General features: G+C 37.4%; 1 protein-coding gene across 1 annotated transcript; it reads right to left on the bottom strand.

Moving 5' to 3' along the window:
• Positions 1 to 110,299: 110,299 nt before the first annotated feature.
• On the bottom strand, positions 110,300 to 260,284 carry lrrc4ca (leucine rich repeat containing 4C, genome duplicate a). Its single transcript, XM_049475217.1, has 3 exons — positions 258,023 to 260,284; positions 159,872 to 159,939; positions 110,300 to 112,322 (listed from the first exon to the last, which is right to left on the bottom strand). The coding sequence occupies exon 3, from the start codon at positions 112,267 to 112,269 to the stop codon at positions 110,326 to 110,328; it is 1,944 nt and encodes a 647-aa protein (XP_049331174.1). The 5' UTR covers positions 112,270 to 112,322; positions 159,872 to 159,939; positions 258,023 to 260,284; the 3' UTR covers positions 110,300 to 110,325.
• Positions 260,285 to 288,358: the final 28,074 nt, after the last annotated feature.

Genomic DNA, 288,358 nt, shown 5'->3' with positions numbered 1-288,358 from the left:
GGGTGGCAGCCGTATGTTAGACCAGTAGAGATAGGTGTAAAGAGAATTGTGGCGAAGTCTCTCACATCTGTGCCGGTTCAATTTGGATTCAGAGGCTGTGTGCTGAGGGCGGCCATGAAGGAACTGTCAGAAGTAGCTGAACGATCTAGTCAGTGGTTGCGGATAAAAATGGCTGAGGTTGGGTAGGGCATGGCAGTGTGTGACACAAAGTTCACAAAATTCACACAGATGAATGGTGGCTCTGGTGACCTGCATTCACAATAGCAGGCACTGAGTCATTTCACAGCAGCCAAAGTGTGACTCTTGCTCTTAGTGTCGTGCATGAACAGGTTCAATGAATGCAATGTTTTGTGAATGCTGAACTAACAGACTCATGAAAATGAACATGAATGTGAGCGTTGTTCACTCTTGTGCGACTGAACGCACTGCCAAGCCAGAGTCAGTTTTATGGAGAGCCTACCCACTTCTAGAGCTTCTAGAGATTCTCCGTCCGGACCCGGGTCGAGATTTCCCACTTACCTCGGGCCAGGCTCAAGAAAATAGTCTGTGACGTATGCATTTTTTTTTTCTATATTTATTATATACATATAGTATATGTATATATAGCTGTGGCATGATAATCACAACATAACTAAGTAACAAATCAAATTTTAAATCAAGTTTTAAATTAAAAGTTGCACGAGTTAGAATGTTATAATCAGGCAGCTCTGGGGTGCACATGTGAGCTCCTCCACTTGACTTGTAGCACTGTGTGTAGCTGTTCTTAAAAAGAAAAAAAAAACATTTTTATTTAATAATAGGTCTGTGCTTCTTTAGTGTTGCAATGTTACAGATTTCCATTATTCAAACAGCCTGAAAATGATTTTAAAAACCTCTGTTTTAATGCTCTACTTATTTAAAAAAAATGTCAGGTTTAAATCAGACTCAGATTCAAATGGGGTGGGTCAGGTCAGATTCAGGTTAAGGTCAGGTCAGATTTTTTGGGCCCATTTTAAGATATATCCTATATCCAGTGATGTCAGTAATCTGACGACTCTATGTCAGTAATCTGACGACTCAGATGACTCTAATCTGACCCTTTTTTTCAGTAACGAGTAATCTAACGCGTTACTATTTCCAATCCAGTAATCAGATTAAAGTTACTTATCCAAGTCACTGTGCGTTACTCTCTCTCTCTCTCTCCACCTCACTCTCGCTCACACACACACACAGACACACCGCTCCCTTTCCGGTCACCTTTACAATCCTCCCCTGTCTCTCTCTCGCGCTCGGCGTGTCTTTAATTTCCGCCCGGACCGCAGTCCGCATATATGTGATCCCTGGCCTAGACCATATACACTGTTTTGTTTTATAAAACCACTCTTTGCTGCCCTGCAGAGAACAACAAGTTCAATGTTCAGTTTTACAGTGTTAAATATGTCAGGTCAAGTAAGACTTTCTTTATTTTTCTTTTTTATAAAAACAAGTATTTATGTTAAGTGAAATCAAGAAAGACCATATTTTATTTTTTATAAAAAAAAATAATTTATGTTAAGTTAATTCAAGAGAAATGGTCTTTCATTTTTATTAAAAAATGTATTTTTTCAGGAAATAGTTCAACTTTAAATGCATTTTCCAGTAAAGGGAGTATTGGCAAAACTGGTTATAATGTTTATGTTAAGGCGGCGGGAGGTGGTGTCTGCAGCTGCTGAAAGTAACTAATAAAGTAACTTGTAAAGTAACTTAGTTACTTTTAAAATCAAGTAATCCATAAAGTAACTAAGTTACTTTTTAAAGGAGTAATCAGTAATCGGATTACTTTTTCAAAGTAACTATACCATCACTGCCTATATCCAAAGGGAACCAGCGAGTGAATCCACAATGAATTTGGGTGTATAGAACTAAATGGCTAAAAACTCCAATTAAAAATTATAACTATCAACTTGTCCAGGTTTTAGGCAGTAAAGACTCGAGCATTACTGCTACTACTGTGAGGTGTTTGGTTGGTGAGCTGATGCTGGACTTTATGTAGTTTATAAAGGTTTTTAAAATTGTTTTCTGCAGTGCTAAAACATTCAATATTGTTATTTGTTGAGGAAATTAGTACAAGTTTCAGTATAAAATCAGCTTGGTATATGATTATATATTTATTTTGGTAGTAGCAGTGATTTTGGGCTGGTAATGAATGGGGATAAAGTCAGGGTTCTATTGAAAAACATTAGCAGCCTATTTATAAAGTAAAAAAAAACAAAACTAATTTGAACTTTGAACTAGTTCATTTTAAATGTGAACAGGCACAACACTGGTTCTCATTTGTTTGTGGCAGCTCACATTGTTTAGTTGTGTATTGTCATAGATGGTTAGTATGCAGGCAAATCTGTGTGCAAATATGTTTCATACAGAAAAAAAAATAAATCTGTGTTCTTGAGCTTCTGATCCATGTTTAAAATCACAATGTTCAAAATAGAAACAAAAAAATCACTGACCACTTGTTGCTCTGTTATTCTGTTGCCTGCTAGTCCAGGAAGGTCACTTGGGAGGTCAGTGTTTGACAGGTATGTGCACTACATTATTATTTACTGACAAGCTTCTTAACCTAATGAACTGTGAACAAGTGAGGACTCATTCTTAACCCATATGATTTAATATGATGTTGGCCCACCATTTGCAGCTAATGTCTAAGAGCTCCAACTCTTTTGTAAAGGCTTTTCACAAGGTTTGGGAGTGTGTTAATGTGTGTTAATTTCTGACCATTTTTCCAGACGTGCACTTGTGAAGTCAGACACTGATGATGGATGAGGAGACCTGGCTTACAGTCTCTGCTCTAATTCAACCCAATGGTGTTCTATTGAGTTGAGGTCAGGACTCTGTGCAGGCCAGTCAAGTTCTTCCACATCAAACTTGCTTATTCTCAGTTCCTGAGCGCGATCCATTCTTCCACTAATGTTTGTAGAAGCAGTTCTGAATGTCTAGGTGTTTGGTTTTATACACCTGTGGATGGGAGAGGAATAGAGTGCAGTTGGTTGAATGATAAGTCTGTAAAGTGAGCTAGTTTCTTCATGGTTCTTGGCTTAAATAAATGGTTATTGGAGAAACTTTTAACTTCGGCATAGCATTTTTACATTATGAGGAGTTTCTTGGAACTTTATAAAAGTTTTTCATACCCACATTTATCTCATTTACCCAAATAAACATCTATTGTGTCACTTTGAAAAACCTTTGTGTCACTTTTCTTTTCAGCCCAGCTATTTACTCATTGAGAAGCTTGCAAGTTTATTTATTTCATATCAATATTTAATGTTCACTTTCAGTCCTCATCATTCAAAAACCCACATCAAAAGGAGGCAAATGACAAGCACAGGACATTCACAGTTAAGAAGAATGACTGACTAAAACGTTAATTTCCAAGCTGAAAGCTGAGTTTATCGAGACATGAGTGTGGAACGGAGTACAAATGTGAAAGCAGAATTGAAACGAGGGAACCACAGTCGGAGCTGCTTTGTTGGAGGTGGGAAATGTGTGAATACTAATCACCTTGAAAGCCCCTCAGTGCTAATGGGAGCCATAATTCCAGTTTAGCTGCACATTGGCTCCTTGTGTTAATAGTTAATTATGTTTACCGCATGGTGGTAGCTGTGTTTTTTTAAAGAAGGTCATTAAGGAAAGGAGCGTTTGCCTCGCAGAGTGGTGTATTACCATTTCAGCTAAGAGATATCCAAACAAAGGGGTCTTTCTAATACTGAATAAAGGCTGATTTGATCCATTTTATTTATTATTTAAGTTTCTAATATAAACCATATCACAAAAAATATTGTGGCACCTTATTTGAAAGGTATCAACATACGAGCTTCATAACAAATCTATAAGCATTGAGTAATGAGTTAAAAAAGCAATACTTTAATATTAACATAAAGCTTTAATATTAACATAAAGCTGCTACTCGTAACATGACATAAGACAATGTATAAATATATATTACTGCTGTCAACATTTACACTGTGATTGGTTCCACTTTATAATAAGTGTCTGTAATAGCTGTGTAGTTACACAGTAACAATCAGAACAGTGTAACTACTGGTTAAGTACACATTATTAGAGATGACAGTCGTGCAAGATATGTAATTACACATGTATAAAGGTCAGTTAGACATAGCAGAATATGTTGTCCATTTTCCCATGATAAAATCTGAATAATTGAGCTTGACCCACGTGCAATTACATAAGCTGTACAACTGTAATAAATCTGTACCAATGGGTACTTCAATTGTTTGGATTGTTAATGTGTAACTACACAGTTATTAGAGACACTTATTATAAAGTAGGACTTTACCACTTTTGTCCCCAATGTCCTACTGTATTTTAGTATACACTACTAAATGCATTTAAATGTATTATACATATTGAAATATGTCCAAAACAATATACAGCTCTGAACAAAAAAAAGAGGCCACTTAAAAAATATTGGTTTCTTTGATTTTACTAAATTGAAAACCTCTTGTATATAATCAAGAGGAAGATGGATGATCACAAGCCATCCAATCAAGATAACCATCTTGAATTTTTGCACCAGAAGTGATATAAATTTATCCAAAAGCAGTGTGTAAGACTGGTGGAGGAGAACATGCCAAGATGCATGGAAACTGTGATTAAAAACCAGGATTATTCCACCAAATATTGATTTCTGAACTAAATTTCTGAGCTCTTAAAACTTTATGAATATGAACTTGTTTTCTTTGCATTATTTGAGGGCGGAAAGCTTTGAATCTGTTTTGTAATTTCAGCCATTCCTCATTTTCTTTAAATAAATGCTCTAAATGACAATATTTTTATTTGGAATTTGGGAGGAATGTTATGCGTGGTTTATAGAACAAAACAACAATGTTCATTTTACTCAAACATTTACCTATAAATAGCAAAATCAGAAACTGATTTAGAAACTAAAGTGGTCTCTTAATGTTGAATATGCATTTACTCTTATTGTGTGCATGACATTGCTTGTCTGCTTAGAATGATGTTTTACTCAGTAAAATGATGAACATTTGCTTTATTACTTAACAACAAATCAGTTATTCAACGTTATTTTTATATGATGTAGACACAAATTTATGAATTTGATATACTTTTAGTTATAATAATGAATTTGAATGGATTATATCATTCTTAAATGCTAAACCATTGCTTTACAAATGCTTTATTTAGTGTTTATGAATCTGTTACGAAGCCCTTATGAAGCTATCTTTTGAATAATGTGTTACCAAGCTTTGTAGTACCATTCTAAAAATATCCATCACAATATGTAGACGACAATTGCATCATAAGGCAAATTCTAGCTTGCGAATGTAAGTTTAATTGGCACTAAACCTTACACCATTTTTTTTTTCATTAATAGCTGAAATGTGCTCCTTCAAAGTTGTGAAAAATACCAGACCTGCTTAAAATTTTCATGTACCATCCTAAACTTAAAAAAACAAAAAAAAAAATAATAATTTTATTGCAGCAATGTTCAACTCTGTAATGCCCTCTCAGGTTCAACTGTTATTTAGGTTGAGGATGATGTGTCCATGTGCTTTGATATGCAGATACTCACAATATGCAAATTAATCAACCATCCAACCATCTATGTTTCACCACTATCAGAAGCACACTGCTCAGCCCAATCATCTCTCCTCTCTGCCCCGCCTCTAAACCCATACATCACACAATGCCCCTCCTAAACTACTCCTCCCATTGTTTAGTCAGCAAAAATCAGTGAGTTTAGTTTCCCTTTTAATGCATTAATGAATAAACGTCAGGCATGTGATTTATTTAAGCTGGTCATGATGGGCAGAAGGCCTGGAGTGTAGTCAGAGGGCATATGCACGAGACAGCTTGCTAATAGTTAAAGCTAGAAATCAATCATTGTGGTCTTCACAGAATGTAAGGTGAATAATGTTGTGGTGACTGTGTGCAAGGAAAGACAAACAAATCGGATTGCAATTAAAACACTATTGATCACGCTTCCAGTGTGGTCTGATGGAAAGTCAAACCAATAAAAGCTCCCACTCTTCTTAAAAGAAAAGCAAATCAGAGCTACACCCACTCTTTATACAAATAATTACAGTCTGTGTAGATGTTTCTGTATTAAATCAGTATGTCTCACAATGATACGCAGTAAAAGAATAGTTTGATTAACAGACTATTTAAGTATCTTTCATCATGTTTCTACAAAAAGCGGCGTGACCAGAGATGTAAGTAAATATTGGACATTTTACATGATAGATGGAGACAGCTTAGAGCCCGAAAGAACTACAAAAATGACAAGACTGCTGCTGAACTGGCTTATTTTTCTCCAGAACATGTAATCACTGAGCTTCAGCTAAGGATACCTAGCTAGGTTATTTTTACTCTAGCGTGTGTTTTTGTGTTAATACTCAGCGGTCCACGTGCTACTAGGCTGTCTGTCACGGCAGTGAGTATTTGAGATATTGTAAGGAAAGTGATCCAGATTAGTGTTAGCTAAAGTCATTATCCTGCAACATGATAATGTAAGCTGCTGTCAGTCACAAAACAGCAGGGAAGATGGGCTGCAGCAACCAATTTACAGAAACATACATTAGAAAGAGAAAGTGTGACTCAATATTGACTCAATTTAAGCCACAAATGTAATCATATGCTGCCTTTGCAAACAAAAACCCTTAAACTTGTGATCTTGTACCTGTAATTAGCAAATTTACATCAAGAGATGAGGTGGCTGAGCATATATAGCTCTGGAAAAAAAATAAGAGAGTTTTTGAATCAGTTTCTCTGATTTTGCACATTGTGTGTAGTCAGCGCATGTACACCGCTGCTTGATACACACACACACACACGGCTGCACTGTACCACGCAAACCCGATTTTCACATCAGCAATAAACAGAATAAAGAATTAAATAGCATTTATGTTCCCTTAAATGACCTGCTGGTCAGTGTCCTCTGCTGCGAAGTGATGCACAGTTAAAATAGCAACGCGCCAAAGTCAGAGTGCAGCTGCCTCTTTATCCTTTTAGACCCTGCATCCATTGAAATGGATATCATATGTTTTCTTCATTTTTGTGTATTTTTGCATTTAATGCTCATCACACAATATATTAGCCCTGCCCACTGCACTGTAAAATTTTAAGCTACTGAGGCAAAATAAATATAAAATAAGCCTATCGTGTATTTAGTTTTACTGCATAGGGATGATTTGTGAAATAAAAATGTATCTTTTTTTAAGTATATGTTTGAGTAAAATGAACATTGCTGTTTTATTCTATAAACTGCGGACAACATTTCTCCCAAATTCCAAATAAAACAAATATTGTCACTTAGAGCATTTATTTGCAGAAAATGAGAAATGGTTGAAATAACAAAAAAGATGCAGAGCTTTCAGACCTCAAATAATGCAAAGAAAACGAGTTCATATTCATAAAGTTTTAAGAGTTCAGAAATCAATATTTGGTAGAATAACCCTGGTTTTTAATCACAGTTTTCATGCATCTTGGCATGTTCTCCTCCACCAGTCTTACACACTGCTTTTGGATAACTTTATGCCACTGCTGGTGCAAAAATACATGCATTCTATCTACTGTACATTTTGTCTTGTGAAAGTTACTCAATGTGGGAGAGGCATTTTTAATTGCTGACTGCAGTTTTTTTTTTTTTTTAAATCACTGGTACTAAATCTATTACACAGATGATCTCTCTTAGGGGAGAATTTAAACAATTCATCTGCTCAGAGAAATCATTATTCATAAGATATCACTGCCTAATTAAGTTTTCCCATGCTGTCCATGTCTGTTAATGTTAGGAAATGCATACTGTATACATTTCAGCACTACAGTGAGTCTATTTATACTTTATTATCCTCCACTGAGGGCCCTGTCATACACCCAGCGCAAGGAGCGTCACATTGCTCATTCCTATCTTACCCCCTGTCAACAGTCTATTTTCACGCCTTGCACACACGCTGTTAAGATAGTATAGGACAGTATATAATTACGTGGATGGGCGTAGTGGTCTGGAAGTGAGGTGTGTTCAGGTAAATTTCTGGCGTGTTTCTATCTTGGCAGTGGGAAATACCAGAGCACCACTGACTGATTTAAACCCTGACAACAGTCAACTATTAGCTGCATAATCTTATCTTAGCGCAAGTACACCTTAACAATAATCATTTACATCAACAATAAACAGAACAATGAATAAAATAGCATTTTTGTTCCCTTAAATTACCTGCTGGTCAGTATCCTCTGCTAAGATGCACAAAGCACTGCACAGTTAAAATATCAATTCGCCAAAGTCAGAGTGCAGCTGGCTCTTTACATTGAAATGGACATCACGTTTTTTTTTTTTTTTTTTCATTTTCGTGTATTCTTGCATTCAATGCCAATCAACCAACATATTAGCCCGCCCACTGCACTGGAAAATTTAAAGCTAATGAGGCAACATAAATATGTTTCTCTTGTATTTAGTTTTACTGCATAGGGATGATTTGTGAATTAAAAAAACGTTATATAAAAATTATATAGGATACAAATAACAATGTTAAACAAATTATTTTTTTTAATTAATTAATTTATTCAGTATTTTACTAATTTATTTAATGACTTCTGTTTGTGAGTGCATTACAGACAGAAACAGCATTTTCTTTTATCAATGGAACATAATTCAGTCTGAATGGGTTAAAGGGAATGACAACTGGCACAACAGATTTATACTGGTTAATTTCTCATTACAGACAAAACACACCTATCATTAATTAATGAAATTAGTTCATGCCTTTTGCAAGTTTTGAGCTGTGCAAGGCGTTTTTTTTTGTGCCCTCACGATACCTAAGGCTCACTGACACACCCTAAATCCAGCTGCGTAATGCTCAATTGATCTGTGCACTATAGATTACTAAAATAGGGCTCTAAGTGTAGAAACAAAGAGGCGGTCATACTATTCTGACTACACTTTTTTTTTAGATCAAAATATGTTTAACACAATACAGAAGACTGAAAAACAGCAGTTTTTTTTATATACAATCATATTTCATTATTGATTCCCCAAGCAATCTGAACTGAACCCTACATAATATGAAATATCTAATTTACCATCATTAACACTTTAAGTAAGTAGCACAATATCCACAGGAAATCTTGTAGTCTTGTATCCGATGCTCACTTCTTTACTCCTGCTGTTCACTGCAGACTTATTTTTATTGCTCAAGATGGTTCCGTATTGTTACCAGTTGTGGTTGGGTAATGGAGCGTGATGTTCCCACAAAAGCTAGTAAATATTTGGCTTAGATATAATTATGTGGAAGATTGCACAGGTGTATGTCTTTAACATTGTGAACTATGCTTATTTTATTATGGCCATATTTTCTGCCCATTAACAGTGGGTTTACATTAACATTTTCATTGGGTTTACAGCAGTTGGTTCTGTTTTAACGTTTTGTTTTAATATCTGTAAGCCTTAGGTATCAATTGTAATTACACCACTCACACTCTGTTGCAGGCACCGATACCTTTTGCAATAGCAGACGATAAAACAGAGACACTGCCTCTAGAAGTCACTGGCTGTGATTTTTTTTGGCTGTACTCTAAAACTGTGGCAGAGTTACAGTGTGTATACAGTATCTGTTTCTCACTTGTTGCACACACTGTCATTAAATACATTTGCTCACAATATACAGTACCAGTCAAAAGTTTGGACACACTTCTTCTCAGTTAATGTGTTTTCTTTCTTTTTATGATTTCTTACACTGCAAATTTATTTTATAAACCAAACAAATAATTTTTCAATAGAATATGTTTTATAGATTTTTGTAAGTACCACATTTAGCTTTAAGGACAGATCTGCACACTCTTGGTATTTTAATTTCAGTGGAATAGTTTTATTAACGTATTGAATGAGTTCCTGGAGGCTCCAGCTCTTACCAAATCACCTCAAATCACCATCTCAGTTGGGTTTAGATCAGGGGATTGTGGATGACAAACACATTTTTGTGTACTATGTAATTATATATGTGTTATATATATTGTTTTCATGACTTTAATATTAATCCACAACGTAGAAAATAAAGTATACTGAGAAATAACGAAAGACATTGAAATAAAAGGGGCCCAAACATTTGACTTGTACTATATATATATATATATATATATATATATATATATATATATATATATATATATATATATATATATATATATATATAACTAAAGTATTTATCTAATATTTGATAGTGTGAATATACAACATAGAATATCCAGCTGACAAAAGTTTGAATTACTATTTTTTATATAGTTGATTGAGCAAAGACCATAACAAAAAAAGAGTAACAATAATTTGTTGCATTAGCAAGAAAATATATATTTTTATGGTGTAGAGATAAATATGGTATTAATATATATTTATTAAATGTTTCTTTTTAAAAACAGTCAAATTTATTTAACCAAATTAACAATAAATATCAGTTCATTTAAAATTACTCTAGAATTTCTAAAATGTAAAAACTCTCAAAGTTTCTATACTTGTTACACTGTTGTTACGGTTGACTTTCTATTTTAAGTGAACAAGATGCAGTTTTTAAGTTAAACATGATTGCATTTTGTCCAGTGACAAAATATAATAAATAAAATATAATAAACCAGATTCTCATTATTTCATTATCAACCAGTGAATTCAAAATTTTTATTTTTATAACTAATTTGAGTGCTATACATTCGAATTCAATAGACTGTAAGAATATCAACATGTGCACATATTATAAAGTTTTACATATAAAGTGTTAACAAGTGTTAACAAACACATATTACAAAAGAAAACATATGTACATATATTATTTTTATTTACGCATTTAATTGGTCTGATCTCTGTGGGATCAGAGCAAGGAAGTTAATACAGGAAAAATGTCCTGTTTTTCAGACTAGTGCATAACTGTGTGCAGGTTAACATGAATCAGCAGCAGACATGGCATTTGTCCATAGGTGTAGTATATTATATTATATGTGCAATATTCCAGGGTAACACCAGTCTACTTGAGGATTGAGGGAAGATCACCACAAACAAACCACCGGAGAGTAATTACTGTAATCACACCAGCCCATACAGATTGACTAAGAGCGAAAATTAACTCGACTAAATAGTGTAAATAAGCGAGAAAACACTCTAAAGAACAGTACATTAAAGCAGGGGTTACCAATCTTGTCCACAAAGATCCAGTGTGGCTCCAGGATTTCATTCCAGTAAAGCAAAATCAACTAAATTATTTAAGCCCACAATACTTGACAAAAACCATTGAGCTAATTAAACTATTGTTGCGTGAACAAAACTCAGTTAAGTTGAATAAACTTAAAATGTTATATATTTACAACTTAACTCAGTCAAATCAAAATGATGACTTGACTGATTTTTTTTGTATCTACATTTATATAAAAATTGTTTAGTTTAGTAGTGTTTTTCTGTTGACATGTACAACGAACACTTCTGAGTTTGTTAATCTAACTAAAAATGTTTTAGCAACTAATTTCAACACAATTTTTAGTTCAACTCAGAGACTGTAAAAAAGACGGACGTCGTGTCGCCGTTCCCATCCATTCAATGAAAATGAAGCCAAAATCTTCCGCCATGTTGGCGATCCTGAAACCCGAGTCTGCGCAGTAGAGACCAGAGGAGGGAGAAAGACTGTGGAGAAACAGCCTACTTATTTAAATAACCCCGCCCCTGAAGGCTGCCTCGAGGTCACAGGCTGCAGAGCGGAGCGGGAGCGGAGCTGACGTACTGTTATTGGTCCCGCCCAAAACCAGCCCTTTTACAATAACCACACCTTTTTTGAATAGAGATAAATATCGTTTATAAAAATGAATTCTGTGGGGATATAAAAATAATATAAGAATAACAATATAAGCAGAGGTTACACTAGCTGTTGAATTTAAATATAGGAGGTAGAATTACAGTATATTGGAAAAAAATGTGATTGAGAGTTGTCTGTTTTGCCATTGAAACCTATGGGGATGGGTGGGGTCACACAGCTTTCTGCAACCGAACAGCAGGGGGCGACCGACCTGTGGTGGCTTCACTTTTGAGAGATGATGCTCTGTCCAGCTATACACAGTCTATGGTTCAACTAAATATATTATTTTAATTACCTCGACTAAACAAATTAAGTTCAGCCAACTTAAAATATTAGATAATGATAAATTCTATGTTAAAGTGATTCAGTAGTATAAGTTTAGCTAACATTTTTTTTTTATTAATTATTTTGATTTTCCATGGTGATACATACATCCAGTCTATATAATAAACAATAACCACAATGCCTTTTTTACAATAACACCAGATTGAAAGACAAGTCAAACCAAAACGCCCAAGTTAAAAGGAATAAACTAATAATATAAAATAAAGTAATATAACATCAAATAAAATAAAATAAATTATAGGATTAGTCTAGTGTAAAATGAAGTCCCAGATAGATTATTTTAGCCACAACAAAACAACATTTAGACCATCATAGTGGTTCTAGGCAGAGCACATTTTTTATATAATCCAAAAAAAGGGTGCCAAATTCTATGAAATTTCGTATAATAGCCATTTACAATACCCCAAAGCCTTTCTAATCCTGCAGCACCAAGAACTATATTTTGTAGGGGCAGAAAACAAATGAGCCATAAAGTTGGAAATTAGGAAATTAGTTGCTTAAGGATTTGAAGTTGGAGTGACCAATTTTTTTTTTTTACAGAACGAAGACCTGAAGTCACAATGGCCCACTGTAGATATGATTAGTTACCCCTACCTGACAGTAATGTGACACCTTAACTACCCGCACTTATATAAAGCTAAACCCTGAGAAAATGCACATTACACGTGTCCTGGTTATATACAGGGAGCCCAGGATAACTACAGACACTAAATGTCCTTCAGAATAACAATCAAAACGCACCAGCAAGAAAAGCCTTGCTTCTGGAGTTCAGTGAAAGCTATCATTTTTTATTCATGTGTGATAAGGGTGAAATGCTGTGAAAGTGTGATTCACACCACCCTGGCCATGGAGCCATTCAATCTCTCAACACTAAAGTGTTGACTCGCTGCTGAAAAGGTCACCCCACTGCAGATTTCGGCCCTTGAAAACATCTCTGCTTTTTGCCTTTCACCAAAACTCCAGAGAGGAACAGTTGGATATAGATTACTTTGGATTCTAAAACTGTTTTCTCAATTGTGTTTACAGATTACACTTTTGCTGCCAAATAAGCTCTTTAAATCTCTTTTTATGAAGTTCCCTCCATCAACTCCTGTACCAAAACCCAACAACAGGGATTTTTTATGCCAAATGCTTTGTCTTGCAGTAGGAGCTGACATTTGGTGCAATATTTGATAAAATATCTGATAAAATCTGTAGCGTCTCAAATGTAAACCATAACTGCTTATTAAAGCTTAAGATTCAATAAAGTCTAAATTTTAAAGTGGTAAGCTGGGAAACATACCTGCTAAAAGCATTTTCTGTCAATTTGGTCTGTCTAATGTTTAAATAGAAAAGTACAAAACTGTCCATTTTCAAGTACATTTGCCATACACTATTTTACTAAAAGCATTAATTAAACATTAAATATCTGAATTCAGGTTCAATCTAATAAAGCCCATGGTAACAGGGGCATAACACTAAGTGACTATGCATGCAGGCTGCTTCTACAAACATTAATGAAAAAATGTGTTGCTATCAGAAACTGCAAGTCCAGTCGTGAACATTCCTCGTTACTAAATTCTCCACAGTCAACTGTCAGTGCTATTATAACAAAGTGGAAGAGTCAATTGCTTCAGATCTACAAAGTTTATGTGGCCTTAAATTAAATTGGCTCAAGAACAGTAGAGCATAGAAAGCTTAATGGAATGGGTTTCCATGGCCGAGGAGCTGCATCCAAGCCTTGCATCACCAAGCGCAATTCAAAGCCCTGAATGCAGTGGTGTAACCAGGTTTGTCGCCATTGGATGCCAGGCAAGTAGAAATGTGTTTTCTAAAGTAATGAAACATGCTTATCCGTGCTTATGCTTATGAGTCTGGGTTTGGTGGTTGCCAAGAGAATGCTATTTGACTGCATTGGGCCTCTTAGTTCCAGTGAAAGGAACTCTTAAAGCTTTAGAATATCAAGAGAATTGAAGATGTTATATCTGCAAAAGGTGGACTGACATCATATTAAACCCTTTGGATTAGGAATGGGCTGTTATCTGCCTACTATGGTCACGGCCCTGACCCATTACGAGAGAGTTTTGTTGGTGGTTTTCCTGGCACATACATTTGGAATAGAATTAATGTCAGGACTTTGGGAATGGCATTCCAAAAGCATAATTTAAGATTGTGTGTTTGCGATCAATTCCTTTTTGGCACACTATTGTGTCGATGGTGTAACCACAAGCTGAGGGTTGGAGGGTTTGAAGTTTTGCTGAAGTAGGAAATCTTTCTCTATTACTTTATCCACTTTGTCCAACGTTCCAATATGTTTGTATCAGTTCTACTAACCGCCAGTCAGCCCAGACCATTATGCTACCACCACCATGCTTAAGAGTGTGGTAGTACAGTGTGGCAGTACATGTGGTTGAGTGCTTTTTTTAATGTTGCATTTAAAATAGCTGGCCAAAGAACTCAACAAATCTAATGTCTTAATGTCTAACCTGAACATGAAACCTTCAGAAGGCTTCTTCTTGGCATGTTCATGAGGTCAACTGCAAGCTTTAATCCAACTTGAAGGTGCTGATTCTGGAGCAGTGGCTTTTTCTTAGTCTATAGCAATGTAAAACTCACTTAACAGTGACATTGGTCCAGAATCATCCAGTACATGAAACTAGGTCAGTGCCCTGGTGGTTCTTGGCTTGTTATTGACCATCTGAACTAATTGCGTTTGAGCTAAGGGTATAATCGTAAGACTATTGACCATGAAATTAAAATAGATCTATTGCTGGTCAGGTCACTGGGGGCTTGACCGTGTTTTTGGCACAACGCAAAATGCATATGTGGACCTACGCGTGAAGTTTATTGGGCATGACTGTTGGGTAAACAACGATTTCCATTTCTAATTCAATACGAGATTGTACCTCCTGCAAATATAGTCACTCCTGCTCATGTGATTAGCTTAAGGGCCTTGAATTTCATTAGCACATTCTGTCTGCAATCTCTACAATTTAATTTAATTAGCAGGCTGGTGAATCAAAACCAAATAAAAAGCTCTCAACTCATTAAGAGCAGAGGAGCAATTACCTCGCCGGAGATGTGTTTCTTAAATTTTTCCACTAAAGGCCTTTGTTTTCCTATCTGAAATGGGCATTATGATCCTTAGAGGCTCTCATTAGCCTCGGTGGCTTGTCTGTGTATTCTACAGAGAGGAAATCGGTCTCATTTCTGCACATTAGCATGGAAAGTTTGATGGTTTTACAGCAGATATTGTCAATCGCCTGCTCGTGTGAGCTGATATAATAGAGCATATATGATCTAATCAGTCCCAGTCCCCCAGCTATCCCTATTCGCACTGTTTGTCGTGTGTTTGTGTGTGTGTGTAAATCTCATTTGGCATTTGCTTGGACCAAGTTCCACTCATATTTCCCCGTGCACCCAGTCAGAGCCAGGTTTATTCAGACAAGGCAGAGCTACTCCTCCGGCCTGCGCTGCCCTTGTCTGCGCCGATCACTGCAAGCCACTGGCTACCTGCCCTGTCCCCTGAGCCACTGCTATTTCAGCACAGGTGACAGCAAGGAGCCTGTGCCAGCATTCTCCCCCGAGTAGCTGTTTTATAACACCATCCATACAATGTTGGAATCAGGGTCCATTCAATGTATTAACACACATACACACATGTTTTGGCTTCTAATGAATGAAAAAATGACGTTTTTAATTCATTTCTACCACTATTCATCATATTCATAAGACATGCAGAATACTCAAACTGCCCCGATTATCCCTGCTTCATAAGTTTATATATTTCAGAGTATATTTTCTGTCACTAATGAGTATATGAGGAATATTAAATGCAAATAGTTTGATATGTTTATAAAAATAGCTATATTAATAACTGAAATGTTCAAATTATTTAAAAACAATGGCTTTGAAACCAAGCAAACTAAAGTGAGTATATGTAATTTTACATAGGCTTATTAACCAAATCTGAACATGGCAAAAAATTAAATATAAATAAATGTCAAAATTAAATATTAAAAGTAAATAATAATAAAAAAAAAATAATAATAATAATAAATGAATAAATAAATAAACAAACATTCATACAAAATTATGAAGTAAAACTATACAAAAATTCAGTTATTATTTTTAATTCTTCTTCTTCATTTTCTTTTTCATCTTTACCTTCTGCTTTTTCTCCATCTTCCTCGTCTTCTTTCTGTTCTATATCTTCTACAACTTATTTTTTTTGGTCTCAAGTCATCTTCTTTTTAATCATCTTGTTCTTCCTCTTCCTCTTCTTCTTGTCCTTCATCTTTCCTGCTTTCTTCTTTTTTTTTCTTTTTCTTATCATTATACATCTTCTTCTCCTACATCTTCTTTTCATATTATTTGTATTCTTCTTTTTATTTATCTTCTTCTTCTTCCTCTTTACCTTCTGCTTATTCTTCATCTTCCCTGTCTTCTTCTTCCTGTTCTATATCTTCTACAAATTCTTCTACATTTTGTTCTTCATTATCTTCATACTCTTGTTTTTTCAATGCCTTCATCTTGTACTTTTCTCTTTCTCTTCTTCTTTTCCTTCATCTTCCCTGCTTTTTTCTCCATTTTTTCTTTTCTTATCATTTTCCCTCTACTTTCCTGTTCTCCTCTTCTTCTCCTTCATCCTTTTTTCATATTATTAGTATTCATCTTCTTATTTATCCCCATTCACGTCTTAATAGTTGTAGCTGTTCTTCAACTTATTCTACTTCTTGCCACTATTTCTTCTTTAATGGTTCCTCTATCAGTGGTATTTTTTTATTATTATTTGTAAAATAATTATAATTGTCAAAAAAATGTGATGACCTACAGACTTTGCTTCTGTAAATAGTTTAAAATAGATCTACGCCTCTGCCAGCGTTCACAAACTAGCCATGGATGTGAACAAGAGATAAATAAACAAAACCAGCAGTGCATATGTGAATGCCCTTTAGAGTAGTTAGCAAATAATTAAACAGTTCTGATAAGCACAGGAGGCATAGTTAAGTTAACTGCATAGCTGTGGGCTGCTGATCAGCTGCGTCAATCAGAGACATCTCTGAATCTCACTCAGTCATTATATTAAGCGAAAGATATTAAATCAAACTCCCTTTAATTCACAAAAAAATCACTTTGGAAGATCCTATTATCTACAGTTATGTAATTTTGTTAATGTAGAAGTGGTCATTAATCTTCAAACAGATTTAGCCAGCTCTGTAGGGCTGCACATTTATTAATAAAATGGGGCTATCTATTGCATTTAATAGTCAGAAAGGGCACTTCTAGTGATGAGCAAAAAAAAAAAAAGAAGAAGAGCAATTCACTTTCTGAAACCCATAAAACAATTTGTACATATTTTACTTGACAACCATTTGCCATTTTTAACTCTATATAGAGATTATAACCTTATACCTAAAATAAAGTAGCCAATTATCCAGTGAACCCTGCCGTCCGGTCTAAGACTGGAATTGTGTCAGTCCTCATGTTGTCAGTCTGCCTGCTCTGGACCCAACAAAGACTCCACTTCCTAGCATACACTCTCACCGGGCTTCCCTGACTCCGCTGATCACGTGACGTTATAGTGCTCCCGCTCCCCAGTTTCTGATTGTTTCCACCTGGCCTGTCTAGTATAAATACTCCTCAGTTTGCTGAATCTAGATCTCTAGCTCTTCTTCAACGTGTTTCCTTTGCCTTTTGATATCGACATATTTTTGTTTCTGACTCTCGATTTTTGCTTTGCCCTCTCTATTGTTTATTCTGTTGCTCTCTTTGCTTGATTTACCTTGTATGACCGTATTTTGCCTGACTACATCCAAGTATGTTGTTAATATTTGCTGCCTTACTGTTACTGACCCTGCCTGTCCCTTACTTCTTTTGTAGCTCCTAGGTCCTTTGTTAATAAACTGTGTGTTTGGTATCTGTGAGTGTCTGTTGGTAAGCATTCCTTTTTTTGTGGATGTGGATTGTTTTTGGAGAATTTTTTTAAGGCACCACTAATGCTGTTTAAAAATCTAAAAAGCAGTTAAATAACAACTAAAAATATAACTGCAGTTAGCCACCTAAAGTTTTCCAGTACCAGTGATGCTACTTTATTGTATTTTATGTATTTTACATGTTCACCAAATTTCCACTGTGTTAGCAGCGTACAAAATTATACATGGTTTTACAATTTACAACAAGGCCAGGCAGCAGTGTCTGGGTTAACTGCATGGGGAACACACCCAATATGCAAACAGATTGTGCCAGAAGCCAATAAATAAAGAAGCTGCCAACCAATGGCAACAGACTTCATTCAATTATTTGATAAGTTGATTCAACTCAAAGATCCAATTTGAATGTACAGTACATGTGACGGAAAATGTGCACCTTATTCAACGTAGATGAAAAATGTTTGGAAATATTAAAGTGGTAGTCGGTATTATTTTGTTTTTAAACTAAAAGCAGAAGCATTTCTGATTGGAGAAGAGACAAAATATTGTGTTTAATGATACCAGTGTGCTGAAACAACCATCCTTGCAAAGCCAAATATATTCATTCTTAAAACTGGGGCGTCTTTACATACTTACATCACATGTACAGCCTCTAAAAGAGGATCCGGCTCAGTTTTACTGAACACGAGAAGCTGGTGGAGCAATGGAGACTTCAAAAGAGGAAACTCAGAGCTCAGAAGCTCATTCACCCAGAGTAAAAACAGTAGACAAAAAGTTTCTGACCGAGCGCTCTCTCTCTTTCTCTCTCTGACTGAACATAACCTGGAATCGGATTCATCCGCTCTGAAAGGAGACCGCATCACACCCGCCCAGTTTAAAATGATTCTTCCACATGCTCTGTGCAATTACCCATTCTCACCAGAGAGAGCCCTAAATCCCAAATCATATGTACATCAGCTTTAATTTTTTAGATAAAACAGCCTGAATTTATTTGATTTAAGAAAATGTGGGTTTACAGTAAAACCTATAAGGACAAAAGTATGGGGACACCTGCTGTTTCTTTGGAAATCATAAAGTGTGTTTACAGTACAAACATTTCATAATCTGATTGCTGCAGAACATTAACTGATCACTTTGTTAATGTGATCTAAGATAATCAGATAATAGGGTTTGGATAACTCAGGCAATAATCAAATGCTTGCTATGCAGCCTGCAGAATAAGACATGAGATAAAACTCAAACTTTATCCCGTGGCATTTTTTAACACACTGAGCCAAAATATGAACATTAGCTAGACGTAGCTTATTATTCATCCACCAACATCCGCAAAGACCCCAGTGAACCCTGCCACCCAGTCCAAGCCTAAAACTGCCATATCCTCCAATGACAACGCGCCCGTACACAGGCTATCGCATTACCCTAATTTATCCCAAAGCCAACTTATGTGGGCGAGCTGAGGGGGTGGTATGGAGCAGTGCACTTTGTCTGCGTTCCCCTGGAAACAGTAAGAGAGGGGGTACGCCGGGCCTGCTTAGCATGCGAGGTGCTCGCTCCCTCGCTGAGTATATGCATGAGAAAATGTGAGGCTTCAGAGAAGTCCCACCCTGCTCTTTCCAGGGAAGCGCTCCAAAAAAGCTCCCCTTTCATCTTTCTCTCTTTCGTTCAATGTTATTTTTCATCTCAAGGTGGAGTGCTGTCCTCTCCTTCCCTTCTGCAGTTGTCTTCGCACGCAGGGATACGGAAGGGATGATTCAGAGGCTGTTTCAATGAGAAAGAGCATTGCACATTTTCATTTATTAGGCCTCTGTCATATTTATCACTTATCTAGTCACTGATTTTATAGTCTAACTTACATTTAAGTGTAGAGGAAACAATATAATAAAAATAATGCAGAAATAATTGAAAAACACATGTAAGTTGCAGGAGAAACTACATGTATTTTATTGTTTACATTGTATGAATCTTAAAATGGTCATTTTGTTCCATATATATGAATTCAACTTACTAGCTAATTGCTGCCAGTATGTAGTTGTACATTTCACGGTGTTGTTTTTACAGTGTAGGAGCTTGAGACACACTACCAGTTCAGCCACTAATGCTGTTCAAACATACATAAAGATACAAAGAATAACTTTTTTTTTTCTAGGCCAGGTTGTTTTGGACAGATTTTTTTCACCTAATAATTGAAAAAATATATTTTTATATTAACCCTTGTGTGGTTTTCATTTTTCAATCAAATGATACAAAAAAAATATTTTTTCGAACTCAAACTCATTGGCATTGGCTCATTTTTTTTGTGAAAAACATATATCAAAACACATTTTCGATAAACACACACTGTACACCCCCCCACACACACACATTTATATTACATACAGTATGTATGTAATATAAATTTGAAACTAAACAATTTTTTTTACTCATATCTTGAGTTTAATTCATTTTCTTTTACATTTTATTAAAAAAACTAATAAAAAAAAGAGTAGCACTTTTTAAAAGAAATGTAACATAAAAAAGGTAAAGGGCAAATATTAACCATGTGAGCTGTATATATTGCTTGCAATTTAGGTGAAGCAAGCATGTGTAAAGCATTTTAATGTAAAATTGCTTAATTTTGCTGAATTAAATACAAGTAACAAAGTAAACGAGTAACAAAAATATGAACACCACACAAGGGTTAACTGATGTTATCTTTGTCTGATATTAAAATGTGTTTTGTTAATTTATATATAGTATAGTAAATGATAAAAAAAGCAAAACAAAAAAATAATACATTTTTACAGACCTGTATGTATCTTATAATATCCTATAATATTTGTTTTTACACTTAAAAGTCTGGACAAGGGTCCAAGCCAAGCTCCACGTGTTAGACATTGTAAACATGTCTGAATATTGATTTCACCTGTTACACTCACTATATATACACCCTCACTTCACTTACTCCTTACCAAGTATTGTTGTTTTTTTCCACTCTACAAAGCATTATCCCATTGCCTGTGTTAAATCTCACGTTTACAATCTTGTTTTGTAATTACTGATTAATTAATTTTTTGCCTTTCCTCTGATATCGCCTTGCTGTGTGTGTGCATGATCCGTGGACTGTTTCCCGTGTATGGCACGTTTACTCCCTCTTGCTGCTGTTTACAGGTGTTGACCCTGCTTGTTTTGACTACTCTTTGTACCCCAGCCATGACAGTTCTAGGAGGTGAATGTGCTAACCAATAACAACTGTGCCACCAGATTTCTTCCTGTTATTATCACATGTATTCTGTAACATTTTTTTTTTTAAATAGAACAATCATAATTTACAGCACTTTGACTGAGCATTCATTCAGATGCATAACTTAGTGGACACCTTCTCATCCATTTCATATTAAATAAAGAATATTAATAGAGTTTCTACATTCTCTACAGTATCCATTCATCTGGGAAAGCTTTCCACTAGATAAGTGATGTCAAACTAGGTTCTCTGCATGAATGGATCTAGGCCCAAAGTCCGGCGGCACCAAAACATTGAGGGGAAAAAAAGAAGAAAATAACATGTTTGCCTTGAATTTGGAGGACAGTAGCCTCACTGTGTACAACACAGAGAAAATAAACCATCATTTTAACATCTTCTTCAACGTGTCTTGTCACATTAGTGAGTTTGACAGGTGTCCTGATGCCCTTTTGTCAGCATACTGGGCTGACTTGACAAGGCCATAGCTGAGGAGCTAAGGTTGGTACAGTTTTTGTTATATAAATAAATATATTTAAGATTGTGAGAGGAATAAACAGAGCAATGCCGTTGATAAATGTTGGGTTATTTTCAATGAAAAAGTGGTGTGTGATAAATGGTGGGAGACTGTAATGTTTGCAGAATGTCGTGGAGACAGGGGACCATAACTCAACCCAGGGTCACCAGAGGATCTTAATGTGGCCCTGCTTCTGTACTGTAGCTGTGCAGAGTTCAACGTTCTGCCTCATTAAACACACCTGATCCAACTCATCAGCTAATTTGCAAGGTCTTCCTGAGACGACCTCAGACTGTTACAGCAGGGATACTGTAGTACTCATCTCTGCAGAGCCGTGGCCTGAAAGAAACCTTGTTAGACTTTTTTTTTTTCACTGATGCACCCATGTGAACACTGCTGTAACATATGTGACTCAAGGTTTACCTTAACAAAAAAGGTAACAAAAAAGGTAACAATTTTTTTTTTTTGCCAAATACACATAACACAGCCTACCATGTACTTGAAGAAGAATTGAGAAAACAGCATCACCATCGCAATATATTAATGCAGTTTTTTATGTTAAGGTAAAGTGTATATTAGGTTGTACTGGCTTCTTTGTAAAATTCTCAGTTCAAATGACTTGGTTTCTGCTTTTTTGGGATGCAGCAATCATTTTTGCATGCCTATGAGGATTGAACTTAATTTATAACATACTGTATTCATTCAGAAATGGAAGTATTTTAGGCAATATTTATTCATTAAATGAAAGTAGACATACATGACACAGATGTACTCTGCGTAATGAGCGCAGCTGTCAGCTACTGGAACTCCAATATACTTCTTGTGATGCTCGAGAAGATAAAACCGAAACTTCTTATGAAGCATTGCACTTTAGTGCATGTGCACCAGTTTAAGCATGCAATGCTCAGATGAATGTCAGATATACTGTAGGTCACATTAAAAAGACATTATATGAATAGTTTAAATAACATTGAATTTGGTAAGAAAATTGGATTTAGGCCACTTTTACTACTTTTACTTAGACTTATACTTTTACCTAGCAAAGGTCAGTTCATTTTGAGACAAGCCTGGGTGAGGTCAGTTACTGATAGTGATGGATGATTAGTTTTGGATCAGAAAAAACACTCCAACTCATCCCAAAATCATCCCAAAAAAGTCAAATAAAACATACTTAAAAAAAAAACTTTTACCAGTTATATTCAACTATTCAGACACTAACAATAGTAATCCAATTTTCGCAAAGGTCCAATGCTTTTCTTCCTACAAAAATATATACATATTAAGGATTTAGCATTTGGAGCATGTCAAGACTAGCAAAACAAAATTGCAATGATGCATTTGTGTACATGATCATTTACAATGTCATTTACGTGAAAAAAAAAAAACACAGCACCTTCAAATAGCTGTAAACAAATAACTGTAAACTGTAAAATAGCAACTGTCTAAATGATTGTTCTTAGTCATTATTATTTTATTTATTACATTTAGGACTTTTTCTACATAACAAATGCACCCTGAACACACATTCACACACATATTTATTTTGAAATATTCCAAAATGACCAAGAAATAGAAAACCTATGCTAAGATATGGCAAGCTCAGATTCTTTTTGTGTATTTTAATTTTTTTTTTTCTTGTAGATTTGCACAAGAGTCTGCAAATCCCGGTGCTTAAGGAGGACGTAATCCATGTGATGATCAATGGTTTGGAATGTGGACCATCTGTACTTGTCAGCTCATGATTAAACATATTGTGTGGAGGCTAAATCAGATTAATACGTGAATTCGTCTCTCTGTAGTGTGACCTTGGGGGGAGAATACACTGCCCCCCCTGAGCAGACACGGCATAATCTCTGAAGTATTTGACAAAACACAGCTTTTACTCTAAAAAGCCAGGGGGGAAATGCAACTCTTCTTTTCTTGAAAAGGAAAAAAAGAAACACACATAATACTTTTCCATTTTTATCAGCATAAACATCTTGTACAAGGCATCATGCCACATGTAGTTTTACAATGTAGTGTCTGAGATAAAACAAACAGATTTCTGATTTGTTTCACATTCCTGGCAGGAATAAAGTGGTATAAGGAGACCCTGTGTCTTCTCCTAGCTATTGTGCTCGCAGTGTATTGGCTGCAATTGCATCATGCAGCCTGTGAATTTGAGGCAAATTGCTACCATAACAGTAAAAACTTTTTTTTTTTTTTTTCGGGTGATATGAAAGAGAATATTTAACTTCGCCACATTTCATTCGTGTCATATACCAACAACTTACACTTATTTTCGCAATACAGTAAAACACCTCTGGCATGTAATTCCCAACCTTATATGGCTTCTCTTTACTACATCTGAACAAGCCTTAGAGTGAAGGTTATTGGAACGTCTGATAATTGTGGTGCATAGTGAATATGCCTTTCCCTCAATTTCTGCAGCTTGGAGAAACAGGGCAGATATTATTGACTCAATCTTCCTATATAGTCAGGGGCTGCATGTTTCAAGTACAAGCCAGTCATTTATTTCTAATAAATCAAGCATCCACAAAGAAAACCTCTCTCCATCACGCACGCCATACGCAACCAATGAGCAACTGGCTTTCCTCAATTTCACAGTAAAAAAAAAAGAACACTGAACTGACTGCAGAACTCAATACAGCTAATATTGACCAAATTCTGTGACGTCCAGTGATTCTCTTTTACTTTTTTAAGAATGAAAGTGTGACATAGTGTATAAAAATGTTTAAAAAAACAATCTTACACACATCTTTCAATCCTTAAGCACAAAAAAATATAAACCAAAAATAGCAAGTGGTCACTTTGTGTATGTCACAAAAAAACAATATATTAATATTCACAATATGCTCATAAGCCTATCTATTCTAATAAAATGTTTCAAATCGGACCACAAATTAAGATACCACTTCAGTTTCTGAATTAGTTTCTCTGATTTTGCTATTTACAGGTATATGTTTGAGTAAAATGAACACTGTTGTTTTATTCCACAAACTACAGTCTATAGGAACTATAGTCACTATAGGACGTCCGATACCACTTTAAAATAAGACTACCTTTATAAAGGGTTTATAAATGGTTTACAGTTAGTTTATTAATGATTACTAATTATGTTGTAAATGCCTTAAAAAATTATTACACATACGTAGAAAGCGCAACAATATAGGTGGCTGTGGGTTCACTATTTGACAAACAACAGGTCATTGTTTCCCTTTGTACGTATGTGTTATAACTGATTATTAATGATTTTAAGGCATTTACAACCTAATTAGTAACCATTAATAAAGTAATTGTAAACCATTTATAAACCCTTTATAAAGGTAGTCTTATTTTAAAGTGGTACCGAACTTTCTTTCAACATGAAAGAAAAAAAACAAACAAAAAAAAAACCAATGTGAATGTAAGTAAGAATGATGACAATTGTCCAAGATGTCAGACTATATGGGTTGTTCTTCAATTGCCATTACTACCAGTAGTCTACTGAGGCATAGCTATGATTTCATAGGCACTATTTCACTGAATAACTTTTAACTGCATCTCAAAATCTTTTGTTTTACTTTTGGTCTTCTTTTGTCTTCATTCTTTTTTTTTATTCTTGCTGTCTACTAAAAGTTTCACAAGTGAAAAAAAAAGAAGCAGCACATTGTGTCCTTTACATTAGCCCTTTTTCAGACAAACTTTTTTTTTAAACTTTTAAAGATTTAAGTTTCTGTCCCTTCATGGAAGATACTCTGTGATTTTACTCTATTTTTACTGCATTTCCATCCATCAACCATGTCTGTGTTTTTCTTCAAAATCTCCTTATAAATCTTCAAACTAAACTGCCTTTTGGTTTCACTGAATTATAAGGTCGTCTGTTTGTTTTAGTCCAACCTGGATCCACCTTTCTGTGATTTTACATACAGATTTCTTTACATGGTGAAGTAAAAGGTGTTTTGTTCGTGCTGTGCCCTGCATTAAAACAACAAGCACATTTATTAAAGTTCCTCCAGAAGATATTTCAGATAAACTTCCCAAATCACTATATTAAATCAAATCAAATTTATTTGTATAGCGCTTTTTACAACTGGTGTTGTCACAAAGCAGCTTTACAGAAACATGATCACAGGACAAAGAATCAGGCAAAAACATTAAACATACAAAATACTGAATACAGAACCCCAGTGAGCGCGGAGGCAAAGAAAAACTCCCTCCGAGCTGCAGGAGGAGGAAGAAACCTTGGGAGGACCAAGACTCACATTTAAAGGGGGGACCATCCTACCACTGGTCAAATGGCTTTTTAAAAAGTATTTATACCTCCATATAGGTCTATACAAAGTTGTTGATGGAGTAATCAACAGTTGTTTAACCTGATGATTTTTGTCAGGGCCAGGCAGGGACAAATCTAGCATGGATACAAAAAAGGGCTTTAATACATAAAGGTAATAAAGGTAATCTTAGTAAAAATCAGGCAAGATCAAAACTAGAAACAAGAAAACCACTTTGTATAGACAGAACCAGATCTAATACTCAGCAGGGAGTGAGTGAAGTGCAGGGGTATATATAGTGAGGGAAACAAGTGAAATCAATACTCATTGTGGTGATTGTGGTCTGAAGGTGTCATGTGATCAGTCATGTAAGGGAGTGAATGAGTGATGTCAGTGTGTGGTGCATTCTGGGCAATGGAGTCTGGAGCTGTAAAATCACTTGTAGCATTGGAAAAAATGTAGAGACCACTTTAGTTTCTGAATCAGTTTCTCTCATTTTAGGTATACGTTGTGAGTAACATGAACATTGTTTTTTTTTTGTTTGTTTTCTAAAAACTACGGACAACATTTCTCCCAAATACTAAATACAAATATTGTCATTTAGAGCTTTCAGACCTCATATTCATAAATTTTAAGAGTTCAGAAACCACAGTTTTAACCACAGTTTTCATGCATCTTGGTATGTTCTCCTCCACCAGTCTTACACACTGCTTTTGGATAACACTATGCCACTCCAGGGTTTTTCAGCCTAATAACATGATTTCTGACAAATCACTAATCACCAGTGAGAACCTAAAGAGATGAAGCTGTGCATCAGCTGTGATGGAATAGTTACTTTGAAAAAGTAATCCGATTACTGATTACTGCTTTAAAAAGTAACTTAGTTACTTTATGGATTACTTGATTTTAAAAGTAACTAAGTTACTGTACAAGTTACTTTATTAGTTACTTTCAGCAGCTGCAGACACCACCCCCCGCCGCCTTAACATAAACATTATAACCAGTTTTGCCAATACTCCCTTTATTGGAAAATGCATTTTAACAGAAAAAAATGTATCTCTAGACATTTAAAATTGAACTATTTCCTTATTTTTTTTTATGTGTGTGTGTGTGTGTGTGTGTGTGAGTGTGTGAGGTGGAGAGAGAGAGAGAGAGAGAGAGAGAGAGAGAGAGAGAGAGAGAGAGAGAGAGAGAGAGAGTAAAGCACAGTGACTTGGATAGGTAACTTTAATCTGATTACTGGATTGGAAATAGTAACGCATTAGATTACTCGTTACTGAAAAAAAGGGTCAGATTAGAGTTACTGACATCACTGTGCATCAGAGAGCACAGGTGTTTAGTGGAATGTGATGTAAATAAAGCTACTGTGGGGGTTTCCATCTCACAGACAGTTGGCGTGCACACAGGAATTGCTATTTTCCATAAGCTTGTCAGAGTTGGATCTCTGAGATTAATATATAACTGTACCCTGACAAGTTCCATGACACACACATTTGAGAAACTGCCATTCAAGTGCAGCCTTTACCAGGAACATGTGAAGGTCAAGGCATAAGAGGAACATTTCTCTACTCTGTGCCATTCATTAATCTGGCATGCAACCAGGAACACGAACAGTAGCTACATGATGAATGGCTAAACAGAAGAGAAATTTAATTAGTGGTATATTTCTATAAGGTTTATACAGAATAAGGAAGCAAGACAAAGTCTCACAAGCCAAGACATGTTAGCCTCAAGCTTTCAACGTGTGACATCATATGTAATGGGGTGACCTAGCTATGTACTGTATATATTGGTACATCTATTTTATATGTATGTCTTAATGTTCTGGTCAACTCTGCAAACAGTGATAATATAAAAATATAAAATATTTGACCCACACTCAATGTGGGTAAATGACAGGGAAGCACCTGTCATTTATGTAAAAACATTGAGGATACACTTACAGTTTATTAATCATGGGTCGGCTTTGTTATTGTGATATTGAATAAACCACCTATTACATTTTTAATTAATGATTATAGATTTAGAATAGGTTTAGAAATGCATGCTTCATTGGTTTAAAAATGCTTAACACACTATCTTACACCCTGCGCAAGGTGTGTCACAATGCTCATTGCTATCGTAGACCCCGCGAACAATGTATTATCACACCTTGCCCCCGCATTGTTTAAATAGCAAGGGCACTTGGAAACATAACTTTGCTAATGGGCGTGGTGGTCTGGAAATGAGGTGTGTTCAGATACATTTCTTGTATATTGATATCTTGGCAATGGAAAACACAGGTGTGTCACTGACTGATTAAAGCCCTGACCACAGTCACCCATTAGACATTGATACCTACTTTGGTGTGGCACCTTGCACTCAATGCCCGTACACCTCCGCTTATTACACACACACACACACACACACACACAAACGAAGAAACACAGTTGTGTTAAAATAGCCACCAACCAAAGTCTGAACGCACCTGGCTCTTAAAGGGAATGGCAAGTGACAATCAGATTGGCTTATTCAGCGTTCTGCCCAAAACACACACACATGATTAATTAAGGGAATTAGTACATGCCTTCTGCCTACTTTTCCTGTTGTTATGATAGCAAAGACACTGACATGCTCTAAATTAAACTAAATGGTACACAGTTGACTGCTCACCAAACAGATCACTAAAATAGGGCCCATGAAGTTTGAGTACAAAATATTGAAAACGATGTCATAATAATAATGTCAACTCTGTTTCTGTCAACCCTTTTAATGGTTTAAATTATTTTAACAGTTAAGTCATTTTTTCTCCATTTTCTCCAATTCAATAATGGCTCACATTGACTAGATAGATTATTCCACATATTACATATATAGAGAGAGACCACTTCAGTTTCTTTATCAGTTTCCAAATAAAAATATTGTCATTTAGAGCATTTATTTGCAGAAAATGAGAAATGGCTGAAAAAAAAAAAAAAGATGCAGAGCTTTCAGACCTCAAATAATGCAAAGAAAACAACATATTCATATTCATAAAATTTTAAGAGTTCAAAAATCGATATTTGGTGGAATAACCCTGGTTTTTAATGACAGTTGTCATGCATCTTGGCATGTTCTCCTCCACCAGTCGTACACACTGCTTTTGGATAACTTTATGTCACTCCTGGTTTATTGGTTGTGATCATCCATCTTCATCTTGATTATATTCCAGAGTTTTCCATTTGGAAAAATCAAAGAAACCACCCCCAGACAAGGGAAAATCTATAGAAAAAAAAAAACAAAACATAATACAAGAATTGTGTTTTTTATTTGCATTTACAGGGTGGTTAATATACTAATCTTTTACTTTTACTGTAACATTTTAACTTTATAAAAAAATAGACTCTTCCACACACACGTTTTAATTCACACATTAAAGCTAAATAATTTTGGGTGGCACCAAAACTCCTGATTGGCTGAAACGGTATATGGGACGTGTGGGGCTCGAGTGATGGTTAGTGCTGTTCAGGTAGCAGAGCAGGCAGCTCTGCCTTTGAATTGCTGTGAGAGTCACTGGAAAGATTGTCTGGGGAGTTTCGTTTTTTTCAATAAATGAAATTGTTTACTTGTCGAGTCACACATCACTGCTCGCTCACTGGATGGCCTTGTGGCTCCTGTCTAGATCTCATTCAGAGTGGAAGTGATTTGGAAGTGAGTGGGAGGCAACAAAGCATGCAGTACAAAACAGGATCATCCAAAACAGACTCAACTGTGTGCTGGAGAGAGGACTTCTCTGGTCTTTTGAAAAGCGATAATGAGAAATGTGTCTCAGAATTGGTATTTCAATAAACAAATAAAGAGACCGAGATAGAGAGAGAAGACACCAGTTCTAAGGAAAAATAATATGACAGTTTTTTTTTCTTTCATTTTTTTTCTATCATCTCTTGCATACTCACAAACACTGGCAGTTTTAGAATCCTAATTTTAGATTTTGAGAACCCACAATGCACCATTCTATGCACAATATAAATCTACCCACATTGTGTGCCTGTGTTTTCTCAAACTGCAGTTTAACTCAGCATGACTCTTCTTGGTCAGTAAACATAACACTTGTATTTTCATTCTGGCTTCATCGTGCTTTATCATACAGCCATTCAGTTCACTTAGCATACATTATGTGGTTTAGGCATTAGAGTCGAAGCTGCATACTGTATATAGCATTTCTCTCAGCACACTTCTCACAAAAGCATGATACGAAACCTAATTCACAAACTGTTCTTAAAAACTAAATTAATCTTACACAAGCAAAGATAAGGAAACAAAGCCTTAGTTTAAAATTAGCCATGAATTTAATGTAGACTTTTTGGTAGGACTTTTTTACATTTAAGAAATAAACTAAAATACATTAAAATATTAGTGAATAATGCATATTGATTCCTGGGTGTAACTTACCTATTTTAGTTATGAAAACTTTCAAATATTCAAACCAACTCCTGTCAAATGCAAAATTTGCATTCAAAAAGTTTTATCTACTAAAAACCTAGGGCTTAAGTTTGGAAACATTTTTTTGCTAAAAATAGACATTAATTATGGTCAATTTCTGTTTCTGGATCAAATCTAGGCTGCAGCCTATGCATAGCTACATGTGTTTGTGTCAATTAAGTTATACTTATATTGTGCCAGTTCAGCTTGGTTTGATGGCTTGTGATCGTCCATCTTCCTCTTGATTATATTTCAGAGGTTCTCAATTTGGTAAAATCATGGAAAAACCTTATTATTAAGTGGTCTCTTATTTCTTTCCAGAGCTGTATATGGGATTCCGTTGCCCAAGGTAGGAGTTCAGATGCCCTGAAAAATGGATACGAGAGTTTTGAATAGCTTTCTGCTTTTAGCTATTTAAATTAGACCAGATAATGGAGAATGCGGTTGAAGTAGAAAATATGTAAAAATTGGTTTAAGTGTCCAATTGTTTTGTCGATTTTTCTGCTAACAATATGTTTAACATAAAAGTAACACACCTGTTCCCAGCATATAATATTGTGTGTTTCTGAAGGTAGAGTGTCATGGCTGGGTTCACTGGATGCTCAGCACCCTTAAACCTCCCCCTGCTATGGTGACTGTTTATGAGGCATTTTTATTGTTTTCTTTGTTTGCCCTTGTGGGTTTCCTTCAGGTGAAGGAAAAAAAAAATCTTGTCTTACCTCCAATAAACACACATGCTGGTTTAATCAATAATGCTAAATTATAAGTAATTGTGTGTGTGTGTGTGGAGGGGGGGGGGGGGGGGGGTACCCTGCGATGAACAGGTCACCTCTTCAGAGGGTATTCCAGTCTAGTGCCCAGTGGTTCACCCAATGGAAGCCAATGCCCATTGTGACCCTAAGCTGGAGACTGTGGGTAAGAAGATGGATACTGTTTGTTCTTATCTGTAGACCTTTGGAAAGAATCGTTGTCTGTTTATTAGAATACTGTCAACTTGGGGTGAAACAATTACTTGAGTAATTTGAGTTACTCGGTTTAAAAAAAATGATCGAGTAATTTTCTGTGCCTCGAGTAATCGTTTATTTAATAAAAAAAAAAAAACTCGCAAAAAGCGCGCAGTTATTCATGCTTTTAATGCGCTGAGGAGTTTGTAAACAAATATATGTCATTGTCTTGGTGAGACGAACTGGCAACAGCTCTGCTGTTCAGAAGCTAAGATGCACAACATAATGCAAATGTTTATGCCTCTTTTATTGAATAATTCCTATTTGATACTTACAAGAAATCTTTGAATTATTTTATTATTTATTTATTAAAGTACTAAAACTTTTACTATTATTAAATTATTGTTATTCCTTTATTTATTTCTATTTGTGTTCGCAGTTTTGAAATGTATGTTGTGAATTTAAAAATATAACTTATCTTAAAAAGAAAATCAATTGGTCGCTCGTTATTAAGTGAAATGTCTTGTTTTCTCTTTTGTGTTTGTAATTACTCTTTAAGCAAACAAATATGTGTTATCCAATTACTCGATTAATCGAATCGATTTTTCAGTAGAGTACTCGATTACTAAAATAATCGATATCTGCTGCCCTACTGTCAACCACTTAAGTTTGAGGTTTAAGACAGCCTACTTAGCACACTCTGCTTTCTCTTTTATTGTCTCAATGACATGTTAAAGTTACAGACAACCATAAACTTTTAATTTATTTGTGGAAATGATTTATCATATGCAGAGAAACAAGTGATTGTTTATATGTATTTACACTTGTTTTCAATATTTATAAGTTCTTAATGCTCACCATATGTTCAAGGGTGATAAATAAAAAAAAAAAAAAGAAAATGATGGAAAGGCTGTAATGACCAGACTGTACTTTGTGGTAGCAAAAGTGAGCAGCATATTTATTTGCCAAACAGGATCGAGCTGAGACAAAGCCAGGCAGGCGTAGGTTGATAACAGCAAACAGGATTGTGGGAGCGAAGGCAAAAGCACCGGCAGGCAGATAAGGGTGGTAACTTAAAATCCAATAACATGTAATCATAAGCAGGAGTATAGAGGGCTCAGAGAGCACTGTGGAATAAACAAGGCTTTTCAATGAAAGGGTACAGGCCTACATACAACATCCAAGCATTACATTATGACCATCTCCTTTTTTTTTCCAGCTCAACTGAACAAAGAGGAAAGAGCACTTTGTAGATTTATAATTACAACCAGTAGGCATTTTGTGTGTATACTTATTATGCTCTACTCACCCTGTTCTTCAATGGCCAGTACCATTGGTCAGTATTCTGCTTTGATACTGACATGGTTTGTTAGTATCTGTTGTTGGTTTGATAGAATAGGATACAGCAGTAAGATGTCAGTACAAGCGACCAAAGAAACCCACAAATATAAAAGTATTTTCCTTGTTAAAATTGAGGATTAGCACTATATTACCATAGTTTATATTGTAGTATCAATGCTTTATGTGCAAATTATTCATAACCAGCATAAAAAAATGCTAGTAGTTTGTCTCAGTAGCTCAGCATTTAATGCAGAAAATGAAATAGAAAATGAAATAAAAGCTAATGAAAGCTAATTTCAACTCCTTATCACAGAGTAATTCATGAATGGACAATAATAATTCATTTCTGCTCCTGATGACGTTATCTTAGGGGGAGAATTTCACCCCTTCTCCTTGTAATTCTGTTCTAAGGGGAAGGGTTACACTCAAAAAGATGGGGTAGTGCTAAGTGATAGAGCCAAGGGGTGAAATAGGATTGGGACTAAGAGGACACAGTGTTCAAAACCTCCAGCAGCAATGCTGTGTCTGAGATAATCAGAAAGTTATGCTTGATTTGTCTAAGTTGATGCTTGAATGGGGAACAAATATAATTAAGAGTCAGTGGCAGTGACTCTGAAGATCAGGTAGGGGCTGAGACACCAGGCCTCAGCCCAACAAAGTAAAATCCCACAAGCGCTTACCTTTGTGGTTCATCGAGAGGTCTCCAAAAATAATGTTTTACACCATTATCTGACAGACACCTTTGATCATTTAGCGTTCAGCTAAGAAAGAACAGCTACTGGCCATTGATCTACCCTACCGCAATCAGCACATTGCCAGCATGTTTGACCGGGAAGACATTTCACACAGTAAAGGACTGTACACAAAGGGATTTGGAGAGTGTGACTGAAAGGATTCCTCTCATTCTAGATCTTAGAGGGATTTCCAGGGCACTAAAACTTCCCACAGTCCATTCTCAATATCTAGTGAGCACTATATACAGTAGACTTTACAATACATTAGTTTAATGCACACAGTGAGACACAACTTTGCTATCTCATTAGCTGGTGTCATTGATACTTATACAGGTGTGGAATCACAGGGCATCTTATGATACAATATTATCACAATATTATATATTGCCCATGATAATGAGGATATTAGGATCTGGTTATTATGTGATACGCAATACATCTCAGAACAATTCTCTGCCATACTCCTAAAACTAAGCAGAAAACAGTAATTATTTATTAATTGGTGTCAATTTCAGATGAACATTTTGAAGTCCAGTATAGAGCTCCTTATTTTCTATGACCAAGAGTGTGAACAAGGGGCTCTGAGTGGTCCAGCAGAATAAGGTGCTGCCACTATGATCAGGAGATTGCCAGTTCGAATCCTGTTCATGTAGCTTGCCATCGGCTACCGGAGCCCTGAGGGAGAACAATTGACTTTGCTCTCTCTGCTCTCTCGATTTAGACAACCAATATTCTTTACAGCAGGTTTACCTGATTCATTTAATTAGCCCCACCAGATGGAGTAATTAGGTTTAATCAAAAGTCAAATTGGGGGAGAAAGTCTTAAAAAGTCTAAATTGCCTGTTTCAATAACTATAGCAATAATTCCTGCTAATTGAGGAAAGCACAGCGACTCGGTTCTGATACATCAGCTCACAGATGCCTTGTGCTGAGTGACATCACCCTTTGGAGTGATGAGGGGTGAGAATGCTATCTACCCACCCAGAGAGAGAGCAAGATCAATTGTGCTCTCTCAGGGCTCCGGCAGCTGATGGCAAGCTACATGAACAGGATTCAAACCGGCGATCTCCTGATCATAGTGGCAGTGCCTTAGTCGGCTGGACCACTCAAAGCCCCCTGATCACAGTCTTAGTCATAGAAAATAAGGGTCTGTATGCTGGACTTCAAAATGTCTATCTGAATGACTGACCAAATAAGCAACATCCACAGGAAAACTGACAATATAAATCTGAACTGCATTAGAATTGTAAATTTGATCTAGGTTCTGTTTTCAGCTTCTGAGTTGACTTTTTAAGGGCATACTCTCTGATCTCATGTCAGTGTCAGGCAGCTTCTACCATCAGTTGAACTTGAGAATTCAAATGAAGCTTCTGGACAGCATGAACTTGAGATGCTTTGCCTTGGGGCTGTCTCAGTGATCTCTGGACAAGTCAACTCAAATTATGACATAGCCAGCCATCTCAGTCACTGGGCTACTTGTCTTTTCTTTTTCTTCTGTGACCTTTTCATTATTCTCTCTTATTTTCACAGAGGAATTGTAGCAGATTGAAAAGTCTACTAAATCTGATCAACCAAATTTTATGGAAGCCCTGAACTGTAAGATGAAAAAATAATAATAATGTGCATTCCTGAGTGTAAGTTCCACACAAAACTTCTTCCAGGCACCTAGAAGAAATAATTATGGGAAACGAAATGCCAGTCATAGCTTGCTGTAACAGCGATCACAAAAGGTGGCAGTCCAACTTAACAGTGTAACCTTAGGAGAGCACAACATGACTGAGTAGGTTTAGTTAGTAGTTGACTTTGGAAGGTCTAAACTGGTCCAGCAGATGAAAGCATATCCTGGGCTGGTAAGTTAGCTGGTTATCATAATGTGTGTTGCATTAGATTTAGGTCATGTTTGGCCATTTTGGTTGGGGCTTGGTAAAATGCAAAATCCAGCAATAGCATTGTGTGCCAATTTTGCGAGGTACACAAAATGAAGTCTTACAGCCTCAAAAAGCTGTAAGACTCCTAACCTCAACTCTAGCAAACACACTGCACTGACACTTTAAACAACAATTAAATGTTTAAAACAACACTTTCACTCCTTTGTATTTTTGTGTATTTATCTTGATATCTATATTATTTTATTTTATCTTTATATTGATTTATTTTAGCAATTGCTCTTTGGGTGTAACTGGACCATGGAAGTACAATTTCGCTCCATCTCATGTACCACGGGATGTGAAATGACAATAAAAGTGATTTTATGAGTAAATAAATAAGGAAGACTAATTCATTAGAGTTAGTAAGCTGACCAACACTCACAAACAGAGAGGCAGCAGTACCAATCAGCCCAGTTATAGGGGAGTTTCCCGCCTTCAGGATTGGGACATACCATTTCTAAAGTCCTCAGTGCTCATTCTGCTGGACCTCTCGGCTGCTTTCGACACAGTCAACCATGACTTCCTCCTAACTATACTCTCGAACATGGGGATCTCAGACAATGCGCTGTCATGGTTCAGATCGTACCTCACTGGGCGCTCGTTCAGGGTGTCATGGCAAGGACGGCTGTCCCCAGCCCACTCGTTACCCACTGGGGTTCCCCAGGGTTCGGTACTGGGACCTCTTCTCTTCTCAATATACACCACCTCTCTAGGTCGGGTTATCCGCTCACATGTTTTTCCTACCACTGCTTTGCTGACGACACTCAGCTATACCTGTCGTTCTCACCAGATGATCACTCAATCTCTGCACGAATATCACAGTGTCTCTCAGACATATCCGCATAGATGAAGGAACATCACCTCCAACTAAACCTCTCAAAGACTGAACTTCTGGTCATACCAGCAAAACCTTCTATTCAACACAACTTTGCCATAACCATCGACTCTCTCTCTCTCTCACCGACAAAGGTTGCTAGGAACCTGGGTGTCATGGTTGATGACCAGCTTCTCTTCACGCACCATGTGGCCTCAGTTGCTCAATCCTGCCGCTTTGCGCTTTACAACATCGGAAAAATTCGACCGTTTCTGACGCAACAGGCCACCCAACTCCTGGTACAAGCTGTGGTAATCTCATGCCTCAACTACTGCAATGCCGTACTAATTGGCCTCCCGGCCTGTGTAGTAAAACCACAACAGATGATTCAGAATGCAGCAGCACGTTTGGTCTTCAACCAACCAAAACGGGCACATGTCACTCCGCTGCTCATTGAGCTCCACTGGCTACCGGTTGCTGCTCGCATCAAATTCAAAGCGCTTATAATCGCCTACAAGGTGATGACAGTACATGCTCCTTCCTACCTGCACTCGCTCCTGAAGGCTTACGCTACCTCCCGGCCACTGCGCTCCTCCAATGAACGTCGCCTCGCTTTGCCAAACACTCACACAAAGCAATCCAGACTGTTCTCATACAGAGTTCCCCAATGGTGGAACAAACTACCTTCCACTACCAGATCAGGAGAATCTCTCGCTATCTTTAAGAAACTCCTGAAGACAGAGCTCTTCAAAGAGCACTTACTCTCCTAACACCTCTAACAAACTAACTAATTCTAACCTCATCTCCTTCTTCCTCTTCTCTACTCCTCTATCCCATTATTTCCCTCTGACCTCCTTAAGGCCCTATCTATAGATGCTTTATTTTTAACTTCTATTATTTTTGTACTTAACCTCTTCTATTATTTGCACTTCAATATTGTAAGTCGCTTTGGACAAAAGCGTCTGCCAAATGTAATGTAATGTAATGTAAAGTTGGGGCAGGGGGGTATTATAGTGTAGCTTTATGTTTCTGCCATATGTTTTATAGGAACATTTGTTCGATTTAGCTTGAGTGTTTTTTCCTATGCTTCATTATTTAGACTATTTAGAAGTTTATAGCCTTCAATTAAATGTATATGTTCGATAATTTGATTGATTGAAGATATTTTAATTTGATTGGCCTGCAGGGAGGGGCTAAGGCTTCTTAAAGAGGAGGCACAGAAAGCACAGGGGCTAGAGGATTACTCAGTTACTGGCATTTGTGACTTAATACACCAGTGATGGTGGTCTTCTTCAGGATGTTTCAAATGGTTGTACTGGCTTTTACCAATATTTAACCAATGGCTCTGTGTTACAGTCCAAACCAGAGGAATAGAGAATCCAAGTGCAGGTTTATTGAAAAGCCGCAGGCAAAAATAACAGGCAAACAAGTCAGAAACAGGATAATCCAAAAATCGTATATCAAAAAATCAGGCAAGAGTTCAGTAACCAAATCAGACGGTAAATAAAGAAATAACGCTCGGAAAGTTAGCAACAACAAGACCTCGCATAGATTTAACAGACCAGGTGGTTTAAATACACTAGACAATGAGCAGATCAACAACAGGTGTGCCCCAAAACTGAGGTGAGTGCGACCTCTTAAGACGGGGAGGGGTATTGCTCGGGTCGCTCCTGACATTACTCCCCCCCTGACGGGTGGCCCCAGCCACCCCGTCGATCTCGCGCCGCGGGCGGCCTCTGGGTCTGGGAGCAGGGCGACCAGGGTGGTCACGATGAAAATCGTGAATCAGAGCGGGGTCAAGGATGTCATCTGCCGGCACCCAGGACCGCTCCTCAGGACCATAACCCTCCCAGTCCACCAAATAGGCTGGGGATCCATCCACATCCAAGGGAGGAGGAGGTGCCGGCATAGACCCCTGAGAAGGAGAAGAGACAGGCTTTAGTAAGGACACATGGAAAGTAGGAGAGATGCGGTAATGGGAAGGTAGTTTGAGGGTAAATGACACAGGAGACACTTGCTTTATAATTTCAAATGGACCAATGTATCTAGGACTTAACTTCTTAGACGGTAGTTTCAATTTCAGATCACGAGTAGAGAGCCACACACGTTGACCGGGACGGTAGGTAGGAGCTGGTCTCCTCCTACGGTCGGCTTGGTGCTTCATATGTCCAACAGCCCGTTGAAGGCGCACATGGGCCTCCTCCCATGTCTGCTGACTCTGTTGCATCCAGTGTCCTACAGAGGGGACATCTCCAGGCTCTCCATCCCAAGGGAACAACGGAGGTTGGTAACCTAAAACACACTGAAATGGTGTCATGCCTGTAGCTGAGCTAGTTAGTGAGTTTTGTGCATACTCAGCCCACGGTAAAAAGCTACTCCAATCCTCCTGGTGTCTGGAACAGTAGGAACGTAAGAAACGTCCTATTTCCTGCTTGAGGCGCTCCGTTTGGCCGTTAGATTCAGGATGATAACCTAAAAACAGACTCACATTAATGTGCATGGAATTACAGAAAGCCCTCCAAACTCTAGATGTAAATTGTGTCCCTCTATCTGAGACTATGTCTTCTGGCAGGCCATAGTACCGAAACACATATTCAAACAATGTCTGAGCAGTTTCCCAAGCAGTGGGTAGCTTACGAAGGGGAATGAGTCTACATGCCTTAGAAAACCTATCTATGATTACCAAGACGGTGGCGAATCCCCTAGATGGTGGCAAATCAGTGATGAAATCTACTCCCTAATGAGACCACGGACGTTTCGGGATAGCCAAGGGTTCTAGCAGACCAACAGGTGGGGACCTTGGTGTTTTGCTCTGTGCACATACCTCACAGTCCTTGACAAACTTGGCAGTGTCCATGTATAGGGAGGGCCACCAGTATTTCCGTCTTATAAGGTCGGTGGTGCGCTGAATACCAGGGTGGCCAGAACTGAGGGAAGAATGTACCATATTTAGAATTCTCTGACGAAGGGCTATGGGAATATACACCTTGCCTGTAGGACACCCGGGGGGTGCTGGGTCCTTGGTGAGTTCTAATTGAATTTCACTATCCAGATCCCAACTCACAGGTGCTACGACACAGGCAGGAGGAAGAATGGTCTCCGGTTCTTGGGCTGTGGTACAGGGATATAAGCGAGACAGAGCATCAGCTTTGACATTTTTGGAGCCTGGGCGGTAAGTTATAGTGAACTGGAAGCGAGTAAAGAATATTGACCATCTAGCCTGTCTGGAATTAAGTCTCTTGGCAGTCCTTAGTTACTCCAGGTTACGGTGGTCAGTGAGTACCACAAAAGGATGTCGAGCACCCTCCAGCCAATGTCTCCACTCTTCAAAAGCTGCCTTCATTGCTAAGAGTTCTCGGTTGCCTACATCATAATTGCTTTCAGCACTGGTTAGTTTTCTTGAGAAAAAAGCACAGGGGTGCAACTTAGGGGGAGAACCTGATCTTTGAGATAACACTGCCCCGATACCAGTATCTGAGGCGTCCACCTCAACCACAAAGGGTAGTGTGGGATCCGGGTGGCTGAGGACAGGAGCTGTGGTGAATTTACCTTTGAGTGTGTGAAAGGCAGTATTAGCAGCGGGGTTCCACTTGAGGGTGTTTTTCTTGAGGCCGCAATGGAACTGAATCCACGAATAAACCTACGATAGAAATTAGCAAAACCAATGAATCGTTGTAATTCTTTGATGGTTGTAGGTTGAGGCCAATCAACAACAGCACTGACTTTATCCTGATTCATACTAACTCCTTGTGCATCAATATTGTAACCAAAAAATGAAAGTGCTGTAACATGAAACTCACACTTCTCTGCTTTAACATAGAGTTTGTGATCAAGTAGACGCTTCAACACAGCTCTTACATGTTGTACGTGTTGTTCAAAGGAAGAGGAGTACACCAAAATGTTGTCTATAAAAACAATAACCCAACGGTCAATCATGTCTCTGAGCATGTCATTGACAAATGCTTGGAAGACTGAGGGGGCAACAGCCAAACCATATGGCATAACTAAATACTCGTAGTGCCCTCTAGTTGTCACAAATGCTGTATTCCACTCGTCACCTTCCTTAATGCGGATGAGATTGTACGCACTTCTCAAGTCAAGTTTAGTGAAAAACTTGGCTCCACAGAGTTTTTCAAGGGCAGAAGGCACGAGGGGTAAGGGATAGGGGTACTTTGTGGTGATAGCATTCAAACCCCTATAATCTATACATGGCCGAAGGCCTCCATCTTTTTTTTCTACAAAAAAAAAATCCAGCAGCTGCCTGGAGCTAATATAACCTAGAGCAAGTGCTTCGTCTATGTAACTTTCTAATGCTTGGGTTTCAGGTTCTGAAAGAGGGTAAATACGACTACGGGGAGGCGAGGTGCCTGGGAACAAGTCAATGGCACAGTCCCATGGTCGGTGTGGGGGTAGCTGAGTTGCCCTCTGTTTACTAAACACTTCAGCTAGGTCAGAATACTGTCTAGGAAAAACAGAACTACCCTCCATAAGAGGGCTTTCTACAGAGGTAGCAAGACAAGGGAAATCCATGCAGTGTTGCATACAAAAGGTGCTCCACTGTGTAATGTCATTTTGTTTCCATGAAATGATAGGGTCATGATATTCTATCCATGGGAATCCTAAAATCAGGGGATAGTCTGGCGAGTCAATGAGCAAAAAGGACAGCTTCTCCTCATGAAACAATCCCACCTTCATGCACAGCTCCTCGGTGATCTGGGTAACTGCTCCCTTGCCTAATGGACGACCATCCAATGCCTTCACTTTCAGTGGGTTGAGGCAGGTTCTCAGCGAAAGTCCAAGTTTTTTGGCCAGTCCCAGATCCACGAAGTTGCCCGCAGCTCCTGAATCTACGAGCGCTGAAACACAGACAGACTCTGAACCCCATGCCAATTCAACAGAAACATACAATTGTTTAATACTAGATGAGAAGAGTGCTACACTAACCTCTGACGTCCCAGCTGGGCTGGGACGTGCTGAACAGGACGAGCAGAAATGTCCGGGTTCTCCGCAATATAAACAAAGTCTCTCTCTCCGCCGTCGTTGTTTTTCTTCCTGGGTGAGGCGTGTCCGGCCAAGCTGCATGGGCTCTGATTCGCTGTCTGCAGTGTCAGGGGGCGGAGCTGGGCCGGTGAGCGAGCGTCTCCCCAGTTTTCTCTTCTCACCGAGTAGGTGGTCAAGGGAGATAGCAGTTTGCACAAACTGATCCAGGTTCAGCGTTTCACCACGACAAACCATCTCGGCCTGTAGATCTTCTCTTAAGCCTTTACAGAAGACAGTGAGCAGCGCTGGGTCACTCCACCCGCTGCCAGCCGCCAGCGTGCGGAAGTCCAAGGCATAAGCAGCCGCAGATCGAGTGCCCTGTTTAAGTTCACAGAGTCTCAAACCCACCTCTTTACCAGCTGCAGGGTGCTTGAAGACGGATTTAAACAGTGATAAAAACTGAGCCTCGGAACGCAAAGCTTCACTGTTGGCATTCCACAGCGCAGTAGCCCACTCCTTAGCTCTACAAGTTAAAAGTGAAATAACAAAGTGAATCTTGTCCGTTTCAGAACGGAACTGGTGAGCGTTGTGGTTGATGTACAAAGTACACTGCATTAAAAATCCACTGCAACCATCCGGAGACCCATCATAGCGTTCAGGAACCGCAATAAAAGTAGCAGAAGAGTGCGAAGGATCTGGGAAAGATACCTGTTCAGGTGACACCCCCTCCTGGGCTTCAGATTGTTCAGCATTAGGGGGAACGATGCGCTGCACCAAACCTTGAACAAGTTGTACCAGCTCCTCAATCTTTTGTTCCTGCGTGGCTAGACGCTGTTCTAAACCTGCTGGATCCATAATGGCGAGGTCTTATGTTACTGACCAAACCAGAGGAATAGAGAATCCAAGTGCAGGTTTATTGAAAAGCCGCAGGCAAAAATAACAGGCAAACAAGTCAGAAACAGGATAATCCAAAAATCGTATATCAAAAAATCAGGCAAGAGTTCAGTAACCAAATCAGACGGTAAATAAAGAAATAACGCTCGGAAAGTTAGCAACAACAAGACCTCGCATAGATTTAACAGACCAGGTGGTTTAAATACACTAGACAATGAGCAGATCAACAACAGGTGTGCCTCAAAACTGAGGTGAGTGCGACCTCTTAAGACGGGGAGGGGTATTGCTCGGGTCGCTCCTGACACTCTGATTGATTTATTGATTGATTTTTATCTTATATCAGCTTCACATTTGCCCATAGACAGCTCTCTGGTTTTCATGTTTGTAAGTTCTCTAAGTATAAATGCACAGTTTGCATGGGCTAAAAACAAATCCAGTGCTAGAATAATCTATGCGTCAGAACACACCTGACAGTCACATGCTCAAATATTGTATATTTGCTTACAAGTAAAATGGGTGGGTTCAGGGTATCAAACCTGAATGTAAATACCTGGAAATAAAAGCGGAAATGTTTTTTTTTTATATATATATAATTAGTTTCTCAGGGGAATGTCTGTGAAAATTTTCACACTTCTAAAAATGGGAGGACCAGTGAGATTTTTGGCTTTCTCAGTAACATGACATCGCGTTCAGTAGCTCCTCCATTTCCACTCGCTGTTGTGTTTACTTGGATCTCCATGGAAACGTGTGCCCAAAGTGTAATTACGGTGCGTGGCAGTGGACAAATAGCTATTTTATTAAATGTGAGGTGATGAAACTCATATATGTGTGTCTGGACGGGACTAAAATTACCGGAGGACCATGGAGTTCAGTGAAAAACAGTAGCTAACCTCTTAATACGCCCTGGCCCGCCGGCGGGCCAGAAAAATATGATATTTAATATCTGGCTGTGTTTATGAATAGTTATAGGTTCAATATAGATACCCAATATACCATTTTAAAGCTTAGAATCCTTGCTTTTCAGTTATATAGCCTATTTAGCTGTATCTCCTTTCAGAAAATAAACATTTAGGGCGAAATATGCCTTGGTTATGAAAATATTAAATCATAATTTTCATATTTCCGTTTATCGGAACGTCCATATTTGATCGAATGCGGACATGTTATACACCATTCGAACCGTCTGGCTCTCCGGATTCCGAAACTGTGCTCCGTTTTAGTGTAGGATGTACGGTCCCTGAATTAGAGCTGAAAGAGCGCGTTGCAGCGCGTGTTCAGAGTTGAAAAATGCACAGGTTTGGTCCTGTAGTTACCTAAAGTCACTCCCCCCCCCACCCCCACCAGCGCGTCCCCCACTCTCTTACCTTCAAAAAGAGCCCAGACTCAAGAAAATCCATCGATCCAGTCTCCTATAATCCACAGTTATATCCACCCCGCGCGAGGAATAATGTGAGACGGAATCTTAACTTTAATTACGAATTAAAAGCATTTTATTCGACGCTGCTCCGATTCTGGCCCACAGCCAGACAGGGCGGAGCCTACTGGACATGACGGTATGAGAATGAGGTCTCTCAGCCAATCAGGTGGCGAGCTCGGCCAGCTGAGAGGCTAAGGAAGAGAGATGCTTGGCCATAGAAACTTTCTCTAACAGATTTCCACTCAGCAGAACAACCGCTCTTAAAGAGACGGATTGCGGATTTCTGTTTGTATATGAGTAGACCACACAAAAACCCAGAGGTTACTGCAAAATGAGTTATAAAAGTGGTAGTTTTTATTCTTATAAAGTTTCCAGTCCTTTGGAGAAAGAAAAGACCATTACTGGTTCAAATCACTATAACTTCTAACCAGTAATAGGTAGCAGTTTAAAATTTTATATGATGATTGTAAACACATTATAGTAAAATATAGAGTTGTCAAAACCCTTCATCCATATAAATAGTTCATTTTATGTGTCTGAAAATAAAAAAAAATAATAGAAAATCTGAAAAGCGCCTAAAATTTTTCCTGGTTTTTACCATATATTGGCCATTACATGTTCAATTGAATAATTAAAATGCCTTAAATGAATTGTGTAAAGGCTTCTAAGTAATATTAATTCATAGAATTGACTCTAAATAATTTAATATTGGAGTGATAAGCCTTCAAATGTGAGTATGTAATTTCAGGCGGAAAATGGTAAAAATAGGCTTGGAGCATAAGAGGCTAATTCAGCCTGTAATTTACTTAGCGGATGTCTGAGAAAAATACGAACATGGTCAGTCTGGACGGGAATAAAATCACAGAGGACCCACCATAAAAGAGAAAATTACCCCAGGACCCCCTCAGAAATGAATCCTGTCCAGATAGGGCTTTTGTTTCACATTAATGGTTTGATGCCACAATTTAATGTGTTTAGTCTACAGCGCAAAAAAAAAAAAAAGAATTGGCCTCAATTGTCTAATACTTTTGGAGGGGACTGTACAATAAAGAAAAGAAAAAAACAATAAAGCATGAACTTCTTTGTTCCACTTTAGCTACTTAAGATTTTATTTCTATTGCAGAACTTGTTCCTCTAACATATTAACACATATGACATATTTACAGTATTTCTGATGTATTGTATTACATCAATATGTACTATTTATCTAGTATCATATAGTGAACCATGAATCATGTACTGTACAAATCTACTAAACCGTTTACTAATAGGAATATGGTATTTCTCTATTCCTATGTGTGGATAGACATTTTACCAGAAAGCAATATAATATTTTGTGCTGGAATGTCATCATCAAGAATGTTTCCTTGCGGAATTACTGCTTCTTGTTTCAACTCACCGAGGGGGAGAAGAAAGGTCACCAGGGCTCCAGAGGAGGCCCAGGCACCTGTAGGGTGTTTATATGTTAATTTGTTCTTCACTGTCTGCACTATTTCTCTCCCACTTTCCTTAGGGACATACTCTCACATCTTCTGCAGCTTCAAGCTTGCCTTCAGCACCTTACACGAGCACTGCAGATGTAGTGCACCTCATGTACAACACTTAATACGTATGTTTAAACTGTTTTATAGCTGTTAATATGCATATAAATAGAGGTGTGAGGTCTGATTGGCCATAAACCTGGCCTCACAGTAAGAAAATAGAAACAGCAGTTAGGTGCAGTTAGATCCGGAGATGCTAAAAAGGTGCTCGGAAGACTCAGCGTTATGTGTGCTAACAGGTGCTCCTGTCTCGGAATTTTTTACGCTTGGCAGCATAAGCCAAGATATTAATGTAACTCGTGTCTCTGTGGATCAGTGTCCTCCCACTGCCATCATGTCACTGCCTGTTTGAAGAACATGGTTCCACAACACATCATTTCCATCTGAGCAGCACATGAATTGGTAATGGAATTCAGTGCCGCCAGTGTTTTCTTCTCGCCTCATCTGCCTCCCGTGACCAGGGAGGAAAAAGCGAATCTTCATTATTTTAAAGCCCAAACAAATCCATTTTTCGAGGTTACCTCATGTCAGTTCCTCATTCCATAAACAGGGGGTCATTTAAACTGCGACAGTTACTAATGGCTACGCCGTACGGAAGTGTGTTATGTAATAGAAGGCATTTAGAACTGCCTAAGCTGGGGTTGTATAAAGAGAAGCTATTTAATGTGTCTAAATTGTCTAAATCTTAGTTTCTAAATTCTGCTCTTGGCGTAATTACACGTTGTACCTGATGTACCTTTAGTTTCTTTTAACCTGTTAAATATAGAGCTATATAAAAGAATTTGCCCCCAACAGCTTTCTTCTGTTTTTGCTTATTTACCATATTTACATATTTTCTAATTAATCAAACACACTTCAATATCAGACAAATTTAACCTGAGTAAACATAAAAATCACTTAAATTGTACCTGTCCGACAACATAAAGCAGCTAAAAGATCTCAAAAAGCAACACATTTTCCCCCAATTTGAAGAAATTCAAAAACAGATGAGAAAACATTAGTCCTTGACATATATCAGTCTGAAAAAAAGGTTAGAAAGTTATTTTTAAAGCTTTGGGACTCCAGCATTGGGTTCAAACAATTGTGCAAGGAAAACTAGGCAAAAATTCCTCATCAGTGATGTGAGAACTCATTGATATTTATCGCCAAAGCTTGTCTGCAGTTGTTGCTGCCAAGGTGGCACATCCAAGTTATTAGTTGGTTATACCTATAGGTATAACCAACTAATAACTTGGATGTGCCACCTTGGCAGCAACAACTGCAGACAAGCTTTGGCGATAAATATCAATGAGTTCTCACATCACTGATGAGGAATTTTTGCCTAGTTTTCCTTGCACAATTGTTTGAACCCAATGCTGGAGTCCCAAAGCTTTAAAAATAACTTTCTAACCTTTTTTTCAGACTGATATATGTCAAGGACTAATGTTTTCTAAATATAAAATGTTTTCTAAATATAAAAAGTATATTTAGAATGTTTTCTAAATATAAAAAGTAGTTTTTAAATGATTATTCTGTGAATTCTATGTGAAAGTATAACCCCTATAGGGGTTATACTTTCACATAGAATTCACAGAATAATCATTTAAAAACTACTTTTTATATTTACTCAGTCTATTATTAAAATTGGTTTGTTAATCTAAAAAATATAGGTACAATAAAAAAGCAAAAGCAAAAAAAAAAAACTTTTTACAGCACTGTAACTGTTTATCATATTTATTATTTTTTTATATTCTTCTAGTGCTCTTTTTTTTTCTTTTGATTAAAGAATGACTCCCAATTAGGATTCACAGGTCTTTAAACATGGCAGATTATGTTGCAGGACTCATTTTAGCTTTTTTGTAGTTTTCAAGTTAGTGCTGGGTGATATCAATATTGTGATTAATTGAACATTTTACCTCAATTAAGATTAGTGACATGCTGTTGGACTTGCTCGGTTTGTTCTATGTTGGAGTTCTCAGTATTGATTTTATGTCATTGACTGAATAAGACTGGGTCATGTGACTAAACATGTATATTTGTAAAGAGGATAATAAACATTGAGGAAATGATTAACAGAATAAAGTAGAGTTATACTCTCTGGCCTTCTTTCTGTATCTGCCAACTCCAGGAACTCCACGTCCCATAATGCACCTCCCTTTGTCATGTGCTCCTCTCCAACCACTCAGAGACCTGACTATTGATCATCATGTTCACCTGTGTCTCTGCATTTGTCTTTGAATGTATACCCCTTTGTTTCATTCATTGCAAAGTATTGCCAACAATATTTACTGCTGCGTACCACGGGTTTTTCTGTCTATTTGATATTCTGTGTATATTGTAAAAAATAAAAAGAGATTTAAGTTAGTAAAAAAATAATCATATATAAAATGAACAAGACTGTTTTATACATAAAACCAATTATTGTCCTAAGTGGAGTTCAACAAAGAAAAATAATAAATAATGTTCCAAAATCTGTTGAATATTGGCCCTTTAACATTCATCCATGTTTCCCCCGAGGAGGACCTAAATCCTTTAGACAAGGCGTTCTCTTTAAGCATTTATCTTCAATTATAGCAGCCAAAACTGTTTTGATATGATCTGTAGACGTGGTGTTGTGTTGCATAAGCATGGTTACTCCAGGGAGGAGTCATGCAGCTGCTTGGAGTGCATAATTCTTTGGTGAGGGAAGACAAACATTTGGCCAAACAGATTGCACAGCGCTGGTTGCTGAAGGCAGGGTCTTGTGCCTTTATGGCATTGTCCACAGAAAACTAATTAGCTGATGCATTTAATTCCATCAGGGTCCGGGGAACAATCTATCATGGTTGAGGGGGACAAACAAAATACAATACTCGTATAAATTAAACCCCCAAGTGCCTCTGGCTCCCGATAGATCATTTTTATTCTTGTATTAATTTACGTCTTTACCATGCTTTATCACGGAAATCGCTTTCCCATACTGCTGCCCATTACAAGCTTCAGAGAAGGTGCTGATTCTATGGTTTACAATGAAGAGGAGAACAGACATGTTCTTAAATATCCTCACAAATGTACTTTTATTTCTTTTTTGCAGCGTTATTTTAAGGCTGTTAATATACCGGCCGCTACTCGTAGTCCACACAAGCCCTGGGCATGGGATATGATCACTGTCACAAAAAAAAAAAAAAACTTCTATTTTCAAAGTGGTAACTTTGCATAAGAGAGAAACACCTTTTTAACATCTTAAGTGGAAGTCAAATTCTGTTGAACCATTTTGATTGGTCAAGTCATTAAGAAAGTGTGAACCTGTCTGACAACAATAAGCAGCTAAAAGATCTCAAAAAGCAACACATTATTCCCTGATCTGAAGAAATTCAAACACAGATGAGAAAACAAAGTTATTGACATCTGTAAGTCTAGAAAGGTAACAAAGTAATTTCTAAGGCTTTGGGACTCCGATGTTGGGTTCTGCAGCAGGACAATTTCCTGAAACACACTGACAGGCCAACTGTTCATGCACATAAACCCTCCAATAAGGCTGAATAAAACAGTTGTGCAAAGAAAAGTGGGGCAAAATTCCTTACCAGAGATGTGAGGACTCATTGCCATTTATGTGGTACATCCAAGTTATTTAGTGCTAATTAGGCGCAAATTCCAGACCTTAATAAATTAAATGATAATGTAAAAACTGCTTTTCATATTTACTCAGGTTATCTATCTCGAAATAAAATTTGTTTGTTAATCTAAAAAATATGTTGATACAAGTATGATAAAAAAGAACAGACATGCTCTTCAATTTACAATTTCTTTTTTGCATGCTCTTTAACGTAATTTTATTTCTTTTTTGCAGCGTTGTTTTGAAGCTGTCAATATATTGGCCACTAATTGTGGTCTATGCAAGACCTGGGTTTAACTGGACATATGATATGATAATCACTGTCACGCAAAGAAACTTGTAGTTCTTTTAATGGTAACTTTGCAGGAGTAGGAAAAACACCTTCTTAACTCCAACAACATATTAACTTTAACAAATATAGAGGAATGATTACTTTCAGTATACTTTTTGTAGTACATTTTACAAAGTTTTTTGATGTGGGAGATGGGTCTTTAGTCCTACTCATAGTGCTGCCTGATTAAGTTGAATTATTTACATTTTAAGAGGATAAACAACACAAAGAAAAAAGATAATTGTTTATATAATTTAGCTTTTTTTTTATCACATTTTTTCCGATGTGTCTTTTGAATTCCCTGACCATCCACTAATATGCATTTGACATCAGTCATATGTCAACTTTCACACTAGTTTTTTTTTTTAAGAGACTTATAACAACAATTAGTAATGTTAATTTCACTTGATTTTTATCATAATGTCTCTGAACTCAGCTGGAGTAAAGCTTAAGCTGTTAAATTAAATATTTTTAGAAACTTAAAATGTATCTTTCAAACAGAACAAGGTCGAATTGAAAGATTTTTAATGTTTGCAACTTAAATCATCAAATGCTGCATCTTTTATTGAATTGTCTATTCTGTCACTGACGTGATGCTTAAGTGATTTAGCTGGGAAAATATGGCCTCTGTGAGAAGAAATAGAGGGCCAAAAGCTACAGTATTCTGATAGTGAAGATACTGCAGGTACTGAGTTTTTCTGTCACAACACAGAGACGGACAGCCATTCACAACTAACTCATAACCTCTTTCATGAGGACCTTCAGCTAAATTTTACCAGTACAGAGTTTATCTCAGGTGAATGCCACTCTGTAATGAACAGCACAGGAATCAGAAGATTACACACTCTCCTGTTCGGCTTGTGACGATCTTCAGAATAGCCAAAGCAGGATTTGTCTATTTCACACAGCAGAGGAGTGGAGAACATCTGCACTGAAGGATGTTAAGCTCATTAAATTATGGGCTGTGCATGTTTATGTCTTTATGTATTTTACAAAGGCTGAATCCGAACATCTCACACTGTGCGTGTCTTATCCCTATTCGGATTTGAAAGGGACCATGCAGGAGATGTAGTGTGATTACTGTCTCTGTAAGTCTGACTGCCAAGAGGAGAGCACCTTGATTCTGAGTCCAAATTCCTGTGCTGCAGTTAAATAAGTGCATTAGATACTAAGGGCTCTATCTTACAGCCTGCGGAAGACGCGTTGCGATGCTCGTTGCTATCTCACACCCCAATAACAGTCATTTTTATTGCTTGCGCTTGCACTGTTAACATTGCTGTTCCTTTAAATGAGCTGCTGGCACACCTTCACAGTGTGAACATGCAGGTCAGTATCCTCTGCTGAGATGCAGAAAAGCGCTAAGATGAGCACAGAGCACCCCTGGCTCTTAAAGGGAAAGTCAACTGGCACACTGATTGATTTACTTCACAGTACACCCAAACCAACCCATGACTAATTAATGCCCGGATCAGACTACAAGATTTTAGCCCGATGAGCAGTAATTTGATGGAAGCGACGCCGTCGGAGCGTCGGACGGAAAGACTAGCATGTTAGATTTTTTTTGTATTTTATCGCCTAGTTTGACACGCTGCTCCGCAATGTGCTCCCTGACGCTGACCAATAGGAAGTTCTGTGGCGCACAAATGTAAACACGGGAAAAGAAAGTGGCACAGTGCTCCTGCAGTTCTCTGGACCAACAGAAGAATAATCTAATAATCATCTAATAATCTACTTCATCCATGAAATATTCTGTTTACAGGCACTGAAACCTAAGTAGCTACATCTTTACCATACCTCAAGTTCTCTCTGGAGTACAAAAAAAATGTAATGCCCATTTGGGTCACCCAGGAACCCAGGAGCCCACAGTCGCTTTTCCCTTTTTTTTAATTAGGGCTTCTGTAGCCATAATTGTCAGATTCTATGCTTCTCCCCCGTGATGACCTATGAACTCACACGATGACACGATGGACGATGATTGGTCGGTGACTAACGTGTAGTGATGCCAGTCCCCCGAGAATGACACAAAACGAAGATAACTGCTTAATCTGACATAGTGAACATCGTGAGGGACAAAAATATTGTGTAGTCTGAACTTGGCATAAGGGAATTAGTTCATGCCTTTCGCGTATTTCGAGCTGCACAAGGAAAATTTTTTTTATGCCCTCATGATACCAAAGACACATCGACACACAATGAATCAAGCTGTGTGATGCACAATTTACCAGTGTGCTATAGATTGCTAAAATAAGCCCTAAGATAATAGATAATTTGTTGCTTTGGAATTAACTGAAGGGTTGCACTTAGCAACAAGGCCAAATTGTTCCTCTGCTACATAACTAAACTTCACTAAAGTACCTAAAGTACTGTAAATATGAGGAGATTTTCTTAGGTTATGTTTTACCTGACATGAACCTCAACAACAATTTGCGTATTCCCACTTTGAAAAATAGAGCCGATGCCTAAAATTATATCCATCATCATGCAATTAGGATTAAGATTCAGGGCTGCTAATAACTATTTGATACTATCGCTTTTGAACTTTTAGTTTTCTTTTGAGTTTTGGGAGCTTAAGGCCATTTTAAATTAATAACAGTAAGTGCAGAGGAATTCTCATAGGACTTTATTTTCAACTGTAGGCAGTTTTGACGTATTTCTTTGGCCTGACTTTGATTAATGTAGTTTATTTATGGTTGGAAGTCAGTGCTGCATATACATTTACATGCCAAAGGTCATGGGACCAGGACATAGTGTCCCATAACTTTTGGCATATCCAATCCAAGCATTAGTAAATATGGTGCAGTTGATATGTTTAGATGGTGTCCCCGTCACCCCTCAGTTAGTTTACTGTGATCATACCCAATTTCAGTTTGAATGTTGCTTATGACATCAGATTACAACAATTTTACATTAGGATAACATCTAATACTGTTATGTGCCTGCAGGGATGTGACCATGCAGGGCAATGGCATTGACAAAAGTTTAGGTGAAAGGTTTTAGAACACACTCATTTTTTTTCACTTTATTTTTGCCATTTAAGCTCTTCAAGTACAGTATATAACACGAAATCGATTGAACAAATTTTGCATTAAACTCTCAGGATCTTTAAGGAAAACAAATGAACTAAAACCTGTAAAAAGGTCATTTTAGTATTGTAATTGTTTAAAAAAAAAGAGGGATTTATTGATTAACACCTTCCCAAATAAACTGAGCTCTGGAAATAAATTTTAAAGTCTCTTAGTTTCCAAAGTCTTTGTATTTGTCTTTTCTTCAAAGAAATTATAGATGAAGCTAGAGAGTAGTGAGCACTGTTTCCTACATCTTCAAAAGACTCTTAGAAATTGGATAAAACTGGTACAGGAAGAGGTCTGGCTGACCCACATGGCAATAACGCCTTTAGCTTAGCTTAACATTGGACTATGTCTCAGGTTCAGAAGATAAAAAAGGAAATATATGTCTAACAGGTGACATAAGGAAATAAAGTCATTGCTAAGATGCAAAAAAAAAAAAAAAAAAAAACACTGCTACTGGTCTAGAAAAAATAGGGGTGTTCTAACACATTCAACCGGTACTGTATCTGCATAAAAAAAAAAAAAAAAAAGGTTTTCAACAAAGAACTAAATAATGATATAAATCTACTTTATGTACCACTTTAAAATAAGACTACCTTTATAAAGGGTTTATAAATGGTTTACAATTACTTTATTTATGGTTACTAATTAGGTTGTAAATGCCTTAAAAATCATGAATAATCAGTTATAACACACATACGTAGAAAGGGCATCAATATAGATGGCTGTGGGTTCACTATGTGGCAAACAACAGGTCAATGTTTCCCTTTGTACGTATGTCTTATAACTGATTATTAATGATTTTAAGGCATTTACAACCTAATTAGTAACCATAAATAAACTAATTGTAAACCATTTATAAACCCTTTATAAAGGTAGTCTTATTTTAAAGTGGTACCTCACTCTATATAAACCACACTGAATCACATATAAAGTCACATATAGGAGGACAATCAAGCCTCACACCACAACCAACAAAAATGCCAATTTCAGCTGGAAATGAGACAAAGACAATTTAGAATCTTCTATTTCTAACTAGGATAGAACACAATGTTCTCCAGAAATGTTAGCTAGCACCATAAGAGTGCTGTGTAAATCCTGCAGCATGGAGGGCTAAAACAAACACCCATCGCTGGCTTTGTTAATGGACACATTTATAAGGATATTACTACAATATTATTGATATTATAGCTAAAACAGGGCCTTTGTTTATAACATCTATTAACAACTAATATTGTTACTTGCCTGCAGGGATGTGACCACAAAGGGCAATGGCATTGGCAAAATTGTAATTTATGACAAGCAGGTGGTTAGATTTAGTTAGTTAGTTTTAGAACATGTCCATTTTTTCCCCTTTATTTTTGCCATTTAAGCTCTTCAGATCCAGTCAATATCCGGTAATCCATTGTACAGATTTTGCATTAAACTGTCAGGGTCTTTAAGGAAAACAAATTAACTAAAACCTGAAAAAAGGGTATTTTTAGTATTGTAATTCTTAAAAAAAAGAAATGAAAATAACTAAAATAGGGTCTTTGTTTATAGCGAAGAGGCAATGATGATCAGTGAATCATGGATCTGGTTGTTTTTAACCAGAAACTTCCATTTTAGCCTAAATAAAATGCCCCCATTGACATTGGACTGTGTGTGACATGACCTCAAGGAATGCTACCTGAAATGAGTTGCTTTAATTTTATTTTACGGTGCATCTTTTCACCGGGCAACCGCAACACCCTGCTTAAAAACACAAGGACAGATCTAATAGGCTTATGCAAATTTCATTCATATAAGCACAGGTGCATGCACACACGGCAGAAAGGGGTTGGGCATAGTGAACTGTAAATATAGGGTTGAGATGATTAATTAGGAGCATCTCAGCCAGATCAGATTACTCATCTCATACCTTTTAACAACTGTGCTAAGCTGTGTTGCGCGGTAACTCAGGGGAATCCCATGAGCTTTAATTATGTTGTTGAGTGTAATTTTAAGACAGGCTTTCTGTCATTGTTTCTGATCTTATCAATTTACTGCTGTGCGGTTGATACGCACTCATTATTCCCAATCCTGTATTTTCGCTATACCTGTTGATTGAGTCCCTAAATTTCTAAATGATTGCACTTGGTTTGGATGTGTGGAAACTTGACTGAACTCCCCTGAGACTGTTATTGCAATAATTTTCACTAAGCTCCCATCTCTCCGTCCTGTATTCCCTGATTTCCACAGGTTTCAGTTTTGTTGCAATAACCCACTCCCCGTTGCGCAATGCACGGAAGTGCACGCAAGTGAACGCAAGTGCACTGAATGTTAAAGTCCTCAAAGCTCTGTTCCGTGAGCTCGCCCTGATCTCAGTGTGCAATCCAGTTTAATATTGTGATATTCTGGGATTAAAAATAAATATTTCTTGGGAATGGCCTCAAAGGATATAGGGCACCTTCCACCCCCACCAACTATATGAAAATAAACATATTTTATATCTAACTGATATAAATATAATGCTGTGAATCATTGGTTTAAGTTTTTAGCCTCTTTACTTTCATTAAGAGGAAAATAACTCAAATGCATTAGACCATCACACACACACACACACACACACACACACACACACACATAGCGACTTCAAGATTCTATAATAATGTTTTCATATTTAAAATATTTTACATCTATGGCTGATCTTCAAAACTTATCTAATCAAATGAAGCATAGCCTATTTCCCAGTGCATCTTGTATTTGTAATTTGCCTGCAATAATAAGGTTCCTATTTGCTTCTTAATTCCCAAAGCCCAAAGCAATGCCACATTTGTAAACATCACTTTTTTATCGTTTAGACTGTAAACGAAATCAAATTAGCATTGTGCCACTGGCATGTTCATGGGAACAAATTCCTGAGAATAACTTTTTAAATAATCGTGCTATAACAATACTTGAAAGAAATGGGGCAAATATGGGCGAGTTTTACATATTTATTGCATTCTACACTTCAAAATTGGAATATATGGTTTTATTTGTATTTTATGACAAAAAAGTAGTACATGGCAGTAAATGGCAGTAAACTAGTAAATGGCAGTAATTTGCTTATGAATGGGTTAATATTGATTGATATACTTGAAGCCTTGTTAATGCATAGGATTGTTAATTTATACATACAGTATAACTACAAATAGCTATATTTAATTTTACATTCTGGCTGTTGTTCTTTAACTTGTGCCAGAGTGTCATGACGAATAAACCTACAGAAACTGTTTTAAATTGAGTTAACATATTTCTTTTTTACATTTGCTTCTATTTAATCTTTATAATGTTTCCCTTCCACTGTAAAAATAGTACTTTCTCCAGATTCCTTATTTTTACCTGGTCTAGTAATTGTCCCTTGTCAGCTGTAAACTTCTGCCATGCCCTGATTGTGATTGAGTTCTGTACTTTAATTAGACCAAACTTAAAATAACAACAAAAAACAAAACAATGATTTAATATTTCATGTAATTTCTTCTCTGGATAAAATATAATAAATATATATTTGTCAAAAATGTAGACATGAATGTGAATGTTTTGTCTATTTCAGAATTCCTAACAATTTCATACTAATAAGCAGTATTTTTCATATTTTTTTTTTTTGTGGAAGATATGAAATATTATAAAAGACTCATATTGTGGCTAAAGTGTCTTGATAATAACATTTAATGTGGCCTTTAGCAATTTCCGCCTCTAGTATACCGTAGCCATGATGGAGTCCATTGTCTCATGCATATCTCATGTCATGAATTTGACACATCCAATTAAATCCAATTTAATTACACAAACACGTTTTCAGTGTTGCTTCTGACACATCTAATTAATTAATCATTTCTCTCAGGAGCATGTTATTTACACTGACTCCCCCAGAGATCTAGAGGCAGAGAGGCAAAAGACGTCTTCAACGAGAAGAAAATATCCTAACAAGCAGATAAAGAGGTATTTTTGGAAACGATTTAAGCAGACTAACAGTGGACTCCCAATAAAAGAACACATGAGCAAGCACAAAAATGAACAAGCAAATAAACACACTTAATCTTTCCTTCAATGTCTGTTTCCTTTTAATAAAACTCAAACTCAAATAATTTAAATGGAAGCATCAGCATTTAAAGACACACTATGCAACCCTTGGCTGATTTTCTTACAGGACTCCCCCTACAGGCCAGGAGTTAATGTTCACCATGGGAATAAACAAGCCTGTTTTAAGCACAGTAGACCAGCAAAGTCAACTTATAATAATGTCTACAATAAAATCTGAAAAAAAAAAAAAATCTAAAAATCTAACTATTCTAGAAACATCAGTAAAAGTCTATGCAGACTAGACTAGTTTCATGAGGTCTAAAAAACACAACTAGATTTTTTTCATTGTGTTCTGATTTATGCAGCTTATTATACAACACATTTCAAACCATATTTGTGCCAAATAATAAGCTGTTTAGTAAAATATACACAAGTGTCTGCATTGAACTTTACTTATGAAGCAATTCTGCCAAATAGCAAGCAGTGAAAAGATAGTTATCTAGATATAACTTAAAGAACTATGTTTAGCCAGCACGCTAGCTAGCTAACTAACTATCTAAACAAACAAACATCCCCACTAACCACTAAGCTCTCCATCAGCAGACCACATCCATAAAAAACAGTTGCATAAACACTGTTACAAGCAACAACTACCATAGTGGAAGCTCAAACATACACAGAAAGAGAAAAATTCTCCCAGTGCTTCTTACAAGCACAACAGCAGGAGTGCAAAGTCGCATTCGCCTTGAAGCCTTTGTTTTTCTTTAAGCTTTCGCCATTTGGAGAAAACGTACCCAAGGTTTATCCATCTGAGACTTTCAAGAGGTCTTTTCTACTTCCTTGTTGCTCCAACATGGGCTTTCACTGTTTTCTTGCCAGCTTCATCATGATAAACCTACATTTTAATCTATAAATGATAAATTTACAACTAACACCATCGTGATTTTAGAGCCGCTAGCAACTAGCCTGCCTCTCGCTCTCTGCCGAGGCAAGACTAAATCTCGTGATTCGAAAGACTTGTGAGTCTGTGGGTGCAGGCTGAGGGCACCTAAACTTACAAGGGTGTTATTTCCCCTACAGACCACAAGGGTGGCAGAAAAAAAAAACTTTTTTGGGCTAAACGCATTAATTAACAGAAAAATTTGGCATAGTGTGCCTTTAAATGACTGCTCACTTAAAGATTTACTATTGAGTAATGTTTCCAGGAATAATAAATGAATCAATATTTTACACAGATTTGTGCAGTATTTATTAAGGTACATGCATATTCTGTCAAATGCATTTTGAACATTCTTGCAGGTTTTGTGGTGAGATTTGAATGTTCATACTGCATCAAATAACATCGCACACATTTTCAAACAGGAATAGATCTGGTGATGTGGCTGGCCATGGCAAAGTATCTATGTCTTCAAGGCAAGTTCTAGAGATGATGTAGAATCACAAAACAGTGTTATGTTAATTAGGTCATAACACACGATTCTTTTTATTTTTGTGTCTGCATTTTCAACAGGACAATAGCCCAATAAATGCTGCCCATATCAGTCTAAATATTTTATCATGTATAGTATTGTTCCTGGTAACCTTTATCTCCCTCCTGAATGACACTACAATCCAACATGTAACAGGTCCCAACCATTCCCAGTACTCTGTGCTCTCATGTGCTCTAATGTCCTTCTCTTGCTTCCAGGGTCTTGGCAGCCAGGCGTCTCCAGCCCCCTCCTAAACTGAGATAATAATTTCTGTGTACAAATGTCACAATGTCGATAGATGTAATCCTTTGAAAAGGTGGTCAGGGTTGTTCATGGGTCTTTTGGCCGGTTCCCCTAATCTAATACCAGCGGACGGCTTTTTACCAGCAAGAATGGGAAGAGGAAGAGCAGAGGAGAAAAGTCTGGCCTGTAGATGAGATTGCATGGCTCTAACTAAATGGATGGCCTTGGCCCTGATATCATTCTGAGTAGTGGGAAAGCACTTAATGGGTTCATCTAAAACATGAAAAGCTGTGGTGGTTTACCATGATCTTTATTTTTATAATAAAGTGCAGCCTTTAAAAATATCAAAGAATCACATTCCTATTATGTACAGCAAGTCTGCGCTGACCTTATGTGTTACGTTCTTCAAAGCATTTAAAGGTTAGCTTCCATAATAGTTCTGAAATTTTAAACTAAGTTTTGTCTTAATAAGTCTTTGTTTAACATATCTTTGCATTTGCGCATTTATTTGACAATCATTCCATTCCATCCTATGTGTTACACCCTTTGACTAAAAATACCTTGGTACCACTTTGAAATAAGACTACCTTTATAAAGGGTTTATAAATGGTTTACAATTACTTTATTAATGGTTAATAATTAGGTTGTAAATGCCTTAAAAATCATTAATAATCAGTTATAACATAGATGGCTGTGGGTTCACTATTTGGCAAATATTTGGCCCTTTCTACGTTATAACTGATTATTAATTATTTTTATGGCATTAAGAACCTAATTAGTAACAATTAATATAAAATAACTAATTGTAAACCGTTTATAAACCCTTTATAAAGGTAGTCTTATTTTAAAGTGGTACCATTACCTTAATTGGATTAATTTCCTATAACAGTTTAACAGTAAAGTTTTCCTACTCCTCCATGCAGAATTCTTTCATCTGTGTGATGATTAAGGGGTTCAAATCACCTCAAAACATCTCAATAAGATTAGGATCTAAGGTTTGACTGACATAATCAGAAGTCTGGTTCTTTGTCTAGGTGTTCCCTAGCATGTTTTACAGTGTTCATCTGCATCTACAACTTCCTCGGGGAAGCCTTTGTATCTGGCAATGTTGATCCACTCACTTTAACATTCAAGAGAAAACCAAGCAAATGTTAAAAATATAAATATAAAGGTTTAAATAAGTGAGCCTTCTCCAGTTTCATCCTTTCCATGTTCTAAAAATCTGCATTTAATTCTAATAATGTTAAAAAAGGCAACATTTTGTTTGGGTTGTTCTATTTATTTCTCATGATTGTACATTTAATTTCTCTTTAAACAAAATAATAGTTTTAAATCTCGGTATTACATGTTAACGGGAAGGAAGTTGCTGATTCACAAATCGAAATTAAATCCTATAGGTTTAAAAAAAAGTTCAAGCTTAATATTGCAAGACATTTTGCAGCTATATATCACAGTATGGTCTATCACATTATGCAGCTATTTCACAGTATGGTGTGTTAATGTGCAGAGCTTGCAAAAAATAGGAGGGAAAAAAATCCACCCACCTGACAGAATGCATGCGTAGGAGTGTACTCAGCAACCTTTGCTGCACACTTAATTCCAGATTCCATGATAGCGAGCACTCTGTGGGAAAAATCATCTGGGCTATATAAAACACAGTGTGAGTTGTGAAATGAAAGCTCAGTGATGATTCACAGTAAAACTCTAGTTAAATTAAGTTATATTGTAAGTTGTAAGAAATTAAAGTTGAGTTCATTTATGGTTTGCTCATAGTCCATGAATAGTGTCAGGATTACTCAGCCAAAAAATAAATGAAAAGCTCATATATTATTACCACTTGGCTACATATATTCTAGTAGTGTATAACTAGATTAAAACTAAGATTGTTTCAAAGCAAACAGTGTCATTTTACTGAAACTTACACCACACATCTGAACCCACACCTTGACTTTATAACATAACATAATCCTAAACTTAACATGCTATCCCCCAACCTACACCTCAACCTAATCCTAAATGTAACCTACATTTTAACCTAATCCTAAACGTAATTTATATTTTAACCTGATCCTAAACTTAACCTATGTTTCAACCTAATCCTAGATTTAACATACTATTCATCAACATACACCTCAACTTAATCCTAAACTTAACCTACATTTGAACCTAATTCTAAACTTGACCTACATTTGAACCTAATCCTAAACATAACTTATATTTTAACCTGATCCTAAACTTAACCTACATTTCAACCTAATCCTAGATTTAACATGCTATTCATCAACATATACCTCAGCTTAATCCTAAATTTAACCTACATTTTAACCTAATTCTAAATTGAACATACATTTCAACCTAATCCTAGATTTAACATACTATTCATCAACATATACCTTAAACTTAACCTTCATTTTAACCTAATCCTAAATTTAACCTACATTTTAACCTAATCCTAGATTTAATATATGAGTCATCAACATACACCTCAACTTAATCCGAAACTTAACCTGGATTTTAACATCTAACCTAAATTTGAACCTTATCCTAGACTTAACATACTATTCCTTAACCTACACCTCAACCTAATCCTAAATGTAACCTTCATTTCAACCTAATCCTAGATTTAACCTGAACTTAATCTACACCTCAGTATAAACCTTAAACTAACGTACTACCCGAACCTAAACTTAAATTTAATTTACATTAACTATTACATTAACCTAAACTTAACCTAAACCTAAATTTAACCTAATACACCTCAACCTGAACTTGACCTACACCTCAAACTAAACCTAAACTTGATGTACTACATCTCTACCTAAACATAACCTTATTCAACTTTTCAGCCTAAACCTAAATGTAACCAACATCTCAACCTAGATCTAATTTTAACCTTCTACCCCTCAACATATACCTAAAAGTAGCCTAATACACCTCGACCTGAACTTAACCTACATACACATCAAACTAAACCTAAACTTATCCTACTGCACATCAACCTAAACATACTCATAACCTACACCTCAACCTAGAGCTAAACTTAACCTTCTACCCCTTCATTCTATACCTAAACTTAACCTACCCCTTAACCTAAACCTAAATGTAACCTAATCCTAACTCTGAGCATAACTGTACTAAAATAATTAAAACAATAATATTGCAATTTCTTCACAAGTTTCTGCCCATGTATATTCCCTTTTAGAAGCTTCATAAAATAAAATAAAAGCAGGATGATTTAGTTGTGGCTACGCTGCTTTTTTAGTTGAAGAGTTTGATTCCAAAACGCGATAAACGGCATTTAAAAAAAAAATGAGTTAGAGCCAGAATCAGAATGTTATGTGAACACTCTTGAAAAGCCAATATTCAATTTTCATCAAAACGCACCATGCGCCGTGTAATACTGCCCTGTTTTCTCTCTTTCTTTCCAAAACGCGACAAACGCCAGTCTTGATTTTCCGCAGAACGCCACATATCCACTCATCCAATCGCAGGGCAGCATTCCACGAGCTATAGAATGTAAACACGCGCCTTGTTGAGCCGGCCGGTATTCCGTGTCGCCTACTTTCACTTTCGTTTTTCACTCTCAAAGTCCGTGAAAATGAGCGGTTTTGATTGTATAGAGGAGCCTGTTCGTGAAGCAGTTATTGGAAAAAAGAGAAAGCCATCAAAAAAGTCTCATGTACGTGAAAAGGTAAAGAAAATGAGGCATTCAGGAGGGGGGAAATGCCGGCTGTCATCTGCAGTTCACACACACACACACACACACACACACACAATACACACTATACTACACCACACTACACTACACTACAGCACATTAATGTAACGTGATTTTGGGGATTTTATAGTGTTAATGTCTTGTTCTTTAATTAAATTTTGCACTTTTTCGAAAAGAAATGTTTTGAAATTTGTGTTTTTAGGCCCAATGGTTAAACTATGATTTTCAGATGTACAATTTACTGTTATTTATTATTGTATTTTGCACATAATTAGTAAAAAAAAAATCTATTGATGCCAAAGGATATATAAGACATTTTGAAAAAAAAAAACTTGGCATGGATTTATTGCGTTTTGCGAAAAAAACGAATTATTTTTTAAAATAAATCTTTAAATATTAAAATCTATGGTATTTGATAGTTTGAAACAGAAAACAGTGGTTTTCAGCCTACCACTTTCTCGCTAAAGAAAACCCTTTTTTTACTCAAATTGATAAAAATGGATATATAGCGTTTTGGAAAAGAGCTCTTCAGTTCTTCTTCGAGTACATTGCAGACTGGGATGTGTGTATTTGGCAAAACAGCACCACCAATAATTGATAACTGCTTGTGAATAATATAATATATTCTTTGTACGATATGTAGAAAATATGTTTGTGTACATTTTATTAAGGTGCACTTTATTTATTTTTGTAAACATTGTGTGTTGCTATACGTCTTTTAGAAAATGCATCACTTCTCCAAGAAGTGAGTTACTGTTACTAGTGCTGTAGTATTCCCAAGTTTATTTAGTTTTGCCTTCATTAGAAAAGCACAAAAAAGCAGAATCAAAAAGTTTAATCTAATGTTGTTCCACACAGAACTGCAAAAATGATTTGAATTGATATTGCTAGACATAATTGGATTTTAATCACATGATGCTTCTTTTTGTTTTTGTTTGATGGCAAGTAAGACATTTTGGCAACATATTCAAAAATGAGGTCTTCAAAGAAAAGGACACAACTTGTTTTACTGCTGCTGGAACTCGATGTCTTGACTGTATGTATGGCATTATAAAATCTGAATACTACCGCAGTGGTTGTCTGTATAAGTATCGGGAACTTGGTCTCCATCAAAGGTCACGGGTCTTCTGGCAGGGCCAACAACCAAAGAGTAGCTCAAACAGCATCCTAAAAAAGCTGGAGAGTTCTGAAGTGACCGTTTCCTGAAAGAAGTGCAGGGGTGCCATGACTCTAAATAGCAACATCAACTCCAAAGTTATAACTGTAATAAAATGTAAGCTCTGAGGCAAGAACACACCGTACCCTTACTCCCTCCCAGACTTAGAGTGTCAGCGAAAGAAATGTCACTGACAGTTTAAGCATATTTTAAAGTATATGCTTTAGCAGATTTTATTTTATCTTGCTGGGGTTATTTGATGGATGCTCCATATAGTGCAATAAAACATGCTTTTAATCTTGTGGAAAACTCCTGACCTCTGCAAGTGTTCCAGTGCCCTTCAGTGTATCAAAGTCCTTCCTACCAGACAGGCTCCTCCACTAATCGTGTCTTTTCTCTGAGTGGTTTTACCATTTTTTCCCCTTGTTGCCCTAATCTGTTCTTTTTATACATTGATTTAAAGAAGTGAATGCTTTCCCTCAGTCCCAAACACTTAATGAAATTGAATCAAATTGACTTTGAGGAAATGCAATTTTCTTAACAAAAGAATTTTAGATTGATTGGCAGGACACAGGGAAGATATGGCCAGTATAAGCTAGTGGAATGAAGTGTGTTCTTGGCAAGGACTGCAGCATGAGTAATGAAGGGTCGAATCACTGCGAGTCAACTGTCTGTATTTCTCCACAGTACGCAGTGTTCAGGACCAGAGAACGAACTTCTGAGGAAGACACTACTACTATCTCTACAACTAATACTATTACTATAAACTACAACAATAACACCAACAACAACAAAATATTTAATCAGATTAATTACAACCATATTCTGTGATTAATTGCAATTAATCGCACTTGTTCTTCTTGAGGTGCAAGTTTTTATATTGAATATTGAAATGTAAATAAAATAATTGAGGAAACATTTTTTTTTTGTACTTTATTGTAAACCAGCTTGGTTGCTTACTACTACTGTGACTTCTACTAACTGCTACCAACTTTTTTACTTTTACTTAAAAATGTGTTTCTTCAATGGCAAAAAGCTGGATGATATATTTCATGTAAGCATCACGGTATATCCTAAGCTAAGTTTGATTTAATCCTGGTAGCCAAGCCTAAAGTTTAGGGATTGTTGAACTTTTTTGTTGTTTAGTTTAATATTTTAGGTGGATGTCATCTTACCTTCTTTTCCTCTGATTGGTTGTGAGCAGTTAATATCATGCAGTCTACTTTCTGCTGTGCTTCAGGACGATATAACAAACGTTTCATGATTATGACACTGAATATTGATTTATATATACATTTAAATATTTCTGTTTTATTTTAAGAGGTTGTCGTTTTTCAGCCATTGTGTATACTATTATTAATCTCTGGTAGGAAAATGTAATATTACTGAAGTTTCCTTAGCAAAGGTTTTCTACATTACAGCCAGTTTACCAGTTGGACAGTGTGTCAAAGTGGTGCTGCAGCTGAAATTGAACAAAGTGTGTGGGTTTTATATTTCTGGTGTAACTTTGTTATTGATTGGTTTTATTTAACCATGTCAAGCCAAGTGTGCCATTTATGATTTTTGTTTTAACTTGAAAATTAAGAATAAGCATAACATTTGCAATAAAATAAAATGAAATCCAAGCAGTAACAAGAATATATCAAATTAAATACGTAATAATACATCTAATAAGGTTCAAATTAATTTCAGTATAAAAGAGACATAGAAGGGGTTAAAATAATAGCTTAAAAATATGCATCATCCTGTCCCATTTCTCTTCTGCTATGAGAGCTTAGCCTCTCTTTCTTTTTATCAGCAAAAATCCAATCTAATTTTATCTGCTCCCCAAAGAGCAGTTTGTTTATATAATACGCTGAACTTAATTTAACTTCACTACTGTCGTCTTTCCAGTAACCAGCGCACTCTTTTAAGAAAGTGCTATGTGCTTAATAATATATGAGTTTACATGATTTTCTTTTCTTTTTTTTTTAACAGATATTAAGATACTGTTTTTACTGAACTAAACTAAATTTGTGGATGTCTTTTATACTGAATTATGGTTCATTGCAGTGAAACATCAGTAATTAATTACAGACTGTTTTCATCTATTGCATGCTTTTGGAGACATATCTCCAAAATGTATTTGCGCACATTTTATTCCATATTTTATTTATTTTTTTCTTCTAGTGGGTTTGAAAGAGAGCTGCAGAATCACTGTGCTTTAAAAATTAAAGGGAGAGAAAATCTTCAAGAAATTACAAATAACCCTTTCAGACAAAACTAATTACAAACCATTAAACAAAAGCAAGCTTTAAGTTGATTTTTTTTGTTTTTTTTTTTTAGTTGAAGGGTAAAGGTCACTTGTGAAGCAGATTTTCTGTTGACTGTGGTGTTGCCTGTATAGTTTGCATTTAACAGTAGCAGACTAGATTTATTTTTCTTGCCTGGGTGCAACAGTTTGGGTTTTTTGTGTTTAGAAAGCACACTTAATGTCCACTTTGTCGTTCAAATGATCGGTGTGAACAGGACCAGACACACTTCCTATACTGTAAAATTATATATATATATATATATATATATATATATATATATATATATATATATATATATATATATATATATATGTTTATTTATTTTTTACTTTGGGAAATCAACTGTCTTGCAAAAGTTGTAGGTCATTTTCAAAATATGTTTACTTATTGTCTACTATACACTACTTACTATATACTCACACTGATGGTGAATTAGTGCTGGTGGACACACTCCACTCATTATATGTATAAATGATGCCAGGAACCAATAAGGAAGATGCATGGGTTAATATGGTGCTACATTACGTAACAGGGCACTAAACCCCCTGATTTCTGACTCCACCCTCAGCTCAAGTTTGAGAAAGGCTAAAAATGGTAGGGGTAGTTTGGGAGGGGCGCTGGGTGATGTATGGGTTTAGAGACAGGGCAGGTGGGAGAGCTGATTGGCTAAGCTGCATATTGTGATGTGTCTGTGTTCCAAAGTACACTGAAATATCATCCTAGCATATAGCACAGTTGAACCTGAGAGGAAACTGCAAGATTTAAAGGTTAGGAATTGTTTATAAATTACTTCAAATTAACCCATTTTAGCTATTAATGCTTTAGAGTTTAGTGGCTCTTTAAATAAGAGGATAAAGTGAAGTTTACTCAAGTGCATTTAGTCAAAACTTATTTCATATGCAAGAACTTTACAAAATACAATGAGTTAAATCATTTTGATATTATGTAAGTTATTAAGTAAAGTTCACTAATGTTATTTGAGAAAAAAAAAAGTGATTACTTTTTACAGTGTAAGCGCTACATGTTTAACTGTCCCCAGTAATTAATTAGTTTTTAAATAAACTAAAAATAAATCTTACAGTACCTAATGCACCTCAAATGGTTCATATAGTAACATATTGGTTGTTGACGTCTACAGATACAGGTACATGTACTGTATGTCTCTCCAACAGTATTGGATTTGTGTACTGTTGTCTCTATAAAAAAAAACAATTACACTGCTTCTCCCGCGAGGCTTGCATAAACTGAAGTGTGATTGTGTGTGAAGGAATATTGACAGAATACAGCTGTTGTTTTGTGGCATCTACCAATACCTTTACACATGAAATCACTGCTCCTAACAAGCTAGTTTAATGGGTTTTGGACATAATTGCATTTACCATGAACATGACTTGCTTCTATTGCTTCGTCTTCACCTCAGAAGTCTCAGTACTGCTTTAACACAGCTTAGATTCAGTTTCTGGGGAAAAAAATATTTATTCTTTAAAAAAAAAAAAAAAATGTTTTAACTCGTCTAAAAACTAAAATGAATCAAAGTCAAGCGACCTCAACAACATCTACAATGACAAAACCGAATTTCGGTTGTGATTTTTTTTTTTTTTTTCTGAAGGGTCAAAGGTAATTTCTGAAGCAGATTTTCTATTGTTGACTGTGGTGTTGTCTGTATAATTTGTGTTGTTTTTTTTTTATTTAAAAGCAGGAACAGACTAAAATGTTCTTTGGCTGGGTGCCATGCATGTTGGTTTACCAGTGTAAGCAGGGCCAGATCCAGCTTTACTGAACAACTACAGTCTTTACATTACTTTCAACACTGTAACATTTGACTGATGTTGATTTAATTTGATATAATTTTAAAAAACCTGTTGCCATGAAAAAAGAAAAATAATTGTTCATTTTTTAAAGATAGGTTTACTTGATCTCTACTGCTTAAGTGTACTTAAAACAGTTTCATTTGCTCAATTTAGCATTATAATGTTCATGTTAAAAGTTGATACATCTATTGGTTCCTGACTTTGTTTTGCATAATGGGAGTGCCCCCCCCCCCCCCCCCCCCCACACACACACACCATTAACTCACCATCAGTGTGTAATTTTGCCAGTATGGGCTGACTACCTTCCCTCACCCATGGGAAAAATAAGGATTGCTTGGATTTATATTTTTCAAAGCCCCTAATTACTGCTTATAAAGGGATGCTTACCTTGTTTTTTTTGGTTTACTTAGCACAGATACAACAGCTATGCATCATCTTTGGTAAACTTTCCAGCCATTACATGGGAATTTCAGTCTATCTCACAACGCTGTAGCCTGTCAAGCAAGTATATATTTTTATATATTTTTAGTGCTGGTATACACCCCCGATAATTTTTGCTGACTCCACCCTCAGTTCAAATTTGAGCAGGCTAAAATATGGGAGGGGCGCTGTATGATGTATGGGTTTAGAGGCAGGGGGTTTTCACCTGATGTTAGTCACTCTATTTGCATATTGGGCGTGTCCTCCCACCTCTCACTCACCATCAGTGTGTTGTCATTCTCCCCAGGCTGCTGCCTTCTCTTGAGATTCACATGTGTCTCATACAATAACTGCCTGGTCTCAGTGTTGAAGGCTATAAGAGCAAGTTCCTGTGTTTTGTGTTGCTGAGTGTGTATAGACTATGTGCTGTCTTGGTCATATCTGCATTGCTGCAACACTTATATGACTAACAATAAGACAGATAAGTAAAAGTCATTAACAAAAAATAGTTTGATTTATATAAAACATGTGATTGGCAAATTAATTGTTTTAGTTAATCTTAAAGTATAGTCAGTAGAACTTACAAAACACATTTCATAGAACCTAAATGAAGTTCATACTAGTTTAAAAATGCCTTCTACTATAACTAAAAAACGAATTCACCATACTTAAAATACTTTTTTGGATCAAAGTAATTCTGCAAGAAGTTGACACAACTCAGAAAGTCTACTGCAAACCATTGCATTGATTTTTTTGTTGTTGTTGACATAAGGCTTTATAGTAACACTTTCTATGAATGTCATCCCTATTAGACTCTATAACCACATTCATAACATGTTATAAGGCATTCATAAGGCATTATAAACATGGCTATAAATATTTATAAAAATGCATAACCCATTATACCCATGTATATTAAGCATTATAACTTGTGATCATAATACATTGTAAGCTGTGCTTATAATATATATGTTAAAATAGTATATAGCTATTGTTAATAATCTAGTCCCGCAATAAAAGTCTGGCACTTTACTTAGAGCGCACAAAGACCTGTTATAATACATTATAATTGACAATAACTAATATTATATTCACGACAAGAATGATTAAAAAAGAGTGGTTAAAAATGTATATAGAGTATTATTGAGGGTGTGTTTATAAGTTGGAAGCTTTTTTAGTCATAATACAGTATGTAAGCTGGGACTGAGTTTCTTGGTATTGACGTATAACATGTTATAAACACAGCTATTAATGCATTATAATCACAGTTCATGATGCATAATAAACATGGCTATGATGAATTATACATTTTTATAAATATGTATAGCCATGTTTATAATGCCTTATAAATTCATTATAATGTGTTATGAGTATGTTTATAGAGTCTTATAGAGATGACATTCATAGAAAGTGTTACCGGCTTTATTTTTTAAAGTGTGTAGCACAGTTGAATCTGAGAGGGTGCTTTACATGTGAAATCACTGCTCATAACAAGGGCCACCTTAATGAAATTACAAAAAAAAAAAAAACAGGCAATGCTGAAATACTTCAATATCAATACTTGACTAAGCTACACATTTTGATTCATGTTTCTTGTGCAGTAAAATACAAAAGGTTGTGGCATAGGGTTAGGCCGGTATAGATTTTGGCATGAGTATATTGCAGTTATAGATCAGAGTGCTAAAGGTACTGCAAATGTTTTTTCATATTATTGCATTTATACAGCTTTTCTTATAGTTTACATATTTATTTGATATTCAGAGAATGAAGACAAAAAAAGTGAGTAACAAAAGAGAATAAGAAAAATATACTAGATTAACAAAACTAATGGGGCTTTTGCTTTTATACCCAAGGCTATTAAAATCCCTGTTAAAACCGATGTCCTGCAGCCATCATGGTGTAGATACAGACGTTGTTGTTGTTGGTAATGAGTGTTTGGGTTTGTCATTGCTCCTCGTTTGTGTTGCTTGTTGTTAGGACCAGGTATTACTTCATTATAAGTTCTTTCCTTTCAACAGGCTCACCTGAGGCTATTACTCGTAGACCGTTTAATAGCTTCTGACCGTTGCTAGGCTACAGGTGAGTAAGGAGGACTGGTACTTACAGATGACTTTGAGATGTTTTTTTCAGCATTATTATCCTGAGATACTGGCACATGAAATAGAATGCCTCCCAGCGGATTATACTGCGAGGTTGGAAGTCTTGCTTGTCTTATCATAAATTCTATTTATTGCATCTAAGTCTCTTAATGACTGGAAACCTAATGCACGCCCACAACCTGGTAATTTAGGCACAGTCATATTTACTTCAACATTTAAAGCCAATTATTACTTTCCAGTAACCAGCGCTCAGGTTTAAGAATAAAATATATGTTGATTTATTTAAATGTAAGTCAAGTCAAGTAGTTTTATTGTCAATACTGCGTACAGGACATACAGAGAATTTAAATTACGTTACTCTCCTTCCCAAATTTTACAGCAAGTACAGATAATAGATATAATAAAGGAGAATGGGAGACACTATGTGTACAATACAGCAGGGACACAACAGACATACATGAGACAAAAACAAGGTGCAGTAGTGTGGGGGAGAAATAGATATATAAATATAGTAAAAAAAAAAAAAAAAGAAATAGATATATAATATAAAAGAGTGGGAGACACTATATGTACAATACAACAAGACACAATAAACATACGTAAGACGGAAGACAATAGTGCAATATTGATGGTGATTGAGATGGAATGACAGTATAAATAGCATATAACAGTAGTGCAAATATGGTATATGCAAATATGGTATATTTGGTATATATGGTATATATTGGTATATTTATACAAATGTAAATTTGTATAAATATAGCAATACATTTGAAACAACTGCTGTACTCACTTTGCTTTTGAGTAAATATTCCCTAAATAGACCCACTAAAAGTCTAACTTTTCGTATGTTTAATGTATGTGTCTATATCTTTCCTATTGGCCCCTGACATCCGTTTTTAGTATAATGGGCGTGTCCCCCGCTCTTAACTCACCTTCAGTGTGGACTCTTGCTCTTCTGTAGAATTATTTTTGACAGGTGGCAGCTATTTCATAGGGCACCCCAAGATGCATTATACAGTTTTACAACAGACCATTGTTAAAAGTTATTTACTGTATGATTTTATTGTAAAAAATAATAATAATAAAATACAGATTTTTGTTATAGTGCATCAATGGATCTGCTGGCACACCAACAGTTCTAACATAAGGTGAACCCATGTGTTGTCGAGAAAAATAAGGTGGACAGACCAAGCATCTCATTCTTCTGTATTTTTCCTCGATATGTGTATTATTGTATGTTTAGTTTAGAAGCAATGACATTGCTGCAATATATTTAGCCACATTTTCCCCAGATTATATACTAAATTATATACTAAAGTTTTTTTCACGTCGCCGAGTGGTCCAGTGGTTTAAAGCAATGCCACTATGAGCAGGAGGTCGCGTGTTCGAACCCCCCGCTCATGCAGCTTTGCCATCAATCTGACGGTGCTCAGAGGGAGCAAAATTGGCCCTGCTCCCTCCGGGTGGGTAAATGGTGCTCTCTCCCCACATCACTCCTATGGTGATGTCTGCAGCACAGGGCATCTGTGAGCTGATGTATCAGAACCTCCAAGCGCGCTGTGATGCTGCTCGGCAATGCTGCATCAGCCCGCAGCTCGAAAAGAAGCAGTGGCTGACTTCACATGTATCGGAGGAAGCATGTGCTAGTCTTCACCCTCCTGGTGTGTTGGGGCATTACTAGTGATGGGGGAGTCCTAATGAGTGGGTTGGGTAATTGGCCGTGTAAATTGGGGAGAAAAAAGGAAAAATTAGAATTAAAATTATTTAAAAAAATGTTTTTTTCCACATAAACTAAACTGTGATAACCTTATCTAATTCAAATGTTTAAAACGTAAATAATCCTGCCCGAGTGAATGCTGTGCTAATGCTTATGCTACACACATAATTATACGTTATTATAAAAAGTAATTACTTATTTTCAATCTAACATTTAAATATTATCATAAATAGCTTTGTTACACCTTGGCCTGTGTCTGTCCAGTGTCTTTCCTTTTTTGGTTCCTTCCTGCTCCTGTCCTCTGTTCTCGTGTTTTGTTTACCTGTCATGTTTCCCAGCCATGTGCTACTGTGTTTTGGTCATGTCTCCGCCTTAGCCCCGCCTTGTCATCTGTAACCCCTCCTGTCTCATTTGTAACTCCGCCCCCCTCATTACCTCCACAGGTGTCCCTAGTGTGTGCCTGTGTATAAATACCCCATGTGCTCCGTTGTAGTTTGTCGCATCTTTTGTCTCAACTTGTCATGTTACTCTGTCCAGATTGTGTTCATCTGTTTTGTTTAGCCACAGACCTGCTGTGTTGTTTGTCCTCAGTGTCTCAGGTTTGCTTTATTTAGTTTGTTTCTTTGTTTGCTTAGCTTGCTTGTTTGGTTCAGTATTTTAGTTTATCCTCTGTTTCATAGTGTTTTGTTTTAGTTACCTTTTCTTTTTATACTCCCTAGTGTTCTTTTCTTTGTTAGTTTAAATATGGATAATCAAAAAGACTTGCATTTGCATCCTGCCTCCTCCTCTACGTTACAAGCTTATAATATTGGTTTTCATTATGAGAAGGTAAATCGAGTAACCACTCCCATCTCAGGTCAGTAAATGCTACTGAAAGGTGCAAAAGTGACGCACTGTAAGAAGAAGATTTTAAAGATAAATAATTTTGTTACCACATAAACTAAACCGTGATAACCTTGTGTAATATTTAAATGTTTAAACGTCGTATCCTTGCTCAGCGTTCTTGGACTAAGGATTGATCTCCTCTCAGAGGATGCGCTCTTGCAGGTGTCCTCAGTAAGGCTTGCTGGAGTGTTTTGTGAGGTGCCTGCGGGACAGTGGCTCCACCCTCAGAGTGGCATAAATCTAGCAGCAGGGTCCTGGTGCCCAGCCACAGCTGTCTGCCTGTCTGTGATGACTAAACGCCTCGGTGTTGCTCTCAGCACGGCTCCAGACACCAAGCCTCGCTCCTCGGCGCAAACTCACCGGGGTGAGCTGTCACACAATCACCTTCAGATCAAACCAAGACCAAGGTCAAGGAAAAAAAAAAAACACTCTGTTTAATATGTATAACGTAAGCATTATATAAAACTTTGTCTTTGAGCAGTAGATGTACAGAAGTTCTGCAGCTACTGTTTCCACTGTTCCAAAGTATGGTTGTTGGTGTTGATTATAGTTGTTACCCTGATTATATCAATGTTTAATCGAGAAATCAATATGTTTTTTAAGACCTAACACACTAAGAAAAATAAGTACAGATTTGTACTGAAATCAGTGAAAGTCCTTTTTTGTACCCATGTTTCTTTATACCAGTAAAGTTTATAAAGATTGTAAACATTATCATCTACTGAATATGTGTCAAGAAATTGATCCAAAATTAGTTTTAGTAAAGTTTCTGCAGTACCGAGGCTGGAGCAGCATTAGCATTAGCCGCTAATCATGATAAATGCTAGCTCTTTCACTCTGAGTTACCAGAACACTCAGGGTTTCTCAGAGTAGCACAGTTGGACGGCATTTACTAGCTCTTACCGCGGTCAGCCGCTAATGATAATGCTGCTGCACTCAGCCTTAGTAGAAATCTGGTAAGCGCCAAGTGGTCCAGCGGTCTAAAGCGTTGCCACTATGAGCGGGAGGTCGCAGGTTCGAACCCCCCCTCATGCAGCTTTGTCATCAAGCTGTCGGTGCTCAGAGGGAGCACAGTTGGCTCTGCTTCCTCCGGGTGGGTAGATGGCGCTCTCTCCCCACATCACTCCTAGGGTGATGTCCACAGCACAGGGCGTCTGTGAGCTGATGTGCCGGAACCGAGCCACTGTGCTATCTTCCAAGTACGCTGGCTGCTCGGCAATGCTGCATCAGCAGCAGCTCGAAAAGAAATCAGCCCCAGGTTATATTAATTCAGTGCTAATTCACATGTAAAAAATTTACAGAATTTTGAGGGAAAAACTAGCTTTTCATATGTTTCAGTCAAATTAAGTTATTTTGAAGCATGGCTGATTGTATACACACATTCTCAACAAGTAGTTACTTATTTTCAAACTAAAATGTAATTAATATCATACATAGATTTTAATATTGGCTTTCATTATGTGAAGGTAAATCGAGTAACCACTCCCATCTCAGGTCAGTATCCTCCGCTGAGACGTGCAAAAGCACCGCACTGTAAGATACCAACGCACAAACGTCAGAGCACACCTGGCTCTTAAAGGGAATGGCAGGTGACAGACTGATTGGTATATTTCATGCTATGCCTAAAACACACCCATGATTAATAAAGAGAATTAGTACATGCCTTTTGCATACATGCATTTTGAGCTGCACAAGGCATTTTTTTGTGCTCTCGTGATATTAAAGACACACATACATGAACTGAATCCAGCTGTGCGATCCACAATTGGCCAATGCGCTACAGATCACTAAAATAGGGCCCTAACAGTCCTTCAACAGCAGTATTATTTGTAGAAGCAACACAGTGGTCTATTTGGATGACTCTATTTGGATTTTTTTCATCACACATTTGCACAGTTTATCAGGGTCATAAAGAGGTCACAAAGATTTGAAGACAGCTAATATTTGCTTCATATGCGCCCTGGCTGAAATAACCAACTTGCCCCCAATTTGAGGTCTGTAAGCCACAGTATGTCACATTCTGAAAGAGCGCAGATGGGCACAGATGGTTCCTGCAAGTGCTCTTGCATGCTGAAATGTCTCATGGCTCTGCATGACTCTTTACACTGGGGCATTCAGCGAGATCTTCTCATTAAAACCTCCTGACTTGATTTCTCGGTAATCAATAGTATGTGTATTGACAACATGTCAAAGGATCGCTCTGCATATATTAATGTCTACCAGATTGATACAATGAAGGTCATAAGACAAAGAAAACGACAGCCACAGTGTGTGTGTGTGTGTGTGTGTGTTGGATAGAGATGGAATTTGCCCTACTTCTTTAATCCATCCACGCTGTGAACACACACTATGCACACTAGTAAACATCAGTTCACCAGTATTCTCAGTCCAGTTGTGACAGTGCAGTGTTTAAAAACTCCAGCAGCACTGCTGTGTCTGATCCACTCATACCAGCACAACACAGTGCTGGGAATAATCCATTACCCAAATAATGACCTGACCATTAAACCACGATGCGAAAGACAGAAAAAAATATTTATTAAATAAAGTATTTTAATCTTTATTAAACGCATTTTTAAATATGCTATAACCCAGCTCATGAAGATGAAAAATATCAACTGTGTATGAATTTTCGGTACCACTTTAAAATGAGACTACCTTTATAAAGGATTATTATTGATAAGGTCGTAAACTTAGTCATTTAATTTATGGTAAATAGTTAAACATATTTATAAATACATTAATATGGCAGGTTTAATGCTGATTGATGGAAAATAAAAAGTAAAATCAGTATTTAGAAAGGTCTGAGGTTTGACAGTATAAACAAGTGTGGAATCACTACTTTGCTCATTTTCAGCTCACTGTGACCATTTCTTTTCATGTTATTTATTAACTGCTTATTAATGGGTTTTAAAGTATTTGCAACCTAGTTAATAAATTAATAACCATTAATAAACTCCTTTATAAACCATTCATAACCCCTTTATAAAGGTAGTCCTATTTTAAAGATGTTTCTAGTGGATATATAAGATCAAATCTTAATGTTCAATAAAATATTAGATAAAATGGTAAAACCTTCAGTTAGATAATATGTGTGGAGCTTCAGTCCAGGGTTCACTGGACTGTTCAACTGCTGTGGCCGGCTCACATGGTAACAACCATTGCTGAAACTCCAGTGTGACTTTTTACCTCTCATTATGGGCACACAGTAAGGACTACACTACATCGTAATTGTTGAACTTTCCCCTTTGTTTTTATGAACACTTTAGCCCTGTTTCCAATGCACAGTATACACAAACAAGGCATGACATTATTATCTTAGCTGCTGGATAATCTGATGTGTGTCTGATAGGTCTTTAAGGAGGATTGCCTCATTGGGTGTGAGGTATATTTTACCACCCCTTAGTGAACACAAGGTATTGCACATATGAAAGTCCTTTATTTATTATGTTTTCATATAATAATAGTCCTGTTTATTCTGCTTAATTTATATGCAGTCAGTAGATATGCTAAAAAAGCTGACTTATGTCACTTGCTAATAATAATCTTGTTACAAATCATTTTTATTTATTTTTTTGTTTTACTATTTCGAAACGTGTGCACTCTTCTGTGTATCTACAGTACTAGTCAAAGGTTTGGACAAACTTTCTCATTCAATATTTTTTTGTAGATTTTGAAAATACTTTCATGATGAATGTGATTAAATGTGATTTAGCACTAGTTAAAACATGTAATTTGATATTAGTCTGAGTTTAAAAGTTCACTTAACAGGACTGAAACACTAAATAAAAATATAAAAATAAATATAAATAACATTAAACCACTTTTCAGATAATTAAATGTGTCTCAAGCACACATTACACAGTCAGACATGTTTACATGTTAAACCCAGTATTTCTGACTAAGATACCTCTGTTCGCACTCATATGTTGTTTGTGTATGGGTCCTGGCAGGAATAAAATGAACAAAGAAACCAAATAAACACAAAAGCAGATAAAAAAAAACATACATGAAAAAAAACCCTGACAAAACAAAAAACAAGAGACTAGCAACCTAAACAGAAGTAAAAAAAAAAAAAACGGATGAGAACCGACAAGGAACACTGAAAAAAAAAGGTGCTATAAATACACACGGGAAACAGGAAACACCTGGGGATAGGTAATGAGGGGACGGAGTTACAAAATGAAGTTAAAACACTAAAGACTGAAGTGGAGACATAGGAGGAAAACAGGGCCACGTGTAGAGCCAGAAAAACACAGCAACAGACAAGAGAGCCAGAACCAGAACAGGATAAAAAAAAAAGTTTTTTTTTTTTGGCTCAGTGGACTTAGCTGTGTTTTTAACGACAGTTGCTAAGCAACAGTTGTCATGTCAATCAATAGTTTTGCAAGCATGTCATTTAATATTCAAATTGATTGTTAGATTTGGCTGCCCACTTTCCAAAGAGTGGTAACTGCTGCAGTGTCTCTGCTAATATATTCTACAGTTTTCATAAATCAATACCTGGATCTATATGTTCTCTGGACATGCATGACTGAACAGATCTATGTAAATAAATTCATGTGATAATGTGATGCATAAACATGTTATATAAGCTCGTATAAGCTTATATGACACACATGCCAGTGGTTGCCTCGTATTCCCTGAACAAAGATTATTCTAAATCAACAGCTGTTAAGCCTTGTGACCTGCGTGATTTCTGCAGAGGACATGCTTTGCTTCCTCTCTGCTTGTTTGCCGTGCTCTTAATTAATATGTCTGTCTGTTTTCCAGCCCACGGGCACAGAGATCAGAGAAGCTCCTAACGAGCCTCTCTTTGTGGCCCATTTCAGGCTATGATGATTAAGGATATTTTAAAATCAGCCCAGAGCCGAAAATATAAAAACACAAGCAGCATGCATTTTGCTGCTGCTGCTGTTCCTCTGTCAAGTTTACAGTGACTGTTTACTCTTCAATAAGCTACCAGCTGACTCAGTCTGAGCTGCCACAAGTTCAGCAAAAACTACGTTCACACAGCAAAGAAGAAAAAAGTGCCCAAAATCTGATTTTCTAACCAAATCTGATTTTTTTTTAGGCTGTTCGCACTACAGTCTTAATATGATCCATATCTGACATTTGTTTGAACAATCTGTTTGCTGTATAACTGACAGGCATGTTGCAAAAAAGAGCAGTGCTTCACGTGAAGTTTCAATTTTATCCTAGGCAGAATCACAGGGTTAGTCAAGTTCAGGCTGACAGTTGGCCATATCACTTTGTGACAGTTGCAACAGAAGCCTTCTAATATAATTGGAATAGAGACATCACCACATTTGTTTCTTTCCTTGCATTGGCACTGTCACCATTGGCCCCACTTAGTTCTAAAAAAAAAGACCCTGGGTGTGTTTATTTATAGTTTGGATGTCCTGTGAAAGGTTTTTTTTTTTTTTAAGAATCACTAACTCCACCCTTTAGCTCAAATTTGGAAGGGGCACTGGGTGATGTATGGGTTTAGGGATGTGGCAGGAGGGAGGGCTGATTGGGCTGAGAGGGAGCCGATGTGTGTGGTTAATCAACTCAAAAAACACTGTAAACTTACAGTGCATTAGCATTCTCTAGCATTTCCAGCATTACACACTGGCTTTTAGCACTGCTATTTGAATTCAAACACAAATATATATTTAAATCCGTATGTAAAAAGTCTGTGTTGTACTATACTGTGTGTTTACGGATGTGATCAGGCTGGGTCATATACTACATATTACCAGTGATACATTACCTGTGATCCAGGGTTCCAAAGTACGTGGAACTAGCATCCTCGCCTATAGTACAGTTGAATTTGTGAGGGCACTGCAGAGGCAGAAATGGCCGCAGTTAAAATGTTTTTTAAAAGTTAGCTCTGGTATGTTTTATTACTTCAATGGAGCACATTTCAGCTATTATTGAAAAAAAAAATAGTTAAGCGTTTACTGCCTCTTTAAAAGCACTAATCCTGGTCTGGTCTTCTCACTTCCCTTGTGCATCTCAAAAAAAAAGAACAGTACCGTATATCATTGAAAATTTAATTTATTCTTTATTTCAGTAGTTCAAAATGTAAAGCTCATATATTATATAGATATATAACACACAGAGCGATCTATTTTAAGTGTTTATTTATTTTGTTTTTGATTATTATTTTTGTGATTTTCCAGGAAAACACTGCACTGACTTTAGACTTGATAAAACACACACAGTGGATCAACACCAGCAGATGACATGTCTCTTCAAACCATCATTGATTGTGAAAAACTTCACACTAGACCTCAAGCAGCTTGGACTATGTGTCTCTCCACTCTTCCTCCAGACTCTGGGCCCTTGATTTCCAAAAAAATGCAAAATTTACTTATGGTCAATGATGGATTGTCCAAAGTAAGAGCAGTGTTTTCCTGGAAAATCTTACAGCACTTCATGCTTCCCTCTGTTGACAACTTTTATGGAGATGTGGATTTCATTTTCCAGCAGGAATTGACACACTATGCACACAGCCAAAAGTACTAATTGGTCTTATATAATATTCTAATTCTAGATACTAATTTTTATTGGTAATGATAATCATCAACAACTAAATAAATAAACGCGTAAAATAAATAACACATCTGTATAATATATGTTTCCTATTTTGAACTTAGTTACTTTTCAATGATATTCTATTTTTATACACTAATTGCACTAGTACACAGCAAAACACAACACAACACTCCCCGCCTGGGGTACATATGATACCCCACATTATTCTTACTAAACAAATGAGTCCTTAGGAGACAGCAGGAGAACTACTTCTGTCACAGGTCTGGAGTAGACCTTTGGTTTGCCGTCCTTAATCACTTTCAAACTCACTTTTCTGACTAACCCATCTTTGCTAGGAAGGGTCTCTGTGATGACGGCCATAGACCACTCATTCCTCTTGGCTTGAGCATATTTCATTAGGACTACATCCCCTTGCTTGAGAGTAGGCCTCTTGTCCATCCATTTTTGTCTGCTCTGCAAAGTGCTTAGGTACTCTCGACGCCATCTACTCCAAAAGGTGTCTGCCAAGCTTTGGACTCGCTTCCATTCTGCCCTAAGAAGCTCCCCTTGGCCGTAATTAGTAGGCGGAGGTGGAAGACCTTCGGTTTTCTGTGTCAGGAGCATGAGAGGACTGAGGATGGCAGGTGCTTCAGGGTCAGAAGACACAGGAATGAGAGGCCTTGCATTCATAATAGTACTGACTTCAGCCATGAGAGTTGTCAAGACCTCGTGAGTTAGGTGTGACTTGCTTTCAAGAAACATGCAGTCTAGAATGCGGCGGGCAATCCCAATCATTCGCTCCCATACACCACCCATATGAGACGAATGGGGTGGATTAAATACCCAGGTGCACTTCTTCTCTTGCAGGTACTTGTCCACACTCTGAGAATCTGAGTTGGATTCATCCGTGGTCAACTCTCTGCATGCCCCAACAAAGTTCGTGCCACAGTCTGAGCGCAGTTGTTTTACTGGCCCTCTGACAGCAAAAAACCTTCTGAGTGCATTGATGAAGCTGCTGGCACTCAAAGTTTCAATCACTTCAATGTGCATGGCTCGTGTGCACATGCATGAGAATAGCACTGCCCACCTTTTACTGTTGGCATGCCCTCCCCTAGTACGACAGGAGACCACCTCCCAAGGCCCAAAGACATCTACACCCACATATGAAAAAGGTGGTGCTACCTGAAGCCATTCAGCTGGCAGATCTGCCATTTGTTGGTGTTCTGTTCTTCCACAAAGCTTTTTACAAGTGACACATTTGAAAAGCTCGGTACTGATACTTCTTTTAGCTCCAACCAGCCAAATGCCAGATGCTCTGATGGCACCCTCTGTAAAATGTCTTCCTTGGTGTTTTACAGCCTGATGGTGATGGCGCACAATGAGGGATCCCAAGTGATGCCGTCCAGGTACCACAATAGGGTTGGTTTCATCTATGCTCAGTTGAGATTGCGAGATGCGACCCCCAACTCTAAGTAGTCTGTTGCTGTCTATGAAAGGATGCAGCTTTCTCAGACTGCTATGATGAGGAAGGTTGGTTGATGTTTCAATGCACTTTAACTCCTCTTCGTAGCATTCATGTTGCACACGTCTAATGACCAGTTGTTTAGCTCTTTCCAAATCTTCTTTTGCCAACCTTTTGCGACAAATATGCCAACCAAAGCAGTCTCCTTCTCTGGACTGAGAGAAGGAACGGGCAATGTGGATTAAGTGTGCTAGTGCTTTGATTAGTCTCTGCAAGCTAGAGAATCGATCAAATCGTGAAGTGCCTAAAATGCCTTTGGAGACGTAGGTAGTGCTAATCGTCACTAATGGCCGTATCTCTGAATCTGAGGTGGGGTCAATAAGATCATACCTCTCCTGAAGTTCTGATGAAAGACCTGCTGGCTTCTGAAGAAAGGCTGGACCTGTAAGCCATGTTGTGTGACTCAAAAGGGACGCTGGAACTGATCTAGACCCGTGGTCTGCTGGGTTCAGACTAGTGGAAACATACTTCCACTGCTCAGGTGCTGAAGACTGACGAATTCGCTGTACTCGTTTGCTTACATAGACATAGAACTTCCGAGTTTGATTATGGATTTAGCCAAGGACCACCTTGCTGTCTGTATAGTATTTGATACTATCAAACTTCAGATCCATCTCCTCCATTATCATATCAGCCATCTCGACTGCAAGCACTGCAGCACACAGCTCCAACCGAGGGATAGAGAGAGCTGACTGAGGTGCCAACTTAGCCTTACCAAAAAGAAAGCCAACTTCTATGTGACCTGTCTTGTGAGTTGCTCTCAGATATGCTACACTTGCAATTGCCTTTACTGATGCATCTGCAAAAACACAGAGTTCCCTATGCTGAGCATTAGTGGTTGAGAAAGATGTATATGTTCTGGGAATTCTGAGGTCTTGGAGGTCTTGAAGTGAGTCTCTCCATCTGCACCACTCCACTTCCATGTCTTTGGGAAGAGGTGAATCCCAATCTTCAGCTTGCGTGGATAGTTGTCTTAGCAGAAACCTTCCCTGTATTATGACTGGAGTAAGAAAGCCGAGAGGGTCATAAACGCTATTCACTGTGGACAGAACTCCCCGTCTGGTGAAGGGTTTCTCATCAGCAGCAACTTGAAAGACGAATACATCAGCTTCTATGTTCCAAGATACACCCAGACTTCGTTGCAAGGGCAGATCATCTGTGAAGAGGTCACGATCTTGGATGTCTTTTGCCCAGTCTTCTGGACTGAAGGCATCTATGACAGCTTGTCTATTAGAGGCTACTTTATGTAACCTAAGGTTGGAGACAGCAAGCATTTCTTGAGCCCGTTTGATGACACTGATAGCCTCTTCTTCACTTGGAAACAATTTCAACGCATTATCAACGTAGAAATCCCGTTCTATGAACGCTCGCACATCACTTCCAAAGTCTTCTTCCTCTTCCTTGGCTGCTCTCCTCAGACCATAGATGGCAACAGCTGGAGAAGGCTTATTCCCAAACACGTGGACACACATCCTGTACTCCACAATGTCACTGTCGATGTTATTGTCACGATACCACAGGAAACGAAGAAAATCCCTGTGGTCTTCTTTCACAAGAAAGCAGTGAAACATATGCTGTATATCAGCAGTGATAGCCACAGGATCCTTTCTGAACCTGATGAGCACCCCTATGAGGTTGTTGTTCAAGTCAGGTCCTCTGAGCAACACATCATTGAGAGAGACTCTCTTATATTCTGCGCTGGAGTCGAAAACAACGTGGATTTGCTCAGGTTTTTTCGGATGGTATACTCCAAAGAGTGGGAGATACCAAACCTCTTGACCCTCCTGTAATACAGGAGCTACCTCTGCATGTTTGTGCTTGAACATCTTCTCCATGAATTCCAGGAAGTGTGTCTTCATCTGGGGAAACTTCTCTAGGGTTCGTCGGAGAGAGACAAGACGACTGAAAGCATAGCTCCTGTTGTTGGGTAGTCTTTGCCTGGGTGTCTTAAAAGGCAAAGGTGCAACCCAGCTGTTACAATGGTCCTGATGGACTTCATTGTCCAAAATGTGGAGGAACCTCACATCATCCAATGAGGGAGCAAGTTTGTGGTCATCTGAAGTGCATTTAAAAACATATTGACCCAGGTTCTCTTCAACTGGCATGGCTAGTGGATCATTCACTGGAGCAGTTTGGTACCTGAGAACATGACTAAAGCTTTCTTTGACATGGACTTGGTTGCTACAGGGATGAAAGTAGCTTGGGCGACCATTTTCTAGGATGGTGGTTTTTAGAGTACTCACTTCTAAAGGCCTGTGAGCCCCCCTGAGACAGACCTCTCCAACAATGACCCATCCAAGATCCAATTTTTGTGCAAATGGGGCATTGTACGGCCCGTTTATTTGTTTCCTGACTTTATGCACTCTCAAGATGTCTCTACTTAACAAAAGGAGTATGTTTGCTTGCTGATCTAGAGGTGGTATCTCGTTCGTAATCTTCCTTAAGTGGCCATGGTGCTGAGCTGCATCAGGAGTTGGGATCTCCGAACGATTGTTAGGGATCTGGTTACATTCAAGAAGTGTCGGTAAAGGAAGACTGATCTTCTGGTCGATAGACTCTATGATGTAACCACATGCTTTCCACCCTGCTGTCTCTTTTAATCCTGCACAAGTCCTCAGCATGTATGGAAATTCCTCACCTTGAATGTTGAAGATGCTGAAGAACTCTGATCTCACCAGAGATCGATTGCTCTGCTCATCAAGTATAGCATAGACTCTTCTAGATTTGTCACAGTGACCTTCCGGGTATAAATTGACGAGACATATCTTTGAGCATGTTCTTGCACTGATTCCCTCTCCACATACCTCAGTACATTTAGTGGTAACATCCTTATGCATTGCTTCGTCATCCTCCCCGCCATAGTCTGAAGCAGGAGGGGAAGACTTGGATCGCCACGGTGCAGGGCCTGGATGGAGAGCTGATAGGTGATTGTGACTTTGACATTCTTTGCAATGGACTTCAACTTTGCAGTCTTTTGCGAAATGGTCAGTAGAAGAGCAGCATCTAAAACATAGGGAGTGATCTTTCAGGAATTGCTTACGTTCATCCAAGTTCTTTTCCCTAAATCCTCTACAATGCCTCAGTGGATGAGGTTTCTCATGGATAGGACAGAGCTTGCTGGCCCCCACTAATTTCTTGTTACTCCCAGATTTACTAGATGAAGACACTGATGTTTTATGGACAGAAATAGATGGCTTGTGGAATCTTTCTGGCCTTTCTCTTCTGTCTGAAAGTGCTTGACAGACATGGAAGATGAAGCTGGGATCGGTGCGTGCCTTAGCTTCAGTACGCACAAACTCAACAAACACAGAGAATGGAGGGAAGTTAACTTTGTGTTCGAGCTTGTATCTTGACCCATATGACATCCACTTTTCCTGCAGATTATATGGTAACTTCTCCACAATAGGACAAACCCCCCTGGATGTATCCAAATACGATAGCCCAGGTAAGTAGCCATCCACCTTTGCAGCATCAAACTCCAGTAGTAGATCTCCTAGATCCCTAAGTTTTTGAGGATCTTTGTTGGTCACCTTTGGAAAGTTCTCAAGTTTAGTGAAAAGTGCTCGCTCAATGGCTTCAGGTGCACCATATGTCTCTTCCAGTCTATCCCAAGCCATCACAAGTCCGGCTGCAGGATCTCTGATGTTGGCCGCTTTTATTCGTCTAACTTGCTCTGCAGATTCTCTGCCAAGCCATTTGTTGAGAAGGTTGAGCTGTTCTCCTGCACTAAGGTCTAGTCCGCTGATTGCATGCTCAAAGGATGATCTCCAAGCCCAATAGTTTTCTGGCTTATCATCAAAGATAGTTAGACCTGTTTGCACAAGCTGATTACGAGCCAAACACTTTGCAAGATCTTGAGTGGTAGGCCGATATGGACTCCTGTCATATGCTCCATGCAGATGAGTGGGAGAGTGATGTGGCGTGCAGGGATTTTCTCCTTCCATATCTTCTGCAGCAGGTTGGGCTGTTGGTTGTACACAGGCATGTTCTTTTACATAATGCTCAGTGCGCTGCAAACGTTTTTGAGATAAAAGAGAATGAGAGGATTTGACGAAAGATCCCAATTCAGATTCAATTAAACCGGCTTCCAACATTTCTGCTTCAGCCTTAGCAGCATCTCTTTCTTTTTCTATCTGGAGTGCTTCGAGTGTAGCTTGAAGGCGGGCTTGTTCAACCTTTAGCTCTATCTCCCGCTGAGCGTAGGCTGCTCTGGTTTGTGCTGCTTCAGCCTTAGCCCGTGCTTTAGCGATAACCATGCTAACTCTAGACTTGGCCGATGACCTACTTGACTGGGTATGCAGAGACTGAAGGTCCTCCTTTTCTTCCTCACTCTTGACACTCTTGGCATTGCTCTTACTCTCCATCATGAAAAGAGACTCAAAGGTAGCTTGAAATGGAGGAAATTCCACAGAAATGTTCCTCTGTCTACAACTTGTTGTATAATTGTCTTTTTACTGTACTGGCCTTGCTAAACGTCCCTGTGCTTAGCTATCCAGTCAGTTCAAACATCTATTCAAATAAGAATGAGGATTCAGATCCTGCGTTTACTCGAATAGTTTACTTGTAAAACTGCAATAAACACAAAATAACACTCATTTTACAACCTTCAGCATTTGACAAATATAACACTAAATGCATGAGAATAGCTAACATAAACATAGATTAGGTCAGCATTGCCAATATTACACTTTTGGGTAGACCAACTCAAACAATATATGCATCTTATCAACAATAGAGTCATAATTAACAAATCTACTTACAGACAACGTGCTTAACAAACCTTGTAACGAAAGATGGAATAAGATTGTGGAGACTTCTCTGCTTGACTGAAGCATGGCCATCAAAATGGCCTCCACCTCCTGCTTTTGACATACACTAGGCAGCCAGAAGGTGGCGCAAACAACCTTGTAAAGTCCATAGGGAACACAACAATACCCAATGGAAGGTAGCCCTGGTGGGCAAGATTTCACACTGATGGTAAGTTAGGATCTGGGGGACACACCCATTATGCAAATAATGTGTTTAACTGGGCGGAGTTTAATTAAATCTCTGGGGAGTTGGCCAGTATCTATTGGGTTTAGTGGGATTAACACTGAAATATTCAACTCTGTCAAATAACTCCAACACTGAACACCATTTAACACTGAAAGAGTTAAAAAAACACTTTGAGAGTGAAAATCACCTCTCAGGTGTTTAGCTCTGAAATTTCAACTCTCCTGTTTTTGCTGTGTATACTGAAGTGTTCAAAATCAGAGTTAAAAATGCCAGACTCAAGTAACTGTGCTACTTATCCTCTGTGTCACACATGATGAAAAATATCAGATTCTGGCAACTTTCACCTGCTGTGTGAACACAGCCCCAGACATCTGGAACAAAATCATCTTTGTCTTCGTCTAGACAAAGTGTGCGGAGTGAAGAGTAGTCTGAGTGACAGCACTTCTGTGCTCTGTAATGCTTGTCTGCTGCTTCTGGCTGATGGATTTAGAGTAATCGTCTGACTCTCTGTAAAGGAGGAGTTTATGGAGTTTGATAGTGATGTGAATCCAGAAGATCCAATCAGTCAGAGGGTCAGTATTCATGAGAACCCTGTAAAACCCGTGAAAAACTTCTCACAGTTCCCCGAGATTGACTGCAGGCTGTTCAGATGCCTCAGGGTTCAGGAGGCCTATATTGCGACTGTCTGAAAACAAGATATTATATAGCAGAAATGGTCATTTTCCACCACAGGAACACATTTCCAGTTTTATGGAAAAGAAATTGAAAATATGAACAAACTCGATTCCCAAAAGACGTGTAAAAGCTGTGTGAAATGTAAAGTACAGAATTTCCACATTTTACTTGCAATGCCTATTTTATATTAATATTGTCCATTGGCTTTGTTTGTTATGCTCAGGGATTTCTCCAGAATGTGTGAATCTTTTTATTATATTATTGACTGTAGATGTGTGATATCCTAACTCTCTGAAACTGCAATATTGAGAAACATTTTCTGAAATTGCTCCACATTTTTGAGATTCAGATTTTTTTGCAGATTGGAGCACCACCCTATAAAATGCTTATTTTATTCTCAGTCATGTGAGCTATTCACAAATTGTTCTTTCAAATCTTTTTTTTTATTACCATTATTTGTACCACTTACTCTTCCATACGTTTGTTGCCTCGTCCCACCATTTTTTAGATGTGTTGCTGCAATCTAGTTCAAAATGAGTTCATGTTTTACAGGAAATAGTAAAATATCTCATCTCCAACATCTATAAATGTGTTCTATGTTCAATTGTGAAGAAAATATTGGTATATGAAAGTTGCAAAATCATTATATTCTGATTTTATTGACATGTATTTACATCTTACACAGCATTCCAATGTTTTTGGAATTGGGGTTTTAGAAAAAAAAAGTGTTTTATATAAAATCAAAGTGTTTGTTGCTACTTTTCTCGATCAGAAGCAGTCCTTCTCTCTTTTTTTTTTCTCTGAGCTACAGAGAATGCTGAAAACACTGCCATTTTCTCATTTGTGCACTAAAATAAGCTTTTTTAATGTTTTTGTTGACACTGGGATGCAACTAAGAGAGACACAGTGATAAATAGACATTTATGGTGATGAGATTTGGAGGCATTTGGAAATATTTCTTAGAATAAAAAGTTAAAAGGCTATAATTAAATTAGCTCAAAGCTTTGGAATATTTTGTGTTGGTCCTTCTGCTTATTGATAATGACGTGGCTCAAACCATTACAAACATACTGGAGAATTCACTTGGAAAATGTGAACAAGCAAAAGTGGATTTTTGTAGTAATGTGCTTCAAACCTCTTTATGTCATAGCTAGAGTTACACAGTCACAACACATTATAATGCATTCATAAGTCATTATATCCATGGCTATGAATATTTATTAGAAGAGAATAACACATATCATAGCTATGTTTATCATACATAATGAACTGTGATCATAATGCATCAAAACATGTGCTAATAATATGGAATATGTCAAAAATAGCTTGCTTAGTTCATTATGACTAATAAAGCTAATGAAGCTCACCATTCATGAATTATACTCATGATTTGAATATTGTAGTAACTTACACTCATTTATTAAGCACTATAATATGTATTTACATGCTACAAGTAAAGTGACAGACTTTATTTACAAATACATAATGTATAATATTTGAACCCATCTGTACATTATGTTGACAATTTGTAATAATTCATAATAAACATAGCTAGTATGTGTTATGCATGTTTATGACTATCTGTAACAATGTTTACAATGCCTTATGAATATGGTAAAAAATACTGGGTGACACTTTCTATGAATGTCATTTGCATTCATAGAGCATTATAAGCATGACTGTAAATATTTGTAAAAAAATGCATAACACATTGTAGCCACATTATTATGCATTATTACTTGTGATTATAATACATTATAAGCTGTGCTTATGAGATGAATGTTAAAATAGTATATATATATATATATATATATATATATATATATATATATATATCATTAATAATCTAGTCCCACGGGAAAACTCTGTCTCTTTACTTGGAGTGCACAAAGACCTGTTATAAGACATCATAAGTGACATTAAATACTATTATATTCAAGACAGGTATAATTCATGAGTGTTTCGAATAATTAGAGTATTATTGAGGGTGTGTTTAAAAGTGTTTTAATCATAAAGCATCATTTGTAAAACATGTTTTAAACTCAGTTAAATATGCATTATGATCACAATTCATGATACATAATACCATGCTTATGATGGGTTATGCGTTTTTATAAATATATATAATCATGTTTACAATGCCTTATGAATGCATTATAATCTTTTATGGGTATGTTTATGGAGTTTTTTAGAGATGACATTCATAGAAAGTGTTACCAAATATTGTATAATAGGGATGTCCCGATCACATCATCTTATGTATCTGCCAATACCAAATTCTGATTCAATACTTTTGCAATGCTTTAAAAAAAGAAAGAACACATCCAAGTTGTCCCTTAAGGTTGAGAAAAAGAGAGAGAGAGAGAGAGAGAGAGAGAGTCTTCAGCACAGTGACACTGTTTCTGCAGTTTGGAGGAAAATGAAAAGTGTTGGAAAGTAGTGGATGGTTTGATAGGTAGCTTGCTGGATTAGCCTCTGTGCTAATCGTCCATAAATCAGGGTTGATAAACAGCATGACAGTGTTAGAGCTTGAGCACGCTCACAAAATGAAGGATTTGTCACTGCCAGTGTGAGTGCAGCATGGACATTCACTATGTGAATGTGCAACAGAGTCTATAGTGAACAATGTATTATTTGTCTTTTACACTGTTTTGATACATCAGTGATCCAGATTTTTCCACCTGATCTCGATCCTTTGAAAATTCTGTGATCGGCCCTAGGACAACCTAATTTTTAATAATATTTAAATAAATAATCACAATACACAACATTTTCCATTATATTTTCTCACAGACAAAATTGATAATACATTAGTAATGGTAAAAATGCTAAAATATTACAGTTATTTAAAGGTAGGATAGAGATTTTGTGCTCGTGGGCTCCCCCTACAGTTGCAGAGTGTAATAAATGTTTCAGGCGGATTCGTTTCTCTTTCTCGTTTTCTGGCTTTCACGGGCATATTCGGTCTCTTTCCAGCTTCTGCCAGAGTGTCTGTATGTTAGTTTGTAATGAATGAACCAGTAGTCCTTGTAGAACTGTTAGAACTAAAGGTCGGAAAGCAGGTCGCAGTTCTCGCGAGCGTTGGTCGGGGCCGCCTCGGAAAACTTAGAGTCTGCTCAGAGCTCAGAGGACCACTATTCCTCCTATTACACCTCAATGCAGCCCTGCAGTGAGTTTCAAGCTGTAATTTTACTTCTTTAAAGAGATGTGCTGCTTTAATATTTAAAAAAATTAATATAAATATAAAAGAAAATCCTACATTTCTTCAAGTTCCATAGTGAAAACTGCAGTCTATAAAATATTCAGAGATGTATATAATTTACCACAATAACACATTTTCATGATACAATTAAATATTGTCAAATTGTTCAGCTCTGTTATGAATGCACTATAACACATTAATAATATGTTCATAGTGTCTAGTAACACATATGATTCATAGAAAGTGTTACTCAAATCTGAACATACTGCAGCACCCAGGCAGATCATCAAAATAAATAATAGCACTACAGTCTGATTTATATCTGCAGAAATGAATGGAAAAGTTAAAATGAGTCACTTCATCAGCGTTTGGTGCCAAGACAGGCTTGTGTCATGCAGCTAACAAATATGCATGCACAGTGACCCACAAATATGAACCCGACTCTGCCAACGGCAGGACATATGTGTAGCTAATCTCGGTGAGTGGTGTATGTGGCGATGGTCTGACTCCAGAATTAAGCGCCTATTTATTCCCATTCATCAAACTGTTTGTCTGCCTCCAAATGTTTGCTGACGGATTGAAGCGATGGATCCTTTCCAGCTCTTTTCCACATGATTAGATGGAACTAATTATTCTCACACTCAGTCTGGAATAAAGTAATTACCTTCCCCCTAATGAAGAGAGAAAAGATTCTTGCTAGCACTCCCACTAGCACCCCTCATTCCTCGCCGGCCCCCCTCAAACATTTAATGAGCATCCACAAAACTGTACGGCCTACAAATAAACAAAATATGCGCGTACTGAGCGGCAGCGGCAACTCGGCGAACAACACATTTGTTTTACCTAAGGGAGAGAGCAGCACATTGTTGTTAATTGTTGGATTGATTAATGAGTGTAATTAAACAAGGAAAGGGATTAATGATTGTGGTAAAACATGTGGGGGAGGAGGGGATCTGGGGTACTGATGTAATTATGATACAAATCACCAGCATAAAAATGAAAACATGATTAGATTGGGTTATTGGTGAAAGGAGGGATGCGGACACGCTCTGCTGCCTCTACTGTCCACCTTTAACATGGGTGTTTGTTGTTGGATGGATGTTCTATAGGGATTCACTGTGAGTGCTATAATGCTGTGGACTTACTGTGGATTTAAAACATATCATGCTGTGTTTAATAATGTGAATGACATTGTTTAACTGTAATTTAATCAGCCTAACACACTATTTTCTGTCAATGGACTTCTATGGAACTATCCACCATCATCCCTTTACAAGTCAGGTCACCATCCATTAACACTGGACTAATGATTGTACTCACAAATGTCACAAATATTTTATGGGACTGATAAAAGTCAATTGCTTAACGTTAACACAGTATAATTGGGTAAGGAACAGGGTAAAATCCACACTGTTACCTTATTTTCAACCTTAAAAAGTTGTCTAAATTGTACTCAATTATAGACTGTAAAGAAAATAACCCATACAATCTATTTAAAACAAATTGAAGCAATAATTTGCACTCACTTTGGGTAGAGTTCATCCCATTTTGAGGAAATAATGCTTACATTGTAAAAGGTTTCAGTGCGTTAACGGATATAGGACAATAAAAGATTATAAATTGTAAATATTTTACTATAAAGATAAAATACAGCTTAACTACAGCATATTACATCTTTTTGGCATAAATAACTACATTATAACACTGTAATTATCCTTTACAACAGCCAGTCTCTTTTCAAGTCTGAAAAATCATAGTAGACTAAATGAAGATGATATGTCTATGTTTTAGATTGTTACCAGATAATGTTGGTCATTAAAACCTCCCCTTTTAATGCTGTACTTAAGCAGAATGGCTTAACTGCTTCTTAATATCTAACTGATAAAATTCATACATATAAGGTGCACTGTTAATTTTTGGGAAAATTATTAAGGATTTTAATTTAATATGCTATTTCATGTATAAAACAATTAGCATCAGGCTACTCTGTAGCTATTATTACACTGTTTTAACCATTTAAACCATTAACAGAGTTTACAGTACATTGTAAAAGGTAACAATGTGAAGTGTGAAGGAACTTAGCTAGATTAATTTTTCATTGTAAAGGAAAAATATTCTGCACTGTAAAAATAGAAAAACTTGAGGAAACTCAAGATTTTACTGCAAATTACAGCACTTTCCGGATTTCCCATTTTTTCAGCTCTGTTTTTGTTGTGTTGAATGTTCTTACAACAATATTTGAGGATCTTTATTTATTGCTTCCATCTATTGAACAATAAGAATTTTTTTTCATTCTGTGGCACCATTAAGACTTTTATTAATCACAAGCTGCTCTTACATTTTATAGAAAATTGTGTGCTAAGAAAGCTTGTCATATACTCTTTGTGCATGCTCAACTCCTTCACTTCCTGCACACAATGTAAGACATACAGTATAGAAAAAAACATCTATGAATAAGAGTCACACTTCAAGGTACTGTAAGGCACCGCTGACGTCCGTACGGAACTTCAAAGGCCTTCAACCGCACCGCTCGTTACTTACAACCGTTTTACTCAGCTTTTCCAACCTGATCCAACCATCCAGACAGATGGTTTCCATGGAGGTGTATCTGGGGATATGTGAGGATGTGAACAATGAGTGAAAAGAGCATTCTGTTGCTCTTTCTTTATTGCCTTTTGTTTTGGCAAACAGCTATGCAGCTCAGAGGATTGTATTCAAAGAGCAGGAGACAAAGGAGAGGACCTGTAAAGAAGCTGCGGTGGTTCATAGACAGGGCAGAAGTTGAGCGGGAGGTGCTTGAGCTCTGGGGAAGTGTTTTGAGCACAGGAACATGCACTGTACGCAACTCTACAAAGGGCACACTCTGAATTTTAATCGAAATGGAGGGAAGACTCTAATTGTTGTGGAATTCGTTGAACAAATCTGTCGGGGTACCTCTGCACACTTTGTCTGTTGCCAGATTGAAACAAAAACCTGTTGTCTGGAGTTAGAAAGCAGAGAAAGTATTCCAAGTTTTTATATTGCTTACAAACAATGTTTTGCCCAGAATTGGCAGGTACAAGTACCATATTTTTTAGACTGTGAGGTACACCAGATTATAAAGTGCACTATCAATGAACGTCTATTTTCTGGTCTATTTTCATACATAAGGTGCACCAGATTGGAAGGAGCACTAAGCAACACTAGTAAGGAGACCTACATCAAAGTGAGCAAGGGTGTTGCCATGTTTTCCTTCTAATGCGTAAGCTCGGAGAAGCACCTCAGTAAACAAAACTGTAATTTAAAAAAAAAAAAAAAAAAAACATTTTCTTTCAAAGTCAAATGAGCACTGGATATTTATCTACACAGATTTCTGTCCTCAAAACCATTTCTTTAGGTGAGTAAAAAAAAAGGGCTTCCGTTTATTCACGGTAAGCTTAGATTTCCAACATTTTGTTTTAAGGGTGAGTTTTTAGTGAAGTTTCTCCAGCACTAAGGTTGGGTGCAGTAGCATTAGCATTAGCCACTAACAGAAGTTGTAGCAGGAATGGCCTTACTGCTCCTTAATACCTGACTGGTAAAATTCATACGTAAGGCACACTGGATTATGCTGTGCACTGTTGATTTTTGGGAAAATTAAAGGGTTTTAATTGGGCCTTATAGTACAAAAAATGTGGTACATTTCAAGTCTAAAAAGATTTGCATCAGTCTACTCTGTAACTTTAATTACAATGTTTTAACCATTTAAACCACTAACAACGTTTACAGTACACTGTAAAAGATAACAATGTGAAGTGTGATTTCATGCAATTTAACCTGCAATAAAGGAACTCTGAGCTGGATTCATTTTTCATTGTAAAGGAAAAATAGTCTGCACTGTAAAAATGGAGGAAGTTGAGGAAACTCAAAATTTCAAGGGAACTTACTGCACTCATTAGCCTGCAATTTTAGGCCAACTCAAACTTTACCAACTAGGAATTGATAGCTAATAAATATCTGCTATATAAGCTTGTGCAAATCTGTCTTAGAAGCAAAACTTAGAAGATACTAAACTATAATTCATAAAGTCATATTCTGGTTTGTTTAAGACTTGTTGTGTTCCTGTATGGCTTTAATGTCTTTAATATTAAATTTAATGTAAACACACTGAATGAAAAGAAGCGTGTCCAATCTTTTGACTAGTACTATCAGTGTATGTGTGTCTGTGTGCACATTTGTTCTTTTCATCATCTTTTTTAATCCCACATCAATAGATAAGGCAAAACCGAATCTTGCTTAAAGCAGCGAAATGTCTACAGTTGGGGCTGCCCAGAAGCGATGTTGCCAAAGCCAGCAGAAAGACGATGCCCTCCAGGCCTCCAAACAGCAGTGTGCTGGCTGGTTGTGGCAGGTTGTTGCAGGTCTTCTGGGAGAGTCCACGGTGCTGTGTTGCCAATTGATGGCCTGATGATGTCCTCGGGGATCCCAGGGAACATACTTGGGGCTCTAAATGGCGTGGGTGAGATATCCAGGTCATGTGGCGGCACTGTTGAAACAATCAACAGCCCAGTGGCAGCCTCCAGGCTGTGGCGTTGAGGCTAGTGTCAAAATGGTGGCACCTTCTAGACAAAGAGCCGGCGTGCACCAGACACTGGAATGAATCTCCAACCCTGGACCATCTATCGCACAAATCAGGGATTGGGAATGAAGAGACTGAAGTGTGGCGGCAGGCAGTTATAAGGGGAAAAAAAACATCTGGGACTTCTCTAGAATGCTCTGTGGAATCATAGGGAGCATCTCGTTTGACCCTAAAACTGTATCCAGCAGTGGCAGATCACACACGGACCCTAGGAGAAAGGATATGAGAAAAGGAATAGAAGGAAAAAGAGAGAGATGGAAGAGAAGCAGCTGTGATCTTCAGAGAATACCAGGCAACACTACTACATTGCTACAAAGTGATGCTCTCCAGAGCACCAGGCATCCTCCTCATCCTCTGAAACCTCTAAGTAGGGCTGTAGTATTGGCTCAGTATACTTGAAGGACTGAAGGAACCGAAGACAAAGGCCAAATGCTTGGAAAAAGTCATGGGAAAGGCTAAGACAGGAAGAGGCTAACATTCTGCTGGACTCGTTTCACCATTGGTGGCAATTGACAAGTGCGCTACGGAAGGATATTCCACTCTGTTGAGGAATCCACACAGGAAATGATGGAAAACACTTCCTCCAAAAGTGGCATCTGGTCCTCTTGAATGTTCTCAGTTGTCAGTCAGATGGTGCTAGTGTGGAGCTCGTGTAAAAGCCTATGATTTACAACTCTAAATCAGAATCGCTTTGACTCAAGACCCAAGATACAGTATTTCATGTTTTGTCTGTCCAACCGAATTTAATTTGTTTATTTGCATTTACTCCTGCATTTCAGTCCTATAAACCATAAAAAAAGTTGGTATGGCAAAGAAATTACCAATTTGTACCATTGCCAACACATTTTGTGTTTGATGCATTATTTTGTCTCATTTTCTTGTACTTGTACCATTGCCTTGTTTTTGTAATGTGTGCTACATAAGGTTTTGCATTTTTTGTTGAATAAAATACAAGTACGGGCAACAAAAGATGCTGAAGTGTTTAATGTTCTTGCTTTAAGGTTCACAGCAGTAAAATTGACCTTTCCCAAAGGCAATGACAAACTTATGCCATGACATACTTTTGGCAGACCATGGTTCCTAATGCATTGCAGTTTGAGGGATCTGAGATTACAATAGAGAAATATTCTTATATTTCTTACAGGTATCATATTTTTCACATTATTTAAGGAACTAGCATTTCGCATTATTTTTCACACTAGTAAGGAACAGGGGTGTTGCCACATTCTGCCTCCTTCTAATTTAGCTAAGCTAAGTAAAATTGATTGTCATTTTTTAAAAAAAAAAACATTTTCTTTTAAAGTTGAGCATTGGATGTTAATCTACACAGATTTCTTTTCCTGAAAACTGTTTATTTAGGTGACTAAAGTGCTTCTGTTTATTTACAGTAAGCTTAGATTTCCCAGAAGTCTGGGTGCCCAACAGCACTACACTAAGGAACCCTGAGTGCTGAGGTAACCCAGGATGCTTGTTTTAACACAGTAAAATGTGCAGACTACAGTCCAATATATATATTAACCTCTGAACGGTGAAAGAGCTAAAACTTAATGTGGTTATTGGGTAATGCTAGTGGTGCTCCAGCAGTGCCAGCCGGGGTTAGCAGCAGGCTACAGGCAAAACTTAGCGCAGTTTACGGCTAATGCTAATACTGCTGGAGAAACTTCACTGAGACTCCTTTATAACACTGTCATTACTGCTCCTTAAAACCTGACTTGTAAAATTCATACATAAGGTGCATTGGATTATAAGGCCCACTGACGATTTTTGGGAAAATTAAAGAATTTTATGTGCGCATTGTTTTAAATCATATTTGTAATTTTTTATGCATTTGTTGACAAGCTGCAGATACTCTGCTCATCATAGACTTATTGTTGTCTTGAACACTGCTTTGTATCATAATTGCAATCACCTGTTAAAATCTTTGAAAACACATCATTATTTAGCTTTTTTACTACATTACTAGTCTTAATTGGCTCCGGTCCTGACTTTTTGTTTTTAAATGTGTTGCAGGCATGAAATGCAGGAATGGACGTACAGCTAAATGTACCAGATAAAATGTTACATATCTTGGATACATACTAAATGCAATAAATAATAAAAAAAAAATCAATCAGAGTAAATGTAAGAAGCACAGTTGTATATGTTTTATACAGTTATATAGAAATGTTTTCAAATTTGGGATTGTAAAAATGGACATTTGGAGACCAAGCGTTTGAGAATTAGGTGGAGTTTTCTTCAGCAATTCTAAGATTGACCTCAGGATGACATGTATATAATCCTGTCCTTTAAAGGTCAAGGTTTGGTTCTAGCACAGTCTGTGTTTTCCAGACATCAAGTCTCTATTTTTGTAATGTCCCCTTAACTGCAAATGACTTTTTGATGAACACAGAGGAGAAGAATAACCAAATTACTATATGTATCATGAGGGAACCTCTGTCCCATGAGCAACCATTATGTACCTAACCTAACAACTTATTGTCTTATTTTTTTATATTTCTTAAAGTCATTGTACACCCTTGTTTGTGACTTAGAACTGAGTAAGTTTCATACTGTACATTTAAACTGAATGTCTATAGTGTATTCTATCTGCAAAAGGAGCAGTATAGTCCCTTCATTAAGAGTACCCTTAAAGTGAATGAAGAATACTAATGGACATGTTGCCATTTTGAGTAGACAGCTGTCAAGCCAGCATTTCACTGCTGACATTCTGAGTTGAGTCTGTAAGTGAAGCCCTCACTGACCTGCTGCAGTCAGTCTTCTGTGCAGGACTAGAAGAATACCAACTCTGTTCAGTCAGTACTTGACCTTCGCAACAAGGGCTAGTGGAGTTAAAGTCCAAAAAGAAGAAACACAACTCAGTTCCTCATGTATCTATGAAACATTCCAACAGTGGCCTATTACATTACCAAACACACAGGATTTGTGGTTTATTAGTCTTTTAACTTGTATGCATATGGATCTCTGGGTGGTCCACCAATCGAAGGGGCTGTCACTATGATCTGAGCATTGTTGGCTCAAACAAAAATACAGGATCATGTTGTTTGCTATCAGCAGCCAGTCTGAGAGAGCACAATTGGCTTTGATGGCATATCCTCCCCAAAATCTTTTAGCACAGACTTCTGTTGGCTACTGTAAGAGAGCTGAGGATGTGGTGCTTTCCTCCAAACCCATTGGCTGCCTAGCAGCAGCTTAAGAAGAGGTGGACATATGGTGTTTTATTCTATAAACTACTGATAACATTTATCCCAAATGCCAAAGAAAAATATTGTTATTTAGAGCAAAAAATGAGAAATGGTTGAAGTAACAAAAAAGATGCAGAGCTTTCGAGCTTTAATAATGCAATTAACAAGTTCATATTAAAAAGTTTTGATGTTTAGTCTGTTGCCATTGATTGTTTCTTTTCTATTGGCTTCCAGAACCATATATTTGCATAGTGGGTGTGTCTCACCTCTCACTATCAGATCTTTGAAATTCATATATTAGGAGTAGCTCAATGTAGTCCTCAATGTTTCAGACTCTATATACTCTATAGCATTACCTTCCTACATTTAAGTTTTTACAAGTATTTAAAACCTATATTTTATGTAAATGTAATCAAAGCTAAGTTTATCTGATTCACACTACTACAAAGTACAGTCTAATACGTTTAAAGTAGGATTCATGAGCATAGTAGTGGATAGAATTAAAAAAATATATTGTCATGATTGACCCAGGCAGGGAGATGTGGAGGCGGACGTAAATGCAGGTAAGGGAAATATTTAATAAATAAATAACAAATAAACGAATAAACCAAAACAAACAGGGTGTAACGATAACATAAAACAAACAGGGAGGCTATACAAGAAAACATACAAGTAACTGAAAATAATGCACACTAAACAGGGCAGGGATATATACAAGGGATAAACTAGGAACTAAATAAACAAAACAGAACTAAACAAGAAATAAACAAGAATATAAATATACACAATTAGAGTGGATGACTAAGGCAAAAACACGAAGGTGAAGGAAACGAAGAAACACTGAGAGAAACTACGAAACAATGAGAGAGACAAAACAAAATGGGAAGGTGCAAAGACCGACAAACACAGACTGGAACACTAGGGCTATATAACACACACGGGAAGTGGAAACACCTGGGGCTAGGGGGCGGAGCTACAAATTGACACAGGTGGAAAACTACTAAGACAGAACACAGGGGCACAGGTGCGTGGGACATACACAGGCACGAGGACAGACAGGAAACAGTGCCAGGACACGATATATATATATATATATATATATATATATATATATATATATATATATATATATATATATATATATATATATATATATATATTGGTTAAATTAACTTGCAAGTTTTAAGGCTAATTAACTCAAATTTTCAGTAAACATTACCTAAAACAAACGAGGCAACAAATGTACCTCAGATTATTGAAGCTTCTCTCATTGCAACATCACAGAGAGCCTCCTGACCTACAGCATGACGTGCTGCATGCAGCAGGTGGTGAAGACTGCCCAGCATATCTACTCCAAGCTGTTTAGAAGGAAAGCCTGGAGCTTCCGGAAGGATCTCTCTCGCTCTTCACATTTCCCGTCTGGATGCTGGATGCTACGAAGCATTCTGGCCAAGTTCTCCAGACTCGTCAACAAGTTCTTCCCTCGGGGAAGTCAGACTGCTGAACTGTTCTACCAGATGGTCCTCAGTTACATTCAGACTTATCCGTCTCATCCCTGTGTTTTTATTTTATTTTATTTTATTTTTTTAAGTTGTGTTTGACTTTGATATTTATTTTGGTGGTCTCAAACTAGCAATGATACCAAAGTGTATAAATAAAAAAAAAACCTGTTATAACTGTTGTGCCTGGAATTATCATATTATGTGTCAGAAACACTACTTCCATACCACTTTGATGTCAATGGCATAGTTTTCCCAAAAAATCAGTACTCTTTAAAATAATGCTATAGAAGAACCCCTTAAAGTTCCCTTTAAGTAACATTTTTAATGGATAGTTCTATTATCACAGACTGGTGTTCGGCAGTATGATCAAAAATGCACATATTTTGCAAGATTCTGATGGTTTCACAGTTTATCATAGCATTTTTTATTATTATTATTATTTGTTCATATTTGTTTGCATGTCTGTGCTGAAATATAGGTTTGTGACTTACTCTACCCTTAAAACTACATATAATATCAAACACTAAGGCTTTAAATAAAGGCTTTGATCACTATCGGATTTACTTTGTCCTACCAATTTAATATATGAAAAAATCAGACTTTATTAGCAGAAAGAAAGAGATATTTCTCAAATGTTCTATTGCATAAGTTTAATATCAATTTACAATATATCATTATTGAAGCCATTCGAAGCATTAAAGTATTTAAGTAGCTGTTTATCATTTTATCACAGTTTCCTTGGTTCTCCAGTCAAAAATTCGTTAAATTCAGTGTGCATTAATGATATCCTTCAAGTTACAGTATTAATATATTTAAAAGGGCTATAGTTACTCATATTGCAAGGAACAGCAGCAGAAGCTCTAGAAGTTCTGTTCTCGTGTTTCTTCATGTTACTACAGTGTTAGCTTTTTATGCTAACTGGCTAGTTTTAGCTAGCAAGCTCTGCTACTATGACTCTTTGGCGGTGCTAGCTAGCCATCACTCCTTTCACCTTGTTGTTATTCAGTGGTCAGGACCCCACAGGAGAGACCACTACAGAGTAGGTATTTTTTGGGTGGTGAATCATTATTAGTACTGCAGTGACTGTTGTGGTAGTACACTGTAAGCTTTCAGAAGTTGAATTTATTTAAATTATTTGAGGAAAAAAACGGTTGCCTTAACACTTTTAACCCTTGTGTGGTGTTCATATTTTTGTTACTCGTTTACTTTGTTACTTGTATTTAATTCAGCAAAATTAAGCAATTTTACATTAAAATGCTTTACACATGCTTGCTTCACCTAAACTACAAGCAATATAAACAGCTTACATGGTTAATATTTGCCCTTTACCTTTCTTATGTTACATTTCTTTTAAAAAGTGCTACTCTTTTTTGTTAGTTTTTTTTATCAGTGTGTGTCTATCAAAATTGTGTTTTGATATATGTTTTTTTTTTTTTAAATGAGCCAATGCCAATGAGTTTGATGAAAGATGAAAACGGGTCCCACAGACCCGAACACCACACAAGGGTTAAGTAATGTTTACTGAAAACTTTAGTTAATTAGACTAAAAAGGTTTAGTTATTATGCTTAAATTCTAAGTACATTTAATTGTTTTTTTTGTTTTTTTTTGTCATTTCAACTGCTTTGCATAATAATTCACATTTAATAAGTTATGGTCAGGCAAATAAAATTGTAATAAATTGTAATAAATTGTAATAAAATTTGTATTTATTATTCTCTTTGGTTTAGACGAATTAGATGAAAAAAGAAAATGCACTAAAGAGAACAATATAACATACAGCTAACACTGATGTGGCACCTCAGAAAATTATGTTTGCTCTTAGAGCCTACAACATTGAGGCTAGGCAGTTAATCACATTATATGATCTACAAGTTTACATTAGGTAGCCCGGGGGGATGACTACACACTGGTGGTGAGTGTCAGTAACTGGGGGACACACCCAGTATGCAAATAGATGCTCAAAGATGTATATGTGGCCACAAATGTTCACTTAATTTAAAATAGTTGAGTAAAGTTTGAAAATATTCAATTTTACATAAAACAGACTTAAGCCCTATACAGACGGGATCCTGGTGTAATTTTGTCTTTTATGGGGGGGGGGGTCCTCTGTGACTCCTTTGTCCTCTTTTATTCTCATCCGTGATTTCCTTGGAGGTCATCTGAGAAAATTACAGACTAAATTACATAATGTTTTTCGCTGTACACACACACTGTAATTACACTTTGGGCGCTCGTTTCCACACAGATCCACGTAAACACAACAGCGAATAGAAATAAAGGAGCTACCGACCATGTCATGTGACCGAAAAACTGAAAAAAGCTAAAAAAAACTCACTGGTCCTCCTGTTTTTTCAATGGCAGTCCGGATGCAAGAGTTTTACCACTGAGTAGAAGAGTGGAATATTTTTTCACAGACGTCCCCCTGAGAAATTAATCCTCTCTGTATAGGTCTTTAATTTGTTTGAGTTCAAACTGATTGTGGGTTTAGATCAGTAGATCAGACTGTATCCACTCTATTAGACACTCCTACCTACAGTAGCTGTTTCACCTTGTAGATGTAAAGTCAAAGACAGAAGCTCTGAATCAGTTGCTGCACAGTTTGTGTTGGTCATCCTCTAGTTCTTCATCAGTGCTCATAGTATGCTACCCACATGATACTGTATCCATAGCTGGATATTTCTGGTTGATGGACTATTCTCAGTCCAGCAGAGAAACTGAGGTGTTTAAAAACTCCAGCAGCACTGCTGCATCAGATCCACACATACCACACATACCACAAATTTCACAAACTCATTTTATATTGAAAACTCTTTCTGTTCCAGGCACAGAAGATTGGTTTCCCCTACTCTTATCAACAATTGATTAAACTACATGCACAGTAACAGGGAAAGCTGGATTTTCACAGATCCTCTCTGAACAGCAGCCTGGTGAGCTGGGCTCATTCTCTCTCGCTCACAGGTGTTCTCAGCTGATGCACTGTAAGACGTGCTGTGCTCAATGATTTATGCAATGTGCCTGAACACAGGAAGGGAATGAAACTCATTCATGCTGCAGGAGGAACAACAGCCACCTGCCTCGGTTAAGCCAGAAAATTACTATGTATAAGTATTTCCCCCACTCTGCTCTCCCCCTAGCTGTGAATTTAAAATGTCAGGGTGAATTACTATGCAAACATTGGACGTTGTTTTCCCGCAATTTATTAACTTATACTAAATATATGAAACATGCAACATGCTCTGGAAAAAAAATCAAAGACCACTTCAGTTTCTGAATCAGTTTCTCTGATTTCACTATTTGTAGGTATATGTTTGAGTAAAATGAACATTGTTGTTTTATTCTATAAACTACGGACAACATTTCTCCCAAATTCCAAATATAAATATTGTCATTTAGAGCATTTATTTGCAGAAAATGAAAAATGGCTAAAATAACAAAAAGGATGCAAAGCATTTAGACCTCAAATAATGCAAAGAAAACAAGTTCATATTCATAAAGTTTTAAAAGTTCAGAAATCAATATTTGGTGGAATAATCCTGTATTTTCCTCCACCAGTCTCACACACTGCTTTTGGATAACTTTATGCCACTCCTGGTGCAAAAATAAATTCAAGCAGTTCCGCTTGGTTTGGTGGCTTGTGATCATCCATCTTCCTCTTGATTATTTTCCAGAGGTTTTCAATTTGGTAAAAAAAAAAAATCAAAGAAGCTCATTTTTAAGTGGTCTATTATTTTTTTTAAAGCTGTATATTGACAATTAAGCTCTAGAAAAAAATTAGAGACATATATGCAATGTGTGAAGTATATATATATATACTAGGGTTACAAAATACTTCTGTATTAGCTGAAGTATCAACATAAGCTTTTTTACTCAAGTAAAAGTAATGTGAGGGGAAAAACATTCAATAAGTACAAAAGCTTAGGTCACACCACAGGGGCCAATAGTGCAGTATCCTCCCTCCCACCCTCAAAAAAGCCATATTCATATTGTATTGTATTTGACAGATTTATTTATAGGTCTCTGACAGAAGCAAATGTCTATCTACTGGCCTTCCCTCTGGCAGCTTTTATATGTAAAGATGTACAATCTTCATTATTGTCACGTCTTGGCCTCGTCTTGTGTCTCTGTGTGTCTTCCCCACATTACCTGTGCTCCCCTGTGTCTCCCGTCTCAGTACTTTTCCACCACGTGTCTCATTTGTAGCTCCGCCCCTTCCCCAGGTGTTTCCACTTCTAGTGTGTTTCCTGTTTGTTTAAATAGCCCTCCTCTGCCACTTGTCCCTCGTCGGTCTTTGCACTAACCCCTGTTGTTTGTCTCTCCGTGTCTCTTTGTTATTACAGCCTTAGCCCTAGCTCCTTGTTTATTTCTTCTTGTTTATTTCTAGTTCCCTGTTATTTTCCTTTGTTTTCTCCTTGCCCTGTTTAATTTATTCATTCTTGTCTAGTTTAGTTATTCCCTGTCTAGTTTAGATTCTTGTTGGTTTCCTTGTATATATATATATATATATATCCCTGCCCAGTTTAGTTTTGTATTTATTCAGTCCCTCGTTTGTTCTTTGTTTATTTACTCCCCGTTTGTTTATGTCATTAGTACTTCTTGTTTGTTTAGTTTATGTTCTCTAGTTTCACTGGTTTGTTTTGGTTTTTGGTTATTTGTTTATCTAGTTTCATTTATTTGGTTCACTCCCTTGTTCCTTGTATATATCTCCCTGTTTATGTTTACGTGTTTACTTGTTCCTTGTTTACTTGATATTTATTTATTAAATTATTATTATTTATTTCACCCTACCTGCACTTGCGTCCGTCTCCTCGTCTCCCTGCCTGGGTCAATCCTGACAATTATCCCAGCTTGAAAATCGCATTAAAACAGTAATTCAGTTGATCAAATTAATTTGATTAACCTCCAAGACCTAGTTATATTAAAACATTAATGTTGAAAAATAGGGGGATGCACTAGGCTCTCTGTTTCAGCTGCATATATGCCCATTGAAAATGAATGCATTTTAGTACAATGCAGATATATTAAAGGAGTTTAGTTAAGACATTTCTCTTGAGTCTCTTGAGCCACGGATCATCTTCATACTAGGCTACATACGTCTGCTGTGTTCTCGCTGGAGTGTTTGCGTGACGTGTGCAGGTGTGATGGATCGTGTATAATAGGGTGTCAAAATGGTATATGTTTATATTTCTCTACATCTAACCACAATCAAATTCTCTCTATCTGGATGTAGAGATTTATCTGGATAGAAGTTTCTTAGACAATGAAAAGCTGGAATGAAAACAAGCTGAAATGAAATAGGAGTATTGAGACTATTTTTAAAATATAAGGAGTAGAAAGTACAGATAATTGTGCGAAAATATAAGTATAGATAACCAACATTTCTATTTAAATAAGATAACCAGGTATTTGTTTTAGACACCTCTGTATGTATGCTACGTTTACACTGGAGGTTAAAGTGGACCAAAACCCAACTTTCTTACAGAATTTGATGATGAAAAATAGTGCTTCACTTTAAAGTTTCAGCCCGTACGTTTTTGGTGTGATTGTGTATTCGCACAGGGCAATGCTAAAAAGTACTTTTAATACATACATTGTGGTGTGGTCTCTTTTTAGAGTAAATGAATCTGGTGATTTTAGTGAGGACTCTGTGCTTCTCTCTTTTATCCTTTCAGCTCTATTCTGTGTTTCTTTGGTTAAATGATGCATGAATAAGCATATGAAGAATAAGATTGCCTTTCTGATATCCTATGTTCGCAGTAGTTCTGGTATCAGAACTATTAGCAGCACCAGGTAACAAAATCAGCAAAATCAGGTCCTTAGACCTGCCAGACCCCCTTTTTTTAGAATGACTATACAATATGTGGCTTTGCAGGAATAGTAGCTTAAGCACACTGATGCCATGTATTATAATATGTTATACATTATATTTTATAATGTAATGTAAATTTAAATTTAAAAGAAAATTGAATGATGATGCTTTACGTTCCATCATCCTGATCTTCTCAGAAATGACAGGAGCTATCAAAGAGTTCCAGCGGCTGAAATATGCATTAATCACTGAAAAAAACAATCAAGCTCTCTGTAATACGGAAAAGTTATTTGTCCATGTTCACTCCTTTGGTTTACCTTTTGTTTTCTTTAAACTTCATTTTTAAGCGTTTTTTTTTTTTCTTTTAACACTGTAGCAACATCCTCTGGTGACCAAGTTGTTCCTTCCTGCCACTGAAACCTTCACTCACTAATGTTGTACATTTACTCTTTCTCCTCATGCCTTTTTTATTCCGCCTTTTAGTAAACGTAGCATTTGTGGTACATACAGTACACTCTGTAGTCCAGCTCACCCCAAACCATCTGGATTGGGTTCAGGTCCGGTGACTGTGGAGGCCAGCTCATTTTGTGTTAAGTACATAAAACTCCACATGTGTTCATTCATAGTTTTGATGCCTTCAGTGAGAATCTACAATATAAATAAAATGAAAAAAAAAAAAAAAGCATTGAATGAGAAGGTGTGTCCAAACTTTTGGCCTGTACTGTATGTCAAAGAATATTTTAACTAGTGTGTAAATGTAGCCATAATGTTGAACTTATAGCCTTAATAGCCTCTCCACAAGTTTTATCCCCAACTTCTTGGGGATCTACTGATGATAGGCCCATCACTTAGACAATAACAGCACCCTGGACTCCCTACTAATAAAAGAATATATCATTTTTTATTTTTATGATGCTTTTACACCAACCTTTTTTGGTCGAGACCTACTGATTTGTCAGTGTGATCCAAAATAGCTGGTGTGAAAAGTGTTGTGAACCACAGTCAAGACCAGAGGATTAAAATGTGTATTTCAATGAAAAGAGATGATCTCATATTGGATCAGATAAACCATGGCCTGGTATGTTTGCAGTGTGAAAACACTTTTTAAAGGGTTCGGACTTTTGGACCAGTAAAGCTGAGGCAAGTTATCATCAACCATAAACGAATAGAAAAAGAGTTGTGCCAAAATCTGTCTCCTATTGAAGTGCACATGCATCATTCAGCAGTATAGACATGACTTTATGACTCCTGTATCTACTGTAACTGTAGATTTACCCTTATTTATAAACAGAAATAATAGGAATCTGAGAGTAATCTTATTTGTTCTTATTCTGCTATGTGATGCATGTACACTTAAAGGAAGTCAAATGGTAGTGGGGGCAAAATTTGGCACAGCATTCTACAAACCAAACAGTGTCTCTTATAAAGACATAGGCAAAGACCATAAGATGTAGAAAGGTTTTTCAGTCCATTCACTAAACTGCAGTGTGAAAGCAAAATGAACTGAAGCTAATGAGTCAGTTTCCTGGATAGGGATTAAGCCTAATCATTTATATTAATCATATTAATCATATATTAATCATCAATTATATTTGTTGCCTTTCAAAAGGAAGTCTCCATTCAAAAAGCTATGCATTCCAAGAATAGGTTTAATCTCTATCCAGAAAACTGCCCCCTTACGTACACAGTGCAACACATGGACCTTGGTTCCAGGTGTAAAAACACCTTTAGACTTTGAACCGTTAATCTGAATGAACTTGAAATTAATGTATCATTCATCATTATAAATAGTAACACAGAACAGGCAGAAAAGGTAGACGAAGCATGAAAAAAAAAACTTTCTGACAACTCTGGCATTTTGTTCTCGCTACTGTAATAAAAAGCAGACAGTACAGAAAAAAACAACAATAGTTTATTTGTAACCTTATTTTGTGTATGAACTACAAACTCTGGTTTCTATAACCGATCTTCATCTTTTTTTTTAAAGGTCATGAAAGTATGCTTACATGAAAATCAATTCTGTAGGCTTTTACCACATGTTTCTCTTTTTCATCTTTTAGAACAGGTTGGCACATGTAAAATTAAAATCCATTTTTTTTGCGCTTTATTTTTCAAAATGTCTTTTTTTTATATAAATCTACCACTAGAACAGCATTCCTTCTCAGAGAAGAAGAAAAGAATTGTGTGGAACAGAGAGAAAATATCTTGCTCCTTCTTCAACCCAAAGCAAAGAGATGCTTACATAATGAGACATAAGAAATAAAATAAAATAAAAAAAGCCATCACACGAGAATTCACCATAGAGCTCTTTAGAAAGAACTGAAAATAAAAAAGGAATCAAAGCACAATAGTGGGACAAAGGGACAAAGACTGTTCCAATGAATGGCATTCTAAGACAATGATCTAAGTCTCCCAGTCCACAAACAAAACCAAAGTCGATGAAAAAACACACAACAATGACGTGGTTTACCACTGTGCCAGAACTCAATGCACTCAATCAGGATCTTGCTATATCATAATTGGTGTTCGCTGGGTTGGAATTATTAGATATGAGGGGGGAAAAAAAGATTTAGAACAGCCTTTCTAGCTTCTTTCTACTATTCCTTTAAAAAGAAAAAAAAGAAAAAAAAATACATGTCCTGGCTTTAATAATGGCTATGCGGGCAGTAAAGCAGAACTGTGACATTATCTGGGATTATTTATATTGACTTGACACACTAAAGCCTGTGAGCAGAGGCATACATTTCTAGTAGATTCTCTCTCTCTCTCTGTATGTGTGTGTGTGTGTCAGTAGAAATGTGTGTTACTAACACTTGTCTTTCTCTGAGGACTGATCAAAGCCATGATCAAAGCTGGAAGATCTTTGCTGTGAAATATAATTTGGAGCCAAGATGTCCAGCTGGGGGTTTGAATGTAATGCAGTGTAATTTCAGAAGTATTTCAGAAATAATCATTAATATTCCAATCCCAAAAAAACATCAGACAACTGTATTAGGTCTCTACTATGAGTATGCTGCAAATAAATCATATATTTATTATATAATATTGATTTTGAATGGTATATGGCTTTCAGAATGGCCCCATGGACTTGAGTGAACTTCAAATAAGTCTTAATTTGGCAAGAATTTAGGACCTCTTGATTGAAGGTATGGTGATATATGGCGACATTTTATTCAATTTTTATTCAATTTAATCAAATTTCTTGTGGGATCGAAAATATAGTTCTTTTTAGGCATATTGTGGACATCATTAGTGCTTAAAAGGACACTAACCCAGTGTACTAACTGTACATTTCATTACAAATAATGTAATTAGCTTTAATTAATTGAATGATGTACTGCAAAAACTGAATAAGGATCACTGTGTTATGCATGTTTTAACAAATCCACCACTGTTGATGCATTTCGTCTGCAATCAAAGTCAAAATATTGCGTTAAATATTGTGATACAATAGTTTTATCATATTTTCCAGCTCTTTTGTTGGTGCTGTTCAATTCTGAATACATTTAAAGTCTCAGGCTAGTGGATACTCGTGAATATTATGTCATGTTATACTGCTATTGCTATACCTTCTCCATCAAGGTCATTGGTTACGATGGTGACTGTGTTAGTCTATTTAATTCTATTGGATTCCATTCATTACTATCATTCCTATATCACGCCTTCCTTATTAATGATTATCAACAGTTTACTGATTTCAATCTGTGTGTATAACCATCATTAGTACATCTTTTCCAATCATTTAACACATATTTTCCATGTTTGATTGTATTATGAACGCTTATTTGATCTAAACATAGTTTTAATAACAATGGCCCCACCTGCTAAGGTTCCTGACACAAGTTAAAGAGGAAATTGCAGAAGTAAAAAAAAAAAAAAAAGAAAACCTGGAAAAAAAGAAGCAGTTCCCATAATCTATAAAGAGACACCTGGGGCATCTTTGGAAGCCTTGGATCTGAAGGGCACTAGCATTGCCCTCATATTTACGGCTTCTTTTTTCATGTCGCAGGCTTTGAAGGGCTCCCAGGATGGAGCTGTGTGAAGCTGCATCCACGGTGAACCCCATGACACATTGATTAAAATGGAAATGGTGCCATAGATGGGACACAGGTGCAACCCCAACATCTGCTCGAGGCTGCTGCCACATAGCTTCCCCCACCCCCTCACCACCCCCACCTTCCACTCTCTCACAAGACCCAGGCCGGTTTCCTCCTCCGGGCCGAGCCTACAACCGGCGTACTATGGGCTAAATACGGTAAATGCAGGGCCGACAGACCACACACTGCTGTGGAATTTGTTAAAGTGGGAAGGGGTGTGTGACAGACAGGGGCCTGGCATGGGTCTAGAAGTGGTTTGAGAATGTGTGTGGAAACCAATTTGGAAAATTGTGGCAGGAAAGTGTTTGATGCAGTTGGCATCTTTGGAACCGTGAGAGCAGGAAATGTACGCAGAATATGACTTTTTTTTGGAATGAAGAATCCCATTAGCTATAGCATTTAGTCCACAGCTGGGCTTAATTTGACTTTAAAACAAATAGTCAGTAAAATACTATTAATTACACTCATTGTCAAAAATGTAAACAGTTGCATCCAGAAGCAATCAAACAACAGAAATGCTGAGACAGGAAACATGAAGACTTTCATAGAGCTTTTTTCTTGGTGAAGACTACCAAATAATCTGTACAACTCCAAATCACCTTTTGCCTTCATTACAGGCACTTTAATAACATACAGCCCTGGAAAAAAAATAAGAAACCACTTAAAAATGATGAGTTTCTTTGATTATATCAAATTAAAAAACTCTGGAATATAATCAAGAAGAAGATGGATGATCACAAGCCATCAAACCAAGCTGAACTGCTTGACTTTTTGCACCAGGAGCGGCATAAAATTATCCAAAAGCAGTGTGTAAGACTGGTGGAGGAGAACATGACAATATGCATGAAAAAACAGAGTTATTTCACCAAATATTGATTTCTGAACTCTTAAAACGTTATGAATATGAACTTGTTTCTTTGCATTATTTGAGATCTGAACGCTCTGCATCTTTTTTGTTATTGAATTTGAGAAAAGGTTTGTCTGTAGTTTATAGAACATAACAAAAATGTTCATTTTACTCAAACATACACCTATAAATAGCAAAATCAGAGAAACAGATTCAGAAACTGAAGTGGTCTCTTAATCTTTTTTCCAGAGCTGTAAATAATGTCCTGTAACTAGTGACCCCCACTTTCTCTAAACACATACTCTGTCTAATGCGCTGTTTCAACAGGACAATGTTTATACACATACTACTCTCCATCTCCAGTGCTTACCTTGAACATAGGTTTAGGAACCATTACATTCCTTCTAAAAAAAGATATTTCCTTCTATTTTTGCAACCATTTCTTTTGACAATGAGTGTTTATTAGCATCAAGTTAGACTGTTTTATGCACAGGGAGCTTTTAATGTTAGCATATCCATGAATTTGTGCCTTTTCATCTAAACTATGTAAAAATGTACCCACAGGCCTCCAGTTCTTGACATTTTGCCTGTTTTTAAATGAGGACACGGCACGCTATGCACCAAATCCAAAGAGGACGGTGTCAATTGCCCATCTGCGTCTAATGCATTTGAATGGCAGACTTAATGAGGTATCATGTTATTATCAGTTCTCATTAATCACAGACCAAAGGGTTCAGGCCTCCAAATCACCAGCTCTAAAGATACATTAAATCCATTATGATTAACTGCTGCCCACGAAATATATGAAGTGTTTGGGCACAGCTTTAAGAATACTGCTTGGGTGGTGACTGTTTGACTGTAGAAAATTGTGAACCCATTAGATTAAAAACACGAGCTTAAGTGCTAATGGCTGATTGCTGGATCATTGGACGGGATCATCATATATGGAATATGGAACGAATGAAAGATTGAACGATACTGAGTCTGACTTACATAGAGTTTCAAAGCATATTAGCAAACCAACCAGCCTTACCAACCTTTATATATATATATATATATATATATATATATATATATATATATATATATATATATATATACTGGATATGAACAAACCATGGAGAAGAAATAATTGCTGAAAAAAATAATTGCAGAATACATTTTTTTTCTTGTATTAACCACAATAGAGTTTTTTTTCTTAAATAAATAACTTCTGTTAGGTAAAGACACTTTGAAACCATTATAACATACCCTAGATCCCAATGTCACTTAGCCTTCATCATTCGCTTATTTGTTGCACATGGGTCTGCCATGTTTCCAGTTCTTTGAGCCATCTCCTTTAGATTAAAATGTCATATAGTGTTCCTTAAGAGTTTGTTTTAAAGTTTTGTTTTGTTTGTTTGTTTGTTTGTTTTTTGTAATTTTTCCCTCTTAATTCCCATTATGAAAAAAAAAAAAACAAAGTGGTCAGATTTGGGTCTCTTGTACATTGTCTTTTGAGCTGGCCCGAATAAGCAAAGGTTCATGTGCAGAGCTGTGTATGGAGTTGATGGTGGAGGCGTGATTGTATGCTGTCTTGTAGGTGTTGTAGTGGTTAAGATGCTCATGCTCGAGGGGTGGCAGGGTCAGGTGACCCTCCATGGTTGGCCCGCCGGTGACGCAGTCTTCGTCCACGTTGATGATCTCGATGGTGCGCGTGGGCGCGTGGTGGTTCTGCTGGTGATGCTGTTTGCGCATTTTGTAGAAGATGATCAGCATGACTGCGGCCATCAGTGTGATGGCCACAAAGCAGCCGATGATGATCTTGGTGGTCTTCATTACTTCATCCAGAGTGTTGAGGGAGCCGTCGCCCAGCGTTGTGACGGGGATGGTGTAGGATTTGTCGGTGGTCTTGGTGGACATAGGCGTCCGGGCCGTTGTGGTTGTGGTGGATGAAGGAGTAGAAGGCGTCTCCCACACGCCAGAGGAAGGAGTAGGACCCACCTTCTGCTGCACCGTGGTGTGCCCTTCGTCGTGCGCTGGCTCTATCGTCTCCACCGTCACCGTGGTGAAGTAGCTGAAGCTGCTGTTCTCTGTTGAGGACACGTTTAGCGTAGCAGAGGCTGTGGTGTTCCCTGCTGAGTTGCTAACCATACACGTGTACGTCCCTGTGTCCTGCATTGTGACATTTGTAAAGTTCAATGTCCCGTCATTGAGCACTGAAATGCGCACCTTGTACGCTCCGTGAGTCATGATTGACCCATTGGGTGTAATCCAACTGACCGAGGTCAGTGAGCTCGCCCGGCATTTCAGTTCTGCTGCCATGCCTTCTGTCACATTCAGATCAGCAGGAGGCTCCACAATAACAGGCGCGTAACAGTGGAAATAGTTTTGATCCAGCTCGCCAATGTAGCGCCCCTTGTGGCTGGTAGGAGTACTGCAGCGAGCACAGCAGCTGGTGTTGGCCGGTACCATTTCTTTCAGCCACCAACTGAGCCACAGGATGTCACAGTTGCAATTCCATGGGTTGTGGTGCAAGTGCACCCTCTCCAAGTGGTGGAGTGGTGTGAAGAGGTCGTGAGGGAGCAGGGTAAGGTTATTGTGAGCCAAATTCAACTCCACCAGCGACTGAAGATCGTCAAAGGCGTTCCTTTCAATGGTCTGGATCTGAGCGTGCATCATCCACAGTTTCTGCAAGTGGACAAGCCCTTTGAAAGACCCCGGCCGGATAACCGAGAGCTGATTCCCCGACATCTCCAGTTCATCCAGTCGTACCAGTGGAATTAGGTTAGGGATCTCTTTCAGGTTGCACATACCGAGGTTCAGGTAACGCAGGTTGCTCAGTCCTTCGAAAGCACCTTCCGAAATATACGAGAGCCTTTTCAGTTCACCCAAGTCCAGCCTTCGTAGCGAGGGCACTCGGTTGAAGGCATAGGACGGTATGCTCTCAATGGGATTGTTCCTTAGCCATAGTTCCTTCAACTTCGACAGATACTCAAATGCTCCATTTGGGATAGTGGTTAACCTGTTATCGAATAGTTCCAGCGTGTTTAGACTGGCCAGCCCGTTAAAGGCTCCAATCTCGATGCTACGGATATGGTTCTTGCTGAGCTGCAGGATCTCCAGGTGCCGTAAGTGCTTGAAGCTGTCCACCTTGATCACCTGGATTAGGTTTTCCTGCAGGTTCAGGTACCGGGTGTTGGTGGAGATGCCGTCTGGCACATCTCGCAGGCCGCGACGCGTGCAGATGACCTTGCTGAACTGGTTACTGCACGAGCAGACGGACGGGCAGGTCTGAGCTCTCACCAAGCCAGCAACCACCAGAAGCTGCAAGGCCAGCAACAGCACGAACAACGGGTCAGACAAGGCCCGGTTCCACCTAGGACCTCTCATCGTCTGCTGCTGCTGGGAGAAGGTCATCTTGTTCAACATTCATAATTCGTAGGCTTGCTGTCCACTCTTTGGGGTGCGTTGTGTTGAGCAAGCTGGAAAAAGAAAACAAGAAGAAACATTCTGTTAGTTTGAGTTCACAACTATTTTAATCTCAATCTTGACTAGGTATGTCTGATTGTGCAAAATATATTATATCCATATATTAGTATGCAATACAATGTAGATATTCAGTTATAAATAAGTCTCACATAAAAATGAATAAATAAATATTTGAGATTCTGCACATTGTTGACAGTGTGAACAAGTTAACATCTCATTAATTACAGTATGTTTGTTTATTTCTTGAGAAAGACGTTTTTAGCCATAGATGAATACACTGACAAGTCACCAAAAGTCAAGGGATAGCAGTATGTACAGTGCCGTGAAAAATATTTTTTTTTTGCTTTACAGATTTCTTTTGGTTGACTCCAAAAGGGCATGAACAACTCATCCAGGAGGTCACAGAAGAGCCCAGAACAACGTGTAAGTAACTAATGTGTAACGTTTTGGAGTAGCCTACAATGTGGCTAAAATTAAAACCACTCTGCATAAAAGAGTCGGCCACAGATATGTGAAAGACTCATTGACAGTTTTCATTTCACAAACACTTAATTACAGTTGTTGTTGCCAAGGGTGGCACAATCATGTCATTAAACTTAGGGGGCAAGTCATTTTTCACACATGACCAGGTTTGGATAGATTTTTTTCCCTATTAGATTAAATTATAAGTAAAAAAATATATTTTATAATTGTTCAGGTTATCTTTGTCTGATATGAAATGTATTTATTAATCTGAAAAAAAAAGAAAATAAGATAAAAAAGCAAATCTGTCGAGAACAGTACTTTTTTTTACTGCGCTGTAAATTGGTCATGAAATGTTCTCTCAGGGGATGGCATGCCCACACCTCTATAAGTTGTGAGGTGTTATCTTGTGAGTGAGGTCGAACACTGGTCATTGAGTAAATTATTGGACTGGATAGTGCAGTGGGTGGTATTGTGTAAAATTGTCCATATGAACAGACAAGCAAATCTGGCAGATTCAATCCATCCACATTTAATCTATATCCTGTATGTCTTTTCATAAATGCATGATCAATTCATTCTGCCTATCAGACGTTAGCTTCAAGTATCATTAGCACACATTAAAAAAACACATAAAGCAGACAAGTAAACACAATGAGACAATAGGCTGTATTGAGGCCTGCAAAATTATTGATGTCATATGTGTGTACAGACATTTTAATACAAAAACAAATCCATGTTTTTGTTCATATTGTACATGATTCACTTGTACACACATCTACTTAAGAGGTTTCACTGCTATACACTTTAGCATACCCTAGCAACATGACTCCAACGGAGCTCCAAACGAAAGCACAACATTCCTAATGGAAGTGCATTGTGGGTGACCTCAGTAATGCCATTTATATCTAGCGCCATTTGGTGTGCGCTTAGTGTTTTCCCACAACACTCTCCATCTCATCCACATAAAGCAGAAGCTCCACAGTGGGCTCGGCTCTCCTGTTTTTCCCCTGTCCCCCTGGCAGGCAGATACAGGCAAGCTTGTCAGCCGGTGGCGCTTGATTTATTTTTGCAGACTGGGGGGTCATAAATAACTGTGGGCTTGCCACCTAGCAGTCCTTCAATCAAGCCAACATGTCTGGAGAGTTCTGATTACAACTCTGAGAGACGCTCAGAGGCACGGATGTGACCGGACTGGGAATAGAGCGCGGCAGTGTTTGGTCGAGCCAGGTGATGTTTGGAATCCTGCTGCTATGTGTTTCGCTAACTCCCCTGGATGTGTGTGTGTGTGTGTTTGTATGTGTGTGAGACAGACAGAATTCAATTGAGAATCCACATTGCATTTACTACACTATTGATTGCACTGTAAGGTCAGGATCATTATCAAAATACTGTAACTTTTGGCCCTAAAGAAATTGACTTTAGATTTGTTTGAATTATTTTGACTAACCATAATATTTATCTGACTACATATTTAAAAAAAAATCACAGCTTAAATGATGTTATGTAATAACAAAAGTTTGGGAGAAGGACCACGCCCGAACGTTCTAACTCCACCCCGTATCAATCAACCGTCCTATAAATACCTCCCCTAACTAACTATATCTCGTGACGAAAGTTCGCAACCCACCTCCTCCCCAACAACCCCCTTTTTTCTACTCTTCCACTTCTTATTAAATAAAAAGGGGGGGGGATATAACTGCACGCTTCCTCAAGCACGCAGTTCAGAACTCCAGCCCAGTTCCCTCCCCTTTTTTTTCCTTCTTTCTCTACTTCTTTAGGCATGGTCCGCACTTAGCAAATTACATTTTTATCCCTTTTAATTTTATTTTTAATATATTTTAATTATGATTTAATTTATAATATTGAATATATTGAATATATTGATTTTTTAAATGAAACAATATTATTTTTTAAATCTTGTTATTAATCATGTTATTTCTGTATGGCACTGTTATTTGACATCCATTAAAAAAAATAATAATAATAAGTAAAAAAAAAAAAAAAACACAAATTACGCTTAAAAAAACGATAACAATGAGGAAAAGTATGACACTTTGTCAATGAAAAGAAATGAAATGATGATTAAAATGTGAATGACTGACAAACTGAGAAATCATTGTTGGTCTTGTGACAAACACATTTTCAAAATTTCAAGCAGGCCATTCCTTTTTATGACTAAATGTTTTTTTTTGTTTCTCTTCCTCCTGCTCTTTAGTAACATCCTTAAATGCATTTTCTGTGGTGTAACAGAAGACAAACTAAAGTTACATTTTGTGTTTTTTGAGTTCCTGATCTTTCCATTTGATAAAAATAGTCAGAATTGCTGCATTAAAATGTCACTAAAACTAATATACATTTCATATTAATATACATTATAAGTCAAAAAAGTAAGACTAAAACAAAATCAGCTGTTAACATTAACACTGCTGGAGATTAGGGAGGTTAGGGACTGTATGTAAAAAATATAAAACATTCAGAGAGAGATAAAGAGCATGTTATTATTTGTTATATAGCAGGGGTGTCCAAACTGCGGCCCGTTTCCTTTTTTGGAGCGGCCCGCGAGGTATTTCAGAAATAGAATGAAAGTTGGCCCGCTGTTAAGCAGGTTTATATAATGTGAGATTCAAAGTTTGAACGCTAGGTGTCAGAAACGGGCCAAAGAGTCTAAAAGCGGAGAGGGTGCGCATTTCTAGCACAGAAAAACGGGGCAAAAGAGTCTAAAAGCAGAGAGAGTGTGCATATATAGCTCAGAAAAACTGGCCAAAGAGTCTAAAAGCGGAGAGGGTGCGCATTTCTAGCGCAGAAAAACGTGCCAAAGAGTCTAAAAGCAGAGAGGGTACACATTTCTAGCAAAGAAAAACGGGCCAAAGAGTCTAAAAGCAGAGAGGGTGCGCATTTCTAGCGCAGGAAAATGGGCCAAAGAGTCTAAAAGCAGAGAGCGTGCACATTTCTAGCGCAGAAAAACTGGCCAAAGAGTCTAAAAGCAGAGAGGGTGCGCATTTCTAGTGCAGAAAAACGGGCCAAAGAGTCTAAAAGCAGAGAGGGTGCGCATTTCTAGTGCAGAAAAACGGGCCAAAGAGTCTAAAAGCAGAGAGGGTGCGCATTTATAGCGCAGAAAAACGGGCCAAAGAGTCTAAAAGTTGCCGTAATCAAGGAGTTTAATATTCAATCAGGAAAAAAGTATTATTTAAAGTGGTATATTTTATTATTTGTTTTATTATAGAGTCTGTGGCCCGTGACTTCAAATATATTTCTCCTTCTGGCCCCCAACAAAAAAAGTTTGGACACCCCTGTTATATAGGCTTGAAACCTGGGAGCTTTGAAATACAAACATGCACTGAATATCCACTAGTGGTATTATAAAAAATGCATGAGTTAAAATGAACAGTGCTGTCTGGAGGTTTGTGTGTATAGGCAAACTGCTGTAAAATAAGAAACAATATCAGTCCATATCCTCTGTTCCCTGTGTGTACAGACCCTTGGCTATATATCAAGTGTGTGTGTGTGTGTGTAGTCATTTTGTGTATCCAAAAGTACAAATAACTTGTATTACATCCTCTGGCGGATTATGTGTAGGTTTGTGTTGCACCGTGTTGCACTCTTCATCCAGGGCCTCTGGTGAGGAAGCTCAGTTAAATAGAAATACACTGGTTCTCTGGTTCTCCAGAGTCGGCATTAGGAACAGCTCACACGTTTAGCCAGAGGAGGACCACTCTGTTAATGTAACCACAGAGTAATTGCATGATTACTGTGACTATTAATTCTGTAATTGCAAAATGGGTTCCCCTTAAAATCTAGGAGAGCCTGAGGGTTAGAAGATGTGTGCAAGAGACAGTGGCGTGGCTGACAGAGATCACACACACCAGAGATCACACACACACACACACACACACACACACACACACACACACACACACACACACACACACACACACACACACACATGAGAAAATCACATTATGCTGCATTGTTGATAATTATTTCAAATGAGGCCTTGTAGAAAACATAATTAGACATAATTGAGTTTTAGACTGTGCAGCTAAATCTGATACACTAGATGTAATAGATATGCCAATGATTAACATAACTGCTTCTACTGTTACTACTTCCACTTCTCCTACTATCTCTACTACTCCTAGTACTACTAATGCTACAACTACTGCTACTAAAGCTACTACATCTACTCCTACTACTACTGTTACTGATGTTACTGTTATTACTACTACTACTATTACTACTCCTACTCCTCCTACTGCTGCTGCTGCTACTTCATCCCACTACTCTTACTTACACCATTTCTACTACCCCTACTACTCTTACTACTACTACTACTACTACTGCTGCTGCTACTACTACTACTACTACTACTCTTAAAACTCCTAGTACTACTATAACTACTCCTACTACTGCTGCTTCTTCTGCTACTACAAACACTAATACTACTATTCCTACTTTTCTGCTGCAGTAGCTGCTAATAGTAGTACTACTACTGCTACTACTGCTACTACTCCTACATCTACTACTGCTGCTGCTGCTACTACTACTTTTACTCCTACTACTCATTCTATTACTGTTTCTACAACTACCGCTGCTTTACTACTACTACAACTACTACTCTTACTACTACTACTACTACTACTACTACTGCTGCTACTACTACTACTACTACTACTACTTCTACTACTCTTAAAACTCCTAGTACTACTATAACTACTCCTACTACTGCTGCTTCTTCTGCTACTACAAATACTAATACTACTATTCCTACTTTTCTGCTGCAGTAGCTGCTAATACTACTACTACTACTGCTACTACTCCTACATCTACTACTACTACTGCTACTACTCCTACTACTCTTTCTAACAGTTACTACAACTACCGCTGCTTCTACTACTACTACAACTACTACTCTTACTACTACTACTCTTACTAATAGAACCACCCAGGCTGCTGCTTCTATTACTCCTACTATTGCTGCTGCTAGTACTTTTACTCCTACTACTCTTTCTATTACTGTTACTACAACTACCGCTGCTTTACTACTACTACAACTACTACTCTTACTACTACTCCTACTACTGCTGCTACTACTACTAATCCTACTACTCTTAAAACTCCTAGTACTACTATAACTACTCCTACTACTGCTGCTTCTTCTGCTACTACAACTACTAATACTACTATTCCTACTTTTCTGCTGCAGTAGCTGCTAATACTACTACTACTACTGCTACTACTCCTACATCTACTACTGCTGCTGCTGCTACTACTACTTTTACTCCTACTACTCTTCTATTACTGTTACTACAACTACCGCTGCTTCTACTACTACTACAACTACTACTCTTACTACTACTACTCTTACTAATAGTACCACCCAGGCTGCTGCTTCTATTACTTCTACTATTGCTGCTGCTAATACTTTTACTCCTACTACTCTTTCTATTACTGTTACTACAACTACCGCTGCTTTACTACTACTACAACTACTACTCTTACTACTACTACTACTACTACTGCTGCTACTACTACTACTAATCCTACTACTCTTAAAACTCCTAGTACTACTATAACTACTCCTACTACTGCTGCTTCTTCTGCTACTACAACTACTAATACTACTATTCCTACTTTTCTGCTGCAGTAGCTGCTAATACTAGTACTACTACTGCTATTACTGCTACTACTCCTACTACTCTTTCTATTACTGTTACTACAACTACCGCTGCTTCTACTACTACTACAACTACTACTCTTACTACTACTGCTGCTACTACTACTACTAATCCTACTACTCTTAAAACTCATAGTACTACTATAACTACTCCTACTACTGCTGCTTCTTCTGCTACTACAACTACTAATACTACTATTCCTACTTTTCTGCTGCAGTAGCTGCTAATACTAGTACTACTACTGCTATTACTGCTACTACTCCTACTACTCTTTCTATTACTGTTACTACAACTACCGCTGCTTCTGCTACTACTACAACTACTACTACAACTACTCTTACTAATAGTACTACTACAGCTGCTGCTTCTACTACTCCTACTTCTACTACTGCTGCTGCTACTACTTTTACTCCTACTACTCCTTTTCTTACTGTTACTACAACTACCGCTGCTTCTACTACTACTACAATTACTACTCTTACTACTACTACTACTCTTACTAATAGTACTACCACGGCTGCTGCTTCTACTACTCCTACTTCTACTACTGCTGCTGCTACTACTTTTACTCCTACTACTCCTTTTCTTACTGTTACTACAACTACCGCTGCTTCTACTACTACTACAATTACTACTCTTACTACTACTCTTACTAATAGTACCACCCAGGCTGCTGCTTCTACTACTCCTACTTCTACTACTGCTGCTGCTACTACTTTTACTCCTACTACTCTTTCTCTTACTGTTACTACAACTACTGCTACTTCTACCACTACTACCACTGCTGCTACTATTACTCTTACTCTGTCTGTTACTTATTCATCTTCTTATACTACAACTCCAACTACTACTAATACTACAAACACTCCACCTGCTTATTTTAATACTGCTATTATTAATACTCCACCTGCTAATTTTACTATTACTACTTCAGATGCAGCTACTACTGCTATTACTGCTACTATTACTTTAATTATTGTACAGTATAATGCAGGGTTGAATAGTCAAAAGATCCCTCTACACTATTATATTGTCAAATACAAAAGTTAATATGATACTTTAACACAAGATGCAAAATATGCAATAGCTGGATACACTCACTATATCTGTCTAAATTTCAAAGAAAACAAGGTAAGAACATAAAGTACCAATGGTGTATCTTCATTCGCTTTAATTTTACACGTAAAAAAACAAACCATGTTCTCCAAATGTGCAATCAAATCCAACAGAAGCAAATAAATATTGTCTTTCTGAAGAAATCCCTCTGCTCCTCAAACAATGAGTCTGGCAAAATTGGATGTAGTAGAGGAGAGGGAATTAGATGAAAAAAAAAAGATAAATAAATAAAAAAAACACAAACAAAAAAAATGTGATTATGACATGAATAAATTTCAAACTTTTATCCGCATAAAAGATGGTGTGCTGGCAGAGGCTTGTTTGGCTGAGGGAAAAAAGAAAGCAATGAAGCCTCTAAAGAATCAAAGCATCATGGCATGCTTGCCAACAGGGTAAATAATGCAAAGGTGGATCCTATTGTGGCTGACAGCGATGCAGGCACATGTGGGCCTTCTTGCATGTTAGCTCACAGCAGGTCTGAGCAATAAACAAAGACAATAATGCTGCACGCCTACATCAAGAGATGCATTATGCACAGTTTAAAGAAGTTTTTCTTTTTTATTCCAGCAAGCCAAAACAGCACACATCATGGACGCCCTCCAAACCTGTTCTGTGGTAAGCTGAATTTAAATAGAAATAGACAGGAGCGTACAGAAGAAAAAAAAAATCAATTAGCACTTCATTTTCCTTTTTTGGTATCTACCTTTTTAATGTTTCTTATAAGCAGAGACTTTTCTAGGATTGTAAAATTGTACAAATTTTTCATAAAAAAAAATTCAAAGTTCAAACTTTTTGAATGTTTCACTACTTTATTACTTTTGAAAGACCAACATATAAAACACAATATTTTTATAGAACATTAAAACATGATATTGCAATGTTGTTTTAGTTTTAGTTTTTGCAGCAGTGGCGGATGCTGGTCTTTCAAGGAGGGGAAGCTCAATTTCGGCCTACATCTTAACATATGTAGTTTTATTTATACGTAAATTCTACTCTCCCTGAGATGTTTTTTTTTTTTTGTAAACAAAAGGCATTCTTTTCAAGTTTTCACTACACAACAAAAAGGTACCCATTCTTTACATTGAACAATTACTTAAAAATACGCTATGACATGAATAAACATAAAATGATCATAAAAAAAAAACATTTCGCAAAATCTTTAAAGTTGGTAAAGGAAAAAATGCATGTAAATGTATTTCCTTTTTGAACAGTTTTAATTTCCTTGAATAATCCCTTTAATATTTTAAATTATTTTTAATGATAACACAATACTTACTACTGGCCCCTGTTCATTTATGTCCTGAGATAGTTTCATCAAGAGGAATGGCCATCAGTACATTATTATTAGTTACAGCACTTCCAGTCAGCCAGCTCACTTTATCATACCAGAACAGCTGAAAATACCTGTTACTTTCCCCACCTTTTACACCAAATTAATCTGCCCTGCTGTTTAACTCTTAAGTTTTTCTTTGTAAGAAAGACTATCAAATGGCTTCTCCAAAATCCGTCCACAACATTACAACTGTCTGACATTATGTGCAGCTTGCACTGGCGCGAGGCTAGTGTGAAGTGTGCACGTCTGTGAGTGCTTTGTGACGGTGGAGGGGCTCAGCAGCACCCGCTGGACAGAAACTGCGAAAGAAAAGTGTGATAGTCAAAAAGTCAAAAAGAGTGATAGAAGTTTTTAATAAAGAAAATGCCGCTATAAGGATTAGGAAAGTCTCCGGTTCAACTCAGAATAGAATGAAAATACTCCCAGCGCGCATGTTTACACCCAAAGATCGCTGATTCGCTCATTTCGCTGTCAATCAAAAAGGGACTCCGCCTCAGACAGATCATCCAATCATCATGCAGAAGCTGAGCGTCGAGGAAAGGCCAGCCCACTGCTCCATAGACCCCCAGAGACGCTGAGCGTCCAATGGGCGGGACAAAGCCCAGCATTTATCCAATGACTCGTCTCGTCGCGCTTTGCTCCGCTATTGCAGTCTGTGCACTGTTTAAAGCAGCGCTGTGAAGCTGCGTGAATGAGTGAGAGGAAAGCCGCGGCGTTACCAGTGATAAGAAGCTGACTCTGAACTAAGTTCAGCGCGTTGTAGCGCATATTTAATCAGTGACATGTACACACAACAGTATATATTTAATCACTTATTTTTTTACATTTTAGGGGAAGCTGAGCTTCCCTTGCAGTCTTAGAGCAATCGCCACTGTTTTGCAGGGGGGGGTTAAAATATGAAACTAACCATTTTCATATTATATGTTGATTACAGTAATTAGGCCAAGCAGAAGAAGTTTCAGAACGGGAGCAGCGTGATCTTTGTATGAGATCAGCTTGATCAATTGATTCACTCAATGATCAGGCGCTTCATCAAACCCATTAACAGTTTAAAACATCTACTGCTCTGGCTTTAGTGATAATGTGGGTTTGGAATGATTCCTAACATTTTTTATAATTGTAATGAGTAACAATGCAGCACATAAAAAAATATACTGAAGTAAAAGTATTAAACTCATGTAAAATATGCAGTGAAGTAAAAGTGGAAGAAGGAGACAAAATAATACTTACTACAGAACTGTAGTAGCTAATTACAGTAGTGAAGTAATTCTACTTTGTTACTATATCTGTTTATAACATATGTAAAGGCTACAGACTATGCAACAGAATGAGTTGCATAAAGCTACCGAACGCATTTGATCTCCAAGGATTCATTTAGCTCATGTATATAGTCAGTACAAATAACAGATATGGCACATAATCAAAGAGTAACTCTGGTGATAATCATACTACCCCACCTGCACATGTACAACTATTTGTACCCAAAAAGGTCCTATGACACAGATAGACAAGTAACTAAAAATGATTTAATGAAGAGCAAAAATAGCATGTTTATACCATTTCTGAATATACAGTGCCCTCCATAATTATTGGCACCCCTGGTTAAGATGTGTTCTTTAGCTTCTCATAAATTGAGTTTTGTTCAAAATAATATAGGACCACGATGGAAAAAAAGAGTAAAATACAACCTTTAACTCAAGTGAATTTATTCAGTAGGAAAAAAATCCCACATTAAGAAATAATTATTTAACATCAAATCATGTGTGCCACAATTATTAGCACCCCTGATGTTAATACTTTGTACAACCCCCTTTTGCCAACAAAACAGCACCTAATCTTCTCCTGTAATGTTTCACAAGATGGGAGAATACAGAAAGAGGGATCTTTGACCATTCCTCTTTGCACATTCTCTCTAAATCATCCAACGACCTGGGTCCTCTCCTCTGCCCTCTCCTCTTCAGCTCACCCCACAGGTTTTCAATGGGGTTGAGGTCTGGGGACTGAGATGGCCATGGGAGGAGCTTGATTCTGTGTGCGGTGAACCATTTCTGTGTAGATTTGGCAACATGTTTAGGGTCATTATCTTGCTGAAAGACCCAGTGACGACCCATCTTCAGCTTTCGGGCAGAAGCCACCAGATTTTGTTTTAAAATGTCCTGGTATTTTAGAGCACTCATGATGCCATGCACCCTAACAAGGTTCCCAGGGCCTTTAGAAGAGAAACAGGCCCACAGCATCACTGATCCCCCCCCATATTTCACAGTGGGCATGAGGTGCTTTTCTGCATACTCAGCTCTTGTGTTACGCCAGACCCACTTAGAGCATTTGTTGCCAAAAAGCTCTATCTTTGTTTCATCTGACCAAAGCACACGGTCCCAGTTGAAGTCCCAGTACCGATTAGCAAACTCCAAACGTTTGCGTTTATGATTGTGAGTGAGAAATGGTTTCTTCCGTGCATGCCTCCCAAACAGCTTGTTGGCATGTAGATAGCGCCTGATGGTTGTTTTGGAGACTTTGTGACCCCAAGAAGCTACCATTTGTTGCAATTCTGTAACAGTGAGCTTTGGAGAACTTTTTATTTCTCTTATCATCCTCCTCACTGTGCGTGGTGGCAAAATAAACTTGCGTCCTCGTCCAGGCTTGTTCCAGTTGTTTTAAACTTCTTAATAATTCCTCTGACAGTAGATATGGACAGGTGTAGGCGAGTAGCGATTTTCTTGTAGCCATTGCCTGACTTGTGAAGGTCAACACACATCTGCCTCACTTGAATGGTATGTTCCTTTGTCTTTCCCATGTTGAAGATAAATGGCCTCTGTGTCACATCATATTTATACCCCAGGGAAACAGGAAGTTGTGAATTACTAATTAAATGTTCCTACATACTCTGATCAACTTCGTAAACTACTGTAGAAGTGACAGAAATACTTTTATTAAATTTATTTCCTAAGAATTGTTAGGGGTGCCAATAATTGTGGAACAGGTGATTTTATGAAGAATAATTATTTCTTAGTCAGGGATTTTATTTCCCCCTTAAAATTTACTTGAGTTCAAGGTTGGACTTTACTTTTTTTCCCATCGTGGTCCTATAATATTTTGAACAAAACTCAATTTATGAGAAGCTAAAGAACACATCTTAACCAGGGGTGCCAATAATTATGGAGGGCACTGTATTTTGGAAGCATCGCATTCTGACAAATGGTGGAGGACTTGTTTAGAAAGCTGGAATTCTCTGTAATGGATTCTGTCGAATTTGGCCTTATTTTGACAGCATACAAATGCAAGCGTTTGGTTGCAGAGTAGAACCCAGAGGCGTGTATACTGATTATGGCTATTTATAGTCTGGGAAGCGGGGCTGCGTTCACGTTGCCTCATTTTAAACATTTTGACATGAACTACTTGATGCTTGTCGTTCTGAAAATAGATAAAGCACTCTTTGTCATTAAGGTGGAGAGCTCTCTTCTGCTGGATATTTCTTTATCTCTGAGGACAGACAGCTTATCAGGTTTATACGGCAGGCTTTTTCTCAAGTGATCAAAATGATACACTGCAAAATACACAACACTATTTTTCCCATGACCATGAAATGCCCTTGCTATTGTTACGTGCTCTACTTACAGAATAAATGCCCTGTTGCACTGTAAAAGGGTCACGTGTTGTTTGTACTGTAAGTACATACAGTAAACTGACTGCCTTCAAATTGTTTAGTTAATGGTTCTCAAACTGTGATACAGATACATGATGGATCCCAAAAACAATACACTGCATGCACAAAAAATATTAAGATTAAAATCAATATAAAGCATTCGTCTGTAATCATCATAACTTAAGATTTCTTTAACACAGTTTCCCACAGAGGAATTAAGCCTAGTCATAGATTTTATTTGGTATAACTTTATTTGGATGATTCATTATAGATGACTCATAGATATCCAACTAACAGTCCACTAACACTTAACTGCATGTCTAACTCGAATTTAACATTTTAAAGGTAGATTTAATGTTCGATTTAGGTTAAGGTTAAGGTTAGGGCTTGGTTTTAGGGTTGATTCATGTTTGATTTTAGGCTTAGGGTTAGGTTAAAGTGTATGGTTAGTTTCTGTACATTCAAATAAGAGTTAAGTTGCATTTAATAGACATACTTAATGGGTTTCCCCTTTATTAGGAGTTTTTCCTGGCTGTGTCCCAATTCACTAGCCGGGGCAGCGGTAGTGTATTAGACATTGATGAACCCTGATGACACGGGTTTGATCCTGCATGAGAAGCGGTGTGTTTATTTATTTATTTTTTCATTTCTTCTTGGGTTTACCTGCTTTGAGATCAGCTGTTCTGCAATTGAGTTCAACAACCCTCTGGGCTGGAGAGCTACTAGTCTGTAGCCCTTCATCCCATTACACTTCATTGTTCACAACAGATTTTTTTTTTTTTTTGTGGCCGCCACATAACAGCCTGGAAAATATCTGGCCTGCGGCAGACCTTAATTGCAGACCCCTGCTCTATATTTTCCTTTCGACATAAAAACTTGATTCAAATTCTATGTACTTCAAGACTAGGCCTAATCCCTTTCTGGGAAATTGCCTCTCTGTTTTTAATATTTAACCCATTTAGAACCTATGATTAAGGCCTTTCTTCAGTTCTCCACTTTCATAACCATAATAATAATTAATAAATCATAATCAGTTCTAATGGACCTACAATAGAACCCTGTAGAACACAACTCACCAAAGTTGTTGCATTAATATTATAAGGTGGTCCTTGTTTGACTATGTTTGTAGTTTAACATTTTGCATCACACTCCTGATATTTTCTTCTATTTAACATACTGCATTAATCAAAAACAATAGACAGTAATATGCAGATTGCAAAAGCCAGCAAGACCCACATAGTTTCTTTAGTGGGTGGTACTTGAATGCTTGGATGCTTTAGTTAGATTATGAAGGTAATTGATCTACAAAGTTTGAGATCCACAGGTTCAGTTTAACTAAAACACATTCCGATAACATTAGATAATATTAGTTGAAGTTTAAATATTGAGTCTTTTTTTTTACAATACAATTTAAATACATTCCGACTGGAAATGAACTTCTGCATATTGAAGATTACTTCAGCACATTATTTCAGCCTATAGGTGAATTCTTTCTTCTGTAACTTGTCAAACAGTGACATTAACAAGATAAGAAATGAAACGATTATTATTATTCCCTCCCAAAAGAAGCGAATGACAAAACCTCAGACGATTCATATTCTGTAGGGACACGAAGGCTACGCAGTGCTTTAAATGAAATGTAAGTCAAAGACATCTGTGATGTAAATGTCAATTGTGTGTAAAGGAATGACAAAGAGGAAAAAAAAAAAGAAATCCAGTCAATCCAATCCAGCCGCATGCTGCTGTCCTGATGTATCCAGTGAGAGTTAAAGGGTGTAGAGACAGTGATTTGACAGCGCACGGGCAGATGTCAGCGGGGCCACAGATGCCAATTACCTTGATGATCCAGAAAAAAATGGCAGCGATGGCAAGCCCCAGCTGGGCGAAATGGCTGTTGGTGCAGTCAGCCCTCATTGCAGGGTATGATGTTCAGTTCCCAAAGCCAGTGTGAAACTCCTGCCTCCCGCGATGGGGAAACAGGGGTTGCAGGCCTTTTAGCTGACCCAGAGAACAAGGCCCTGGGTTAGGCTTTGCCCTTCAGACTTCAGCTCCAGCTTGCACCATGGGCTACTAGTGCAAAATTCATGAGTTTACTGGACAGCCTTTGTAAAGTATAACTGCCTAGCCCTTGGCTTCATGGATTGGGAATAGCTTGGTCCACATAAAAGCTGGAGCACTGGCAGAAATATGGAGGCTCTTAGAGCAGAATAAACAGGAGAGAGAGAGAGAGAGAGAGAGAGAGAGAGTAAAAAAAGTAAAAAGGTCCTCCAGGAAAGTACAAACAGCTGAAACAGGAAGGCTCTTTGCAGCAGGGGAAATAATTGCACTCAGGGCACAAGCTTTTGATCTATTTTTAGATTAAGCAAGGGAGCTGATATCAAGCTAGTCATGCAATTTAATTTGTGCGACTTAATTCAAAAACGTATCATAAAAAATAATATTGTCTCCTAACGGGCCTGTACACTTACTACTGTAGCAGGTTTGCACACATACAGTGCAGTCTCTTAAAAGGCAAAAAGACATGTTTTATTTTAAAATAAATATATATTCATTATCTCAGGGATTTATTTTAGTCTTTATCAGTTAGTTTATTTACAGTTTAAGTGCAGATAAAGTGCAGACAAGCTCTGTGCAAAGGTCAGATTCTACCTCTTCCCCAATTTATTAAAGTTCCACATATAACTACGGGTTTAGAACAAACGCGGACAATACATATGACAAACAAATAAGAGCTTTTAATAACTAAATGCATCGATCAGTCATAACTATCTTCTTTTTTTACCTGTCCATTTATGTTATTATCATAGTGGTTGGTGTGTTACAGTGGATAACACCACCGCCTGCCAGTGAGCTTTCATGTGGGAGACTGAGGTTCAATTCCAGGCCTGGGTGAGTATGCTGCGCTACACCTTGGGCAAGACTCCTAACACTACATTGGTCCACCTCTGTAATAGGAACAACCTTAAAATTCCCTCTGTATAAAAATGTCAGCTAAATTCTGTAAATTCCATATATGAGCAGTTTTGTAGTTCTATTATTACAGCCTGTAGTCCTGTATCTGTTTCCGTTTCTCTGCATTCTTTACTATCCTCCTTTTACCCTGTTCTTCAATGGTTAGGACCCTACAAGAGAGACCACCACAGAGCAGCAGAGCACTGATGAAGGACTAGAAGATGACCAACAGAAACCGTGAAGCAACAGATCACAGTGCTCCTGTCTCTGACTTGACATCTATAGGTAGAAGTGTCTGTAGCCACAGTGTTTAAAAACTCCAGCAGCACAGCTGTGTCTGATCCACTCATACCAGCACAACACACACTAACTAACACACCAGCACCCACATATTAGCTGTTTTTTTTTTTAATCTCCGAGGCCTTGCTTGGAGTGCACGTTTCTCTTTGTTGAACTTGTTGGCCTTGTGCTTAAATTACTTTATTCATATTACTTTCAGACTAAAAATAAAATAAACGAACAAACACACTGTATTAAATATCTGAAGCCTTAATGCTAAATGTTTTGTGTGCATGCATCGTGGGCATTGCAGTTATTTTACTGGTGTTGTCTTGGCAACTGCGGTCGCCGCTGCAAGGCAAAATACTCTTTTTTTTCACTGGCTCAATATTTAGTTATTTATTTATTTCATAATGTTTTTGCTTTCTTTTAAAAGTGAGAATCTGCAATAAATGTCAAGTAGTTCATTGAAAGGAAAAAAAAAGGAACAGTGCCAGAAATACGGACAGTAACAGTACCAATGGACAGCAAACAGCAGTTTTTAAATCGCTGTTATTTCACCACAGCTCACAGTAGTGTCTGATGTGGGTTTGATGTAAGTTTGATTCTTTTTAATATTAAGGCTACCATTAAAGAAAAATCATCAGATTGAAAGATTGAACAATGCTACATGCAGTTATCACATTTTCCTTATACTAAAATAGCAAAACAACTTGTCTCTCATGTAGTTTGACGAACAAGTATTCTAGCTAATGCTAGAATGCTTTTGTACAATGCATTTCATACATATAAAATACCATATAAAAACAAATACACACACCAGTTTTGAGTTTGCTGTTCTTAAGAAGCTTTGCTTGATGTGTGTGATTCATTCCTCGCATAAAAGTGCTCTCAGAAGACCTACGTTCAACAACTGTTGACTTGCATAAGGCTGGAAAGGGTTACACAAGTATCTCTAAAAGTCTTGATGTTCATGTGTCCACGGTAAGACAGATGCTCTGCAAATGAAGGAAGTTTAGCACTGTTGCTACTCTCCCTAGGCATGGTGGTCCTGTAAAGGTGACTGCAAGAGCACAGCGCAAAATGATCAATGAGGTGAGGAAGAATCCTAGAGTGTCAGCTAAAGACTTACAGAAATCTCTGAAATTGAGATGTTTTACTGAAGATTGTTTAGTATCAGTTTTGGATTCCCAGCACCAACCTACGTAAAGCTGAAAATTGAGGCAAATTGGTTGACAGCCGTGCAAGTTTGGGTTAATATTTGTTAAGATTTTTGTCTTTTCATAAAATGGGATTGTAAATTTGAGCACAACCTGTGTAGCCCTACCTTACCACTATACCAGTACCAGAATAATTTCATTGAATGATGATGTAATTCTCCAGCTAATCAATGAAAACACCTCCATATGATCTAGTCCTTGTCCAAAATACTGTATATTCTTAATATATTCCAGCAAGCACATTCTCACAAGGTCTTCCACCAATGAAGTCAAGATGTTTTTCATCTTTTCCTTCCCTGAAGCTATACCCTCCATGCTCAGCACAGGAGAGGTCAGAGAGAGGGTCTCAATCAAAAGAAAGGTGAAAGTAATGCATGAGTCATGCTATATCTGTACAGGCGGTAGCTTCTGTAGGAGTAGAACAGCACTGAAAACTACAAAAAAAAAAAAAAATCTTCACTCCGCACTCATATTTGGACACGGTATGGAACAAAATGAAGATCCTGTCAGCCAGATCCACCTAGAGGTTACAGTGAGGTAATGGATTTTGACAAGCATAGAAACAAAACACAGCTATCTTTTAGGAGCATGCAGGCCAATCTCCCTGCGGTGGTGACAGGTGGAGGACCCCAACAGGGTGAGGACAAAAGCCACTCCCACTGATAGAGATCAGGAGAACGCTGTCAGAAATCCAGCACGATGGATCTGCCTCTGTCTAACCTCTCGCCAACCCCACAAAGGAAGAAAAAGCCCTGCCTGTTTCTGCTCTGAGTGAATAGGGGCATGCAGAGGCTTTCTTCTATTCCTCTGACCCACAAATGTTTCATCCTTTCCAAACCCTTCAGAGAGCGGGAGAGAGGGACAGAGGGAGAGTTTGTCAGTAAAAGAAGAAATGAAGATGTTCTACCTGTCAGTCTGCAGCATAATCCACCAACACACCTGAACAAAACATTATCAAAAGGTCACAATGTTTCTGTGTACTTCCATTATCTAGTAAAAAGATCTATCTATCTATCTATCTATCTATCTATCTATCTATCTATCTATCTATCTATCTATCTATCTATCTATCTATCTATCTATCTATCTATCTATTTATTAAGGGTGTATGATATAGAAAAAATGCTGATATTGATGTGAAACACACTAAATATAGAAGTAGTTTGGTGTAAGCAATCATTGTAGACCTCTACCTTATAGAAACTCTACCTCACTCTGCTTCGTTCTACCTCGCTCTACCTCCAGTCTTGTTATGTCATGTGATTACAGTCTGCAGTGTGAAGAGCTCCCTCTGTTGCTGCACACGGGTAGTACAGTTTGATCTATCTATCTATCTATCTGTCTGTCTGTCTGTCTGTCTGTCTGTCTGTCTGTCTGTCTGTCTGTCTGTCTATCTATCTATCTATCTATCTATCTATCTATCTATCTATCTATCTATCTATCATTCAAAATCTATATGCATTAATGTGTAATTCACCCCCTCATTGCAGCTATAGCAGCTTTCACTCTTCTGGGAATGATTTATATAAGATTTTGGAGTGAATCTATTGGACGTTTTGCCAATTATTTCATCCAGAAGAGCATTTTTGAGATCAGTCACTGATATATGATGAGTGTGCCAGCCTTATAATCTGTTTAGTCATTTTAGTTTTATCCAAAAGGGGTTGGATTGGGTCTACTATTTCAAAATATTTTGTCTATTACTTCCTCAGTGGACCCTACTTTATGCTCTGGGACAGAGTCATGCTGCAGCAGAGAAGGGCTTCCTTCAAACGACTGTTATTGTTTTAAAAAAATGTGGAAAGCAAACAAAATGTCCAAAATGTCTTGATTCTCTGATGCATTAAAAATTTCCATTCAATGAAACTAAGGGGTCCAGGCCCTAAAAAAAAATACCCTATAGCATTATCCCTCCTCCACCAAATGTTCCAGTTGGCACAATTGGACAGACAGGCAGGTAATGTTCTCCTGACATACTGTACACCAAACCCAGACTTTCCCATCATCTTAGAGCTAGAGAAGTGTAATACATCACTACACAGAAAATCCATTGCTTGAAATTTGTCTTAGCACTTAACTCTGTAACTGTACGTAGTGTTTAAGCTTGTGGCTGAGATCCTGTGGTTCTTAATGTTTCCACTCTTTAATAAAACTACTTATGGAATTTCATTTAATATCTAGAAGGGGTGAAAATTCAACAAATGACTTGTTGCAATGCTGGCATTCCACTACACTGCAGTGTTACTGAGTTCTTTAGAGCTGCGCATTTTTTCACTAATGTTTTAAAGGTCTGTAATACAAATAAACGCACATCTAAATTCAGTGATGAAGCAACATGTCCAAGTACTTTGTCCATATAGGGTGAATTAAGGGTGGTTGGGATAATTTATGGGCCATCATTTTATTAATGGAGTAAAATAGCCAAACAACTGATCAATTTCTGTAATGCAGCTAGCTTTTCAAGCTTTTGTGCAAAATAATAAACCTTTTTAACTAAACTCTAACATTTGATTTTGTGGCTTAATCATCCCTAATTCAATCTAATGCAATTTCACTTCGGCAGCAGTTCTTTAAATTCCATCTAAGCAAAAGTGGACTAATATGCTTTCACAACTTTCACAACAAGTTGTGTAAAGGTTCTCTTTTGGAAATGGTTTTCACAAAGATTTTTGCTGTTCTCATGAAAAAAAAAGAACATTGTGTTTTACTATCATTTCTGTGTAATAAACCATAACCTGAATTGCAGAGTTCTGGAATGGAGTCTGTAAAGCTTATCAGAGTTCTGTCTCAGTTTGTGATTTTATCAGCAGTTCATCTTTCTTCTCTGCAGGATCTTTTGAACAGAACAACAGAAGACATTTCGGGCAAACTCAGACAGAACCAAAGAAAAAGAAAGAGAGAGAGAGAGAAAGAGAGAGACTCGCAGATCTGACCCTTTACAGCTCTATGAGAGGTTTGTGAAGAAACTGTGTAATGAGATGCAAAAGAGAATCAGGTCAGCTGCTGGCAAAGGATGGCTTTTTACAGCGCTAAAATTAAGGGGAGAACAGGGTGAAATAAAACGGTGGAGATGCCATTAAGGAAGGCTTTACCATGTGTGCAGCTTTATCTGCCTACAGGCACTGCTTCTCTCTCTCTTTCTCTCTCTCTCTCTCTCTCTCTCTCTCTCTCTCTTTCTCTGTCTCTGAAACAGTTGTTAGCTAGAAAGTGCAAACTGAAACTGAATGGATTACAAGAGATCTTATCAGATTATGTTTTGTTCTTTAGCTAAATGGTACAGGTAGGCAAATCTTAGACTGCACAGTTAGTCATTTTAAAACTCCAGTAATGAACACAGATTTCTTTTTTGTCATACTTTTTAATGGTTATTATTTATGTTTATTATTATTATTATTATTATTTTATTTTTTTTTGCTTTAATATTAATATTATCAGTCACTGGTAAAAAGGTTGTGGGTTCAATTTCTGTCCTCAGCAAGCTGCCGCTCTTGGGCTCTTGAGAATAGCCCTTAACCCACACTGCACGTCATGAATGAATTTAAAGAAGAAACTAAATTATCACTATGGTCACTATGCTGTTTAGTATGGAAGCCCATTCCCGCCACCTAAAAAAAATAAATAATCCAGCAAAATGTTTTTTTATTATTATTAAGTAAACTGCTATCTCAATATTTTGAGATACTAAGTCAATATTTTGAGATACTAAGTCAATATTTTGAGATACTATCTCAATATTTTGAGATACTATCTCAATATTTTGAGATACTATCTCAATATTTTGAGATACTATCTCAATATTTTGAGATACTAAGTCAATATTTTGAGATACTATCTCAATATTTTGAGATACTAGTAGGCTGTACAGAGACAGAAGCAGGTGAGACAAAGATGCAAAATGGATACCATCATTGAGGACTACTTCAGACGTGGATTCACAAATCATGAAATATTGGAACTTTTAGAGGAATCACACAATATCAAAATAAGCCTCCGGATCTTGGACGAGGCTGAAGTTAGCTTCTTATTCGCCAGTGTCTTATTCAGATTTCCGTTCCACCTTAAATGCTGGCTGAACATTCATGCGGCCGCCTGTAGATGTCGCATTTTAACAGTAAAAAACAGCATGTAAGCAAAGTGCTGTGAAAACGCTCTGAATAAAGGGGAGAACACAATGCGAGGGACAGAGTTTAACTCTGAGTGAAATATAATGTAAATAAAATTAAATATGAATTAAAACGTTATTGCTCTCACTTTTGGCCTAATTCCCAGGTCATTATCTACAGGTGGCCGCATGTATATTCAGCCAGCATTTAAGGTATCTCAAAATATTGACTTAGTATCTCAAAATATTGACTTAGTATCTCAAAATATTGAGATAGTATCTCAAAATATTGACTTAGTATCTCAAAATATTGACTTAGTATCTCAAAATATTGAGATAGTATCTCAAAATATTGACTTAGTATCTCAAAATATTGACTTAGTATCTCAAAATATTGAGATAGTATCTCAAAATATTGACTTAGTATCTCAAAATATTGAGATAGCAATTTACTTAATAATAATAAAAAAAAAATTGCTGGAGTATTTTTATTTTTTAGGTGGCGGGAATGGGCTTCCATAGTTTAGAATCTTGTTTCATTTTTTGATGACAGCTGAAATTAAATATCCAATAGCAGGTTAGCCCATTTACATTTTTGTTGTTACATTATAGTAACCATATGTCTACTTTATTTCCTGAAAAGTCCTACTTTTGTTTTTTTGAAAATGCAGTGAGCTGTTTTTTTCCAAATGACAGTATGTCAAGTGTCCAGTACTTTGCTTTAATTTCACAACAGCATTTTCACAGCTTTAAACTCGTCTCCTCACAGGAGGTTGGCATGGCGACTAAGGACAGGAATATAAAGTTCTCTTGCCTCTTAAATCCATTTATTCCTGACATAGCCAATTAGCCACTGCCAAAAATGCCTAAAAAATTATATTTAAAAAGAAAAAAAAAATTGGTGTTGTTTAAATGAAAAAAAAGTTTTGGTAATACATTTTTTTGTATGAACATAAAGCATTATAAACCTGGTTATACATATTTATAAAACATGTGTAACACATTATAAGCATGCTTTTTAATGCTTATTATGAATTGTGTTTATAATGCATCATAAGCTGTGCTTGCAATGTATTTTTACACATCTAGATTAACATATCTTGTTCATTAGTGGTTATAAGTAATTATAGAATGCCTTATTAAGACCCTTGGTACTGAAATGTAACAACTTTTAAACGCAGCTGAGGATTAATTATGATCACAACACATAATGAATAATAAACGTAGATATAATGTCTTAAACATTTTTATCAATAAATATAGCCATGTTATAATGCTTTGTAGACATTATAGTATAGTATAAGTATGTTTATAATGTCTGATAGATGTGACATTCATAGAAAGCATTACTGAAGCTTCTTCACAATGATAACTTCACTGTGTCTTGGCTTCTTTTGAAGACTCCTTGTGCTACAAAATATTTTAACTTACACATTGGAGGTGAAAAGCGACACTTCCTGAACTGACCTGCAGTAGACATTTTCCAAACTGGTTGTATTATAGCTTATATTGACAGTTATTAGTGTGATGTACACTATATTGCTGAATATAAGTATCCGCTCAACCATCCAAATCTTTGAATTTAGGTTCCAATCTCTTTTATGGTTGAAAATCAAGCATCTAGGCATGTAGACTGCTTCTACAAACATTCGTGAAAGAATGGGAAAGAATCACTATCAGGAGCTTAGTGAGAGCTTAGTGAAAGGATGTCAACTGTCCAACCAGGCCAATCGTGAAATTGCCTCACTACTAAATATTCCCCAGCCAACTGTCAGTGAAACAATAACCACTGGAAAGAAACTAGGAACTGTAAACAGTGTCAAATAACAAAGCCTGTTGATGTTGAGGCTCATAGTGTGCTGAGAACACCAACTTTCTGAAGTCAATCATTACAGACCTCCAAACCTTCATGTGGCCTTTAGATATTAGCTCAAAAACAGTAGAGCATAGAGAGCTTCATGAAATGGGTTTCCATGGCCGAGCAACTCCATCCAAGCCTTATACTGTTTCACCAAACGCAATGCAGGCGAGCGGATACTTTTGAAAATGTAGTTTATCAAGTATTTTTAGAGAGTTTCACATGAATTTGAAATCAAATGGTGCTTTTGATACCATAGCATTAAAAAAAAAAAAAACGTCTGAAACATTTTTTTTTTACATTGGCTACTTCTCGGCTATTTATTGGCTGACTTAAATGCTTTCGCTATCTGGAGCGTTTTATACCTAGAATCTAACTGTTTTACCAAAAAAAAACAAAAATTGACAATCTGCAGCAGAAGGCCATTACTCCTTCAGTAAGTGTCCATCTGGTGACTCCACACATTACAATTAGACTAGTTTATAGTTTAAATAACTACACACTTCAAAATATTAAATACCTAACCTACACAGTATTAAGTTAAACCCGTCCCTCTACAGGTCAGCTCTCTCCATCCTCTCCTCAGCTCAGGACCGCACAAAGTTTCTGCTCTGTGTCTCCTTGACAACCACTCGTCAGCTGGCATTGCTTTACTTCCTGTCCTTAGTCGCCATGCCAACCTCCTGTGAGGAGACATCAGCGCGAGGCTCGCATGATTGAGATAAATTGCAGTAAAATGGTCTCGACTGTCTCCACACCCCCACCGGCTTCTCCTCAGACTTCATCTGTTCCTCATATAAAACTTTAAAAAGCCAGTTACTCGCAGGAAAACCATGGACAAAAACGCAACAAAAATAAAAGAAACAAAAGCAAACTAAAAAAAAAACATAAATGGACAAGGTTTATATTTTATTGCGTCGTAACAAAGTAATAATATTTTTGTCTCTGTGCAAAACCTCAATTATTATTTTTTATTAAAGTGGCATATTTTGTTTCTGAACTGAAAGCAGAAGCGTTTCTGATTGGAAAAGAGATACAATATTGTGTTTAATGCTACCAGTGTGCAGCATCTTAAATATTTACATAATCTCAAGGATTTATTTTGTAAACAGAACAGGTCTCACTGTCTCGACACATGGATGGCATGTAATACATTATTTTTAGTTTACTACATATATACATGCCATCCATGTGTTGAGACAATGTAATATTAAATTTCAGAAATTATAATATATTATGTATCATGAACTTTTTGAGTAATATTGTATAAATTAAGTAATTGTAATGATGTAATATTGTATAGAGAAAGGAAGTATACTAAAAGAATTAGTTGTTACTTACATTTACATGAAATTAAATTAACTTAACCTCTTACCACCGACGGGGCAGAAAAATATGTTATTTAATATCTGGCTGTGTTTATGAATAATTATAGGATCAATATAGACACCCACTATGCCATTGTAAAGCTTAGAATCTCTGCTTTTCAGTTATCTAGCCTATTTAGCTGTATCTCCTTTCAGAACATTTAGGGTGAAATATGTCTAGCTGTGTTAAAGAGACTTTTGTTAAAGAGATTTCTGTTTGTATATGAGTAGATCATCCAAAAAAACACAGTCTTTACTGCAAAATGAGTTATTAAAGTGGTATTTTTTATTCTTATAAAGTTTCCAGTCCTTTGGAGAAAGAAAAGACCATTACTGGTTCAGATCACAATAACTTCTAACCAGTGAAAGGGAGCAGTTTATAATTTTATATGATGATTGTAAACACTTTATAGCAAAATGTGAGGCTGCCAAAACACTTCATCCATATAAATATTGTATTTTATATGTCTGAAAATAAAAGAATAAAATAGAAAATCTGAAAAGCACCTAAAAATGTCTTGGTTTTTAACATTCTGGCCATTACATGTTCAATTGAATAATTAAAGTGTCTTAAATGAATTGTGTAAAGGCTTCTAAGTAATATTAATTCATAGAATTTGTTTAATATTAGAGTGATAAGCCTTCAAATTTGAGTATGTAGTTTCAGGCGGAAATTGGTAAAAATAGGCTTGGAGCTTAAGAGGTAAAAAAAAAAAAAAGCAGATGCAGAAAGTTGCAAAAGTTTTTTTAAAGTAAATTTTACTCATCATTTTTTCCAGTGTACTTCAGATTAGGTGTTTCTGAGTTTGCTAGCACATTCATTATTTTAAGAGTGTACCAAATTGTTGATTTAGCCATCTGGCCAATTGTTCACAAATTAATAGTGAAACTGTCCATGAGTGGCCATGAAATAGCTCATCAGTCAATTGTCCAATTACTTCTGCCTGTGCCATTAAAGAGCTCCTCACCACAGCTGACCAGAAGCCCCCCCGCGTGCCTTCTGCAATAGATATGCTCCAATTTAGCTGTGTGGCCATAAAGTTTTGACCCTTTCACCCTTTTGACCCTGACTGTTTCTTATACAACCAACACATGTTGACAGCTAGACGGAGTTACAGCTGGTGAAGGACTAGTTAGAGATATGTCTCAGACCTTGAAATGCATCATTCTTACATGAAGATCAATATCGTTCACTATTTATTTGATTTGTGAGTGGTTATAATGTTTTCAACTTTATGTAAAACATTAAATTATAACAATTCGATTCACTCAGTGTTGGACTGCTGTATCAGTTATCACACAAGATAACACAAGATTAAGTTATCATGTTGTCTTTATTAAAGGCTCTAGTCATTTATGCATATAGTAGTTTATATTATGTTTATATTTTGACTATATTTATATTATATTTTGACTATATTTATATTTATATTAGTTTATATTATGACAATCCAACACCTTCATGTTAGCCTGCTGTCACAGTCATTTTACAATTTCATCTTAATTCCTAATCAGATATTAGAATTACAGTCGTTCATACATTTAGTAATTTGTAGAGTAGTTTGCAAATTTAGTATATTTTCATTAAGAGAATAATTTTGACTTGATATTTGTCTCATTCATTTTGCAAGTTCATATTCATAGCGTTTTATCAATATTTGGTGGAATAACACAGATTTTTAATCACAGTTTCCATGCATCTTGGCACGTTCTCCTCCACCAGTCTTACACACTGCTGTTGGATAACTTTATGGCACTCCTGGTGCAAAAATTCAAGCAGTTCAGTTTGGTTTGATGGCATGTGATCCTACATCTTCCTCTTGATTATATTCCAGAGGTTTCTTTTAAAATCAAAGAAATATTTTTTAAGTGCTCTCGTTTTTTTTTTTTTTTTTTTTTTTTTTTTTTTTTCCCAGGGCTGTATTTCATCTTAATTCCTAATAATATATTAGAATTACAGTATTTTATACATTTAGTATTTTAGGGGTGTACACATTTATTTGTTCAGTAGTTTTTACATTTAATAGTACACACCTTTAGTAATTTACAGAGTTGTTTGCACTTTTAGTATAATTTCATTAAGAGAATCATTATCTCTTGCTATTGGTCACATTTATTTTGTTAATGACCTTATCATGCCTTAAAAATTAATGTTAGACTGCTGCCTCAGTCTTTTCACAATATATTTCATCTTAATTCATAATCAGATATTGGAAATACAGTAGTTTATATATATATATATATATATATATATATATATATATATATATATATATATATATATATATATATATATATATATTATCATGTTATCACTTAATGTTCATGGTAGACTGCTGTCTCAGTCATTTTACTGTATATTTAATCTTATTTCCTAATCAGATATGAGGATTACGGTAGTTTATACATTTACTATCATATTTTGACTTAAATATTCATGTTAGACTGCTGTCTCAGTCATTTCACAATATATTTTATCTTAATTCATAATCAGATATAAAAATACACATTTATTTGTTCAGACGTTTTTACATTTAATAGTATGGACATTTAGTAGTTTATAGAGTAGTTTCCAAATTTAGTATAATTTCATTAAGAGAATCATTATCTCTTGATATTTGTCTTAGTCATTTTGTTCATGACCTTATCATGACTTAAATAATCATGTTAGGCTGCTGTCTCATTGCTTTCACAATATATTTCATTTTTATCATATCATGACTTAAATATTCATGTTTGACTGCTGTCTTAGTCATTTCACTGTATTTTATCCTAATTCCTAATCAGATATCAGACTTACAGTAGTTTATACATTTATTATAATATTATTACTTAAATTTTCATGGTAGACTGCTGTCTCAGTCATTTAACATTATATTTGATCTTAATTCCTAACCAGATATTAGAAATACAGTAGTTTATACATTTATTATAATATTATGACTTGAATATTTATGTTAGACTGCTGTCTCAGTCATTTCACTATATATTTCATTTAAATTCATAATCAGATGTTGGAATTACAGAAGTTAATACATTTCTCTGTATCCAAATGGAGTTTTTATTGCACACATAGATTTCCGACTGTGCAATTCTCTATGGCATTTCTAAACTTTGCAGCTGTGCAGCGGAAAACATAAAACATTGTTTGATAAATAAAAGAAGGCAGAAGGATCTTTCAGAAAGGAATTGCGTGGCATAAAATAAACATGAGGGTTCAAAACAGTTTTCATGACAAAGACATCAGGAGAATGCAATATTGAAATGGCCTGAGGATGTTTTTAGAGAATAGATGGCGTGAGAGAGAGAGAGAGAGAGAGAGAGAGAGAGAGAGAGAAAAGGGAGAGAGAGAAAGCGAAAGAGAGAGAAAAGCGAGAGACGATAGACACAAGAGACGCAAAAGACACGAGTTATTCTGGCCATGCAGAAGTTTAGCGATTAGCAACAATTAAAAGCCCACTGGGGGATTTTGCTCAGTGTGAGTCTGGTTGTGCTATACACTAATACTGTAATACTGCTCTGCTCCTGCTGCACATGAATGAGCAATATGAGCATCCTCATGGCAAGAGGGAAAACAAGAGCAAAAAAACAAAATGAGGAAGGCATGCAGAAATATCTGGCAATGTCCACATGCTGCTAAAGAGGAAGATACCAAGGGGGATTCACTGGGAACAGTAAATACTGTAATACTATCTTGTCACTGTCATGCAGAAACATTGTCTCTTTTTTTTTTTTTTTTTTTTTTTACAAATTTTCAACGCGTTGTTCTGTACACATGCTGATTTATGATGATAAAAATGCTGCAAAATGACTATAAAATGACTAAAAAATGACTATAAAATGAATATAAAATGAATATCATTTTTACATTTCTTTTTATTGAAGGAAAGAAATTTGAATTTGAAAGGTACATTTGTAATGTAAATGATGTGAGGTTTCTACATGACAACAATGACATGGGTTGACCTTAATGAAACTAAGCTATTCTACACTGTTAAAAATGAATATAAAAAAGGCAGGCACACCATTTCATTTTGTTATGTGATGTCTGGATGTGGAATGTACTATATATTGCTATTTATGAAAAAAATATTTATATTTGTAACATTCCAGGGTGCAAAAAAGAACACAATAAGGAACTGGTCTTTAGTTATTAGTCTTATTAGAAATCGTATGTAATGTATTTTTTTTTATTGTTGTAATCACCTTCTTACTCCCAGCATAAATAAAAAGTCATTATCAGAAAACAAGCAGGCAAACCAGAAAAAAATAATTGCATATTTTCTTGCAGTTAACTGTATTGTTACAAAGATATTTTCGCGATAAAATCAGTAATATTCTGTAAAATAACAGAGAATACTGCTCTTTTTTATTGTATTGTTAGTTCTGTTACAATTACCAAGTAAAAAGTAGATAATTCATGTGTTTAACCCTGTTAGACCTGAATTATGTTTCAGTGAAAAAAAATAAAAATAAGAATGCTGTTTTCTGTCTGCAATGCGCAGATTTTTTATTTTTTTATTTTACAAATCATTCATAAACAGTAATGTTAACATAATAAAAGCATTCTAAATCACAAAATTAGTTCATTGGCTCTAGTGTTGCTATAATGTCTGAATTGCTTTATTTATTTATTTATTTTTTTCGAATGCAGTGGGTGGAGCTAAGCTACTTTAAATGTTTCATTGACTAGTTAATGTTCTATTCTTTTGGACAATGAGCTTTAATTAGCGTTGTGTGCAACAAAACATAACAAAAAGAAAGCACATGCTGTCCATTGTAATTCATACATATTTTTTTTTTTACATATAATGATATTACACATTTCAACAAACAGCCTATACTAGTCATTTTGAGGTACAGAGAAAATACTGTAATTTATAGCAGAAAAAGTCCTGTTTAAATAACTAATAAGACTGGAGGTGGGAGGTCAGTGTATACAATCAGGAAAAGACAGTCAGAAACAGAGAAAAAGAGAGAGAAAGAGAGAGAATTGCAGCATGGCGGGTGTATTTAATTTTTAAAAGTCTCATCAATATTAGTCTGAATCCTCGGTTCAGCCATGTGGATCATACCTCTTCTTATGAGTCACGTGCTGCAGCACATAATACTCCATTCAAGCAGGAAAATGAATGATTTTGGGGGGAATTATAGTAAAACTACAGTGAGCAGATAGAAGGAGAGGCAATTTTCTCCAGTTTCTTTAATCTCTAAGACTTGCAGCGATTCCGTTTGTAGCACCAGCTAAACCGCCAGGGCGAAAACATTAGCGGCTAATTATTTTGTGACTGCTGGTCACGTTTAATCTGCTCAAAAGGAGCTGCAATGCAGCGTTGTCTTGTTTGATATTTGTACAGTACAGAAGAAAAAAGGCCAGATATTATAATCCATTAAAGGATTACTGCGGAAGATGTCTACAAAAATCCACACGGGCCTGAACTAGTGCAGAATATAAACTCCAGTCAGGTACAGAGAGATCTCTGTGTGCACTCCTGAATACTTAAGAGTGCAATGATGTCACGTTTCCTGTTGTTTATTGACTGGATATAAAAAAAAAGATCTGGTAGAATCCCCAGCTTTGTGTGGTCATGGCTTATGCAGCTGAATTACCATTTTTTGCACTGTAGGCTTTGTCTTTTAGTGTTTGTTACTCCCATCAGGCAGCAGACAGACAGTATATTTGATGCCAGAAATGCTGGACTATAACATCACACAAAGGCTAAACACAATGGAAATGGAAATCATGTTGACATCAAAGCCAAACATTGTACAGCTGTCGAATTTTATCTGAGAATGGAAACTGGTTGTTGTTAGAAGCTACTGTTAGACAGACGCTAAAATCTGGCTGGAAATCAAAGTCACATATTTATCTAAAAACTAAAACATTGACATTGAACTCCAGCATTATTGTACAGACATTTAACTTTGGCTGGAAATAATGAGAAAACAATACTAGGTTGACAAAAAGCACCAGAATTAAATAGACAATGAATTTTGGTCTTAAAATAACTTAAATCCTACATAGCATACATGTTTAACAACGATACACTTTCATGTTGTGTGGACATTAACAATAAAACGTTTAGCAGATGTCGTGTTTTGGTCAACAGACCTTAGTTTTGGTGTTTCATGCCATGTGGTATTTTGAAAGACATTGGACTTTCATTACTTAACATCTTAACAACTTAAAACCAACAGAATATCAATATCAGTTGTCGTAACCATTAGGCAAATTGAAGGCAAATTGATTTTTGCATTAGATGATAGCCTACAGTTTTTTTTTTCATTGGAAATCAAAGTCTACTCACATTGTTGGCTCAGTCTTTAGGGAGAGTGTTTGTTAGGGGCAAAAGAATATTTTGATACAGGCTTTGAGTGGTGCTGCCACTATGATCAGTAGATTGAATCCTGATTCGAATCCTGTTCATGTAGCTTGCCATCGGCTACCGGAGCCCTGAGAGAACACAATTGGGTAGATGGTACTCTTTCCCCACATCACTTCTCTGCAATGCTGCATCGTCAGCAGTTCAAAAAAAGAAGCGGTGGCTGACTTCACATGTATCAGAGGAGGAATGTGCTAGTCTTCACCCTCCTGGTGTGTTGGGACATCACTCGTGATAGGGGGAGTGGAAAATATTGTTGGAAAATATTGCAATACAGCTCTGGATAAAAAATAAGAGACCACTTAAAAATGATGAGTTTCTTTGATTTTACCAAATTGAAAACCTCTGGAATATAATCAAGAGGAAGATGGATGATCGCAAGACATCAAACCAAGCAGAACTGCTTGAATTTTTGCACCAGGAGTGTAAAGCATAAAGTTATCCAAAAGCAGTGTGTAAGACTGGTCGAGGAGAACATGTCAAGATGCATGAAAACTGTGATTAAAAACCAGGGTTATTCCACCAAATATTGATTTCTGAACTCTTAAAGTTTTATGAATATGAACTTGTTTTCTTTGCATTATTTGAGGTCTGAAAGCTATGCAACTTTTTTTTCAGCCATTTTTTATTTTCTGCAAACAAATGCTCTGAATGATGAAAAATGTCTGTAGTTTATAGAATAAAATAACAATGTTCATTTTACTCAAACATATAGCAAAATATAGCCAAATCAGAGAAACTGATTTAAAAACTGAAGTGGTCTCTTATTTTTTCCAGAGCTGTATATTGCCTTACCAACAGAACTGTAATATATCACAATATTTGAAACCCTCGTATCACTATGCCATTATCTTCTCAGCAGGTTCTTCTTCTCCCAAAACACAGCCCCAGTGTTTGGAAGGGTTTAGTGTTTTTGTTGTGATTTCAGCCAAGGCAGGGTGAGCCCAGTGCAGTAATTGTAGGACTAACATGGCAAAACGTGAGAGGAGCTGGCCAGCGTTTGTCTGCAGGGCATTGCATCCACTAACAGTATCAGCTCAGATCAGTTCCATGAGCAATTTAGTAAAAGAAAATATACGAAATAGAAAAAAGAGGGAGAATGACTGAGAGAACCTGAAAAAAGAGAGTAAGAGAGAGAGAGACAGAGAGAGAGAGAGACAGAGAGAGGGAGAGAGAGAGAAAGAGAGAGACAGAGAGAGAGAGAGCGGTCAGCAGTCTGCCTGGAGGCTACACATTCTCCAGATAAATGAGGCATACTAATTCCGATTGGCCTCTTCAGACTCAGCCGTCTCATCTACAGCTCATTTTGGACTACTGGCCCTGAAGACTGTATAAACACACACACACACACACACACACACACGCACACGCACAAACTCACACATACACACAAACTCACACACAAATACACACACTCCAGCTCAATAACCATGTGAACTCACACCGATTTAGTCACCACACAGTAATATCTCACACTCCGGCTGGCCTTCTTCCTCTCCTGTGCTTTCCTTCTTTAACCCTTTCAGGCACGCACAGAGCATTTCTTCCAAAATGTCAGATTTACTAATACAAACAAATTAGGTTCAGGGTTAAAGGCTATTTATGAAGTTGTTGCTTCTCCATAGCCAGTTCATGGAGAGCCTACCAGCATTTTTTATTTCTTCTATGTACAGTAGGTACCCTTCAAATAAAGGGTAACACTTCATTTGAAGGCTAGCTACAAATAGGCTTAGTAACACATACATAAGCTTTGAATAGTATATTTGTAATGCAATGCTTTAACATGTATTAATAGCTTATGACACCACAACATACAAAATAACAGGTATCGGTATAGGTATTGGTATGAAAAGTGGTATCTGTGCATCTCTAGTAATACCCTTTGTGACCAACGAGGCCAGGCCAAAACACACAGGCCACTGCTGATACCATCACAATGGACCACTCTCCATAGTGTTTGAAGCTCAATCAGCACCACTCCATGGACAGCTCCCAAAACCAAGTGCAGCTTGGTTACATTCACAGTACAGAGCTGGGCTGTTTTGGTTTAAGCTGTGAGAGACATTAAGGAACTCCTTTGGGGAAGATTCTGTTCTGCAGTTGTTGTCAGTGTCTGGTGATTTATAACACTATTATGAAGCATCATATCAACAGGATGTAGAGATTTTAAGACAGATGCCAATTGAACTGAACAGTGTATCAGTTCTATGAATGATTTTGAAGCCCTCAAACCTAGACTGCTAGCACACTTTCACTTTCATAGATGTTATGTTTAGAAAGGCTCTATCGTGCCTTATACCACCGTTAGATCCGACCCTGCAATGTGATTGGCTGAGTGTCGTTGTATGAATTCCATTATCAGCAGGTAATGCAGTGTAACCGAAGCTCTTCATGTATTACTCCGCTGCATTCAAGTAATCTAGCAACGATGCAGCGCTTACAAGCCAAACAGCGCAGCTACAAACGGAGCAGGAATGGAACTATTTTAACTTGAGGAGTTTTTATAACCAAACAGATTGTATTTTTCTCATCGTCGTTAACTTAACTCAAAATCATTCAGTAAACAGCAATAATTGAACTGTGGTATAATCAGCATGTGCAAGCAGTGCCAATATTACAAGTTATTACATACATGTCATTTTTTTTTCCTTTAAAGCCTATTATATTATATTTAAAATGTAGGTACTACCATATACATAGTTTGCATGATTTCAAAAGCTTTTAAGTACTAATATCAACATACTTAAAATATAGAGTTATAGAGTACAAGTATGTCTGGCTTCATTAAGACAGGATACAAAATACAATAATCAATCAATCAATATCATGTTCAATGTTCTTTTAAATATATATATTTGTACTTTACAATATACCTAAAGACATATGTCATGTATGCAAGCTTATGACAGTGATCACAAGGTATTATGTATGCTGTATAATGCATTATGAATAGAGGATATATAGGAACAGGACGTTACCTTATGTCATGTTGCTGATACTAGTAAAAAAAAAAAAAAAAAATATTGGTAACAACAGAATGTCATCTCTATAAGACTCTATAAACATATTTATAACACATGATAATGCATTCATAAGGCATTATAAACATGGCTATACATATTTATAAAATGCTACAATTCATCGTAGCCATGTTTATTATGCATCATGAACTGTGATTATAATGCATTAATAGCTGTGTTTATAACATGTTATATGTCAATACCAAAAAACTCAGTCCCAGATTGCAGACTGTATCATGACTAAAACAGCTTCCAACTTGTAAACACACCCTAAATAATCCTATAAATATATTTTTAACCACTCATGAATTATTCTTGTCTTGAATATAATATTAGTTATAGTCAATTATAATGTATTATAACAGGTCTTTGTGTGCTCTGAGTAAAGTGACAGACTTTCATTGTGGGACTAGATTTTTAATGATAGATATATAGTATTTTACCATGTATATCATAAGCATAGCTTATAATGTATTATGATCACAAGTCATAATGCTTAATAAACATGGCTATAGTGGGTTATGCATTTTTATAAATATTTATAGCCATGTTTATAATGCCTTATGAATGCATTATAATATTTTATGAATGTAGTTATAGAGTTTAATAAAGATGACATTCATAGAAAGTGTTTCCAGAATATTTATAAATATTTAAATAGCGCTCTATAAATATGTTATTTATTGTTTATTAATGTGTTATAAAGCCTGTATGCAGATATGTAGCCTTTAAATAAACCAAGTTACAGAGTTTACTTGCAGTAACCTTTGTGCATCAAGGGGATAGTAATCACAAACACACACACACATACACAGTCACACACAGGTGCAGCGACTGCACGTGTGCAGTATTGTGGGAGAAGGGGGATGGCGTCGCCGCTACCTGCTTTGATTTATTTGTGTAATTAAGCAGGAGCATGTCCGACACACAGACAGGTTATCGATCAGACCTGCCTGGAGAGGGGATAAGTGGGTGTGAGGGCATTGCTGAGGAGATGGCTATCGCTCTAGATCAATCTCCTTACACATTTACTTTTACGATCAATGTTCCAAGAGCTCTATCATACACTGCTTGGTGCGTGCTTGTGCGTAAACTTATTGTGTCTGTACACAAATCAGCGAGGGGTGGGGTGTTTATTGTTTGTGTTTGCATTAGCGGCAGTGTGTGTGTGTATCACTCGGCGCATTTTAAACGGGTGCAGGAGGTGTGGATAATCCCGTCACGGGCGCACCTCATCGAGATTGGGTGTCTGTTCCCTGAAGAACTGAAGAAGTGCCTGGAGGGCTGGAGGGAGGGTGGGGCGTATCGACAGATTGACACATCGCCCTCCTTAGATTCTCAAGTGGGTGTAGGAAGCTAGCTCACACTCGAGGATCGAGGAAGCGGAGCTGTATTGAGCATCTAGTGATGCACTGATCTGATAACCCATACTAAATCAGTACACACACACCAATACTGACCTTATTAAATGTATAGGATATCGCTCAGCCTGACTACATTCGATTATGGTTCTCGGTCGTGGGCGGTTTATTTTAAGCTGAATGATACTTCTTTTTTAGCTGTGATATATTCCATAATTACTGTTGACACTATATCAATGCCTACAAGAGGCCCAAGATATCAAAATGTGTTTATCTGGGCATAGTTGAATAATAATTAATGAGTTATACGTACATACTGACAAAAAAAATGTAGTTATGTCTCAGGAATATACTCTATATTAAAGGTTGCAGATGTTGTCTGATTAGACCCTTGGTCTTGACACTAAAAATGTGAAGTAAAAAACTTCTTACCCCTCTACCCTATATTAAGGGCCCTATTTTAGCAATCTATAATGCACCAGTCAATTGTGCATCATGCAGCTTGATTTACGGAATGTCGGTGCATCTTTGGTATTATGAGTGCACAAAAAATATGCCTTGCTCGGCTCTTATAGTGCAAAAAGCCATGAACTAATTCTCTTAATTAATTATAGGTATGTTTTGGGCGTAACGTGAAATAAACCAGTGTGTCAGTTGTCATTCCCTTTAAGAGCCAGGGGTGCTTTGACTTTGGCCCGTTGATATCTTAACAGCGCAGAGCTTTTGTGCGTCTCAGCAGTAGAAAACTGATCTAATGTGCGCCAGCAGGCATCACGACTCGCCTTGATCAGGGTGTACGATAGGGCCCCAACACTCTTTTAGAGGCTAATTTTGGCTAGTGCACCTTTTTTTATGTGAGATCATTGACTACTAGACATGCTAGACACACCTCTATGATGGGCTTAAGTCTGTCAACTGGGCAAAGAGGAGGCAGGATGGTCACTTGGCCGTCCGTCATTTAGCAAATGTCCTTTTCGTTCACAGTAGTCTTATGAACAAGGTACCTGAAGAGATTTAAGTATGGAGGCCTCATAGGGAATGCTTCAATCTGGCCCTTGCTGGTGTGATGATCTGGAGACCCACTATATATATAATAGTCAGTCACCCCAAGTAGTGATTTGAGGAGCAGTAACTAACAGAACATTCTGTGGCCACATATGTTGCCTCTCATGAAAGGGCTTCCAACTTCCAGTGTTTTCAGCAGGATACTGTTCACCTAGACTCAACATTCCTGGGGTTGCCCAGGAATGCCTTGGCCATTTGTGGGACCACCTTGGAGGTTAGCATCAGGAACCAACAAGTATGAAGGACCTATGGGCCCAAATGTGCTAGAGGATGCCATACAAAATCTGTATAGCCCTCCATTTCTGAGTGTATCACATTGTCTATCCAGACAAGAGATGCCAAACTTTGGGGGAAAACAGCCTAATTTCAGCTGTAAAGCTGCCAAGACACATGAAAAAGAACCCAAGTGACGTATTTAAGCCAAAAACTCTTTCCAGTGCAACTAAAACACCTGTAATTTAACTGCTGCATGATGACAGACTTCATTTGCATATTCTATCCCTTACAAAAATCAGATTTCAGTCTTTGTAACTGGAGGAAGAAGTGTAAATGCATGTAGCTTAAAGCTTATCGGGACACAATCCTAGACATATGAAGTGACCAGTTGTAATCGAGGTCAAAGTGTTCTCTTTAATCTTGTCCAACAGTAGCAGTGAATGCTTGTCCAGCTTGTGGCTAGATAATGAACTGGTCAACTAGAACTCTGTAAATTAATTTAGCCTCCATTAATTCCCTTCTTTTTGTCCAGACTGGCCTGACCTAGGACACCCAATATGGCCTAATGCAAACCCTCCATAAAAACAGGGTGCGCAGTCATCACATTCTTCCAGGCAGTGGGGGTGGGCTGCAGACTCTGCAGCTGAGTTCTTCACCCTTACCGCACACACACACACACACACACACACACTGAAACACAAAGCAGGGAACAGCTGTGCTATAAGGGCACAGTGGGTCGCTAACATTAAATACAATAGAAGTGATTTGTGAAGCGTAGAGAATGGTAGTAACTGACTCTCTGCTGTAATATCCTCTAAACGACTTTGATAACTCTACTGATAAAAGTACTGGAGACTGGAGAACATTGACAGATTATATTTAAAAAAAAAAAATAAAAAATAAAAAAAAAATATATATATATATATATATATATATATATATATATATATATATATATATATATATATATATATATATATATATATATAAGAAACCACTTAAAAATGATGAGTTTCTTTGATTTTACAAATTTGAAAACCTCTGGAATATAATCAAGAGGAAGATGGATGATCACAAGCCATCAAACCAAACTGAACTGCCTGAATTTTTGCACCAGGAGTGTAAAGCATAAAATTATACAAAAGCAGTGTGTAAGACTGGTGGAGGAGAACATGCCAAGATGCATGAAAACTGTGATTAAAAACCAGGGTTATTCCACCAAATATTGAAAAATTAAACTCTTAAAACTTTTTGAATATGAACTTGTTTTCTTTGCATTATTTGAGGTCTAAAAGCTCTGCATCTTTTTTTTTGTTATTTCAGCCATTTCTCATTTTCTGCAAATAAATGCTCTAAATGACAATATTTTACTTGGAATTTGGGAGAAGTTTTTTTCCGTTTTTTAAAGTATAAAACAACAATGTTCATTTTATTCAAACATATACCTATAAATAGCATAATCAGAGAAACTGATTCAGAAACTGAAGTGCTCTTTTATTTGTTTCAAGAGTTTTACACTAACAATAGGTTCCTAAACTAGAGGAATAAAACACAAAGGAAGTAGTTTTCTCTGTGGGTGGCAGAGATGAGTCCTTCACCCGCTACACTGCGTTTGTTGAATTAATAACAGATCATTTATCTGCAGGTGCAATCACACTCTGCTGCTTACTCGCTACGGCTAGCAGGGAGGTGTCAGTGCTTTCTGGCAGGTTCGTATTTCTCAAATGCCCATTTAATGCTGCTGGTGGCGGCGGTGGCAGAAGGTGCCCTTTCATGCTTTCATGATCTGAAATCAGTCTTTCAATTTACGTCGTAATGGTCGAAGGCAGGAGAAAGATGTTTTGGAAATCAATTATTTTCGGGGGCGGTGGGTGGGGTGGGGTTGTCTGTTCTCAGGTTTCTTCCGGTGAGGTGACTGCTAAATCAGCGCCATCTTTGACTTGTTCATTTTCAACATATTTCAGTACAGTGAAAGGTGCTATAAAATATGTCCTGAAAACTACCAGCAAGGCTACAGTCGCATTGCTTTATAGCAGTAAAATGCCTGGTTTCTTACTGTATATTAACCCTTAAAACCTTAGAAACATAGACGCAAATTGTGTCAAAAATTGCGCATCATTTATACAGCTCAATTACTCAGGAATGCATCAACGCACCAACATGATTCATACATTGTGACAAACAGGGAACCCTACTGTTTCTAAAAATAGCCCTGACCTCACGCTGAACTGGAGTGTTTTTGAGAATTCAAAATACACCTAAAGAATAGGTTTATCTTCACATTTCCAAGCTTTATTATTTCATTATAAGCAGCTGATGGTCAATATCCAGTGTACTAAATCACTTTTATTAGGTATAAATATTGTCCATATTGGCCCACATTACTCAAACTCTTTTTAATCTGCATCCTAGAGGTGGCAATATTAAGAAAAATAAATCTGTCACAGTAATAAGCCATGTAATGGACTGTCATCAAAGCCCTTATACGTTCAACTAATATACATTCTAATCTAACTATTACTGAAAAGAAAACTCTTGTGTAAATTGATTTGAAGTCTATAAATTCAAAAATATGTAAAAAAAAACAACAACGAAAAAAAGGTGCTGGGTAAAATTTTCAAAACATAATCAATTCCATGAGAATTTACAAATTCTGGAAGCATTTACATCTCAAAAGATGACATTTTAAACAGCTCAATGTCTTCTGGTACATATATAAAAAAATAGCAGCTGTAAAAGTGTCTGTCTCCTAAAAGAACTGTGTTATTACAAATGAAAGGGGAACTGACAAACACTGAGAAAAAACACATCAAAATAGGGTTAATGCAGGATTACATATGCAAGATATCATCGTATCCTTATATCTATATATTTTTTGCCATTTTTGACTTTTTGACATATTTTAAATCTGGCTATAGATCTTCAAATTGTGTCAAAAACTCATGATGGAGTAAATAAACCAATTGAAATGTGCCAAAATTGCATGGAATCAAATCTTTTTACACTGGCTTCCATTGAAAGTTTAGACATTTTTTATTCCCTTTGTAATGTTGCCATTTTTTTAAATAAATCACATTATCAGACACTCTGTACATACATACATACATACATAAATTCACACACATATGCTACATAATATGCATAATAATGCCTAATAAGCATACCTATTCGTCCTGTATTGTACAGTATAGATAAGTTATCCAATCTACTGTACAATACAGTACACAGACATAGCAAAAATCATAGTAAATCACTCATGAAGTGTAACCTGTGGAGTCACTTGGGAACACCCACCCTTTAATAAGTACAAGTTGCGAGGTGTTATCTTGTAAGTGATGGTAAACATTGGCCAGTGTGCTCATGGCAAGGCAACATATATTGTTAAAACGAGTTCATGTGAGGCCTGATAGTGGGTGCTAGATTGATAGAACATTCTATTTCTGAAGTTATTTAGACATTTAACATTACTCTATCCACACATCATGTCAGAAAATATTACAAGGAATTACCACTGACAGTGGACAGAGCAGTGGGTCATCAGTGAATAATTGTGACTGGCAGTGTCTGGCTGGAATTGTCCATACGAACGGACAAGCTACAAGCCTCACAAACAGCATGTTTTAGCTTGTGTGGCCCATGGCATAAGTCTCAGGACAAAGGATTCATTCTAGTTTGATGACATTTGGCTTGTCAGTGCATGGTGGTGGGCCGTAGAGGTTCATGTGAGGTAAAATGTGAGTGGAATTGTCCATTCTCAACACATCCCAGTACAGTGAAAGGTCGTGTACTGTTCCGAGCTCTACCAGCTAAGCGACAGTCACATTGGCTTACACCAATAGGGCCAAAGTCACATTTGGATGTTAACATGACTAAAAAGAACTGACAGCTATTAGCCTCCAATTAGCTCCAGACAAATGAGATTCTATTAACTGGGCACTACTGGGTATCATTGCTTAATAGCCATTTAAAAAAAAAAAATGATCTAATCGTTCCTTTAAAAGCAAGCGGCTGAAAATTACAACAGACAATGTGCACAAGGGGTGCCGTTTCATTGCATCCGTGAAGCCATTACACCACAGGCAGTGTGTCCACTAGACCACCTTAAAATGACAAACAGGGTCCGCGAGCTGGGAAATTGGCAAATATAAATGGGCAGTGGACTTACAGTGTGTTCTATGTCTAGGGCGAAATGACCTCGAATCAATATCATGATTAATTGAACATTTTATCTTATCTTTGATTATGACACACTGTGTAAGTTGTGAGTTATCTAGTGAGTGAGGTTGAACACTGGCCAGAGTGCGAGTGCGAGTTTGAGTGAGATGTAATAGTAGGATGATAGACAGATGGGACATTACATTTTAAAACGTTGTGAGGGTATTTAAGTGGTATTTAAGTATGGCTAAAACATCACCCACAATCGTGTGAGGAAGGTTTTAACACAATCGCCATTCTTCTGACTGGCCTTGATGACAGTGGATTCAAATGGAAAGAAACATTTTCAGAAGTGTGCCATCTCCACAAAATCAGATTTCACTGAATGCATGAACCTTCTTATTACGTTTAGATTTACTAACATCTTTTATGCATTGTTTAATACAATTTTAATCTCCTGAAAATGAGTATTCAATAATTAAAACTGTTACTCATGTTTGTCACTTGCTATATTTGAAAAAAATAGCCCAGTTAGAATGTTAGAACGCTCTAACTGACATCACATAATTCACATCACCTTGCCATGAGCACAATGGCACAATGCTCAAACTCACTCATAAGTTTGCTATAATGAACCCCGCCTACACAATGTGGGGAGGGGAACTGTGATGATGTTACTTGGGGTACAGTTCAGAACAGTTTCAGACAGTTCTGCATCTTTTTTGTTATTTCAGCCATTTCTCATTTTCTGCAAATAAATGCCGTAAATGACAATCTTTTTATTTATCTACTTATTTTTTTTCCAGAGCTGTATATATACTACATATACACACATACACACACACACTAAAATAACATTCTAAAAGACCACTTGTGTTCTTCTCCTATGGAATTTAGCCTAAAAGACCTTTCTGCCTTTCGTATTGGATACGACTGCATATGAAGAATGAGAACATCTGAGCGTGCAATTACAATATTGATCCACCTCCTGCTTGTCCACAAGATATCACACGGCACATTTGCTCAGAATAAAAAAATGCCAAAGCAGATACACTGCAGAGAGTTTTACTCAGAAACACGCAGTCCAGCCTTAACCGTCGCCTCACAGTGGGCCTTCTTTTTCCCATTCGCACTCATTCACACTCCAGAGACACCTTCATTCATATTAATCATCAAAGTACCCCAAGGTTTCTTTGAAAATAAAAAAAGGAATAAACCCTGAGAGTGATTCGGTTAATTCCGTTTTTGTTGATTAAATGTCAATATGCATGACATGTGAGCGCTCTTCTGTGGAAACAGATTACTGCTGGATGCATCTAATATCCATCGTACTGCTCCAATCAACCAGGGAGTTAAAGAAAAAAAACACACTTAGATGGGGGAGTAGTTGCCTCCAGTGTCACCATCTGTTATTTATACAATTGTTGCCTCCTGGGGAATGCTGAAAAAAGCTACATATTGCAAGAGAAAAAAATATATAGAACATTGAAAAAAGACGTATTATCTTTTTTAATCTTTTCAATTAGTTGACCTTGATTTCCCATTGGTGAGAATGTTACAGTGTTACAGGGGAAAGGTTAAACATGCTATTTCTGAACAAATATATAATAAAGAAAGCATTCCAAAAATGTGGGAATGATTTAAATGTGGGGTTGGGTCAGCTAAAGCTGTATTCAGATGGGAATAGTTTTTAATGGTGAGGGGGTGGGTAATGTACAGATGTTTACTACAGGACATCAGGAAAATACATGACTGATTCATACAGAATAAGAAATCTCAGCATAAATGACTGGGAGATGGGAGTGGCTACTCGATTTACACACTGCTGTTACCTACAAAAACTCCTGACTTAATCAATATTAAGCATAGTCTTCTGAATATAGTGTTTGCTACATATACTTTAATGCCATCCTAAACGTAACTAAATGTGTCCTCAACCGACTCTGCACTTCAGAAAAACTGTGACAGTATATGTTTTTTTAACAGTATTTGAAGTAACATTTACCCTCATTACAGTTTACACTGGGTTATTTTTACAGCTTGTTTTACAGAAGGATAAATGATACAGCATATTCGAATCTCACTAGTAATAATGGCAGTTTTACACTCAGCTTCCCAGGAAAAACTAATCCTAAAACTAATCCTTTTCAAAAAGAGCTTAAAGCTATTTTTTTTACACACAATTAAAATAATTAAATCTTTTTAGACCGTATTTCTCAGACCTCTCAGGCTTATTTAATCGAAACAAACCACAAAACTAACGTGAAAATGAGTGGAAGTCTTTAGGTGCTTGGTCCCCTACATCAGATCCCACACATAATATGGTAGTTGCTACACAAAATATTTTAGAGTATCTTTTAGAAAAAAAATGGGGATACAAAATCCCAAAAAAACATAAAAAACTATTAAACAGTAGTAGGGGAGGCTGATCTGTTATTATTTTATTTTTTTACTTTACCTGACAGTTGTTTGTTAGATAGATACATTATGTCAAAAAGGAATGACGGACCATTAAATAAATTAATAATAATGGGCCAATAGAAATGAAGCAGTATTTACAAAACAAAAACAGATACAGTTATGTTTAAAGAATAGCACTTCAATCACTTCATATGCTTCAGTAAGAGTTGGAATAAAATACATATTCTAGGCAAATGCAGCATATGTATTGTACAGTATAGACAACCTAATATATATATATATATATATATATATATATATATAAGTACAGTGAGTTTCAGCATTACAGTGAAGTGCAGAGTGGTGAGAGAGGTGGTTTGGGGTGAAAGTCCATGAGCTGTTGGTGTGATATTGAGGACAGGACACGTTACCAATATCCTATGTCTAGCGGCTGTACAGCAGGCTGTTGGTCTGGGAAAAGAAGCTAAGATCTTCCTGCACGTGCAACACAGGAAAATAAATCATCCAACTAGTACATGTCACGGCTGCTTAGAATTTCTGTGATGAATAGCACTCATTAGTTTATGGCTCCCATTCCTGCGCTGCCCATTATTTCCCCCCCAAAAAAAGGGTTATTAACAAAAGTATGTAAAAATTTAATTTGTCACAAGTCATTAAAGAGGTTTATTTGAGGTAAACAAACAAACAAAACCTAGTCTTTGCAACAAACAACAACATCTAAACAGCCTAATCATCACAACGCTAAGGAGAAATGTAACGTGATGGTCATTAATGTCAAGCTGCATGGAATGTATGATTACAGTACGATAACAGCATCATAAATCATGTGAATATACAATATGTTATCTCTGTCACTGGGGTGGTATCACTCTCATCACCAGGGTGGTACCTTTAAAGGAAGGGTTTCTGCACCATAATACATTTATGTTTTTTTTTTGTTTGTTTTCCTTTACTTTTAATGCAAACTATTTGACCTTATAGACCAAGTTACATCTTTTGTGGTACATGTCTGTAAAATGCTCCTGAGCATAAAATAACCATTTTTTTATCTATTTATTAAATTGTTTATACATGCACTAATAATGCACTACACAACAACATGCATGCACTAATGCGGGCAATAATGCACTGAAACTAAAGGATGCACAGCATGAAGGAACTTGCCTGAAGGAAAACTCTAATAAATTCACAAAACTAATACTCCACTGTATGGCTCCTATACTATATATGTACTTCTATATAAACTGTCACATATATTAAACAGATTTCTGTCAAATAAGGGAATTATAGAAGCTTCACACAATTAAGGTATATACTACTGGTGTTCCAACCCAGTACTCAGTATTTGTATTGGTCCTATAGTGGGCAAATTTAAATCAAATCAATTTTATTAGACTTAGACAAAACATGAAATATACAACTCAGAACCCCCAATAAACAACGAGGCAAGAAAAAACTCCCTCAGATCTGGAGGAGGAAGCAACCTTGGGAGGAACCAAGACTCAATTGTACCATGGACTATCAAGGTTAATACATAAAGGAGGACCCACCCTCCTTTAGTCAGGCAAGTAATAAATTAATTTTAAAAATATTAATACATTTTGGTGAATCACTGGATCGAATATCCAGATGTAAAAGAACAACAAGAAATAATGCATTGTTCTAACTACTCATTAGAAACCAGGTCTATATGTGTTTAATCCTAAACTTCAGTATTCATAACTTGCAGACATAACAGACAAGATATACTTCTTAGGACTTTTCATATCTACCCTTATCTAGCTACAGTAGTGTTGTGGACCTGTCATCAAGTATCAGTAAGTAATGTAGGTATTTGTTCTTTTAGGGAAGAAGAATAGTTGTGTCACAGCTTGGGCATGGTGTTATTTAGATGACTATTCAGATATCTGTAGTAATAGTTTAATTAATAGTGGTAAAAATATGGTATTGGTTTGGTATCGACAGGTATTACTATATAATTACTATACCATTAAATGTATGCATAGTATTTGTCAAAAATTCTTACTCAGTGGTCCTCACTGAAAGTTTGGAGAACTGCAATATATAACAGTCTAATTTCTGCCATTCTCTAAATGTTTGCTTTCTTTGAATAAATAACTTTAAGTCTTCCTTTTGATTAAAAATGCAACTGCAGCAGCCCAATTTCCTTTTCAATATACAGTCAATTGTTGCTCATTATTTGTGATTCTTATATGAAAGGTGTGTGCTAAAAGGGAATAGTATATTTTAGTATTAGTCTTTTAACTTTTTTTCGTCAATATTTCTAAAACGAATAGAGCTAAAATATATTCCCAGTTCCACTTAGCATATGGGACACTTTGTACTTTTGTAGAATTACAGACTGTAGTCCTGTATCTGTTTCTCTGCATACTTTATTATCACCCTTTGAGCCACTTGTTCCTAATGGTCAGGACCCCCCTACTAGAACACCAGAGAGCACGTATTTTTGGGGTGGTGGAGGCGTTTAAAACCTCCAGCAGCACTGCTGTGTCTGATCCACTCATACATATGCTCAGTGGAGATAAACAAAATAGATAACTGGTGCAGAAACAAGGAGGGGGTTCATAATGTTTTTGCATATATTTCATCCTAATTATTATTGTAAATGTAAAAATCTGTCTCTAACAGCATTCAAAACTGTCTGTTTTACACTTTTCAAAGCCATCTAACTTTTGCTATGCGTCGCTGATATACAGCTCTGGGACAATATATTCTTGGCTAATTATTATTGTTGTAATGGCCTTTGGAATTTATCACAGAAGGCTGCAATATGCAAATAAGTCACTTTTATTGTGCGCCGTGAATGCTCCGACCAGCTACAGATGGTCCAAATGAGCTCCTCTGTGTGTTTTGTGTATCAAGGGACAGATGTTCCAACAAATTTAAATAATTTTGGCCCGGATAATGCAGGCCAGTCTTTAATCATGGCATATAAAGGGTTCATCTCTTCACTTTAAAGGACCCACATCATGAAAAACCGAACCATATCAAAACATGACATTCAGTCCCCAGTCCGTGTATGCAAATGGAGCAGCGAAATGCAGTTTTTGAATTAATTGAAAAGAGCGATTTACATACAGTACAAGCCTTGATATTGTGCTGAAGCCTGGAACAGACGTTTTACACTCGTACTACAGTCTAATGAAAGGTAGGAATATATTAATTAATGTAGAGATACATTTCAATCATGTCTGTTCTATTACACCCACATCACACATTACAAGTAAACATAAAAGTACACTACCATGTAAACAAACCATGCCTTTTTGCCATGTCCCATAGAAGCTAAAGAGCGCAGCATTATCTTTTTTAATATGCTTATGTGCTGTCCTGCACTGATTATGAATTATGATTTCTGACACTTGTTTCTTTTCTGTTCATATTGACAATTCATAGGGCCAGCAAAAGACACTTGGGTGCCCTAAGCATAAACGCTTTCTGGTGTATATTTGTTGATTAGACCTTGTTATATTGTTTTTTAAATGTTTATTGAGCTATAAAAATATTTCCGTTCCATTTTCCATTTTCTCTGCCTAAGAAGCATGAGCAGCTTCTCCCCCAGCCCCGCTGTGCAACCAGCTACCGTAAAACACAGCTTAGACGTGCACTCCCACAGATTTCGCACAGATTCATATTTCTCTCAAATAAAGATGTTTATTTTGTATTGCTTATATAAATTAACATGCTTTATATCAGGGATCGGCAATTAAGTTTGGCTGCGGGCAAAATATTTTCCAAGCCATAAAAAAAAAAAAAAGAAATCTGTAAATAGGATGGAGTGCTAGAGACCAGTAGCTCTCCAGCCCAGAGGGTTGTTAAACCCAATTGCAGATCAGTTGAATTCAAAGCAGGTGAACACGCTCCTCACGTGGATCAAATTCGTGTCGTCAGAGTCACGGTCTAATACACTACCACTGCCCCAGCTAGCTGAATTGGGACACACAGCTGGGGAAAAAGCTAAAAAAGTCATGCCAAGCGTGGCAAAGAATCAGGGGAGAAATGTAAACAAAACTCGACAGAGAAGCAGGCAAATCCTGTCTTTCTTTAGAGACCTCTAATTCAGTGATCTAAAGCAAGGCTAAATAGAAACACCTGAGCTCACATGGCATTCATTAATACTAAAGACCACAACTCGACATTTTAAAATAAATTTAAAAACGATGGAATGAGAGCTTTAAGGAAAACAAAAATGGAAAAAAGTTGTATTGTATAGAAAGATTTATCTTTATATTATAGTGTACTGCACAAGCATATTGTAAAAAAAAAAAATCCCATCGCTTCTCCTCAGCGTTTCTTTTGTTTTTGATACTTTTTTTCTGACCCTTTTTGTATTATTAACCACTCTTTTTGCCTAGACCTGTATTGTTGTTTTGTTAGCCTTCTAGTTGTTGACCTGTTTTGTTATTTTGACAACCCTTTATTGCTTAAAAAAGCAAGTTCATTTACAACCATACATTGCTTAAAAAAAAAAAAAAAAAAAGATTTTTCATTTTTTTGGAAACAATTAACAGTTTACAGATGGTACGTTGCAATGGAAAAAAACTGAGCTTTAGAAATAGATAAAAAAAAAAAAAACTTATTATTAGTTGTGCTTTACTTTTCCTGAAATTACAGATGATACCAGAGAGCAGTAAGTACCCATTCTAAAGACTTTAGAGAAACTAAAGAAAACTGGTACAGGAAGAGGTCTAGTTGACCCACATGGCAAGATAAAAAAAAAATGCAGCTAGTGATGTTCTAAAAAAAATAACCAGTTCTGTTACTGTATAATATATTAAAAAGTGCAAAAGCTCAGTATACAAAAAAATAATGTTCACCTAAAATTCACCCAACCGTTATAATCTTTATGTATAATAGGTGATCCTCACCATACCTCCTAATCTCACTCACCTGCCAAATCATCCACAGTGCCAGCAGTTTCTGGACATCTTCACACTTAGTTTCACTCAGTGACTCTCCTACAGAAAGAGAAGACAGAACAAAAGAAAGAGAGATATGCATTAGGCAAACTATATAACAATTTCATCCTCGTCTACAGTTACTGTATGAGGCAATAAGAACATATGCATTGCTAAGCCTCTATATTTAATGATGCTGAGCCAGATATAGTTCTCCAACCCTAAGGAGCATTCTTATAAAGTTGTCAAAAACAACTGCTGAGTGGTGATTCATCAGCAAATGCTCAGGACATGCATGCTCCGGTACATACTGCATGCAGAATCCATACAATTCAGCTGCTTGAGATAGAGATAGCATCCTAAAGTGACTGACTAAGTGACTGACTAGCAGAGGGTGTAGAATTATACAAACAGCTTCCTTGCCACAGGAGATGAGTCAGACATCAGTTCTGCAAAACAAGCACAAGCTTCAGCATGAGCCTCAAATTTCATGTGCCTAAGTGCTTTGGCGAACACAAATTGTGTGTTTTCCTGAAGCGAGGGGAAGAGTAAGTGTAGAAATGCAGAGAGCAGGAGAATGAAACACAATATTTACCCCCTGCCTCAATGCAAAATAGACATTTTTGTGTCTATTTCGTGTCTTGTGTTCCTGTTTTTTGTTATTTTCTTGATTAGGTTGACAATGCACACTCTTTTTATATGTACTTTGAGCTACAATAAAGGTAAAGGCTTGGATTTAGTTGAAAATAATGGAATAACTGAATTTCAGGAGCAGGAACATCTTCATTGTCCTATAAATGCCATCTCTACCTTGTTCATATGTTCATCACATGGTATTTCACAAGCCACATAACCTCAATATATAACCTTAATTTAAACCAGGCATCTGATTTGGAGTTCCTTTAGTCCTTGATTCCAGTACTAGCTTACGTTCCATTTATCAGAAATGGAAATGGGTTTGACCTTCTATGACATGGTCCAAGTGTTCCTTATCTCTTCCAGTCTCCTAGAAGTTTCATTATGTTTCATTTAAAAAAAGCATTAAGGGCATTTTTTCATGTCCCATTCAACCATCCTATACATACATCCAATCTCTACATTGTTCACATGTTCACAACAACTTTCCATAATCCACAACTCATTTTCTCTGATTTTGCTATTTATAGGTATATGTTTGAGTAAAATGAACATTGTTGTTTTATTCTATAAACTACTGACAACATTTCTCCTAAATTCCTAATTAAAATATTGTTATTTAGAGCATTTATTTGCAGAAAATGAGAAATGGCTGAAATAACAAAAAAAAATGCAGAGCTTTCAGACCTCAAATAATGCAAAGAAAACAAGTTCATATTCATAAAGTTTTAAAGAGTTCAGAAATCAATATTTGGTGGAATAACCCTGTTTTTTTCATGCATCTTGGCATGGTCTCCTCCACCAGTCTTACACACTGCTTTTAGATAACTTTATGCTTTACACTCCTGGTGCAAAAATTCAGGCAGTTCAGTTTGGGTTGATGGATTGTGATCATCCATCTTCCTCTTGATTATATTGCAGAGGTTTTCAATTTGGTAAAATCAAAGAAACTCATCATGCAATATAACTGGACTGAACCTCTCCTGTCTCCTCCCTTTAAACCAGCCATATTTTTCAGTTCTAGCTTTACTTATCAGAGAATGGTCTGGCCCTCTACCACAATGCAGAAAACCACTAAATTGCAGCCGAGATGTCATCAGGTTCTACTCATCTCTTAGGCCAATTTCACACCTGCTCTTTTTAGTCCAGTTAAATCAGACTCTAATTCGTTTTCACCCTTAATGCTATTCGTTTGGGCAGGTGTGAATGCAGTAATCACACTTGCATATTGACCAAAATAACTGCTTCTTTGACAACAGCAGGTCTCAGTCTGGTCCCAACTGAAATTATTTATCTGTGGTTAGAATGTATCCATGTAACCATGATCAATGTTTTGTTTATTTCTTAATTGTATTTATACATATTTCTACATTATATATTAATATAAAATACATAAGAAACAATTAGAGAACACATATTGGATTACATAGTAAACAGTAAAAAAGTGTTTGTCCTCCACAATCCCCTAACCTAAACCTGATGAACTGAGATGATGATTTGAAGTGATTTGGAATGAGCTGGAGTTTCACAGCATGAAGGAAAAGCAGCAACTATTGTTCAGCACCTCCAGAAACTCATTCAAGATGCTGAGAAAACTCTACCTCACCTACCAGGTGACTCTCCTTCATGAAGACACTGAGATTAAAATACCAAGAGTGTGCAGATCTGTCCTCAAAGCTACTGTAAATGTGGATACTTAAAAGAATCTAAAAATATTCTGGTTTGTTTGACACTTTCTGTTCAAATAACAATTCCGAATGTGTTCCAGTAAAACTTTTAGTATGTAAAAAAAATAATAAAAAGGAATAAAACACATTTTTTTCAGTTTTGCCAAATCACCAATTTAAAAATACATGTGTTATTATTGGACAGTTAAAAAATATATCACTGTAGATTTGAAAACGGTCTGCTCCCACACTGTTACTATACAGCTTTGGAAAGAAATAAAGAGACCACTTCAGTTTCTGAATCAGTTTCTCTGATTTTGCTATTTATAAGTATATGATTGAGTAAAATGAACATTGTTGTTTTATTCTATAAACTATGGACAACATTTCTTCAAATTTGCAAAAAAAAAAAAAAAATCATTTAGCGCATTTAGTTGCAGAAAATGAGAAATGGCTGAAATGACGAAAAATAATGCAAAGAAAACAAGTTCATATTAATAAAGTTTTAATAGTTCAGAAATCAATATTTGGTGGAATTAACCTGGTTTTTAATCACAGTTTTCATGCATCTTGGCATGTTCTCTTCCACCAGTCTTACAGACTGCTTTTGGATAACTGCTTTTGCCACTCCTGGTACAAAAATTTAAGCAGTTCAGTTTGGTTTGATGGCTTGTAATCATCCATCTTCCTCTTGATTATATTCCAGAGGTTTTCAATATGGTAAGATCAAAGAAACGCATCATGCAATATAATTGGACTGAACTCTGAACAAAACAAACTTCTGATAAGGTAACTGATCCATTCTAAGTAAGAAGGGTATGGGTTCACCATCGACTGTGGTCACCATACTGATCAACACAAGGTACAGGCTTAGTTTTTACTCACTAAATTACAGCAAATTTCCAACACAACCTCCATACTTATCAGTGCTTACATCTCTACCAGCAGATGCCCTTTCTGTTTTTCTGATTTTGAAGAAAGCAGAACTTTTCTCAAGAACACGAAGCAGACAAAGGGACGTAGGGAGAAACTGGGGTGAGAGAGAGACAGCGAAAGAAAGAGAGAGAGAGAGAGAGAGAGAGACAGTCAAAGAAAGAATGACCTAAAGCCGGCCTGCACACTCCATTCCCTCGATAGGGGGATGACTGTTCTTCTACTCGTTCCCTGGAGACACAGAGTCACTAGCAGACAGAGGGAGAGGAACAGAAGCACGCTCACGTTAAATAAATCATAAGAGCATCTATTAATATCAAGGTGTAAATAACAGCGTTTTGTCCCACTGTTTGAGAAACTGCTGGAGCCTCCAGTCTCCCAGTCAGTGTTTTAAAGCGAGTCGATAAAAAGAGGGTCAAACACAGATAACTCCTCCACAGCTCCAGCTCTGCAGCATTACTGTTGCATTATCTCAAAATGTGTGCACTAGTTAATAACAGCAAGACACTGTGTAAACATGGCCCCCGGGCAGTGGTTCGGATCTGGGTGTTTGCAATGTGTGTGTGTATGTGTGTGTGTGTGCATGTTTGCATACCCTTCAAGCATAACATTATGACCACCTCCTTGTTCCTTGTTCCCATTGCTGTAGGAACTGGGGGTGTGAATATCAACACCACAGTCTGTATTTACGCAGTTACTGTTTGGGTGGTGGCATGAGTGGATCAGACACAGACAGCAGTGCTGCTGGAGTTTTTAAACACCTCAGAGTCACTACTGGACTAAAAATAGACAGCCAGACGGAAATATCCGAAAATACAGTACCAATAGCATCCTGTAGGCAATATCCTGTGCCCACTGATGAAGGACTAGAGGATGGCCAACACAAACTGTACAGCAACTGTGAAGCTTTTGTCTCTGACTGTACATCTAGAAGGTTGAGCACTTAAGTACGAGTAGGAGTATCAAACAGAGTGGCTAGATACAGTGAGTGAACACATTGTTTAAAAACTCCAGCAGCACTGCCGCTGCATCTGATCCACTCATACCAACACAACACACACTAATATCTCATACGCCACCATTTGTGGGTCTTGTGGGGTCCAGACCATTGAAGAACAACAAGAGGAAAGGAATAAAATGCAGAGATAAAGTATGTATAGTATGTAGAGTAGCAGATACAAGACTATGCTCATCAGAGCTTAATAAATGGATAATGGTGTAGAAACAAGCAGGGTCATTTCTGGGCATTTTAAGGGACCCAAGCCAAATTAATCAAATTCAAAGTTAGAAGAAGAATGTTGAAAAGAAGGCTATTGCAATGTCATGTCATTAAATATGATTGACAGTGAATCTGGAACAGATCTGCATTTTCCGTTCCTGTTAATATAAAAGGATATTACAGTTTGTAGTCATATTATTAGCTCATTTAATAACTATTGTAGTTTGTTACTAGAAGTAACTTTGACTGCCAGGTTTGGTAACTAACAAACATTACTCATAGGTTGTGATGCTAAAATGTACCATTTGTACAAGACCTGTAGGCTTTAATTTTTCCTAAATAAATTATAACTTTCCCCATCTTTTTTTTTTTTTTTCATTTCTGGCTTCCTGATAGCTCTGCTTCATGATTGTTAAAGTTTCATATTTTGCTGGCTGCAGGAATCACTAACCTGGCTGGCTGGCTACTGTAAGCAGCTGATAGGAGGGGTCCCTTTTAGGGGGATTCCAATAACAGTGTTGTTGGACTTTCCTGCATTGTCATAGAATTTAAAGGTGTTTTCACAGAGTTCGTCAAAGTTCGTTGCATTTAATTCATAAACAGTTGTTGTCTGGGGGCCCCAGACCAACTCAGGTATTTAAGTATTTGGTTTGCTTGCCTTGTTGCAACGGCCTTGTAAATATGGTGATGGGGATGGTTTTAATGTTCTGCTTGTTTGTTGTTTGTATCTGCAGGGATAAAAAAAAAGAAAAAAAAAAAAAGTTATGACCGCACTTTACAATTTTCCCTAGTTTCCATTTGCAAAGCTGGCACACCCTTGACTGGCAGCCACTAATGCTAAAACAGCAATCACGTTAATCATGTTCGGTCTAATTTTCATCATCATCTTCATCATCGTCCCCTCCATCACACAATCACCATAACAATATCCCTCTCATACCTCCTACTGACAAAACTCCGTATCATCATTTTCCGCCGGCACAACGCGGCACCTACATATCTCTCAGGCTGAGGAAATATGCCAGCTATAATTAGTACTGAGAGACATACATATTCAAGCGCGCATACATTAGCTCAGGGTGAACAGAGGCAGGCTGCCTGGGTTAAGGAGACCTGTTCAAGCCACACGACGCGGCAAACGGCGCGGTAACGTATGACCCAATCTGGGGAATAACCCACGCTAGCAATAACTGATTTCATTTAAGCCCCCAGACCACCTGATGGATACTGACTGCTGGAGCTGTTAATCATGTGGCAGACATTCGTGCTGACTGGCTTCACACTCTGATTCATTGTGAACTTTCTGGCTGCGTTACTAGCAGGGTGCCGAACCAAAAACATCTATTTATTCATTTTTATATCCACTTCATCTTTGGCAGAGTCATGGAGGTGTGCGGCTAAACTGAATTCACTGAGGACGAGGTTGGCGCATCCTTTATTTTAACTATTCTATTAAAGTAAATTACTGATGTAATTATGGATTTCTTAAGCCTACTGTGCAGAACTAAATATTTTTTAGTCCTGACACTGTCAGACTGCACATTTAGGACAATTGTACTGCTAAAGACTCCATTTCCCAGGATTCTCAGTCCATAGACTACAATGACTCGGCTGAACATGTGAGACTGCAGCGTTCAGCCTCGCCCACATTCTGATTGTTCATTTCCCACACCTGTGTTCACCTGTATATATAGCTCTTTGTTCCCTTTGCTTTTGGTTCTCTGCTGAGTATTATCTAGTTCACTAGCTCTGTTACAAAGCGTTTTTTTTTTTTTTGCTTTCTTGTCTTTTTCATTCTTTGTTTACTCTCTTGTCTAGCCCTATAGTTCTGCTGTTGATCTTTAGTTATCAACCTTGCTTTCCTCTCTGACTTCTCTCTTGCCTTATTCCTATACTCTCGTTTAACCGTGTACCGACCCTGCTTCTGGCTCACTATGTTCTGATGTGTTGCTATTTATTGCTGTCCTGTTAATCACCAGTTGTACTGTGTACACCAATCCCTTTGGGATCAGGTTTATCAATAAATCTGTGTTTTACTCACTTCGCCCTGGCCCTGGTGACAATATTGTCATTATCATTATCATAGAGGGAAATGTGACCCAACTCGGTGTACTACACTGGCTATCAAAAATATAGATAGATAGATAGATAGATAGATAGATAGATAGATAGATAGATAGATAGATAGATAGATAGATAGATAGATAGAAGTACATTTGGGCACTGCCTACACTTTAAAATAAGAGTGACCAAATGCTGGCACAGAGAGTGCTACAGTTATACAACATGTGCTGTTGTTTGAGTGTTGGTTATTTTTAATCTCGTGTGGAGGGACTACTTTTGTCAGGGGATGCTACTGGCCTGTTGCCTATCTTTATTAATAAAGCTTGGAACTAATTCTGTCAGGGTTGTGCTTTATGTTTGAGGTATTTTACTTTACTAAATCCTAACTTTGTTATACAACAAGTTTACTTCTTGTGTAAACAAGAGTGTGTCTCTGTAACTTACAGGAGTGTCCTTATGTATGGACAGGGTTCGTAGTGTCATGAAAAACCTGGAAAAATCCTGGAATTTGAAAATATCAATTTCCAAGCCTGGATAAGTTTTGGAAAAATAAAAATACCCAGAAGGTTTTGGAAAAGTGGATGTTTGGTCTACAAATCTTTGTGTTTCAGTTTATCGATGGAGAAAATCTATTTTAAGCAAACAAATGCATCAGCTCAGAGTTAATTCAGTAATTTAGCCCGACACAATGGAGCTCTCAGGATCTGACACACATTTTATTATTAAAAATTGTGTGTCACATTCATTTTAGGCCAACTATAATCAATTTTAATAATAGTTTTTTGTTGATTTTTGGTTTTATTGTGCATGTCTGCACTATGGTCATGAAAAAAAATCCTTGAAGTCATGGAAATGTCATGAAATAAATCATGGAAATTTATTGGTTAAAAAGTGTATGAACCCTGTTTGGGTTCATACCTGTTTGGGTTTAATACAGTCAAAAGACACACCTTAAATTCAGTGGGGATTTTTGTAATTTTAATAAATGAATGAATCATTAGTTGTATTTTTTCTGCATTGCAGATTAATACTAAAGAAGAAAAAAAACATGGAATAATTCACCAAACAAAAAAAAAGTGTTTTTTTTTTTTTTTTTTGATTCTTCAAAGAAGGCACTACTTAGATGACGCTTAGATGACAGCTTTGCACATCCTGGCATTTTCTCAGTCAGTCAGTTTTAGTTTTAGACTTTCAGTTACAGCTGTGCCAGTCACAAAGACCATCAAACGTATGATGAAACTGGCTCTCATCAGCCCTTCCCCCACCAAAAATAAAAAAGAGCAAGAGTTACCAGCCTCAGAAACCACAAGTTAACAACACCCTAGATAAAAGCCAATCTAAATGCTTTACAGAGTATTTTGGTTTGTTGAACACTTTTCAGTTACTACATGATTCCTTTTGTGTTTCTTCATAGTCTGGATGGCTTCAGTATTAATTTACATCATAGGGAAAAAAAAAAAAATTGTGCCCCATGGGTAAGAGAGGTGCACCTATACTCTATACTACATGCTATTTAGGCCTCTGCTCTGATAAACTATCTCTGATAAAGGATGGGCACCACGCTAGTGAGAGAAGTTGAGAGTGGTTAACTTTTTTATAGTAAAAAAAAAATCAACTTTCCTTTTTTCTTGGTTTGTTTGGTTCTTTTCTGTGGTTGTATCCACAGTAGTCCTGGCTAATCCAGCAGCCTTATTGTATGTTTGTGCTGGCTTAACAAAAGCTCCTGTTGGCAGATGCTCTCAATTCACTCCTTTCTGTTTCTTTTTTGGACCAAACAAATACCAAATGTTTGATCCCACTGTTCCACAGACCAGTTGTTCCAACTTTGGTCCTGAAGAGGACCTACTGCACATTTGTATGGCCTCTGAACACACCTGATCTACACAAAAATTTGCAGGGTAGGGGGTCCTTAAGGGTCAGTGTTGGGAAAGACTAAACTAAAGTAAGTTATTCTCAAATATGATCCTGGAGGCACCATGCCCTGCACATTTTTAGCTTTCCCTTCTTTTAAAGCAGCACTAGGTAGGATTTTCTTGATTTTTGATCTTTTTAAAGAAGTAAAATTATAGCTTGAAACTCACTGCAGCGCTGCATTGAAGTGTAATAGGAGGAATAGCGGTGCTCTCGTGTCTGTCTCTGGCTCCTTTGAGCTCAAACCAGACCAACGCTCGCGAGAACGGCGACCTGCTTTCCGACCTTTAGTTCTAACAGATCTACAAGGACTACTGGTTCATTCATTACAAACTAACATACAGACACTCTGGCAGAAGCTGGAAAGAGACCGAATATGTCTGTGAAAGCCAGAAAACGAGAAAGAGAAACTAATCCGCCTGAAAGATTTATTACACTCTGCAACTGTAGGGGGAGCCCACGAGCACAAAATCTCAATCCTACCTAGTGGAGCTTAAGAACACCTGATTGATCAAATCAGCTCATTAACGGTGAGTTTTTTAGAGTAACAATCGTTGGGTTAAAGCAGGGAAACCACTAAAATGTGCACAGAATGTGAACGTCTCCAGGACAAGGCTTGAGAAACACTGTTCTAGACCAAAAAGTGGGAGTATACTGCAGACCTCCAACCCTGTAAAAACAACATTTTATTTCAGGGAGGTAGCTCAGAATTCAGAGGACTCACAGCAAATTCTGTTTTTTTGGAATAAACTCGCTGAGAGTTAATATCAACTCATTTTAAGTGTAAATGCATGACCATCAAATACACTCTATGACAGAGTTAAACTTACTCTTTTCTGAGAGGTGGCCTTTTAACTCTGTTCAGGAGTTAAATCTGAACTGTTGTGGGAGTTAAAATACTAAACTCCCATCTAGATTAAAATACAGCTCTCAGCTGGAGTTCATTTTTACATAAACTCTTTCACAGTGTTAACATATAATGCAAAAATCAGTGTTAATAAATGAATATTATTAAAAACATTGAAAATTTTTAAAACCCTGGAACATTTAGGAGTTAAAATGACAACATAAAGCATCATTACTGATTACAGTAACAATTTCATACTCAACATGAGTATGTCAGTGTGTATTTTTACACTGCATGGCAACTTTAATCCTGCACCTGCAGTTCTCAGTGCATTGCCAGCACTTTGCCACACTTAACAGTGCAGAATATCATAACTTGCAACAACATGTCAGCTAGGCAAACAACCATTTTATAAAATATCATGAAATACTCCATCACACTGATGGTAAGCCGGGATTGGGGGACACGTCCATTAGAGAGTTCAGTCACAATCCTCAACACCTTGGAATAAACTCTGAAATAAACTGTACACCACCAAAGAATTTTCCTCAACTCAACTTGTAGTCTTAATTGGAGAACAAACTCACACAGCTTAACACTTTTACACATTTTTTTTTCCTTAACTCCAGGTTTTCCAACTCCAGAAATTTGCTGTGCTGGTACTGCCAATGTCCTCAAAAGTTCTCAGTGATTTTCACACCCAGTATCTGTGATTGTGTTGTGATTGAGTGGCATATAATATTAGAAAAAAACCTGATTAGGGATGGAATAGTAGCATTTGAATGCAGAAAAAGAGTCCCTTTATTTTCTTAATGTTCTACCAATTCAAGGTTAGTCCCCAGAAAGGTTAACACACAGTTTAAAATGTGTGAATTGCTTCATCGTCATGCTTCAAATTTCCAACCCAAAAGGCCATCACAGGCTTCTAATTGCTCTGTGGGTTCCAACTACAGAAGCAAACTGGTGCTGAATGAATCACAGAAACACCAATTAGCACACAGCATAGGGGAGGAAATAAAAGATCCCAGGCACTAGCATGTGCTTTACAGTGTGAATCATTACCAGATAGGGCGCCGCTGCACTATTGGTATTGCCCCCATTGTAGTGCTATTTGACAGAGGCCTGCTGGCTAATGACGGGAAGACATGCTACAGTCATTAGCGCAGCCATTCAAACATGACCTCCGCGGTCTAAAAATACATGTTCTGCACACCTCTATCACGGCTAAAGACGGCTTTGACGTAGTGCAATTTTGAAGCTTTTCATCTCTAAACTACTGCACTAGGAGAAAAGCAAGAGTGCAAGTGTACATAATGTGCCCTGTGTTGAGACGTTCCTGTTTGATCACTTTGACGTTGTTTTCTTTTAGTGTGAAGAAATATAGCATCGTGATATGGTTCATATCTCTGAGGAGAAGGAATCAGGAAAATATGATCTCTTAATTAGAATAGAAACATCAGGAGACAACCGGCTCAGTGGAGAGAAGTTTACTATTTATTACTATGTAGTTAAACTGTAATATGTATGTATTACTATCTCAATTCACCATGTGTGGCATAATCTGTTTACTGTCACTATATGCAATATCACTACTAATTTACTATATACTAATTTATCTGCTATGTATTGACATTGCATATACAGGAAATAAAACTTTCTCTATCCTTAGTTTTTTTAAGATTCAATTTTTATATTCTGTTTTATATAGTGTTTGTATATTTCCTGACATGTCTGTTCTGTCCTCTGCCCTACTGTGGCATTAATAAAGGATTATCTTATCTCAATGAAGTAGAGTAGAATGTAGATGAATGATAGTGAGAGTAAAGTGACTGAAAATTATATTAAATGTGCATATATCTATATATTTGAATTAGAAACACATACAAAAAAAAAAAACACGAACAAAGGTCTCATTATCTAACATTGGTATGTCCATTGGACTGCAGGTTGCGGCTAGTACCATGGATGCTAGCTATCAAGTACCTAAAAGGGAACCGGAAAGAAATAACTGAATGTTAGAAGGAAACACATGTTGTAGCCCCTCCTCCCCCAATCTAATATCCTATTCATTTCCTCTGTGTTCTATTAGCAGGTTTTATCTACCACTAGTACCCTGTACTATATACCTCTGATAGGTCTCTGATATCCATTTCTTCTCAATTTAGCATCCTATAAATCAATATCTACCTTGTTCAGATGTCCAAAACAAAGATTGAACATTTACAAAAAAACAAAAAAAACAAAAACAAAAAAACCTCCAGGCCAAAATTATTCCATTCAGTCTCCTGATGGAATGGTCTGGACTTTCCTGTCAAAAAATCATACGCTTTATAAATGAGTATCAGCTTCTTACACAGATATACTGCTCAGTTTAACCTTATGTTACTACACATGTTACTGCACAGAGGTTCTTAGGTTGTCCAATAGTTTTACAATAATTCCCTAGTAAATGAAACATTAAAATGACAAAAATAGTTTCTTGAAATGTGTCATAAGTGTAATACAGGAATTAATTAACTGTATTTTTACAGCTTTTAGCTCACACATTTTAGGAAACCCACTGCAACAAATTAAAACATTTTCTGTATAAATATCTCATCTTCATGAAGTTAATCACCGGATTATTGAATTCACTTGTCCACACTCAACATGTTTAATCCTTGCCTCTTATGTTGGCTCTCTTATGTTTTTTTTTTTCAGACCTGATTCCAGCCTACCCTCTGATATATCCTTGGCTGTCTGTCTCTCATTTATAGTATGTCTGCTCTCTCTTGCCGCTATTTACTGGTGTTGACCCTGCTTGTTCTGACTACTCTTTATATTGATACTTCTTTTAATAAATAACCTTAATGGTATCTGTGCACGTCTGAGTCCTGTACAGTAGGGGTGTAACGGTACGTGTATTCTTTATGAACCGTCACGGTACGGGGTTCACAGTTCAGCTCTGGACCTGCAAGGTCAGGGCAACTCAAATGAGCTGAAATGCACATTGCTGCTGAATCAATCGCCTGCAGTTCCTCTCTAAATGAAAGGAGGGGTGGGCCGCGGCACTCTCCCTCTCTCTGACCTCGCCGGACCCGGCCGGCTCACCGCAGAGGCAAAGCTAGCTCTGAAATCAGCGAGGACGGCCAGTCCATTTGTCATCATCTAATGGTAAATCCATCTGTGTCTGCACCGGTGTCGCACGCGGGGGGCAGCTAACAGTGACCTGACAGGGCATGTAATGAGGCATCGTATAGAAAAGAAAGCGAGAGAGAGAAACAGAGATAAAACTGCTGCAGTATCGACTCCAAAGCTACAGCAGGATGTATCAAACGCTCCGCGCTCTCTCTCTCCACAGCTCTCTCAACAAGTTTCAGCTCAAAAAAACACAGGACAAATCCACACATCCTTTTCAGATCTCTGGCACAGTCAGCTGTCAGGCTTTTGATGATGCTGATATCAAACATAATCAGCAAAAGAAATGAAGACAGCTCATTCATCACAGCTAAAGGTTGTAATTTAGCGAAATCGCACCCAGCGTAAGGACGCGCCATTCTGATTCATTTCAATTCACCGTCGTTTCATTAGCAGCGTGATGTATAATTAATAGATTAACATGCTATATGTGCTTTGTGTACAGATGGGATGCTTATTTGAGGGTTTAATTTTAATTTGCAATGCTGTGTGATGTGGATGTGTGGCGTATGTGTGTGTGTGTGTTTGAGAGAGAGAGAGAGAGAGAGAGAGAGGAAAAAAAAACACAGACTACATGAGTTTGTGCAATAATTAGCATATTGCTACAGTCCTCATACAAATCCTATCCTCATTTTTGTCCTGAATGTGAAATATGTGTCTGAGACCAGCAAGTCATGCAAGCTCCATTTATAAAATCTGTCCTTGGCATTCTAGTGATGCCACAGTAGTGGAAACTTCGCTTATTAGAAAATAAGAGCATGAAAGTGTATGAAAGTGTGCCCTTTTCACTATGTAGTACAATACTTTTTTCCTTTTTTTTTGTAACAGCATCCAAAACAGTGTAAATTTTCATACAATTCCTTACATTGCTTGGTTTGACATCTTATATGCAGAATCTCTGACGAAGGTTCAGATTCAGATTGTTAATGTTGTTAACAGACATGTATAAAGTATTAGAGACTCAGACATAAGTAAAAGGACAAGTGCTCTATCAAAAAAATTGACTTGAGCAGAAGTTAACATTTTTTTTTTGCACCACACTTAATTAGAAGTACTAAAGTATTTTAAATTGTTTGTACTTTTGTACTGTATTTTTCACACTATAAGGCACACTTAAAATACGCTAATTTTCCCAAAAATCGTCAGTGCACCTTATGTATGAATTTTACCAGTCAGGCTGTAAGGAGCAGTAAAGCCACTCCACTTAGAGACTTGAGACTGGAGCAGTATTCGCATATGCTGCTAACTGTGCTAACCGCTAGCTATTTTTTCCATTCAGAGGTGAGTATTATCAGCCTGTAGCCTGCTGCTAACCCTGGCTAGCACTGCTGGAGCAGCATTAGCTTTACCTGCTAACCATGCTAAGAGTGAACTCTTTAGCATTTTAGAGGTGAGTATTATCAGCCTGTAGCCTGCTCCTAACCCCAGCTTGCAATGTTCGAGCAGCTTTATAATTACCCGCTAACTGTGCTAAGCACTAGTTACGTTTTTCGTCATTCAGATGTAAGTATGTCGAACTGTAGCCTTTCCGTTTACCGCCTTAAAAACAAACTACGTGGGAAGAATTGGTAGCTTATATCACCCTGGATTACCGGAACACTCAGGGTTCCTCAGTTTAAGGCTGTCTGGCTAGCGTTAGTGGAAATATGGAAATCTAAGCTTACTGTAAATAAACGAAAGTGCTTTACTCAACCTTCAGTAGAAAACAATCTGTGTAGATTAACATCCAGCACTCGATTGACTTAAAAAACAATGCACCTTATAATCTGGTGTGACTTGTGTATGAAAATAGACCAGAAAATAGACATTTATTGATAGTGCTCCTTATAATCCAGTGTGCCTTATAGTGCGAAAACTACGGTAAGTATTGCAAGTAGCTTATTCTAAAATGTACTACTCAAGAACTAAAAGTAAAAGTACAGTACTGTGTTATGTAGTTATTACAGAAAGCAGTGGATTAAATAAAAAGTTTTCTTTTTTAATCTTGCAGGCAGGCAGTAGAGCAAAAGGCAGAATGGGAGCAGTGCAGTCTTTTTATAAGATAAGCTTGATCACTTGATTTACTCAATGATGAGCAGCTACATCAAACCTGGTGACATTTCAGAGCATCTATCGCTCTGGCTCTGATAATGTGGGTTTGGAATGATTTCTAACAATTTTGTAATAAAGTACTAAACTGATTGAAAATATGTAGCGAAGCAAAAGTGAAAGATACAGTAGAGATACTGTAGTACTTTAGTACAGCAGTGAAGTAGTTCTACTTCGTTACTACACATTTCTGTTTTTTTCACAGTAATGAGTTTATGAGCAATGAGCAACAACCTGTATAAAAAAAATCACTATTTTTTTATTTTGTTGAATTCTGTTCCCTATAATTCTAAGATAGCAAATAGAGCACAGTTTTCACATCATTTTAAAATAGCCACCATTAAAGCCTTTACATTTTTAATAGGAAACAAGGGAGCTACCGTTAGTATCTTTTGCTAATAATGATTAATAATTAAATTATTTCTTTAAAATTCTATTCTTAACTATAACTTAATATGGTTTCTAAAATGTATGTCAATTGTAACCCTTTGAAAACACATCTTTTACTCGATATCCATTGTAGTGAACAAAGGGACTTACTACAATCCCACTGTTCACCAAACTTCATGAAGCAAAGAGCTACTGTAAGTGAGGCATAAAGGACATTGCTCAGAATTGAGGAAGCTGAGTCAGTTTTAGAGCTGCCGGGTGAAGAAGGGAGCCAGATAATAGAGTAGGAAGATGACAGCTGAGTGAAGTGAGAAACCCTTCAAATTGGTAAAGAACCTTTTAGCCTATATGACGTTAAGGATCTAAATACCATTAGAATATTCTACACATCTCTGTTACAAACATGGGCCCCTTTTCATAAAAGCATCTTACTATTTAGGATGTCTTAACATGGAGAGAGAGAGAAAAAGAGAGAGAGAGAGAGAGAGAGAGAGAGAGAGAGAGAGAGAAAGAGAGAGTGCTCAGTGTGATGCTTCTTTGACCATCTAAGAATCATCTCTGGGCTAAGATGCTTTTAGGAAACCCATCCACTGGTTCTTAATGGAACCAAAATGTTTTTTTTTTTTTTTCTATGGTGTCACTAAAAGCACCATTTGAGGCACCTTTTTAGAGTATTTTTCACAAACAGTGAAAAAAATATATACTGTTTATTGATTTTCAGCCAAAATAGGTGACTAGCATATATATATATTTTATTTAGCCAATCCTGAGAACCAATCAGATCACATCCATGAGTTAAAACTGCTAGATGCAACTACAGAGCCCACTTAGAGATATATATTCATTTAAGTTCCAACAATGGACTAAACATACTAGAACATGTATATCAGCCCCAGAAACACTGATCTATCTTAGGCATTATCACGTTTTGAGTTTAAACGATAAACACATCAAAATAGCTGCAATAACATTGTTAATAAGGACAAACTAAAATTGCACTACCTTTGTACAGCAACAACATGTGATATAACAAAGCTGGATGTAGAGTGAGGCAGAGCAAAGTAAGAAAGGTAGAAGACCACAGTGAACGCAAGCACCGAAATACTTCTTAGCCTGAAAAAAAAAAAATGGTGGTCAAGCCAAGTGTCTAAAATCGTTTGAGGAGCTTAAAATAAAATAAAAATGATCTCCAGCAGTAGCCCACTTCTTTCCTCATCTACCCCGACCTCCTCTGGAATATATATGGACAGCAGGGTGAAATCATGCTAATGGACCTGACAGAAGGCGTGTGGATTGTTCCTATCAATATCACTCTGAGCCTCTTAACCGCGGCAGCACTGCAATCACAGATCTACTAAAACCAAAGAAAATTGGACTATTGATCTCTAAGACAGAGCATTGTGTCCATAAAAGTGATAAAGCTGCAGCTGTTACATGGCTAGATAATGGTCTGCTGTATCCCAGCAACTTTATTTACATGTGCTAATTAATACACACACAGTGTCAGAATTGTATACTTAATCATTTAATTAGCTCGGATGAAGTAGAATGAGTGCACTGTAAGCCGTTTTATTTTTTTTTTTCTCATGTGCTAATCTCCCTGCCCCTTCAATATAGCCATTCGCACTTGAATTAATCAATCTGAGGTTATGAGAGGGTATTCAAAGCCATCTGACTGTAAAATGGAGGACTACTTGGACAATGTGCTGCACTTTTTAGAGGTACAACTCTATCATTTTCATAAAGGGCACTGTAAAAGGTTCTTGTCCTTCAAGAACTGATGGTTTGTTAAGCCTCTCTGCAAAAAAAAGGGTAACAGTAAAAACTTCATACAGAGGAATTCTGAGGAGAGGAATATTTAATTTTTATCCCAAACTATGAAGGTTCACTGTTGATGCAGAAAAAGACAAATAAAAAGGCATTCGCAGAAACTATTACTCAGCAATGGTTAAATGACTGTAACTAAAATGTTGAAGCTTAATTTGATTTAAAGTTTGGTACTGTATCTTTTCTATACTTTCATTGACTGTTATTGAGAAAATCAAATCGGATTATAAGGTGCACTATCAGTGAACGTCTATTTTCTGCTCTATTTTCATACATAAGACACATTCGGCGACATTAATAAGGATGCCTACATCGAAGTGAGCAAGGGTGTCACCATGTTTCCCTTCTAACGGGGAAGCTGGGGGAAGCACCTTAGTAAAAAAAGTCAGACAAGCTCTGGATGTTAATCTAATCTACACAGATTTCTCTAATAAAAAATGTTTATTTGGGTGAGTAATGTGCTTCCGTTTATGTACAGTAAGCTTAGATTTCCAATATTTTGTGTAAGGGTGAGTTTTCAGTAAAGTTTCTCCAGCACTAAGGCTGGGTACAGTAGGATTAGCATTAGCCGCTAACAGCAGCGCTAACAGGACGTAAATGCCACCCAACACCGCTAGACTGAGGAACCCTGAGTGTTCCAGTAAGCCAGGGTGCTATCAGCTAGCGGTTCCTCCCACGTAGCTTGTTTTAACATGGCAAACACGCAGACTACAGTCCAATATACTCAGCTCTGAATGGCCAAATAGATAGCACTGCGGTTAGCGGCTAATGCTAATGCTGCTGCACCCAGCCTTAGTGCTGAAATTTGAAAACTCACCCTTATAACACTGTACTTCTGGGGAGTGGCTTCACTGCTCCTTAATACCTGACTTGTAAAATTCATACATAAGGCGCGCAGGATTGTAAATGTGCCATATAGTCTGGAAAACACAGTATCTAATCTGTAGAATGATGTGGGGAATCAACAGGCAGTAAATCTCTATAAATAGTATATAAATATCACAGATTTGCTTAAGAGAAATGGTGATATATAAAAATGAAATGTTAAAATATAGGTATTTACCTGCAAAACCAAAAACAGTGCAATGATATACATTTAAATAGTAAATTTCTAACTGTGTGAAGAAGTCATTTATATTTTAAAGGAGAAATGCGATGTTAAACTAACTTTGGGTGTAGTAAAACATCATAACGAGTACACACTTTTGTAGAATAGCCCACCTCTTGTCATCCCCAGCATTCTGAAAAACAGAGCTTTTAGATGATGCTCCCAAACAGGCTTACAGTGCTAGAGATAGGGGCATAGCTTTGCCCATCCAAAGAAATTACTATTTTAACATTAGTTTCTCCTAGACTATACGTTTACCTATTTTTTCTTTAAGTTATTCCATTGAAGAATCCTATTTGGTTCTGTAAAGAATGTTGATGGCAATACAGGTGTATGTGTGTGGAAAAAGAACCTTTATATTAGGTGAAGGATCAGATTCACACTCACAAATATCTAATAACAGTCAAGTTTTGCTCAAAGAACCAAATTTTCTTTTTTTTTATGGTTTTACCAACCTATTATTTTTGGGTTCCCCATTTTTGACCCCATTTAGTGAAATCTCTGAAAAAATGGTTGACAGTTTTTTTTTTATTTATATGTATTGTCTTTTCTTAATTTGATAAAGACAATATATACAATATAAAATGTTTTAAATGTTTCAATTTCAATTTCTGTCTTATTAAGGCTGTTTTATATGCATAAAACATACGGAATATCAATATTTTGAACACATTTGTATGGTAATAATATTAAGGTCACTATGAAATTCAGTTGTAAAATCTGTCTCTAAATGTCCCTTCCTTCACTTTAGGCTCTAACTTCACAATGCAATACTTTTAATACTTATTTAAAACCGATATAACAATAAAAGAATGCCAGACCTGCTGATAATTCATCAAATAAACATAAAGTATGTGACGAATAAGCTTTGCTAACGTGTTTGTTTAAATTTAATTATAATAATTTTCTGAAGGTTTTATATGGGATCATATTGGTCTGGGAATAAAGGGTGTTTTTAAATTTCAGAACAGTAAGAGGGTTTAACAGCGTGTGGTTTTCTGGCAACCTCCATGCTCTGCAACAGGCTCAGCTCGGACCGCCTCCACACCAGCAAGCCAAATACAAGACACCGCAGTTGCGATATAATCTCTAACCTATGTCAAAACACCACTAACACTAAACCCTACAATTTCTGAAGCACAGATATCTGTCAGAAGCATGTCTGAAAGGTATTTACCCAACTGCCACTCCAAACCCTCGAGCCTGTAGCCTCTTCGTGTCCGTAGGAGTGGAGTAATGTCTTAGCCGGAGCGACTAAAGCCTCTTCCAGCTTGTAAACCTGTGTTCTTGCATGCTTACACTGGAGAGGACGCTTCTCCGCTCCAAATCCCCATCAACATGTTTCACGCAAAATTGGCAAGTGCGCTCGGTCAGACAGTGGAGGAACAAAAAACACCAGTGAACAGGATTCCCTGCATAAGCACAAATACATGCTGTCATTTGGGGTTTTTTTGTGTAAGAGGATTTCAGATATTGTGTAAAAGCAGCACATTCATTACAGGTATCTCAGAATGTGATGGAAGAGTTAAGTCCCGGCGTGCTGACGCTGCGCACAAAAGCAGAAACTGCACAGTGTAATATTGCACGAGCAAGAGAGATTAGCGGTCTTGTATCGAGGATGTTAGTTGTCAGATAAATGTAGCCTACACCATAGCTTGTAGAGCTACTGCTGATAGATCACAGTTAGGGGCTTTCAGCAGTAGTCTTTTTATCCTGATTGAATGCTACGCTGCTAGTTCTCTCATAATATTAAACATTAAGATTTACATAGAGAGAGTTAGCATTAGCCTGACCCATTAACACCAAACACTGCACTGCATTTTGAGGTAGAAAAATATTTGACAAAATAAAGTGCAATCATCTACATCTACTGAAAGGTATCATTATCCCGACCGAGTATCCCCCAAAATTACACATGTTGAAGCATAAATATTTGATAAAAAATGGAACAAAAACTGAAGGGCAGTAGGTAATGTTTATAGCACACAGTTAGCTTTATTCAGTATTAGGTAGTACTTTATCCTGAGAGAGTTAGCATTAGCCTGACTACCCAACACCAAACACTGCAATTTTTATGTAGTAAAATATTTAGCAAAAAGTAAAAAGGCAACTTATCTAAAAGATATGCACCTATCAGCTACAGCTAAAAGACCACAGTTAGAGAGTTAGTATTATCCCAACCAACTAACCCCCAAAATTACACATTTTGAAGCATAAATATCTGACAAAAACATAAAAGGGAAGGGATTTACCTACCAGCTACAGTTGATAGCTCACATTTAGCTTTTACATTTTATCGATATATAACATTTAGGGGAATTTTTCTTTAGTCTTTTATCCTGATTGAATGCTAGGCTACTACTTTTCTTATAATGATAACATACGCTGTGACATATACTGTATTTAGACAGGAAAAGATAACATTAGGCCACTAACCCTCAAAACCAAACATTTTAGAGTACAAATATTTGAAGAAACGATGAAAAGGCATCCAAAAAGTTCATTCACCCACCATCTACTGATAACAGACCACAGTTACGCATAATAGTTTGTTTTCTGATTAACATTTATGCTGCTGGTTTTCCCATAATCCTAGATATACTGCTTTAGATCAGGACAATTAGCATTAGCCTAACCAAGTAACCCCAAAAACTACACATTTGAATCACAAATATTACACAAAAAGTAAAAAGTCATCTAAAAAAACACACAGCTATGGATAATCATTTTTTTTTGCCTTATTGGCATTTAGGCTGTTGTTTTTCCCATAATCCTAGAAATACTTTTTATATGGGGAAAGTTAGCTTTAGCTTACAAAAAAAAGCAAAAAAAAAACTGCACATTTGAATCACAAATATTAGACAAAAAAATAAAAAGGCATCTAAAAAAACAACAGCTATTGATAATATTTTTTGTTTTTTTTAGTGTTCAAGGCTGCTGTTTCTCCCATAATCTTAGAAATACTAATTTAGATAGGGATTGTTAGCAATAGTCTACCCATGTAACCCCAAAAACAAGTCATCTAAAAAACACAGCTATTGATATTATTTTTTTTTAGTGTGCTAGGCTACTGTTTTTCTAAAAGTGATAGACATTATGGCTGATATTATGATTTAAAAAGTAAGAATGGCATTAGCCTAACTCCCTAACCTTAAACACTACACATTGTGAAGCAGAAATACCTTGATGCAAAAACTAAAAGGCATCTGAGAGACATTTAATGAACACCTGTCGAAAAGAAAGAAACGTGGCGTAGGAGGTGTAGAAGACGTCACGACAAACACGGCTGAAACTCTTCCCACTGATTTATGAAGGTCTAAATTAAACTAACCGTGATTGATACAATTTATTACCACCGTTTAGCGTAATTGTAACAGATGAGCAAAATCATCATCTGTCATGAAAAAGTTGACAACAAATGACTCTGATTATGGTGATGAAATGTGGAATTGCCATCCAAAAAGAGGGAAAAATATAAATAAGCAATGTTTGAGTAAATTAAATTGTGTAACACAAGACCCCATCACTCATTCCATTCTCTTTCTCTTTTGCATGTTTTCTTTCCCCTAAACTAGGCAGAGGAAAAGAGCCAGGCGATGATGGAGTACCATGTCATGCTCCAGCAGCCATGCCTGCTCTTCTGTGGGGGATAAACAGTTTTTTGGAACTGGCCTACAGAATGAGTCCCACTCCATTGGTCCTTTACTGGTCCATTGGTCCAGTAAAGGGGTAATATCTCTCAACACAGGAGCACCAAGGAAACCTTATGTGACTCGGTTTGATTAAAATGATATCAGAATTAAAGGAAAGTATTTGTAGTATGTGCTTTATATTAATTAACCCTCCTGTTCTGTTCATTTGTCAGAAACAGCAGTGGTGTTCCCGGGTCATATTGACCCGTCGCATGTTTAAATATCCAAAAGATATCTGAAAAAAATCCTAACAAGCAGTGTAAATATTTCATTTCTAACTCCATTACTAATTATTATCAATATAATTAATATTTAGTGCAATAGTGTTCCTTACCTCTAACAGGTAATGCTTACTTAGGGTAATTCACTTGTTTTTCATAAAAAAAAAATACATGTTCAACCTTTTTTTAATGTTTCTCTACTTTATTACTTTTGAAAGACCAACATATAAAACAGTAGTTTCACATTATATTGAAATATAACATTGCAATTTTGTTTTAGTTTAGTTTCTGCAGGGTGTGGTCGCAAATATTTGAGATGAACCGTTTTTATATTATATGTTGATTACACTAATTAAGTTTCATACAAAAAAAATACTTTTAACTATTTTTTTTTTTTATCTTCAAACTTCAAGACGGGTATATTTGACCCATAACATAACAGGAGGGTTAATATATGTTTGAGCCAGTAATATTAAGTAAACAATAGTAAATAGTAAACAATAGTTTCACCTTCAATTTATTTTGCCATTCAGCATATGAAACTAATGATTAAAGCTGATGTCTGTTTTGGGATTTAGGGCCCTCTCTGGTGAGAACGGGAAATTGCACTGAGCATGTGGAAGAATAATTTTAAACTGGGCGGGTGTGATTCAGAGCGGATGAATCCGATTCCAGGTTATGTTCAGTCAGAGATAGAGAGAGAGAGAGAGAGAGAGCGAACTTCACTTTAAATACACACTTTGTTTTTTTTTACTATGAGTAAATAAGCTACTGAGCTCTGTGTTTCCCCTTCTGAAGTCTCCATTGCTCCACCAGCCACTTGTGTTCAGTAAAACTGAGCCGGATCCTCTTTTAGAGGCTTTACATGTGACGTAAGTACGTAAAGACGCGTGACGTGGCCAGAAGAAAAACACCCTAGTTTTTAGAATTAATATATGAATATATTATAGGCTTAACAGCACACTGGTGCCATTAAAAACAATATTTTATCCCTTTTTTCACTCAAAAATGCTTCTACTTTTTTTTTAGTTTAGAAACCAAATAAGACCAAATTCAGACTGCCACTTTAAGGTAACTAAGAAAAAAACAGCAAAAATATTAAACTCAAAAATCTGTGTTGAAATCGTGAGATTTCATAATGCACCGAATCATTTCCTATTAAACTGTATTAAAACTGATTCATTGTGAGGCAAACACACTCACACACACACACACACACACATCCCACTACTTCCACGAGGCAGCACTTACAGCAGATGAGTGGATAATAGAACGAAGGCCGATATAAAAAGTACTCAGTGATTAAGACTCTCACTAAAGGTGAGGAGTAAAGCTCATGCTAAACTGAAAGCCCGCTCACTCCTCAGCCTAATGCTCTCGTATGAAGAATGGCATTTTGATGATGATGGGGTGAACAAGTCACACTTCAGTAGCCATGGAAGCTTTCTCCCGGGCGGCTGAGCAGTGTTCCGGAGGCTTTTTGGAAACCAGGCCGAAACCAGCCAGAGCCAGTCTAGCCTGACAGTGTCCCACCCACCACCCGCTGCCAGCACACTCTATGTAGGTGCTCTCCCACCACCTCATCAGAAACTCATCAGAGCAGCATGGCAACACAGACACCCATCTGTCTACCTGAGGACTGGCTCGTACTGAAGCATAAGCTCACGAGGAGGAGTAGCGGGCAGCGCTCGTGATTGCACATTTCTTCACAAATATACAGTGCCTTGCCACTTTTCAGGCTTTAAACATAAAGATATGAAATTGTTTTTTTTTGTTTGTTTGTTTGTTTTTGTGAAGTATCAACAACAAGTGGGACTCAATCGTGAAGTGGAATGAAATGTATTGGATATTTTTTACTTTTTTTTTTAGAAATAAGAAAACAAAAATAAGTGGGGCGTGCAATAATATTCAGCCCCCTTGTGTTAATACTTTGTAGCGCCACCTTTTTGCTTTGATTACAGCTGCAAGTCGCTTGGGGTGGGTCTCTTATCAGTTTTGCACATTGAGAGACTGAAATTTTGGCCCATTCTTCCTTGCAAAACAGCTGGAGCTCAGTGAGGTTGGATGGAAAGCGTTGGTTTGTGAACAGTGGTTTTCAGCTCTTTCCACAGATTCTCAATTGGATTCAGGTCTGGACCATTGTAACATCTGCATACATTTATTTGTGAACCATTCCATTGTAGATTTTGCTTTATGTTTTGGATCATTGTCTTGTTGGAAGATAAATCTCCATCCCAGTCTCAGGGCTTTCACAGACTCCAGCAGGTTTTCTTCCAGAATGGTCCAGTATTTGGTTCCTGCCTAAAGAGGCCGAATAATATTGCACGCCTCATTTTTCAGTTTCTCTCATATTTCTAAAAAAAAGTTTAAAATATCCAAAAAATTTCAATCCACTTGTTGATTCTTCACAAAAAGAAAAAAAACAATTTCATATCTTTATGTTTGAAGCCTGAAATGTGGCTAAAGTTTTAAAAATTCAAGGGGGGCGAATACTTTTGAAAGACACTGTAGGTGATATTCAGAGCTCTTAGGAGTGATGCCATTGGAGAAGCAACATACAGAACGTAGAACCTTCAGAAGAATGTCTCTTTAAAGAATTAGGTAAATTTTGTAAAAGAAACGTATAAGAGTGAGACACATTTTTAAAGCTCAAGGTCCACGCTCTACTTTTCCCATGATTCCTTACGACTCTTCCACATCCAAATCAAGTAATGTCCTCACATGCATCATCACCTGAGTACTGAACTGTCATTGTCATTTGTAAATTACTAGCTTGTTCTGTGTTAATAACTGTTTGTTGCTCATGTAATTTGCGAAATATTGCCAACGTCACCCATTGCATACTGAGTGCTCTGATTGTTACTGTCTATCTGTCTCAATTTGTCCTGTTTTTCTTTTACATTCTGTTCTTGCCCTTTGATCCTATTTTGATCCTTTGTCTAACACATTGCTCATTTGTAAGCAAGTATTAAATCATTTGTCTGTTTTTTTTTTTAATGTTTGTGTGATACAGTATGTGTCATGCTATTCTCTCATGTACATTTTCCATTCTCTTCTCATATACCACACTGGAAAAAAATAAATAAAGAAAAAAAATCACATAAATGTAGCAGACGAGATTATAGTATGTGTATATGTAGTATATATAGTATATGTAATCAGCCTAAGACACAGGACACATATTAGATGAGTCTCGTTGCCATGGCTTTAAATAGAGCTCAGTAAATCAAATTAACAGTCATTATATCAATATCTGATATGGTCACATGGACCGTTGTGATTGTTTGAGATGTAATAGCTCTGACCAAATAAACCTCCCTCATCTACAGATCTTTGCATTTCACTGCATGCGTGTATAATTTAGTCTGACTTTGTCATGTGATTAGTGATTTAAAGGAAAATGTTTTGAGTATTTCTGCCTCAAAAGTCAGTAGCGCGTACATTATCAATGGTTCATGTTCAAGCTCCTCAAGCACGTTTGTTGTTACCTTGGCAACACAGCAGCATATGGTTGCTTTTAGAAAATAGCTGATGTACAAATTATGTTTTAGAACCCGGCAAAGATATCTGCTTGAATATTTGAATGTAATGTTTTTCTCTGCATTTTGGCCTCTTGACCAAGTAAAAACACACTTATTGGTGATTGAAAACATTATGAAACTTTATAAAAGTGCTCTCCAAGGTGAAGCTTTTTGAAAACTCTTGAAAACTGTTTTCTGTATTCTCGTGTGGACAGGAAAATCTGGTCTTTATAAAAATGTTGACACCACAAAACATACATTTTTCTGGAAGAATTACAAATACCTCTTTACTCTCTATGTAATGAACTAACAAGTCATAAAAAGTACAACATCTAGACGCAGATAGTGCTAGATTTCAGATTTTGACATAATAATACATGTAAGTACTGGTCTATAACATATATAGAACGCTCTGTTTAGATTTAGAATCTGCATTTTTGTGACTTTGTGAATAAAAGCTTATGGTTCAGACTCATCATCTGGTCAACCCAGACAATAAACGCTGCAACAAAAATGAACGCCATCATCCTGAAGACAATTTAAGGCTGTGAAACAAATGTGGAAAACTTCAGAAAAGATTGTGTGGAGGTTAAACACAGTCCAGCAATGGTGGTTATGATGATTCTGCAAATCTCTTTCCAAGATCCACCACAGGACCAACACCCAACCACAAGTTACAGTTGCAAAAAAAGGAGCTGAACCCTTTGGGATTATTTGGATTTCTGCATTCCACATTTAAATGTTTACATGGCATGTAATAAATGATATTTTAGTATACTAAAAATAATGTATTACATGCCATCTATGTGTTGAGACAGTGTAATATGTGTGTTTTAACTACAAATATTTAAATTTCAGGAATTATAATATATTTATGTATCATAAATTATTTGAGTAATATAAATTAAGTAATTGTAATTAGGTAATATTGTATACAGAAATTAAGTACAGGTTACTAAAAGAAATGATTGATTTAGCAAAAATAAATTAAGTAAAGTTTACTAAAAGAAAGGATTGACTGAAGTTCAGTTCACTTATTTACTCTAGGTTACATTTAAGTATTGAATCCGAGTTGAAGTTACTTAAATTTGTCTGAAATTAAATGTACTTTAAAAAAAAAAAAAAAAAAAAAAAATGAAGAAAGTTGACAAACTTTTTTTAAGTAAATTTTATTTCAGTGTAGCTAGAATGTCTATACAAGCCAGCCTTTTTGTTAATATATTTTCCAAAATGGAATAAGGGAAATCTTTGTTTTTAATGTACAGATTTGCACAGTTATTAATATTAGCCAGGACCCAACTAACGTGTTTCACAGAGAAAAAAAAAAAGAACACACAGCATGATAGTATACAAGCAGGCTGCCAATGTCAATGCCCGGGCTAGCGCAGCATCTGATTACGAACGAGGGAAAGCTGAGTTCAATGAACGGACACTGCAAGCAAAGCAAAACTCAAGCTATCTGAGACAGATGACACACTGCAGCGTGTGGGAGCTGTACATTGCAGGTCATAATTACATGTGTTCACTGCGAGGACACACTGTGTTCGCTGCTCTATATGCAGTTTTCTCGCATCATTTCATAGTTTTTTTAAATGCAAATATAAAAATAACATCTTTTACATCTGTCTTCCTGACCTTTCTTATGGCATACTGTAAGGTGAAAAATGTGTTTCTGTGTCTGTGTTATTCTATAAATAATACTGCAAAGGCCATTGGAATAGTGGAGCAGTAGAATTTTATCCTGTCTGATGTTAAAAACTGAAGTAAATTGAAGAGAGGGATATCAAGTTACAAGTTTTGTGATTTGTGCAGATTGAGAGCTGCCTTTTCCTCAGTCCTGCCATCCCTTTTGCCAATAAATCAATATATGTTATTGTTATATTTGATACTATATTTAAATTGCTTATTTACTAGACATTTTCACACTTACTTTTACCTATGCACTATTACTCTGGTGCACTATTCCATAATAAAATCTGCTGCCATCTCAAGAGCTTTGCATTAAATAGACAGATACTATGCCATGTGACCATATGCATCACCAGACTTATCCCCAATTGAACATATTTGAGATGCTATAGAACCCACTATTAACTCCAACATCTATTTTGCAAAATCTACAGGAACTGTATGATTAGTATAGAGAGATCATCACCATTAGGTACTCTACAACTCCATGCTAAGACATTTGGCATGTTAATACAAAGCAATATACATTATTTATGTATTACGTATACACATGTAGCTCAATAAACATGACTAAGATTTTAGACACATCAGTCTAAGGTTCCAATTTATTTGCAATTTATAGTGCACCAGTCAATTGTGGTTAACACAGATGGATTTATGGGCGTGTCAGTGTGTCTTTGGTATCACTTGGTTGCAAAAAATAAACCTTGGCATGTACTAATTCTCTTAACTAATCATGGGTGTGTTTTGGGTGTAACGTGAACTAAACCAATCAGTGTGCCAGTTATCATTCCGTTTAAGAAGCAGGTAAGCTCTGACTTTTGCACGTTTGTATCTTAACAGCGCGGTGCTTTGTGCGTCTCAGCAGAGTAAACTGACCTGTTTGTTCACGCTGTGAAGGTACACCAGCAGCTCATTTAAGGAAACAGCAATGCTATTTTATTCTTTATTCTGTTTATCGCTGAGTTAAATGTGTAATGGGTGAAAAGAACCTGTTGACAGGGTGTATGGTAGTAAAGACCATAGCGTGTATTGTAGGGTGTACGATAAGGCCCCATATCTTTTTTCTGACAGCATTGAAATCCTAAACTTCATGCATTTATTTGAGCATAATGTTTTGTATTTTTATGTGTAAGTATTTTTGCTTCCTTTGTAACAATCTACACACATAACTGTGAATATTTTAGGGGCTTTTTGACATGGCATGTCCCCATTTTGGCATCCAGACCGTTGCTGAGCATGAGTCAATAATAGGTATTAGCTCAGTACCATTGTCATTTTGATCAGCTTTCGCATAGCTTCTACAATGAATGTGGTGTGCTTTTTTTATTGATTTATTTATTTTTTACTGCCTTTTTTGTGTCTTCACAAATAGGACACTGTGCTGAGCATTGGAGTTTTATGAATCTGCCCCAGCACAGTGGGTTTATACCAGTTTACACATTTATTTTCTAGAATCAGATCTGTAAACCAAGGACCATTTAGGAGGCTTCATTTCCTGTAGCGCAGCACGCCGAGGCTCGGGCCGTAAAAAAATGAGAAAACCCCGATGATAAAGGAGCTATGAGACTAATGCGGGGGAGAGAGGGAGACAACTCGCCATCTGAGATGCTTTTGCAATTTGCAGGGACACACAAAACCTGTCCATGTGTGCCAGGAAGTGTGCCTGATATATGGCTACAGGCCATATCTATTTGCGTAAGAGCCCCAGCCTGAGGCACATTGCTCAGTCAAACGTCCTGTGCTTGCTCTGTGCTTTCTGTAATGGATGGCCATAATGAGGAGTAATGCAGGTGCACATTAAGCACCAGGACACCCAGGATTTGGAGAGGAGAAAAACAAGCGAAAGCAAAGGCATGAGACTTGTTCAGGCAGAACAGTTAGGCTACGCTCAGATCTGTTATTTGCGTGGGATCCGGTCGGATTTGTGTGTCCGGACATCACAAACCTGCAGTATCTGTGTGGATCTTATAGCTCCTGTTTATCGATCATTTTCACTCGCCATGCCATGTTGCTACATACAGTGACAGTTTGGAATGAATACACATAGACTGGAAGTGATCATATCAGATTTGCATGTCTTGACATCATACAAGCATTAGCTCTGGTTGCTATTCTAATGCTTTAGCCCAAACCTCCAAAAGAAGAAAGAGAAAAACCCAGTAGTTATTAATTACTTGAGAGAAGTAAGAGGTCTTATAGGTCTTATAGCTTCTGTTCTGTGTATCAGTCACCTTCACTTGCTACAATCAGACGCCAATCAGCCTGAGCAGATCACCATACTAGCTTCTACCATATTAGCTGTTAACATACTAGCTGGGATAATGAATTTACCATTATTAGCTAAAATTTACCATTTTTCACTCATACGATACAGTTTTTTACTCTAGGACTCTACCCACTGTCCATACAGTGAGAGTTTGGCATAAATACACATGAGTAGACTAAGTTACATAGTTATATACAAGCGATCAGATCAGATTTGCAGTTCAAGACATCACAAAAGGATCTTCATGGATTTCTGTAGTAATGCTTAAGCCAACTCTCCAAATTAACAAAGAAAAAAATGAAAAAAAAACATGCTGATTTAAAAAAAGTAGGCAGTCTCATACATCTCATAGCTCATGTATATCAACTACACTCGCCATACTCAGACACCAGTCAGCCTGAGTTGATTTTAGCATGAAACCTCAACCAACGTGGCTGCTGATCCATATTAGCTGTGGAAACGAAGCTGACATCAGTAACTAACATTTTTCTAGCTCATTTTTATCCCATTTCCTGCCCAATTTACAAGGTCAACTACCCAACCTGCTCATTAGGACTCCCCCTATCACTAGTGATGCCCCAAAACTAGGAGGGTGAAGACTAGCACGTGCCTCCTCCGATACATGTGAAGTCAGCCACCTCCTCTTTTCAAACTGCTACTGATGCAGCATTGCGGACTAGGATCACAGCGCACTCAGAGGAAAGCGCAGCGACTCGATACTCTGATACATCAGCTCACAGATGCCTTGTGCTGAGCTGAGTGACATCACCCTTTGGAGTGAAGTGAGGAGAGAGCGCCTTCTACTCACCCAGAGAGAGCAAGGTCACTTGTGCTCTCTCGGGGCTTCAGCAGCTGATGGCAAGCTACATGAACTGGATTCGAACTGGCAATCTCCTGATAATAGTGGCAGTGCTTAGCCTGCTGGACCACTTAGAGTCCATGAGGACTTTTGAGGAGTTTTTTTTGTTTGTGTTGCAAGGACATGTTGAAATACGAAACGAATTTCAAACCACATCCTGACGTGGTTTGGATTCAGTTAACCTAAATTGATTTCATGCAGTTTTTGCCTGTCCACACTATTAAAAAAAATCTATCTGGGTTTAAAACGGATTTGGCTGGTGCTGGTGGTTGATTTTAAGAACTGTTCGAACTGTGCAGGTTTTGTTGTACATCACTACAGAGGGGGGTTTCAGTGTTTTTCATTTGCATGCGGCGTGAATGGGCGAGTAAGACAGAGGCAGCCTGCAGGAGAATAATAGAAAGGGAGTGATGGAGGGAGGCAGGGAGGGACAGATACAGAGGGAAAGAGAAGCAGGGGAGCAGGTCTTTCTCAATGGCTTTCTGTGGGTGAGGGAGCCTGTCTGAAGAGGTTATTTATTTTTCATCTGGAGATGGAGGCTGAGGAGTAGAGCCCCAGTGGAATTACCCAGCCCTGTGTGCTGACTGCAGAAATATTCTCATGGGATCCTCTCTCTCTCTTTCCTCATTTCTAGTGCAGAACTGTTGCTCGCTGTCACTCATCGGAAATAGCTGCTCTTTCTAAAGACTCTCTGCCTCCTTCAATGGAAGCTGCTTTTCTCAGTTCAAGCTTGCCACACAGCTACTCTACACAACTAGCCTTGAGATCCGAGGCAATATAGCCTAAGATCACCTAGCTTTGTATGGCGCTTCTATGAAATCAGTGCTCCTTGATGGATGTCTATCATTCCTTTTGAGTTGCCTCAAATCACAGCCTTGGGAATTCCAACTGGAATCCAATGAATGAGTTGAATAAATCCAAATACCTATGAATGAAACAACCATCTGAAAAAAAAACAAAAAAAAACAAAACATGTAGGAATCCAACAAGGTAGATATCTTGGTTAACACCGGTTTGTCTCAATTAAAACCTGCATAATGAGCAGTATTAGCTTGAAACAATATAAGCCTACGCAGTAGCCTGACGCTCATCTTCCAAGAAATGTTATTATTAGTTGTGTCAATGCAGACCACAGCAACCGTGATTGGTCTGCTGAACAGTGAATAACCAGCTTCGCATTTCTGCCTTCAAAGTGTTCCAGAATGACGAAGACTGACCATCAAAATAGAATAAAGGTTCACAATGGTGTAGATCACTTGCGTAGGCTACAATGTAGACCCTGTGTTGACTCAATGTTAAAGTATTTAATCAGACTTTAGGCTTAAGATCATTATATTTTTTTTTTGTACTAAGGATTTATTTAAACATTCAAAGCATAAGCTCAAACTGTAAGCCTAGATAAGTTGTATTTTATTCGGGATATTTAAGAAAACTCTTTGCCTTAAGATTTTTAAGTAACGTTTACTCATGTTAAAACCTGAGTTAATCAGCAAAAATCTTTTAGTTATTATTCCTAAACTGTAAGTTCATATTATTGATAAAATGTTTTTGTTCTATCAATTGTTTTACATGATAATTTTACAAAAAAAATGTCATGGTCAGGCAAATAAAATAGATTTGTATTTAGTCTTTTTATTTAATTTAAGAAAAAAAAAAACAGATTTGAAATACTCATAAAAATATAACTTACCGTCAACTTGAGTCCGCAGGTCAAAAAATGTTGCTTGTTCTTATAGCCTACAACCCAGAGACCAAGCAATTAATCATAATGTATGATCTACAAGTTTCCCTAAACTAGTCTCAGGGAAATCACTTCACACTGATAGTGATTGTGTCAGAAACTATGGGACACACCCAGTATTCAAATAGATTGTGACAACGGAAGCCAATGAAAAAGAAGCTGCAAAAGTAATTGAAGTTGATTCAACTCAAAGATCTCTGTTTGAATGTATATGTTCCCTCAAATGCTCATCTAATTTAAAATAGTTGAGTAATGTTTAGAAATCTAGGTTTACATAAACCAGGCTTAATGGGCCATCCCATAGCAATGGTGCTTGTGAATATATGTTCCACCGTGGTCTGGAAGTAAGGTGTGTTCAGGTGTGTTTCTATCTTGGCGTCAAAAAACACAGCTGCGCCACTGACTGATTTAAACCCTGACACCAGTGACTTGTTACCCTTCCATACCTATTTAGGTGCGTTGTGCACGAGTCACGTGTTCGGTGCACTTACACACCCTCACTACTTAAACATACACACACACACACACACACACACACACACACAGATGCGCTGCAGTATTCTCTGCTAAGACGCGCAAAGTGTTGCGATGTTCAGATACCAACGCACGAAAGGCAGAGAACACCTGGTCATTAAACGGAATGACAAGTGAAATGCTGATTGGTTTATTTCACTTTCAAACTAATTGGGCGTTTAAAGTGCAACCCTCCAAAGCAACAGAGAAAACCACTATAGCAACCTAAAAGAAGCAGGATGATCTTATAGCTCCTATGTGTCCACTGCACTCGCCACAGTAATGTGGATCACATCACAGTGCCAAAATTTGGTACAGCATTATATTTATTAATCATTGAACGCAAGCTATCATGTATGTACAATATAAGTCATATATAGACTGCATGCACTGCCCATACTGTAGCAGTTTGGGATGAATACATGTAGGGCACATTCTCTAAGCAAAGATAAAACTTCCACAAGAAAAAAATGTAGCAATGATATGTGCCCATTAATAGAAACTTAATGGCGAAGGTAAGCCTCTGTAGGGAGCTAAGACATATAGCGTAACCATCCTGGTGGAACTTGGGACCAAGACTATCCAATATTTTTCAGCAAACTATGTCCAACTCTTACCAGCTCTTTTTTTTTTTTCTTTCTCATATTGGGCTATGTAGGCTAGGCCATAAAAAAATAAAATAAAGCAACTATCATTGGGCCTCTAGTGAGTCAGTCTCTGGAAACTCCGGCTAGCGTTCTCCCTTTGCTTGCACCAGCCGAGATAACGCCACTGTCAGATGTACTCCACCTGGGGTGGGATGAAATATAGTTAGAGTGTGAAATAAACCTGAATCAGTGGAGTAAATGGGCATGGAGGCCTTCCCAGCGTCGGGCCAGTGCGCAGCACCAGGGGGCTTAAGCGGCCCTGCATCTTAACTCTGCGCCACTTTTAATGAGCAAAGGTGTCAAACTCATTCTAAGAAGGCCCTCATCTGGGAGGATCCTGGGGAAAAGAAGGCGTCTGGATGCTAAAAATAAGGCCTATTGAAAATAAGCGTGCGAAAAGTGCATCCCCGCTCAGCGTAGAGGACCTTTCCCTGTAGTAATCAAGCCAGGGTTCCAGCTCGGGCTTTTTTTCACAGTGAAACATAATTAAAGTGACACCGGTGTTGCGCTGTTGTAACGTCTCGCTCTCGCGCAAAATAAGTCTCACGTGAAGACGGTGCCAGGCACTCAGAGTTCACCGTGTGTGCCAGCTTTCCACACCATTACACCGCGCTGACTGACTGACTGACCGCACCCTGACACCAGGCCCCCTGTGCAAGGCCTTACTAGAACTATAAACCCAGGAAGGGGAATAGATATTTGCTGCGGAGCTGTTTCACGTTATCTTTGAGCTCTGTGGTGCTGGAGAATGGCAGCATATCTGGGTAGTTTTGATTATTTCCTCAAATAGAAACAAGTCCATTCAACACTAATCTCTACGCAGCATCTCTGGGAGAATAGATTCAGGCATTCAGTATCTCTGAAAAGCAAGGAGAATATCAATGGACTCCGACAAAATCAAATTTCTTTGCCGCTCTCCTGCCTCCTATTCTTTCTCCCCATCGTTTCATCTTTCTCTTTTCTAGGCCCCTTTCTTGTGCGCCTTCCATCCGTCTCTCTATTTTCCTAGCAGGTTAACTTCATTGGTGAGTGAGAGAGAGAGAGGAACAGTGAGAGAGTTATAATAGAGCTAAGAGAGATTTAGCAAGTACTAACGTTAGGTTAGAGCTAGGGTTAGATTTAACAGAAATTATTACACTCAACTCAAACATTGCTTTTAAGTGTGTTATTTCACAGAAACCATTTTTCTGAAGAGTTTCCTGTTTCAATTATCTTACCTAGGCTCTATTCAAACATTCAAAGCATATGCCCAATCCCCCAACATAGCAGTGGAAAACACTGTTACAGGTTTGAAGGAAACTGTAGAATCGTACAGCTCCTGTATGTCATCTGTACTCACCATAGTCAGATGCCAATCACGCTGAGCTGATCTTACAATGCTAGCTGTGCTAACAAGGTTGACATTGTTAACTTACTAATAGATCACAGCTTAAGATTTTGGGGTGAGTCTCATAGTGGCAGGAGTAATGTTTAGTAGTAGTAGGTTATATTTTCCCCTGTTATTCGGATAAACTAGTGAGATATTCAGTATCACTGAAAAGCAAGGAGGATATCAATGGACTCCAACAAAATCTAATTTCTTGGCTGCTCTCCTGCCTCCTATTTTTTTTTCTCCATCGTTTGATCTTTCTCTTTTCTAGGCCCCTTTCTTGAGCACCTTCCATTCTTCTCTCTATTTTCCTAGCAGGTTAACTTTATTAGTGAGAGAGAGAGAGAGAGAGAGAGAGAGAAAAGGATAGTGAGAGTCTAAAAATGCTGAGATTTCTAATAACTTATGCCCAACTCACCAAAATAGCAGTAGAAAACACCCTTACTGGTTAAAGTGTCGTCTGCACCGTAGTCAGACGCCAATCAGCCTGAGCTGATATTACCATGCTAGTTGTGTCACTGTATTAGCTGTTACCATGCTAGCTGTGGTAACGAGGTTGGTACTTTTACTTTTGTCCTATTATTAGGAGAAAATATTGAGGCATTCAATATTTCTGAAAAGCCAAGAGAATATCAATGGACTCCGACAAAATCAAATTTCTTTGCCACTCTCCTGATTCATATTCTTTCTCTCCATCGTTTCATCTTTCTCTTTTCTAGAACGCTTTCTTGTGTGCCTTTCATCCTTCTTTCTATTTTCCTAGCAGGTTAAATTTACTGGTGAAAGAGAGAGAGAGAGAGAGAGAGAGAGAAGAACAGTGAGAGAGTTCTAATACAGCTGAGAGAGATTTAGTGACTATGAAAGTTAGGTTACAATTATTACATTCGACTTAATGTTATTTCACAGAAACCTATTTTCTGAGGAGTTTTCTGTTTCAATGTATTCCATGTAGGCTCTCCCCAACATAGCAGTGGAAAACACCCTTACTGATTTGACTGAAAATAGAGTGGCTTACAGCTCCTGTGTGTCATCTCCACTCGCCACATTCAGACGCTAATTAGCCTGAACCGATGCTAACCTCGGATCACTATACCATCACATGTTACCATATTAGCATTTACCATGCTAGCTGTAGTAGTAATGAGGTTGGCTTTGTTAACTTAATAAAATACTACAGCTTAAGATTTTGAGGTGAATCTCATAGTGGCAAAGAACTTTTTAACGCTTTAAGCTATCGTTGCTACATCTAACTTTAACCACTGATCACATCACAAACAGTCATGGCAACCTCAATTTTAAGTGCTGGATTTTCATGTTTTGGTTAAATGTTGCTGATTGGATTGAGTAGTTAATAGCCTCCTACTTTCTGTCCATATTTTCATCTTTCTCTTTTCTAGCCCCCTTTCATGTTCTCCTTCCATCCTTTCATCCTTCCATTTTCCTTAACTTCATTGTAAAGAGCGAAAGAGACAGAGAGAGAGAGAGAGAGAGAGCAAAAGAGCAGAGAGGATAAGAGCTGAAGAGAGGAGGCAGGCTCAGAGGAAATGCACTGCAGTTGGGTCTCAGAGTGCACTATATTTTAGCCTGCATCACTAAATTAGATAATGAAATGAATGGAGAGAACATAGTCCAGCGGAGAGCAGATGAAGTCTAAATTTAACCCCCCTCTTCAACTCGGGTCACTGCTCCGGGTTGCCTGTACTGTTCTGGGTCCCTTGAAAAATGTACTCTATGTTCCAGGGGTAGTTACACTCTGCCAGGATAACTATACTAAATATAAACACTAGACTAGAGCCATTTCCTCCTCTTAGACTAATGTCCGAGCGTGACTTCCAGTGCTGGACGAAAACAAACAAATGTAAAAAGTACCCTGGATGCTAGCGGTGCACGATAAAAACTAGACTAAAAAAAATAAGGAGACAGTCTAAGTAAGTATTTGGGGAAAATGTGTAGTTGCATTGACCATGTAATTGACCAAAAGTATTTTTAAAATGTGCATTGTAGTACAGTCGCCTTTCAAAAGGGATGAATCTGGTTTGGAGTTTCACAAGGACTGATTTTTTTTTTTTTTTGCTCTGTTTTATCTCACCAGCTCTCTTTAGTTTAAAATCTGTGTTTCTTTGGTTTAGCGATGCGTAATTGGCCAGCCAAAGACTGAGTTTGTTGTTCTGATATCTCCATTTTCGCAGTAGCTCTTGTATCAGCACCATTAGCAGCACAGCGATTGCTTAGGGAACCAGCAAAAGCTGGCAGACAGGCAGGGCCAGAAAAAAATCTGTGGAAACCAACTTAAAATCTAATTTAAAATCCTAAAAGGAGTTGCCTAAATGCCCTTCATAATCAATAAAGTATCAAGTAGCAACAAGTAAGCAGAGGCTGAATTGTGAAAAAGAGCTCCCTCTTTTGCAGCATGCAGGTAATAAAATGTATTGTTCCTGTTATTTACCGAGTTATCGCAGCTCTTTTGATATGCATATTGAGAAAATTCATATCACAATGACGCAAAAAATATATATATATATTGTACAGTCTCACTGGATGATTATACTGTGAACTAATATACAAAATATATTCTTTATAATTAAGTAAACATCTTTTATGATTTTTACAAATTGCCTCCAGAAGGTACTCACGCTTCCGTCCCTCAACCCACGTCCTTCAACACTGCAAATCAACGTCCTTCATCATTATATATGACATGAAATTACATTAAACTCACTGTGCGTTCATCCACCACTGCTTCATTCATCCACCATATGGCACGGTTTTGCATTGCAACACTACTGGGGGGTGGGGGAGTAGGTGCAGAGTACTGTAGTTTGCCAGAAGAATCAATACACTGGCTGACCTTTATAATGAAATTTGTCTGTGTTTATTCCAAGACCATATGTCAACATTGTCTCCCCTTATTTATTCACGCTAATTACAATGGAGCTCAGTACATAATAAGGTAACAGTGCTTGTTAGCTGAACGGTTGCTTGCATGTGACGGCTTAGTGACAGATCCTTCAAACTAATAATGTGTCTTACCTGACAAGATACCTCAGAACACTGAGAACTGAGTCAGTAATGCATTGAATAGTCATTAGCATTACCACCACCTCTTTCATTCTAAACACGCTTTCTATTTCTTCAGCTCCACTGATCTTTTGGGACCCCTTATATAAATACAGACTGTAGTCCTATATCTGTTTCTTTGTATACTTTAGTATCCTCCTTTTACCCTGTTGTTCTTCAATAGTCAGGACCCCACAGGAGACACCACCACAGAGCAGGTACTGTATTATTTAGGTGGTGGGTGGTGGAGTGTCTCATGACTTCTGCCATGTGCCATGGAAGCTAAAGAAAGCTGGATTAATCTGTTGGGTATACAACTCTGAACTTAATTAAGAGACCACTTCAGTTTCTGAATCAGCTTCTCTGATTTTGCTATTTATTTTAAGTATATTTTTTAGTACATTGAATATTGTTCATGAGAAATGAGAAATGGCTGAATTAACAAAAAGAATGCAGAGCTTTTAGACCTCAAATAATGCAAAGAAGACACGTTTATCTTCATAAAGTTTCAGAAATCAATATGTGGTGGAATAATACTGGTTTTTAATCACAGTTTTCATGCATCTTGGCATGTTCTCCTCCACCAGTCTTACACACTGCTTTTGGATAACTTTATACCACTCCTGGTGCAAAAATAGATTCAAGCAGTTGATTATATTCCGGATTTTTTTTTTTTTAATTTGGTAAAATCAAACAAACTCTTCATTTTTAAGTGGTCTCTTATTTTTTTCCAGAGCTGTCCATGTGTGGTGTTCTGCATTGAGTGTGAAAATATCTTTTCACTGTTCGCATGGATATTTTTAGCCAGATGCTGTTGGTGATGATCATTAACATCCACAGTGCTGTCCACTTTGCATGGTAATGCCTACTATGATGTATTCCATGTACACTTATTCAGGTGTGGGCGTTTCCAAGCAGTCCCTTTATGTAACACTTGATGATAAATTCACAAACTGCTATCCCATAACCCCATGTTGGCATGTCGGTATAATGCAAACACAGCATTTGGGCCTGTGGGTTATCAACAAGCATATACAGTAGTGTAGTTAAACCGTTTATCCAGGATGTGTAAAATCATATATTAAAATAGAAACTATTTACTTAGACTCACAATAATTATATGTATTAGACATAACTAGCTTGCTAATCCACCTGCTAGCTTTGTCAGTCATGTGACTACAATGCCCAATGAATTAACAAGCTCGATCAATTTTGATGCTTTATTTATTATTATTACATTTAGTATGATATCTGTAAAATATTACATTTGCAACTGCTAAGTGCCCCAAAGAAGTACCTCTGTGCCTCTTAGGGGGATTGAAACCAACTGTTATATTTTATTATAGTATATTATATTGTATACTTTTAATCTAACAACTATTAATTATACTACTATTGTATCCAACACTCATTTACAATTAAGGTGAAAAGAAAATATTGATATCATATCGTATTGCAGTATTTTGTTTTGCAATATTGTATGAACTTTCGAGAACACAGTATTGATTTTTTTTTATCATTAGTTTAAATGTAAAGATTGGTGTCAGACAGCGGTTTATTTTGAGTTGTATTTAAACCCCGCCCACTAGAGGCAGTGTTGTTAGATCCCACTCTTATGGTTGCATACAACATAAACTTTCCTTTTACTCAGATTTTATGTATACAACTATGATATTTTCGACTGTGTTTTTTTGTTTAGAATTTGATCAATCAAACTGATAATAAATCGCCTTGCTTACACTACCACAATAAATCATGATGAATTCAATCGTAACACGTGCACCCTGATGCATATCATATCACCTTTTTTTTTTTTTTTTTGCAGATACACAGCCCTGTTTACTATACTATAACAATTACACTATTGGGCTCGGACTTTCTAGCATTCTGTGCCAAACGCTAATTGAGAAGCATCTCAGATCCAGCCAGTGATATAAAAAGCATGCATTCATTCATCCCTCAATGTACTCCACCGCACTGTTTGAACTTCAGGTATATTATCAATTACTCCTCCCGCTCAGAAGTGCAGAGTCTGTGCAGAGAGCTAAGACAGCTCCAAAGCCTAATGGATTCACAACACTCCAGCAAACTGCAAACTCCCCTCGGTAATTATTCACAGAAAGACGCATGGTGTGAGGAAAATGCGTGAAGCTAATAACTTCCATACAGGGAAAAAAAACCAGAATGAGGATAGATGGAGCTCAAAAGCAATTGTGAGAGCGGTGCCAGCAAATGCAATAAAATGTTCGAGATTTTTAAAACCACTCTAAGTGGATCGCATCATAAAATGTATTAGTTTTGATATGTTGTGCATTATGCTGAACGTGCAAAGCGCTGCACCGATAGAACCTTGGGCAGCATCAGATGTCCAATGTCTATTTGAAAAGCGCATAAAAAAAGAATATGCACCTCAGAGTAAAATGACTCAGTGGTCAATAAATGCACATAAATAAGCACATATATATAATACTTTAAGTGCAAATTAAGCCTCTAGTTTCAGTAAATGGCTTACTTTATATACTGTGCTGACAATGAATGAATGAAGTTCAACCTATATAGCGCCTTTCTAGAAACCCAAGGACACTTTACAATTTACACATTTTTACACACAAGCACATTACACATTAACACTCATCCACACACCGGTGAGAAGCGGCAGCCAATAGCGCACAGCGTACTCTCAACCGGAAACGACCGTCCACCTGGAGGACTGCATCGGGCACTACAGCAATTACCCAGGACAGAGTGCCAATCCATATCTGGGCACACAGTCATACACACACATTTTACACACACAGACAAACTTACATACATACCACACACTTTACACAAACACACCAGATAATTTTTTTTTAGAGTATTCAATTTTTTTATATACTATGCTGACAAGCATCTCTTTGACAGAGGCTTCTTAAATCTATGTTAAATAAACATCAGTAATTAACAACAGTAATAAACAATAGTCTCCACCTATTACTAGTACACTAATAAGGAACAGGGGTGTCGTCGTTTGTCCTAATTCAGCAATAAAGCTACGCTAAGCTAAGTAAACAAAACTGTAATTCTTGGAAGTCAAAGTCAAACAAGCGCTGGATATTAATCTACACAGATTTCTTCCCTAAAATCTTCCCTTTATTTGGGTGAGTAAAGTGATTTTGTTTATAGTATAGTAAGTATTTATAGTAAGCTTAGATTACCAGATTTCCACCAAGCCAACTTCGCTACACTGTGGAACCCTCAGAGTACAGTAAGCCAGGGCTATATTAGCTAGTGGTTAATCCCATGTAGCTTGTTTTAACACGGTAAATGCGCAGGCTGCAGTCCGATATACTTGCCTCTGAGCGTCGAAAGAGCTAGTGCTTAGTGTGGTTAGCAGCTAATGCTGCTTCAGCATTACTCACCTCTGAATGGTGAAAGAGCTAGTGCTTAGTGCGGTTAGTGGGTAATGGTAATACTGTTCCAGTGTCGGTGCTGAAAAACTAAAATTAAACTGACTGGTAAAATTCATACATAAAGCGCGCTGAGGATTTTTGGGAAAATGTAAGAATTTTAAGTGCGCCTTATAATGAGAAAAATACAGTAATCATTTCAGGTCTAAATCTTACACCTTATTTTTTTAGTGTCTTGTATGTTTAGAGCATGTGTTGCACAGCTAAAGTTTCCTGGGATTGTGGGTTCAGTCCCTGATCCAATCACCTTCTGTAATTACAGTGTTCTACTCCAGATTCCTCCTGCCTCCCAAACAAGCTAAAACTTGTAGGTGAATAAGTTGCGTTTAATGGCCTTGTGGTACCTGTGGTGGACTGGTGAGCTGTTTAGGGGGTATTCCTATCGTGCTCCTAGTGATTCTAAATATGCTGAGCTATGACCCTGACCTAGACAAAGGATTAAATGGATAAATTAATGAATGGATAAATAGTATCTCTTTTCATCCTACGTCTTGAGCAGCCAGGTTAACCAAGTTAAAGGAAACAGTACTTCACATGCTATAATTTATATTCTGAAGAGTAAAAAAAAAGTACTGCCAAAAGAATCAGACACTCTGTAGCTGATAAACATAAACGTATTGGCACCATCCCTAATGCTAGATGTGGGCTAGATGACTATAGACAAATCTTCCACATGTCTACTGTATATTATGTCCTTGTTTTATGTAAAATGCTAATCTGACAGATTTCTGTCTTCTGATCTGTATGAAATCTGCATGTATTATATTATTATATCTGCATACAAATTATTTAATCGTTAAAGCATTTACTATAGATCTCAGGTCAACATTTTTGTTGCACAAATCTTGATTTTAATCTCAGTTTTTTATTTTTTTGATATTATTTTACTTTTTTCTTGAATACTAACTATTGCTACATTGTAATCTAATTTGATTCTGGTAGTTGAATCAATAAAAATAAACAAAACCTGCAGTATTGCATTTTTTATTGCAGTGCTGACTGAATCTGAACACTGAATCAAAGGCAGGAGAAATGCAAAATAAATCCCAGAAATGACTCAACATGATAAACACATTGATTCAGTGCTTAAACGCATAATAACCAAATTAACAGCTCCCAAACCTGCTCACCGTCTAACAGGTTTGACATTCACCACGACGTAATGTCAGAAAAAAATAATTGTTTAGAGATTTCATCTCAATCGACTCATATAAACACTTATTTAGTCACAATTAAAGGGGTTAAGGTCTTAATCCTTTTTTTTTTTTTTTGTTTACTGGGTTTTTAGTATGATCAAAATTTAGTTTTTAAATTAGTATTAGTGTTTTTTTTTTTTTTTTTGCTCTCACAGCTTCGGGTTCTCTGGGAGTCCAAACTATGAGGGAGTAAATCCTCTTAGCTTGAAGGTTAAAAAACAGAAAAAAAAGCAAGAAAGAAAAAGAGAGAGAGAGAGAAATTCAATATTCAGAAATTTTATGTAACCTCACAGATCTCAGAACATGGTGTCACCAGCAACTGTGACTTAATCAAGAAGCCCAGGCTCAACAAGAACCTTGTTGAGAACTTATAAGCAGGGTGATAAGCAGGGTGTTGTGTGTGTGTGTGTGTGTGTGTTTTCTGCATAGTCACACAGTCCACACACACATACAGACAAACACACACACATAGAGACACAGAGCAACTAAATCCTACCTTATTCAGCCTGCATTAGGGCAAATCTGCCACTGATGGGAGCCAGCTATAGTGAGTTTACATAAGTGGAGTTTAATAATAGAATAAGCGGTGCAGTTTCACCTGCCACCCGACCGCCCACCATTCTCTAACGCTGATGCTTGTAATATAAAGACAATAATAAGCAGGTTAGTGGAGGTATTTTTAGAAAAGGGTTCGAGGGGAGAGGACAGAAAGACAGATAGAAAAACAAGAAATAAAATGAGTCATCGGCACACATTTTCCCTCCGCACAGCTGCCATTCACGAGAGAGAGAGAGAGAGAGAGAGAGAGAGAGAGAGAGAGAGAGAGAGAGAGAGAGGAACACATGCAGAACCTACTAATTTTCTTTTAAAAGGTTTCCTCTGAGCGCGATCGTGAGGTGCTTTAGCATCAGGCTAATGTGGGAAAGGAAGTAATGATCTGAAAGTGAAGTGAAGTTTGTTTTGATGGATCTATATTTGCAACACATTCATTTGTTGCTACAGCTATTCTAACAGCCAGGCTATTCAGAACCATCCCAAACACATTAGTTTCAGCTGTGCAGGGCAAATTATCCACAATAAGAGGGTCAGTGCATCAGTGGCTAAATTACTGTTGGAATGTGTTCAATCTGTCTTTTGATCACAAAAACATCAACAACAACAACAGCAAAAACTACATAGCCTGAGCGTGGTTTAGAAATGATAGCAGTTGATATATTTCCAAACTTAGTTTAGCATTTTGTAGACTTTAAGAAGTTCTTACACTTTAAGAAGATACAGTACAGGCCAAACGTTTGGACACATCCACATCCTTTTTCAATGCGTTTTCTTTATTTTCATGACTATTTACATTGCAGATTCTCACTGACAGTGTTGGGAAGGTTACTTTTAAAATGTAATCCCTTACAGATTACTGATTACATCACTCAAAATGTAATTTGTAACGTAATCAGTTACATTACTTCAAGTGAGTAACGTAATCTGATTACTTTGGATTACTTTAAATATTGTCATTTTTTTAAGCCTGAATGAATGTAACAAATAGATAAACAAATAAAACAGCCTTTTCAATCACTCTATAAAAATACTTATGAAACCATTTCATCAAACAATTTTATGAAACACTTCTATAAATTGATGATAAAACCATTTAAAACCAAACAATGTAACAACAACCGTAAGCTATCTATTTGCAGGTTTGCCTCCAGTGTAATTTTGACAACAAATTGTGATTTAGTCTTAGTCATAGTCTTGTGACGAAAATAGTATTTAGTTTTAGTCACAATTTAGTCATCTGAAATGTTTTTAGTTTTAGTCGACTTAATGTCATAAGAATATAGTCTACTAAAATTACAGTAAATTTAGTCGACTAAAATGTAAAGGGTGTAAATGTAAATGCTTTTTCATCACTTCCCTTGAATTATTAACTCTACATGTATACAAAATGAAACGTTTAATAACCACTTGAGTAATATTGTTAATGTTTGAAAATGAAATATATTTATATATGATTTAATGTATATTATTATTATTATAGGTGTGTGACTATACATATTTTACATTTAAAATTTTGCTCTAGAAATCAGGTCATAAAACAACTGAATAGTTAAATTATAGTTTAAACAGAGCTGTAGATGCAAAAACTTTTAAAGGATCTAGTTTTATCTCCAGCACTAACCCAGCACACCTACTGGAGCTACAGTCTATAAATGAACACACATTCACACACTGTGCTGTAGAGATGCTCTCAGGATGTACAGAGAGACTTCATGAGTTAAAGTGAGAAACTTATGAGAAAGTGCTGTAAGGAACTTTACACAGACTTTTGGGTTCATAGATTCACTTATTTTATTTTATTTATATTATTGAGTTCCTTTCTGACCTGCTGCTGCTTTAACACTAGCTATATCTTTCCCAGTGTGAGACTAAACAGATGATCGGATCTTAATGAGTTAGGGTTCTGTATCAGTTCTGTGTTTTAGTGCACTGCCGAGTTAAACACACTATCAGCTCATGAAATAACATCAGTATTAAAACGCTGATCTCTGCATGGAGATCTGTGTGACTCTGGTCTGCAGAAGCTGAATTGTGGTGTTTTTACCGGAGATGGAGTCGCTCCACGCGGTTTACACGTTATCTTGTTTTTCGCGACGTCAAAAGAGAAATATATCGCCTCTCCCCTCTCTCTCTCTCCCTCTCTCCCTGCTGAACTCTGTCGAGTTAACTTCCAGTCGAGCTCCGTATCGACAGTTTAATTCCGCGCGGCGCTGCTGCAGGAGAGGCGGGTACTCCACCTTCGCTAAAGTAGCAGTGATTGGATCTCTTCCTAACTGGTCCCTACCTTTCACAGACCTAAATCAGTCTGATTGGATTTCGTCCCTGCCAAACATTTTCGTCTCGTTTTTATTCGTTGACCAAAATGTCAGTTAATTTCGTCTCGTTGTGTGTGCGGAGCCGCTGTGAGCCGCTGCCCCTCCTCCCTGTGTGTGTGTGCAGCGAGACGGGAGGAGGGGCAGAGAGTTCCCTGTCATATCAGAGCGATTTCACCGCAAAATGTTATTTGCGTTTTGTCAGTGTTGGATTGGAAGAGCAAAAATAGGAAAGTACCGCAATGTAACCCTTTTATTTTAGCAGAGTAACTGTAATCTGATTACCACTTACTGAAGCAGTAACTGTAACGGATTACAGTTACTTATAATTTGTAATCTGATTACGTAACGCCGTTACATGTAATCCGTTACTTCCCAACACTGCTCACTGAAGGCATCAAAAGTATGAATGAACACATGTGGAGTTATATACTTAACAAAAAAAGGTTAAATAACTAAATATATATTCTAGTTTCTTCAAATTAGCCACCCTTTGCTCTGATTACTGCTTTGCACACTCTTGGCATCATTCTCTCAATGAGCTTCAAGAGGTGATCACCTGAAATGATTTTCCAACAGTCTTAAAGTCTTAAGTTCCCAGAGGTGTTTAGCAATTGTTGGCCCCTTTGCCTTTCATTCTGTGGTCCAGCTCACCCCCCAAACCATCTGGATTGGGTTCAGGTGACTGTGGAGGCCAGGTCATTTTTTTGTTAAGTACATAAAACTCCACACGTGTTCATTCATAGTTTTGATGCCTTCAGTCAGAATCTACAATGTAAATAGTCATGAAAATAAAGAAAACACATTGAATGAGAACGTGTGTCCAAACTTTTGGCCTGTACTGTACACTGTACATAAGTAAACATCATCTCTTTACTTCCTGTTGTTGTTGTTGTTTACAGTCTGCTTTAATTACAGTATGTACAGCCTTGTGTGTGTTTGTGTGTGTTGCTTGTCTACGTTCTATATTCAGCCCTGTAATTGCACCATTGCAACTACTCGGTGGTAGCAACACCACTGCAGCCTTTGCAAACAAATAATGATAATAATTTCTTGGTTCTGTGTAGCAATGATAAGAATACAACAAGACTACACATTTTTGGGCTTATCGCTTCTGTGAAGAAACTAAAGCTTGGTTTTGCTGACCTTTTCAACAGGACAATACTCCCAAGCAAACCTTAAACTCCACTGAGGCTTGGTTACAGAAGAAGTCCTGGAAGATTCTGGAGTGGTCAGTGCAGTGACTTGAACACCGTAGATAATCTGTGGAGGAATTTGTGTTTGCAAGCACATAAACCCAAGAATATTAGTGAACTAACCTTGCCAGGGAATGCTGCCAGAAGCTGGGGTCTTGCAATGTATTTTTTTATATATTTTGTATACACTATGTAGACCTATCATGAAAATTGTTTTTTTTTTTTTTTTATAAATACTAAATGGAAATGACTTCATCGTCGCTGTGACTGAAGTCAATAACGGGTATTATTATTATTTTTTTCTTATTAGCAGGAGGTGCACATTTACATGAACGAGCTACGACTATGTCAAATTGTTATTTGATTTCTGTATTTATTTATTTTTTTCATTGCATACATCAGGAATTTGTTCTTAATAATTAAAACTTCTTTGGTCTTTAAAAGCTAATTTTTTCTCACGCTATTATATAATCATATAATAATTTCAGAAAAATACAATAATATTGTATATCACTAATTTCTTATCCAAACAAAACTAGTTATTGTCCTATTTTTTGTCTAATATATTTTTTGCATGTATAGACTCATCTTACTTCTGTATATTTAGTGCATTTATTTACATATATGTGATGCAGTCATGCTGTAGTGTAATTACTGTAATCTAAACCTCCCCATAGGCATGGATGTCTCGACATATTGTGCAAACAACAAATAAACCCTGACTTGACTTGACAGAAGTGGCAGAACCACTGAGTAGCTCTCCTCCTTCTACCCCCCTGCAGCTTTACCATCATCTCCATCTCCACCGCCACCACCATCATCATCTCCATCTCCACCATCTTCATCATCATCATCATCATCATCATCATCATCATCACCACCATTACCCTCACCTCCATCTTCACCACCACCACCACCACCCTCTCCTCCATCATCATCTTCATCACCCTCACCTCCACCATCTTCATCACCACCATCACCCTCACCCCAACCATCTTCTTCATCATCATCATCACCACCCTCACCCCCACCATCTTCTTCATCATCATCGTCACCACCATCAACACTATCAGCTAGCAGACAAATCAGCTCCTCCAGTCCACCAACCTTTACTGCAGACCAGGTCAGGAGACAGCTGAGGAGACTTCACCCCAGGAAGGCAGCTGGCCCGGACAGAGTGTGCCCCAGAATGCTCAAGGCTTGTGCTGTTCAACTGGGTGAGCCCCTCCAACATGTGTTTAACCTGAGTCTGCATCTAGGGAGAGTTCCTGCCACGTGGAAGACAACCTGCCTCGTTCCAGTTCCTAAGAAGGCACACACGAAGGAGCTGAATGACTACAGGCCTGTTGCTTTGACATCTCACGTGATGAAGACCATGGAGCGACTGCTGCTGGACCACCTCAGACCTCAGGTCCACCATGCTGAGGACCCACTGCAGTTTGCGTACCGGGAAAAGGTGGGAGTGGAAGATGCCATCCTCTATCTTCTGCACAGAGCTCACTCTCATCTGGACAAGGGGGGAGGTGCTGTGAGGGTCATGTTCTTTGACTTCTCCAGTGCCTTCAACACCATACAGCCCCTACTGCTGAGAGACAAGCTGATGAAGATGGAGGTGGACATGCACCTGGTCACCTGGATCACTGACTACCTTACTGGGAGACCACAACATGTCAGGATCAGGGACTGCTCCTCTGACACAGTGATCAGCAGCACAGGAGCACCACAGGGGACTGTTCTCTCTCCAGTCCTGTTCACACTGTACACATCAGACTTCAAATACCACTCGGAGTCATGCCACATGCAGAAGTTCTCTGACGACACTGCAATCGTGGGGTGTGTGCGTAATGGTGATGAGAGGGAGTACAGAACCCTGGTTTAGGATTTTGTGGTGTGGTGCAAAACGAACCATCTACAGCTGAACATCTCCAAAACCAAGGAGATGTGCATAGACTTCAGAAGGTCCAGGCCCTCTGCTCAGCAGCCAATCTCCATCGAGGGGGTCAATGTGGAAGTGGTCAAGTCCTACAGATACCTTGGTGTGTACCTGGACGATAGGCTGGACTGGTCAGTGAACACTGACTCCCTCTACAGGAAGGCCCAGAGCAGACTGTACTTCCTCAGAAGGCTTGGGTCCTTTAACATCTGCCAGAAACTCCTGCTGATGTTCTACCATTCTGTGGTAGCCAGCGTCCTCTTTTACACTGTTGTGTGCTGGGGAGGCAGCATCAGCAAGAGGGACGCTGGACGACTGAACAGGCTGGTGAGGAAAGCTGGTTCTGTGCTGGGATTAGAGCTGGAGTCCTTAACACCACTGGCAGAGAGGAGAGCCCTCAGCAAACTGCTGAACATCATGGACAATGTTCACCACCCTCTGCACAGCACCATCACCAGGCAGAGGAGCTCATTCAGCGGCAGACTGCTGTCCCAGTCCTGCTCCACAGACAGACTTCGAAAGTCTTTTGTCCCTCAGGCCATAAGACTTTTCAACTCATCTCAGCACAGCAAACTAAAGACTCTGTGACACCTTTTCTTTCCAGCAATTCTGGCCACACCATGGACATACCCCCATCTATGGTCACACTATCTTGCTGATGCCCATAACACTATTTTTATAGTTCTACCCTATTTTGCACTAGTAGTTCATTCACTAGTTCATTCATCTACTGTTTACGTATCATTTGCACTGCTAAATTTAAATTATTATATAACTGTATTTGCACTTACTGTATGGCGGACATCAGTTATCCTTATCCTTACTTTATGCACATCAACTGGTGTTCGCTGTCTATTGTGTTCAACTGCACTACCTCCATTTTACATCACACACACACTAAAGACTGTACTTTTATAATTTCATTTAATTTTTTATTTTGTTGTATTTATATGTATCATTTATATATTTTTTTAATCTTTTTGTAACTTTGTGTACTATACACACCTGCTGCTGGATGTCAAGAATTTCCCCTCTGGGATCAATAAAGTATCTATCTATCTATCTGTGTAGGTCTTTATCATACTTCACTGAGTGCAACCATATGAAACATTCATAAGCTGTTTAGATTATGGACTCCTATTTACCATCCCCAGTGACTCATCCAGCAATAAAAACATATTGTGGGGCATATTGCTCCTCAGTGCACACTTGATAAATACTTAATAAGGCTTTACCTAATTTGCCTTTTATTGAAGCCCATGTATAACTAGAGGCGTAGGTAATGCACGGATATTTCTACTGCTATTCTGTTAAGGATGAACTTCATTTTATCGTCATATTAACCATATGCAGGTGTATAGTAGAATGAAAAAGGTAAACACATTATATATATATATATATATATATATATATATACATATATTATGTATCTTTATTGGTATTTTTACTTGTACTATTGGCCAAACTACAGCCATGAGGGTGCAGTAAGGTTAAATATCTTGCTCAAAGGCACATTTGTAGACTGGGCATCAAACTTAAAACCATATGGTCAAAAACTCTCTAATACACACACACAATATAGGATGCTACAAGGTGCTTTCAGTGATGACCATAAAAGAACAAAAAATAAATAAAAAATACTGTCATGCTTATCACCTTGTCATTCTCTCCTTTGACCTCCACTTGTCTTGTTTTACTACATTTCCCACAATCCTCCTTACACTAAACCTTCTGTCATATGTTGTAAAAGACAGTTCTCACATTCCCAGTCACCTGACCACCTAGAGTCCTTTTAGAGCACCTCCTTGCCAGTTAGTCTGTGTATATATAAACAGTATATATACACCGTCTGTTTGTTCAAGGTCATGGCGAAGTATTGCCAACACAAGTGTAGTTGCATATAAAGCATTGTTTTATCTGTTATTTTGCTTGTTTGCTTGCTTGTTTGTCGTTTGTGCTTTCCGTCTTGCCCTTTTTTTGTAATTGGCTTCCTGGGTGTTGTTATCCTAGTTTTCTACAATTTGCCTACACTCTGACAACTGAGCGATTTTCTTGCATTTGTCTGATTTAAGTACAGTATGGTTTCCTCCTAATATGTTGGTTGAGATTGGTTGAGGCTGAGATTAAAATAGATTATCTATAGATAAAAATAGAGTCATTTTTTGTTAATTATTAATCTTTAAAACGTAAATCAATAAATGTAACAGCTTTGAGTTAAATATTTGTGTAAACAATACTGTTTGGATGTTTCTTGTTCAGTTACATCATTAGTAATCTATTTAGGAAATCCTACTGTGTACCTGTCTGTTAACCTTGTGTTAGTTCTATTAAATCTAACTTTTGCTTTTATATCTGTGAGTCTTTGCTCTGGCTGTCCAATTCTGACATGTACAGAACCCGTTTAAAGGGTTAGAAATATTAATCTAAAAATTCTAACAATCTAACAATTTCTTTAACAGCTGACATTTACCTCACGTATAACTAGTGGTGTCAATCGATTAAAACATGAAATCCGATTAATCACAGTAATATTATGTGTTTAACTGCGATTAATTGCATTTCGTCTTCTTAAGATGCAGGCTTTATTATTTTTTAATATTTTTTTAAATGTATTTTTAAATATTTAAATGTAAATAAAAGAATGAATGTAGTTGTAGAACCCTTAAACCTGTCTTGTGTATTTGTATCTATTTATTTCTTGTTGTTTTTCCTGTTAAGTGTAATAGTTAGTTTCCTGTTAGTTTCCTGTTCAGCACGACCAATGGGATGATTATGAGGCCTGATAGCCAAGCGGTATTGAGAATGGGTGCACTTAAGAGCCAGTCGTGTGCTGCCTGAGAGAAAGAGAGAGAAAGAGAGAGAGTGAGAAAGGAAAAGAAAAGTTCTGGAGAGTTTGTGTGTGTTTCTGCTGAGCTATTTTGCTAAGTTTGTGTATAGCGATAGAACAGGAGACATCAGTTGGACACAAGAGCGTCCTGAACTTTGTTCCCGTGTGTAAACTGCGATGTTTTCCCATTGGAAGCACCAACACTGTTTTGGGCAGATTACAACAGAACTTATGGTCAAACTTGGTGCCATCAATAAATGAGTTTAAAAAATCATAAAGAGTTACTGATTCCAAATGAATCGCATGCGTTAACCCTTTAACATGACTGCCCTATTTATAACATGTTTATTAATGAGACCAAACATAGTTCTTCTATGGTATTGCTCAAAGAATCCGCTGTAGCACCTTTATTTTTAAGAGTGCAGTGCAATTAAATTAGACAGTACACTGCAACCCTAGCGTATAGCATTCTAAATATACAATACAATAAATACACAGAATAGAACTGTGCTCGCGTTCACTGTTACTGGAATGAGAGATGGCAGAGACGAGCTCCATTTGGTTCCTGCAGGAGGATAAAGCTGGAATGCCTCCATTCTGCCATCTCGAGGAACACGGCTCAGCCTCCGCTGCTTCCTCATTATGGCTGCAGCATGTTAGTGTTGCTTTGCTTATTTACTCAATGTGTTTTCTGTGGAGGCTCCGCTGGGACACTCTCTGCCCGTTCTTCAGCACATGGGAGTCAGCGGCAGCACCAGTGCCAGCAGCCAACTCATCCATCAATTTCACATCTACGTACTCGCCCCGTGTGCACAGGTATAAATAACAATACCAGCCCGCCTCCTTGTTAAGTGTATGGCTTCTTCAGAGGGAGGGAAGGAGACCGTGCCTTTATGGAAATGACAGTTCCCTGCAGTGGTTTCACAAGAGAATAAGCAGAGAAAACAGGGATCGGTGACTTAAACGCCACTATTTTCCACATAATAATATATATTTTTACAATATATTAAAGAAACAGCCAATAATAACGGTAAATTTTCGTTTTCTATAAGTAGAACATATACAGCTGGCTCTATTGCACAAGGAAACCAATGTTGAATTATTGGAGATGGAGCGAGGCCAAATAGATGGGGCGTTCCATTTCAGAAGTTTTGCAGACATTAACTGTTCCAGGATCCACAGTGTTGAGTGTAACAGAAGTATATAATCATTGCCAGACATTACTCCCCTCAGTAGACAGTGCAATGGGTGGTAATGATCGTGGCAAAGCACACTGACAGAAAACAAAATCACATTAATATTCAATACAGCAAGCATCATGGTTTTTTATTCCAAACCGAAGTAGCTGCTGTGAAATGGGCTGTGCACTATGAAACTGACCAAACGACCAGAATTTGGTCTGTTTAAATAGGTGATCTCAGTCCAGATCTATTGAATCATGGACCAATTCATCTGTAATGGGAAATCAATTGATGGTTTGAATAAATTACAGAAAGCTGAGACAAAAAAGAGAAATGGTTTTGTGCTGAAATCTGACCTCCCTTGGCATGTATGCAGTTTTGTAGACATATGGATGCAAAGGCTTATGCTGGTGACTCCTGTATTTACTGTAACTGTATTATAACCATTATGTATAAACAGAAACAAAAAGAATCAGAGAGGAATGCAGTCAACTGCAGTCATTTTTTAAAACTGTGTTAAAAAGAGATCAATACATCAATAAGCTATTATCACATTGGGTTTGTCAAGGGATCCATGATATGGTAAAACTCATATACCAGTATCTACATTTATACTGGCATAACTCCTACTGAAAAAGAGAGAAAGAGAGAGAGAAAGAGAAATAGAGAGTGAGAAAGAAAGAGAGTTAGAGACAGAGAGAATGCGAGTTGCTGTGGGCGAGGTTTGCGTGTGGCTTGTATTGCTTGTCTGAAAAGGGTGCTCAGAGAGATGGAGGGTTGTTGGGCTCTGACAGCACACAGCTGTGTGTCAATGCTGCATTGTTGGGCTGCAATCCTGGAGGACTGATTAACCCAGAAGAGCTTTATATAGGCAGGCAAGAAACACAGACAACAAAACCAGGAAGAGAGAAAGAGAGATGGGGACGGTGTGAGAGGCGACAAAGAGAGAGTGGGGGACACATAGATACAGAAACAACAGAACGAGAGAAAAAAAGAAAGAAAGATGGGAGTGGGGACAAAGGGCCCAGAGAGTTAAGGATAAGAATGATAGAGAGAGAGAAGAACAAAACAAATGTGAAAGTCATTAAAACTGATTAGGCATAACATTAAAACAATCTGACAAATATGGTGTAGGCCCTTTGATGCAATCAAAAATGCTCTGATCCTCTGATACTTCACAAGACCTTCAACAGAGAATCAGACAATGTTTTGATAATGTAATACGACAATCAGTCTAAAGGCTCATGTGCCAACACCCCGGTTGCAGAGTATAATACAGCAATCAGATTGATTCCCATGTGCCAACACACCAGCCCAAGCCAAGCCGTATGTGCCAACAGCCCGGTTGCTGAGTATAATATGACAATTGGCCCAAACTGAATGTGCCAACAGCCAATTAAAAAAAATATAATATAGCAATCATCCCTGAGCTGCTGGCGCCAAGTGTAATATACCAATCAACCAGAGCCCCTGGTTCCAGCACTCTGATTGCCAGGTGTAATATAGCAATCAGCCAGATCTCCTGTGACAACACTCTGGTTGCCAAGTGTAATATGAAAATCTACCAACACACCGGTTACCAAGAATAATACAACAATCAGACTGATCCCCATGCAGCAGCTAGCCCAAGCCCTATGTGCCAAAACACCCCGGTTGCTGAGCATATTATGACAATTGGCCCGAAATGAATGTGCCAACATCTGAATGCAAAGTATAATATAGCAATCCTCCCAAGCTGCTGGTGCCAAGTGCAATTATAGCAATCGGTCCCTGGTGCCAATACTCTGATTGCCAAGTGTAATATAGCAATTGGCCAGATCACCTGTGCCAACACCCCGGTTGCCGAGTATAATACAACAATCAGACTGATCCTCATGTGCCAACACACCAGTTTCAGAGTTTAATGCAGCAGCTAGACCAAACCATATGTGCCAACACCCCGGTTGCTGAGTATAATATGATAATTAGCCCAAACTGAATGTGCCAACAGCCGATTAAAAAAAAAGTATAATATAGCAATCATTCCTGAGCTGATGGCGCCAAGTGTAATATAGCAATCGACCAGAGCCCCTGGTTCCAGCACTCTGATTGCCAAGTGTAATATAGCAATCAGCCAGATCTCCTGTGACAACACTCTGGTTGCTGAGTATATTATAACAATTGGCCCGAAATGAATGTGCCAACATCTGAATGCAAAGTGTAATATAGCAATCCTCCCAAGCTGCTGGTGCCAAGTGCAATTATAGCAATCGGTCCCTGGAGCCAATACTCTGATTGCCAAGTGTAATATAGCAATTGGCCAGATCACCTGTGCCAACACCCCGGTTGCCGAGTATAATACAACAATCAGACTGATTCACATGTGCCAACACACCAGTTTCAGAGTTTAATGCAGCAGCTAGACCAAACCATATGTGCTAACACCCCGGTTGCTGAGTATAATATGACAGTTGGCCCGAATTCAATGCGCCAACACCCGATTGTAAAGTATTATATGGCAATCCTCCCAAGCTGCTGGTGCCAAGTGCAATTATAGCAATCGGTCCCTGGTGCCAATACTCTGATTGCCAAGTATAATATAGCAATTGGCCAGATCACCTGTGCCAACACTCTGGTTGCCAAGTGTAATATGACAATCTGCCCAAGCCGCATGTGCAGGCATGTGCAGACACCCTGGTTGCAGAGAATAATAATGGGGCAATCTGTGCAAGCAGCATGTGTCTACATCCAAGGTGCTGAGAATAATCCAGTTGTCAGTCACTTTTTTTTCAAAACCCTGATTGTTGAGTTTAATTGGGGAATCGTCCTATACTGCTTTTCCAATTCTCTGGTTGCAAAGTATAAACCATTTTAGCCTATTTCAACATGCCCAATTCTAAATATCAGCTTATCTTGCCTTTCATCAGCCAAGTTCAGGTTGATTCTTCATGCTATCTGGTTAGCGCGAACACCTCACAAGAGCTGCCTAGCGTTTTTGAATCAATTGTTTCGCATCAGAATTTGGCTCTGGTCAAAGTGACTCAGATTCACATGCTTGCCAATTTTCCCTGCTTCCAACATCCTATCAACCTCTAGAAGTGGCTGTCCATTATATTAGCAGTGCTGTACACCTCCAATACGCTCATACATGGTGTGCAGAAAGAGAGATAGAGAGAGATAGAGGTGGTTGGGGGGCTATTTTGGTCCACGGAGACTCTTTACTTCATTGCGCTGAAGGAGAACACAAGCGTTTAGCAATCTGTCTCATAATTAATCATGCGTTCTAATCAGTCACGGCTGCCGGATGCGTGCGCGCGCGTGATAGATTCTCTGTGCAGGTTCTTCACATCCCTCTCCACTCCACTCTTGCCTCCAGCCCCCAAAAAAGACTGCAGTCATACTTCAAGCTGCCATCCTTGCTTACTGAACTGAGCAGCTGATCAAATCCGCCGCAATCCCCAGGGACACCAGCTAATCCGCTGAAATGTATGGAAATAGGGTCTATGATATGTCACACCACATTCTGACCCATTTATGTCAGTTCTGCGTTACGATAGAGGTGCTTCAGTGATGGAATCCTTGAAATCTGCAGTAATTAACTCAATCCCTGGTGAGAGCATGATATGCTACAACATCTAACATCAGTGAATCTTCTATAGCTGCTTTGTGTTTGCTGATACATCATCTGTGTCAGTAGAGAGAATATAGATTTTTGGATTTAGCTGTATTGATGAGTAACATAATCGCAGTAAACTGCAATGTATAATATACAGATTTTTCTCTGACAGACCCAGATTGTTTGATTACTGCTATTAACATTATAATGTTGTATTATGCAGTAGATAGGGACATGCTAATTACCAACAGTTTGGCCAAAATGTGCACTGGTTGCCAACTAAGCAGGTCATCTATTAAGTCTAGGGATGCTCAAAATATTTGGCCACTGAAAATATTTGGCTCACACTTCACACTCCAGCCAAATGTTTCATTTAGTAAAGCCAAAAAATACACAGTTTGGTGCATCCCTAACCACGACTTTTCTTTCAAATTAGCACACAAATAAGTTCTCAATGAACACATATCTAGCACAACATATAAACACTTGTTTTGCTCATTGTTGTATGTAAGCCTGTTTTGGCTTGTATGTATGTATATATATATATATATATATATATATATATATATATATATATATATATATATATATATATATATATATATATATATATATATATATAATAGTGACTAAAAAATTTGTTGATGCAAAATTTCATTGGCAAATCCTGAGCATCCTGATTGGCCTCTCTTCATGCTTCTTGTTGGCCAATAAGGTTTCATTTGTGGGTGGGAGAGAGAGCGCAGTAGAGAAAGACATGCATTCAGTGTAACAGCAGCGCTGTGTCCATTAAGCAAAAACAATAATTTCAGGGAGGAATCTAAAAAAAAAATACATATTAATACTACAAAATAAGTATTTAACGGTAAAAAGTATAATTGACAAAAAAATCATTTAATTTTATTTTTAAGGGTTTTTGAAACTCATGGTCAACATCTTACATATTAGGGTCACATTGGGTCAAATAGCATCAACATACAGTATTTGTTTAAAAATGTTAACGGTTACTTTTGGTAGACATATTCAGGATTCTGGCAGAATTCTGCCAGACAGAATTGCCAGGACATACAGAGAATTGAAATTACGTTACTCTACTTCCCAATTTTACAGCATTGCCTTTAAGAAGGCAATTTGGAAAAACTTTTTGAATGTTAGCCTCTCTGTTCTTGGTAACAGTGATGCTGGTTTTCCAGTAAATTCCAGTTCCATCCAGGTCTGTGCTTTAATTTTTCTTGGGGTGCCAAACCAAGTTTCTCTCAGAAACTCAAGAGTGACAGTTTGAGTACAACTCTTGTTGACTTTGCCATTATATTGTGGGTAGGTCAATCCAATCCAATCCAATGATTGCTGTCAAACTTGCTCTTTTACAGTTTTTTTTCTATGGCATACACACAAGAAATTGGACTTTGCAGACATTTCTGAAAACTTGAACTTTGTATAGTGGCAATGTGACTACAAAGTGCTACATTAAAAGTGCAGTTCTCACTCAAATGTCATTCTAAATCACAGTTTTGCAAACCTCTGAAGACAAATTGTATGATCTTGCTATGTTTGATCATCTAGGCTTTAATATATATATATATATATATATATATATATATATATATATATATATATATATATATATATATATATATATATATATATATATATAATACGTCCAAACAGAAATAAATGTCGATCTGATTCATTTAACATTTAGTATAGTAACTGTTAGCTGTTATAATGCATGTCATCATTATCTTTGCTCTTATCTTCTCAAACAGTTCTGGCACGAGCCTGCTGCACTACCAACTTCCTAAATGTTCTGCCTGAGCTAAAAATAGCATCAATGCTCTGGCTTTTTTTCAGCACACATATGTGTGTATATTTGAATTGTGCATGTGTGTATGTGTGTACAGTTTTTTTTGTTTTTTTTTTGTGTGTTTGTCAGATAACATCCTTCTTCTGCGCTGCTCCCATTACCTATGGGAAGGTGCTGAGGGAATGTGCAGTGGCAGTGTTGCTGTGCCGGGCGCATGGCTGACTGGATGCGAGGGGATTGGCTGGCTCACAGGGGGCCGAGACACACCGAGACTTAAAAAAAAAAAAAGAGTAAAAAAACAAAACAGCCCTCTAAACCAATTACAGCAGAGCAGAGCACAACACATTCAGATTAGATAGACACGGAAATGCCAGACCTGGGAGAGTAAATAAAGAGAGGGAGAGAAGAGAGAGAGAAAGAGAAGGGGGGCAAAGATGGAAAGATAGACATAAATGGAGAGAGAAGAGTGGAGTGCACACAGAGAGAGAAAGAGAGAGAGGCAGTAAAATAGATGAAGATGAGTAGAGAAAAGAATACAAAAAGAGAGATAGAAAGAGCAGAGGAAAGTGGACAGCATAAAAATTGAACAATAGAAAAATGAGACAACAAAGAGAGAGAACAGGGAGAGAGATAAAGGCAAAGAGAAAGTGAAGTACAGAGGAAAATGTAGAGATGAGAGGAGATTGTAAAGAATACAGAAGGAAATATAAATATTAGAGATGTAGAGAGAGAAAAATGTGAGGGAAAAAGAGAATGAGAGCAAAAGAAAGAACCATAGAGAAAGAGAAAGGCAGTGTGAGAGTGGAAGACAGAAAAAAGCAAGGAAGAAAGAGAGACAGAGAGCAAGAGAGAAATTGAAAGGTAGATTCAGAAAGAGGAATAGAAGAAGAGATAGGACAGAGGTGAGCAGTGGAGAGTATGGAGAGAGAGAAAAAGAGAAAGAAGGAAAAGAAATAATAGGGTTGGGTAAGAGAAAGAAAGATGAGTGAAAAGAGAAGAATAGAGAGAATAACAAACTAAACCAAGGGAGAAACAGATAGGTAGATACAGAGAGAGGCAAGGGATAAAGAAGGAATAGAAACATAGAAAGAGGATTAAGGGCATAGAGAAAAAGAGAAGAATGGAGGAAAAGAGATGATAGAATGATAGAGTTGAGTAGATTAGTGGAGAGCATAGAGAAAAAGAGACAGAAAGAGAGGAATAGAGAAAGAGAGGGATCGCCGAATATACAAAGAAACTTTGATAAGTGAAAAAACACAAAAAAGAGGGAGAGAAAAAGAGAGCAAAAGAGAGGGGAAACAGTGGTAGAGAAAGAGAAGAGTGAAAAGAGAAGAATGGAGAGAATAGCGAACTTAAGCAAGCGATAAACAGACAGGTAGATACAGAGAGAGGCAAAGGGAGTGAGAAGAGATAGAGGATAGAGGAGTGTGGAGAGCAAGGATAGAGAGAAAGAGAGAGAGAGAGACAGAGAGAGGGATAGAAGAATAGGTAGAGGATAGAGAGCATAGAGAAAGAGAGCAGGATGGAGGAAAAGAGATGATAGAATGCTAGAATTGAGTGGATGAGTGGAGAGCATAGAGAAAGAAAGACAGAGAAAAGGATGGAGGAAGATACAGACAGGTAAATACAGAGAAAGGCAAAGGGAAAGGAAAGAATAGAAGAGTATAGACGATAGAGAGCATAGAGAAAGAGAGAAGGATGGAGGAAAAGAGATGATTGAATGATAGAGTTGAGTGAATGAGTGGAGAGCATAGAGAAAGAGAGACAGAAAGAGAGAGAGAGCAAGAGAGAGAGAGAAGGATGGAGATTGAGGAAGATACAGACGGATAGATACAGACTGGTAGACATAGAGAATGGCAAAGGGAGAGGAAGGGAAAGAAGAAGAGAGAAGGATGGAGGAAAAGAGATGATAGAACGATAGAGTTGAGTGGATGAGTGGAGAGCATAGAGAAAGAGAAAGAGAGAAAAGGATGGAGGAAGATACAGACAGGTAAATACAGAGAAAGGCAAAGGGAAAGGAAGGAATAGAAGAGTATAGACAATAGAGAGCATAGAGAAAGAGAGAAGGATGGAGGAAAAGAGATGATAGAATGACAGAGTTGAGTGAATGAGTGGAGAGCATAGAGAAAGAGAGACAGAAAGAGAGAGAGCAAGAGAGAGAGAGAGAGAGAAGGATGGAAATGGAGGAAGATACAGACAGGTAGATACAGACTGGTAGATACAGAGAAAGGCAAAGGGAGAGGAAAGGAAAGAAGAAGAGAGAAGGATGGAGGAAAAGAGATGATAGAATGATAGAGTTGAGCGGATGAGTGGAGAGCATAGAGAAAGCGAGAGAGAGAGAAAAAAAGAAACAGATAAATAGAGGGAGTGAGAGACGACAGAACAGAGTAAGAGACAGAGATGAGTGGAGAGGGCTCGGGAAAAAAGAAAGAGGGAGCGAGAGAAAGAGGGAGAGATATGAGAGGGTGTGCGGGAATCGTTTTGAAACGCGTACGACATGCAGCTCATGTCTGGAGGACATGGCGGAAAAGGGAAGTGGAGTGGAAAAGAGTGGAGAGGAGGAGAGGAGAAGGAGAGTGCAGGGGAGGAGACGGCTGGCCCGGGCTGAGAGGCCTCAACATGGAAGCTTGTTTGCGCTCGAGTCCAGGAGAGAGAGAGAGCGAGAGAGAGAGAGAGAGAGAGAGAGTGAGAGGCAGACCCCGAGGAGTGTGTTACCCTGTGCGCCCTCCAACGCTTCAATCTACACACACACTGCCCTTCCACAAGGAGGGCTCAGAATAGATGGCCTGCAGTTCTCTCCTGAGCAAAGGGGGGCTTTGATAATGGAGCTAGGGAAGCCTGTCAGGGTCCAACGGGAAAGCACAAACACATGCCAATTATGCAAGCTCCCCGGCTGCAAATGAAAGCAGACTACACAGCGGGAGAGCATAACTCTCTGCCTAATGTAAAAAAAAAAAAAAAAAAAAAAAAAAATGACAGCAACAAAAACAGCAACAACACACAAAGTCCCAAAAGGTGGGAAGAACACACACATGTTGAGATACATGCATGTTCCTTGTTTTCCCTTCTTTTCCAGACTGCTTTAAGTGCAACAAAACAGAAAAAAAAGTAAAAAAAAAAAAAATAGCACACAGTAGCCTAGCACCAGACCCCTGGGGGAGGCACTCTATCTACTAACTGTATCTTAATGTATAAATATAGGTACATGCTTGTTGTTTGATATGGCTGAAAGCTATGGAATACAAATGAAGCGAAGAAGTGAAGTGAAGTGAAGTGAAGTAAAGAAAAGGGTTCCCGGTGTAACCTACATTTGGGGGGGGTTGGGGTGGGGTGGGTGGTACGCTACGGCTCTGCCGACTCAGCGCCGCGCGGTTGGCGCCGGGTATTTCGCTCTAGCTGTGGCTTTAATGCTTCCCACTCGAGTAAACAGCACACTTCTCAGGCCTGACCTCCATTTCATTAACTTCTACAGGAGTCTCCATCATGTCTCCTCCTGCGACTGGATGCACTCTACTCTACAGTATAGCATATGGTTGATGAAAATGTACATTAAAAGATATAATAAACAGACGCTTCACACTAGGGTTGAGACTTGTCACTATATGGTGCACTACGGTGTCATGTTTTCAGAGTTTAGTGCTTCAGACTTTAATTACACAGTTGCTATGCCATTGCCATGCTATTTTGCTTTTAGAAAATGCAGCTTTAAATCATATCTGCATGTTCTTATGTATTAGTATAGTAGAGTTATAGTTCTTTATAACTCTAAATAGGTTGGTTCTCAATTTTAAACTAGAGCAGATTTCATCAAGATTAGCTGTGCAGATTTCACACAAGCATTATTTGGACCGGACCAGGACCAGCTAGTGAATGTGGTCTTGATCTGGTCTCAAACGAACTCTGGAGCGGTTTGCTTGTGGTGAGAACTTTTAATCTGATATATCAGCTAATTACCACAGGCATGAACAAATGCTGCCTTTGCTGCTTCATGCTGTTTACACATGCAGTATGTGCTGCGTTCACTACTCACTACTATTGTGATTGACAAGAAGCTCTCATATTGCTTTGCCACAAACACAACTGAAAGAAGAAGAATTGAGAAAACTACAGCTACACTCATACTGCTCCTTTTCTTCATTGTGGAGCATCAAAAACACAAATGAATAACAAAGGACAAAGGAAACAAAGGAAAGATTTTCATATTCTATTATGGCTATATTAAGGCTCAGATTTAGGTTAGGTCTAGGTTTAGTATTAGGCTCTGGTCAGGGTTTTGGTTTAGGTAACAGTTAGGTTAAGTGTAGGTTCAATTTAGATTAATATGTCAGTTCAGGAAATAAAATTCACAAATAAAAACTTAACCAAACCCTTATCCTAATCTTATTCTAAGTTTACCTAACCCTAAACCTGAATTTTATCTTTAACTAGCTATACAAATGTTAATAATTTCTGTGAAACAGCTAATTTTCAGTATATAACCATACAAATTGGAATACCAGTCACATTCTAGCACCCTTGCTTATTTTTTACTACTGAAAACATAACATGTGTTTTGATATGAACCATATCTTATGCATAGCTTATTGAAAGTCTGTTTTGAATTCGATCCACATTTTAATCAGGACCATATTTGTGTTTGTAAGAAGATTAAATCATTTATTTTATTTCATATGTTTTAAACTTGACGCATTTAAGGTATTTTGTTGTAATGTATGGTCTATTTTTTTGTGTTGAAAACATATGCATGACTGACATATAAGGCAATTCACACTGTGCATTTAAGTCATCATATTTAAATATAGAACTATACCATTAATAACTTAACCTTAATGCTACTTTGACAGCTCAATTTCTATTTCATTTTAGCCAGCTCTACAATATATACATAGCTAATGATTCAAATCATGAGCCGCTTTTGCTGCAGTATGGCCCTGTAGCAGACCACAATGGCTGCGCTCAGGCGTCAGTGCTGAACAGGGGGAACCTATGGGGAATGCTGAGCTGGCTCCTGCTCTGCCTAAATGGCAAAAAGAGCCTCTGGAGATCTTTTTTTATTGGCTCGAGGGGGGAAAAAGCCCAGCTTTAGAGGAGAAAATCCTCATCTGAGCCAGCCCGGCCATCCATTGCAGTCCATTTGCATTTTTGACACTTATGGGTGCACAATTCGCGCTTTGAGAATAATTTATATGACTTATATGGTTCATTTGCGGATTGATAGCTGCCATTCCTAACTGGGTGTAATGAATGCCTCATCAGCGGGGGCCAAAGTCACGCGCTAGATCGTACGGCTCGCCTTCAGCTCCAACAATGCCGCTCTCTGTCTTCATTAAGCCTTCATTTGTCTCTGCCAAGTCGCAGTGTGAACGCCTCTTTTTTTCTCTTTAATGCATCATTGACCTCTCTACAAGATTACAGAGTTTGGGTTAGTTGAAGGATCTGGAGGAATAAAGTCTAGAAATGACCATGCAGGAATTGCAGAAGATCAGAGAGCAAGTGATAGTGATACTGTACACCCAGTGAGTAAATGAGGGTGTTTTTTATTCTGATCCTGGTTAAGTAAGACAAAGCGATCAGTCATTATGCTCTTTATTAGGCATTTGTGTCAGCGACTGCTGGGAATGCGAGCAATTAGTCACCAAGCCTGCTCTGGGAGGGCCTGAAATAAACAGCGCTCATGAATACAGCAATGGCTTGAAGACGTCTCTCCACGTTAGGCATTTTGCATCTGTGTATCATCACTGTCATAACACAAATCAGTTTTTTGGGCTGTTATTCTTGTACAAGCAATTCGCAGTGCTTGAATTTGTGCGGTCCAGAGCTACTGTTATTACGGATGTACAATCAGAATCATCACTGATCAGTACATGGAAGTAGGCCTGACATGATAATTACATTATTGTATATAGACTTATCGTACAATAAACGGGCATTATCTCAATAGTATCTGATAATAGTTGTATTGTTTGTAGTGTTTATAGTGTTCAATGTTTGTTCAAATATATAAACATTATTTTAGCGAGTCATGCAAAAACAGACTAATGCTTCAATAGATGTTTCTCTGTACCACTTTAAAATAAGACTACCTTTATAAAGGGTTTATCAATGGTTTACAATTAGTTTATTTATGGTTACTAATAAGGTTGTAAATGCCTTACAAATTTTAATAATTAATAATCAGTTATAACACCTATGTAGAAGGGGCAACAATAAAGATTGCTGTGGGTTCACTGTTTGGCAAACAACAGGTCATTGTTGCCCTTTCTATGTGTTATAACTGATTATTAATGATTTTTAAGGCCATTTTAATGATTTTTAACCATTAATAAACTAATTGTAAACCATTTATAAACTCTTTATAAAGGTAGTCTTATTTTAAAGTGGTACCTGTTACTCTATACACACAGTGTGAACTCCAGAAGTATTTATTTGGCAAAAATGTTGTTGTCTTTAGGTACAAGGGTATATCTGCTTTGTTATGCTAATTCTATTGTCAATATGTCAGTGGCAGTCAATGGTCTTAAGATGACAGTAATCCTTTTAATGATATATCATCCACAAACAAAAATTGTTATCTCTACAGGCCTACATGGACGCATATTTTGAAAGCATCATTTCTAGTCAAAATAAAGATTGCTAAGAGTAGAGACTACACCAACTGGTCAACATGCCAGTCTAAAACCACTAGATGTTAGCAGTGTTTGATCAGAATATCTGTGCAAAATCTAATCACTATACATAAATCATTCAGTAATATCAGAAGCTAGTCTAGTTGGTAATTATATGGTCATTAAGTTTCCTCCAGGGACAGTGCAAACCACAGCTTGAAGTGTGCCAACACCAGACTGCTCATAGAGTACTGTAGGAAAGTCTTCTCTCAGCTGCCATCTTTTCAGCCCTACCAGACAGTTATAAATACAGTTATAAATACTGAAAATTGAAGGATTGATTACTGTGACAAAAACACATTTTATTTTTATTATATTTTTTTTCCCCATTTTCTCCCCAATTTACATGGCCAATTACCCAACCCACTCATTAGGACTCCCCCTATCACTAGTGATGCCCCAACACCAGGAGGCTGAAATTAAGCACGTCTCCTCCGATACATGTGAAGTGAGCCACCTCCTCTTTTTTCGAACTGTTGCCAATGCAACATTGCCGAGGAGCATCACAGTGCGCTCGGAGGAAAGCACAGCGACTCTGATACATCAGCTCACAGACGCCTTTGGCGTGATGTGGGGAGAGCAAGGCCAATTGTGCTCTCTCAGGGCTCAGGTAGCCGATGGCAAGCGATTCGAACATGATTTTCTGTGTTGTTCTGGCTCCTGCATCTCCACATTGATGGAGAGAGAGCTTTCTTATTTAAATGTATTATTAATGAGAAGACTAAAAACTGGTTGAATACAAACAAGAGGACTTATAATGATGAGCATGTCTTCTGTTTACACTTAAAGTCAAATCATTCTACAGAAATAGTCAATCAGCTTGCATGCTATGCCACTAGCAGATTTTTAGACTTTCTGTTTTGAGTTGTTTGGATTCTCCCAATTCATACAAGGTGGAGCTTGGTCTAGTGTGACTGAAAATAACTACTTAGTGACGTTGCATAGATGGCTTTCTGGCTTTTTTGTGGAGGTGGGAAATTTGATCTGTAAACAGACATCATGTCGAGTATTAAAAGTCTTAGAACTTCATCAACTTAGAATTGATATCTCAACCAGGGATTGTTATCCTCACTTATAACATATTTTAGGAACATTTGTTAGGCTCTGTGATGCTCTCATGATTCTGTTGTAATATGGAAATTGTTTATGCAGATGATAACTAACTGTTTATCTAAATTCCTGTTATTACACAACTAGGAGCACAACATCTTGACGTTACATCAGCTTCCATACATAACAAACGCTGCCATTTGTTACATGAATCCCAGATTGCACAGAGTTTTTTTTTTTTTTTTTTTTTTCTATAGTTGAAACAGACTTGAATTCATATTGCTGTGAGCACTGCGTGTATGTGCTTTTGGTTCATTTCCATAACTTTAACCCTCCTGTTGTGTTCATTTGTCAGGAAAAGCAATGGTACGGCTTGATTTATCTTCACGCATGTTACAGGTCAAATTGACCCGTTTTAAATTTTAAAGATCTAGGAAAAATAGTTAAAAGTGTGAAAGTATGAAACTTTTCTGCTTGCCGTAATTATTGTAATCAACATATAATATAAAAATGGTTCATCTTAAATATTTTAAACCAGCCCCCTGAAAAAATAAAAATAAAACAAAATTGCAATGTTACGTTTCAATATTATTTAAAACTACCGTGTTTTATATGTTGGTCTCTCAAAAGAAATAGAGATTTAAAACATTTAAAAACAAGGTTAAACATACTTGTTTATGGAAAACGAGTGAAGTATCTTAATTAAACCATGAACCAGGTGCATGTTTAATTATCCAAAAGATGTCTAAAACCAAAAAAATCCTAAACCTCTAAAAGGTAATGGTTTAATTAGGATACTTCACTCGTTTTTCATAAACAAATATGTTTCTTTTGAAAGACCAACCTATAAAACACAATAGTTTTACATAACATTGAAACGTAACATTGCAATTTTGTTTTATTTTTAGTTTTTCAGGGGCTGGTTGCAAATATTTGAGATGAACCATTTTTATTTCATATGTTGATTACCATTATTAAGTCAAGCAGAAAAGTTTCATACTGAAAAAAATACTTAACTATTCTTCCTAGATCCTCAACATTTAAAACGGGTCAATTTGACCTATAACATTACAGGAGGGCTAAATCCCTGTGTAGCTCCGCAGTGGTCTCGAACTGTTTATCTAGCTTTTACTGTGTACACCACTGTGTTCTCTAGCAACTCTAGCAAGACTAAACAACCATGATCGTCCATGTTGTTTTACCTTTTTGTTTTTACCTCTGAAACTGATCTAATTTATTAATTAATCTATCTCTAGCTATGATGCTAGTCAGGTTGCTTCTCTAGCAAGCCACCACGCGAATGCTAGTGCTGGATGTGTGTGAAAGATACAAATAAAGAGCATTCTGTGTGGAAAGCTGTCCTGGTTTAGCCTGTTCATCCCCAGTGTGGTGGTATTTTGATTAAAGACAGACGGCGCCAGTGTGGGCTCTAATTTTGGGCCTTGTTCTAAATTTCATGAGGAAGGCATGTAGTGACAATGAAAGGATGTCATTTAGGCTCACTGCAGCAGCCCAGCAGCCTCTGACCTCCACTTCTGGAGAGACGGGAGGACATTTCAAACACGGACAGACGTTTTATTCTTAAAAAAAAATCACATCACTGCACAAACTGCACCCAAATCTGACAGATGGACACTGAGGCATAGTCGCTCCATCATCGCTCTGTCAGGGGGGCTTTCCGCAACCAATCAGATTCAACTCGATTCACTTTCACAGAGAGAGCTGTTTCCTCACATCACTGTGGAACTTCTGATGGTTGAGGTAGAGAGACGAGACCCATTTAGCCATACGAGGCCATATAATTAGACATCTATTCTTATCAATATTTCATTTCAATTTAATTGCCCCTCGTGTCTCATTATAGCTCACGTATGTCTAAATACGCCCTACATTTAGGCACTTATTGAGGACCACCTCTGTTCAGAGCAACGCTGTCCTGGTCTACTGAAGCCTGTTACACAGGGAAATTGGGGTCATATGCATATGTAGAGCAGGATTCTAGGAATAACTATTTTTGAGCGGACGCGAGTGTCCTGCAGATGAGCTTCTCTATGTGTGCGTGTCTGGCTCTGTCTGTCCGTATCTCCATCTGCTCATCTGTCAGTCTGTCTCCCACCGCTTCCTGCACTACACTTATTATACACATAATATTCCTGGCATTACCGGCGTTGGACTGATCCAAGATGTACCCAATAAATGCATCCTTTCACAGCACCCAACTGTGCTTTAAAGGCCAACTTAAAATAGCAAAAATAGCGTACAGAGCATTTTCACTCAAATCAGGTTCACTCAAATTAGTTTAGTAGATGAGGCAACTTAACGTTTTTTTACTCTGTGCACCCCAATCCTCCCACCACCTTAATTTCTTTACTATTTATTCCCATTTGTAATTATGTACCTCTCCTCTCACATTAGGATCCTGAGAGGATTTCAGCAGAGTCATGGGACTGGACTTGATTGGACACATGTTAAGACACAGATAAGTACACTGTTTTAAAGCTCTAGAGTGGCAACAAACATTTCTCATTTCTACCTGCTTGTCCAGAGATATTATCTCATATCCTGAGTTAAAATCCTGTCAACACCACATCTCTCCATGGTCAGTTTTATTATTTTTTATTTTTTTTTGCTTTAATTTGACTCAATCAGATTTTTTCAGAGCTGTGTGGATTCCTCAAATCCTATCTTTCAAAATTAGATTTGAGCTGTGATGGCATAGTTACCTTAAAAAGTCTATTGTAATTTCTGATTACTCCTTTAAAAAGTAGCTTAGTTACTTTATTGATTCCTTGATTGTGATTTAGTTTTAAGTAACTAAATTAGATTACATGCTACTTTATTAGTTACATTCAGCAGCTGCCGACAACATCCCCCCGCTTCCTTCCCATAAAATTAACATACAGTTTTGCCAACACTCACTTTATTGGAATCTTCTCACCACCTAGGAGAATTTAATCTGTAACTTTTACTGTGCTGTACTGTGTTTTTGAAGCTAGATAGATAGCACTTTGTCACCAGCACAGTGTGCACAACCAGCCTTGATAATGCCATCTTTAACTGACACAAACTCAAAACAGTGCCTGTATTTCCAAGTAGGAAATGTGCATTTCTCTCCTTTCTCCATTGTTTAGGTTTGAGTTGTCCTCATGCTGAAAACGTGACTTAATTTTTGCATAGGCCAGACGTCACTCGCCCAAACGCAAGAAGAATTTTTTTTTTTTTTTTTTTACTGAAGAAAATGACAAAAAAAATAAATAAATAAATAAATAACAAGGTGAATTGGATATGTAACTTTAATCTGATTACTGGACTGGAAATAGATTAGTCATGGTCAGATTAGAGTAACATGTTACTAAATTAAATTGTGGACATCACAGAAATTGACTCACTTGACCAAGTTAATATTTTTTGACATATTTAGATTGTATAAAGGTTGATTTTTGATAGTATTGGCAGTAACAGACCAAATTAAATGTATTATTTTTATTTATTTTTTTGCAAATCAGGGGCCCATTTCACTAATGTTGCAATGTGGAGATCTGTGCGATGCAACAAGCAAAATTATATCTTATGAGCTCAAATCACAGAGTGATTCAGCCACTCTTCCATCATTTAACTTTAAATGATTTTGAGATTATCTGGATTAGCACACGCCTGTGCACAAAGAAAATTCTACGTTTGGTAGAAAAAAAATGTTCTTGAGGTAACTCTGAAGTGGAATTTGCAAACAATATTTTCTGTGAAATATGCTTCATGCAAAATCTGCGAACTTCAAGGGAAATTAGTTGCAAATCGTTTTTGTGAAACAGACCCAGTTTTGTCTAACAGGTTTGAAATGTGAATACAGTTGGACCAATCACAATCCGACAAACAACATGATCAAACTTAGATTAACGGAAGTGTGGGGGTCCAAGAAGAGTCGCACCAACCTTGATACTACAGCAACTCAAAAATACTCAAAACAGATGCCGTGTTGAGCAGTATTTCAACCAGTGACAGGTCTGGTCATTAATAATGTCTCTATGGCTACACAAAAAGTGTATCAACCTGCACATGCGTGCCGTTTCAGGGACAGATTCATTCACTAAACAGACAGATACAGGTCACCTACTATTATGAATGTGCAGTATACTGTCAAGACTGCCAAACCTGATCCGAGCACAGAATCTAAATAGATTATTAAGGCTTATAATGTGAACAAAGCCTAAGAAAGAACACACTTATGGAACATACACTAAAAGAATACTAAAAATAGTCATGGGATAGCAGTATGTAAATTGATCATGAAGTGTTTTCTCAGGGGATGGCTTAGGAACACCCACACCTGTGTAATATATGCATATATTACAGAATTCCTCCATTCACAGTGTCATGTGTGTACTGGGAATATATATCATATAAAAAAAGGCCTTTTCACAGAACAGTGGTAAGGTGGTAATGATTGTGACTGGTAGTTTCTGGCTGGAATTGTCCATGCGAGCTCATCTACAATCAGGGAAGGAGACCTAGCATGCATATTGTCAGGGTGGGTGCGGGAAGGACGAGGAGGCGGACGCAAACGCAAACTATACACAAATTTAACAACGTAAACAAACACAAAATAAACATAAACTTACATAAACCAGAACTGAGTATACACAGGAAAAACACAAGGACCACTAACAGACGTAAAACCGTACAAGGATCGACACGAGAGAAGGGAACACGGACTTTAAAGAGTGGTGGACACACACGGGAAACAGGAAACACCTGGGACTAAGGGGCGGAGCTACAAATGAACACAGGTGAGTGGAAAACTACTAAGACAGGAGACACAGAGGAGCACAGGTCACGTGGGGATATAACACAGACATGAGACAGGGCCAGAAAAGGTAAATAAACACAGAAACATGAGAACAGACAGGGACCACGTGACACATATTTCACAGGTTGCGGTGTTTATTATATTTCATTGGACATGGCAAAAGTTATGGGATGCGATACTGTTGAATTTGTGTCAAATGAAATTTGGCAAGCTACAATCCAACAACCAAGCAGACATGCAGAAGTAAAAATAAGCAAAACCTATAAATTGTAATAAAACATTCAATGAAACGCTGTAACAGTCCTTATATAACTGTGCGTAAGACCTACATAACTTCATCTTGTGCTTCCAATTATGCTAAAAATAGACAAAAATGTAGAAAAGGTTTGTTTTTTGTTGTAGTAATGGTTTGCATCCCTACAGCACCTGTAGGTGCAGTTCATACAGGTCAATTACAGTTACAATGCCGTATTCAGGCATGGCACTCGGCTCGTTTGAGATTAACAAGTCTGAGAGTGCCCTTTAGATGAAGAAGGCCTATTGCCACAAAAAAAGGCAGACAGCAGGCAGTTGTGGGCCAAATGCCGCGGGGTCCCCTGCAGTGAGCAGGCTGGCAGGCTCTGCAGGATACGCGCCAACATCTACTGTCACTCCGGCATCATTCGCCTGTCCTCTGTCACTAATAGCCCTCTGTTTAGCCCACCACTCCCCTCGTCCAGCGGGGGACAGACACAAAGCAGACCTTCCGTGGGGCATGTGTTGGCAGGTTAGCGGGGTTCAGGTGATAAGTTAGAGACATGACGGTGAAGTCATGAAATTACACATATACTGTATATAGCACACTGTGCACTGGGTAGCCACTTAGATTTCATTTCTGGAAACTTGACAATTGTTGTTTTTTCAAAGCTGGATTTCTTGCTAATAGTTGCTGACAGTTTACAGATTAAGATATACAGATTAAGGGCCCTATCATACACCCTGTGCAAGGCGCACCGCAACACTCAACGCCTTGAACCTACACCATTAAAATGGCGTCGGAGTTCAAAAATTTATCCACACTGATGAGTGTGGTGGTCTGGAAGTGAGGTGTGTTCAGAATTTCTGGTGTGTTGCTGTTTTGGTGGTGGAAAACACAGGTGCACCACTGACTGAAATTAACCTAGACAACAGTCAATAATCAGAGTTCATTCCTATTAGTGCACCCTGCACGATGCACGTGCCCAGCACGTGTACACCCCTGCTTGTTAAACACACACACAGACTTTTAACTCAACAATAAAGAGAATAAAAAATAAAATAACATTGCTGTTATCTTAAATGAGCTGCTGGTGTTCCTTCACAGTGTGAACGTGCAGGTCAGTATCCTCTGATGAGACGCACAAAGTGCTTAACTGTTAAGACACAAACACGCCAAAGTTTTGGTCTGGTCAAAGTTTTTAAAAAGTTTTTGGAAACTTTTTATAACATTAATATTTTTGTCCAGGTGGAATTGTTATGCAAAAAAAAAAAAACGTTCTAGTAACATTGTGATGCAAACCATTATTATGTCACACGTTCTCAGAACATTCCTTGAACATAATTTTTTTTTTGTAACGTTGCATGCTATCATTCCTGGAACCTTTTTGAAACATTTTTAAAAAATTCTAATAGTATATATATAATTAGCTGGGTAAGACATAAAAAGAGCGATAAACAATAAAGGTAGAAAAGGAAAGGAAAAGACAAATAAAGACTGAGATAGAGAAAGAAAAAGAGTAAGAGAAAAAGGGAGAAAAGAGTCTGATATACAATGACAAGCCCAACCAGGCGAGAGAGCAAGACAATCTACAGTGGAGTAAAAGAGGTAAGGGAAAATGAGAGAAAGAGAGAGAGAGAGAGCCACGTCTCAACAGCATCCACAAGTAAGTGCCCAGGCCTGGGGGGTAACACACCATTCAGTACCAAGCAGTGTGTGTGTGTGTATGAGTGTGTGTGTGTGTGTGTGTGTCAAGGATTAAAAAAAAAAAGAGCAAGAGCGAGTGGGTTTGATTGCCAGATGATTAAGCTCGAGAGGTAAAGGAATCCGCATTTGGCTCAGCTTTCTGCACACACCCCCATGCCCTTAAGCACACACACACACACACTTTACACACACCTCAATCCCAGTGCAGCCTTCACCTACACACCGTGACACTCCACTCCATCACCCACGGCTATCACAGGAAGTAGACTCCTGAGTATTATGCTCACATCCATAACAGCGACAGGTCGCAGCCACATGCCTCCCTCATGATAGGTCATGTAACATTGTCATCAAACCAAATGCCCAGGAGCTGCAGTCTCGTGTGTGCTGGTCCTGAGATGATGTCCTGTTTGTGGCTTCGTCTATAAGCTGATAAATAGCTTTATCCTCACAAATTTAAAAACTCCTCAACTTCAGTGACATGAAATTATACAGTTACTGCTGGAAAATAAAAATGTAAAAATAAATAAGATGTTTTTATCGACAATATAGACAACAAACACACAGAGAATGGGCCATTGTGTCATTTAAAAGAACCACTAAAGATTATATTGAGTTTTAACCCATAGCATGATCTGTACATATCATTAGATATTAAGGAAACATGCTCATTTTAAGCATGTTTAAAGCTCTTGACAGCAGAGCTTCAGACAGTAGTATTTATTTATTTTTTTATTATTTGAACTGTGTGATACGTCAAAGGAATTTGTTCAGGTTTTATCCTCCGAATCTGCTCAGCACTATTTCCCCAGTCCCATTTCCACACTCAGGGTTGCCAGGTATAGATAGCAGCATGGAAACGGGATGAGCTGCCTATTTTTTTTTTTTCCTGCTGAACAGGCAATCACTGGGCTTCAGTAAGGTTGCTAATCATAGCTGGGTAATTTACCACCACCCCTAGCACACTAGAAATGTAAAAGCATTTCGGACATTGAAGCATATATATATATATTCACTGATGCTGCTTGCTAATGTGTGTCAATCTGGCAACCCGTGTGAGCCTTATGTCTGGGGAGAAGCGGGAGGGGCGGTCAACTCTATTCAGTGTTTTGAAATCGCTCTGCTGTAGGCATTTCACACACTCACTCGCTTCTATTACTGATTGTTCCTTTAAAATATCATGAAAAATCATATTTGGCAGTGAAACAACCAATCACCAGCTTTTGCCTGCCTTTTGAATAATGTGACTGACATTTTTGATCTACCCCTCTAGTCTCCCCATATTGCCCAAAGTGTGGTCCTGCCTGGTTGCCCAGGCAGTTGGCTCCTCCCTGCCCTACATTTTATGGCAGGATCTACTATTAGATATCAAACTGTTAAAATATCAAAACGAAAAGCATTTTTTTCTTTATCTTTATATTTATATCTATAAAGTTGAGCTAGTCAAAATTTCTCTATCTCTATCTCTCCCCTGATCTTTCCGTACAGCTCACAGTCCAGAACCCCAACTAAAAGACACACTTTACACAAGCATTTTTGGACAAGCTGAGAGATACAGAACCATCACTAAAAGAATGAAAGAAACATAAGGACTAACCCTTACACTTATATGAATATGACTAGGGTTATGTAGTTCTTTCCAGCATTGCCCTGCCCATTTCTCCTTTTCAAGTAACATAGTGTAGGTAGGATTAGTCCAGGCCTGGGTTGCCAATGACAGATATACTATTGTTCTTATTACAGGTTAGTGGAGCATCACAAGGATTTCCCAAGCTGAATGTTGGCTTCTTTTGCATCAATGGGTGACTCAACTGATTAAATTCCTAATCTAGTAACAGTGGTGGCTCAGTGGTTAGAGTGCTGTGTTTTTGGTTATTGATCACATGGTTGCAGGTTCAATATCTGCATCAGCTCAACTGTCACTGGAGGCCCTTGAACAAGGCCCTTAAACTGGATCTATTATATGATCTATGTATGATATTATAAAAGTCAAGTGAAGACTAGTTTACTGATGACTAAACTGGTCATGACTCACTTGACAGAATGACTGTTAATTGTATTCTCCATTAAACTCAGTTATTATGAGCTTACTCACTGTACCTCTATTATAAAACTGTGCTTTTCAAGAAATAGTGAATGTATCAACACATTACAAGAGTTATGTTTATTGTTTGAGAGTCATGGTGTCTAAGGTATTAAGATAACGGATAAATATTACCTATTAGCTACTAGAAGCCTATTATTATAAATCATTGGATGAATTCAGAGTGCTTGTAAAACACAACATGCACACAATTTATATCATACTTACATTAAAGTATCAATACTAAGCATTAATCCAGCAGTGCCTACTCAACATGTGCCATAATTCCACACTGGTGCAAATACCTCATCCATAGATCCTAAAGATAAATGGAAGATCAATATAGGGAGACTGTTAGTTGAGGTATAGTGAGGTGTTAAAATGCACATTAGCATCATTATTAACTTTCTATCAATTTAATCCATGCTACCTTGTTTGCCTATTAAGTATTGGTAAGTAATGTAATAAAACCAAAAGCCTTACGCACTTGATTTCAGTTGCGATTATTACATATACTTGTGAACAGTACGGACAGTACGGTAAATCATAGTTCAGAAGTATGTACGTACATACATTGATCATGAAGTGTAACCTCAGGGATCAGATTTAAAACACCTGTATTGTTGTTAGTTGTGAGGTATTATCTTGTTATTGAGGTTGAACACAGACCAGTGTACTCATGGCAGGACAGCAAAGTTGTACCGGTCACAGAAGGCATTACCACCCTCATAGCGCTTTTCCACTGCTGTGGAATGTGCACTGTTCTGGTTCGCAAACCTAATTTTGAATCGGTTTACCAAAAAAAAAAAAAAACATTCATTTGCAGCAGGAACCAAAGAATACTAGGTTCTTCTGCACAAACTGTGACATCATCTGTGGGCGTGTCTATTTGTACAGAAGCGCCGTCGCTGTGCAATGCCTTCTGTTGATGACATATGATGTGAAATTTAGAAAATTGTTGAAAACTTGGGCTTTTTTGCTGAAAAGCATCGCGGTTCTTATACGAATGAATGGAACTGGTTTTTGAACAGAGTTCTTTTGGTGGAAAAGGGCTGGAAACAGTGGACGGCACAGATGTTCGTAATGATTGTGACTGGCAGCATCTGTCTAGAACGGTCCATGCATACAGACAACAAGCAATTTTATGCAGGGATATCCTTTTAAAGCAGAGAGCAGAAGTGTTGCCCCGAAAATGCTGATAAATCATTTTGTGCCTGGTGTTGCTTTTGGCTGGTTTTGTAAATAGCTATTGTTCATATTATCTCCAGTATCCAAACCACCCTGAGTGAACTGAACCATGCCGGCCCTCACAGTGCTCTGTGTGTGTGGGTTTCTTTAGGACATGCACTCAGAAGCTTAAGGCACTGGGGAAAAAAAACAAAAAAAAAAGCATGCAACATATTCCTAGAAGTTATCAGTGGATCAGTGCATAGGAATCAATTGTAATGAATCAGTTGTGTTCTATCCTCTCCCCTGAGAAATATGAGCATCCCAGATTTTCCTAGAGATTAAGGATTTTCTAGAGATTAACCAGACCTTCAAGAGTGACTGACCATTGCCACCGCTTATTTATGCGTAATCTATCTCTGGGGAAACTAGCCCTGCAAGTTAAAATCAGGGAATTTGAGTTCATGTTGTAAATTTGAAATAAAGATTCATTCAATGAAATATTATTATTATTATTATTATTATTATTATTATTATTATTATTATTATTATTATTATTATTATTATTATTTGTAGTAGTAGTAATAGTAATAGTAGTAGTAGTAGTAGTAGTAGTAGTAATAATAGTAGTAGTAATAGTAGTAGTGGTAGTAGTAGTAATAGTAGTAGTAATAGTAGTAGTAGTAGTAGTAATAGTAGTAGTAGTAATAATAGTAGTAGTAGTAGTAATAGTAGTAGTAGTAATAATAGTAGTAGTAGTAATAGTAGTAGTAATAGTAATAGTAGTAGTAATAGTAGTAATAGTAGTAGTAATAGTAGTAGTAGTAATAGTAGTAGTAGTAATAATATTAGTAGTAGTAGTAATAGTAGTAGTAATAGTAGTAGTAGTAATAGTAGTAATAGTAGTAGTAGTAATAGTAATAGTAGTAGTAGTAATAGTAGTAGTAATAGTAGTAGTAGTAGTAATAGTAGTAGTAGTAGTAATAGTAATAGTAGTAGTAGTAATAGTAGTAGTAATAGTAGTAATAGTAGTAGTAATAGCAATAGTAGTAATAGTAGTAGTAGTAATAGTAGTAGTAGTAATAGTAGTAAAAGTAGTAGTAATAGTAGTAGTAGTAATAGTAGTAAAAGTAGTAGTAGTAATAGTAAAAGTAGTAATAGTAGTAATAGTAGTAATAGTAGTAATAGTAGTAGTAATAGTAGTAATAGTAATAGTAGTAAAAGTAGTAGTAGTAATAGTAGTAATAGTAGTAATAGTAGTAGTAGTAGTAGTAATAGTAGTAATAGTAGTAGTAGTAGTAGTAATAGTAGTAGTAATAGTAGTAGTAATAGTAGTAGTAGTAGTAATAGTAGTAATAGTAGTAATAGTAGTAATAGTAGTAGTAATAGTAGTAATAGTAGTAAAAGTAGTAGTAGTAATAGTAGTAATAGTAGTAGTAGTAGTAATAGTAGTAGTAGTAGTAGTAGTAGTAGTAGTAGTAGTAGTATTTCCAGACAAATAAGCTGCGTCCAAGGACAGGTTACAATTACATCAGTAGTTCACAGTAACAATTCAAGTATTTAAAAAATAAAAGACTATATCGTCACTGTCCTATGAAAAACACTTATCTCCATTTTTGTCGATTTGCTATATGTAGTTTACTTCATAATGCGGACAGACAAAGTGTCCCTTACACTGTGCCAAACTTGTTGGATGAATGGACCAATAAAAATTCTTCAAAATTACCTGAAATAAACTCTTTTTACATTGACCTCCACTGAAAGTTTACAAGGCTTTTGCTCTCTCCTTTAAAGTTTTGGAGATAAGTGTTTTTCATTGGACAGCGGCGATATTGTCTCTGTCCAATTGTGTGTTACAATTATGTAGTAAACTGAAAATCGACAAAAAAGTAGATACTGGTTTTTCATTGGACACCAACATAATACATATACATACACTAAAACAAAAAAAATGGCCTTCCTTACATTAATAATAAAACACAATTATTAATTAAAATATAGTAGTGTCATTTTGTTATTTTATAGTATAATGTACCATATATAATCAAACAATTAAGTATACATCTTATTAGATATTGGATTAATTACTTTGGCATTCAGTTTACATTCTGTGATGACAGATATACATGTCCTTATAATTAAGTCCCCATATATTCATGTCATGCAATGACAAAAAAAAAAAAAGAAAGAATGCATAACACAACAATATCAATTAAAAGTTTAGCATCCACACTTTTCTTCTACTTGTTTTAATGAGCTCTGAGTGAGAAACAATCAACAGTAAATGATAGCATGTTTTTAGTATCGCCGGAAATAACAACAGCTTCTGAATGTTCAATTGTTTGTAATGAAATTGTTTTCTTCACAGACTGGAACATTTGGGTTTGAGAATTAGCCATCAGCATTTTGTGCCCACATAAAACTTTTGTGCTATTTGACACTCTGGACATTTGTCATGTTTTTTTCCAGTTTCCAGTTTGTTTCCATTTTAAAGATGACTTCAGAGGTTTTCTGGCTCAAATTAAAGCAGCACTTAAAAACAGAAGAACAACAACAAAAGATCTTGTACAATGTGAACACTTTACTAAAGGGCAGCATTTATTATTCCAAAAATCATCTACTCTCACTTTACTTACAGAGAGGTAAAAATGACAGCAGCTTTTATAGTAACTCTTCAGGAACAAGCCTTTAGAAATGTTTACTGTCACTGTCACACAAAAACCCTATATCTTTATTTTGGCTATTTTTTGGCTTACTGACTCAGGCTATGTTCAGACTGCAGGCAATTTGTGTTTGTTTCTGAAATCAGAACTGTTGTGATGATTGTCTGTAATGTTATTTGTGTGTGCATGTGATCAGATCATATTTGTGTGTCCAGTGATGTGGTAACCAAACATGTGGTAACAAGGTCAGCATCAGTGGCTAACCTTGGCGATCTTATTGGACCCATGCATTTCTGTCACTCTGAATTTGATGAGGGTGTTGTGTGTCAAGTTGTGAGTGATGCAACAAACATGTCAGAGCATCTAGACGCATCTGTAAGAATTTACTTCAAACTGCATTTCAAACTTCCTTCAAATGCTGTTTGGATCCGATGTTTCAACAGTTGGATTCCATCTGGTTTCTGGCTGTCCACATCATCATAAATCAATCTGAATCTAAACATGGGAAAAATCAAATTTGGATTGACAGTCTGAACACAGCCATAATAAGAATTGTGCAGTTATTCTTCAAATTATATTAGAATTTCATACATTTTCAAAAGGACCAATAGAAATTCTCCAAAATTAGTTTTTTTGAAGTGGTAAAAAGCTAGTGTAGAAAGTTTCACGATCACGATCACAGGACACTGCAAACGGCACTACACAGAAGCCAGCCACCTGAATGTTGATTTCACCTGTTACACTCACTATATATACTCCCTCACTTCATTTATACCCCGCTGAGCATTCAGGACTTTTCCTCGTACAAAGCATTTTCCCTTTGCCTATTTTAGCTTTTTGCATGCACTCTAATATTGCCTGGCTGTGTATGACCTTTGATTCTCGAATCTGGTATGTTTACTCCCTCTTGCTGCTGTTTATCAGAGTAGAGCTTTCCCGTTTTTGACTACTCTCTGTGCCCAACCCTTCTTTAATAGTTCTTAAGTCCTGTCCAGCCATGACACATTTCATAGTACAGAATATTTATCAAGATATTATGACACACAGACACAGTGCATCAGTACAAGAGGTGTGTAATATGGCCCTAAAATAATCTCAACATATTTTCACAAAATATCAGCAACATAAATAGAAAATAGAGTCCTTCCAATACAAAATACCACTATTATTACAATGTATTTGTTTTTTATATCGTTTCAAAAATGATAAAGATATCATGGAGTAAAATATGATATGCCGCACCCCTAACCAGTAGTGTCAGATGACTGAAAACCTAAGATTCTGAAAACTCAGAGAAGAAAAACATTTTAATGTGTTTTAAGACATTCAATTAAATAACAATAAATAAGCTCTTTGCAATGAAATGTGATCAGCTGGTCAGTGTTCTTTAAACACTGATGATTTCTGTGATATGCTCAGAAAAATACATGTATATTGTGCATAAAAATAACACAATATATTCCTATAGCCTGGCAAAGTGGTACCATTTTTGCTTCACTGTAAATATACAGACATACACGAATGTAACAGTGACACGTGTGCCAATACTGTACATACACACATCTCAACACAAACTTCCAGCAGCTTCTTCTTTTCACACTTCTTTTTCTTTACATCGAGTGATGTCAGTCAGTATTGCTGTCAGAGATAATCCATACACAATCTGACAAGATGTCTAAAATATGTAAATCCCAATACATTCCTGGTTATTGGAACACGTCAGCTCCAGGCATACATGCATCTACAGTGCAGTCATACATATTTATGCTCTCACATGACTGCTTTATTATTTAATAAATAGACAACAGTACGCTAGCAATACACAAGTTATAGTTATTGCTAAATATTGGGTTGACTTTGGCAGCTTTTCCACTGAAGCAGACACTGCTGTAAGGTTTGACCCTTGGGGGTCTGAGGTCATCTCGCCATATGCCAAAATACAGCAGCCTGGAGCTCTGTGCTGGAGGTACTGCCACCATTCAGTCCCATAGGAAACTCACATTAGAGTTAAATATACAGTACATTAGCACTGAATATTAACCCATTATTCTCTATGACCTTTATTATACCTGAAGGATTATTAGGAGGTTAAAATGAAGACCTCTAAAGGGTTCCTGGCTTGAATGTACAGTTCTAGGACAAATACTTAATAATTTGGCCAAAACTTAACACAATTAAACACAATTTTCACTATTACATAAATTAAATAGCTTAAAGTCTGTATTATCTTGTTTCTGAACTGAAAGCAGAGGCATTTCTGATTGAAGAAAGGACAACATTTGTGTTTAATGATACCAGTATGCTGAAACTACCATCCCTGCTAAGCCACATATATTTATTTAAAAAACTGGGGTGTCGGGTCACTTTTCGCGGGGGTTCTTCCGACCACGTCACGCGTCTTTACGTACTTGCATCACACGTACAGCCTTTAAAAAAGGATCTGGCTCAGTTTTACTAAATACGAGCTGCTGGTGAAGTAATGGAGACTTCAGAAGAGGAAACTCAAAGAGGAGACCTCAATATCACATTCACTCATAGTAAAAGAAAAGAAAAGAAGGAGTGAAGTCACGCTAAAACCAGGATTAATATCGGATTGTATCGGACTCTCTCTCTCTCTCTCTCTCTCTCTGACTGAACATAACCTGGAATCGGATTCATCCGCTCGGAAAGGAGACCGCATCACACCCGCCCAGTTTAAAATGATTCTTCCACACGCTCTGTGCAATTACCCATTCTCACCAGAGAGGGCCCTAAATCTCCAAATCCCAAACTTGTAGACACCAGTAAGTTTGTGCCTATTAGAAGAAAAGCCATTACAAAACTACAGTTTTAAAATATCGCTCGAAGACCGATCATTTTGAATATCCCAGCTGTAAAAATGCTTCAATAACAGTGACTAAAATTTTTATACACGTTTTTTTCATATTTGAGTACAAATTGTTTACTGCATCTATCACTGAATGACTTTCATTTCAGGGGGATAAGTGCACTAATCTCTGCAGACAAACCAAGAAAGCTCAATATTGTTTGGTTTAAATTATTATATATTTTATTTAGTCATTTTTTACCATTTTTGAAACACATATTTTTGTTTTTCAAGTATTCTAGATTCTTTGGTGACTTAGATCTTCTGTGATAAACTGGCGCATGTATTGGCTTAGAGAGTATTCCAGATAGGCTGTGCCCACTCCGACCATGACCAGAAAGAAATGTATAAGAATATGGATGGATGGATGGATGGATGGATGGATGGATGAATAAAGGCAGGTATGGCCTGAAGGTTAGAGTAGTAGACTTGGTCCTAGATAGTGGGGGTACAGCGATCATGAAGGATTAGCACTTTCTCCTCCTTTAACATTTAGACTCCCTGAGCACTGAGGTGGCTGCTCACGGCTCCAGGTGTGTGTTTTACTGCTGAATTCATTAGTGTGAATGTATGTGTTTACAGCAGTGGATGGGTTGAATGCAGAGATTAAATTTTGTGGTACTGCTGGGTGCAATGGCTGCAGTGTTATTCTAATTACTAATTCATTATGTTTCTTAAACTACAGAATAAAGGTTCTTCGGGTTCTTTAAACATGGCTTGTTTACAAAAATGTATAGTTCAGTATAGGGTATTCGGTTTTTTATATATTTTTTAGAGCAAGAACAAAAGCAAACATAACTCAGCATTGCAAGAAAGTATACAACACTTTCTGTCTATGATATTTTTTTCCCTATGTATAAGGTGTCCATTATGAAGTGGTCCTTATCTTCTGCATCTCCCCAGAGAATCATTCTTTTCACTGTTTTCTTAGATTTTTAAGAGTGTACTGATTTAATATAATACAATTATTCTGTCAAAAAAAAAAAAATACATGTACTTAATCTTTGAACTGATGAAAATAATGCATTAAATGGGAAACTAATGTATGTCAGCCCAAAAGCAGGGAAGCAGTGGGTAGCAGTTGTGGTAATGATGGTGGGGTGGGGGTTGTGCCTTGGGTTCAGTTTTAGAGCAAACGAGAAAAAATAGACAGTAGCAGCAGGATCCTCCTCAGCTGTTCTCTGTTTCTTTCAGTCTAAGCTATTTCAATTATTCCTCTGACTCTTCATGCGAACACATAGTACAAGTATAGTGAGAGTGTAAGATGGGGTGAAAGTGTACGTGTGAAGGCTGTGTGTATCAGCGTCAGAGTTCGAGAAAGCTCCAAGAATGCTGCATGAAGAAAGTGATGGACAATACCAGCAGAGAAATCAAGTTATTATGCAGTTAAATATTAGGCTGAAAATAATAATTAATTCTATAATGAATTGATTGATTATTGTTTAGTTATTTGATTATCCCAATGTTTTTTTGCTTCTGTCATTTCTTCCAATTCATCCTTGTCATGGACACTGGCCCCTACATGTCCAGGAGTGTATTGCAAATTGTCATTTAGATTGTGTGCATCATAGGATACATAATGTTCTTTATTATTATTATTATTATTATTATTATTATTATTATTATTATTATTATTATTATTATTATTATTATTATTAAATAAATAAACAATGTGTGGACAATTGCATTTCCCCCATAAATAGAATTCTGAATGAGATACTTAATGTACTAGTAAACAGCTTAATTGAATTAATCTTTGCACAGAATAAACAAACATTGAGCTTTTTTATAAGCAAACAATGTTTTGACAAATTTCATTCTTTTAATTAATCATATAACAATAAAGCATAACATTATGAACACCTCCTTTTATTTTTATTTTTGTTCACCTTCACTGAACATACGTATAGGGGCATTATTGTAGTTCTACCATTACAGACTCTAGTGTTTCGGTTTCATTGCATTCTTTATTATCCTCCTTTAACATCCAGGCACATGGTGATGGTGTGTTAGTGTGTGTTGTGTTGGTATGAGTGGTTCAGACACAGACAGAGTGCTGCTGGAGTTCTGAGCTTACTGTAAAACGTGGCTTAGTACTGGTAATGAATGTACCTTGATTGTAAAGTGCTACCCATAAAGTAAAGTGTTTTTATTTTTTAATTAATAATATTTCTTCTCTGTGTCATAAAGGTCACATCAATTTTGATTGCTGCAAATTGGATATGTAGAGTATTACATATTGAAAAAAAAAAAAAAAGATTGAGTGTGTTCTCTGTTCACACTACCACACAGATAATACAGATTCATACCTCTCAAGTCTCCCGTTTTGGGCGGGAAACCTTTTTTGAACGTTTTTTTAACCCTCGTTCCTGCCGTATTAGTATTTTCCCGTAAATTTCCCATATTTTATTATTATAAAAAAAACTATTCCTGTGCCTCTCCAAACTGAAATGTCATACATACTATGTACATATGTATTATATCATACATACTCCTTCTGACTGCAAAAAAAAAATAGAAAATACCATTGATCACAACAAAATTACATTAAAATAAAAATACTATACATTTATATATAAAAAATAATAATAATAATAATAATAATAATAATAATAATAATAATAATAATAATAATAATAATAATAATAATAATATTAATAACTACATATTATTTCGCAATACTATGATACTGAACCTCGGCTGGGCGGGAGGGACAGCTTTTTAAAATCCAAAACTTGACAGGTATCTACAGATAATATGTGTGACATATGATAAAAAGGTTGGATTTGGGCCAATTTCACTTTTTGTGTTAACTTTTTGTGGGTTTGTAATGTTTTATTTAATCTTTTCACTAAACCTCTTTTTCTTTTCTTTTTTTTTGCCATTTTTGGCCAAATAAATCTGGTTGCCAAATATTTAGTGCATCCCTAAATGTAATTTTTTTTTATTATTTTTTTATCGCATCTGCAGATAACCTGTAGAGGACTGTCAGAATAAACTGTGACTAGATAAAGTTATGTAACGGAGAGATGTGTGTGTGTGTGTGTGTGTCTGTGTGCGTAAACGGCGATGACAGTCCCTCATTTTTGTGAGCATTGCGGAGCTGCACAGGCTGGCTGCGTTAGACTGATCCAGTTATTATTCGAGCCTGAGAGCTTTCTGTACGGGCCCTTTTGTGAGAGGAAATTACATTAATGAACTCAGATAAGAACAATCAGCTCCAGCTGCACTTTCTCTGCTTTCTCAAATAACCTATTATTCTTCCTGGTCCCATCATTAACGTTCTCTCTCTCTGTCTCTCTCTCTCTGTCCCCACTCCTTCTCTCTCTCCGTCTCTTTCTCGATCTGAACTCAACCTCCATTAAACAGGTGCTTCGGTACGTGAGGAGCAGGTGAGCAGCAGCGTGTCACCTTTTCTGCAGCCTATTTTAACCTTTCAAATTAGCAGGTAGAATTAATATAGCGACCCAGCGCCATATCACATAAAACAGATGCCTCCCAGGTGCGGCTGAGGAGGGGAGCCACAGCTTACACTGCGGCGGTGTGCTCTGCAGCACGCACACACACACACACCACACACACACACATAGAGACGTGCACCATTTCCTCTACAGCAGAGCCAAGTTCATCCACAAGGCTGTTGAGCAGCCACTGATCTCCTTCTGCGAGACGTATAATGAAGGACGGAGGACAGAAAAAAAAGCAGAGGATGGAGGGGTTAAGGCCTTAAACAAGCCCGTTACAGTGGCTGACAACATTCTGGGAGTGACTCATGCTCCACGCCAAATTCAGGTCATTTGCTTTTAGCCGAGTTCGAGAAATCACAGGGCACCCACATTCCTGAGTCATTAAATCAGGCCTAATTTGGGCTTTATTGGTTTCATGGCCTGACAACTGCTGCTGCTGCTGCTGCTGCTACGATGCTGCTGCTGCTGCTGAGATGCTACTGCAGAGGAGATGGCTACACACACACACACACACACGCACACGCACACGCCTCTGCATTGTGTGTTTGTGTGTGTGTTCTTGTTGACAGAATCTGCCAGCTGGCTGATATTTAAGATTTGAAAGAGTGAAGCTGCATCCACATCATCAGTAAAGGGATTCTGAGTCTACTCAGCTCATGGATGGAGGTAGAGAGATAGAGCAGAGATGATTTGGTCGAGCCACAGTAAATAAAACAATGTAAATTTTTGGAACTGTTAGAGTTGATTGAGTTCAGAAATCAATATTTGGTGGAATAACCCTGTTTTTTTATCACAGTTTTCATGCATCTTGGCATGTTCTCCTCCACCAGTCTTACACACTGCTTTTGGATACCTTTATGCCACTCCTGGTGCAAAAAGTCAAGCAGTTCAGCTTGGTTTGATGGCTTGTGATCATCCATCTTTCTCTTGATTATATTCCAAAGGTTTTCAATTTGGTAAAATCAAAGAAACTCATAATTTTTAATTGGTCTGTTTTTTTTTTTTTTGTTTTTTTTTCAGAGTATGGAACCGACATGGAACCCGTCGACAAAACTTTTTTTGGGACCAGTTGGGCTACTGATACAGAGTCCATATGGAGTGCTCTCTATGGAAGGGCTAGACTAGCATGTGCATTCTTTGATATAACACACTTGGAAATCAATGCATTATTTTCTCAAATCATCATTGGATAACCTAACTTAATGTGAATTAAGGAAAGCTAACAGATCCCCACATTGGCTAAGTGATGGGGAGAGCAAGGGCCATTCTATCCACCAGAGAGTCCTCTTTGACATCCAACCACAGCTGCCTATGGCATTAACAAAGACTGAACTCACAATGATAATGAGATTCATGTCAGTAAACACCATTCACTATATATTTAATCATGTAATACTTTTTCATCAAGTGGCAGATTGAAAAAAATGATTTCTTTAAGACACAGAATCCAATTCCAGCATCTCCAACCATCCCTCCTGTCTCGTTATGGCTGTTGCCAGTTTCGATCACAGAATGTTTCTGCTCTCTTCTGCCATCTGGACCAGTTGGGCCCCAATGGAGCAATCTTCATGTGCATCCAAGCCTCTGCTGATGTGCCAAAAGGTTCACCTGCAAGCCTTGTTCATCCTCTACTACATGGATGTTCATTCCCGGTCCTGGAGATCTACCACCCTGGAGATTTTATATCTATCATACCTCTATCATATCTCACCCTGAAGGCCTTAATCACCTGGATCCGGTATGAGGAGGTGAAATTTTCAGGGTGGTAGGTCTTTAGGACCAGGAATGTGAACCCCTGCTCTACTGATTAGACTAATAGTCTAGGCTGGGCATCACACAGATTTTTAGAGAACAAAACATTAGCTGCATTCCAAAGCCTGCAAAAGCTGCAGCCAGTATGGTCTGCAATTCTCGGCCACTGTGACATAGATGTTACTGTTATGTACACAGAAATGCATTCAACATTCTGAGCAATAAGGAGGATGCAACTGATGTATCCTTCACATTTCTCAGTTTTCTACAGTTCACTCATAATTAATTCACATAATTAGAAATATAATCAGATATTATTCTCTAGTGTTACTCCTTGTCCTTCAATTATTAATCTGCATCAATTTCTACTCATTGATTACTCTGAATAGTCTTTGTTATTTATTATTATATACTATTGACCTATTGACTTATTCACTACTCTATAAGACTTGAATGTTTCATGTCTATCCATGTTCCATTCTATCCTTGTTCGACCAGAAGAGGATAAGTTTCCCTCATAAATATTGTTTTCTCTCAATGTTTATTCTTCCTCTTGCTCTGGGTGAGTTATATCCTTGTGACTGTTGCCCATGGCTAGCTTACCAGTGGGCCAGACCTGAAACTCTGCAAAGCTGCTTTCTGACAACAGCAGTTGTAAAAACTGCTATACAAATAAATCCTAAACATAAACTTCCCAAAGGCCAAAACACACCAAGTCAACAAACACCAGCAAACATCTGCACAGCCAAATATTGGGCTGGCCTATCAAACCAGTGTGTGATTGTTGTAAATGGTACAAACATTCAGATTATCGTGTAATGTCTATCTACAGTTAAACTGCATTATAATGGTTTCCCCCTTTGAAGCTGTTCCAAAACCTTTTCTATTTACATTGTTCCAGAACTGTTCGTTTACATGGTTCTGAAATCTTTTCCTTATGTATGCGGTTCTAGAATATTTTCTTTATTTACACTATTCTACAGTCTTTTCAGAATTAAGACTTTTCTAAAATATTCCCCCTCTTACGCTGCTCTAAAATCCCTTTTCCCCACTATTCTAATGTATTTTCCCCATTTAGACTGTTCTTGAGTCTCTTCCCTAATTCGGCAGTTCTAGAATATTTTCCACCATTCACATTGTTCTAGATTATTTACAATTTTTTGATTGTTCCAGAATCTTTCGCCCATTTACACAGTTCTAAAATATGTTCCTTATGTACGTGGTCCTAGAATCTAGGTTCTAGAATCTTTTTCAAACTTGACACTGTTCTAGAATATTTTTAGAATGATTCTAATATCTTTTCCCATTTACACAGTTCTAGATTTTTTCCCCCATTGGACTGTTCTAGAAACTCTTGCCCATTTAGACAGTTATAGAATTTCTCCCCATTCACATTATTCTAGATTATTGTAACTTCATACACTGTTCCAGAATCTTTCTCCTATTTACACAATTCTAGAATATGTTCCTTATGTATGTGGTTTGAGAATATGTTCCTCATTCACACTGTTCTAGAATCTTTTTAAAATCAATTCTGTTTTAGAATATATTTAGAATTGAATGTATTGTTCTACACTATTCCCCATCTCACATTGTTCTAGAATCCTTTTTTACCCATTCACCCTGTTCTTACATATTTTCCCTAGAATCTCTTCCCCATTTAAACAGTTCTAGAATGTGTTACTTCAACAAAAGCATTCTGAATTGTTTTTTATATATATATTTGATTTTAAAACAACAATCAAATATTTGTTTGTTTGTTTTTTCCTGCACACTTTTCTGGAATGCTTTCCACTTTACTGTGTTCTAGAACTCTTTTTTTCAATTACATTGGTTTAGAATTGTTTCCACTTCTTAGTGTTCTAGAATATTATCTCTGTTAACACTGATTTAGAACGTTCTGTGTTCTAGAATGGTTTCTTCCATTGACACTGATTTGGAAGGTTCTCCATTAAAGACTATTCGAGGGTGTTCTACCTCTGCATGCTGTTCTTAAAATGTTCTCCAATTTACTGTGTTCAAGTTTTTTTTGTCAGTTCAGATTGTTTTAGACTACTGCATGCCATTCACTCTGATTCAGAATGTTTTAAAATCTACTTGAACGACTTTAATGGAAAGGAGAGACAGTTACTTCAACAAAATCATTTTAAACTATTATATATTTAAATATCTTTGATTTCAAACAATAAATCATGAATCAGGTGTTTCCAGATATTTCAGTCCATATAGTCAGTGTATGAGATATGGGTGGAGATATGAGAACGTGTCAGGAAAGGAAAGATGTTCAGTGTAGGGCAGGTGTGCAACATCTGAGACAGATTGCGAGTTCCTGCAGAGACTGGCATACATCACGCTAAACGCAGATCATAGAAGGAGTTTAAGGGGAAGAGAGATGGGGGAGTTAGAGCAGGTGATCTGGTCCCGCATCAGTTCACGAGTGGTAAAGAGGTCAAATTCAGAGAAGCGTCCATCAGGGTAATCCGAATGGGCGATTTATGATGTCGGGGCAGAGTATTCGGAGAGATTGATGGCGCGAGGCAGAGTGCTGATTGATTAGGGCATTGACAGGGGGAATGTGCTGTGCTCATCCTGCAGAAAGAGCTGCCAATGGGAGAGCTCTCCAGAGCAACGCTCCAACGTTCAGACATTTGGGTCGGCGCGAGAGATTAATGAGAGGTCAGTGTGAGTGCGCAAGAGGGAAAGAGAGAGAAAGGCAGAGAGAGCTATTGAATATGATTGTGTGTGATTATGTGTAGGAGGTGTGTGTGATTATCGTTCATTTGTGTGTGGGGTTGCGGGTGGTGTGAGCAGCGTTGTTGCCACCATGTGAGTCTGTGGGTACGGAAGTGGACGGAGTAATGGCGAGCTGCCCCTCTGGGCTCGGTCAATCAAGACAAATCACTCACGTAATCAAACAAATCACAAATGCAAATACTAGCAGCACTCATACTGCTCAACTGCACTGAATAGGCAATGATCAGCAGTACTGTGTGTTCTTACAAAGGAAACTGCAGCATTTTCACCTATACTCTCAATTAAAGTTCAGCGTGGCATAACTTTGAACACCCACTAAATGAATACAGGGTTCAATGACACTTTAAGTGAGTAATCCAGCTCAGAAAAACAGTAGGCATTCAAGCAGCTAACACACTCTGCGCCTGCCAAGACTGATTGTTTGCCTACTCTCAATATGAGTAAATTAAAGTTCTGGAGAAGTTCTTTGCTTCATGCTATGGTTTTAGATGCTTATGGTATATTCTTAACAATTAATTTATTCTGGAGTCTCCTAAACAAAACTGAAAGATTACATTTCATGAATGAATGCACTGTTCTGGAAGGTTCTGTTCATTGACATTTTTCTGAAATGGTTCTTTCTGCCCAATCTGTTCTAGAGTGCTCTCTACTTCACAGTGTTCTAGAACATTTTCTTTGTTCTGACTGTACTAGAATGCTTTCTCTCATTTGTCGGCTAACAGTTTTCTAGACTGTTTCTCTATTCACGATGTTCTAGAATAGTTTCTGTTTGCACATGGTTCTGGAATGTTTCCTCTGTTTACATCCTACCCTAAAAGCTCTGTTCTATTAATACTGTTTTGAAATGTTTTCTCCATACACACTGTTCTGGAATGCTCTCCACTTCATTATGTTCTAGAATGATTTTTTTTTTTCAGTTTCATTGGTTTAGAATTGTATTCACGTCTTATTGTTCTAGAATGTTTTCTCTGTTCACAAGGATTTAGAACATTCTCTATTTACACTGTTCTGGAGAGTTCTCAATTTCCTTAAGGTCTAGAATGCTTCCTTCCATTGACACTGATTTGAAAGGTTCTCCATTAACACTGTTCAAGAGTGTGCTACCTGTGCATGCTGGTCTTAAAACGTTTTTCAATTTACTGTGTTCTAGAAGTTTTTTTTTTACTGTTCAGATTGTTCTAGAAAGCTGTATGCCATTCACTCTGATTCAGAATGTTTTTTATTGTATAATATTTAGCAGATTTAAAAATTAAATTCTGTTCTAGAATAATGCTCTTTCCATTTACTGTTCACTGTCCCTTTTAAATGGCCCTTTAATGTTTTTACCATTCATACAACTCTAGGATTCTCTGGTAACACTACTGTATATAACAGTACTGTTATATAAAAAAATATCTGAAGATTATTATTTTTTTGATTAGTTAATTAGAACCCCTGTTTTTAAACATGCTTTACCTCCCCTGCCCAAGTCTGCACACCTGTGAATGTCATCTGTGTGTAACGTGACATAAGCAAATAGCACATAGCAAATTGAAATAATGACCCACATTTTGACCTTAACCCTTAACCCTCCTCCCCTATTGCTTTTCTGTCCTGTACAAAATGTCCTGTTTCTGTACAAATTAACAAAATATTCGACACTAAAATATGGAGCCTAAATTTATATCGCCGATTATATCGACTACCGATAATCATTGCAACCCTTCCATTCATGCTGTTTTGTTATACTCTCTGTATCCACACTGTTCTGAATTGTCCTCCACTTTTGCACTGCAGCAGAATGTTCTCTTTATTTCACACTGTTCTAAAATGTTCTCCACCACCAAACTCAAACCTGGTTAAGCACTCCAAAGAACTCGTTCTGGCACCTTTAGATTCAGACAGTGCAGTGTTTCAGTCTGATAGTCACCAACGCGCCTGCTTTGCACATAATCCTCCCTGCATGCGGTTGTAACTCCAGTCTGAAGAAAGAAATCCTCCATGTTCTGCCGCAGAAGGTGTAGATAATAGTGGAGAGGAAAGTAGATAACATGGATCTCCTTCCCTGTTTAATTTCCCCCTTCACGCTGAATCAAATCCCCTGGGAAAATGTATACCCTGAGGAGATGAAAAATTGATGGGCGGGTTCCATTATTGATAGAAGTCTACAGCAGTTTAAGGGATGAATTCTCATGCTTGCTTAAGCTGGGTTTTACATAGGCTAATCTGCCTTTTTAAAAGGGGGAGCATTCACTCTGCTACAAAAGACGGAAGTCGTGGTCTTTCTGTTGAACCCTAAGACTATCTGAGGAAATGCCGGGTGGCAGAGAGTATATTAGCGTGGACCTCTCTCCATGAATGATAGATGTACACTATAGAGAGAGAGAGAGAGAGAGAGAGAGAGAGAGAGAGTACAATTCCACCCGTATTTCATATTTCCCCCCATACTGCATATGGTCTTGTGTATATATACGTGCTATATACACAGACATGTCAGTCATCATTGGTTAACAAACAGCATGCAAGCTGATCATGTGGTGTTACCATTAGATAAAGTTCACACCTGTATACCTTCTGTTACAGAAGTGTTATCTTCTGAGTGAGGCTGAACACTTGCCAGCATGCTCATGGCAAGATACACATTATAAAAGGCATTACCACCCACTGTGTACAGTGCAGTGGCCCGTAATGATTGTGACCTCCATTTTCTGGCTGGATTTGTCCATACAAACACACAAGTGACTCATGAGACATGGAAAAAGTACTGTAATTGGAAAAGACCCATTTTCAATATATAAGTCATATTCAAGAGGGGTTCCTCAAATGAGAGGAACCAAATAGTTATTTCAATATAAAATGAAGGAATTATTAAATTAATATACACTTCCTGTATATAGTAAGGACACCAGGCACCTAACAATCATATTATGATCACAATTGTTTTTACACTCAGTGCTCACCAATACACACCAGCACTCATGTAAGTCAGTGGAAAACAATGGCAGCCAATCACACACAGCATACTCTCAACCAGAAACAACCATCCAGGACAGAGTGCTAATATATATCTAGGCATACAGATATGGACTGATTGACTTGAACCCAAGATTCCAGTGCTGGGAGGCAAACGTTCTGACCACCAAGTTTTTTTGAATGCTTCTAAAAGCTTTTTTTTAAGCACACCAAACACCAGAGAAAATTGAAATTTTGACAAGTGTTCTTTGGCGTGTTGATATTAAAATGGTATCATGTAAAACCGGGGTCGGCAATTAAATTTGGCCGTGGGCCAGATATTTTTCAAGCTATTATGTGGCAGGCCACAAAAAATATATATATATGTTTTGAAAAATGAAGTGTAATGAGACTAGTATCTCTCCAGCCCAGAGGGTTGTTAAACCCAATTGCAAAACAGTTGAATTCAAAGCAGGTAAACCCAAAAAGAAAGGCAACACTACCACTGCCCCGGCTACTAAATTGGGACAGGGCTGGGGGAAAAAAAGCCCTTATAAGGAGATGGGGAGCCCAAGATTGGGCTCAAATGTTGGTTCAAATAGCCTCAAACAGCCTATTGCCAACCCCTGATATAAAACGTTGATGATAGCAAATATATGAAAAAATGGTAAAAGTTTTCTCTAGAAACTTATTTTCTTCTCCAGTGTTAAATCAGGCTTAGCCAGGCTTACCTCAACTCTATGGTGAAACTATGCCTCAGGTATCCATTTCATGCAATGCCTTTCTGTTAGGAAGCTCTTAGATGCTTCAAACACATCTTTAGAACAGAGTATTTCACATCAAACCGCTCGGATTGACTTTGTTGTCAATGAGGTAATTATGCAGAAATTTAAAAAAACTCCATCATAGTCAAGTCAAGGGCAGCTGGCACTTTCAAGCTACTTAAGTTGTGATATGACATCAAACGGTACACAGGATGGAACAATACTCGTTTTCAGAGAATACGGCTTTACAAACAGCCTTTTGAGCCTTTTGTATGGAAGAACTTGACACTGCATGGCCAATGGGCTTGATTTTTTAACCAGGTCCCTGTTGGTGCTCATGTTGCACCTGCTCTGCTGCTACAGTCGACTGTGTGCAAACAACCCAACAGACTCTGGGGAGACCACTATTGTCATACCGGAATAATGAAATTAACAAGCACAAGAGTGGGAGAGAATTTCCAAGGAATCCAACAAATCAATGAATGGATGCTACTCATGTCTCAACCAATCACATCCACTTATACACACCTTTTCTGCTGCTGCTTTCAGATGCTGTTGTGATTTTGTTTACCCTCCTTGCCCACTGCTTCCTGTTTGGTGTCATCAACTGTCTAGGGGGTTAGCTCTGTTGCAAACCGGAACTGACGAATGGGATTTTTTACTAAAAATTTTAACTTTTCTGTAACTGTTATCTGACATTGAGGTTTCTTATTGCACACTTTATTCGTGAGTCTTACTGGTAGATATTCATTTTATAAGGCCACTATCAGTTCTCAAATCTAAGGAATTCACTACGAATGCCAATGAACACAATGTCACCATATCCAAATCCAGCACACTGGCGCACTCCACAGCTGGAGGTAATCCAGATGTTCTGAACAGCTAAGGAGACTGAAGGAAAGTGGAGCGGCGCAGGAAAAGTTTGGGGAGATACAGAGGGCAAATAATGGAGTGCCTCTGTGCAGATATGAATCACTCTGCATCATTCACCAACAAACAAATGTCATCTTTCCGATCAGCCCCGCAGATTCATCACGCCGGAGCTCCTGACAGGGGAAGAACATAAAATGAGCAGTCTAATTCATCTCCCCAAGGCAACGCCACTCAATCACCCTGCTGCTCTTTTTCACATTGTGTGGGGAAAGAAGAAGAATAACTGGCTCACCTTAGGGAATAGGAGCCATGCGTTTTCAGGTGCAGGAGAGACACTAGATATATTAATGAACACAATGCTGCTTCTGTCTTTCATTGAACATGATTTGATTTGCTAATATGTTCTGTATCTATCTGTAATATCAGCTGAGAAGTAGTGTGGTGATTTTTTTATATGACTAGTTATGTGTACCATATTATATCATACAGAATTTTTTGACACAATAAAAAGTGGTGTAACAAAAGCGATTACTTCATACAAATTAGGGATTTGGGATTTAGGAATGGGTGATGTGGCTACAATGTAATATCACAATATTATCGATAGCAATTATATTGTCAAACATTTTTTTTTTCTTTTAAATATACTACTGAAACAAAATAAATGCTAGAGTTTTATTTAGTTGAGCATTTCTTCCTGTTTTGCAATCAACAGTAACTAACCAAGACTGATTATTTAAGTTATATAACACACACGTCTTGTCATATTTCATTGTACAAGATAATATTGTCCATTTTTATATGATAAATAAAATCTATGTCATATCATTGTAATGTTGGTATTCTGTCTTGGTAAACATTCTAAACATTATTACGTCATTTTTATGTTTCATTATTTATTTTAACTCATCATTATTATTGTATACAAAGTCTAAACAGTCTTGCTGAGTCACTGTTGTTAACAAAATACACTCTAAAAAACAGAGGTATGATATGAGTACTTTTTTGTACTCAAAGTTACACTCTTCATAATTGTACCCTCAAAGGTACAATATTGGTCTTTACAGGGTCAGATTTGTTCCCTCTGAAGTACAAAGTAATTTCTAACAGCAATAAGTACAAATTTGTACCATTTAACCTGCAGCCAAAGGGAACATTCAGTATTCTGTACCACTGTACTAATAAACAATATGTATTTTAATTGCACATTTTTTATTTGAAAGCCAGACAATTTTGGATCATCAAGTTTTTGAGCCATATTTAGTTGATGATAATGTTTATAATCTTGATAATCTTTACTGGCACAAAAAAACATGGGTACAAAAAAGGACTTTTACTGAAAGGTACTTTTTTGTACCTCAATATAAGGTACAGCCCCAGCGACAAGCTTTGTACTCTTTTAAGTACAAATCTGTACTTACTTTTCTTAGTGTGTAGTGTAAAAGAGAGAAACAGATTTAGTTTTTCATTTCTAATTAATGTTTAAAGCTATTATACTACATATATATTTGTAATATTTATTTTATTTAAATAAATTAAATATGTTTCAGTGTTTTGTCATAGTGGCAAGAATATTATTATAAAATGAAACATGAAATATTGTGATATTATTTTAGGGCTAAATCTTCACCCCTACACACAGCAACAATATAAACACCCTCTATAACAATAACTATAACTATAACATAACTAACTGAATAAATACAGTAAATACATAAGTATGGTCAGGTTCTAGTGTGCTACAGTATGTCTTACCATCTTACTATCCTACTCCTGCAACTCTTCGGCACAAACTCTACATATAACAGGACCTGTTTGTATATCATCCATACACAGCTTAACAGGTGATCCCTGATTGTGCTCTTTACGCTATTAGAAATTATATATTTTTTTTATTTATTGTATGATCACAATAACCGAGGGATCCAAATCTACTCTACACGCATGACCCGTGTACCTGAAAAACCTCTAAAGGAAGGAGTGCTTGAACTGACACAGCCTTCTAAGCCTCAGATTGGGCATTACGCCAACAGGAAGCTCTCACAAAGGGATGGCAGTGTGTGGGTGGGTGTGCTTTGGCTGCCTGGAGAAGACAAAATGGAGTATTTCCACTGGACTGATGGAAGTAGTTCACTCACCACACATAAGACTGGCTGTAATTAACTCGCCTCAGCCTTCATGGAAACCTAAAATTACCATTTCTAATTTACTACGTGACCTCAAAAAGAGGAATATAATATAACTTCTGCGAATTAGGTTTGACAGGGACCTGCCCAGCCACTAAAACAGCGTGGAGAACCACCGCACTAATGTGAGAGCTTTCTGGAAGATTTATTTTCTTCCACTAGGTCAAGGATGAGCAAACCCAATTACTTAATACAAATACCCGGTATGTATTTCAAGTCTCTCTGTGAAAAGCTGCAGTCGCCATAAGAAAACTGAGGCACACAGCAAAGAAAAGAGGACTGCCAAAATCAATAGATAGATAGATAGATAGATAGATAGATAGATAGATAGATAGATAGATAGATAGATAGATAGATAGATAGATAGATAGATAGATAGATAGATAGAGATCAAACTGTACTACCCATGTGCAGCAACAGAGGGAGCTCTTCACACTGCAGACTGAAATCACATGACAAAACTGGAGGTAGAGCGAGGTAGAATAAAGAAGAATGAGGTAGAGTAAGGTAGAGGTCTACAATGAATGCTTACACCAAACTACTTCTATATTTAGCGTGTTTTACATCCATATCAGCATTTTTTCTTCATATTATACATCCCATGGATGGATAGATAGATAGAAAATTCTATCAGGAAGAATCAGAGTAAAACATTGCTAGAAAGATCCATTACATGGTGCTTCTATCAGCAATAAAGGTTCAGTATATGGTGCAATCAGCCAACAACTAACCTACAAAGCAAAAGCTGAATTACATTGATAACCTGATTGACGTGGTGTGCCTATATGCATGTACATATATGTGTATGTACATACCCATATACACAAACACTCAAAATTCCCTCTTTTCTATCTATTTTTGTGTCTAACAAAGGTCAAACTGTGCAATATGGTGAGATACAAATGAGGTGTATTTCCACATTGTTCAGCTTATTAGCATACACCTACATGCTGTAATTAAACATGATTCATGCAACAACATCCTAAATGCTGTTTGAATGAAATGAATGAAAACAAAAACAAAGCAGACACTGCCACTTACAATTGCAAATCAGTCCCTGTCATTAGCACAGATGTTTCCATTATAATTAAAGGTTTTATGATTTATTCAAAAATTGTCTTTGTGTGTAGCCTTAATATAGTCAATCTATCAGCCAGTAAATACACTGGACATGCCAAAGTCATGGGGCAGCAGAATGTGGTATGAATCGCTCATGAAGTGTTACTCAATAATTACAGGGAATGTGTGGTTTGGGAATGCTCACACCTGTTTATGTATGAAAGTTGTGAGGTAATATATTGTGAGTAAAGTTGAATACCAGGCAGGAATACCAATTGGCCACCATGACTGGAAAAAAGACATGGCAAATGGCATAGGTCATGAGACACAATAGTACACGTGGCATGTCAGTATATTAAACCAATATCTGCCATTGCTTTTGCAGTTTGTGCTGTGCATATTAGTGCTGTGAAGCCAATGAAAGTAAAATATGCTGGAAAAATACAAACTTGTATTATTTCATACTAGTATACCAGCATAATCTCCCCAGTGCAAAGCTAAACTGGCAAACTTTGTTCACCAAGTATTCCATCTTAGCTAATTACAACACTTGGTGGGAAGAGAAAATATAAATTGCTTACATTCTCAGTGATTTACTCATTTCATTACACTAATTAGTTAATTGTGAGACACTGAAAATATAGGCAATCCTGCTTGATTTTGTAACTGGATGAAAGCACACTCTATCGATTGGAGCTTGGCAGAGATTTCAGCACCACAGGGTTTGGACAGCTCCTGAAGTGGGGCCTTGAAATCTCTGGATTAAAAAAAAACGACAACTTCAACGCACTACAGCATACCGAAACTAGTATCTTATCACATATTTGTGAAACATTCATGTCAAAAGATAATCAGAGCAACAGTTCAATGTTTACTGGGCCTAATGCGTGTTTGTGTGAATTTGTGTATACCGATTTTAGATTGCTCAGCTAAGAATGAGTGCCTTTTTGCATACATTTAGTATATACTACTCTATAATCTCAGCCATTCAGGCGAACAAAACGCAACAGTCTGCATCTCTTTCAAAGCCATATTGGCAGAGTATCTGAACGCCTAGGCGTGTGATTAACAGTCATTAAGTGCAAAGTCCCATTACACTGAACTGGTGTGGGAGAAAGGAAATGTAAGTGGATGGGAAGCCCGTGTAAGAATGCGTGGCAGGTTTGTAATGTGTGAAAAAGGCATTTATTTGATGAGGAATTCGACTGAAAGCTTAAAAAGCTAAACATATACATTGCATCTCTCTCTCGCTCTCTCTCTCCCTCTCTCTTTCTATCTCTCTCTTTGAATGTTTGAACTAGAGAGAGAGAAAGAGAGAGAGAGAGAGAGAGAGAGAGAGAGAAAGCACTTGAAATAAAATAATGAAATAATGTGACTTCAGGTGGTCGCAGCGCAGTACACGATACACTCACTCTTGCGCTTCTAATAGACTGTGTCTACCTCAACAAACCAAACCCCAAGAACCACAGCAAAAAATAAATAAATAAATAAAATGAAATAAAAAATACAATTTGTATTTTTTTTTTGACATTGCAACGTGACGCACAGGACGCCTGTAAAAATAAGTGACTGGCCCACTAAAGCAGAGAACAAAAAATACCTCGAAAAAAGAAAAATTACTTACTTTATCGTCCTTTCCAGAAGCTTGAATAATCGGCGCAGTATAGTTCAAACCGGAGCGAAAGCCCGAGAGCGCCGCGCACCTCCACGCCGCCTACCGCAGCGCAACTCCATCCGCGAACCGGCGAACCTTGCGCAATTCTGCACGCTCTTCTGCACGAACTTCTTCGCGCACAGTTCCCCCTCGACGTGTACGTACGTCGTTAACAAATTTCTTCTGGTCTTGCTCCTGCCTTGAGTCTGGCGATGGCCAGCAAAAGCTACATAGATCCTCCAGCCCGGCTCAGGCACAGCTCGAATCGGCTCGGCTCGTTTAGTTGCTTGTATCCATCATTGTGTTCAATCTCAAACTCTCAAATATTACTCTCTCCATAAACCCAAATAGAGATACCCCCAGATAGATGTAGGTAGACGCCGACGCTGCGGTGCGGTCTCCTGTCGTGTCAAACGGACACGGACATCACTCTGGCCATATTTACCATCCGAAGCACATTCTTTTCCTGCATGGCATGGAGTCAAATGAATGCGCTCCCCCCTCTGCTTTGGTGTCCCATTCTTGCTTGAGCCTAAATCGATTATAGACTATAGATTATATTTTTATATATATATATGATATGTATATATATATATATTTTTTTTTTTTCAAACACAGTAGGCAGTCTCCTCAATCTCCTTTAGCATATGCTTCCTTCTTTCTCACTGCCGTATCTCCATGGGGCATATATATATTTATATTTTTTTGTATATATTCACTGGAACCACCAAAAAGCGGATAGCACAGTAGCACTGGGGGTTTTTGGGTTTTCTTATTCCTTCCTCAGGGTTTATAGGTTGCAACTCAACTTACTTTCTTTTCTTTTTCTCCCTTCCCCCTTCTTTCTTTCTCTTTCTTTTTTTTCTTGCTTTCTTTCCTCTTCGCCCCCTATATACGCGCAGGATCTGATTAGGTTTCTACTCACAGCCCAGTGCGGATCATCTCAACACGCTTAGATTTCCAGATTTTCAGATTTAAATGTCATCGTGATGTCCTTAGGAATGCCTGGTCGGGTTCGTGTGCGCTTCAAGAACGTCGATGATGATGATGGAAAGGAAAAATATGCATGTGTTTTTTTTTGTTCCCTTGAACAAATCAATCACTTAATGAAAGCTTTCCGTGCAAATTCCAAGTAACCGAAGGGAATCAGACGAAGCAAGATCCGAGCATCCCGTAGAAAAAAAAAAAAAACACAAAATCATCCCACCACATTCATCCCCGAGGTTCCCTTTGCCAAAACAGCTCAGATGCACTCACACGTCGTCCTCTTTTCGGCTTCTTATCCAGCGGTAAGAGAGCACAACAGGAGGGAAAAAGTCATGCTGTAGCTGTATAGTTCCGTCAGAAATGGATGTGGATGTGAACTCGTGTGCTGCTGGTGTGGAGGTGAGACGTAACGTTACATCCATCAGGGAGCGTTCCGCCGCTCATGTCGGACGACTGACTCTGCTGATGCTGATGCTGCTGATGCTGCTTTGCCCTTAGAGGATCAGCACCGTCCAGCGCGCTCTGGCGCAGCGCGTCCACCGCTGGCCCACAGCTGGATCTGCCTCGAGCATCCACGCACTCATGATGATGATGATGATGATGCAGCTCTGATCAGCTTCTTCTTCATTCCACCACCATGTGCTGTGCGGGAGGAGGGATGAAGCGATGTCGGAGAACGCTATCCAGAGATGCAAAAAAAAAAATAAAAAAAAATAAAAGCTACAGGTTTTAAAACGATCCCAGTATAATAGTAGAACACACACACTCACAAAATAATTGTGAAAATTATTTTGTGACGATTGACGAGAAATTGCGTGGGATAAAAAAATCTCTGGACGTTTGCAGAACTGGACTGGCGCCCCGACCGAACCCGAACGTGTCCACTTGCTCGCCTCCCTCCCGCCGCTCAGACGTATGATGAGGATGAGGATCTCTACTCTGCGCAACGTGACTCCTCGCAAGAACCCGCCTCCACCCCCCTCCCACCGTCACGGACTCTCAGGGAACGCGAAGGCTCGCGCGATCAGTCCGACAACAGTCTCTGATGTGTTGGTGCGCGCGTGTGTTGTCCCGAGTTGTTGGGCTTCTTCTTCTTTTCTCTTTTTTCTATCTTCTTATATAACGATTCTCTCAGAAATAGGTAAAACATATAATTGTCCACTGACCTCCCATCAGACTGCCACTGATTGGTCAATGAGGATGACCCCTCAACAGTCAGGAGCGCACCTGACCGCGCGGAGACATGTGGAAATGTGAACGAGTGTTTTGCGGTGCCGGTGCTTCGGAGAGAGAGAGAGAGAGAGAGAGAGAGAGAGAGAGAGAGAGAGAGAGAGAGAGAGCGAGAGAGAGCTTGTCCGCAGCCTTCTTGTCTATTGCAAAAGGGACACGACTGCCATCTACTGACTCCCTTGAGCCCATCTTGACATCCTCAACCCACGACCACCACCTGAACTGCTTATACCTGTTCAGACTGACAAGTGGAATCCGATTCAAGCCGTGGAATCATTTATTCGAAACAGACAAACCCTTCATCCGCCTATCATATAGTCATAATCATACCATTTTATCTTTACTTATTTTATTTAGGCATTTTAAAAGACTGAGGTCTTCATTCAGAGTGGCTTAAAAATGCTTCAAGGTGCTACACATGGTTCTTGACGCAGTAAGATATTATTGGTTCAGTTTTTAAAAAAATCTTTAAACATGTTAAAAAAAAAACAAGATTGTAACACATTCTTCATCCTTACTAATCTTCATTAAAATCACAGAAACACTATTTTTTTTTCAAGTGGCTAGGCTACAACCCAAAGATGATACGTTTATGCTGAAATCACTGATATCACTGAAATTGCTGAAAACGGTCCCAAAGCCTTATTCTGCATATAGATTTAAAATGTTTAAACTTGACATTTATGGCATTTAGAAGACTCTTATTCAGAGTGGCTTATACAGTAAATGTGCTTTATTGTCCAATCTAAAAAAATAAATAAAATTAAATATAAAAAAAATAAAAGTAATAATTGCTATAGCTAGACCCAATAAACAAAATTAAGGTTCTACAAAGGCTTTTTTAAGCAATACCATAGAAGGACCACTTTGGCTTTCCATGTACAGCTCTGGAAAAAAAAGAGACCACTTCAGTTTCTGAAACAGTTTTTTCTGATTTTGCTATTTATAGGTATATTTTTGAGTAAAGTGAACATTGTTGTTTTATTCTATAAACTAGTGCATTTAGTTTAGAGTTCTTGAATGAGATGGGTCTTCATTCTTGTTATTATATACATTGATATGCCAAAGGTCATGGGACATTCAGATGTAATTTTGCTTGTCTGTTGACAAGGACAATTTTAACCAGAGGCTGCCGGTCACAGTCATTACCACCCACTGCACTGTTTACCATGGAAATTAAATTCACACCTCCAAAATGGAATGTGCATGTTATTACATTATTATTAATAACTTCTTAAAACCTTGCCATTAACCCTAATACAGAAACTGTTGTGTATTATTTGGTAACTCTTTGGCTTAGTGTTCCACTTTAGGTTCTATTAAAAGTTTTTTTTAATGATGATACCTGAAGTGTGGACTTCAGTTAATTCAGTGCCTTGTTATAAACAGGATGTATTCTATTGTTTTGTTTTGATTTTATTATTTCTATTTTTCCCCCATTTTCTCCACAATTGCCGATGCCTATGCAGCAGTACCGAGTAGCATCACAGCGTGTTTGGAGGAAAGCGACTCGACTCCAATACATCAGCTCACAGACAGGCGCCTTATGCTACAGACATCATCCTTTGAAGTGATGAGGGGAAAGAGCATCATCTACCCACCCAAAGAGAAAGAGCAAGGCCAATTGTGCTCTCTCAGGGCTCCGGCAGCCGATGGCAAGCTACATGAACAGGATTCGAACTGGCGATTTTATGATCATAGTGGCAGCATTTAGCGCACTGAACCACCATCATTTTTAAAAATAAATTCACAAATGTAAGGTAGCTTGATTTCTAACCTATAGTCAAAAGATTTCTTTTTTAATTTTTGTATTTTTGTATTAGATCACTTGGCTGTTGGAAAGATCAGAAGCAAACATGCTGCATGAAAATTACACACGTTGGGGTGGTGTTTGTGCTTGAATGCTTCCGAGGTGCATTATCATTCTTTAAGCAAGTGCACTTGTCAGCATTGCATCATATCCACCCACGCTGCTGGCATCTCATCACTTATGTGCCTGAGCAGCTGTCCACCTGCCCATCATAGATAGGCTGCATCAGCTTAATACTGAAGAGAAGAAGCTCCTCTCATGCTGTCTGATTGGCTTGTTCTGATTGTCTGACATTAAAGAGCAGGTTTGCATGCTTAAAAGCTCTGTGGGGTATTTCAGAAAAAAATACATAATATTTATAAATAAACTCATTAATTTAAGTGAATGTAAGATAAGGTTTGTGTAATAGAAAAATAGACGTTGGGCTACAATTTTAAACCTACAACTGTGTTTCTAATGCTTTAAGAATCACAGATTCACAGATACAGATATTTTACAACAAAAAGGGGATAGCTTGGGTCTGTATAATGTAGACAGTAGTGCAATAGGTGGTAATGATTGTGACCCCCAGCATCTGGTTAGATTTGTCCATGTACAGACAAGCAACTCATATCCCTATATCCATGGGATATGATAAATCTTATGGGAAATGATACTAGTGTCATGTTAAATACATACAGTGTATATTCCCATACTCGACACTTTTACCTTTTTTAACTTGCCAATCCAGACAAAGTTTCAGTACTTAAAGCTCTGGAAAGAAAAAAATAAGAGACCACTTCAGTTTCTGAATTAGTTTCTCTGATTTTAATATTTATAAGTATATGTTTGAGTAAAATGAACATTGTGGTTTTATTCTAGAAACTATGTACAACATTTCTCCCATATTCTAAAAATAAACTTTTTGTCATTTAGAGCGTTTATTTAAATAAGAAAAAAGATGCTGAGCTTTCAGACCTCAAATAATGCAAAGAAAGTTTATATTCATAAAGTTTTAAGAGCTCAAAAATCAATATTTGGTGGAATAACCCTGTTTTTTTAATCACAGTTTTCATGCATCTTGGCATGTTCTCCTCCACCAGTCTTACACACTGCTTTTGGATAACTTTATTATGCCTCTCCTGGTGCAAAAAATCAAGCAATTCCGGTTTATTTGATGGCTTGTCATCGTCCATCTTCCTCTTGATTATATTCCAGAGGTTTTCAGTTTGGTAAAATCAAAGAAACTCATTTTTAAGTGGTCTCTTATTGTTTTCCAGAGCTGTATATTGAATTTAGAATGTATACATTAAATATACTATTTAATAAACAGTAGTTTTGACATAAATCCATAGCTTCCATAGTGTCAAATTGTGAGCACACAGCCTTCACAATAAAACTGCACTTTCTGGAACAGCTTTATATGAGCCTAAGGTAATTTTGCCAAATGCCAAACATCAGCTCAGTGGGCATAAAGCCTCATAGCGCTGTGCCTTGGATGAGGACATTCACATTCTTTGGGGTAACTGAACTCCATCCAATACCTTTAGGATCAGTTGGATGGAGTGTTTGTAATTCACAGCTTATTATCCAACATCAGCATCTGACTATTCATTTTAATACCATTTTTTGGGTCTAAATGCAATCAAATACTGACAGCAATGTTTAATTTTTTTTGGCATACAGTCTTCTCAGCATATGTGTATTATTACTGTATTCGTTTTGCACAGAAAGCATGCTCATTTATTGTTTCTTCTGTTGGGGCTGGTTTCATCAGAGTACCTGTCTCTACTGTCCAGGGAAGGATAATGGTAAGATAATTAGATTGTATATCATCGCTGTCCAATGAAAAACAAGTATCTTCAAAACAGCAACTTTACAGGAGAGAGAGAGAGAGAAAAAAAAACATATTTAAACTTTTAATGGAAGTCATGATGTAAAAAAGAGTTTATTTCAGATCATTTGGAAGTACTTCTATTGGTCCATTTTTCAAGAAACAACAAAATGACATGAAAAAAATTATGTCTCAGAAGGATTTTTATATTTATATTTCATGGTAAAGTTTATAAATAGAGAATTGAGACAGGTATCAAATGCTATTTTTTTCAGCAGGGTTTTAAGTAGTTTTTACTGATTTTTTTAGTCAAATATATTACTTTTACATTTAGTTCAATGTACAAGACACTATGTTATTTTGTATGCACATTATACATGTAATTTTCTGGGGACAGAAATGGTGCCCATCCTGTGGAACATGCCCCTAAAAATACAATGCCTGCTCTGTGGTGGTCTTATGAGATCCAGACCATTGCAGAATAGGGTGAAAGCAAGGAAATAAAGAATGCAGAGAAACAGGTATATATACAAACTGTTCCTATATGCTTGGTGGAGCTGAAAAAAAAAATTAGAGTTAGAGTTAGAATTATGTATCTGCTGCTATATTAAAGCTTGCTACCTTATTATTGACAGCTTTCCTTGCAGTCTGGATTTAAGGCTTTCATTTTATTACCAATGATTCTCCTGCGACCACTCCATTTTACTTAGGATATTATTTGCTCTGTGGGAGTCGTCTGACTGACCATAACATCTATCTTAATGCAACCATTTATTTGTCTGCAGGGAGACAGCGGGGTTAGTGATTGACACAAAGCATTATGCTACCAAAAAGATTTCATTTTTGCACATAAACAAATCCAACCCTGTGGGAAGGGAAATGGATTGACGTGTGGAATAGTACAGTGTTTTTTTTTTTTTTTTTACCACAACAAATGCAGTGACTTTGGGAACATCTCTGTATAGTAATAGCTACTATGCCCTTAAATGTAACCTGCAAGAACATTCTTTATATTACTCAAATTGCCTCGTTCCTTGGTTGTTCCTTGGTGGTTCCTTGGAGGTTCCTTGGTGGTACCTTGTTTTAATGCGGTGTTGCATTTATAACATTGCTTGGAGACCTACAGCAAAGCCTTGGGGAACTGGAATCCATATGAGATTCCTTATGAGACTTTTGTTGGGAAATGCAAATTGGCTTTGACCAAATTTTTCAAAAAGAACCCTGATAAAAGGTGAAGGACCATTGCAAGACCACTCGCTAGCACTAAAGCAAAGGTTGCAGCAAATTAAACACCCCTTGAATCCCTTGAATCATTATCAAAAAGAGCCATCACACACCTTAAATAATGATGCTGACCAACGTCCTTCCATCTGTGTTGTTCCAGCGTCCTTGAGCAGGAGACCAAGGGTCCTGCAGACTCGGCATGGGGGAACATAAATCTTCTCTGTCCTACAGTTCTTCTGCCCTCAGCCTGTATTGGGACTTGCTTGCGGGGTCAAACATCACACTAAACAATAGCTTCAGTACAGTCGAGCCGCAGTATGGAGTCAACATCAAAGGCTCCACTGGAAAAGTTAACAATGTCATTATCTGACCGCCAGACCCCGGCTACAGTGTGCATAAAACTACTTTTGGCAGTGCACTCGGCAGAGACTCAGCTGTACGGGAACAAGGAAGCGTGATTCTACAGCATGTTTAGAGGAAGAAAGCCGCTGTGATTATTTTCTTATCCTGGGGTGCAATACGGTGCCTCATTTATATAATAATAGTAGTGCATATGAAGTGTTGCAGTGTTTAGCATGTTTCATAAATGCAAGGGAACAGTTTGCAGCTTAGGTTTGAACTGATTTAATAAGAAAAGTGATTAAAAATACATAATAATAAATTCCATAATAGTTTAGATAGCTAAAACAAAGAGAGAAAAAAAATCAGTAACACTTCCTTTGAACCCTGTATTCATAATGCCTTATGAATGCATTCATAATGCATTATATGACATGCATAATACCTTACAATGACTGTAATAAGCCTGTATAATTGCTCATAAGTGCTTACAGTGACATTCATAACACATTATAAACTACAAGTATAAGGGTTTATAAAGAAACTTATAGAGCTTTATGAGTGCTCTGTGCTGGCTTTAAGCAAAGTGTGTTTCAAACGTGTTCTTAAACAAGTAAATGTTATTATGCCTTACTGTAGGTAAGAGTAAAGAGCACTCATAATGATTGATAAGATATTACATTGTAATAGTGCATTAAACACTACATTGTACAATGTTCTTATGAACAGATATTATAAGGCATTATACGTTGTTTCTTTATAAACCCTCATACTTGTAGTTTGTAATGTTTTATGAATGTCACTGTACTTATGAGCAATTATGCAGGCCTATTATACAGGTTTATTTCGGTCATTATAAGGTATTATGCATGTGATTTAATGCATTTATAATGCATTATAAAAAAACAGGGTTTCTAGAAAGTGTTACCGACATTTCTTATGAGATTTTGTTGAGGAATGTAAATTGGGTTTGGGTAAATGTTTTGAGAAAAACCCTAGTAAAAGGTGAAGAACCATTTCAAGGCCACTAGCACTAAAACAAATTAAATGTTAATCCCTTGAATTATTATGAAAAAGAGCCATCACACACCTTAAATAATGATGTTCAAATGACTAATTAAAAAAAAAAAAAAAAAAAACAATACTGTAGACTACTTTTGGTTCTTTGTACAACATGTCCCAGTGTGAAGAACCTCCATATATTTAAGATCAATTCTAGACCAATTAAATAACGTTCACAACAATGCACGTCAGACATTCACCCATCTATCAATCCATCTTCCTCTTTCTTTTTCCTGCTCAGGGTCACAGTGGGTCTGGAAACAACGGGAAAGTACAGAGTACAATATTTCAATACCTTCATGATAGGCCTGCGTTCAAGCCAAATACCTTCACTTTTTTTTTAAATAATTTTATTTCTGATTTTTCCCCATTTACTCCCAATTTGGTTATCCAATTGTCCCACCCCTTTGTGCCTCCTCCGACACGTGTGAAGTCAATCACCCTTTTTTTTGAGCTGCTGCGGATGAATGAATTGCCTGGGCAGCTAGCACGCTTGGAGGAAAGCACAGCGGCTAGGTTCCGATTCATCCGCTCACAGACGCCTCGTGCCGCCCAGCGTCACCTTAAGTGTGATGGGGAGAGAGCGCCATCTACCCACCCCAGAGGGAGCAGAGCCCATTTTGCTCCCTCTAAGCACCGGCAGCTGATGGCAAATAGTGGCAGCGCATTAGACCGCTGGACCTCTCTGCGCCACCTTCACTTTTAACTGTAGACAGATGTTTGGCACATTGCAGTGGCTCCCAGTTCTGGTGCAGGAGCAAGCATGTCTTGATGTGATGTTATAAAAACAGAAACTGAGCTTCCAGTTAAAAAACAAACCAATTACAAACCAGAGGTTTATTTTAAAGGGGCAGTCCAATCTAGAATAGTCAAAAAGCAGGTCAAAATCAATCAGATTGGTACAGCAGGCATGCACAAATGCAGAAGAAACCAATTGAAAACAGGAAAGCTAAGGCCATATCCAAAGGAAAGTGCAATTTTAGAAGCAGAACTAAACAAATTCAAAGTCAATACACAAAAGCGACCCAAAAAAAAAAAAAAAAAAAAAAAACAATGCTCAATATAGCCTAGTAAATGTAAGGTTTTATATATACAGGTGAACTGTGGGTGTTACTGATTGGTAATCAGGTGACGAAGAGCAAGAAAATTTGTTGTGATTGTGGCTATGTGAATTCAATGCGCAGTAGCTAAACTCCAGACTGAAGCCTCTGTTAGTGCTAATGTTGGCTGCATTTCTCGAACACTAGGTCATAGAATTTGAAACGATTTGAGAGACATAATCAATGTATCCCTAACAGCCCTCTGTTACTTACTGTTCCCTACGTACGTCCAATACAATTGGATAAAAAGAAATACAGAAACATGAAAATTGAGAATGTTTGTTTTAGTTAAATGTTTTTTTTAATTATTATTATTAATAAATTATTTATTTTAATGCCTCAACAAGTTTCATGCCTCAATGTTATCATTTGACGTTCATGTTTGCTGTCAGCACAAAGGCTCATTAGACTGTTCCATATGTGTGGCCAACAGGCTTTATCAGGGTCCTACATCTGAACAAATCTAAGAGACCATTTCTATGCCTTTCTATGAACATTCTTTATCCAGCTCACCAAAAAACTAATATCATAGATCAACTTCTGTTGGTTCCCCACAAAACCTTTTAGGACCAAACTGTTATTAATTTTCCATTGTTAGTTAGTATGTTATTAGTTAGCATGCTAATTAAATTGAAAATGAAATTGAAATTGTGAGCTTTTACAACAGCTACAGGATTCGTCCAGCATTACTTCACAAGCAGTTTGCTGTCAGCACTAAGCCTCATTAGACTGTTCCATATGTGTGGCCAACAGGCTTCTGAGAAGCAGTCCTCATAGGGCAGTGCTTTATAAGATCAAGGACCAATTTTACTCAACTTTGGAATGCAGCTAAAGTCTGTTAGAGGACAGGCAAGAGCAGCAAACATGACACTTGGACATTTTAATATTTCCCAAGTATCAGACAGACCTGACCCTACCAATCAGCTAATTGAAACAGTGTCATTAAAATAACTCCCAAAGATTATTACCTTGATTGGAATAGGAGAGCATACATTAATGTTCCTTAACACAATATCATCTTTCCAGATCAGAAATGTATGTGACTACAATCTCAGATGATGTATTATTATATATATTATTTGGAGTAATGTTACATGGTAATGCATTTCTTTACTTATTTATTTATTTTTGAACATTCTGAGTAGTGTAATATCCGGGCTTTCTACTGTATGAGAGTTAAGCTTCACTTCTAGTGAGAAACTACACTTGCAATGGCCAATACAAGACGATTTGCCAAAGTGCTACTGCTAATGAGCGCAGATTTCTATCACCCATAGTAATGTGACTGATTGGAAATTCAGATTATATTGCTGTGAACGCAAATAAATGGATGCTGAAATACTGTTAAATGATTTTCCGCTAGCTGTAAAACTGTGCGTGAGTAACAGTTACTACTTCCCTGATAATGTGTTGCTTACACACACATTTGTTTTGGATAATTAGGAAGCCACTGAACAAATACCAGGCTTAGACCTCATCAACCCGCTGTCCTATTTTCCATTTCTTCTTGGAGGCGCCTCAAACAAGGGAGAACATCAGACACTTCAGCATCAATAATAAAAGGTGCAACAATTCAGCGAATTTGCCTGACTTTGCCTGTATTAATTAGGTACATCAACATGTTTGCCATCCTGTTTAATCTCCTCTTTGATCCGGTCTAATCTTTTTGTACTTGGTTTGCCATCGAAGAGCACCTTCCTGATTTTCATTAGAGAGACACCAGGTTGCTTTGATTTCTTTATCAGGGCCCTACATCTGAACAAATCTAAGAGATCATTTCTGTGGCTTTCTATGAACATTCTTTATCCAGCTCACCCAAAAAATAATATCATAGATCCACTTCTTTTGGTTCCCCACAAAACCTTTTAGGACCAAACTGTTACTAATTTGCATTATTAGTAAGTATATTAGTAAGTAAGCATGCTAATTAAAAGTGAAATTGTAAATGAGAGCTTTTAAAACAGCTAAAGCAGGGGTGTCCAAACGTTTTTTGGTGGGGGCCAAAAGGAGAAATATATGTGCAGTCTCTGTAATAACCACAGACTCTGTAATAAAACAAATAATGAAATATACTACTTGTAATACATTTTCTTGGTTACTATCATTTACACATCATTTTACATTTTACTATATTTATCTATTTGTGTAAACTAAGATTTTTAGACTAAGAATTGATGTTTCGTTTCATAATGTCTCTTAATACTATTATACTCCTTAATTATGGCAACTTCCTGACAACTTCCTGACAAATTATACACACATCCCTTTGAACTTTTCTGTATTTGCTGTCTATTTTCCATTTCTGTGGAGTTGCCATGTTTTTCTAAAAGCTCAGGAACATTAATGTAGGCGGGGTTGCCAGATCCAACAAAAATATTCGGCCCAAAGTCAATCTAAAACCCGCCCTTCAGAACCTTAAACTAGCCCAAAATATATATCTATCACTTGTTTGAAACAAATGACAAAACAATTATAAGTGTACAATTTAGTACTTTGGTTATAAGGGATTTATTATCAGTATTACTATTTATGTTAAAGTTATTAAGAATATTGTAACATTAGTGCTTTATTAGTTATTTTTGTAACAGTTTTTTATCGTGGTCAAGAACATTTAAGCAACATAAAAAAAAATCCTTTACTTACTTATTTCTGTTCTTGCCCCTCATGAATTGTCTTCTCTCATCTTTTAACATACTTTTTATCTTCTGGGGATTTGTCTTTAAATTGTGATTTTATGTTTGTTTGTTTGTTGTTTGTGACTTTTGTGTCACAAAAAAATGCACCCAGCCACCCCTAAATTCTCACCCGCACCTGGATTTTCAACCAAGCCCAATTTGGCAGAAAAACTGCCAACCTGGCAACTCTGAATGTAGGCATCATGAAGGAAGGAAAGGGCTTGAGGAGTGTTTTAAATTGGGTTTATGTGATAGTGATAACTTCTAATGATGTTAGAAAGTCATGTCAATCTGACGTTAAGATTTTGATGTTTACCAGATGTTGGGTTTTGGTTACCATTCCTTACAACAAAATATCGGTATTTTATGTAAATTTGACTTAAGGATGTGATGTTTAGGTGATGTTGGATTTTGGTTACTTAATATTATAAGCCAAAACAACTACATGTAAATATTAACGTCATATGTCATTACTATTCTACGTCAATTTGACGTTAGTAATAGATGTTATCCTGATGTTAAATTTTGGCATCTGACATCATGACCAACCTTCAACCAGAAATTAATGTCTGTTGACGTTGGTGTCCAACTGGGCTATGGGTGAACATAGGGAAGTGCAAAATCAAAAGCAGAACTAAAAAATCTGTCTTCATAAACGAGATGTTTGAGTGTGAAGGACATTTGTATTGTTTAAAGACACTCTATGAATAAATCTAAGAATTCAAGCCTAGACTATTAAGAAAAAATCACTTCTTTGAGTGTCTGTCTGGTGTCTCTACTGGGCCTCTGTAGACTGAAATACTTGGTCAACAGCAGGGGCTCCCTGTTGTGCTGTTGTCTTTGTCACCCTCAGCGTCTTTCATCTTCAGACTTCCGAATTTAAACCAGTTTTAACCAGCCTTCATACGCAGCACTAAAGAAGAGTCATGAAAGACAAGGAGACAGAGGTGAGTACTCAAGCGCAAATCCAGTGAGGTAAGAATCCAGATAAGCGCTGAAGACTCTCCCCTGCTGGGCCAGTGACATTATAAGTTGCATTTTAATTAGCAATATGGCCCTGCACAGTAGAAATCCCAGCAGTTAAATGAAAAGTCAACACAACATGCCACGCTGAATCTTGTCTTAACAAACAATCTTAAGGTCTTACTTTATCAGAACCCAATCACTGAAAAGCTGCAGGCCATTTCCTAAACGACCTAATGACTGGACAGTGATAGCATAAAAACTGAATATATAAGGATATGGGAACTACCATTCTTATTTATACATAATTGTTTATATAGTGGTGTAAAAAGTGTTTGCCTCTTCATGATTTCTTGTTTTTTTTTAAATGTTTGTCACTCTTACCCCCAATCCCATTTCACTCCTTAGCACTATATTACCATAATTTAATATGTAGTTTTAATGTTTTATGGCCAAATTCTTCATAAAAAGCATAAAAAAGATTGATAGTAGTTTATCTCAGTAGCTAGCTAGCTAACTTTTATGTTCCACATTAAATGGTGCAAAAGACGGCAGGAGCTGCAACATTTAAGGCAGAAAGGGAAAAAGTAAAATAACATAAAAGCTAATCAAAGCCAACTCCAGCTCCCCTTCACAGAAAAAGTAAGAAATGGATAATAATAATTCATTTCTGCCCCCTTTCTAAAGACATACGATGCCCTAAAGTTAACTAGTTAACCTGCAGCTTCATTACTGATATTTTTGCTACAGATATTTTTTTTAATGATGCCACTGCAGATCCTTTTTGATACCTTCACAGTGTGAATGCACAGGTTAGTATCCTTTACTGAGACGCATAGGGCCACGCTGTTAAGATCCTAATGCGCCAAAGTCAGAAAGCAGCAGGCTCATAAAGCGAATGGCAACTGGCACACTGATTTATTCATGGTTTATTTCACATTATGCCACAGTTAGTTATGACCCTGCAACATGATTGGCTGAGAGTATTAGCCAGTAATGCACTGTAACTAAAGCTTTCCATGTATTACTCCACCACATACAGATAACCTAGCAACAATGCAGCGTTTACAAACCAAATGCAATGTCACTGTACACCACTGGGAGCCGCTGGATCCCACAGACACAGTGCAGAAATGCCATGTCTCCGATAGGCAGCACATGCAAAGATGTGGTCCCACAAATAAGCCCAGAAATTCGAGCGCAGCCCAGCAGTGCCACTATTACAGGTTATAGCACTTCCTCTCGTGTATTATTGCTTAATTACACCCAAAACACACCCATGATAAAATAAGTTTTAGTAAGAATTAATACATGCTTTTTGCGCAGGTATATCTTGCACCCTCACAATACCAAAGACAATTTGACACGCCCTAAATCATACAGTGCACAGATGCACAATTTACCGGTGCGCTATACAGTAGATCGCTAAACTAGGGGCCCAAGAGTTACCTCTGTTGCACAGGATAAGTTAATCAGAGTTACTAGCCTAGTTAACAACACCTCAGATAAGACCCACCTGAAAGCTTTACAGAGTATTTTGGTTTGTTTAACACTTTTAAGTTACTGCATGATTCTTTATGTGTTTTTTCTTATTTTGGATGAATTCAGTATAAATTTACAAAAAAAAAAAAAAAAAACATTTTTAAAAGAGAAGGTGTGTCCACACGTTGATTGGTAGTGTATACTTTTGTTGTAAGGGTGATGAATTGAACTGTCATCCCACATACTAAAGTACCTATTCATTTCAAAGGGTTAAATTGCAGACCTACATCTGGAGAGTACATATATATGACACCCTTCTCTATACGGCCAGGCATGCATCTGTGAGAAAATGCCCTGTAGACCCATTTGAGGCTTTTTTTCTGTGGTGGTCAGTGTTATTTATTCTCTTCTATGACACCCCTTTCTGCTTCTGTCATCAGAGAGCTGTCAGTCAGGCGGGAGAGATTGGAAGTGAGCCTCCTAATGGCTGTGAGTGCATTCTCTACTGACTTCAGCAGCAATCCACCCCACTCTCTCAAAGGTTAGGAGATGTCTGTGCACCTTGCTCTCCCGTGTTAACTGTGTTGAAGTGCTCACTCTTGCTGTCTACAAACACTAAAATGGAATTTGCTGCTCATTTCTAGGCAGCTCTCTTCCACTGGCAATCAGAGAAAACAAAAACAGACATCTTACCCTGATACTGTTCCCTTTCTTTATGGATAACGCTGATAAAATAATGGCAGAAAAGACTGTAAAACATATTAAAATACACTTAACGTAAAAATAAATAGTTGCAACCAAAAGAAGACGTTGGATTGCAAGAAAGCTAAATATTACCAGACGTAATAAAAGACTGCATGTATATGTAACACAACATGTCTTAAGTCTTTGTCATTTTTTTTTTATTTTTAAAAACATTAAATGGTTTTCATTTAAGACATTACCTTAGAAGTGAAAGAGTGCCATCCACCCACCCAAAGAGAGCAAGACCAATTGTGCTCTCTCGGGGCTCCGGCAGCTGATGGCAAGCTGCGTAACTGAGATTGGAACCAGCATGGCGCACCTATAGAAAGGGATTCTGACGATTGACTGTTGTCTAGGTTCATTTCAGTCAGTGGCGCACCTGTGTTTTCTGCGGCCAACTTAGCAACACACCAGAAATTTACCTGAACACACCTCACTTCTAGAGTGCCACACCCATCAGTGTAGATTTATTCCTGAACTCATATGACAATATTTTAATGGCGAGGGCACAAGACGTGAAACTAAACTGTTGACCGGGTGTAAGGTAGCAAAGAGCATCCTGATAGGGCCCTCAATGTTAAGCTATGCCATTAGCAATCAGCAAGTCAAGGGAGTCGTCCAGTCATCCTGCTCCAAAAGAGGACAGTAGGTGGTTACAGACCAGTGCTGCCAGATTGAGTGCTTTCCCCCCGACTGGATGATTTTTAAAATGAAGATGTGGGGTTTTGCCTTGGGCGGGTTGATGGAAATTTTAAACTTCTTTTACCATCACCAGGCAGGACTTTCAGAAGGCAGTAGGAGCATTTGTTAATAGCACAGGGCTGCTCCTGGTCCACGGTGCATTGAATCAGCAACCACTGGATTCATTTCACAAAGTGGGCACTGGGAGCAGTAATTCCAAAAAGCTTAATTTCAGATAAAGAGCCAGAAGAGCATCATAATTACTCCAGGCTTTAACGGTATAGCTGAATAAATAACAGGCAGTTATTATGCATAATATTTTAAAATGCCATTTTAATATTTGTGAATATAATTTTTGGATAGCACATTTGGATATTTAACTTGCACTCACTCTGCGATTGATTGGAGTCCTGTCCAGGGTGTATAATGCCTTCTCACTATCTTTAAGAAACTCCTGAAGACAGAGCTCTTCAAAGAGCACTTACTCTCCTAACACCTCTAACACACTAACTACTTCCAACCCCGTTTCCTTCTTCCCCTCCTTCACTTCTCTATCCCTTTATTTCCCTTCGACCTCCTTTAAGCCCTATCTAAAAATGGGTTATCTAAATTCCTACTACTTTGTACTTCATTATTGTAAGTCGCTTTGGACAAAAGCGTCTGCCAAATGAAATGTAATGTAATGTAATGTAATGAAAAAAGTTTCTATTTTTACATTTAGCCTCAAACGGTCAGAAAATCAAACAAATAAACATTACACTGACCAAAATTGCATTGTGTAACAAAAGTAGATTGGATTAGTTCATCAGATTTGCAAGCTGACTGTCTTTTTTCTGTTCAGTGTAGAAAAAATGAAATGTTTTTTCATCCATTTTTTTTATTATTTAGTTTTTCATTTCAGACTTTCGCAAACAGAATTTCAAGAAAAATTAAAAGTTGAATTTCTTGATTTTCAGATTTTGTACTTTTTTGTTACTTGTAACATATATTTAATGTTATAATCCAACTTGCAAAAAAACAAAAATAGGAAAAATTGATGAAATCTTATTTCTTGTACACTGCACTACATTAAAAAGATGAAAAAAGTTCCTATTTTTGCATTTAATGAATGTTAAATGAATGTTGACCAAGCTTTTAGCTAATGAACCAGTAAACATGGGCTTCAGACAGTTATGGTCAGGTTCTGATTTGAGCCTGAAGGCTGGAGACTACACTGCTAAGGTACAAAATCTGTAGGCGTTACAGGGAATAGAGGGAGGACTGTGATGTTGAACTGTAATTGCTAGTAGGGAATATATTAGGTGGTTTGTGGTCAGATGAGTAATAGGGAAGGGGGAAGAACTTGAGGGTAGTTGATGAACTAGGGTTTATGTAACAACCCTAATGAACGCCCTCCTGAGGATTGACGTGGACGGCTGCTGAGTAATTGCAGTAGATATGAATAAGTGTCTGTCCAAATCATGCATCACAGAAAAGAAGAGCCTCAACAACAGTAGGTCATTATTCCTACGGGGATGAGGTGTTGATGGACTGACGGTAAAGGACATGAAGAGGTCATCCAGGGATTTCCACAGAAACCAGTAAATGGGGTAGAACTTGTTAAAAAAAAATACTGCAAATCCTTGTGGTAGACGGCTTCATTTTAAAATATAATCTCACCCCAGTGCTAAAGAAGCAGGATCTAAAAGTAAAGTAGTATCATAAAGGTCATTCTGTGAGGTGACGTCATCTCTCAGAATTCAGAGAAGTTTGTCATGCAGTCTGATGATGTGAGGTGGAGAAAGGTGAGGAACATAGGATAGGTGCACCCTTGTTGTATAATGTAAATGACATGGTTGAAGAGGCCCAGGAGAAAGGGAATGAGGGATCTGATGGACAGCAGTGATAAGCAGTGAAAGTCAACAAACGAAGATGAGGTGAAGGGGTTGTGGTTACGCACAGCCTAGAAATCTGTAGAGTTGTAGAAGCCCTGAAAACTCCGGCGCCAGAGAAATGCCAAAGTGATAAAAGTTCAAGGAGACAGAGGACAACAGATGAGCAAGAGGACAGGAAGGATGTTTGATGGAATGGAAATCATCGAGGAGGAGAAGAAAAAATGATAACCTGTACATGTTTCGGGAGAATGCAGCAGAGGGCATTCGTGGAAGTGTGTCCTACTTTTACAGTTGAAGGTGAGGTGAATGACTCAATGGATATCAAGATAAAAATGAAGAGGGGATATGACCTGATGGTTAAAGAGAAAGGCATGATTCAGTCATTATCAGTACACTGCAAAACCTAGATAAATGAACATCACTTACGAACTTTGAGGCAACCCATCTTAAATAAATTCAATAAGAATTCTCTTTACAAAATAAAACCATTATGTTGAAAGTTCATATACTTGAATTGAATATACTAAACACTGCACATTAGTACAATTTTAACTTTTTTCTTTTTTTACAGTAATTTTTGCACTATAAGGCGCACCAGATTATAAGGCGCACTATTAATGAACGTCTATTTTCTTGTCTGTTTTCATACATAAGGCGCACTGGATTATAAGGTGCATTATGTGTCACTAGTAAGGAACAGGGGTGTCACCATGTTTTCCATCTAATTCAGCAGGTCACACAGCTAGGTGTGTAAAGACTTGTAAAGCTAAGCTAAGTTAAGTAAACAAAACTGTAACTCTTAAAAAATAATAATGTATAAAGTCAAACGAGCATCGGATATTAATGTACATGCATTTCTCTCCTGAAAACAGTTTATTTGGGTGAGTAAAGTGCTTTCGTTTATTTACAGTTAGTTAAATTACAGCTTAGATTTGCAGATTTTCACTAAGGCGGTTAGCAGCTAATGCTGCCCGACAGAGCTGCACAGAGGAATCCCTGAGTGTTCCGGTAAGCCAATACAGGCCAATAGTACTCACCTCTGAACGGCAAAAGAGCTAGCACAGTTAGCGGGTAATGCTAGTGCTGCTCCAGCAGTGGTAGCTGGGGTTAGAAGCAGGCTACAGTCTGATAATACTCAACTCTGAATGGTTAGTGGGTAATGCTAATGCTGCTCCAGCAGTGCTAGTCGGGGTTATATGCAGGCTACAGGTTAATAATGCTCACCTCCGAACGGCGAAAGAGCTAGCGTTTAACACGGTTAGTGGGTGATTCTAATGCTGCTCCAGCAGTGCTAGCCAATGTTAGAAGCAGACTAATAATACACACCTCTGAATGGCAAAAAAAAACAAAACAAGTGTTTAGCACAGTTAGTGGCTAATGCTAATACTGCTCCTGTCTTGAGTCTTGGTTATGGAGAACTAAACTGAAACTGGATTAAAAGGCATACTAATGATTTTTGGGAAAATTAAAGAATTTAAGTGCACCTTATAGTGTAAAAAATACGGTAGGTTACAATAGCTTATGTGGTTTTTATACTTCATTAAACTGAAAGCCAGTGAATGATCCTGGATTTGTTTCTGTAGTGTATTAGTGTTTCATTCCTTAATAGATAATAGATAATTATTGACCAAAAACACTAATGGCACAGGCTTTTTAGTAATGACATAGTAAACATTGCACTACTTACCTAGCATATAATCGCACTAAGCAGTACAGAAAATGGAAACTTGCTCTTAAAACCTAAAACAATGTGAGCAGGGAGTTAACTACTAAAAAAAAAGACCTTCAGCCAATGTAGAATGTAGTCTAGGGGAATTACACACAGATGGTGAGTAAGAAAGAATACCATGCAAAGACATGATTGCAATCTGATTTCTGTAATATTTAAGTTTTATATGACTATTTTGATGGAGAATTCAGCAGGCCTGTGAGGAACACTGAAGTCAGTACTGAAGATATTTTCTTTATCTCTGCAGTTTGGCAATAGAGGGATATTGAGACCAGAGGTGTGTTGATAACAAGGGTAGCAGGACAGCAGGAGATGAAACACTGAAGAAGATGAAGCTTATTGAAACAAAAACAGCAGTACACTGTTGGCTGGTTGTGCCCAGGTTAGCCACAGTGACGAATGAGGAAATGTCATTCTCTTTTCCACTTACGAAAAAATAATAAAAAAAACATTTTAGGACAAAACTAAATTGATAGTATTAAGGATGAGACACAGGAAAATAAACAGAAGAGCATGCATTAAACACCACAGCAGGCTGCAAATGTGCAAGCCCACTGTCACTGTGGGGTACTTTCATCACTTGGATGATGTCCATGCACAGCTAAAATTTTTATGTGGTGGCATCACAGGGCTAAGCTTTCACATACAGTGGCTATCTACACTGGGCAGAAACCCATTGTTGTATTTGTATTTGTACTTGATTTAGATCATACATCAAAGTCTACATCAAGTCAAGTTGGTACAATCTCAGACTATCTCAGACTTTTTCCAAAAGTCGTCAATGCGCCTTTTAATCCAGTGCATCTTATGTATGAATTTTACCTATCAGGTTGTAAAGAGCAGTAAAGCCACTCTGCTAAAGTACAGCGTTATACAGGAGTTTCAGTTTCAGATGTTCTCCAGCAGTATTAGCATTAGTAGCAAACCACACGAAGCGCTAGCTCTTTGGCCGTTCAGAGGTGGTATTATCAGCCTGTAGCCTGCTGCTGACTTGGCTAGCACTGCTGGAGCAGCATTAGCACAAGTCACTAAACAGGCTAAGAACCAGCTCTTTGGGCATCCAGAGGTGGTGAGTATTATCGACCTGTACCCTGCTGCTAACCCCAGCTACCACTGCTGAAGCAGTGTTAGCATTAGCTGCTAACTGCACAAAGCGCTAGCTCTTTTGGCGTCCAGAGGTGGTGAGTATTATCGACCTGTACCCTGCTGCTTACCCTGGCTATCATTGCTGGAGTAGCATTAGCATTAGAAATATCCGCTAACTGTTCAGAGGTAAATATATTGGTCTGTAACCTGCGTGTTTACCATGTTAAACCAAGCCATGTGGGACGGACCGCTGGTTAAGATCACTCTGGCTTACCAGAACACTAAATGCTAATGCTAAATGCTAATGCTCCAGCTTTAGTGTAAATCTGTAAATCTAAGCTTACTGTAAATAAACAGGAAATGCTTTACTCACCCTATTTACACTGTTTTCAGGAGAGAAATCTGTGTAGATTAACATCCAGCGCTCGTTTGACTTGTCTGACTAGTTTTTTTTATATATAATTACAGTTTTGTTTACTTAACTTAGCTAAGCTTTACAGGTCTCACTGAATTTAGAAGGAAAATATGACAACACCCCTGTTCCTAATACTAGGTACTAGTGTTGCATAAAATGCGGCTTATAATCCGATGCACATTATGTATGAAAATAGAGCAAAAAAACAGACGTTTATTAATAAAGTACCTTATAATCCAGTGCACCTTATTGTGCGAATTTACCTGAGCAGTTATCTCAAGCTCCTTCAAGAGCCTAACAGTAAAAACAACCAATTTTGCTTTAAATACATCTAAAATAAAGCCATTGTTTTAAATACAGAGAACAGTGAACTTGAAAAAGAATTCAAAGCAGCAACATATATGAAGGAATCAATGAAAGAACAATGGTTTCCAAGCCAAAGCTGAGATCCAGAGACCAAAGCTTTTGAACCCTTTAGCCAAGTGTAGAACCTGGTGAGGGCCAGATGATGATGGTTGCAGCAGGGAGCGTATCCAGAGGAGGCACTGCTGGCTCGAGTGGAAGAAATGATCACAGACCTCATGCTGCTTGCCAGATGGAAGGGTTTATCATAAGGAGGACAGTGGTAGTTATTTAACACATCAATTTATAATTCTATGCTAAAATAGGCAGCAAAACAGACAGGCCATCAGGGGATAGTAACAAGATCACAATACTGATCTAGCAACAATGTGGCAGATTTGAGAAAGGAACGTATTTGTTAAACCAGGGTTACAATACATGATATTTATCCTGATTTAGCCCTAATTCTCAGTCTGGTTGAATCTGTGCAAGTTGGCTCTAGTCTGCATATTTTTCATCAATCAGATTGAGCAGTTGGAGAGAGATTTCAGCAGTGTGTGAGGGACACAAATTCCCATATTTTGGCTCAATCTGAGTCTGCTCTGCTGGAGCATTCTGGTCAGAAGCTGGTCCCATCAATGGGCGATGCCCAAAAGCCGAGCACAAAAAAGCAAACGCAAAATGAGAAATGGCTGAAATAACAAAAAAGATGCAGAGCTTAATAATGCAAAGAAAACAAGTTTCAAGAGTTCAAAAATCAATATTTGGTGGAATAACCCTGGTTTTTAATCACAGTTTTCATGCATCTTGGCACGATCTCCTCCACCAGTCTTACACACCGCTTTTGGATAACTTTATGCCACTCCTGGTGAAAAAAAACTAAACAGTTCAGCTTGGTCTGATGGCTTCTGATCATCCATCCTTCCTCTTGATTATATTCCAGAGGTTTTCAATTTGGTTCAATCAAATAAACTCATAATTTTAAGTGGTCTCTTATTTTTTTTCCAGGGCTGTACCACCTGGATTTAACTAAGTAAATGATATCATGAACTCTAACTGCTTCCATTAGTGGCACTGCTATAATCTTGAATATCTAAGACCTATGTGGATGTAGAAAGACTTTTTTAATTAATTTAAAAGCCATTTGACCAGTGGTAGGATGGTTCCCCCTTAAATGTGAGTCTTGGTCCTCCCAAGGTTTTTTTCCACCTACTGCAGCTCTGAGGGAGTTTTTCCTTGCCTCCGCGCTCACGGGGGGTTCTGTATTCTGTATTTTCTATGAATTTTTGCCAGATTCTTTGTCTGTAATCACGTTTCTGTGAAGCTGCTTTGTGACGACACCAGGTGTAAAAAGTGCTATACAAATAAATTTGATTTGATTTTATCTGGGCTTATTGCTGCAGTTGGTCAGGTCTAGGTTCAGCAACAGTATGTGCTGAAAGAATGAGGTCAGCTGACTACCTGAAAATACTGAATATAGACCAGGTTATTCCATAAATGGAATGTTTCTTCCCTGATGATCATGGGCATATTTAAAGGTTGCCAATGTCAGGATTCATGAGGCTGGAATTGTGAAAGAGTGATTCAGGGAGCATGAGATCATCATTTTCACACATGGATTGAGAGTTCACAACAGATTTCAGACCTTAACCTCATTGAGAATCTTTGGGATGTGCTGGAGAACACTGTGTACAGTAAAAAAGAAGATTGCACTGCCCAAAAATAAGCAAAACCCTTTTATATCACCATATTACATTAAAAGTATTCAGCTAAAATGATCTAAAGTGATATAGACTAAATGTGATACTGTGTTTTTGAAAATTCATACAGTATTGCCCAACAAAACAACGCAAACACGGCAGTGTATCCAAGGCTTTGGCAGTAAGGAGGAAGCTTCAGGCAACTTTCTTTTTCACAAACATCAGCTATTGTATCACATCGTATCAAAGCCAGATGATGGGTGATAGCAAAATATTACTTTTGTTGGAAACAATATGTATATAAAAGTGATCTTCAAAACAAAGCAAAGCAGGATCCATATCAGAGTACCTGGCGCTGTAATGTGAAAGCTTGAGCGCCAGTGTCAATTTGAGTGAGCTCCTCGCTCGTAAACACATCGTTTTAGGTTTGTTTGAACCGCAAATGTATTCTGTGGTTTCTTCACAAACGCTCCAGGGTATCACGCCAGGGAGCCATCTTTCATATGTGAAAGCAGCTTAGATGGTAGTGATTTGGTAAATGACTCAATCCACTTGGATATTGAGAAAATGAATAGGGAATCACAGTCAGAGTGGATAGGCAAAGTTTTGCTTAAGCCTTATGTTTTTTTTTTTTTTGTTTCATCATAAAAGATAAAAGATATCCACAGACCCGCAGACGACAGAATGCATGCACATCCATGTATCCGTGTGCGGCGAAGACAGTGAGTAAGAGAGAGCAGATTTTTGGCATCTGGATGTGGCAGACGCTCGGCTCCCCATCCAACCCCCACCCCCCATACCCTCTGTTCAGCCCTACTGCGTGGCTCTGGAGAGCTCTCCACTCCTACTGGCCCTACCCCTGCAATGCACTGAATAATACATTTAAGCAGAAAAGCCATCACTATACAGAGAAACACGTCCCAGAATATTTTTAGAAATGTATGTCAGGATAAAACAACTCTTAGGGACTGCGAGTCAAAAATAATGTACATCTGAAATGATCATTATTAATGCCATATAGCTATGATAGATAAATGTATGTAAATTAAGAATTTCTTACAGAGTAGGACAAGAATAGTGTAGTTTAGCTGTTAGTTAGACCTTCATAGATATACAGTAGATATACTGTAGATTCTATTATAAATAATATAGGCTTGCAGTGAGGAATGACTTCAAACTAAGGCTAAGACCAGGGACATTCAGCAGACCACAAGGTCATAATCATTTATGGATTACATTCAGTATATACTGTATATACTGGCCAAGCTAGCTTACTTTTTGATAGTAGGCTACCTTTATTTTTATGACATTTATGCGGGTTCATGTTATGAAAAAGGTGATATTTTAATAAAGAAAAATATTTCTTAAGTTAAATAAATATTGTTTTTTTAATTTCTATTATTTTAAGAACACATCTGTTCTATCCCCATGTTTTTACTGCCCTCCTGTTTGTTTATCTCCTCCATGTGCTTTGCTGCGTGTTCTTCCGTGTCTCCGCCCCCGTGTATTGCCTTAATCTGTGTTTCATTTGTAGCTCCACCCCCTCGTGACCTTTACCCAGATGTTCCCTGTTTCCTTTCCCACCTTGTGTGTGTGTTTGTGTATTTATAGCTCTTTGTTTCCTGTTTCCTTTGTCAGTTCTTGTACGTGGTTCTTGAGTTCAGGTTGCGTTTATTTCCTCTATGTACCCAGAGTTTCTGTTTTTGGTTCATTGCTTGTTTGTTTCTTTATTGTTAATAAATTTACTTGCATTTGCATCCGCTCTTTACGTCCTCTCCTTTCTGCACCTGGCAATGGCTGTCATGCAAAAACATTCAAAATCTTCAAAACAGCATCTTAATGTTGCAAACAGTAGGAAATGTGAGTGTGTGAAATGGCTACAGCAGTCTAGTTTCCAAACACTGGATAGACTTTCCTCTGCCACTTCTGCTCCTCTAAAGATGTGCAGTTCATGTGGGTTGCCAGATTGACACACGTTGGCAAACAACATTAAGTCTTACTCTCTAGCTGATCAGTGAATTTTATGTTTCACTGTCCAAAATGCCCCTCGCCACTATGCTAGAAGTGATGGTAAATTACCTAGTTATGGTTAGCAACTTTGCTGAAGCTCAGTGATTACCTGTTCAGCAGAAAATTTGCCAGAAAAATTAGCTGTTCCTTTTCCATTTCTACAGCACACTGTTTGCATGTCACTGTCTATACCTGGCAACGCTAAATGTGGAAATGGGACTGGGGGGATAAGCAGAGGGCAGATTTGGAGGTCACAATCTGCACAGGTTTGCGTGATGTACCACACAGTTCAAATAAGAAAATACTGGCTGAAGCTCTGCTGACACTAGCTGTTGGTGCTTCAATACAGTATGTTTTCTTAATATCTGATGATACAGTCTCATCATATTACGAGTTCCTACAGAAAATATAATCCTTGATAGTCTTTTAAGTACAAAATAAACAAAAAAAAACTTAACCTTTAATAGACATCAATGTAAAAATATATTATTTAAAGTCATTTGGGAGCAATTTTATTGGTATACTCATCGTTAAATTCTTACACAGTGTGATGAATAACAGCAAAATTAAGATACAAGTTCAACAGTGACAATGTGTAAAATATATTTGTTCTAACTGGTTATCTAATATTATGTCTATCTGTGTGCACATAGCAAATACAATCGCTACAAAAAAGATGAGTCAGTTTTATATATGGTCGTAGATCAGTTATGTGCATGTGACGGATGTTTATTTCCATGTGAATGCTTAAACCGACACCAACCGCTGCCTGAGGAAATCTAGAACAATCATGAAGGACTCCTCCCACCCAAGCCAATTCCTGTTCTCACAGCTGCCAAGTGGAAGGAGTTTCATAAGCTTGAAGACCAAAACCAGCCGGTTCCGAGACAGCTTCTTCCCCCAGGCGACCAGGCTGTGGAACAGACAGTAGAACATTGTTCTGCCCAAACCACCCCACTGACATCCATACAAACTCTTGCACCATGTACTCCACTTTATTTCACACTGCATCTATCTGTCTACCATATGTCATATTGTATGTATTGTTAACAGTATATTTCTATTTTATCTTATTGTTTTACTATGCTGTTAATATTGTTCATTGCATACTTGAAGGAACCAACACCTGTTCAGCTGTATTCTGTGATGTGAGAATAAATATCGGTAACACTTTACTTGGATGGTCCATTTTATAGCCTTGTTGATGCTCAACTGACATCCAACTAACACTGAATTGAATCTCCATTAAATTTAACTTAACCCTATGTTGAATGTAAATGATTCAAAATAGAACCTAACCGTACACCTAACCCTAACCTTAACCCTTAATTAACCCTAAAATCAAACCCTACACCTAACCCTAACCTTAACCCTTAATCAACCCTAAAATCAAACCCTACACCTAACCCTAACCTTAACCCTTAATCAACCCTAAAATCTAACCCTACACCTAACCCTAACCTTAACCCTTAATCAACCCTAAAATCAAACCCTACACCTAACCCTAACCTTAACCCTTAATCAACCCTAAAATCAAACCCTACACCTAACCCTAACCTTAACCCTTAATCAACCCTAAAATCAAACCCTACACCTAACCCTTACCTTAACCATCAATCAACCCTAAAATCAAACCCTACACCTAACCCTAACCTTAACCCTTAATCAACCCTAAAATCTAACCCTACACCTAACCCTTACCTTAGCCATCAATCAACCCTAAAATCTAACCCTACACCTAACCCTAACCTTAACCCTTAATCAACCCTAAAATCAAACCCTACACCTAACCCTAACCTTAACCATGAATTAACCCTAAAATCTAAACCTAAACCCAATCCTAAAATATTAAGATAAGCGTTTGGATTAGAGTTGAATGTAGGGTTAGTTTCAATAGAGAATCATTTACTTTCACCTTTTAGTTCATTTGCATTTAATAGACATGTAGTTTAATGTTAGTTGAATGTCAGTTGAGCATCAAAGAGACCATCAAATGGACCATCCAAGTAAAGTGTTACCTAAATATCTTGAATCTTGAACATAGTGCTGTTATTATCAACAAGTTCTAATATTGTGCAGAATTACAACTCCCCTGGCAAGCTGATCTCACACATGTAGTACTATTAAAAGCCACAAAGTGTTTCAAAAGCTTTACGTTTGAGTTATGGCCTGACTTTTCGAGGTGTTGTATCAAATCTGACTAAGATTGAGTGCATGCGTGTCACGCAGCAGAATGAAATTAACAGATTACCTTTAAATAACCATAAATAAGAGTTAATCTACAGTTACAGTAGATACAGAAACCCAATAAGGGTTTGTGCCTATAATGCTTCATGCTGTGAAATCATAAAGAGTAGTGGGCTTTCAGTACAACATTTTATATATATATATATATATATATATATATATATATATATATATATATATATATATATATATATATATATATATATATATTTTTTTTTTTTCTTCTTCTTCTTTTGTTGTTTAACTGGGGATAATAGACCACCTTAACTTCCTCTAATTGGGCTGAATATTCAAACAATTTAAAAGTGTTTCACTTGGTTTATTGGTTCCATGGTTTCATGTCTTTTGGTCAGACTAGATTTTGGTATTTTGGTCCAGACTAAAACCACATGGTTTGTTGCACCTTTTACGCTTGCTGTCATGGTTCAGACCAAACTGATAAGTCAGAAACTGTACTCTTGTCAAATTATTATTTTTTTAAGAACTGAATGGATATTTTAAGATTTTAGCCCTGAACTTAAATCACATAAATGTGTTCTGAACTTTATCTTCTGCTCATTCAATCAAAATTGCATACCCTAGCCCTTGAACACTGAAGCTGAGGGACTGATTAAAATGAAATTTCCATTGATGGATAGACTTTGTTTCTGAGATTTAGAGGGTAGAAACCGCTGCATGCAGTAAATGACTGGTAATTGGTAAATTACAACATTCTCTGAGGTATCTGGGTTCATAATTGGGTTCATATTTTTTTCCACATTAGCATGGGGATGACAAATGAGGTGGCTGCCAAATGTGAGGTGACATTATTATTAACCACGTCACATGGTCAAAGACTCCTAAACAGGGCAATAATTACTTCCCATAACAGGGCAGTAATTTAACACCTAAACAGGGCCTAGCAATTATATGCTAATGGGGGAAATGTGCATAAATGGTTATGTTGAGTGATTTGTGAGTGATAAAGTGTTTTTAGCCATTGGGACTGTGTTTGAATTATAGTTTATGGTAAAAGTGATGAGGAGGAGTAATTTCCAGGACAGAGTGTGCTTTTAATTATTTTTAATTAGGTTTGAATTACATTAGGCCACTTAGAGCACTAAAAAAGAGCACAGTAAACATGATAAATCATATAATCAATAAAATCGGAACAGAGTTTAGCTCAAACAGTACACTTACAAAAAACCTGAGGATAAGAATATCATATCATATTTTTGGTTTCTTAAAGGACCTTTTGAAGGATGACTTTTTATAGGATTTGCAATTATCCTAATATTCCTATCATACATTATTAACATTTTGATAGCCACACGGATAAAATAATTTCTATCTATATAATTAATCTGTTTAATTACTGGTTAATTGTACCTACCTATCTAGATAGCTGAAGTTGGAGCTATTCAAGCACAGTGTTCTTTAGTGGGATTCTGCTATGATGCCAATCTAAAGATAAAACACATCAAATTGAGTTAAGTTATGGCTATGCTGAGGTATCATTAGCATCCAGTTCTGTTTTAAACTAACTGGACATCACAACCATGATGTCACACATGCTTTTCTGGGTAAGATATACAATTTTATTGTCATATTTCCATTGCCATTTAACAAAAAATATATATATTTAAGACATAAAATACAATATTTGTTTGTATTATATTTCAGAGTAACTCAAAGTAAATGTCATTTCTCTCTCTCTCTCTCTCTCTCTCTCTCTCTCTCTCTCTGCTTTCACCTCATTGTCACCCAATGGATATAAAGATATAATCATCAATAAACACTCCATTCAATGAAGGGAATATAAGGTCAGCTGAAAAATTTGTTTTGTCGATTTTTTTATTTGGGCAATTTGATTTTTTTAAACCTACAGTTCTTGAATTAGTGTAGAACATTTATACAGATTCTGATGCCAAACATATATTATAGAGATGTACAACCTTTGAGTGAATAAAATATTATGAGAATGTCTGACCATATTGTCGCTCAGTAATGTTTACTGGCATATACTGTTACTCAAATTTAATTCCTTTATACAGACATATAGGCACAATGTATTCAAAAATGTAGTGTCACATCTTAGCCTGTGTCTGTCTTGTGTTTTTCTTTTTTGGTCCTCTGTTCCCCAGTCATATGTCTTGTCTCCGCCCCAGCCCCACCCTCTCAAATGAGACACGTTTTTTCACGTGTCTCATTTGTAAGCCCGCCCCCTCATTACTTCCCCAGGTGTTTCTTGTCTTTGCCTGTGTATAAATACCTCATGTGTTCCCTTGTTCCCTGTTGTGCTTTTTGTTTGACCCTGTTGTGTTACCCTGCTTATATGTTGATTGCTGTTGGTATGATCCTCAGTTCTGTCATGTTGATTTAAGTTTTTATTTAGTTTTCTTTATTTTATTTGTTTCTTTGTTTCTTCATTTTTGCTTGTTGGTTTACTCGTCCTCTTGTTAGTCTTTATAGTTGTATAGGCATTGTTTATTTAGTCTTAGTAGTAGTTTTTTTTTTTAATAGAGAATATAATCAACATGCATTTGCATCCTGCCTCCAATGCATTACGTATAGCATGCAGAAATGGTAATAAACAAAAAAGCTATCACTAGGTGTTGTACAGTTTTAAATAAAAATGAAAAAAAAAACTTTCATTATTAATTATTATTATTATTGTGTCCATCTGTTGACCAAAATGATTGATATTTGAACTGTACATTATGTATTACTTATGTAGCACACCTTTATATACAACAATGGTTCTACAGCGAAATGGCTCCTAATGGTTTTCTTAAAGTGGCTCTTGTGTGACAT

Source organism: Astyanax mexicanus, chromosome 2 (assembly GCF_023375975.1).
Source record: "Astyanax mexicanus isolate ESR-SI-001 chromosome 2, AstMex3_surface, whole genome shotgun sequence".
In the NCBI taxonomy this organism is placed as follows: domain Eukaryota; kingdom Metazoa; phylum Chordata; class Actinopteri; order Characiformes; family Acestrorhamphidae; genus Astyanax; species Astyanax mexicanus.
Note: the sequence above shows the minus strand (reverse complement) of the source record. Positions and strands in the feature narration are given on the sequence as shown.

Bases quoted from the DNA above. Each gene is read 5' to 3' on its own strand.
- lrrc4ca (XM_049475217.1), bottom strand. From the start codon at position 112,269: ATGTTGAACAAGATGACCTTCTCCCAGCAGCAGCAGACGATGAGAGGT.